Raw genomic sequence first — 221,303 nt, forward strand, 5'->3', positions numbered from 1 at the left:
CATGGAACCCTATACAGTAGCAGGAGTGGCCAAGCTGGAAGGCTCTGATGTCCACCCTGAGAATCAGGTACTCTATTTATTAAAGTCATATTGATTTCAGTGTTTAATCAAAGCCTTCTGATCTATCTTATAATGAGATATATTTTTCTGTTGATTATAAAAATACAGGTCATCCAGCAGAATGAACCCTCTGAGCCAGAAGCACCATGCAGTTCACGCTACAGGCTTGTGGGAGTGCTGGTGCACTCGGGCCAGGCCAGCGGTGGCCACTACTACTCTTACATTATCCAGAGAAATGGCAGCGGCAGCGAAGGTGAAACCAATCGCTGGTACAAGTTTGACGATGGCGATGTCACAGAATGCAAGATGGACGATGATGAAGAGATGAAGAACCAGTGCTTTGGGGGGGAGTACATGGGGGAAGTGTTCGACCACATGATGAAGCGCATGTCCTACCGGAGGCAGAAGCGCTGGTGGAATGCCTACATCCTGTTCTATGAGCGCATGGACTCATTGGATAAGGACGGGGAGCTGGTGAAGTACATCTCCGAGCTGTCCGTAAGCAGCAAGCCACACCAGATTAAGATGCCCCCAGCCATTGAGTGCAGCGTACGCAAGCAGAATGTGCAGTTTATGCACAGCCGCATGCAGTACAGCCTCGAGTACTTTCAGTTCATCAAGAAACTCCTAACCTGTAATAGTGTCTATCTGAACCCACCACCAGGTAACATTAAAACTGCTTAGTGCGTCCCTGAAATGTTTAATGTTCTTAATGTGTTTAAATTTGTTTACAAATGCAATTATTCCCATAACGTACAACCGGTAGCAATTTTTAAGTTAGAACTTTTAACAATATGAATATAAATAATTTTTTTTGGACTGATGACAAAAGCTGCTGATGTAGAAAACTATGAAGTCTTTGGATGATGGATGAAGTTATCAGTTAGAAAGAGATTAATTTAAATAAAATTATCCATCTAATGTAGTGGCATGCATGTATTGAATTATTAATGGTGCTAAAATGCTCAGTGTCTAATTCATTAGTTTGTGTTCATTTATTGATGTGCACCTATTTTTATTGTCCCTTATTGTAATTAAATTAGGACAAGACCATCTTTTGCCTGAAGCAGAAGAAATGGCCAAGATTAGCATTCAGCTCGCTGCTCGATTCCTCTTCAGCACAGGATTTCATACCAAGAAAGCGGTCCGTGGCCCAGCCAGCGATTGGTACGTTAGCATTTTGGAATATTGCAGTGGGACATTAGCAGATGATTAAATATTTTCTAAGACATTTAAATCTGTATTTAAAAGCACGTTTGTTGACATTTTGGTTTTAATGTTTTTTTTTCCCCATCATTAGTTTGGTGATTAGGTTAGTTTTAATTATCATCCAGGTTTTTTTTTTTTTTTTTTTTTTTTTCTTATTTTAGAAAAGAAAAACCCAAGTTTATTAATTCAATGTAGATCATTAAAATGTTAAACAATAAGTTTTGTATGTCTTATTTTTAGGTATGATGCCCTGTGCATTCTCCTTCGACACAGCAAGAATGTACGCTGCTGGTTTGCACACAGCGCCCTATTTTCCTACCCAAACCGCTTCTCAGAGTACCTACTCGAATGCCCTAGTGCCGAGGTTCGGGGGGCCTTCGCCAAGCTCATTGTATTTATTGCACATTTCTCTCTGCAAGATGGACCGTATCCATCACCGATTGCCTCACCAGGACCGTCCAGTCAGGTGAGATCATCAGATCCATTATGAACGGACCATTTAAACAGTGATGTACTAAAACATTTAAATACCTATCTTTAACATGTTTCTGCACTTTGTGCCAGGGCTGCGATAACCTGAGCCTAAGTGACCACTTGTTACGTGCCGTGCTCAACCTACTACGGAGAGAGGTGTCCGAGCATGGCCGTCACCTGCAGCAGTACTTCAATCTGTTTGTCATGTACGCCAACCTAGGTAAGGATTTTAACACCTGTTTTATAAGCATTCCCTTACTAGCCAGACTGAAAGCCAAGATAAAGGGGCTGATCTCATTGGAAAGGGTTGCGTAGAATGCCAGCACTTGGTTTTGGGAATTATTCAGTGTTCATATAACCTCTAATCTTTGGCACAGGTTTGGCAGAGAAGACACAGCTGTTGAAGCTCGGTGTTCCAGCTACTTTCATGCTGGTGGCTCTGGATGAGGGCCCAGGCCCACCCATTAAGTACCAGTATGCTGAGCTAGGAAAGCTGTACACGGTGGTGTCGCAGCTGGTCCGTTGCTGTGACGTAACATCACGTATGCAGTCCTCAATCAATGGTGAGTTTCACACCACTTTTCTCCCCTTTCTTAGTATATGCTATTTTGTTGCCTGATGATGATTTCACATCCTTGCTCAGTGTCATGTGACTGACAAAGCAGCCATCTCCAGGTGTTTGAGCCTCGTTGGCTTTACCTGGAGCTGAGGGCACATTAGCAGCTGTTATCATTAATACTTTTACTATACCCGACCAAATCTTCTGTTAAAAATAATTGTGATGTTCATCTTGTGTAGGTAACCCTCCTCTTGCAAACCCATATGGTGATCCCAGCTTGACTCAGCCCATCATGCCTCTGCATCAGCTGGTGGCTGAGATTCTGTTTGTGCGTACCAGTTATGTGAAGAAGATCATTGAGGATTGCAGTAACTCGGAGGAGACCATCAAACTGTTGCGCTTCTGCTGCTGGGAGAACCCACAGTTCTCCTCCACTGTGCTCAGTGAACTGCTGTGGCAGGTAAAGATCCTAGAACCAAGAACACTCTACTCGACCTTCTAACTTTTATTCCTTCACCACCTGCATTTAACTAACCAAACATGTAAGAGCATATATTAATTGAGCCAGTGATTAATATAGTTCAGCTGCCAACAAGTTATTTAATGCAGTAAATAGCTTCTTATTTCTTAAATGGCCAGAGAATGCATCCTGGCAGAAATGTTGCTCTGTTTCAAAAGGGTCAAAGCATTGGTCTGAAAGGATAGTGGTGAACCATCATCTTTAGGGAAGAAATGTGGTCAGGAAAACCATTTCATAACAGAGATCACTTAAATGTTTGTTGGAATGGAATCATCAAAAAAGCAACAGTAGAATTTTACTGTTTATAGTTATAGTTAAAGTTCATAGTTAAAGTTTATAAAGAATGGACTGTGGAGCATTGGAAGGAGGTCATGTGGCCAAAAAATGAAGATTTTCCCTGTTCCAGAGTAATGGGTTCATCAGGGTAATAAGAGAGGTGATGAAGTGATACACCCACCATGCATAGTGCCTACTGTACAAGTCTGTTAGGGGTAGTGTTTTGATCTGGAGTTACTTTCGCAGGTCTACGTTCAGCAATGTTATGTGCCCAAAAAATGGTCAGCTGTCCACCTGCGTGAACTGAATAATCGGGTTTTTCCATCAATGGATTTTCTTACCTAATGATACAAGCGTATTCCAAGACAACAATGCCAGGTTTCATTAGGCTTAAATTGTAAAAGAGTGGTTCAGGGAGAATAAGACATCATTTTCACACATGGATTATCCACCACAGAGAACAGAGCTTAACTTCACAACTATCTTTGGGATATGATTAATGTTGTCATTGCATAGGATTATCAAAATGATGCCATGAGAAATGTCTACCATAATCAAAGCAAAAAGCTTTCTAAAGAATTATTAGAACGTGTGACCGGGCAGTGTATAATACGACGAAGTTGAAAGCTTGAATTTGATTTATTTAAATGTGTTTTTTCTTCATCACCACCACATGGGCAGTATTTAAGAACAAAAAGTTAATTAATTATTTAATTTTTTTTGGTAATGAATTTTTTTGTGATGCTGTGTGTGTAAATATTATGTAGATTTGGAAGAAGTCTCTGGTGCAGTAGATAGTGTGAAAGCTTGAAGCTTTTAGGCATGAGTGGTTCTTACATTTTCTAATCAGCATGAAAAGTGTGGTGATTAAATAACTTCATAGCTGTTATCATTTATAAGAAGTGTTTGAACATTCCACGTTAAATTTAGCTATAGAAAAAAACGTACAAATATATTTGATTCTTTTTATTGAACAGTATGTACAAAAGTATTTAATTCTTTGCTTGCTCCTTAGCCTAAGTAGCATGCTTTTTTTTTTTTATTATTTAAATGTCATTTCAGCTACTGATGTTTTTTGTTTGTTTTGGTTTTGTTTTTCGCCCATTTTATTAGGTTGCTTACTCCTACACGTATGAGCTAAGGCCTTACCTGGACTTGCTGCTACAGATTTTACTTGTTGAAGACTCTTGGCAAACTCACAGGTCAGCCTGTGCTCTGCTATCAGCTTATAAACCAGCACTACTACTGTGAATTGCATTGTTACTCATTTCTTTCTTTTTGTGATCATCCAGGATCCACAATGTGCTCAAGGGCATTCCAGATGACCGTGATGGCCTGTTTGACACCATCCAGCGCTCTAAAAATCACTACCAGAAAAGAGCTTACCAGTGCATCAAATGCATGGTGGCTCTGTTCAGCAACTGCTCAGTTGCCTATCAGATTCTTCAGGTACCCATGACCACTTAGAGTGAACATCATCAGTGTTTCCCAAAAGTCTGAAATATATATTTATAAAAAGGTCACATAGGCAAAGAAATGGCACAGATTCATGTGTTTTTACAGTTTTTGTTGTTTCTGTGACTTAATAACAACAATAATAGTAAAACGCACATGTTTACTTCTGCATTTTTGAGACATCATTCCTATATTCCAGTGCATGTTTTAAAACTAATAATAGCTTTGGTCCTATATGACCGATCAAAAAACCCCAAATTTACCCAGATGTTTAAAGCCTTTTCCATAAACACACACGAGCAGGACTTTTTTTTTAAATTTTTTATTATTATTGGTTCAGCGCTGTGTTGCTGCACGGATCCTGATGCAACAGTCACTACGATTTTCCTGAACGTTTTACAGTACGGCTCACGTAGCGCGGATACACCAGGCTCATGCTACGGCACCTGTACCTCTTTATTTTGCTAGTGCACGAGCGAACTGTCCGCTACTAGTTAATCAAACGCAAGTGGACAGATTTTTAAAAAGGATCGTCAGGTATACTGTATGTGGGAAACACTGACGATACATGTGCAAGTTTATTTGAAGTCACTCGTTAATAAAAAGGTATTAATGATTCCATACTCATTAATGCAACATTCTTCTGTACGTGTTTATAGAGTAATGGAGACCTGAAGAGAAAGTGGACATGGGCTGTAGAGTGGCTTGGTGATGAGCTAGAGCGCAGACCATACACTGGCAATGCCCAGTATACTTATAACAACTGGTCACCTCCTGTTCAGAGCAATGAAACTTCCAATGGCTACTTCCTGGAGCGTTCCCACAGCGCCCGCATGACTTTAGCCAAGGCCTGTGAGCTATGCCCAGAGGAGGTATGGATAATGCACCCTGCCCATACAAATGCTAACGTTGTAATGTTTTATCAGGAGATAAAATGACTTGGTAGAGGCACATCATACTTTTCTAAACATAGCTTAAATTTTATGTTGTTTTTTTTGGTTGTTTTTTTTTTTTTTTTACTTCTTGAACCTATAAATAATCAGTTGATTAATTGCACTTAAAACACTTAATTGTAAACTTTCCATTCTGGTACTATAGACTTATTAGATGTTTTGATTCAACATACATCTTACTCATTTATAACCATTATAAATCCATGCTAAAAATAATTAAATACATGATTATTTTATCACAAGAACAACTGGGATTTTAACAAGGTTTGTTATTAAATTTTATTAGTCTTTGGTTGTGCTTTTTAACATAGTTAAGTGACCACAGTAAACCAGTACTGAACTATAGGTAGGGCTTTGAGTTTTCGAAAACATTTCCTTTTTCTTTTTTTATTTTCCCAGACAGAAAGTAGATGTATTGTTGTCAGCACTGCTAAAATACATGGATAAGGTTTATTCTTTATTTTCTGTTATAGAAGTGCTTAATTATTTTTGTTTATTTAATAATCGACGCCTGTTTGATTTAAGTAATAGAAATTTGATAATGTTAAAGAATCAATTGAAACTTGTGTAGTATACCGAATACATTATTAACTGCCGTTTCAAACTAGTGTCACTTATCGAAGCACGAGGTGGTGTCCGAAGAGGACGCAGGACGGAAGCTGTCCTCGCCACAGCAGCTTTTGCCAGGGGAAGTGACAGGCCAGCAGCAACACACTGTAAGATTCGTATGCCCCGGCCACACTCGTGCCATCTGCGTAACCTATTGGTGTTCACAGCGCGTGGGGAAGCTAAATCCATTACCCACTCCCACAACAAACAATCCCCACTGTTAATTAATTGTCTTTTGTCCAGATATCAATGTGTTTATGAACTCAAACTCTTTCTTCCCATATCGTCATGTACAACATGATCGAAAACTCTAAGCCTTGGCTATAGTGTTATAGTTGTCCCTTGTGTAAGAAGTGTGTTTGAGTGCCTTTAAAAAAAAAAAAAAAAAAAAAAATGTTAAATATTAACCTAATGATTGTCTTAAAGGACAAAATCTAGAAGTCTTTGTATAACTGGGTGCAGAGACTATTTAGAATGCATGCAAGAGAAGTGTAGGTTTTCCTTTTTCAGGACATTTATATCTGTTATTTAATGCACAGTCATGTTTGTTGGTATGTTTCTCTTAGGAACCATAATTTTGCATGTTGTATAGCTGATTTTCTTTTTGTCTGCCGCCAGGTTTCTTTAAATGTTGTCAGGATTATCTGTGAAGTTTTCCTTTATATGCGAGACTAGCTATAGCATACAATTCCCTTATTCACATTCAACAAATCTGCTTAGCCAGCCTTTTTAGTCAATGCTTCACTAAAACTAGGCAGTCATTATCACAAACTTGTGTTGAACGATTGTTGTTCATCTTCAAATATACAGTATAAATGTGCTTAAAGGTTAATGAGCAAATGGTGTTTTTAGGAGCAGGATGAGCAAGAGGCCCCTGATGACCAGGACTCCTCTCCACCAGAAGACACGTCTCTGTATCCCCACTCTCCTGGGACACAGTATCAACAGGTAATGGACCATCCCTATTGATGAAAATACATTTTAAATAGTTCTGTGTTGAAGTGACACTAAAGGTGGGCTTTGTCCGTTTTTCAGCAAAACAACCTTCCCCACGGTCAGCCTTATACTGGCCCGGCAGCACAGCATATGAACAATCCTCAGCGTCCAGGTCCACGAGCACAAGAGAACTGGGAGCCCCCAGAAGAGCTGCCCCCTGCCCAGACGAAAGAGTAGCACCACGTTTTCATTCTGTCCTCCATCCGAGCGCAAGACGTTCGATCAAAGAGCGAGGCCCCAGGCCCCACCATGCAGCGTCACTCCACAGACTATCTCTCCAGAAAAATTCTGCTCCCTGTCCTCCTCACCCTGGGGTGGAGTATCACTGTCTGCCCTGCAGTATTACAACCTGCCTGCAGTGGATGGTGTATGGTGGCATAACAAGCCAGGCCTGATGCACTTGTCTCATGTGACAGTGGTGTACATATTCTAATAGTTTTGACTGTTCAAAACCATCAGCACCACATGCTGGTTGGAGACTTGCAGATTTACAAAACTTTAAAACTACAAAAATGCAAAAAAAAAAAAATTGTAAAAGAAAAAAAAAAAAGCCCTGTTTAATCACCTGTGCTCAGTTGTGCAGTTTGATCTGCCTTTTGGACCTTTTGGTCATTCAGCTCTACATTATTTTAATCCATGTCCACTCTTGGTTTATCTATCCCACCTCTGGAGCTGGAGATGGCTGTACTGTAGGCATGATGGAATGGTTGACTGATCCTGATGCTAGGTTGACATAAGTGGTGATACATCATTGTTCTGGATTCTTTCATTGCCTTTCCTGTTTTGGTATTAATTGAATCATTTGAAAGCTCTAGTTGATATGCTGTAATGTTTTAGCATGGCTTCACACCAAACTAGTGTAGCCAAAGGGAAGTTCTGTGATCCTAACCGCCGTAGTTCCTAATTGACAGCTATTTTGACAAGCCGTTCCCTCTCCCCAAACCACTTCTGCAATTTTTTTTATTTTTAAATCAGTGTAAGAAACAAGTGGCTTCTGAATTGCACATATGTATCCTCTGACCTAACATTTGGCACTCAGTTCTTGGTGGGAATAAATGTTTAGTTTGAATTATAGGAATTTTAGAGAGAAAAAAAATGTATATGCAACAGTTTGCTATGCCAGGATGCCTGGAGCATTAGTGGACTATACTCAGTTTGCTTGTTTGTCTCTCCATGGTTGAACCTTGTATTAGACAAACGGGGGAAGAAAAAAAAAAGAAGAAAAAAAGTGATTATCATTGGCCACTAAAGTTGATAGCCATCAGGTGCTGTCTGTTCACATGCTTATTCTACTTGAACACAGATTCTGCCTGGGGACTCTATTGGAGCAGAATGGACAGAGCAGGGTTATACTTTAAGAGAACTGCTGGTTAGTTACATGGCAACTTAAACTAGATAAGGTAATATTTAGGAATAAGGGTAAACACCAGTAAATATTGTATTTAATTGGTAACTTGAAAGCATTCTGGATTATCTCAAAATACCAAATACTCCTGCAAATGAAACTATTCTGCCCACCATATTATATTTAAATATTTTGCTGTTTTATTTTATAGAATTTATTTTGTTGTATTTCACTGAAAGGAAAAATAGAATTTGATTTAAGAGGAACATTTGTCCTTGTGTTCTTTTTAAACTAATGACTGTACAGAGTTCATTGCCCTTTTTTGCTGACTTTTGTTTTGGCCATAGTGACATTGAATTCTGGAGCCACAGTCGCAATGTTAACTTTCACTTTGTGAGGTTTTTTTTTTTTTTTTTTTTGTGCACAGAACTATTACAGACATTGCGCCCTTCAAGAATAAAGAAACTAAATCTTGAATGTGTATTTGTTTACATTTCTACATGCTGCCTGTACTGAAGTTGCTGATGAACCTGTAGGTGTTGTACAAAATTCTAAACCATCAAAATGCAAACATGCTACCCTAGGCAAGTTAATCAGCTCAGCTGTCAAAATATATAATTAGTCTCACTAAACTTATGTGCTCAGTCTTGATACTTTCAAACAGTTGCAGGTTTAATTAGCAAGATAAAATGAAAAGACACGCCTGACTTGGTATGACATTTTATTATGAAGATATAGTTTAATTTTCTTTCTCCTGGACCGTCTTTGTTCCACGCAGTCTGCCAGTACGACGGGCAGCGATGAGACCGACCTTGCGTCCAGCAGGTGCATCCCTCCTGATAGTTGAGGGTTTGCCAATGTGCTGATGGTTACCACCACCGAAGGGATGCTCAACAGGCTGAAAGCACAATTTAAGAAAGTGAGGGTGGAAGCAGGCAAACTAGACGAGTTATTTAAGAAAAACTGGCATCTAAAAATAACATGCACCCTAAACATCCTTCCTTCACAGTTAACAAAAAACATCATGCAACGCAAAGTGGGGGAAAAATATATATAGATAGATGCTACTTACGTTCATAGCCACACCACGGACACGAGGCCAGCAGTTCCTCTTAACCTTATATTTGTGGTAGGCACGGCCTGCCTTCAGGATGGGTTTGTCAATACGACCACCACCAGCAACAACACCTTTGAAAGTAATTAAATAGAACACTTAACATACAGGAGACTGGACAGTATTGGCTTAATTTTGCACACTTTTACAAAACATCACTACCACTCATCACCATGAAAAACTGGCTGTAATATAAAACACTGTGTAGTTAAAGTATTTTTCTATTAACCTCATGTCACACTTGAACTTTAACCAGCTGAATACTTTTTGTCCATCTCAATATTACAAGTTCAACTCCTCTACATGTAAACTTCATTTCAGCAGCAGGGTTTTGCTTGCATTATTTTAGTTTCACATACCAACGACAGCTCTGTTGGTGGAGGAAATGACCTTCTTAGCTCCAGAGGGCAGTTTTACTCTGGATTTCTTGGTCTCGGGGTTATGCGAGATCACAGTGGCGTAGTTTCCAGATGCGCGAGCCAGCTTTCCACGGTCACCAGGCTTCTCTTCCAGAGAGCAGATGATGGTACCCTCGGGCATGGCACCGACGGGCAACACATTACCAATGTTCAGCTGAGCTGCAAGTCAGAGGATTACAACGTGACTCCATGGAACATGTCGACACTTCACGGCGTATGAAAGATTAAAAACTTTTACATGAATAATACAAAAAAGAGAATGGAGCTATTTGCTTGGTGTTACCCTTCTTGCCACAGAAGATGAACTGGCCGGTGTGGATGCCCTCAGCTGCGATGAACAGCTCAGTCCTTTTCTTGAACCTGTACGGGTCACGGAAGACCACCTTAGCGAGCGGAGCTCCACGGCCAGGGTCATGGATGATGTCCTGAAATAGATGGAAGCACACTCTTACTCTTCTATCCCTCGTTTTTAGGACTTTGGGAGTTGAAGGACTTGGGAATAAAAACCCTTACCTTCACAATTCCCTTGATGTAGCCGTGGCGTTCGGCGAAGTCGATGTGTCGGAGTTTAGCAGCACCTTTCCTGTGCTTGATGTGGGCTTTGAACACGGAGCCCGCACCTTTCCTCTGCGCCCTGATCACTCGGCCCATAGTGCCTCCTGAAAACACCACACAACACAATCAGTCTGGTACACACACACACACCAAACCTTAACAGAACACACAGCGTGGTCAAGGCTCAGACTCCAGCTCCACACTTCTGTCTCATCCACAACAATCCTGTACAAACCTCACACACTGAGGCAGTGTTACTCAGCTAGCGAGCCAACACTACCACACTCATAACTACATAATAATAATAGTAATACTAAACTAATAACATTATTTACTTAGGGAAGTTAACCCGTCAAAAAACCAATACACCGCCAACTAGCTAGTTAGCCATTACGCTAACGTGTGCAAGAGCCGGCCGTGGCCATGGAGACAGCAGGAGAGTTCACGCGCAGGAAAAAGAACCTCTACAATTCTAACAGCTATACAGTTCCATAAAGTCACTGCCACAGTTATTCCAGCAATTAAAAAACTTAAGCACTGGCTGCCGGTTACACACACACACACACACACGTATACACACGTCTAAGGCCTAAATATGACGGCAGTCAGACCTGAAGGTTTTAAGTTTAATTTCACCAACAAACTCAACACTATTTAACCACAAAGCGGCATAAAAGTAAACATAAACATCAGGACAGTGTTTATTAGACGAAGTTAGAAGTGGATGGTTAAAATTAATCCGAGATTTGACTAAGATTCAGCGGAGAGAAACAAAGCCAGCTCTCATACCTAAACTCCGTTGAGGGGAAAAAGGAAGTAGAAGAGGAGCAGAGAGATTTTCTTCCGGAGAAATAGAGAGCGCGCGCCAGCGCCCCCTGGTGGTGGGAATGAGTGTGGCTGAATTCCAGTCGCTCATTTCTACATCGCTTTACCCTGTACACAGCTGCAAATCAATTGCAAAGCACACACACACACACATATATATATATATATATATATATATATATATATATATATATATATATATATATTTATATATCTTCACACAGTACAGGCAGGTTGGGAACGCTAACTAGCCTAATCTGCATGTCTGTGGGAGTGAGTGGAAACCAGAAAACCCAGAGGAAACCTACCAAGCATAGGTAGAACATGCAAACTCCACAAACACAGTGGGAATCCAAGGTGGGAATCGAACACACAACCCTGAAGTGCTAAAGCCACTATTTACAAGTATATCAGTGCTTGGACTAATCCCCTGCCCCCCTCCCCCATATATATATATATATATATATATATATATATATATATATATATATATATATATATATATATATATTTACCTGCAGCTTCACTAAGCGTTTAATGTCATGTCCATTCATGACTTTTTACAAGCCATGTTTCTTTCACAATGTTGACAGTTCACGACTGTCCTTCCCGGTTTTGATAATATCTTGGACAGTTCGTAATCCAATTTCAGTGTTCAGTTGTAACTTTATAAATTAACTTTTATAGTTTTTCAACTGTAAACGGCAGTCATGTCTCCAGAACCATGTGCAGTGTGATTCCAGCCCCTTTTATGACAGGCAAATTAATGAGTTGCAGTTTGACTAGCTAGACTATACCAAGTGGTTGGTGAGATATTGAAGTGTTTACTTTTTTTTTCAAATTCAAATTTTCAGTATCTTTTCACTCTACATTAACAACCCACTTGCTATAAGACATTTGTTCTTCTGTTAAAGTAGGATATTCATGCATTTTATTGATTATTAACTACATTTTGTTTGATTTGAATAAGAATTCTTTATTCATTTTAAGATTACATATAATATTATTTTGTGATGAGCAGGTTCTCTCCACATAAGCCAAATTTGGTATAAACAAGGTGTAATGATGTTTATGTTTTGCGATCAAATGCCTATTTCTCTTTAATATAGATCTCACTGGCATTGCCAAATGCTTTGTCAGTTTATTTATAGCCCATATTCTTGGCATGCTCTTATCTCCTGCCTGTCAGAAATTATGAGAGATTTATGAGAGAAGTATTAGCGTATGTAAATTGAAGAGTTCTGACTGTTTCAGACATTACTGCAATGGTACAGTAAATCTCTACCTGTTACAAAACCATGTGACCTGTGCATTACATAGATTTATAAATATAATCTCTATTAGGAAATGGGGCAGAGGCAGGATGCAGATGTAGATTAGCGTTTATTAAAACGGTACAAACAATCACGCAAATCAGCAGGCAGTAGTCAAGGTCAAATCACATCCAATCAGGTAAGAGGCAAAGAGGATGCCAGAGGCAACGATAATAATTGTGGTCAAACACAAAAACAGAATCATGAACTTGAATAACAAACTCATTCTTTTCCTGCGAACTATACTGCACAAGGTATTCAGATATGTAAGATTATAAACTGACATTTCATGCATTATTCAGGGATAATGATGATTAGTATTAATAATCATAATTTTTATAATCATAATATTTATTATTATTATTATTATTATTATTATTATTATTATTATTATTATAAATATTACATAAGCTATTAACCTGAATGCTATTAAGACACAGAGGTCAGCCTTTCTGGAATAGTTCTTGCAAGAACAGTATTGTCAAGTGCATTTGTGAAACCCATCAAGCACCATTATGAAACTGGCTCTACAATTTAGAAAGAAAAAAATATCAGGAAAAACCATGGAGTTAGAAAGTGACTTTTAAGCAACAGTGTATATTTTTCAATAGTAGCAACATCAACATGTATATTATTTAAATTAATTGATTAATAAATATGATTTGTTTAATTTGTTTGATGTACAGTGTAATTTCTAAGTACATTTATTATTATTATTATTATTATTATTATTATGATTATTATTATTATTATTATTCCTTTTTCTTACAGATTAATAGCCTATGTAATAATAATAAATATGTACATAGATATTTACAAATTGTTACAAAGTATTATGTTATATTAATATTAATAATAACAGCGACAGCTAGAAAGACAGTGGACAGTTGGAGAAACAGTAAACAGGGGCAGGGTTACCATGCTAAACTGCAGCTCCCACAAGGGGGAGGCAAAAAGCTATGGAAAGTCCTAAGGCAGTGGTGACCAAACCTGGTTTCCTGCCCAAAGGAGTCATTCCCTTGGAGTGCCCAAGAGAGGGGGTGAGCACCCCAACAAGATGGAGATACATGCAATTACCCAGGGTAATAGAAATATGATGATGAGGGCAGTCTACATATGTGGCAAAAGTCTTCAATACTAGCATGGTCTGAAGATCCACAGGCCAAAATGAGATGCTTGATGGGGGGCAGGTGGTGCAATATACAGGTCCAGCACCTGATGAGACACAGGAGGAGCCGGGCCTGGAGGCAATCCACAGCGCTCAGTCCCTCCACACTCCACTAGCTTTACACCAAGTCAGGCAACTGGACATGGCTCCAGTTTGATGAGGATATGGCTCGAGTCCTAAAAGCCACAGCGAAGGGAGATGCAGACCAGAAGTTTCTGACAATGTGCATAGTGTATCATCACTACTGCTATTGAGAGGCAAACTTCACTAGATCAATATCATGGTCCAGGCAAGATCAGGGACCTTATCCTGGACAATTACAACTGCTTCAGCTTGACAGTCAACTCTGGACTCGCAAAGGGCATAAAAGACCCAAAATACCCGATAATCCTATGTGTCTATGTTGCATCAAGAGATCATCAAGCATCAAGTGTGTTAGAACAAGTAGCACATTGTCCTTGATAATAATAAATAGTATATGAAATTAATGCCATTATTTATTTATTTATTTTTGCTCCTGTGAGGTGCAGTGAATGATGGGTAATATTGCTTGTCTAGTCCCTGTTGAATAATGAACCATTGTTTACTTATGTCCTGTGGTGTTCACCTTTCCCTTTAAACTGAGAAGTTTTGCTTCCTATATGGTTTATGATCCTACATTTCCCTGCTGAATACCTGGTGCAGTCCACTTTGCAGGTAACTATTTGGCAATTGGAAAATCCCCTTATTTAACATTCTGTGTAGCACATTGTACTATAAACTGTGCACTCACATATTTAGGGTAAACTCACTGGCTAGCTAGAAAAACAGCGTACTTGTGACTTAAATAGTATGCCAAAAGTAGTCACACAATTAATGACTGTAATAAATACTCAGACTATTTAAATAAGCACCCTATTTTGTGTGAGTTGGAATGGAACTAGTATAACCTGAACAGCAGCCATTAGGTTATGGAGATTTGTGCTTTTCATATTTCAGCTCCTAAAACCTCATGGATTACATGTTCTTGTCACCTCTTGAAATTCAGTACAAATTGGTGAGACACATTTTAGGAATTACATGTTTGCTTTGAGCTGCACGAGAGAAAAAGGAGTCAACACATTGCTTTCTGAAATCACTCCGTTTGATAAACCTTTTACCCCTTGCATTGTTTGATTGTTTGACTATAATTTTTTTCTTTTTTTCTTTATGTACACACACAGTATTTATGATTAGTGATATATTTGTAACACAGGATTTGTAGCTCAGTTTTTTGTATATTATGGAAATGACAGTCACTGTGACTGTACCATAGATATAAACGTATAATACATTGGAGGAAATACAACTCGCTAAAATTTGGTGTGCAGTAAATGATATAAATTATAAGCAAAATCGTATTCCACGTTTTTTTTTATAGTACAAAATAATATAATTTTTGTTCATTCAAGCTAATTTACCATTTTCACAGTATTAGGTAAAAACTTTATTTTCATGTATCTTTTTCTCTTTCCCAATCAGCAAACAATTGCTCTTATAACTTTTGACAGACATTATCCTTAACTGGCTGTGGCAGTAGTTTAAATAAATCTTGTCTTTATGCAAAATAATAAAAATATGGTTATTTCTTCAGATTTTGACTTGTACAATAACTGTTTTTCTTTTCCCCCAAATTGGTCAACATAAATCACATTAGGTTTTGGTGGAGTAGAGTCTGTGATTTTTGATGAACAGACATGTGTATTTTACATTGCTTGTTTTAATATTATCGTGTGTGACCCTCCACGCCTATGATGATTCGTGACTGTAATCATGACTGTGATCCAGTCTTGCTGGAAGTGGGTCCACACCTGACTGGGTTGTCAGTCCAACAAGCTCCAAGCACACATTCACACCAAGAGACAATTTATCTTAGCTAATCTATTTTCCAGCATGTTTTTGAGAGGTGAGAGGAAAGTACAGAAACTCTAAACATACAGTAACCTGAGGTCAGAATCAAACTGGGGAGCCAAACATGGAAGGTTGTAACAATACCTGCTTTACAACAATGCTATCTCCTCTTATACAGTACCTTAGGTAAACTATTGCCCATATTAGTTATAATATAATCTATATAATTCTAATATATAAATAAGTGAGAATACAAATTCGCACAGTACTAATTTTGTTAGAATATTTTAAATCCTTTAGAGAGGTTATACACTGATCAGTGATCACCTGCCTAATACTGAGTAGGTCCCACTTTTGCCAATACAACAGTGATAGACGTTCACAACAAGCATTAACCTTTTTATCAATTTAATCTACACTCGTGCTTCTATTGGATCAGACTACATAGGACAGCCTTTGGTCCTCATGTGCAACAGTGAGCCTTGGTCATACATGACACACATGATGTCGCCAAGTTCACCGGTTTTCCTTTCTTGGATCACTTTTAGTAGGTCCTGACCACTGCAGACCAGAAACATCCCACAAAAGCTGCAGGTTTGGAGTCGCTATGCCCCAGTCCTCTAGCCATAACAATTTGGCACGTCAAAGTCATTCAAATCCTTATGCTTGCCCATTTTTTTCTGCTTCCATCATATCAACACTAGAAAAAAGGGTTCACTGGCTGCCTAATATATCCCACCTACCTAAAGCTGCCATTGTAATGAGATATTAAAAATGTAGCTACTGTGTGAAGGGCCAAATTGAGATGTGTGGCTCAAGCTCACTGATGTACATGGGGAGCAAAGGCTGGCTGTGTAGTCCGATCCAACAGAAGAGCTACTGTACCTCAAATTGAGGAAGAGGTTAATGCTGGTTGTGATAGAAAGATGTCAGAACACACAGGTCATTACTGTTTTGGTGGTGAAAGAGGGACATACTCAATATTAGGCAGGTGGTCATAATGTTATGGCCGATCGGTGTATACAGTTACAGTTTAAATGGCCTTTTTTATTTGAGACTCAATAATCGAAATAAAACCTGCGTGTGATAAATAATGAATCGTCCCGTAATGCATTAATCAAGCTTAAGGTGAATGACATTTTTTCCACGTTTATAACTAATTTAGTTATGCAGAATTAAGAGATTAATCACGAACACGTAATAAATATTATTGTTATTTTCTATTATAAACATGGTCCCACAACTTCCTGCTAAAGTGTTCTCGCGATACTTTCCGTTGAGCTGCGTTGCCGCGGACAAGGAAATCTCGCGAGATCTGCGCTCAGTTTGGGCTCTATTTCACGTACCGAATATTGCAAGGTGCTGTTACCAACAGACTGAGTCTAGACATATAGCTAGTTAGCGGTTGTGAAACTTCGGAGTAGGTTTTTTTTTTATTGCTAGGCAGTTAAATACGTATTATTTTGTAGGTTTGTATTCTTTGGATTTGGCGCAGTAAGCTTTCTAACATAATAAAAAAGAAGAGGAAAAGTGACGCGTCGTTTGTGGAGGAGATTTTTGGCTGTGTTCCTTTAGCTAGCTAGCCGGCTTGCTAACAAAGAAGATATTTTGTGAAAAGGAGCAATCCTCCTCAATATTTTATCTAGTTATGAGTCATGTGGCCGTCGACGGTCTAGATCAGCAGGTAAGTTAGACTTTTATAACCAGCCTGAAATCTCTAACGTTTCCTTGTATTCAAATTAACGGCATTTTTCTTTTTAAAATCCCTCTTTGCTGATGACGGGCTTATTTACATCGCGGTGTCCTGATTACCGGCAACTGACTTGTCCGGTTTGTCAAATCTAAACCGGATCACAGTATGCTGTCCAGCCTGGCTGCGAGGCTCTTAGGATTAGCTTACATCCATAGTTAGCTAGCTAGCTTGCGTATTACGCATTTCGCCAAAGTTAGGCGCTGCACAAATCATCATCACCGCAGCTAGAGAAAACATCGTGCGTTTAACAGGTCCACTGATCCCCATGTCATGCAAATAAACAGCTCAACGCGGTGCGTATCATTTGATTGCTATTGTTTGTTCTTGTGTACGTGAACTTCATTATGCGTTGTTTATTTGAAGTCTGAAGCCTTACACGTGTGTGGAGAGCCAGAGGAAGCTATCACTGCCTGCAGCAGTCGTGACCCGGTTTACTGCCGAGGCCCACTCAGGAGCCAGATACAAGGGGTGCCAGTAAATATAATCGGCGGATCTGTTGTTCCAGATTGTTAGCCACACTCGCTAATGTTTGGTGTTGAGGGTGATTAGCGCCAGCCTGCTGCTGAGTTAGCCTTGGCTTCTCTCCTCAACATCTTGTCACTTCCACTGTCGGACATTTTGTTCTCTTCGCAAGTAAAAAAAAAAAGAAAGAAAGAAAAATCGCAGATAATCAGATGTCACACACGACTATGAACATAGCCTGGTAAACAGTAAGTTAGTGTATATGCACATGTTTTGATTTTAAAAGTCAATACATTGTTTTCAGGAGCGATTTGTGCAAAGGGAAGATGCATGTAAATGCGCCACAGTACACAGAGAGAGAGAGAGATGTGTGCGCGCCGCCGGATGCGGTCATCACTGCGCCTGCCAGCCAGCCTCACATCTCTCTCTCTCTCTCTCCCTCACACACACACTCTCTCTCTCTGTCACATCAAATAGCAGTGCTGTGATTACAAAATATGCAACAGCCGTGGATCAGTGTGCAGGTTGTGGTTAGAGTTGAGACCTGGACTTCTCCTTTGCTGTACTACAGGCCAGGGTGTACTCAAAGTTACATTTACATTTAGTAAACGCTCTGGATAAGAGCGTCTGCCAAATGTAAACATTTACATTTAGGCATTTGGCAGACATTTACATTTAGGCATTTGGCAGACGTTCTTATCCAGAGCGTTTACTAAATGTAAATGTAACTTTCAGTACACCCTGGCCTGTAGTTCTTTGCACTTACATTTTTATCTCATTATACATCTGAGCAGTTGAGGGTTAAGGGCCTTGCCCAACAGTGGCAACTTGGTGGTTGTGGGGTTTGAACCTGGGATCTTCCGAACCGTAGTCCAATGCCTCTACCACTGGTCTTCAAGACATTAGTCTTCTTTCCCTGTCATAATGAATTCATGCTATCATACTGGTGTACTGCATGCTTCTAATACTTTCCTTTAAATGACCTGTGAACTATGGCCTTTCCTGGTACACGGTGGCCTTCTCATGTCTCCACAGGTAGAAATCAGGGGGATTTTAGAAATATAAATGTAAAAGATTTTTACTCTTTTTACATTTCCCATGTGTATGTTCTGTCACTGTGTATAGAGACAGTAGAACATAGCCTGGGGTCCCTCATTATTATTGTTGTTGTTTTTTTTTTCCTTCAGTTGCAGTAAATTGCATTCTACCATATCACATGCTCTGTTTTTATTATAACTATTGGTCTGTAGACTGATTACATGAATTGTATGGCCTTAATCCACACCTCAATGACTAAAAATGTTTCTAGATTATACTAACCCGAGTCTGTGCTATTATGCAGTTAAATCCTGAAGTTATAACAGAATAAAACCTTGTTTCACAATGTACCCACAATACAACTGATGTAGTGTCGCATTCCATACTGCAATTATCACATACTAAAAGTGGATTATTAGGAGCTGCAGTGTGTTCTGTTTAATGACTGATGGTTGGCTTGCCTTTTTTCCCCTCCTAGCTTTCTGCCCTAGACTTGAACTCTGCAGACGGTCAGGGTGGAGGTACTGGCAGTAAGTTTGACAATCTCAGTTCACTTTACACGCACTGTACATTTACACTCCTCTGACATTTTCTTTCTCCTCCACACATCACCCTTAAACATTCATTGGTTTGTTTATCCAATGCAGTGGTTTTCATACCTGTTCTTGGAGGACCCCATAATCCTTGTATTTTATTGTTTTCGCTGCTGGATTATCACACCACTTAAATTTGGAAAAGACAGTTAACTAGTTGCTTAGTTAAGTCACTTGTGCTGGGAGCTGGGAAAACACAAATGTTTAGGGCAGACCGATGTCCAGGACCAGAGTTTAGCACCACTGATCTACAGGAGTAGTTTAACTGTTTTTTTTTTTTGTGGGGAAAAAGATGTTGCCTTATTTATTTATTTGCATTTTTTTATTTTTTTTCAATGGTTAATCCTCTTTAGTATATGGCCAATAGTTTGTGGATACCTGACCATTAGACCAGTAAATCTTATTCCATATTTTAGTTTCCCAGATCTGTTATAACAACCTTCGCTCTGCTGGGACGGCTTTCCACTAGATTTTGGCATATGGCTGTGGGGATTTCTGCTCATTCGGTCACGAACGCCCCGGCGCACAGTCTGTATTTCAGTTCATCCCAAAGGTGTTCAGGGGGTTGATGTCAGGTCATTTGAATTTTCCCACAAAAGACTCCGCAAACCGAGATGGAACAGGTTTGGGCCTCTTAGTTCCGCTGAAGGGATATTATAATGTCAATAATACAGTTGTGTGCTGTGTGGGAACGATTTGGGAAGACCACATCCAGGTTTGATGGTCAGGTGTGCACACACTTTTGGGAGTATAGTGCATGTTTTGGTTGTATTCTATTCACTCATCAGACTTGGGTTAGTTTTTAGTATTACGGCAGTATATAACAGCACTGCACATGTTGACTGAAATGTAATCCTGCACAGCCATTTAAGTGTCCATTCACTGAGATTTTTTTTAAACCCCAGGGCGTTACATTCCTCCTCACTTGAGAAACAAAGATGCTGGTAAAAATGGTAAGTGTTTTCATGTAGGTTTTTATCAACAACTAGTTGTTGTTTTTTATTTTAAAATATTCTATTACTTTTTTTTTTCCTTTCCCAGCAACACAAATAAAAATGCTGCTGTTTACAGACTGCAGCTCTAACATTCAAGGAGCATGAGTTGGATGTTTAACAGTTGTGACCAGATATCGTATTTTTTTTTTAAACGCTGCTTTCCAATACACGCATAAAACGACAACCATGCTGCAGTACATTTTCAAATGCAGTGATTATGGGTCACTGTATATTTGAGACTGCATGAATTGTTACTCCTATTGCTTTGTCAATTTATGTAGGTCTCTCTCTCATTTTTGCTCATAAATGTTTTGCTTCTTTTTACATAATCTTAATTTTTGATTATTGCTTATTTGAATGAATCTTTTACATTTTGCCAGGTTTTTGAGTTTAATGAGAGTGAAGAGTTGTGTTGAGAAATTAATGTCGAGTTGATTAACATTCCTGTGGATGTTTATTTATAATACATTTTTATATTGGTGGGAACTTTGGTAGAAAAACAGGTTTATTGTAATTTTCTTACTTTTACTGCTTTTTTATTTTATTTTTTTATTTCTTCACAGCAGGAAATGCTTATTCCTCTAGTAGACAGAGCGGTTATTCAGTGCCACCAGTACTGAGCTGTAAGTTTGTTTTGTCAGCTTTGCTACGGGTGCTCTGCATTCCTAAATGCATGAAAGTTTAATTACATGTCTAGATATAGCATATAGGACCAATACATAAAGCTTAAAGTTTACTGGGTACTGTCAGTGATTTAACCATTTCAGTACAGATCAGTAACAAATCCTTCTCACACTTGACCGTTTGAGAGGTAGCCAAACCTTGTGCGCTGCGACTGATTTCTTCCTGCTCCACACAATTATCCATCAGCTGCATTTGCTTGTTTCTCTCCTTTTTATTAATTTTTTATTATTATTTAAAGAAGACAGTCATTTTATCGATTTCTTCTAATCAGTATTCATTAACTTAACTACCTAAAGGGAAAAAGTACTCAATTTGTTTTTGTACAAATTAGAGTAAGTTTTGGTTCATTTTGCCTTTTGCCTGTACAAAGAAGAGGGGTTGTCTTTACGTGCACTATGCCTCTGCTTAGGTTGCCCAAGATACCCATCTCAGGAGCTTTCCTTCTATCACACGTATGGTGGTGGCTGGCCAGACAGATGTGGTACACCTGGATCTCTGTATTTGCATGGGACGTGCAGTGTCCCCCCCCCCCCAACCAACACGCACACCCCCCGCCTTTAGCCCTCAAGCTGACTGCTACTTAACGCAGCGATCAGTCACAGCATTAAGACCTTTTATGAAACAGAAATAAGTTAGCATAATTTGCAAACTAATTAATGCTCTAATATTATGATGGGAATGCCTGCTTTGGCTGCATGCTTAACTGTGTGTGTTTATCCAGGTTTATGTAAGTGTTCTTATCTCACACTGTGGCACAGGTGTCTGCAGACGTAGAATGTACCTGTAGAGGCAGGAGAGTGGTATAATCTTAAAATTTTTTGTTCCATTATTAAGAATTCTATATATTGTAGTCATTAATGATTATTATAATAACTATTTAAATGAAATAAAATAGTATTTTTTCATTTATGGGCTGCGTTCTTAAGATGGCCACTAGGGGTCTACAGCCACAACACACAGTTCTCCACAACTCGTTTTATTTAGTCTTGCCTTTTTTTTCTTTTTCCCCTCGAATCACTTAAAATGTGTATTATAAGTGTAAAATAACTAGTTTAGTCATTGATAATTCCCTGTCCTTAGCTAGAAATTTTCTGTCCCACAAAAGATGAACCTAAGAAGATGAATGCAAACGTGTGTCCTTTGATTTATGTTTTGCCCCCCCCATATTAATGCCAGATGATGGAGAAATGCATTGTTTAATCAAAAGAGTACTTATTTGCATCTTTTTCTCATGCCTACATATTTACAGTTAAATTTTGGGGGAGTCTGAATAGACTGATGAACAGCACCATGACTTTTTTTCCACCTCTTAATGGATTCAGGGGAAAGTCCAATTTTGTTCATCTAAAGCTTCTTCTGTTTGCAGTAAGAATAGGATTGGTCTGCTCACTTGGCATAATTGTGGAAAGTGGTTAGGGAGCACTGGCAAAGACTCACATCTTACCTGTTTTCGTCTCCTGCACACATCAACAGTGTAAATGAGGACACAGACAGTGTGCTCAGATTGGCTGACCACTCTAATAAGTGTAGAGCAGCTGGTATGACATAGCCTTTCGTCACTGTTTTAGGTTGGGTGATTGTCTGCCAAATTGCAGCTGATACTGTTCAGGTTGGGCTCCAGTTTTATAGCTTTTTCAGTGAAGTCCCATGAAGGTAAAAATGATGACAGCAGGGTCTGTGTGGTGTAGTGGGTGTTTCTTGTCCTATAACTGGAGCCTGAAGAGAAATTAATGAGGCGGTCTTGGCACCGGTGGTTTGTTGGTTGCCTTTGTGGCTTGAATAGCAATATTGTCACGTCTGTAGACAGGTATTTTAATAAACTTGGCTTTCCTCTTTGTACCTGGGTTTTTGGTCTACCTTTCACTGGTTTGGTCCTGGTTTGGAATCACTGTATGCTAATGCAGTACTAGATTGCTTTCACTTGCTTTTTGACTACTACTGCTCGCTCACCCAGAAGCAGTGGGAACAGGGCTTAGGAATCCACATCATGTCACACTGCATTGTGGGATTAATCTGCTATATTCACTATAAACGCAGTTTGTTACAAGAAGTTAATGGTATTAATGGCTTTGAGGCAGATAATACAGTGTGGGACATGTTTAGAAAAAAACTTAAAAGGGAAATTTGAAATGCTTAAAAATTAAAAAGAATTTTGTTTCACAATTTGGGTTTGCCAGTTCCAACCCACCAGCCAGCTCTCTCAGAACATTTTATGGCTGTGGATGGTGTAGGCACCTCAGAGACTTAAATGAACCAGTGCAACCTTTTGACCTTCTGCTCATCTGGCATCACAGGACAGTGTAACATAGGAAAGAGCTATTCACTCTCTTCCACATACTTGAGCCCACGGACACTTATGATGGGCTATTGTCTATCTGATTAAAGGAAGGGAAGAGTAATGCCATCCCTTTCACCTAGAGAGCACTGCAAATTTTGCTCCCTTTGCTGGCCATGGATGACTGCAGCATGGTTGGGATTTAAACTTGCATCTCCTAGCAATAAGGTGAATGTTGTTCTATACAAAAATGAAATATTTCACAAGATAACTTGGTACCGTTTTTCAAATTGCTTAAAACTATAAAACAATAATTGAAACAGGAACTGGACTACAGACTTTGAAAAGCTTTGACCTTTTGCTTTTCTTTTTTGCTGGTGCAGTTACCCAACCAGCTGCTGAATAAAGAAGTTATGGAAAGAAGAAATATTGGAATTTGATAGTGCAAACATCTTCTGCCCTCTAATTTCAGCTTTGTCTGCACAATTACAGCAAATTATTTCATATGTCATTTCAATGACATTAGAGAAGATAAATCTGTTTAAGATTTCATAACCTTTTTAGGCTATGTAAGGATGATTAACTATTCAAATATATTAACAGAATGAGGAAGAGAGATGGAAAAGTCATAAGCTTATTTTAAATTTATATCGGAGTAGTTAACCCAACCCCCCCCCAATCCATAGACTAAAAATGCCAGAATCATGTTCAAATTTTTCCTGATCAATATATGTAGACTTTCTTATTTGGATTTGGACTTATGTTTGTTATTTTAGACACGTTAAATACATTTGTCAAAAATATAACGCTGACCCGAAATTTAAAATGCAAGCATAGCTTGGTTGAGTGGTAGGTAAACTCTGCGTTTTGAAACAATATAGCAGTTTCCCACAAGTCATTGCAGTGTGCATTGATTCCCAAACCCTATTGTTTTTGTGGGCTTGGCTTTTGGCTCCCCTTTTCAAATGCATACAGTTAGGTCTGCACCTTGCCAATGGCTCTCTCAAATTTACTTTTTTGTTCTCTGTGGAAGATTCTCCTGGATGGGATGCTGGGCGTACCAACTGCTTTGTTAATGGATTTCATGACAATCGCATGAATGGGGCTGGAAACTTTAATCGTGGCCCCCCTCGCAATGATAGGACTGGCCGCGGCAGCTTTCGCGGAACTAGGGGTGGTGGTACCTTCAACCAACCCATGCATAACACAAGTAAGAACCTTTATTACTCTGGAATAAATAATTTCATTATATTTTTGTTGTTTCTCTAAAATATGGGGAAAAAATTTAGATTTGTCTTTTTCAGTTTTGTCTTTTCTCTGATTTTGTAGCCTACAGTGGCTTTGATAACAAAGATGGAGGTTGGAACACAGCTTTGAACAGGGATGCTTACTCCAGCTTCGGTGGACGAGCTGATCGAGGGAAGTCTGCCTTTTTCAATGACAGAGGGACAAGCTCAAGGGGAAGGTAAAGGAAATGTTAACAATGTAAATGTTTTCTAAGAACTTGTTAAGCAATCAGTAAGCATATTAATTTAAAGTAGTTCATACATATTTTTGCTAAGCAGAATTAAAATGATGGGATGCCATGTGTTAATGAACAATGTTATTGTACAGGTATGAGCGCGGGGGGTTTAGCACTGGAGGGGGAATGGGAAACAGTCGGTGGGTAGAAGAGTCCAGGGATGAAGAGGACTGGTCAAAGCCTACTCCACCCAATGAGCGTCTGGAACAGTACGTACCAGAACCAACTGCTAATTAGGCTTCCCTAAAGAGCCTATCTGCTGCTTTAACCAAGTCTTTCTTCTTACTCTCTTTCCCTCTGTCTCTCCTCACTGCTCGCCCTCAGTGAGCTGTTCTCTGGAAGTAACACAGGGATTAACTTTGAGAAGTATGATGACATTCCTGTGGAGGCCACTGGCAGCAATTGCCCTGGCCCTATTGAGAATGTAAGTATCACAGTGCTTTTAAAAGACAGCTTGTAAATCCCAGAGACCAAGCCTGAATATGATTTTATTCCATTTCTTTTCAGTTCCACGATGTTGACATGGGGGAAATTATAATGGGTAACATAACTCTGAGCCGCTACACCCGTCCCACCCCTGTGCAGAAGCATGCCATTCCCATCATCAAGGCCAAGCGGGACCTAATGGCCTGCGCTCAGACTGGTAGGTCATTTTCCACATCCAAAGCGAGACTAAAGTCAATCCTTGTTCTCATGATTGATTATTTGGCAGTGTGCTTTATAACTCCTGTGTTGCATTTGCTTAGGCTCTGGGAAGACTGCTGCTTTTCTGCTCCCGGTGTTGAGTCAGATCTATACTGATGGACCAGGAGAGGCTTTGCAAGCTTCTAAAACCAGCGGCCAGGTGCACTTCTTTTTATAATCTTTACAATCACCAATTACAAGTGATTTGTTTAAGATTTTTTTTTTTTTTGGAAAGCCCTTTATGGCTTGCTTGGTGTGACCTAGTTACAGCTTAAATTCTAACTGCACTGCTTTATTAGGAGAATGGAAAATATGGCCGCCGTAAGCAGTATCCCATCTCTTTGGTCCTGGCTCCAACCAGAGAACTTGCTCTACAGATCTATGATGAAGCCAGGAAGGTATGTTTAACATTTATTTGGCTCATGGCAGACCTAAATGATTTCTTTTCCGATATGATCAATGCTTACCGTCTGTGTTATAGTTTGCATACCGCTCCAGAGTGCGCCCATGTGTAGTATATGGAGGTGCTGACATTGGCCAGCAGATCCGGGAACTGGAGAGGGGCTGTCACCTGTTGGTGGCCACTCCAGGACGTCTGGTAGACATGATGGAGCGTGGCAAGATTGGCCTTGACTATTGCAGGTAAGTGCTTCAAACACAGACGGGGGAAAGTGCTCACAGCAGAGATCTTATGTACATGATCAAATGGAGGTGATGCTCAGTGCAAAAAAAAATAAAGTAGTAATTTGTTTTTCTTCCCCACCAGTTACCTGGTTCTGGATGAGGCTGACCGAATGCTGGACATGGGTTTTGAGCCACAGATCAGACGTATTGTGGAGCAGGACACCATGCCACCAAAAGGCGCACGCCAAACCATGATGTTCAGTGCCACCTTTCCCAAGGAGATTCAGGTACATTTCCACAGGCATCTTTTTGCTCGTACACATCATTGCTTTATTAGCAGCCATTAACACCGTGCATGTTTACAGATCTTGGCTCGTGACTTTTTGGAGGAGTATATCTTCTTGGCTGTGGGTCGTGTAGGCTCCACCTCAGAAAACATTACCCAGAAGGTGGTCTGGGTTGAGGAGAGTGACAAGCGCTCGTTCCTGCTGGATCTGCTCAACGCCACAGGTAGAGCCACCTGTCCCTGTGCTACGATAGGATTGTAAACAGTCCAACTGTAGAAACTTCCCAGATGATTACTGTTTAAAAAAAAGACATGAAACAAGTCAGGGGTTGTACTGGGGTATTAAAAGGTTCAATGTTTGTTGCAGAATTTGATGTTCTGTAGCCTTTTGTTTGATGTAGTCCTGAACAACACCTTGTGGGTCTAGAAGAAAAATTGGATTCATGTACCTGTACTGTACTACAGTATTTTTTAATTATTATTATTTTAAAAAAAAAAGCCTGTTTCAGTTGTAAAAGATGCATAAAGTTTACTGGGAGGTTTGATTCTATTTAAAGTCATTCCAAGTGAGGTTCAGGAAAATGCAACTGAAACTCCTGAGAGGCCAGGTAAGTGTGGACTTTGTAGTCCAACATGATAAAACATGTTCACATTCCACTGGCCTTCTTTACATTCTACTTTTCCCTTCCTCCATATGCTTTAATATCTCGAGCTTTTTAGGTAGGATGCTTGTCTAATACTCATTCACTCTTTTAGCTCTGTCTCTGCCAAAAGGTATCATTTTACTTTTTGTATGTGTAATTTGCTTGCAATGTGAACCATTTTTCCATCCATTTGGACATAGCCTCTGGAAATCATGGCTAACCGTGGTAACAGATTTTTCCAGTTGTGCAGCTGAAGTCATATTAAATTTGTTGTATCCAAGTATGCCTGTTGCTTTAACTCAAATGACATGTCCATTTAGTTAAAGCACATCCTTAAAATGGACGAGAGGGAATAAAAATGGCCTTGAATCTGGTGTTTCCATGGTTACCAGCACAACGTTATGCCGAATGTGAGTGGCTGCTTGGATGAGCTTTCATCTGTGTCTTACCATAGCAACTTAGCATGGAAACACAAAAGCATGAAGAAAAGTGTCATTGGTCCTTGCTGCCGTCTTGGTGTTATCTAAGCAAAGGCTGCTGCTGTTCTGTAGAAGGCTGCTGACGAGAAGCTGGGAGTGAATAGAGTCTTTTATGCGAAAGGCCTTGTTCACTTCTCACTCACTTACATCACATTCTCTTGAGATTTGCTTTGATGGCCATTAAAGAAAGCTGTGACAAACATTGAACCCAGTTTAATTTCATTTTTTTTTTTTCGTTTAAGGCAAGGGTCTGTTTCTCTCAACGTATTTTGATGCAATGGAGGAATTTCACTTAATGGTTGTCAAATAATGCAAAACTGTCCTGTTCCATGTTTTAGCCGTCACTGCACTTTTTTTTTTACTTTGGGTGTCTGTCTTAAGTGGCTTGTTCTCTTGTGGAATGTAGACCTCTGACTGTGTTTCTGGATGCAGGAAAAGATTCCCTTACACTGGTGTTTGTGGAGACTAAGAAGGGGGCAGATGCGCTGGAAGACTTCCTGTATCGGGAGGGCTATGCTTGCACCAGCATCCACGGTGACCGCTCTCAGAGGGATCGAGAGGAGGCGCTTCACCAGTTCCGCTCGGGACGTTGCCCCATTATGGTTGCAACAGCTGTGAGTATATCCTGAGTGTTTTGTAAAAGCCTGTCTGTTGTGTTGTACAGCGGTAATGCTAATCACAGTCGCAACATCGCAGGTGGCTGCCCGTGGTCTGGATATCTGCAACGTGAAGCATGTCATTAACTTTGACCTGCCAAGTGACATCGAGGAGTACGTCCATCGCATTGGGCGCACTGGACGTGTGGGAAACCTCGGTGAGTTCATCAGAAAGCTTCTGTGGGCTGAGAGTTTTGCTCGGTACAATTCCACTGCATTTGATGAAAAATTCTGTATATGAGGAGAAGCTGGGTTCAGATTTTTACTCATGTATAATATAGTCTAACAAATTAGGTTAGAGGTTCAGATGCTTTTGTTCATTGTGTTAAATTAGAATTTATTAAGGCAACACTTTTTGTAATGCAAAGAACATGATGCATCTTTATGTGGGTGATACCACCATCCAAATCCACTCATTTTTGATTACATGAGGTTTTAACCAGTAACCGATGACACATTTAGGTTCGACAGTAAGAAACGATACCTCCTACTCCAGTCTCTTTTTAATAAATTTAATTTATTTAATTGTTCTTGTGTAATACTTTAGGTTTGGCCACCTCTTTCTACAATGACAAAAACAGTAATATCACCAAGGACCTGCTGGACATCTTGGTGGAGGCAAAACAGGAGGTTCCTTCTTGGCTAGAGAGCTTGGCCTTTGAGCACCAGCACAAAAACAGCACCCGAGGACGCTCCAAGAGGTACATCCTACTGGTCCTATTAGCCTTTCATCTTGTCTTGTTCACTGTATCAAGGTCTGATGTTCCACTGGTGTGCAGGTTCTCTGGTGGTTTTGGAGCCAGGGATTACCGTCAGATGGCTGCAGGTGGTAACAGCTTTGGCAACCGGGGTGCTCGTAATGCAGGAGGCCATGGAGGGAACAGAGGTTTTGGTGGTAATAAGGGTAAGTATATAACCCTAATGCTGTCTGTCGTTGGCAAAGAGTAATTCCTTTTTTTTTTTATTAATAAGAAATTGTCTTTTAGTTAATTTTTTAACCAGATTTTGCCTATTTTGTAAATTCACGACTACTAGCCCGCTGTCCTCAACACAAAGCAGCTACTGACCAGTTAAGGTGATGCACTTTTTAAGCTATGTTTGCACTGTCAGTTAAGTGCGACCCAATTCCAAATTTTTGCTCATGTGTGACACATATCCGATATGTTCTATATCCATCTAAACAGGAAAAAAACGCATGCATTCCGATATATATATATCGAGATTGGTTTCAGGCCTCCTTCATACGTGAAAATAAATCAGATATTTGCTAATGTGATTGTCGTGTAAACGGATTTCTTGAGGCATTGTTTTCTGTACGTTATTAAAACTGCGACTTCTTCGCGGCTTAATGACATGTTATTCTTTGGTGGAAGCGCGTGTGGAATAATATCATCGCCAGTGACATGGAAGAGGAAAAAGCTCTCCGTCTTGTGTTGATGCTAAAAAACATTAAGAAATCAGTATTTGCTGAATAAAGCATATGCGCCAGCTGCAATTACGGCGTTTTTTTTTTTTTTTCCTCCTCAGTTTCAAAACCATGGTGACGTTTTGCGAACTTTGGCTAGTGTATAGCACAAGAACCTCCCTTTAAGTATGTGCGATGTTTCAGATGGTACGGCAAGTGTAAACACTTGAATCGGATATGGGTCATAGTTGAAAGAACGTGTAAATAGACGGTCGAAAAAATCAGATATAGGCAACAAATCAGAATTGGGTATCGAGACCTGCAGTGTAAACGAGGCTTCAGATTCACATTAAGCCAGCCATCAATATCCTCCTGATTTAAGGCTCATGCTACTTTATAGGGTGGCTTACAACTCGTATGAAAGCACTTATTGCCCTATTCTGTATACCTGAGCTCATAAAAGCCCACATTTAGTTACTGCTACTGTGGTTAAATAGGAGTGACGGTAACTCCAGCCAGACAGCATAATCAGTTTTATACCCTTGGATAAGGTTAAGCTTTTTGTTAGTTGATTTTTCTTCCTGTTTTTGTCTCAGGTGGCTTTGGAAATTTTGTCAGTGATGGCTACGGGGGAAGTTATGGAAACTACGGAGGAAACTACACCCAAGTGGACTGGTGGGGCAACTAAATGTCTCTGTGCAGTGGCTCACCATGCCAGACTAGCTGAATGGAAACCACATGTTAACTTAAGCCAGACTCTGCGCCCTGTGTAGCTTTAAGAACTCGCAGTACATTACACGCTGTGATTCTCTGCCTGCGTTCAGAATGGCCGTGGCAGAACAGAGCGTCACTTTGTAGTCAGGAAGCAACAATGGACACCCAGTTATGTTTGATCTAGAACATTGAGCTTAGTTTTCAACTGCACTTTTCTTTGTTTTTGAAGCAAAAACTGAGGATCATTTATATGTTAATGTACTGTGCCTTTAAATTTAAACAGAATATTGTTTTACCATTTCACTGAAAGAACTTGGCCAAGAGCTCGATTTGTTTTTGTTTCTAAGGCATATAAAGCTTGTACTTAATCAAACCTTGGCAAAAAAGGAAAATGTGGCTTGACTAAGTCGCAATTCCATTTGAACTTCAAATTGACTTAGGGATATCATGTAGCCTACATTACAGGCCAGCGAACTAACAGCTCATGGAAGCAGCACAGAAGCGCTGAACAAGTGTTTATTCATATGTGGCAACTTTTGCTGTAAAGGATAAAGAGTTCTGACTTTTTGCTCACTCTATCCTGGGTAGGCACCTATTTAGGTATATGGTAGTCTTCAGAAAGGCCATTCCAGTTGTGATAGGAATAGTCATGACAAAATGGTAAACACTCAGTGTTAACTACTCTGGTTAACAATACACAGTGCTGGAACTTGTTACTCCACTGCTTTTAATTGACTTGACAGTGTTATGGCAGCTAGTAAGTACCACATGCTAGCCACTGTAAGAAAGCAGCATTTTTTTTGTTCTTTTTTTTTTTTTTCATGAAACATTTTGATGGAAAACATTAAATGAATGATTATTTGGGTAAAAAAAAAAAATTGTTTCATCACAAAAAAAAAAGGACAAAAATATGCGTGCCAACTTAAAGGCAAAATTAAAATAGTTTAAAACGGACCATAGTACCAAAGCGACCCTGCCTCTCGTCATGGCCTCTTTGGTTGTATACGCATGCTAGTGTTTTGTTTTTTGGTCAAGGACAGAGGACAAATTCTGTCGCAGGCTTTACTTTATGACAAACGTTTTCTCTTTTCAAGCTGCGTTGAAAGGCATGGCTCATTTTCCTAAGCAGAGGTGTTAGGAAGTGGCCAAGTTCATTCTGAGGCATTGGCAGATATGCACAGGGTTTTTCTGAGTTGGGCCTGGCATGCTCTCGGGCTTCACTGCACTGTGGCGGTCACGATCACTGTGTGGTGGCCAAACACCAGGTTTTGCCCTCCTTTGTGGTACATTTTAATGCTGTCATCTACAAGAGTTCATCTGCTCTGACGTAAACTAAGCACTGGCTCAGAGCCAGCTTTCTGCTTCCTTTAAGGAGGAAGAAAACCTCAGAGAGGAGGAGGAAAAAAAGCATTTAACTCAAGTGCAATAGATTTTTCTTCTCAAGTGTGTTGTGCCTTGTCATTTTTTTAAATTGATGAATTCAAGCAGATGCACTGACAGTATTGAGAACTTAAAGTTGAATGGTGCTACTTAAGTTAGGTCTAGGCCCATGTATGTTGTGCCCATCAAGTTTTACAAAGTTCTTTTATTGCACATCTAGAGTTTTATATATATACATATATATAAATGTCTTGAGTGTGTGTCCTCAAGCTTCCAAATGTTGTGAATGGGGAGATAGAAACGCAGCTTGTTTACAAAAGGGGAAGGGATCTCAATATTTACCAGGATTTATTTGGGACCAGGGGGATCAGCAGTGGGGAATTTAGCTCTTTGCACACAGATTTCTAGATTCTACTTTTGCTGCTAGTTTTGTGTAATTTATTAAGCATTTTTGAGAAATATTTATTTTTGTAAGCCTCAAAGCGATTCTTTGAAAGTTTCAAGAAACTTGACCAAAAGACAGTACAAAAACACTGGCACTTGAATGTTGAATGTCACCTGTATGCGTGGAATTTCTATACTTGGGGTAGTGTGAGCTTTTTAATGTTTCAGACTATATTGGACTGAGTCAGTATCCACAGCTGTTGAAGGCCTACAGGCCATACGTCTATACAATTACCGATTTGGCTTTCAAAATTGGAAATAGGAGAAGAAAAAAAAAAAAAAACATGCCAAGGTTTGGAGTAATGTTCAAATGACCTAATAATTTCTTAAATGTATTGGTGCAAAAAGTGTCCAGTTTCTCCAAATGTGTGCATTTCTTCTTTTAAAATGGAATTTTGTTCTGTTAGAGGTTTTGTTTCAGTGAATGTCTGGCACAAGGCAATCTTAAACATGTGGTTCTTCTCTAGTGTTGCATTTGCATATACAGTGCCTCTGGGTTCAGGTCTCCGAGGAGCAGTTAGCAAGTGACGGTGCTAACAGACACCTGCTGTGCCGTTTCCAGTGTTGAATTCGTACCCTGCAGGAAACGATGCAAAAGCCTTTCACTTGCTAACTTTTCTCTGAGTGACCCAGAGCACTTTAGATTTAGTATTTGCTTTATGTAGTAGTGTAGAAGCTATGCACTGCATGAGAAGACTCATCTGTGCATTTATTGTATGATTTTACCAAAATAAAAGTTTGAAATGCTCTCTCGATTACAAAACCAAGCATGTTTTCTAAAATGTTCGTTCGCTGTAGCAGAACATGGGGGAAGAACATGTAGCAGCTGTTAATGGTGTGGCTAAAACCTTTATTGGACTTGTTTGGAATTTAAGTGGCTTAAGTTTGTTGTTTACAAACAGATAAAATCATTCTTTCCTGATCTCATTCCTTGTCTTCATTTCGTTACAAGAAGAAGAATGTACCTAAAGCTGTTTCATTTTCTAAAATGCAAAACGGGAACGTTATACAACATGATTTATTAATAATCTGAAGTGTCTGATTAAAAAAACAAAACAAAAAAAAAACGGTGCTTTTGATCTGGTGTTCTCAGATCAGTGTGATTGAGTTCAAGGTATAGTAAGGGTATGTTTAACAGATAAAATACTAGGCATTTGGAATGAACTATTTATTTTGATTAAGAAATAATGTAAGCCCTGGCAATGAGAGAGCAAAATAAAAAAATAATTATAATAAAAAAATTTGTCTTGTTCACACACCTGGAGTAGCAGAATGTAGACACCCTGTGAAGGACTGATATACTGTCATAGGCATGAGTAGTGCGTCCCTGTTCACTGTAGGACTATTTGCACAATTCAACCCTTGCAACACATTTAATCTTTTATAACATAATTTCTGTTGCTGATTCCTGAGCTCCTGCCAACATCCAAAAACACAAACCATCGGATCTAAACATGCTAAGGTCACGGCCATGTTTATCCTTTTTAATTGCAGAGGTGAACATTTCCTGGCTAAACAAGTTTGCTGGCTGTCTGTAAGATTTGTGATTATATGCAGGGCTGCAGTGATGCTTTGCTGATCGCAGATCGTCGATGTACCCGGCTCTAATCCCTCAGATATGTAGAGGATTATTCTCCCATTAAGTGATGGCTTTTGGAAGTGAAGTACTGCTGTTTGTGAGCTCGAGCTCTCTCTCACTCACACACACACACACACACACACACACACACACACACACACACACACACGAGATACCATTAACTCGGCTCAGATGTTTATTCAGAAACATGGTGCTGACATGAACATGTCAGAGCTCCTTCATGAAAATTTTTTAAAATTAATTTTCACTTGTTTGGATGCGTGTTGAGGACAATAAGCAGGTAAGCTGTTTTGGGGGTTACTTAACTTTTTTGGTATTTTTGTTCTTTTCTTATGTTCAGAAAGCAAAGTGATGTGATTTCTGCTTAGAATGAAATTTTCCATTCTGCATTTCAGACATTTTACTCTGACATGCCACAGGTGAAAAGGTTCAGCAATGTTTTTCTTTCTAGGTAAGAACAGTTGATCTCTTATTCAGCGTTACCTGTCCAGTGTCTTACTACAGTATATTTATGTACCTTTTAATGCCTCCCCAGCAACCCGGTGTATCGCACTGTGTAAAACAAGAAGTAATGAATGTTCCATTAGCTGATCTGTTTCAATGCTTCAGTTTAAAATTACATGAAAAGAAAGTACAGAGAACAAGTCAATTCTATATCTGTAATCTAACATCTGTCCCTTCTTGACTCGAGTAAAGACTATTGCTGTGCAGAACAGCTGCAGGATAAGAACCTTTAAAAAAAAAAAAGGGACCAGTGTCCTTGCCATGTGACTCGAGCATTAAATTATTCCTCGTGCTCGTGTTCTCCTTCACACTTTAATCCTCCTTGGCCTGTCGAGGGGAGAACAGCAGAACGGATAGTTTAGTGTTCTACCTGTTTAGCACTTTCATTTCTGCCCATAATTATCACATGCTTTTCCTGCACTGCTGGTGCTGAATCAGTTACTGTACTATGTAAATAGTAAGTGATCTAACTAAAGCATTAGATCGCACCTCAAAGCAACATCACAGCTTTTTCTGCTTCAAAGCCTGACACAGACAGGTGAGTGAAGATGGCATGGGTAACTCTGTTGGGACATGTAATGGATTTATTTTCCCTGCAATAGTTTCTGTCCACTTGGAGGTAAGCATCATGGGAAATCAGTAGACAGTTACACGTTTGTCTGATGAAACGTCTCTATGCTGGTGAGAGTGCACAGTTTTCGTATGACCCCGCCCCATCTACAGCTCCTGACACTCATTCAGTGGTCTAATGTGTATAAAAATGTTAACGCGAGACATGACCTTGCACTACTATTCTCAAATATACTTAGGGAAAATGGTATTTTATCCCCTCTAAGTTGGACAGAAGCTGTTTTGGTGGACAACGATACTAAGACAGTGTAAATCATTTATAGTGGTGTTGTAAAACATGTTTTTATGGCTTTATAAACTTTTTTAATAAAGTGTTTTCATCCATCCAGAACCCTTTAAGTTCTATATTTTCCCTCCTCAGTGTGGGTCATGGTCCTGCCTCATGGCACGACTCTCTGGCCCTGCTCTAGTTCCTGCCCCCCCAGCTGCATGTGCACTCAGGAGAAGAGTTGCGCTGTGCTGTGTGACCGTGCCAACATGGCTGAGCTGCCCAGAGAGTTCCCCTGTGAGGCGTCCTCCATCAACCTGAAGAAGAACAGCCTCAGGTTCCTGTCGGAACGAGCTTTCGGCACACTCCCCTCTCTTAAGTCCCTCTTCCTGGACCACAACAACATCTCCTTCATCACACCTGGTGCTTTCAAGGGTCTTCCCAACCTGCTAGAGCTCACGATGGCCCATAACGAGTACATCCGCTATCTTCACACACGGACCTTCACCTCTCTCAAACGCCTGGTACGGTTGGACCTTTCCGGCTGCAACCTCTTCAACATGCCTGACCGCATCTTCCTGGATCAGCCCTCGCTCAGAGAGCTCTTTTGCTTCCAGAACAATTTCAGGCGAATTCCAAGTGCTATACGAGGAATGGAGAACCTGACGCATGTTTACTTGGAGCGCAATAAGATTGAAGCAGTAGCCTACAACTCTTTGCTGGGATTATGCAACCTCAAGTATCTAAACCTACAGGAGAATCGCATCAGTGTCGTCCATGACGAGGCATTTAAGGACTTACGACAACTACAGAACTTTTACCTCAATGATAATCTGCTGATTGACTTGCCAAGGAAATCTTTTAAAGGCCTCTGCCATCTGAAGATGTTAAATCTGGGTGGTAACCTGCTGACCAACATCTCCAACACCTGGTTTGGGGACCTAGTGGAACTGGAGGTTCTCTACCTGGACCGGAACCGGCTGTCATTTATTGACCAGGGTGCCTTTGAGAATCTGACCAGCCTCATGACGCTGCATCTCAACAGCAACAAACTGTCTACTCTGCCTTGGTTCGTCTTCCAGCCCATCTACTTCATCGGGCATCTTTATTTGTTTCGTAATCCCTGGCAGTGCAGCTGTGAGCTGGAGTGGCTGAAGGAGTGGATGGAGAACTATAAGCTGGTCAGGGATATTCCATGTGCATCGCCTCCTCCGGTAGCTGGTCTGGATCTGAGCAAGGTGCTGTATGCACACCTGAACGGTACTTGCGTTGACCCAGCGGAGTTTAACGCGACTACGGCGGCTCCAGGTTACAGTACCACACAGAGCCGGTATAACAGCCTGATTTCCCAGCTGATAAATCAGGACATCAGGGAGGAGCTGAGGAACTTTACTGAGAGTCAGAGGAACAGGACAGCGCTGGAACCAACAGAAGGCCAGGTCTCGGCTGCTTACAGGCTTTCTAGTGTTGGTTTGGTCCTGCTATTAGTGCTGCCATCGCTGTTCCTCATCCAAGCTGAGACGGGCTGTCTGTTAGACCACGGTACCACTTAATGAAGGCCTGGCTCAGGTCTGGAGGAAGATATCTGCCAAGAATGTGTTTGGACTGAAAGTCGTGCAGATGAGAGATTAATCTTTCTTTCAGATTCAGAAAGGGGATTGTGTGAAACTGAAGGAAAACTCATCAGCTATAGGACTACAGAAGTTCTTTTATTATTTTTTTTTCCTTTGGAGATCTGAGGGAAGGAGGCTGGCTGCTCTGCTTTTGTATAATGAAAAACATCAAGATTTTAAATTCAAATACGCTTAGCGAACTCTGTGTACAGCATCTGATCTGTTTGAATTGTTCTGGATCCAGTTATTCATGAAACTCTATAGACTGTGGTGAAACCCGTGACCCGTTAAAAATCATACTTGCATAAACACTGATGTTCAGTTAATCAGTTCTATTTTAGGTTCTGTTTTATCACATCCTGTTCAGCACTGTAAATGAAACATGATTCACATGAGGCAGTTTTTCATTAAATCTACTTCCTGTAAGTTAAACAGGCACTGTTACACGTCGACTTCTGATTCCTTCAGCTGGTAAATGAAAATGTTTCGAGGCTTGTTTTAATGCAGAGGCTTAGCTGCACTCGACACTCGGCTCTCTAAGCTGCTCTGTATTCAAACCGATTGAACACCTCCTTACTTTTTAAAATTGGGCTTTTGTGCCTGTTTTCTTCAGAGATGGGCTTCTGGCCTAAACATTGAGTTAATCTGCAGCTCAGTGGTGTTAGTTGTGGAATGCAGATTTACACAGGTCACACTGCGGTGCTGTTATACCACGCTCTGATTTTAAAAGCTTTTAAAAAGCAATAAGCTCGCTCTCAGCGAAGCAGAACTACAGGTTCATATAAAACAGCTGTACTGCAATTAGCAGTGTCACGATTTAGATCAGGGTTTGTAGCACGACTTTTGTTCCATCATAGAAGTCTAGCCGATCACGAGTGTCTGCGGGCTCGTGTATGCAGAAGCGGGTAGACAGCGCTTACCCAGAAGTGTGTTACCCTTCCCTGTGATGCACACCGAGCAGGAGTTTAAAGAGATGTCATTGGCCAGTTTGACATCAAACCTCTGATGATGTCGCTGTCATATAACAGGGAGCGCTGGATTGTGTGTGTGTGTGTGTGTGTGTGAATGTTGGTTCAAAAATAAAAAAGGGAAGGAGTGACGTTCTAAACAGCTGTGATGAGAGTGGATCTCCTGGGGGTAATCAGCATGTACTGAAGTGTCTTCAGGTGGGGGTGTGACGAGATGAGAGTGACACAAGTGCATGATTAATTACCAAGTGATGTGTTTAGATATGGAAAGTAAACTCGAGTTGTATGTTTTACAGATGTTCCTGGAACGAGGTTGTACAGTACGCGTGCTTAGTGCTTACATTATTATTATTCTCGTCAGACGTCACACGACGAGCAGCTCCAGCAATCCTGCGCCTCAGACTTCTTTCACACACAATGTACGTACACAAAGAGGTGATAAATACAGATTAGCCGCATGGTAACTTCTCCTTCTACATTTTCTAACCACACACACACAAACACCTGGACGTTTATCACACTCATCTTCATGCTCGGGTGGGCAGACAGGATGTGACCTCCTACAGCTGTAGGAAAACTACAGAAAGAGCGCCACTGAGGCAGTGAGAGAAAGAGGGAAAATGTTTCCATCCACTGCATCTGTGCCAACTCACACAGAGCAGCCAGACGCACGAGCGGAGCCAGGAGCGTAACACAGAGCAGACGACACTGCACATCTTCACCACAGAAAAGGAAATATATTTAAAAAATGGTTCACACTGAAGAGCTGCTCAGTCATCAGCAAAGGAATTTACACAGGGCAGTCTGAAGTTAACAGTTCGTCATATACACAATCATTCAGAATATTATAGTTTTTTAATCTTTTTGCAACACAGTTCATTTTGCACAATGTGTCCGTGTGCACGTCTGACTAAAGCAGTTACACTGAATAAAAATCTGTTTACCCTTTTGATTCAACTTCAAGAAAACATGAATACTCTCTGATGAGAACATTTCTGTAATGGCAAAACCAGTATAGATTGTCCTTTTTATCTCTAGGATTTTTTCTCCTCTCTCTCTCTTTTTTTTTTTTTTTACAACAAATTAAATGGAGACATTAACACATCTCACTACACGGCTGGTAAAAAGAATTGGCTAGAAAGTTGTCCGGAGTGTCCCGATGTGCCCAAAGATGTGCATAGGTCTTTTTTTTTCATCTTCATTCTCCACTGGTCTTCACTTGGTCTGAATTGGATCAGACATATGGAATGTTCTGTGCTGTGAATAACAGTAGCGTTACACTGCTAACACTGACAGTATGCAAGTCTCTGAATGTTCACATGCATGAGAACTTCAGGTCTCAGAGGTATGGACTTGTGTTGAGAGAGAGAGAGACAGTATCTGGAAGTGGTTAAAACAGCAGATAGTGAGACAGAGAATCTAATGTGCTCCAGTGACGGGAGGGAGGGGGGGGTGTGTGTTTATAACAGCTGGCTGAGATAGAGGCTCTGAACTGATAATGTGGTGACGCATCGCTGCAACGTGTCTGCCGTCCTCTCTGTCTGAGCAGGAAATAAACCTAGAGTGTTTAGGATACTGTCTCTTCAAATCAAAACTACAAAAACGCCGCATGTCAATCTTCACGACTGTATTATCTTGATTTATACGTCACTACACTTAAGCAGTCTGAAGGGCTGCGACTGGATTAGTCCGCCGGTCATCAGACAGATCTGAGGCGGATCCTTTCTCCATGGAATGGTGATGATTTTTCTTTCCTTCTTAATTATTTACTCATGTATGTATTTCTTATCTAATTGTCTCTCTCTCTGTCCCTCTTTTATTTAGTAATTTATTTTTGGTTGCAAAGATGTGCGAGAGAGAGTTTGCGGCTTCAAGGTCGAGTCGGAGGAGAGTTCGTGGCGTTCTAGTAGACCCAGGACACGGGCACCCACTGCGCTGTAGTGCACACCAGATCTATAGCCTCCTCCAGGTGCCGGATCGTCTCATCGATCTCGTTGTTGATGATGGTCTGGTCAAAGTAGTGTGTGTATGTCTTCTGGAGGATCTCTGACTCCTTCTGCAGTCGCAGCAGTGACTCATCCTGTGGGGTGAGAGAAACAGAGGGAGCCAGGGAGAAGGATGAAAGGAGCTTCAAGGGGAGCAAAATTATAGACGTACTGTACAAGCTTTTTTTGCCATCACTCATAAAATAATCCTTTCTAGTCTAGCCATCTAGTTGGCGAGATGTGTGCTGTAAAATATCAGGAAAAAAAGTGCAAAAGCTTGTATACACTCGGTGGTAATAGTCAAAAAGGCAGTGTTATAATATGTTTTGAATTTGTCCTTTTTCAGGTCTAATGATGTTTATATAAACTACAGAACTACAGTACTGTGTGAAGGTCTTAAGACACCCCTCAGTTCTTTTTGTTTGTTAAGCCACACAGTGACCTATGAATCAAGCGTAAAAACCATCTAACTTACGGCATGAACCAGTACCGGGTGCAGATTACGGCAGATGATCAGGCCAGTGATTAGTATACTGGTGATACTGAATATTAAATGGTTGGAACAGACGAGAGGGGAAATGGGGTCGCTGCTGAGGTTATTACATAAACAAACGATTTTAAAATGATATTTAGGAACTTTGCAGCTTGTCAGTAGAACATGCATTTCCCTTTTGTTAACTGAATCTTCATCATTTAATTTAATAAGAAATGAGAGCTGGCTCAAGACTTTTCCACAGTACCGTAGTTCATTGTGTTTGTTTCTTCCATCCCTGAATGATGTTTTTCATTGTCAGTAACTGCATCCCTAACTATTAATTTATTAAAAATTCAAATAAATCAACTGGCTCATGTCAAGAGGCTAACTTTTGAAATGACTAATAAAGCTAACTGCTGATTTAAATTTGCTGTATATGTGGGCGTTACTATGCTGTACCTGATGTTCAATAATAAGAGATCATGACAATAGTAGATCATGACATCAGCATAGAATTACACTTATTTATTTACATTTTTCTGAAGAGAATCCAAGATAATGCACACTTTTGCTCTCGATTGTATTTCACTCAGAGTTCAGAGTGAGGTGATCTAGATACAAATGTAACTGGGAATACACTAAGAGCGGGCTCTACTCCTCGCCATACTCACAGGCAACTTCCTGTACCATTTGGGAAGCTGAGTGCAGAATAAAGGAATGCAACAGAAATCAACATGCAAGCCACATGCAAAAGGAAAGGCAGATGTGACAGAAAAAGAAAGAGCTAAACAAAAAACAAAAAAAGGCTGAAATTTACTGTGGAGTTTATTGTTAAACATATCGATGCTCAGCTTCTGTCTATAAAATCTGATAAAAGAGAGAAAAACTTTGTATTTTACCTCGTTCATGCCTGGAGTGATGGTTGGTGCAGCAATGAAAACCACATAAGGAGCGAACTCTGCTGTCCTTAAGACCTTCAGTGCCTGCAAATGAGCGTACACACACACACACACACAGTGTTAACCTAGGGGTCAAGCCAGATTTTATTACGAGAAAACACTATGTGATGTGAGTGGGAGTTACCTGTGGCTCCACATCAAGTATGGATATGAGGCCCTGCTCGTGGATTTTGCGTATCGTCTCCAGCCGTGTTCCGTACATCGCATCCTCGTGGCTGCCGTACTCCAGGTAATCATTGTTGGCGATGTCCTGCATCATTTGGTCATGTGATACAAAGTAATAGTTCTTGCCATTCTCTTCGTCTTTTTTAGGAGGTCTGGTTGTGTCTGCAAATAGTCACGGTTTTGGATATCAAACAGTAACAATAGCACATGGAGCAGCACTACAGGATACAGCAAGATGTTCTGAACAGAATAACTATAGCAGAATAAGGAAAAGCATTGGGTGTCTTACGTGGAATGGGGTAAGCGAATCTGTCGGGGTGTTTGGTGATGAGTGTGTTCTTGATATGTCTTCTGCCAACACCGTGAGCTCCTACACACAGGAAAAAGGTCAACGACGGGACTGCATCTGTGTGCATTCACATTTTTAACATATCTTACTTCCATACCTAATAGCACTAGTGTTTTTCTTTTGAAAGCTGGTAGCTTCACAACCTCTTCATATGTGACGAGATCTAGTTGATCAAACACTGAAAACAAAAAGTTAAAAATGTTACGGTCAAAGTCTTGAGATTTTATGACATAATCTCATGCACGGTTACTGGCCTAGTAAAATGAACATGCTCATGCTACGGGTAATGGGATGGTGGCTGACGGACGTGGAGGGCAGCCTTGTGCTTTCCTCCTCCAGCTGACCGCATGACGCAGTAGAAGGACTGGATAACACCAGCAAAATAGCATCAATATTAAAATCTAATGGGGGTCAAGTCTGAACAACATGAAAAGGGAGTGCCAAGTGAGGTGCCTGCAGGGCTGTTCTATAATGAGTAAGAGTGCAGGGAGAGGAGGTGTTGGACTGCGTGTAACAGGAGCTGGCAATCTGTGTAGCTGCCATGTAAACCGAGATCCTCAGCAACATCTTTGCTTACTCTCCAAATAGCTTAAATGATTTATGCAAATTTTTTACATGAGCTAGAAACTGTGTGTGTGTGTGTGGTTGCTCTGTATGTTTGGGAATGTCTGAGGAGAACATGGGGAACATTGGGATAAGCACAATAAAGTTTTTAGGGTTAATGCACAACTGTATAGCTGCAGATTGTAACATGTCAAAAATAAAAACAGTGAAAACGCATGCACATGCACACACATGCACACGCAAAGCCTGGTATCAGAGACATGGCTGTTCATTCTATGAGAGAATTAAACCAAAATCAAACCCACAAGGAAAGCTAAGAGACAATAATAAAACACAACAACAGTCACTCCATATTACTTACATGCACAGATGTCATTGGTAAAGAGACAGCATGAAAAATGGAGAGGGGAGGGCGGATGAGTTAGGGCTCAGATACAGAACATCAGTAGGCACAGAGAACAAGGACACTTAGTCAAAGCTTCGACACAGTGCCGGCTTTACACAGAGGACAACATGAAAGACTTGACATCATGGCCATCCAAAGAGCACACAGCAGGGAAATCGCCATCAATAATCGTGTTCATACACACCGCAGAATCTTATCAATGATGCGACATGCGTCTGACACTTACAGGTCACGCATGGTTAATAATGCAGCATCAAGCTTTGTTTTAGCATGCGCTAGTATCGACAGAGCAAATTTACACATGTTCACTTTAGATCTATTTCATTTAGTCAAATCATCAGGGGATTACAGTCCATGTAATTTTTCTGCCTAATCTTTATCAAGCATATCTGGAGCATACGTGAAATTAAGAAGAATTCACGTTCCTAAGAAAAAAATATTGGAAATGACACTGATTCAAACCGCACCGAGAAGAAAAAAACACAAATGTGTCTGTGGGATGACTTGTGAAATCTGTATTTTGGTCCACATACTCATCTTTATTAAATCGATTGTATTTGTTTTCACACAATTTTTTTTCCAAATGTAGTGGGAATGTGGTTGGGAATCCGGTTAAAGCAAGAAGAACTTAACAAGGACGTATTAACTATGGCGTCGGCCAGGTAATGGATGTCACTGTGGCGGTGTTACGTCAACAGAGTTTTCACAATGACCTATTCAAGCTTGTGCCATGATAGCAGGTCCATGCCAGACTGCATTAGGTTCATATTATGTCCTTCTAGTGCTTAACATGCTTATGGCACGCATACAGCAGGGTATCAGCAAGTGTTTGTCCCGTTCAAAGAATTTGGTGTGAGTGCATTGAACTCCCTACACCATCACTTTATGATCAAAAGCACCGCCCATGTCGTGGTTCTTAAACCCAATCCACTGGACACGATGACCGCATGGTAAGCACATGATGAGGGCCTGATAGGAGCGTGGTACAATTTGATCTGACATTGTAATAACTCAGTTCGAACTCACCGGATCTGGTGAGCGGAAGATCATGTGCGTGATAGGAAATTAGTGACATGATGGACGCATTGAGAACCTGGCAGGGACGTAGTATAAACTTGATAAATGCACAATTTTTCATTGTGAGCCCGTGTTCCTCGATATTTTTAGGACGTGGTGGAAACTTCGTTTTCTTCATCAGAGTGTAACGAGGCCCTTAAGCTCCAAATCTGTTTATATCTCAGTTCCTTTGAATTCTTCACTGACAACCTTGCTTCATTTTCTACAAAACCCACTACTATGTAGTCAAACAGCTTATTCACAGGGACTTGGGACAGCAGATGCTTAGAATGAAGAGGAGAGTTGTTTGTATATTACCGCTTTTTTTTTTGACTGGGTTTTCAGATTCAGTACTTTGTAATAGGTTGAATTGAGGTTGTTCATTCATAAGGGCTTAGTGTTTCTTTTTATTTATTTCACTGCTGAAGAGCTAGTTAAATTCACACAGCCCTTGCAATCCTTAGACATCGATTATAAACGAGTTTAAAGTATCCTTTTTTTTTTTTCATTCTCAGTATAGCACAATGTATCTGCCTAATTTGTTTTAATGGGTTAAAAGACCCGGATTAAAAATATGTTCTGTTCAGTCCTGACGCTGTCCATTAACGCTAGAAACGGAAAGTGTGGCGGAGTAGACACAATAATTGTAGGTACGTTAGACGGTGATCAACTCCATTTTCAAATGGCAACAGATTTCAGTTTGAAAAGGTAGCCTACATGAGGATTTTTATACAATTAGGTAACAAAAGCCTCATTAACAGACCAAACAATGGGTGTAAAATGGAGCTCCCTCTGTCACATGGCTACTGTGGGTTAGTTGATCCAGTAAAGTGGGACAAGGCGCTCAGAGAGGATTATGGCTAAGCTGCACTGTGCTGCACTCCTGCCATCAGACACTATTTTGCTACACTTACCACTTTGTTTCACATGTTTACAGTGTAAGAGTCACCATGCACAAGAGGATTTGGAGGTGACGACTTTCAGTTCCTAATGAAAGTTAGAGATGACATCACGAGAATTATGTTTAAAACCATTTCATTTTTGACATATGGCTGGTATGCTGACTTTCCTCACATTTAACCTCTAAGCAAAAGATCAGATGTGTTATTTATGGATGAAAACATTCACATTGCACCTGATCCTAAGTGTAGGTCTTTGTCAAACTTAAAAGCACATTGTCTGTATTTTTCATGTCTTTGCATGCTGTAGAATTTCAATTTCTCTTAACTGGAATTACAAGGCCCAAGTCTGTTCCACCATGACAATGCTCTTGTGCACAAAGACAACACTGGTGTGTGAAAATCTGAGTGACTTGCACAAAACGCTGTCCTCAACCCAATATCTACTGCTTCCGATGTCTAGTGAAAAGCCTTCCTAGAGTTCTGGAGGATATTATAAAAGCAAATAGAAGCAGGGAAATAAAACTGAAACAGAATGTTCAAAATGCATATACTGTATAGGACGGATGTGATGATCAAGTATCTACAAACTTTTGGCCATATAATGTATTTGCCACTGCAAATCTCCCCAGTGAGGTATAATGAGGCATAAAAGCACCTAATAGTCTTGGAGCCCTAATTAGAATATATGCATTTAATGTCAGATATGCTTGTGCCTGGTACAAAAACACTTCTGAATTCTCTCAGGGGATTAGTGTCACATTAACCTGCACTGTCTCTTTGGCAATTTAGTCATTAAAATATGTGTGGGTTGATCGCGTTCTAGTAGGAAAAAAAACAAAAACTTTTAGAACAAATAAAAACATATGTGATGTTAAAATCACTCCGCACTCCCTTACTGCCCCTGAACTGTTTTGAAAAACACTACAATCTCCTATCTCTCTCCACAGTCCACACACACTACACACAGTGTACACATCACTACAGTGACGGCTGACTGAAATGTGGGCCTCTGGAACACTGGCCTAATCTGAAAGGTAAATTGTGCTGGTGGTGACGAAGGCTGTGGAGAGAGAGAGAGAGAGAGAGAGAGAGAGCTATGTGGACATGTGCATGTGTGGACTTTTTTTTTTTTTTTGCTATTTGTGGAAGTGCTGTGGTCAGGGTTCAGGGTCATGTTAGGAAGCACATTTTCACTGCCCTCTATACACACAGTCACCATGACAGGAAGTGAGGAGCAGTATTCAGTTCAAAGGTTAAAGACATATGTAAGAGAACTTGCTTGATTAGTGTCCCATATCACACTGATATGCTGAGAAACCTCCATTTCTTTTATAGTCTGTAGTTAATAAGCAAAGCTTCCTTAACTGCCCAGAGATCCACATGGAAAGATGAGAATTTCACATTTTTTGCTTTGCAGTGCTTAGCCACATAGCTTTTCTTCTTATGTTTTTTTTTCCATGCAAGTATTTTTTTTTCTTAATGTAAATCCTGTTATATATCACAGGAAAATTATAATTAGCATTTTATTGCACACTGTATCATGTATGGCTGTTACTGTGACCCGTACATTTGCTTTGATTACTAAGCATCATATACAGTAATATAAATAAAGTAATAATGAGGGGAACCCCCCTGATTGGACTGTGCAAGCCCTGCCACAGATAGGTTGCCACTGGTGTGCCCCTGGACAAGGCCTCTAACCCATATGCCCATTAATAACACCTAACCACTGAGATGCATCAGTGCCAACTACAAGTCTGGAGAAATAGGTGGGCTGTGGCAGGAAAGGCAACCGGGATAAAACCTGCTGCAATAACTTGCGGATCTAATGATCTGATCCAATTCAAGAAAGGGGAAAACCAAGAGGAAAAAAATATGCATATATGGATGGCAATAATGAAACATTCAGTGAAGTGTGAAGTAGAGGTTGTTTTTACCTGCACTGTGTTTTGCTAGATACTTGTCTTTGTACTGCTTCTTTTTCTTGCCAAACCAAGTACAGCTTGCTTGCTGCTCCTGCTTAGTTTTCTCCATCGCTATGCACGCCACCCGCCTTGAAGAAGAAGAGAGAAGGGTTCGAAATCGCAGTTTAACAGCATCTTGTGTCTGTTATTTATTTCAGTTACCCTATCCTTGGACTGATTTTAGTCCAGCTTGTTAGAGTTTCTGAGTTCTGAGAGAAATATATTGAAGGCCCATTTTAAAAGGGGATGAACTCACCACTCTTGTAGCTCTGGGGATGGAATGAGCCCAGCTGTGCCGTTCTTTGTGTTCTCCAGCCTACCCTGCCACCAGTTATGGTCATCCTTGTTGATGATCTGGATGATGTCTCCCACTCTGAAACGAATGCCTGCTTCTTTGCAAGGGATGAGCTCATCTTTGGCTGGGTCGTACTCAAACTGAGCCCGCACATAGATCTAAAAGGAGAGAGGGATGATCAGGGCTACCAAATTTACTTATAATGCTAAAAACATAGTGGATCAAAGTACACATGGCTACAGTTTCTAAAATAACCGAATAACAGATGTATTAAAAAATGTCAGTAATAAAAAAAAAAGAGGAAATAAACGTGAAAAGGGGATCTTCAATAAACTCATGCTTTGTGGAAGTAGTGTGAGAAATGAGAATGTGTTCTAGCTAGAGACTAGGTGATAGTGTATGTTTCATGAATGTGCATGAGTAAGCTTGTGTAAGTGTGAGCCATGAGCTAATGGAAGGAGAGGCTTTCAGGCAGCACTGGGTCACAAGGGAGCCCTGGTACAAAATAAACCTGGCCCATGTTGCCATGCTAAACACCATGGGATTTGAGCTAGTAATGTGTGACACTATCAGCCTACATAAACCTCAGTGTGACTCCATCACAAAACATATAAACTGCCACAGCCACAGATCCCATTCAAAACTCTTGTGGGGAAGTGAAAAAACAAACTGTATCTGTTTAGAAACATCCTGTTTTGTTCTTACTTGACAGCATGCAATATTTTACTATGAGTGTCTAAGTATCTCTGAGACCTTCATGGGAGTGTGCTCATTAACTGACGCTACACGGATGTCATCATTGTTATCTGTAAGGCCATTCGGAAGAAAATCTCAAATTGGGAAACATCATACTTGGTCACCTAATGTTACATTAACATCCACTTCTAAAGAGGCTTTCCTTGTTTTTAAGCATGACTGTGGGGATTTGCTCACACAACCACTAGAGAGTTAGTGATGTCAAGCACTGATGTTGGACGAGAAGGTCTCTCAAAATAAATTTTTATATTCAAGTTACGAGTTCTTTGCTTTGTGCACATGGCCATATGGGTTTGGGCATAAACCTCATTAGGGCATCCCTGCTTAATAACAATTAAACCATACGCTTGTGTTTTTAAGGTTGAGCTGATTCTGTGTTACTTCAACATATATTATTATTTTAAATATCTGGGATGGATTTTTTTTTTCCAGCAGATTGGTGTTCTTACCTTGACTGATATTTTACCCTTGATTGTAGGTCCGGAGATCTAGGACGTGAGAGCATTAAACTCATCATGCAGCATAAAGATACTGGGCTGAAGTTTATGTGTTGGGAGTGGGATGATGCAATAAGCGTTAGGGGTTACAGCTACATCTCCGGAGAGATGATGACTTTACAGGAAAAACAACACATGATGGGAGAGGGAAGTGTCAGCGTTTTCGTCCATATGAAGCATTAGTGTGACGCAGTTATATCATGACATATGAGGACACACTGCCATCTACTGGATACTGTGGGATCAACTCTGAGAATAACATGCTGGAGTCCAATTAAAAACCAAGGGATGAGAAATACCAGACACGCATCACACCCAGCCAGCAGAGGGCATGGCACAGTGCAAGGTTAGGTCTGGCACTGTGCAATCTACTTTTATAGAGATCTCATGATGAAAACTGCCCACAATCATCCACAATCATGAAGAATAATTGATATATAATTACACCATAATTGTCTATTATTTATCCTAACCTAAATTTTTCACCAACCACAAACTATTATAGCCATATATTTAAACATATCCAGGTCCGTATTCTCTACTGAGCTTTTAGTCCACAAACTGAAATAACCTCACCTCATAAAAAGCTTGTAATGCTGTGTTAGCTGCTGTGTGTGGAGAACGCATGATGTGTGTATGTAGGGAACGACAACATAGTGGATAGACAGCTAATTTGGCCATGGAGTGCATTCCGTAAAATTCTCTACATAAATATTAGTATGGTGTAGTGTGTTACCACATTGTTTTCTGCTTTATATGACACACACACATACACACACACACATATATACACACACACACACACACACATATATATATATATATATATATATATATATATATATATATATATATATATATATATACACACACACACACACACACACACACATATATATACACACACACACGCACACAAAAGCATGTTCTATTCACCTGGCGTGCTTTTGGCTGGATAGTTGAAGGCAAGTCCTGTAAAATAAAACCCACAGATTAAGGAAAGGCAAAAAAGAAAAAAAAAGAAAAACACATTAAACACAGCAAGTACACCAATGATATGATATCTCTCTAAGTCAATCTGATTAAGATTGATGTATATGATATAAGAAATTATTCTTAATGTATTTAAAGAACATGGTGTGATGTTGAGGTTAAGTCTCAAAACAGCAAAGCAAAAGGAAGCAGAGAGCAAGCAAGCGCCTGTTAGCATCACACTCTGTCCAAGCATCTGTTTACCAGAGTCTTCCATTCCCCAAACTACCCAATGGCAGGATCTCTACAGAAATGACGGGCTCCCGAAGTGGGTCCGTTCCCACTGGATTGACCCAAGGGCACACATGCTCAGTGTTTATTAGGGACTCTTTGACAGGCATGCTAAATTACTGTTACACTGCATTATGTTCTCACTAATATAGAACAGGATCTCTAATAATGTCTGGCTTTTGTGGAAAACATTTCGTCTTCTAATCTGTAAAGTTGCTTTTCCACTGGACTGTGTGGCGTATTTTGTAACCTGAATCCAGAGCTTTGCGGACCCTGGTTTAATGTTTGTGTCTGATCCGTTCTATCACATAACAATATCTGCAAAAGTAGTTTTTAGGGTGTGCTGGTACCACAAGCACACCCTAAAAATACACATGGCAAAACAGACTATACCAAAGAAGTGAATCATTTCCCATTGATACTGGAGACATGTATTTAAAAACTGATGATGGAATCATGAAGGCTATGACATTCATACTAAACATCCCTGTCATACATTTAATCTAACTGTATAATATGTAAAGCTGTGACTATCCAGTGTCCTCCAGAATAGGTTCCTCATGGTGTCTTTTCTACATCACTGTCACATCTGGCTTCCTCATTAAAGATGTGTAGCGTGGGCCTCCAAATGGCACAGTGGTAAAGTCACCCATCAGCTGGAGATTCCTGGGTGATGCTGTAACCTCTCGCACCTGGCGGCTTGAAGAGAGTTGATTGGCCGAGCTCTCCCAGAGGGGAGGGATGAGAGGTACTTTGTGCTCCCACATTAATCACGGCCAGTCACGGGCGTCTGTGAGCTCACGCAAGCGGAAGGAGCGAATAGCGCTGTCCTCCGAGTGTGTTAAACTGCCCCCAACGATGCGTGAGCGAGCAGCTCGAAAAGATGCGGCTGGCAGGCATCATGAGGTTCGGAGGAAACATGTGAGAGTCTTTGGCTCTCCCTGTCTGGTAGTAGTAGCTCTGATGGGGGAAGAAATTTTATCACAAGTTCTGGTTTGACTTGAACAGGACTTTGGTATACAACCAAGAAACGTGAATTGTTGTTATATGGGTAATTTGAATAATGGATGTAATGATCATTAATACAATGTAATTAAACAAATATGATATAGAATTTTGGATCCATTATTTCACTGTGTGGTGGAAAAGCTTTATAAGTATATTGAAGAGAGACTTAAGCTCCACACACTGTGTACACAAATGGTCATTTGCATAGATGACAGCAGCACAGAGCACACCAATTTCTGAACTGAGATAACGGAAACTAAACAGAGTGATTCTCCAATATCCTTTAATCATCATATCTTCTGACTGGGAAGGTTTTAAAACCCTTATTTAAAAATAAACAATAGCAAAAAGTGCAACGTGAACTGTGATGCTGAAACATATTATTTAGGGAATAAAGTGAAAATCCAAAAAAGAAAAATATCATCAAAAACAACATTAAGAGAGATCTTCTAGGAGTTAGGGGTAGGGAGGTCGGTCATTTGAGATGACCGTAGGGTCCTTACCAAGATAGAACTGTTAACGCTGGAATGGCCATTAGCAGGGGACTGTCTGGAGGTGGTAGGGGACTCTTTCTGTAATAAGATACACAGGTCAGTGATACAGCAGAGAGACAGCAGAAACCTGAACAGAGGCCTCTGCTACAGCAAGAAAGGGGGCTGGAGGTTTCATCATGTTGGGCAATATCACACTGCAAGATTTTCCACCCTTAAAATATGTGTGTATTCAGCTAAAATAACTGAGACTGCACACTAGAGCACATGTGGGTGGAGGGAGAACGACTGGAAAAATAATTTCACAATAAATTGTAGTCTTTCTTCTCTACCACACAAAGACATGAAATCTTATTTCCTGGCTGAACTTTGAGTTATAAAAGGTGCAGTTGTCGTCATTCCGCTATCTTGGTTGTGAAATTGGTGTGCGCTAGCGTGTGAGCCAGGACCTGGGCTCCGTGTGCTCTGTATGATGCAGCGTCTCTGGGAGAATGCGTTAACACACAGCCACAAGGCAGGCAGTTAGTCACACAACAGAAAAGTCCACAGCAGTCACAGCCTGTCCCTGAGCACTCCAGAGAATAACAGACAGAGTAAGAGAGAGAAAAAGAGTGAGAGTGGAGGGGAAAGGGCCATGGTGTTCTTTACCTCACAAGACGACTGCTGTATCCGGTAGCTTGGTACAATTTTAAAGGTGATGCTGCCTCTCATCTCCCTCTGTGCAGAGAAATACACAAGGGAAATAATGACAGCTCACATTATATATCTGTCTCAAGCAAGTAATTAGATTTTTTCCAGACTTTTTGTCTGAGAGACTAATATTCAATCTGCACTCACGAGCATTTTCTGGAGCTGCTCCACTGTCTGATTAGCTACACCAATGCCATTGATCTCCCGGATTTCATCTCCAATATGCAAAGTTCCTATTTGATGCAAAGTGGAGATATGCACTAATGAGAAAGTATGGTGGGTTTTGTGACCACAGACAGCAGGGTACAAAAATAGATGCATTTGAAAAAGGAGTCAAGCAAAACAACTCAGGTGACCCAATATATGTTGTCCCTATATACATTATATGGCCAAAGGTACGTGGACACCAGACCGTCATAACCGTATGCAGGCCTTTCTTAAACTTCTACAAACTGACAGGAATAAAAGCACACAAAATTTTTGGACTCCTTTGGAATAAACTGAAACTCAGACTGCATGCCAAGCCTCCTTGCCTGATGTCTGAGGTTACTCCCAGTAACACTCTTGTTGCTGAATAAGCACATCCAAATAATCACACTCAAAGTCTCCTAGAATGCGAGTTCCACAAGAGTGGAGTCTGATTTAGAAAAAAAGTGGGGACCAAGAACAGATTAATGCCCATGATTTTAGAAAGTGATGTCCAAGAACAGACTATGGTACGATTGTCGGGTGTCCACAAACTTCGGGCCATATTTTATATCTATATATACGTTCTTGGTATGAGCCGATCTTTTCCTAGGTGAATGTAGATTAACGTGCAGCTGATAAATGATTGTGTGTCAATGTAGTTTACCTGTAGATATTTTTAGTCCCTAACTAAAGTCCCCTCTCTGCTTAAAGACATCAAAGTAGTTAAAAACAAACAAACCACTGTATACCTTGTCTATGAATCATGCCACCATGCATTATTCTGGCCACTATGCAGTGGTTCAGGTCATTCATCTTCAGTGTGATTCCCTGCAACACAGGACAGAATCACATTCAAAGTGTCTGTACCACCGATCACAATATCTGCACGTTGTTAAAAAAAAAAAAAAAGTTATTACGCACTAATAAATTGGTGTGTAAGTGTATAAGTGAGTTTTTAAAGTGCACATACCATAGGCTCATCTGTGTTCTTCTGGAACTGCACCAGGCGTACCCGAGTGACGTTCTCCAGATCCATGTCCCCGTTAGTGCTCTCAGGTGAGTCTCCGTTCAAATATGGTGAAGTAGGTGGGGGTGTGACCCTCAGTGCCTCATCACTGTACACTTCATGAGCTACCACATCATGGGTCTGCAGTAAGGCCTAAGTTGAAAAGAGTGGCACACACACACACACACACACACACAAAGTAAAACATTGACACTTACACTTTTTTCTCAGTTAGAGACAGACATGCTCTTGACATTAGTTTGTAATTAACTTTAAATTGATTCAAAGAACTCAAGGTTTAATGTGTGGGAAAATCCTCAGTGAAATCTCCTAGTAAAGAAAATGAAAGCAAATATATTGCAGCAAATCACGGCAAGATTTTGTTAGTGTAAATCAATAAATGTTACTTAATCAAACTAATATTTAAAATCATATTATATCCTTCAACAGCCCTTTTATCACATTGAATATAATGTGTTTTACACTGTAAAACTTGTTTCTGAGTCCCTCAAGCACTGAGATTTATACACACTTTTAAAACACCTGAGACTTAATTCAGGGAGAATAATCAGACAAAATGTTACAGATTACGCCTCGAGTTTACAATCTGCTCCAATTCTAAAAGTTTGTACCACCTCCAGTCTACAACAGTTCACACAAAGTGATTCCACAAAGGTAGTCATTTACAATCTTGTTTTTGTGTCTGCTCTAAACCTTAATGAATCCCTCAGGGACCAACAGACCGACATAAACATCTGCCCACTAATAAAATGTATTCACAATGAACCTAACCTTAATATAAGGCTTACACCACAACTTTCTTTTGACATTATTGAGAATTTAACCTCCTTAAACATTCCTTAGAACAAACTCTTTCTTCTGGAAGAAAAAAAAAACATACATGGTAATACGTGGTACAACAAGCTGATACAACTCACAAGATGAGTACTCCATTAATCCTTACCGCCGTCTGCACTGACATACTGCTGTCCTGTCAGAGTCTGGAATAGTGCTTTGGAGTGCTTTTAGTCAGCCTTGGAATGGGGAATGTGGAGGCAAGGTCAACAGCAGGCCGGAATTCAGCTGTCTGTACCTGACTTTCTCTCTCTCACTCTCTTCCTCCTCTCTCCTCCCCTTCAGCACTAAGCCTTGGTTAGTCCCTCTACTTTCACCTGGCACTCAAAGTTGGAAAGGGTGACATCACACTGCTGCTGTTTCTTTCCCTACAACCTTCATAGCCTCACCTCCAGACAACTTGAAGCAAAACGTTTCCTTTTCTTTGACAATAGAAATCTGTTCCACAGCCACTCTCATGTAGCTCAACTAATTCCCTCTCAGCTCCTAATCTCCGTCTCTTGCCCTCTCTCAGTTCCAATCCACATACCCCCGCTCTCTTATCTCACATCCTCACTCAAAGCTGAATAATCAGCTTTTCCTTTATTAGACTTTCAATCTCTTCCACATTTTTCTGCTCTGTACGTCATGGCTCTTCCCGCAGACACATTCATTCTTCACCTGATATCTTCGAAAAGCTGACAAGTGTGTATTGCTTTTAGGCTCTGCTAGTGTCTGCTCTAACACATTATTCCTGTCATGAGTCTCCTTATTATGTGAGCTTATTGACCAGGAGGGACAGCAGTGTACAGGACACACACTCGCCTCTTTATCTGTCCACTGCTGAAACGCTGATACGACATTTGTTCCACTGATAAGAGCACAAGCCCTCTCTCTCACTTATTGATTCCCGAAGAACAACTCTGAGATGATGTAATTACTTAGAGTCACAAAGTCCAGACGGTGTTTTTTTTCTTTTTTTTTTAAACAAAACTATTCTATAATTATACTAAATCGTGCACGTCAAACTTAAAAAGTGTCTAAGTCTAACTCTTTTTAACTCTATAACAACTTTATAAAGTGGGATGCAAAAGTCTGGGCACCCTAGAATTTAGGGTATCGTGAATAGTTAATCAGATTTAAGATGAACTGATCCTCAGAAGCTATAAGGATGACACATTTTATTACTATCTTTTACAGTTTTAAAATAACTAAAAAGTAAAAGGCCCCAAATTTAAACTTAGGTGCCCTACAGTACATATTAAGTACATAGTATCACCCAATTTAACATGTTCCAAATACTTTTAATGCTTTTTGTTGCCAGCTGAAGATCTTTTAATTCGTTTTGGGGGGAATTGTCCCCATTCATCCATGCAAAAGTTTTTAGGCTGTCTTGCATTCACTGCTCTTTTAAGGTGTATTGCCAGATATTTTTAATTTAATAATGTTTAGGTCAGGGGACTATAAAGGCCAAGCAAAAGCATGTGTCTATTGTGGTAGTCCATTGTAAATTTAGTCATCTTGATATTTTTTTAAATCTCGGTTTGATGTTTGGTTACAATATTTGCCAGTATTTCATCCAGTTTTCCCTTTACCAGTGAAATGTTCCTTGTGCAACTTGCTGTAACACAAGCCCACTGCACAATCATTCCACCCCTGTGCTTAACAGTTGGAGAGGACTTCTTTACATTAAATCCCCTAATAAACCTTTGCTCACTGTGGCTCTTCCATGAAAGTCCTATTTGCGCATGTGTAGGAGCTTGACTTGGGGGGATCTTTATCAGAAGCAGTGATTTTAGTAAATAATAAAGGGATAATTTAAGGTGAGACCTAATTTAAGGGGGAGGGGAAATAGAAATAATGTGAAGAAAGTTTAGGATGTGTGTCAATGTGGGTGAAAAGCAGTGTTCAGTGGGGATGTCGGCATAAAGCCGGTAAGATGTGGCAATGGCAGGCAGAAAATGTGGCCATGAATCAGAGGCAACAATCGCAGGTTGGCTGACAGCAACTGCATGTTGAAGCCTAAAGAAGGTCGATGTCAGCAGTGGCGGGCCAGAGTAAAAACGAAGGATCCGGCGCAATCTGTCGCAATCCGGTAGTGGCCGCAACAGGCTGGAATTGAGGCACAGAATGCAATCTTCAGTAGCAGCAGAAGCAGCAAATCTGGAATTTTGAGCAAAAAATGTGGCCAATGTGGCTGTCGGAGACCAGAACTGGAGGTGTAGAAGTGACAGCAGTAGGCGACATTTTAATGGTTCCTAAATCTTGAGGGACGGCCGTAGCTAAAGGTGAAAAAGACGAGGCTGCAGTCACAATCCATCAGCTGCTGACCCTCAGAAAGCTGCCCAGTGGCAAAAAATACTCTCCGGCACATAAGCCCGAAAAAGCAGGCAAATATGCTGTGGCACTCACAGCACACCTTGCACCACCTTTACCCCGACCTCTGATCTCTCAGACTGGCACTCTCACTGCTTTTCACCTCCCAGCACCACAGCAACACTAGCTTTCAAACATCCTGCAGTGCCAATTTTTTGCAAGGATCTCCTTTCCTTTTTTACAATTAAATCATAAAGAACAAAAAGAATACACAAATCTTTTCCCACAAAGATTGTGTTTTTTATGCATCTTGGAGATCAGTTCAACTTTTACTTATTTGACTATTTACAGCAACATGATATTTTGACCATGGTGCCCAAACCTTTGTATATCACTGAGTATGTTTTTATTAATAATTGTCTATATTTGGAATCCAAATGACGGTTCATGGTTGTTATATATTGTACTTATATATTGCATAGTTACTTTTTAGGTCATAAATTGAACGAAGATAAAAAATTAAAACATTGTTGTGGCACTGTGCAAAAGTTTGGACACCCTACAATATCAGTACCTAGTAACACCTCCTCTGGCAAATATCACAGCTTACAAACCAGCTAAAAGTCTTAAAATTTTTGTACTTGGGATTTTCTCTCATTCTTCCTTGCAAAAGGCTTCTAGGAAAAATATTCTTTGGTCATCTTGCATGCACAGCTCTTTTAAGATCTACCCACAAATTTTCAATGATTTAAATCAGGGGACTGTGATGGCTATTCTAAAACTTTCAGCTTGCATCTCTTGAGGTATTCCATAGTGGACTTCAAAGTATGTTTAGGATAATTGTCCTGTTGTAGAAGCCATCCTCTTTTCAGCTTCAGCTTTTTTACAGATGGTGTGATGGTTGCTTCCAGAATTTGCTTCCAGAATGTTTTCTGTGCCACTGGCTGCAACACAACCCCAAAGCATGATAGATCCACCCTATGCTCAATAGTAAGGCAAGGGGTTCTTTTCATGAAATGCTGCTCCTTTTTTTCTCCAAACATGCCTTTGCTAATTTTGGTCAAAGAGTTCTACTTTATTAGTCCACAGCACCGGTTTCCAAAACGCATCAAACTTCTGTAGACGTTCTGTTGCATACTTCTGAATGTTGGATTTTACGATGGGGACGCAGGTAAGGCTTTCTTTTGCTGACTCTTCCATAAAGGTCTTGTGGAACGGTGCACCACCCCTCCTGAGTCTGCTAAATCTTCCTGGTCTTTCTGACCAGCATACGAGTAGTTCCCTCTAAGAGTTTTCTTGGTCTTCCAGATTCCATCTTGACCTCCACAGTTCCCCTGAAATGCCATTTTTTAATTACATTTCTCACTGTGGAAACTGCAATCTGATAACGCTTTGCTATCTTCTTGTAGCTTTCACCTGTACTGTGGGCATTAATAACTTTCTTCTTTGAGTCTTACACAGCTGCTTAGCTGAATGCATGGTTTTTGAGTGTCCGCAAGTGTGTGCACAATGTTTGAAGAGTCATAGTCTTTGTAAAGCTTTGAAATTGGCATTTACTGATGACAGTTGTTGCCATGCATCAGATTTAATGAGCTAATTAATGTCTGAACACTGATGGATATTACGTAGTGCAATTTGAATAAGCATGGCCAAAAATAAAAGTCACAATTGCTAATATTTCGTTTAGCTGCCTTAAAACTCTGATTACATTGTACATATAATCACCAAGTCATTTGTGCAATGTTTTTCTTATGCTTCAAGATCCAGTTTGAGGGAATTGTCTGTGCCATCAGGAAAAAATCTCCCTGTATTTAAGATTTTACAGAAGCATACATCATCCCTAAGGTTTGTGAGAGGGTATTTTTTCTATTATTTACAACCCCCCCGCTCCATTTACTCCATTATTTAGTCATATCCAATTCCCCCTGTCACTAGGGGGCTCCCACATTAAAGCTACTACTGCTAGTCAGTCATCATACTATCACATGTTTCCTCCGATCTACGTGACGCCAGTCGCCCGCATCTGTTCAAACTGCTCGCTCACGCACCGTTGAGGGCGGTGTAATACACTCAAAAGACAGCGCTATCTGCTCCCTCTGCTTGCATGAGCTTACAGACGCCCCTGATTTAGCTGTAGAGACGTAATTCAGCTCTCTTTTTTTTTTCCTTCGGTTGCAAAATGCGACGCAATAAAACAAAGTCAGACGACGACCTAAAGTATTGAATGACCTGACTATCACATCAAATTTTCCACTTATGGTCGCCACACTGTGTGCTGTAATTAAAACTACTGTGACTCAATGAAATCTTACAGTGTGCAATTTTATTTGGTCATGCAGTTATAAACCTTGCAGCTGGAACCAATCTGCTGTTCACCTTCTGATCATCATCACGCCGGTAAACGCCTGATTTTAATTAGACTATGACAACTACAGGAGGTGTTTTTAAGCTTCTAGTTTCTCCTCTTCGTAAAAATCGTGTTTATGTTCAGGAGCGGGTTAATAAAACAGTTTAGGTAACTTTTACATGTTAGCAGGTTAACTTACCATAAAATGGGGCTGGGTTAGGATTCTTCTCAGCTCTTTAACATCTGTATTATCTGGACAGCAGGAAATCTCTTCTATTACCTGCAGAAGGAGAATAAAGTTAGTTCTATAAGGTATAAATAGTTTGAACTATGTTAAATACAATGTGTCTGTATTAGGTATCGGTCAAGAGCAGTTGAAATAAACAGTCAGTAGCATTGTGCGTCATTCATATAGAACTTGTGAATTTGACATTTAAAATAAATGTCACTACATAGGGACCTTACAGTTTTAAAGCAATTTCCACTGCTATGGTGAAGTGTTAATGAACACCATGACTGACGTATACAGTACAACACATCTTGGACACATCTTAAAATGTTTAACTAATTTTCAGGTTAGTGTGGTTACTTGTTTTTAAATAAGTAATTAAGTTTTAGTCAAATATAACACTCTCATTATTTGACTCATATATATTTATCATTTGCCCTCTTCCTGTAGTCAAGTGACTGTGTGTGTGTGCGTGTGTGTTAGCTGTCTGTGTAAAGGGTTTTGTCCTCAGGGGTAGTGGAGCCTGTGGTAAAGGTTAAGTATCAGTAATAGATGAACAGTAATAGTCTTAACTCCCCAAGACGCTTCTTCCCCCAGAAAATACATAAATACATGTACTTGTGATTGATGCTGAGAAGGACAAGGTGTTATCTTCTAAGACTGACATCTGCTAAGAAACAGTATAAATACTTGTTCATAAAACAGGTGCTACTATTAAAAATACAACTACAAACTTCCCCTAACACCACAAATTTGCATAAACACAAGTTTTTCAGGGAAGACATTTCTCAGTTCTTATTTTAATTTTTTTTCAGCATGTCTTTTTGTATACACATAAGAAAGTGAATGGATACCAGCAGAATACTGACTACACTTGGTGAGGAATAGATTTACGGACAGACACATTGCATTTGACATATACAGAGCACTCATAACTTAAAATATCGTAAGATTTTTGTGATTTGTTTGTGTCGTGCTTGTTCTGGTTTAATTAGGACACTGGGATGAGCTTGGCCGGTTAGTGATGTGTCTGTGCTGATTGTAGGTTTGAATTGCAGAACAGGATGTGGCACTGACCTCTTTGGCTCTCTGAACAGCATCACTTGGAGCATTCCTGATCTGTGGGGAGGACTTGGTGTTTATCTTGTCATAGAGCTGGAAAAAGAGCGAGTGGTTTTAGCAATGTCGACACAATGCTGATTTATGCAAATAAAATACAATGTACACATAAATGGGACATTTAATTTACGAACATTTTACATAGCTACACTGTTTATACAGTATGACCCTGATATGACACTGTTATTAGGAATGTGACTAACTGTTTTTTTTTACTTTAAAACAGAACTTTCCCTTTAGACATTATATCAGTTGCATTTCTGATAGGATCACAGATAACATAATATTTCTGGCAAGGTTTTGGCTCTTGTTTTCAGTCTAGTTTTTCGTTTCTTAAGCCACACTGTGACCTATGAATCATTCAAGTATAAAACCCAACTAAGGGTATGAGCCAGTGGGAAACAGGTGCAGTCAGATGATGGCAGATAATCAGACCATTGATTAGTATACTGGTGATGCTGAATGCTGTGGGGTTGGAAACAATCAGGGGGGAAATGTGGTTGCTGCCGAGGTTGTTGCATAAACAACCAATTAAACTGCATCTTTAGGCAATTTGAAGCCTGTCGCAGTAAAACATTAGTTCACATTTCATTTGCTCAGAGTGATAAATCAAACATATAAAATATAGACTGTTGATAAGAACTCACTTCCTCCACACAAGACGAGAAGCTTTAACGCACCAATATAATCATTTCATAACCCCCCCTGAAAACAACCAAAAGTAAATAAATCAACAAACAGCAGTCTTCTGCTCCAGGACTATGTGTCTACCCAATGAGAGAAGGAGTGAAAAAGTGAGCAAAGAATTCTCTGTGCTCTGTCTGCTTTCCACTGTCATTAATTTCAGTTCAACTTTAATAAACAAACCACCCGATAAATAATTAAAAATACGCCATAGAGTAAGTGTGTAAAATAACAACTCCTGCAGAAACTCGTTTTCATAAGCACGTTATGGTTTACTGCCGTGTGGCCACATCACCCTGCAGAGATAGAAAGTCAAAGATAAAGAGATAGCACACACGCTGCCTGATGGGGCACACCAATTACAGTTCAACAACCACATTTCTACATGGTTAAACTGTTGAGGACTGAGCCTGAGTGTAAGGTGCAGAAGTGTAACTTATTTATTTAAAACGTTCTTAGACTCCATGAACTTCCAACATAAGCTTTTATAATTAGAAAAAGAAATACCAGTCAAACTGAAAATACAGTAGTCTGTTTTACTTACCTAATGTTACAGGAAGACCAGATACTCATCAGCTAGCGCCCAAACTAACCACACACACACACACACACACACACTCCAGATGCTACTGCAGCAGCCTGGGTGACTTTAGTCCGATCGTATGGATTATGCAGTTCCAGCTCCAGCCAAACTGTTGATGTGCCAATGTCTTACAGTGTGGTGCAGGCTATTAGACAGACAGACCATGCTGCAGCACTGGTACTGAAAGGAGCAGTCTGACAATAGGTGCCACTGTTCCTGGAGCTGGGTTTTCTATAGTACACGTGCACTCACAGAACCGAGTGACATGCCTACTGTCCTGACTGCCACGAGACTTTTGCCCTGTGTTGTGTGTTGCTCTGTAAAGCATAGCTCAGGGTCTGCAGCTGGAGCTATTCATACACGGACAATGTTCAATGTGTACAGTACAAAGACACAAGCTAATCACATGAATTTGCTTGTGTGTCCTTTTTTTTTTTTAACAAACACAGAGCAGATAAAGAATGAACAAGAGACGGGATTTCTATATGATATATGATGACCTTGTGCACATTTTCAGAGGAGAAACTGCAGTACTTTACATCACTCCTGCGTCTACACTAGTCTCCCATGCCAAACATGAAAGGAATATAAAAGTTTCTTTAAATAGGTGCTATTACACAGGAAGGAAGGAAGTAGCATGTAAAGAAAGCCTCGCGATTAAAACATTGCAGTGTTGAGGTGAGGAAAAAAAAAGAAGAAGAATAAATACACCACAAACACTACGTCACAAATTTAAGACTTCGCTCTGTGCACCTCTGCTCGTGTCCAAAGCAATGGTAAAGCAGCTATGGTTTGACCCCAATCAAATAAAAATGCTATGCATCTGATTGCGGTCTAACCTCCTACTGTCACTGTGAGCATCTTTGTGCATGTGTGTAAAGACTTAGCATTAGCACTAAAAAGGCAGTAGGTCATAACTTACATCAAGTAGTGTGTGAAGATGCTGATCCTGGAAGACGCTGTGCAGAAAGTCCAGGTCTTTCTCACTGCAATCTGTTAGTGCATGAATCTCTTCCAAGCTATCCAGCACCTGCGATACAGCCCCTACACACACACACACACACACACACACACACACACACACACACAAAGCATGACTTGTAGATCCCGACCAAGTAAGAAGAGCAAATAATTTAGAACCATGATTATATTTTACAAATTGCACACATTACAATTTACAAACTCCAGAAAGGTGAAGCAGGACGTCAAATAAAAATACCTACTTTCTGCTGCTAGCAGTCCTTGTGGAAGGCCAGCATTGGACACACACAAACATTATATTTACAACACAGTTTGAGGGATGATCAGGAAAAGACATTCAGGTAAATGAAATGTCTCTCACATAGATTAAGCAAAGTATCAAGACACACATTAAAAATGAGCTTCTATGTAGTTTGTTTTGTCTCTCCATGACTACTGAAATCTTTTAACAAAAAACAAACAAACAAACAAAATTGGAATAAATCTGTAAATAAACCCTGATGGTTTGAAGATGAGACGAATCCTTAGTGCTTCTGCTGAACTGCTAACGAGTGCAGAATGCGCTTCATCAGTCTCGCTAAAACAATGCACGGTGTCGTGGTAGATGAGTACCAGATGAGGTGGGATCTTCAGAGAAGTCTGCCATCTCCTCAGGCGGGTCTCCATAGAATGAGCCGAACTTGTGGCTGGAGACTGCGGCTAACACAGCACCCTGAACACAAGAACACACTGAAAATCACTGCACTTCTAATGGAAAGACAATGCCAGGTATATATACCATAAGTATATATATTATATGTATATAAAAATATATATTATATATATTTATACTTTGAGCTTTCTCCGTGCATTGAACTTCCTCAGCTGTTCCACTGTTTCAGGCAGGTGGATTTTGTAGGAGTAGCGGTCTCTCTCCTGAAAGACACACACACACACACACATGTATGTTATATATACTGGGTATTCCCATCACCCACTCTCACCCAGAGTGCTGACTGTACAGAAGAACAGGAGGTGATAGAGCTGTAAGTGAGAAGTGCTTTGCTGATTTTCATTGTATTACCTAGCTTCTAAGCCTCTCATCACAGCCCTGGATGAATAAACAAAACTAGTGGTAAGGGGAACATGTCAAATACCTTGAGCCAGGGGTGATTAAGGGCCTCGTACACAGTTATCCTCTCAGCAGGGTCCAGCATCAGCATGCGTCGCACCAAGTCTTTAGCACTCTCTGAGATGTGTGTCCATTGCCGAGGGTTCATCTAAAACAGAGGGTTGCGCGTACACATGCGGCACACACCAAAAAATGCGTGAGATGGACAGGTAAAAGGTGAAGGGGTGCTTTTTTTTTTTCACAGTTTTTTGCTTTTTATCTTTTCCACATTAAGCACAAAGCCAAAGTTTAATATTATTAATAGTCATGATTCTGTACTTTCACACTTTCCCAAAAAAAAAATGCTTGTCGTTAATCGTGCAGTACCACTGTGTGTACAGACATCCCTTTTATTAATCTAAAAAAAATTAAATCAAAAATGAAAAACAGATTTACAGGCAAGATTTTTACAGTGTAAACTTTATATAGGTCATATATTTAGACTGCTTTTCTTACGTGTACATTTAATTACCTAGCCTGGTGAGTTGGCACATCCCAAACAAAATACTTTTATTATTTATTATGAAAAATTTTTCCACCAAAGCAAGAAGAGAAAAAATAGTTTTTTTCAAGTGGGAAATCTTTAAATTAGGGGCCTCCAAGTGGCGCAGTGGTAAAGTGCTCGCCCTATCATCCGGGGGTCGCTGGTTCGAACCCCGGGTGATGCTGTTTTCCTCTCACAGCTGGAGGCACAGAGAGAGCTAATTGGCCAAGCTCTCTCAGGAGGGAGGGATGGAGGTACTCGCGCTCCCACATTAATCACGGCTCTACAGCCAATCAGGGGCGTCTGTGAGCTCGCGCACGCGGAAGGAGCGGCTAGCGCTTTACTCCGAGTGTGTTACTCTGCCCCTAATGGTGTGTGAGCAAGCGGTTTCGAAAAGAGCAAGCGGTTTCAGGAGAGAAAATTGGAAAAATCCAAAAAAAAAAAAATATAAGAGAGTGGGAAAGAGAGTGTGTGTGTGTATGTGTGAAGGTGAGAGGGGGAGGGGTGTGTGTGTATGGTGTGTGTGTAAATGCGAAAGGAGGGGTGTGTGTGTGTGTGTGTGTGTGTGTGTGTGTGTGTGTGTGTGTGTGTGTGTAAAGGCGAGAGGAGTTGTGTGTGTGAAGGAGCACGATGTCCAATGATGCGTGTACACACAAAGTGCAGGCTGAAACAGTGAGGGAAAGATAAAATGGATCGTTTTTAACACCACTGTATACCAGTAAGAGACGAGCACTAAGACCCAGCAGGGGAGATGATTACCCACAAATCCGGAGCGCAAGAGAGAGAAAAACTGTTGGCTCAGTTGTGATCACATGACGTTCGGCATCAAAACAAGAAGCGCACACGTGATACATGATACTCGGTACTCGTAAACCAAGACTTGTTCGTTTTTTCTTTATTTAAAATCTTTGCTCGTCTTGTGGAACACTCGCAAACCGCAATACTCTAATCCGAGGTTCCACTGTATATTTATTAAATGGAACATGTTTTAAACCATGATGTAATTTGTAACATCTGTACTTCATTTGAAGTGAACAAACATGCATTTGTGGGGCTTAAATTAGGAGACAGTCTAAATAAAAGAAAAAAATTTAAATAAATAAAATCCTCCGAAAAATGATACATTTTTCCTCCGAACTAATAAGTTAATGAAATACACCTAATTTTTACCCCTTTATTCACACATTTTTCATGACCACACTGTTTTAATTTTCCCAAGTATTTAAGCTAGAGGCATAAATCTTTTATTTCAATTGACTCAAAGCACAGAACTACATTTCATACTTAAAAATCTATGCATCTTCTCAGAGAAACTAATTTACATTGACAGTCATTGAATTTTCATTATTCTGTAAACATGTGCGAGTGATATTACTGACAACCTCAAGCACACAATTGCATTTCACATTGATTGCACATTTTTTTCACGCTTTATTATTCTTCGAGGGCACAAAAAACTTGATATTTAGAGTTAGACCTAGACAGGAAAAGTGTAGCAAATATGACTTCTTCCAAAGCTTAAACTCTAGTCTCTGCCATGGATAATTCAATTAGTGCTGATGCATCTAATTAAACGAATACCTTGTATTTGCCTTTGATAATAGCCTCAAACAGGCGCTCTTTCGTGCCATAGAAGGGCAGACATCCACTGAGCAGAATGAACAGGATGACTCCACAGCCCCACACATCCACCGGCTTCCCATACGGCTCTCTCTTCACCACCTCTGGAGCCATGAAGTGAGGAGTGCCCACTCGGCCTGCAGAACACACACATCAATACACGCTCCCTAAGCAGTTTATTGTGACGCCTGTATACCTATTCATACATGCAACTATCTTATAAGCTAATCATGTCACAACAATGCATAATATCATGTAGACACCGATCAAGAGCACATCCCATCAAACATCAAAGTGGGAGATAACTTGCCCGAGGCATGTTTGCTGACATTAGACTACTTGGGTTAACAGTAAATGCTGATAGCATGTGCCGTTCACTCTCAACAGCGTGTAGCGAGAATGATGCAAGAAAAGAAAAAGAAAAAAAAAACCCTCACTGCTCAGCAGTTTTTTGGCTAAACCACAGCTGACTGTCCTTTACTACCATGGTGTGCAGAAGAGCGTCACAGCTTGCATACAACTTGAACAATGAGCTACAAAAACACAAGATCACACCGGGTTCGATTTGTGTCAAACAAAAATGGGAATCCGAAACTTGAGCACATGCTCTGAAACTGGACAGTTGAGGATTAAACAAACTTTTTTACATCTTTATCCAGCTTCCGTCACTGAGATCTTATTTTCATCATCATGATGTTCGATGTGAACATTAAATGAAGCTCTTGACTTGGATCTGCATAAAACGCATGCCACTATGGATTAAGAATTGGATGACCTGACCTATTTTTTTTTCCCTTAAACAGTTCTAATAAATGTGTGTGTTCTGATGGGGGTGGGGGGGGTGGGGTTAGATGAATTGAATTTGTCGTGACCTTTAAATCGACATGATTGTGCAAATGTCACTGAAGTATGTTGTAATACAAAGTGAAACTGTAGGTGACAGTAAGGGCCAACTCTGAGAACTTTACGTGGCTTTTTTATTTATCTATTAGATCTGGGAGGGTCATACAAACTAACATCATGCATCTTAATAATACTTGCAGCACTTTCAGTTCTTACTTTCAAAAAAAGCCATTCAACAAAATTAAAGAAGAGAAACTCTGCAGGGCTGTCTGCACTCTTAGATCGAACTCACTATTATTTTGGATAGAACTCACGCTATAATGGTTAAACTACAGAAAATGTAGACGATATCATACTTCCATGTTGCATGACAGGAAGGCTGATTTCCTATGTTGCAGAACAGGAAGACTTTTGCAAGATTAACATGCAGCAAAAGATAAATTTAGCCTGCTGATTACTACTGCATGCACAGAACAGTACACACGCTTACCTCCAGCCACTAATCCTGACTCTCCGAGCTGTATAGCGACTCCAAAACCACCCAGCTTCACGGGAGCAGAGTTCTCCTTTGATGCCAGCAATACACAGTGAGGCTGCAGGAGAAATACAAAAAAAAAAACTTGCGTAAACCACATAATTCTTGATTGTGTTCCCACAATGATCCTGTTTTTCTACAGACAAAAGAAACCCTAATAGTGACACTTCTCTAATATTGCACAGCAGCATGCAAAATAAAATTCATAAAAGCAACTTCTGTTTTAGTGTCATAGGAACAAATTAGCATAAAAAAAGCCTCAAGTCATTAACATCCAAGAATAAAATCACATTTAAAAATAAGCCTAATGAGTGTACACAGTAGTGATATTGGGGTGTAGGATAGTTGGACACCCGAAACAATTAAAAAGAGTGTCTGTACCTGCTGCTGAGGTTTAAAAAAAAATTGTGGTCGTGGCTTCCCCTTTCTACTCAACTCAAATAGAGCTGTCTCTGCAGTTTAACACTCTAACGTGTTGATCTGCCACTCTAAACTGTTAGCCCTCGAGGATAAACTTTTAAAGAAGTGCGGAGAAAACAAATTTACATTTAAGCGCAGAACTGCGGAACAGAAGTTCCTAGAAGAACATTACACAGTAAGTAACGTGGCGTGAACTAAAACAATTTGGACTTATGACAGTAATATGTAATATCTTCAAAAAGTGATTCTGCTTATTTATCATCCAGTGTTGCTTGCTGGTTTAGAGCTCAACCACAGATGCGTTCTCCGGAGTTAATGCGAAATGAAACTGCTTGTTAAGAACGAATGAAAAAGATTTTGTTACGCTGGGAGTGACATCATGTAAGCATTAATACTTTGTTTATTTTTTTAAAGGCCTAACATGAGCCCAGATGTAATGGCAGATCATAATTCCCACAACATCTCTTCTATAATCAGCACTACAGCAGTAACACAAAAACAAGGATATCCAGCTGAATGTTTAAAAAATGATGACAGTCTCCGGGTCACGCTAGCTGTCTTCTACACAATCTTCTTCGTGCTTGGCTTAGCTGGCAACCTGCTAGCCCTCTGGGTGTTCCTGTGGCTCCACTCTAAGAAGAATTCAGTGCGTATTTTCCTGATTAACCTGGCTATTGCAGATTTGGTCCTCATGATCTGTCTGCCCTTCCGTGTGGCCTTCCATGCCAATCATAACCAATGGAACTTACATCCTCTGATCTGCAAGATAGTGGGCAATGTTTTCTACATGAACATGTACATAAGCATTATTCTCCTGGGGCTTATTAGTATAGATCGCTATGTGAAGCTGCAGAGAGCCTCGAGCAGGCAGAAGTTCCTCAACAGTAAGCAGAGCACTATGACATGTTGCCTCCTTTGGGTAACTGCTGCTGTCTTCATAATACCACTGATTGTTGTGAAGGAAAACTCAACAGCACCCAAAACGTGTTTCCAGTACAAAGCTCTTCACAATGTCAAATGGAAGGCCTACGCAAACATTGTTGTTGTGATTGTTTTCTGGGTGGTCTATGGTACTCTGGTAACCTCATATGCAAAGATAGCAATGGGCCTGCTTCAGATCTCTAAGAAGAAACCAGACTTTCCTAATGCAGCCAAGTACAGCAGAACAGCTTGGAAGTCATTCTTTGTCCTCTTTCTCTTCACTGTGTGCTTTGTACCCTACCACTTGTCGAGAATCTTCTACGTCTACTCACAGATCACGACTGCTTCGTGTCTGTGGATAGAGATCGTGGACAAGATCAACGAGTTATCTTTGCTGCTTTCTGCACTCAACAGCTGCCTGGATCCGATCATGTACTTTGTGTTGTGTGGCTCAGTGCGAAGGACAGTATTGCAGGTGTTGAACAAATACTTCTGCCTTAGTGCTTCTGCAGGCTCCAGCAGCACCAGCTATGAGATTGGAAGAAACCAAAGGGAGCAGGCAATACAAAGCGACACCAGCACAGTGTGAACAAAGACTGCCATTCATTATCCAACTACATGGCTGACCCGGGACAGTGGCTATTCCACTGGTTCTTTTATTAACCAGTTGAATTGTGCTGTTACTGTCCTAAATAAGCATCATTCAACATACTTGGAAAACTGAGGCATAATAATATGTAGGAATGTATGTATATAGTGTATATTTTATGTAAAGAAACAAAACTACCAATATTTTTTATATTTTTCTGGCTAACAAGCCTGTTTTTCTCTCTAACTCAAGTTAGAATAAAATATAACCAACCAACTAACTTTCCCTTTCTGATCTAAAACGTTCAAATGTCACATGTGTCAGAACTACATAACAGGATGCATTAAACTTTGTACGTTTTATTGTACATTATGTACATTGTACACACATTAATAATGATATTGAGTCTATACCGCTTCATCCTGTATACAGGCGGGAGGCCTGGAGATTATACCAAGAGACTTAGGGTGGGGTACACCCTGGACAAGGTGACAACCAATCGCAGGGCACACACACAAACTACACACGCACACTACTACACACACAAACTACACACAACAGGGCAATTTGAGAACGCCAATTAACCTAATCAGCATGTCTTTGGGAGGAAACCCACAAGCACTAGAAGAACAACAAAGAATAGTTTTTTTTACTAAGTACAAGCTAGTAAGATAAGACAAGATGAGATATGTCTTTATTCATCTCACAGTCAGGAGATTTCTACATTACAGCACCAAAGAACAATGCAAACATAAAGTAGTGACAGCATGAGTTTAAATACAAAAAAAAAACCTATCAAAAACAAATATTTATACAAAATACAGCGTATAAATACAAAAAAAATACAGTATTTACACTTTCAATCAAATCAAATTGCACTAGGTAATATAATATTGCACGATTAAAAAAAAACTTGTCGTTACAATCTTAAAACGATGACTCAAGACATATTTGTTTCTTTGGTACTTGGATTAAACCCCTCCCACCCACCCATTTATATAGATATAAAAAAAAAAAACCTTCCCAACTATGTTTGACTGATGGCACTTTGTAACCCAGTGTAAGTATCTATCCAGTGAGGGAAACCACAGAGCACTTTTTGTAAGTCGCTCTGGATAAGAGTGTCTACCAATTCCCTAAATGTGAATGTAAAACAAATGTTATTACTATGAACAAACTGAGCATCTGAAACTAGATTAATAATAAGTGGATAATATATAGTGTAGAAAGACAGGACATAAAGCACTTCCAAAACAGAGTTTAGTGTTAGAAAAGCAAAACTCAGGTAACAACCTATATAGTTTGAAGAACCAAAAGTGATCAGATTAGAGGATGTGGTCAGAAAAGCATCAACAGTGAGTTCCTCTTAATATGACTAACCCACTCATCAGAAGCCCATGCACCAAATGCAAATACTGCAACAGAAGTCATGAGGAACAATAAAATAAAATCAGCATAACAGCACTTGGATAGACTGCATGAAGAGGTAACGTTCACCTCCCCTGTTTACTGTATGTATTGCAAACAACAAACTGAACAAATCTATAGGCAGGGATGTAATGGTATCTCTGTCGTTTTAAAACACACATCTATTGAGGCATTATTTGGGTTTTGTAGAGCATTAATTTGTTTACTGAACTATCTTAAATCTGTGTTTTATAGTTACACTGCCACACTGCTATAACCATGCACTTCTAACTCCCCAGGCATTTTTAAGTTTATGGCAGCACTTCTATTCTAACATACCTGATTTAAACAACTGAGTAATTATCGTGTTTTTACAAGCAGAGTGTGTTAAAATACAGGAATCACAAACATCTACTGAACGATTTCATAATGTACGAATAAATCTAAAGGCAATATAGTCAATTACTTAACCACTGAAATGTCATAGTGGCAATTATTACAAAGTGTGGTCAAGAAGTTTCATGCTCATATCAGACTTTTTAACAAGTGGCTATTGCATTTAAAACATTTAATGTCACTGATATTATTCTTTTATTATTGCAGATTTCTGATGTCTGAAGTCTACCACTTCACTGTGGCCATGGCTTTATCTTGTTCTGGGTATCCTGGGCTTGCTGACTTACACACAATGAAGTCACTGTCAGTCATCCTTACTTTAGACACAGTAGTTTCAGACCTGATACTGTGGTGTGGCTTTTTCTTTGGCTTACTATATACATCATTCTATGAAGAAAGCTGGCACTGTGATCTGCTCAGCAACTTAGTTTTTTGTGGTCTCATGTTTTTACATCAGCATCTATTACAAAATGAGTTTTTTTTTTTTTGCTAAGGCTGAGGATCAACAGCAGAATGGCTGCAATGTAGGCTGGTCTTAGTCTGCAAGAATCTATGTGTCTGTTGGGTTCCCTGCCTTGGAACCTAATTAGTGGAAGTCACCTTTGTCCATGGCTCCATGAAATATACTGCAGGCCTAAAATCTACAGGACGCTGTGCATCTGTATGGGAAATCCAGCATCCACCAAACTCCTGAAGTTTCTCTTGTACAAATAGAAGATAAACAGCCTGCAAATGTCCAGGAGACATCTGTGCATCTGTATGGAAATTCTTCATTACCGCTTGATGCTGGACATTTATAGGCTGTTTATCTTTCATTTGTACAAGAGAAACTTCAGGAGTTTGGTGGATGCTGGATTTGTAATTGGCCTGACAGTGTGGAGGAAAATCTCCACTTCCATGATTTTAGGTTAGGAATTATATATAATTAAATATAACATACATACACACACCCACACCCAAATTCTTAAAAAAAAAAAAAAGATTCTTAATGGGGTTAAGGTCTAGTCTTTCAGGTAGTCGGGTGACCAGGTGACACTGCCCCCAGAAAGTTGTACAGTAGGCACTGAGTATGATGGGTGCACCCACCTCTCTTGTGTCTCTCAGAACACATGGCCCTTTTTTAATGCTCTACAGCCTATTCTTTACACTCCCTAGCAAACTGAAGCCCTTTTTTCTGATTAGTCCTAATGAGAGTTTTTTTTAAGGCTATATAGCCAGTTAGTCCTAATCCATTGAGTTCTCTTCGCATTGTGCATGTGTAAATACTTTAATTTCACTATTTAACACAACCATAAGTTTTATTCCCCATAGTGTGATCCCCCAGTGTGGTCTTCTTATTCACCTGATGGCTGGACATGTTGAGCGCTCTCGGATGTTTTTTTTTTTTAGCTCAAAACAGTTGGAAGGAATGGTTATTTAATATACAGTGGCATTTCTATCAGCTTGAACTTGTCTGGCCATGCCAGAAAATGCGCTTTGACCTTTCTCATCACTGTTGTCTGAAATACTCAAACCAGCCTGTTAGACACCAACAACCAAGCCATGGCCAGTCCCTGACATCACATTTTCCTTAGTCTAATGTTTAAACATTACCTGAAGCTCTTGGCTGCATCTGCATGACATTAAGCACTGTACCATCGCCACATCACTGGCTATTTGGAAAATGATATCAATAAGCAAATATTCAATTGTTCCTGAATAAAAGTTGGTGTTGTCTGCAGTTTGCTGTTTTGTCCAGAAGAGGTCGTAAGATAACTAATAGACAATTGATAGACAAGCTTGATTTTGAGTGCCCTGGACCAGTACTCTCATCTTTTGTAATATACAGTATATATACAGTAATTCAGACGACGCCAAATGTTCATTCCTATATGAAAAATAACTGCATAGGTATAAGGAATGGTATAGTTTAGTACACTTTTTTTCTGTGAGCAAATCTTTAGCATGATACCTGCTTTACTCAGCAACAAAGTACATAAAATGGCACTAAACAAGGGCTGACAACTGTCTGTGTTTTTAATTTACTGAGCATATGTACAGAAGAGATTTCAGATAATTGCTTATAACTAATAGATTTATAATTATTAAAAGTACAAGTTGCCTATATTACAGTACACAAATACACTGTCTAGAAAAGGGAAAAAAACAAGAACATTTTGTTTATCTTTGTTTATCCTTGACTGCTGAACCCCGACGCAACCAAATGAAGCAACCCCAGAAAATAACACTGCTTCCAGAGGCTTGTACAGTGGCCACTATCCATAATGCTTCATCATTTCATGTACTTTCTTTCTTACCCTTACACACCCATCGCCCTGTAATCACCAGGTCAATCTGGATTCACTGGACCACATGACCTTTTTCCATTGCTCCAAAGTCCAATCTTCATCATAACAAACAGAAACTTTCCAGTTAGTTTCACTTAATAATAGTAGCCACACAGCTCTATAGTCCCAATCCTGAGTTCTCATCACATTGTGCTTGTGGAAATACTCTTCACTATGAAAAATTATGATGCAACTTTAAATGTGACCTCAACTGATCCCTATTCATGATTTTTTATTTTGACCACATTGTTTCCTGATGGTTCAGTACTTTTCCTTCAATAATATTTTGGACAGTGCTTAATCTAATTCCAGTAACTTAAAATCACCTTAGTTGTTTTCTTTGCTTCATGCAAGTCAATCATTTGACCCTTCTGAATCTTTTTTTGGCCAGGCACAGGGAAAAGCATTCACAAGGTCGGATTTTAACACTTACTTACTCATCGTCTATACCGCTTTATCCTGTATTCTGGAGGGCCCTGGAGCCTATCCCAAGAGGCTTATGGCACGAGGCAGGGTACACCCTGGACAGGGTGCCCATCCATCGCAGGGCAAGATTTTAACACATTGTACTATATACTGTAAAATTCTGAAAACTGCAGGCTTTTCTGATGGGAAACAAGTCTCTTATCTTCACACATCTCAACCACAAATAAACTTGCAAAATTGTAAAGCATTTTTACATGCAAAATGTCAGAAAGACGACTGCATTTAAAGATTTGATTCCAGTTCCAAGTGAAAGACACTACAAATTAATTTATATCTACTAACAATCCGGTTTACAATGGGAATGGGTGCAGTTGAACTCAGTCTCAGTGTCATCACCTGATGTACTGGTCAGCTGCAGAATTTGAAAATGAGCCTCATGTAGCTGTTCATTTTGCTGACTTCTGTGAAATTATCCATTTCTTGTTATTAACATTTTTATTAGTTCATTTAAACATTTTTAAACATTTTGTCTGCTGTTAACTGTACAGTGCATGTAAGTGATTTTCTTTGTTTTAATTAAAGTGAGATAGTAAAGGAGTACTTTAGACATTGACAGCAAATATCTACTTAAAAATGAAATTGATTAGGGTTATGTCCATTTCATTATGCCATGTTACTACCCAAAAAAATAGCAATCCAAAAATCTTAAAATAGCTAGCAATGTTCTAGAAATTTCAAGACATATTGCGGTATACAGGGAATTATATTTGCAAGCAGGCAAGGTTAGAAAGTAACATATAAAAACAAACCCAGGAAAAAAGATCAACAAAAAAAACCTGATGGGTGACTTTATAAGCAAAACTATGCTAATACTAGTTAAAGCCATCCTTCATGGGCATGGGCTTCAAAATAGGTTTATTCTAGATTTTGGTCCATGTTGACATGGTTGGATCACCCAGTTGTGGGGTGTTTTTCAGGTGCACTTTTAAGCTGCAAATCTCCCATTTACCACATCTTAAGTTTATTAGAATCAAATCCAGTGACTGTGAAGGCCATGGGATTTTTTTTTTATCTCATTATGAAGTTCATGGAACCAGTTTGAGTTCTGCTTGGTGACATGGTGCATTATCATGATGGAGTGTCATTGAAAGATGGTAAATTGTGGCCATGAAGGGATGGACATGGTCAGCAACAGTGATAAATATCTTTGATTAGTCATGATTGGTTGACAAGGCCAAAATGTGCCAAGTAAACTTTCCCCACAGCATTTCAGCACCTCCACCAGTCTGGATTCTTGGATCCATGCATTCATGCGGTTGGTGCCAAATTCTGATCCTACCATCTGTTTGCCTTAGCAAAAACCAAGCTTTATCAGACCAGTCCATGTTTTTTAGTTTTCATCTGTCCAGTTTTGATGAGCCAGTGCTCACTCCAGCTGCAGCTTTATCTTCCTGGCTGGCAGAAACAGAATCCAACAAGGTCTTCTGCTGCTGCAAAATATCCACCTTAAGATTCAAACCTTGGTGCATTCTGAGATGCTTTTCTCCTGACCACTGTTGAACTGAGTCGGCATCCAAGTAACTATAGTGTGTTTCTCACATCAAACTAGTTTCTCCTACTATCATGCCATGGTCAAAATCACAAAGAGCACACTTCACCTAAATGTAATGGGTAAGGGGAACATTATCCTAAAGCTTCTTGCCTCTACCTGCATGACTTTTATGGATTGCCCTGTTGTGTAACCAATTGGCTGATTTGACAATTACATGTATGAGTAGGTATACAGGTGGTCCTAGTAAAGGCTTAGTGATTTTATTTATGCTTTTTAATATATATATATATTTTCCAATTTTCTCCCTAATTTAGTCGTGGCCAATTCCTCCCCGTCACTAGGGGGCTCCCACATTAAGGCCACTACTACCATTCAGCCGGGAGGGCGAAGAGTATCACGTATTTCCTCCGAAACGCGTGACGTCAGCCGACCGCATCTTTTCGAACTGCTCGCTCATGCATCATTAGGGGCGGAGTAACACACTTGGAGTAAAGCGCTAGCCCTATCCTTCCGCGTGTGCGAGCTCACAGACCCCCCTGATTGGCTGTAGAGCCAAGATTAATGTGGGAGCGCAAGTACCTCTCATCCCCTCCCCCCTGAGAGAGCTCGGCCAATCAGCTCTCTCTGTGCCTCCGGCTGTGAGAGGAAAACAGCATCACCCGGGGTTCGAACCAGCGATCTATGGGATGATAGGGCGAGCACTTTACCACTGCCCACTCGGAGGTGATTTTATTTATGCTTTCGTAAAATAGTAAAAGTCACAGTATATTATTAAGAGAAAACCTCAATTGTTTGTTTACAATTCAGCCACATCTTTATTAAGTGGAATCTCTCTGCCCTTACATGTACTGTATAATGTGGGTAGACTTACAGCAATGCTGCAATTGTGATTGAAGTTGCAGTTAATTTAACACGGACAAGTTAAAAAAAAAAGTGAGACTGAAGCATTGCCTGTAAGAATGAACTTCCTGAAAAGAGTGAGTTTCATAGTATCTACAGACACTGCTCAGTTGTGAATGTCCCTGACACGGTAAGTGGAACGCATTTTTAAGAAAATACATACAGAACAAATAAAGTGTTGGAACAAGATGACAATTGCTTCTGATAACCTTTTAAAAACTCTTTTTAATGCAATCTCTTTAATTCAACCAAATTAGTAATTGTTAAAACCTTAAATATATTACCAAAAATAAGTAAATATTTATCATTACCAGGAATTGTTTCAATAGTTTCTGGAGCAGGTTTTGTGCATATTTTTTAACCGCTCGGTTCATATTCAAGTGCCTTCGTTGTCATTTCTATTGCCTCTGTTAACATGTTTCTCAGAAGTATCAGTTCTATTTTGATACTCTATACTCACACTATGTATGCTTAACCTACTCGCTAACACTGCTTACACCTGATGATGTGGTCAACGTAAAAAGAGTCAACCATTCAGAGCCTATTGTTTCTTTTTGCTTAAAAAAAAACCCTTCTTTAATGTACTACACTGTAGCTTGACAAACATTGTCTTGATTTATATCTAGGACACCGGTGCTCCGTCTCTCTGGTCCAAATGGCAGGGTTTATCCAGATGGACCGGTCCAATGCATCCTCTTGCTTGTGTCAGACCTTCACCACATATTTGGTCCTGCCCATTATCTACAGTGCTGTGTTCCTCATGGGGTTGTTTGGAAATGTGTTGTCTCTTTGGATATTCATGGCAAAGATTTCCACTAAAACCCCCAACCATATCTACCTCATCAACCTGGGGATCTCGAACCTGATAATGTGCGTCACCATGCCTTTCAATGCAGCCTACTACGCTTTAAGTACAAGCTGGTCGGCATCTGATCTGAAGTGTCAGTTAGCCATTAATGTCCTGACTCCAGTTCTTCACACCAACATAGAAGGAGGCATGTTCATTCTCACTTGGCTGGCACTAAGTCGTTTTGCCACACTTATTAAGCATACCTACGGCCATCGCCCAAGCCGGTGCACCAAAGTCCTGCCCGACATTTTCTTAAGCAGACTGCAGCAAACTCCATTTGCATTGGCCATGTGTGTAGGAACTTGGGTTTTGGTGGTGGTGGGCATCATTCCCACAATGGTGGTTTATTCTACAATGGAGACAGAAAGGGTGGACAATGAAAGCAAACAGGCATGTTACAGTGTTCCAGTGGAGGTTGGTGGATCTGGCTCTCAAGCATTTGCCATTGTAGGAATTACCCTGTTTTTCCTCTGCCTGGTTTTGGTGTTGAGTGCCTACATAGCTGTGATCAGGCACATTAAGAGAACGAAAATAAATACTGTTATCCCTGACAGACAGAGGGTCTATTCAAGAGTTTGCCGCAACATTTTGGTCATCCAGATAGTCATGGTTATTTGTCTCCTCCCACACCACATCTATAAGGCTATATTTATTGCCATGACACAGGATGAATCTCAGTCTGTAAACTGTACATCAAATTGCCATCCGTTTTCCACGTATGTAGAGGTTAAGAATGTTCTCCTCTGTCTGGCAGTTCTACGCTGCAGCACAGACCCTTTTATTTACTTCTTGCTGGACAAGACGTTTAGAAGGCATGCACGCAATTTGTTCGGCAAAAGCCTCAACACAAAAGACAGCCAATCATCCAGGACTATGAATGAATGTGGACAGTTTACTCAGTATGAAAGTGGCACTGGAAAAGGTGCACTGAAACACGAGGAACTCTCACATTCAAAAGACTTAAAGCCTGAACAAACGTCTCACTATCAGTCCAAACAGGAGATTGGTTGAAATGCTTTTCAAACATCTACTGTATTGGGGCTGTATAATGGATATGCATCATAATGTACTGTGAAGGAAAACCTACAAGTATGAACGTTGCATTTTATGCTGAACCATTTAAAAGAACATGAAGTGTGTCTGAAAGTTTAAAGACAGCATGCGTGAAAACTAACCAGAGACAGCTGATTAATGTGGGAAAAATAAATAGAACCCCTAAACATTACAGTTTCTGTACATTTACAGTAGTTAATTTTTATGATTTTCTTAGCTTGCTTCGTCACATTTTCACTTTCTATTATTTATCTGCCTAAGATACCGTGTGTGGTGATTTTTAAAGTAGAAGCACTTTATGCAACTTTTTAGCTATTCTAATCACAGGCCAAAGATATCTTCAATTTTCAGAATCAGCGAGACTACAAATAGGATACAGTAAGGAAAAAAATTCTAATAATGATTACTCATTTAAAATACAAACGAATGTCAAATATGGCTTTTTTCCAACTATAGGCATACACTAAAAGGAAACCCTTTTAAATTTAACTTGATACTGTACTTCCTTCATGAACGTTTATTAGCAAGAGTATAAAAATCGTGCTTTCAACATTTTGAAATAAAGTCCATGCGATCTGTTTTTTTTTTACCTTCCTTCCAATTAGTTATTACAAGTATGATTAGGAGTGCAATACTGTTTAGTTTTTTCCAAATGCTCCATTTGTTTAAGGAGGAGAGAAAAAGCAAGACAGCTGGAGACGGGTTAAAGACAAGCCTACGCTGCATGACCCCGAGTCTCAGGGTTTACTGCATGTCATTTATTAGTGTTCCTCAATTTTTCAACCATTATATGAACAGTCAGGAGCCGTACAATGCTTTTTGTAATATGAAAGGGTTCTTAAGTCATAATGTCTTTCTAAAACGTTTCTGTTCATGCACAGCTATCAGCAGGAACTGTTAGCTTTAACAGCATGTCTAAAGGTGTGACACATTATTGTCTTTTGTTTCTTTAACACTACAAAACCATAGTTCCAGTGTGTACCATTTCTTTTACTAACACTGTGACGGTGCTTTCAATAAAATGTATGTCAGATTTTCTGTCATATAACAAACCTGATTGAAACAATGCTGTTTATCCATCCTGCTGTCTAAATCTTCAGTTTATGAACTACTCTTCTGAGTGGTTTTCTCTATGGGAATCATATTGTTACGGTTTTACCACGGAAAACACCTATAAAAAAAAAAAGGAACCACCACTTTGTTCTACTAATACTGTTAACGTAATCAGTCAATGACTTATTGTTTCAAGCTTACACACTGATCACACGCACACACAGACAAACACACACACATACTGAGACCTTCACAACCCTTTATCTCTTCCTACAATTAAATCAATTGAATTCCTAAAATTTAAGTAAAGTTTATACAAGATAACGGTTTACATAATTTCTATCAATTAAGCAGATTAGATGTATGAACTGGTCAATCCACATAAAACTCAGAAAATTAAAAAGTCCTTGAGTACAGGGCTGTTGTTGCTTGTCTTTCGGCTGCTCTCGGCAAGGGGTCGCCACAGCTGAATATCCATTTTGCACCATAACTTGGCACAGGTTTTACGCTGGATGCCCTTCCTGATGCAACCCTACTATTTATCCGGGCTTGGGACCGGCACAGTGTCCAGTGGCTGGGGGGTTTGGGCACTGGCTGGGAATCGAACCCGAGCCTTTCACATGGCAGATAAAACACCTACCACTGAAGTGTCAGTTCACTACTTGGTTGTCAGCACATAATGCCATGCTATCCTTAACTCTTATTTCTGTATACAACCATAACAGGGCAAAAACCTGGCAAAGCTTCAAACCCTGTAGTGGATTGTAATCCTTCGGCCTGTAGGTGATGTTTGTATTACATGATTTTGTTAACCTACTGTACCAACATCAGTTTATCCTGGTCAGAGAATATTGATGACAATTAAGTAATAACTTCATATGACTTGTCTAAATGCCTGAAAATTCATATTTTATGCATCTTTTTTTTTTTTTAAACCAGAACATTTTTTGAGTAAGAACACGGATGGGCATGATGGAGTTTATGCTCTCAAGCATGTCTAATGAGTGTAATTTTTGTTTACCATGATTGTTTAATGTTGCATAAAATAATATATAATATATATATGCTTTACAGTATACACACTGCCTGAGCATAAAAAGATTAGATTTCAGAAGAGTCAAATTAATGCTGAACCTTCAACTTTGCAGAAGTGTGGTCAAAAAAGATCAGCGATCACTTAAGTGCTTTGTGATGTTACAGCCATACCTACGCTTAATAGTGACAGTAAGAGCATTTCCACGGACATAACGTGATGACAACCCACAGGACTGGGACTAAACAGGTGTGTGATAATACAAAATAACACCTATAATGGAAACCAATCAGAAAAAAAAAGTTTCATTTTGCTAGGGAGCCTAAAATTTTGACTTTGTAGTAATGGAAAAAAGTCTTGTGGTCTGTTGAGTTCAGCTGGACCCTATTCCAGAGTGACTTGTGAGTTGGGGTAAGGCGGGAAGTGCATGAAGAGGTTGCACCCATGATGCATAGCGGCCACTGTAGAAGGCTCTCGAGGCAGTGTTAGTGATCTAGGCGCATTATGTGGCAATAAAATAAAATAAAATGAGAGCTAGACAAATTATTATTATTATATTAAAGAGGCCCAATTATGCCATTTTAAGGTTGCTAATACTGCTTAATGAGTCTCTCAAAACAGGTTTACATATATGCAAGGTCAAAAAACACTTTAGTTTTTTCTAAAAATAGATTTAATTTTACCCCATTTCTAAATGATTCGTAAACGACTCGTGTGAAGCAGTTTGAAGATTCAGTCTGTCTAAACTCCTCCTTTCCGTGAGCCATCACTGCTGTGATTGGTCAGATGGCGCAGTGATTTATGATTGGTCAACTGCTACAACGTGTGTCGGAAAAAGAAATGCCCATGACCATAACTGCACGACGGCCCTGGAGACCCGTCAATACATAGAAAAGTACATGTACCAGCTAATTTTATATTAACTGTGGCTACAAAAATTGGAAGGTCTTTTTTTTTTGTGTCGGTGTTGAGTTAAAAGGCCGGTGCATCACGGTGAGCAAAAAGGACAAACACAAAGGTCAGGGAAAGGGCACAGCGTATGCGCACTCCGCGTGTCCGGATGCATTTTTTTCCCTCGGGGCTTGCCGTAGTGTATCCGAACACGCGAAGTGCACATGCGCCTTGCCACTTCGCGAGTTTTAAGTTCAGTTTTGGTGAATGGTAGAGAATAAACAGTTAAAAAGGATTTCGTGTGCTCTTGTTTTTATTGTTTTTTTATTTTACAAAGTGTTTAAGTGAACCTGGCATGAATGCTCGGTCACATTAATAAGAGTGTGGTAACGTTAACTGTAAGATGGCGGGCAAGTTGTTCGTGATGTAGAACGTGGTCGGACATTATGCAAATATGTTACGGAGTGACATGGATCAGTGACAATGTAAAAATAGATTTGCTAAAGACTCGTTTAGGCGAATGTGAGCCCATTCTTTTTTTTAATAGAAAGAAACTCCATTTATCATGCACTGTCAGCGTCACAGATTGTGCAGATATAAATATTTAAAAAAGCATAATAGTGGCACTTTAATAATTATAATAATAATAATAATAATAATAATAATGTTTAAACACTTTGTATCAATTGAATCAACTTCAGTTCAGTTTCAAAAAACAGTTTTTGTTTATGTTTACAAATACATACTTTTTAGTCATAAGTACAAAATTGAAAGGCATTCTGTGTCTAAATTCGAATTTGTTTTACGCATTGAAAGTACATAATTTGTGTGAATACAATTTTGTGAATATAATAAAGTGTGTGAATAATTACTCGTCCTTACTCTAAGCAGTAACTGTGTTATTTGAACATAAGGTAGCTTTTATTAAAATATAAAAGGTAGTAACCTCATCTATATAAAAGAAAGCTACGTCCTCATTATGGGCAGTTCATCATGGCCTGGTGTGAAAATGCAGTGTGAATGCTGCGGTTTTGCAGGCTGCAGTTTCTTGCACGTACTGCACACGTTTGGGTATGCATGATGTATGCTTGTTTCATTGAAAGTGATACATACTGTAAGCATGCATCACCAAGAGTGAATGTTTTGGTGCAAGTAAAGCTTTATGCACATCTAGCACCAAGGAAGATAATAAATAAATAAATAAATTATATATATATATATATATATATATATATATATATATATACACATATATATATACATATATATATATATATATATATATATATATATATATTTTTTTTTTTTTTCTTTTTTTTTCTTTTTTTTATGCATTATAAAACTAAGTACAAAAATAACTTAAATAATTAGAACAAAATATGTTTTTTTCTAAGTAAAAGAGTAATGCAATAAAATAGTAATATGCTTTTTAAAATTACCATAATGTGCACCATCTGCCTAATTTGCAGCATATAATATTCACAGCATGCGCTGTAACACAAGCTTTCAACACCAATTCTACTTGTTTGCTGTTGTCTATTTGTGGAACTATGTGGTTTCCTCAGCACTCTAACACTACATTTTATTTTCTGAGCAGGGGTTTTCAACCCCCAGATTAACCTAGCACTTACCTGAGGTGGAACATGAAACAAAATAGTAAGCACGAGACAAACACATAAATCAAAATGGAAAGTGTATGATATCAGTCATTACATACACACATGCACATAAACACAACCATGGGGATCCATGAATAAAACCATCAGTGTGGCTCTGAGGAAGAAAAGTTGCATGAACCCAGAGAAAAATATCCTACAAATTTGTACACAGAAGCTTTGTGAACCTCAGCATAGCAAAACTTTTCCCCCCCAAAAAAATCAACCCTGAGCCTACCTTCACATCTCGATGAATGATGTTGTTGTCATGGCAGTACCGCAGTGCTTCAAGGATCTGCCTCATATAGTGACTACAAAAAGTGATGGAAGAAGAAGAAGAAGAAGAGGATAAACAGGGCATTGAATCTAACTGTATACAAACCGCTTCCCCTAAGTGCACAATACAGTTCATGTATACAGGTTTGTGCTGGAAAAGAATCGGATGGCCCTATTTACCCCTCTGGACTCGCGTTTGGGGTAACCTTTGCGAGAAACAAATCTCACACACTGAAGGTCAGAGCTTCATTCTCACAACTTTTTTTTAAACTGATTTCTAATACAAGCCATAGGTCTGTTCAAGAATGAAAAGCATTCAAAGAATTTGCCAGGCCGTGGAATTAGATTAAAGTAAGAGCTTGTACTGTATTATACGGCATATAATTCTTCTTTTATTATAATCTGTGCTGATTTTTTATTTGATAAATTGCAAAGCGAGAACAAAAAAACAACAGGTCTGCTGCAGAGGCTGAATAGAAGTGAAAAGGAAATATCGCTTTAGTCTTTGTGGTTCGAATGCTGCTCAATACATCGTTACAATGTGCAATTCTTTGTGGGAAAAACAGTCTGTAAGAAAGGTCCATGTGCAACATCATTCTGCAAAATTATTCTGCGACTGTGCCAAATGCAAGTGCAAGTAAAGTCTAAGTCCAACTTACTTTCAAAATACAGTGAAACCTCTGACTGCGAGTAACCCAGTAACCCAGGGTAATCATCTCCAATGCGCAAGCGTCTCAGTGTCCGTGCATCAGTTATATAGTTAACATCCATATGTGTGTACTGTTTACTATAACACTGTGACCGTGTGTGTGCGTAAAGCATCTTTAATTTTGTGTTTGTATGTGTGAAAGTAGTCCTCTCATGCACGCATGGACTGTTTATTATAATATACTGTATATTACAAGGTTCCTTGTTAAAGATCCAGTTTCTCTTTCTGTAAGAAAGCAGTGATTCCGTTAGTGTGGGCGCGGCACGAGTGTCATTAGAGTGTGTTTGCCCCTTCCCTCCCCCTCCTCCTGCCTTCTCTCACACGAGCACACACACACACATTCTAACAGAAACACTCTAATGGAAACACTGCTCTATTGCAATTCTTTTTAAAGGTAAAAAGCAGGTTAATTTGTTTTATTTTTACTTTACAGCAGTGATTTCATTAGTGTGTGTGCTGCTTGCTTGAGTGTCATTAGAGACGTTCCTTGTTAAACAAGTTTTCTAATAGAATAGTGTTTCCGTTGGAGTGCATGTGTAAAAGTTGTGCCACACAGTAGGCTGTGCACACACACACACACACACACACACACACACACACACACACACACACACACACACACACACACAGCGTGAACACACTAACGGAAACATTGTTCTATCTGGATTTATTTTTAAATTTTTGAATGATAAAGTGCAGGTTAATTTGTTTTATTTTTACTTACTATATTTTGTATCAATTGTTTTTATATGAATATATTTTTGGATTGTGGAACAAATCAATATTTCTTTAGGGGAAAATTTGCTTTAATATAAAATTGGTTTGATATACAAGCACGCTTTTGGAAAGGTATGCTTGCAATCCAATGTTCCACAGTACCGTTTAAACAGAAACTCAGCGTCCCCCTGACTACTCGATTTTAGGCTTCACAATGACAAATGAAGGTCTTTATCAGATTAAGTGAATGCCACAGAAGACAGGCTTACCTGGCTACAGCCTCACTGTAGACAAACCCAGCATCTGCCCTTTTCACAATCTCAAAACAGAGGTCTGCTCCATCCATACTGAAAGAGAAAATAATAAAAATAAGCTTTTAGCCAACATGACATAACTGAAGTATGTATGCTGCCAGGTGCGGCTCCTTAGTTTGTCCAGTACGTTCCACTGATGCTTAACTGGACTAAGATCTGGAAAATTCAAATTTACTTTTTTTGCAGTGTGGCAGCAGACATTAAAGCCAGGACCCAAAGTATCCCAGCAAAACATGTCCCAAAGCACCGCCTTAACTTTGCTGGCTGCTTGACCGATGTAGGTGCGTTAGGCGATTAAGGGGGTGAGCATGATCACCCTGACCGGTACCTGGCTACACAGCCCCACATGCACTGGATTCAAATGCACTGTGCGTCCTGACACCTTTTTATCATAGGCAGCAATAATTTTTACAGGAAGATGTGCTACGGAAGCTCTTCTGTAGGATCGGATCAGACAGACCAGCCGTTACTCCCTGTGCACATCACTGAGCCTTGGGCACCTACAACTCTTTTTCACTGGAAAAAACTTTTTTTTTAAAAGTATTAACCACTGCATACCGGTAAGACCCTACAAGAGCTGCTGTTATGAAGGCACTCTGACCCAGTCACTCTGTCAACACAATCTGACTTATTGTCGCTCAGATTCTTAAGCTTGCCCATTCTCCCTTCCATCTTCCATAATGGCAACTTTAAGAACTGACTGTTCATTTGCATGGCAGGTGTCATTGAAACAAGATAAACATTTTAATATTATGTCAAATTAATAAAGAGTGGAAGATTTGTCACCTGTATATAGCATCGGTTCTCTCTTTAAATGCTTATTGTACTGTTCATGCACATGCCAAACGAGACTGTCACATGACACAAATTATGAAAATCATATGGAACAACACCTAGATAAGGTACACACCTACTGTAGCAGTGTGAATGCAAAAATAAACACGAATGAAAAAAAAAAAAAAAACTCTCACATGCCATCAGTGAGAGGTGAATTGTAAAATATCCTGTAACTAATTGGCATAATGAGCTTATGTTTGGTTCACTGAATTACTGGCCTGTCCATCAGCTATGTCAGTAATTTCCTTGTGTTTCCTCTCACCTCCCTTAGACATACAGATCCCAATGTATAAAAAAATTCCATCCAGCGTCTGTTATAATGAGAAGAGATTTTATAGCTGAATTGAGGAGCAAATGAAGCGTGTACACACAGCAGCACAATCTCGCCTAAAGGGCATCATCGATAAAGCGATAATGTAGATTAGATAAACACAGTACGAATTTGAAGGCAAGAAAAAAAAAATACAACATTATTTTAAAGCAGGTTACTTACAACTCAAAGACCATGTAGAGCATTCCATCTGAGCTGTAGGTCTCCAGCAACTCCACGATATGTGGGTGTTTGAGCATATGACAGATGCTGGCCTCCCTCTTCAGGTCTGCAAAGAGAGCAAAAGACAGCAGAAGAGACAGTGAGTGAGAGAGTGAGTGAGAGAGTGAGTTCATTATAAATGCATGTGTTTGGTTTGCTTGTATTTTTTAGCAACAGCTTTATTTACCAGTGCGTGTTTTTTCAATACTTGTGCTTGGATATAAACTAGAAGCTGCAGTGATGGAAAAAGACACTCTCAAACATACGATGAGATCAGCTAATCACAAAAACACTTTTATTATTACAGTGTCCTGATTAAGACTTTGTTTTGCGTAAATGTATGAAAGAAAGAAATCTCCTATAATCCCCAGGTGGGAGCATTTATCTAGAGTCAGAGGTGTGGAACGACACCAGACGAGCTGTTAAAGTGCTGTTAATCCAAAAGACAAGATTCAGCAAACTGCAAAGAAAAAAAGATAAAAATGCAGACTTACTGGGAGCTAGTCTTGGTGTCATTACATTACATAATCAAAATCTAATATTATTTATTTAGTAAAATTATGTTTAACTATTTCATTAGGATTTTTGTCCAATGGTTAAAAAAAATAAAAAAGGGGCGAAAGGACAGTTTTAATAAATAGAAATCTATTTTTGAGGTTAACAGACATGTTACCCGACATTTAACTACACACAAATGCAAAAATTATTGAAATGAATAAATACACTAGAAAGACATTAACAATGTATTTAAATAACAGTGTTTAATGCAGTTACTTGGATGCCATTGCAGGAATATAATTATTTCAAGAAGCTCCATATGTATTTAAATGGATAAATATAAGAGATTTGGGGTTACTGCACTATATGTTTTACTTTTACTTGGGTAGATTTGCGAAAACGAAACGCTACTTTTACTCCACTCGACTCGTTACCTTTTCTAACCATTTATTCATTATATCTACCACATGACTGTTTCACCAATCAGGTGTAGCAACAACAATCACATGACTCTGTTTGAACAATCAGCCACAATAACAACATGTAGTCACATGACCACACACAAACTGGCTGCATGGCGGATTGCAATCTTCAGCGAATAAAATGGTAGACAGCGAATAAAAACATAAAAATGGAAGAGGATGAACACTCGCTTACACACAGTGCAAAAAAAACAGCTTCATAATGCGATGTCTTCTCTGTCTGCTAAAACAGACAGACATTTCAACATACAGTATAAAAACTCGACATCTAACTTGAGGAAACGTCCCGGTTGTTTTAGCGGTTTTCTTTAATGCTGCAATGTTGGCAAATATGATCAGCAAAAAAGCTAGAGACTAAATTTAAGTTTCTTACATTTGTTCTGCTGGAGTGGTAAAGTGAGACCTCTTGTACACATGTTCTAATGTTATTTATCTGCTGAGCCATTTGGAGGACAACTGAATATACAGCATACAGTTATATACATATACTGTACATACAACATACATATAGTTTACACCGTTTAAAAAGAGTTTGTTCCTTAATTTGCTATTTTGTAAAGATATTTATTTTTATTCATTACTTTAATTTAATTAAATGTATTTCATTAATTTTATTATTTGGAAATTTCAAAATTTGTACATTATTTTATCATTTTGTCTGGCTGCTTACATAATAAAAAAATATAATAATAAATCGGACATTACGATGAAACAGTTACTCAGTACTTACGTAGTCTTTTCACCAAATACTTTTTCACTTTTACTTGAGGAATATTTTGGATGACTGCTTTTTACTTCGACTTGAGTAATGTTATATAAGTACAGCTACTCTTACGTGAGTAAAGTTTTTGGCTACTGTACCCACCTCTGGTCCTACATAATCCTACAGGTAGCGCATTCTAAACTATCCACGTGTTGGCAGGCCACACTGCATTCTGGGTGGTAGGGTGGTACATAATACACACATCACCTTGCACTACAGTATATGCTTTTGCATAGCATTTCCTAGTCCTGAAAATTTCATACCTGCCCTCTCTTCACTTTTCACCACTTACACTCTTCAGTTTTACATCAGGTCATTTCCTTTTTTTCCCTGATTTTTAAGCACAAACATATTTTCTACTTGTGCACTAAACTGCACGTTTATCTGTCTTCACGAGTATTATCAAACACTTGGTGGAGCTGTGTACAGCAGAGTGCAGAACGTGCATTGGACTTGGCAGAAAAATTGATTTGGCTCTATGCAAACAAAGATTTAAATGTGAGCCACATCCTTTGGACTCATTCCCGGCTCATCCTCATAATACCCAGCCCTTACTGTCTCTCCCCATCCTCCTCGCTCTGTGGATCTGTGCCGTGCTTTGTGTTCCATGCTTTTTCTCATGCCACCCCCATAGCAGATGACTGAGACGTGACACAGCAGTGCAAAATGCTAGTCCTCTGACGAACCACAACACACCAGAGATGGGTGTTTATAAGACGTACAGGGCTAAAGCCAGTTTTACACCATATGCTATTCTGCCTGGTTCTTTGCCTAAAAGCTGTAACTAGTGATCTTTTAATGGTGGACGGATAATGGGACAAGCTGCCACAGACCGACCAACTACAGGCCGTCAAAGACAAAGATATTGCTGAGTGTGCTGCTTATCTAAAACCTGCCAATATAAGGACGACATACGTTTACACCAAACTATGACCAGCTAGAAACACAGCAGAAACTGAGGCAGAAGAATGGTTTGTTAAATTGCGGCAATAGAACAACGTCTCTATAATGACATCGCAGTTATATTAAAGGACAAAAAGGGACACGATATGGATAATAAAAAAGAAGAACTGATTAAATATATACAGGGTGTGTTGCAAGCTAATTAGCATGCAAACACTCTGCTCACAGAGTTTATTTACTATTATGGCAAGGTGAAACTATTTTTATGCTTTCCAGGAGAAAAGCTACAAACCCATGCTGAAGACAGTAGCCTACATTGTTGTTCAATCTGACATAGAGAGCACATTATCTCACAGCCTGTTACAGAGTTCTTACTGGGATCATCCTAGACAATGAGACGGGTAATAATAAACCACTGCTGGAATCGCACAGAGTAATACCGTCTTTTCATTGGGTGCTCAATGATAGCATTTATACAGTAAATGGTGGATATAAAGGAGCAGGAGCTTTACTCATGTAGAACTTGGCAAAAGGACATCAAGCTGATATTTGTTCTGCGACCAGATAACTTCTGTTTAGGCAGTAGGTTTGCTCAATAAGAATGTTGATCAGGCTTTACCCCTAAATCACGATTTACATTAAACAGGGAGAAATTCAAGCAAATACAGAATTTAGTCCCAAATGTTATTTAAAGGTTGTGTTTAATGAGATGCGTGTGCTGATCAGCTCCAGAAAGATTGCCATTTGTAATGTTAGACACATAGATCCTTGATGTGAATGTCTGGTTAAAGAAGAAATGCTTCACAAACTCTAGTGAAAGGGAAAGTTGTGAAAGGATCAAAACTCTTTACCTTGGATAAGGACATGTCAGATTACACAATCTGACATGACATGGTTTTATTTTCATGCATACAAACTGGAGCAGGAAGTTATGTATAATCCATGAAAATAAAATAACTACAAAATCAAAAGATGTGGCATTTGAGATGTTGTAGAAAACTAAATAGATAATTACAATATCTCCCACTGGCTAGCTGCTCGCTTTGGTACTGATGTATTTAATGTACTCTACAAGTTTACAGCAGCTCTCAGTAGCAGCGCTGTACAATAAGAGCACAATATTGTGCTATTGACCTCTAAACAGGCAGAGATCAAAAATCCAGACTGACTCAACACTGACTCATCGTTCTGACAGACGAACAGAGCGACACAACAATGGGCGATGTGGCAAATTTTACAGATAAAATCCACAAATGAACATAAAGAGGCACATGCAAAGCCTACACCTAAATCTAACCGTAACTTATTACTTTCTCTCTCACTTTAAATAAAGTCATTCTCTTCTTGGGTAACAACCAAATGCCCCACAAGGTCCAAAGTGTCAGAGAGCTCCATGCTTTCAGGGACATTCGGTCCTAACCATCACACTTTCCCTGTCTCCCTGCAGATGAAGTAGGAATTTTATTATCGTATAATTTTTATTTTCATTTTATTATCTGTCATTAACTTCATCATTTATGTTAAAAGACCAAACAGAAACTGCTGATGAAGCCTTAACAGTTCTATAAAACATCCTGAATGTACTGTAGCTTCACATTAAATGACATTAAAGAAGGATTTTTTTGTGAAAGCACACTCCCTGCTGTCTTCCTGATGCCCGTGGTCTCGGCCTCAGCTGCTGTAAAAAGAGAGGAGTTATTAAAGACTACAGAGCGAGCATCACTGGACTGGCCTGCTGACTTATTGAGTATTGATAAGCCATAAAACGAGACGGTGTCCCCAGTGATAAACGTCTCTTCTTCTCCCCTCTCGCTGCTATTTAAAGTTCATCAGTCACTCACTTCAGGCTGGATGTAATGGAGTAGATTAGCTATAGAGAGCTTTTTAATCGAATTCCAATGGCTCCAATAAACTTTTTTTTTAACAAGCTGCTGTTTTGTAACTCCATGCATTGAGTACAATGTGCATCATGAGTGTTAAAGCCATGTAAAAGGACTTGCATATAAGCCGTGTGTGACTGTGACAAACACCCGATACACACACACTACCTGGCAGAAGCATAAATCCGCTGCTGGCAGCACACCGCTGTAACGGAACAGGAGGAACAGTTTGACACTACAATAGTTCTTATCTAATATGGAGCATAATGTGTGTAAGGGACAAATGACACGGCCTTTGTGTGTGTACAACACATGTGCTCTTCTGTCTCCTGGTGAGATTATCTCTGTCAGACCGGGTTTTGAAAGTGCTAATCGCACTCGTGGACTCGGTGTAGATATCCTGTTGGGGATGGGGAGAGTGTGTCTGGGAGACGACTAGAGCAGAGACGGCACTCGTTTTGGACGGAAGCCGTCGAGAACATGAGTGGAGAGTCAAGTATCATGGGGTGACGTCCTCTCAGGATGCTACGTTCACACAGATGTTAGGGCAATTCCAAACACTCTTTGGTCAGACTTACAATAGGAGGCTTTTTCAGGAGCATGAAGCTGGACATGGCAACCATGATGCACGCACACATGCATTTTTCAGAATGATAAACAGTGTTGGCTGTAATGGAGCAGAACAGAGCGGAGCTGAACTGAAGGGGAGCGTCCAATATCTGCACAATAACACACACATACACTACACACACACACATACTACAGATGCTACACACACATACATACACACGCTACACACAAAGACACAGACGTGCGCGCAGGCACACACGCAGACATACACACACGCGCAGACACACGCACACACGCGCAGACACACACGCACTGCTGTCCTTCTCCTGTTCCCAGGAGCACTACCCCACTTTATCTGCCGAAGCTACACCTGGCAGATGTGAGCAACTGTTGTTCAAACCATGTGTTCAAGTTTCCTGTACAGAAGCTTTAATATTAAACTTGTTATTAATCTAACGAAAATACACGCAATGACTGAAATAGTAAAATCACTTTATAGTGAACCCAAGAACAGAGATGATTTTGTTTTTATTAAATAATCACCACAAAGCTTAACTGATTATTCCCAGGGGAAAAAAAAACCTTAGTGCCTAAACCACATGGCTTTTATAGATGCATTCTGTAAATAAAACAAACACAGCTTTCCTACCATAAAATAAAATGAACCAAGGCTAAAGGTTTGGCTTCACAATTAAAGTTCATTAAACTGTACTGTCTCTATTCCAGGGGAAAGAAAATCGAACAGTAGACGTGTGCTGGCAGCTACTCTGCTTCTTACTGATCCTATTCACAAGAACACGTATAAGTACAATACACTGTATGGCCCATATCATGTGGACGACTGATCGATCACATCAACCTATGCTCATGGAACATCCCATTACAGATTCAGTTCCCTTCCGCTCCACTCGCTGTGCCTTCATTCAGCCACAAGGGCGTCACTGAAATCAGCCACTGATGTTGGGTGAGGAAGTTTTGTGCACAGCTTTTTTTCTTTTTCTTTTTTTAATCCTAAAGAGGTTCATTGGAGTTGAGGTCAGGGCTCTGTACAGGCCAAGCCCATTTTCTGGTCCACCCCTGGAAAAAACATGTCTAATGCAGGTCTCTTTAATGGTGCACATGAGGATCATCACACTGGAACTGGTTGGGCCTCTTAGCTCTAGCGAAAGAAGCTATAACATTACAGCATCCACAACCACTGGCTGTACAGCGTGAACTTCATCACTTCATGTAAGAAACGAAGTCACAATATAAATATTTTATTATCAGTGAGACTTCGATTTGCTAGGGAGCATAAAGAATGTGGACCTTGGAGCATTAAGTCATGCAGAGTGTGCAGTATATACACTGTTTTTAAATTGTTCTACACATACACACCTGTACCTGTATGTGTGTTGCTACAGTAGGATTGGGGGGGTTAAATGTGCACAATGCAATTTATAAGTGAATAAACTTTTAATAATGCCTAATGTAACAGTGCAGCCACGAGAAGAAGCAGGAGATGGGAATGCAGAGACCATCAGTCAGCCTGACAAGACAAATGAAGAAGGGCAGGGCTTCATTCACAAACACACTGCCTATTTAATGCTCACACACACACACACACACACACACACAAAAACATATACACGCACTGAGAGCAAAAAGTATCCTGACATTCTGAACCTACCCCACCAGGCAGAACTCAAAAATAGAAAAGCCTGCATTTTTCCCCTTCAGACTGGGTATATTTTGCTCTCAGGTGAAAAGCAGCACAGGTTCACCTCAGCTGAGATAAATGAGCAGAGAAAAGAAGGAAAAGAGATGAATTCAGTACAAGTGACAGAAACTACTGCAAAGTCTTCAACTAATCTCTTATAGACTTTTTTCCTTCAACCCATTCCAAAAAAATCTATTTGAGAGCGTCTACTCGAGCTGCCCTGACTCTTAATTACCCTGCATTCACTCCATCAAATCAGCACATGCTTCTCATTAAGACGCAACCTGATCCCATCAAACACCACAGCACCTGAGGCATTATGGAACAGAACGGTGGACTGAACTGCATGCACACACACACACCTCTCATTCAGTCTCTCATGGTTGAGTGGCTCTAGACAACTAGATTGTGAAAGTGCACGTGTGTGTGTGTGTGTGTATTCACTCTGGTGTAATGTAGCTCTGTGGCAGTAACTGCATTAGATGTGTTGTAATGCACAGGCATCTTTAGCATTGTAAAGCTTTTTTTGGGGGAAAGTGTAGTATCTTGTGTGTTGTCATATCTCAACACTGTGAGCTCATGTATGCAGAAGGGGGCAGAGTGCACTTTCCTGTGTGTGTGTGTGTGTGTGTGTGTCACTCCTCAGGTGAAGGATGTTGAATGATAGGGTGATAGAGGACAGCTGGCAGGAGAAACCAAAGTACACAACTTTTCATGGGAATTTCAGTCCTGCATTATGGAGCGATTGCAGTCACAAGTCATCAGAGAACATCTGTCTGCATTAGCCGAGGCCAGGACTAGGGCTGGGCCATATTATACCTTTCACGGTAATACCGGTACAATGTTAGGCAATGATAAGAAAATGAAATATCGCGATAGAATATGGGTAAAACGCGCATGCGCAGTGCCTTTGTTTTCATACGCACATGGCGGAAAAAGCATGGCAGCGGCGGAGGAGAATGAGAAGGGCGAAAGCGGATCGTTGAATTAAACAGATGAACCAGAATTGGTTTGTAAAAATGGTGCAACTTGTACGACTTTTTTTTTTCTGACAAAGAATCTTAAAACTTGAAATGTAGAAACCTCCATAAGCAGTAGCATAATTTATCCATGTTTTTTGTTTGCTTGTTTCGTTTTTACTCAAGAGTTTGTGCAATTTTATTATTTAAATTATTTATTTGGCACACTGCAGTTTTATGTTGCAAAGCAACTCTTTTTAAGTTTTGTGGGTGCTATACATGGTTATGCTCAGGATATGTTAGCTCATTTCCACTGGAAATGCCTTTAGGTTAAATTGTCAGCAAGGAATTTCCATTTACACTGTTAAAATTGTATATGGCTTTAATGCACATACAAACAGCTGCTTGTTTAATTAAAAATAAATTGATGTTTTTTTGCACTAATAAAGTTTTGGAATTGTAAAGTATTTTGTCTCCCGTCAATCATATCGTCAGTTATATCGTTATCTAATTCTCAAATAATAAATTCTCAAATATATATCGTGATAAATATTTTTGGCCATATTGCCCTGCCCTAGCCAGGACCATCTTCATAGTCAAGTGGAACCTTCCCCAGTCACCACACGCATCCCAAGCGGACCACACGGGGTCAATTAACTGAAATTAACTGCCATTTTAATAAACATAAAAAATGAACACTCGTATAACAAACATTTCAATAAAACACACTGAGGTTGAGCTCAAGCGTCCCCTCTGATTCACTGCTGTTAAGGTCAGTCTGGTACAGGAAGCTAGAGACAGACCCAGCCATGACTGCATCTCTGTTTTTTATTCTCTTTCTTATATTTCTTCCTGGGATAAAACTTCTCACACAGCTTCAAGCTAGTCATGCTGAACTAGCTAGAGGAAAGCTAAAGGGAGATGGAAAGAACGGGACAAGAATAACCAGAAAAAGTTCAAACTCGACATAAAACGAGAGAGAGAGAGAGAGAGAGAAATGTGGTGGTCCTATGAGAGGTTTACACACACACACACACAGACACACACACACACATGGCTATACACTGTGATTAATGAAATGCCACAGCTCTCATTAGAGGAAATGCACAGTGTCTCAAGTGACTGTTTCACTGTTCATTGCTTTAACAAACAGAAGGCTTCTGTCTGAGATTTCACTGAAAAGGATGGATAGTCATAGAACCAATGCATTAAATTATATTTACCTGTTACTTCAGTTATACAATTCTCTTTTCATAACCTGAATAAAAAATATACAACATACAGAACATACTGTAAGAAGCATAGAAGTGTGAGAAAGAGGGATAGTGAAAGAGGGTGAAGTGAAAGCTGAGCTGGTGGATCTTACATTCTGTGATGAATACTAGAGCAATAAAAATCATATCACTCCACTTGAAGACATCATAACTATCCTTGGTTAACAAGCAAACATTATCGCAGAGTCAAGGATCTAAATTTTTTAGTATTTTTTTTTTTTTTAAGTCCGCTGAAATGAAGCAACATTAGTATAAAATGGATTGTTTTGGTGTAAACACGCTGTCTGGACTGCAATTACTTTGGTTATTACAGAGGGACACGGCACACATTTTGAACATTTATAATTAGGATTTAATGTTGTGGAACGTCCACGAGACAAGCTGTTTTATTTTTTTCCTTACGTTATAAAGCTGTAATAAACTGTCGACTGCACGATCCTGTTTGTGCCACTGTCCATCTTCCTTGCTAAAAGTGCATATTCTATAACAGAAAAGTGTAAACTCCTCTGTTCTGAAGAATGAGAAACTTTGCAAAACACCATGACAATTAATTTAACGATATAAACACATTAAAAAAAAAAAAAACATTTATTATTAATTAGTCTTGGATTATGTGAATATAATCAGACATAAAAGTAGTAGCATGTTTTAATATGTAATTCACCTCCTAGACCCTGGAAATAAAGTTGTTTCCAATCAGATTCAAGAATTTAACAATACTGTGCAATAAAGTTGAAATCATTTCTGTCTCAAACATTGTTCAACTGTGATCGTTAAATCGACAGAAAGTGAGATAGATTACAGTATATGTTTCTAGTTTTGGTTTTAAAACTCTAAGGAGCGGATAATGCATTACTATTTGTGTTAGCATTTTTATTTGAACCAGTACAATGATTTGGGGAATGAGTTACTGTATACAGACAGAGCCTTACTGCAAGAGACAGCTAAAAAATACTGCAGAACAGAAAGAGAAGTGAAATCAGAACCTATTTCCCAAAAAGGAGCCAGCTTCTCAGAAGAGAACTTTGCCAAACGTGGGTAGACTGAGATTAGATTTCCTCTTCACCAGCTGATAACGTAGAGCTGAACTGAATATATTTAATGTGCAGACAGACATGCTCTCTAGACGTTTAGCAATGAGCTGCCCTCACATTACCACATCGCAGTGAGGACGCTGAGCGAACAGCAATGATCTAACCAATAAGAGCAGTCTAAACAGACAGGACGAGCACCAGCACTGTCACAAAAGACAGTTTCAAGTTTCCTGGACGAGCCTCGATATTTTCCGCACAAGAAAATGGGCCATGTATGGATTTGCATTGGAAGAGCAGACGTTGAAAAAAGAGAACAGCGAGGTCCAGACAGGTTGAGATATGTAGTGCTAGAATATGTCATTTCCACAGTGCACATCTCAGCGTTCCCTTGTTGGTGTGTGAAAGCTTATGAACTGCTCAGTTTCTCTCCACAGAGTTCAGACAGGAAATTCTTCTGTCTTGAAACCCAAAGACTGGACCACAGCAGCAATGCTCCTGTCAGGTCTGACTCAGCATGCCTTACACTTATTTCAGAATTCATGTTTATTCCTCGTCTTGACCAGCCCCCCCACACTGCTGCATTCCTACCTCTCCCCTGCTGTAAATACCCACATCCAATTTTTTCCCCACCCTTTTTCTCCCTAATTGGGTCATCTGCCGAATCGCACCCAAAAGCCTGCTCTCTCTTATCAGACCCACCACCAGTCAGCCAGGCATAACTTAAACTGCTGTTTGTGCTGAAATCCAGGGTCTGCCCTTTTAAGCATACATAAGCTTGCAGATGCCCACAATTCGTTATAGACCAACAGGAGACACTAGGGATGCCTACCTTTCCACACAGAGAACACTGCTGATTTCGCTCTCTTTGCTCCCAGCCATAAATGTCTGTGGGACAGCAGGATGTAAACTTGTAGTCTCCTGCTGGTTACGCTTTTCTGTTGCACTACTCTACAGGGTCCTCCGCAGCAGCTGTTAAAAAAAACAACAACTGATGCTTGCATACGCCAGACTGGTCCACACCCACTTAAACCCCAGAATCCATTGCTTTCTCTTTATGTGTGACTTGACTCACCGTCCCTTAAGAAACAAGGAAAGCATGCTGGCAGACTGGTGGGGGAAGTCCTGCTCTTGTACTGTGTCTGAGGCTGTATTAACTAATACTAACTTACAGCTCGATGATTAGCTTTATAATATTATGTGTGATGATTGACACAAAAAGGTGTTCCTGTAACTCACTTTGGACATGGACTAAATGCCGTTAATGTAAGAAGATGTAAGAGACAGACACATATCCTGTCAACTTTTCGTGATTAATGACTAATTGAACACATGGAGGCACTCTATTCAATAATAGTGTATTTATTCCTTTTTCCATTTTCTTAGAAAATGGAAAAAGAAACCGCATTCCATCAACATTTCAAGAACATCAAATTTAAACAGTTGGTTTGCTCCAAGCTACAGAGATTTCGATAAGCAAAAGTGTGAATAACAGTCAGCTCTGAGGTGTGTGCTGTGTGTGTGAGGAACAACTATAATAAAACTGCTAGGAATAGAAGCAACAGCTCGGAGAAGATCCAGGTCTCGAGTTTTTTCATAACGATGCAAGCGCAATTTAATGCTTAATGTCAGCAAGTTGCTATTTTGCTTGGGATCAAGTCAACCTTTATATATTTTATATATAAAGTAAGGGGGGAAAAAAAGTCACACTAAAACTCTGTGCACATTCTTTGGTTTTAACCAGGTGTGTGACCTACAGTACAGGGATGGGAATCAGAAGTCACCACCAGATGCGGTACATCACGGTACCTAGAGACCGATTTAATCATAATACTGTGACATCACGATTTTAAATAGATAAATATCCCAATATTACATATTTTTTTCTGATTGTATTAGAATCTTAAGACATTGATTCTTAAAGAAACATTATCATAACTCAAAAGTTTTGTACCTTTTCGTCATGCAACAGCTTTACAACTGAACTGAACAGAACATGAGTAATAAAATACAATCCATGCCTTATAGCATCAGTTTTAAAACCTCAATTTAAAACCAAGGGCAGCATTTATACAATACAAACCAACTTCAAATACAAGAGTTTAACATTTAACCTAAACAGAAAGCTACATTTTTACTGAGCTGCACGTATCTTTGTTTTATCATCTGCAATAACAGGTATTTTTAAAAAAAAGACCTTATAACTCACTCCTACCACACAGAATGCCAGTGTGTGAAGTTTAGAGCGCCACCTGTAGGATTATAAAGGTACAGACATGAGTTACCACCGCTAATGCCTCCAAAGTCTTAAAACTCCACTTGACAATGAGCGCGTTGATCAGCTGTGAGCACATGGGCACGTGCGGTTTCTAACATGGGCACAGGTGGCTTCTAATGCTCCTGAGTTTCTAGACTAATTTGCACACGTTGTGTTTTGAGACTAGTGTGAGATTGTGTAATGAGTCTTCAAGACTAACTTGCATTCGAAGTTTGGAGAAAAAGGCAAGTTGAAATATATATATTTTTTATGTAATGCTATTAAAATGCATTGCTGTTGCATCACTCAGAAGCTCATGCGCATGGCACAGAATCGGTTATGTCTGAGGCTCACCGGTCATGGCTGATCAAGCTGAAAACCAGTCAATTCTGGCCGGTTTTAGGCTAGCTGATCAACTGTGGCGTCTCTATTACAAATGTAAAAAAAAAACAAAAAAACATTTGGATTCAGTATGTCGATGCCTAAATCGCCACACAAAAGAATCTCAATTCAACTTAAAATAAGAATTTATAACATACTGTTCAGCAACACTGTTGATTGATTTTACTGTTCATATGCTCATCTCTCTCATTTTATATTTTTTCTTATTTTTCTTCTTTAGGCTTGTGCCTGAAATCAGTGTAAAGCATCGAATAATTTTTATTTTTCTGAATAAAAATCATCTATGCATACCATCATTATCATAACCAATAATTAACAACTATAACGAGATGCCATGGCAACATCTGGGCTCTAACTGATTTGGAATTAAAATGTCTCTCTTTTTCTCTCTTTCTCTCTCTCTCTCACACACACACACACACACACACACACACACACAAAAACAAACAAAAAACACACACACACACAAACAAATAAACAAACAAACAAACAAACAAAAACACACACACACACTACTCCTTAGAGGGTGTGTGTGTATGCTTGTATTTGGACGAACTGCTCGGACCGCCATCTGGGGTGCTTGTATTTTTTTATACTAAAGTATAAGAACAATTTATATAGAATACGTTTCACTAATTTAAATTATTTGCAAAAAAAAAAAAAAAAAAAGGATATAAAAATAAAACAATTGTATTCAGCCAATCACCTTCATTCTGGTCAGACCTGCACTGAATGTGCTTTATGCTATAAACACCAGGTGTACAGGGGAACAGATGTTAGATGGGACACAAGTATTTCACAAGGGCACATTCACACACTCATTTCCACCTGAAACCCACCTCTTCGAAAGATTTCAGCAGAAAACCATAAAAAAGTTGGAGAAACTGGCCACGCCAATAAGGGAGGAATGTGCTACCACACCCGAGTCTTAGTTTAATGACACTCCTCATCCCTGACCTGTCCAATCAAGTATCTCTCGGTATGGGTATCTGCTAAATGCTCTAAAGCCCTGCATCCTCGGCTAATATAGTAACCTAACAGGCTTAACGTGATAAGAAGAAAGAATCCATATTATCCATTATGTCGGCACAAACAGATGGCAATCATTAAAGTATCGTCCTAGCGTTTCTTGTTCTTCTCTGATAGATAGTCTGACTACAGCGGAGACTCGTGAAGCTGTGTAATTGAAGCTGAGTGTTGAGTAAATTAAATAGTGAGATGGGATCGGTCCATTCAGAGCATGTCCATTTAAATCGGACTCCCAGGAGACGTCTGAGTGTGCATATCAAGGAATCTACCTCTTCAGTGTCAACCTTTTAATGACTTTGCTCACGGGTACCATACTCCCAAAGCCGAGCAGACGGCGTCACTGGCACAACCTGAGACGCGGGGACTAATAAGTGCATTAAAAATTAAAACAGTGCTAATAAAAAGCCACAGAGGCAGGCATGGAGATGAAAGGTGCAAACAATGTGACAATATGAATAGCATAATATTGGCACATGTATTAGAATCAAATGTGTGATCAAGAAGGGATGTGTGAGTCTAACTGGGTTAAAACAAAGAATTAAAATCAACTGTGAAGAGTAAGATGGAAGACGGTTTAACACCACTGTTACAAATGAACACTTGGAGGATTCTACTCATTTACATTCACAGATTTAACTTAAATGTGGCTCATCTATAAAGTGCACAAAACATCCACTGTGACAAAAAGGAAAAAACGTATAATGGATCACTAAATCCTTGAACCCAGGGCAGAGTATCAGAGAGGATGAAGGTACTTGTAGGAATGAATATATGGCTGTTCTGTTGAGCTGGGGTGGATTTGGGGCTTTCCAGGAACCTCTCAGGAGGTCTCTCAGACTCTACCTCCCACTGCGCTTCAGCACATCAGTACCATATGAGGGACATATCCTCTTAGGTCAATTCCACTGTTTGAGATTTCGATTACTGTGCTCCATGCTTTCGCTTCCCACTGGCTCACAAGCAACAAGATCGCATGCTGAGTGACGGGGTCAGTGAAAGGACACGCTAAACAGAGTAAAAGCCTTCAGTGTTTATCTTTTGCGCCCCTGAGAGGAGAAGAGAGGTCTATGAAATATACCTGGCGCTGGAGGCAGGCCGCTCGTCAGTGTTTTATTCAAGCCTGGCGAATGGACAGAATGAAAATGAGAGCATCCAAAGGCTTTGGCCACCGAGCAGAGCGAAAAAACACACACGCACCCAGTGTGCCCGGCTATGACAAATGGATTTTTCCATTCGCTGTAGGAAACAGAAAAACAAGAGCTGGCCGAGTTTTCTACTGAGGATGTTGGACGGTGAGCTGATTACTGAGCAGCTTTACCCTTACAATAACTTTATGTGAGAGACATTTTAATGTGTGGTCAATGAATAATACATCACAATACGAGCTACAAAGGGCCTGGAAAACAGACAAAAGCACAATCTGGTATTATGATGCTTTATTGCTCGATAATGTATATGTGGCATGCAGAAAAGAGTCATCCGGTTATACATTCGGAAAAGCTACAGGATAATATAATGCAATTCTCAACGCTAGAAAAACAGAAAGCAACATCTATCCTAATCAGCCATCCAGCACTCCTACATTTCTCCCAGGCTGCGCTTGTTATTTTATCCAGACTGTGCATGGCTCACGCTGTCGGCTTCAGTTTGCTCTCTCCTCCATTCTGCCCGGCCTCTTTGCATCGGCTGCTCCCACAAGCCCCTGACTGGATTAGCTGTTCGACGCGCATTCTGCTCAGCTCTTGACTCAAGCTCCTCACATTTCGCTCTCCATTAACACTTTTTCTGCTAGTCTTCACACTGACAAATTTATCTCCTTGACCGTGTTTGAACCACTGATACTGCATAATAAAAGGAGATTCCCTCAACAACAGCCAAGAACAACTGGTAGCACAGGCAGTTAGCGAGTTCGCACATAATTCGGTATGAATCTGTGTCGACTGCAGCACTCGGAGGAAAAACACACCCTGAATGACTTGCATATAACCCTTTATAAATAACAGATGATCTTACATCAGTTACATCCATGAATTATTCTGCAATGAAACTGAGCTGATGTTTTAGACCTTTCAGCAGTGAAATGTTACAATTCTTTCACTGGGGGTGGGGTTCGGGATAAACAGAAAAGTAGGACTCACCCACAATGCACATTACCCACGATGCAGTTTAAGTACCTGTTGATAGTGACAGTGCCAGTGTGATTTAGCTCTGTGTTTAACTTAACATGCATAACGTATAGCAATGCAACAGCGCTTTAGTCCTTCAGTCTGTCCATCACTCACTTTATCATATGCAAACTTTACACCACAACGCTGCCATAACTCGATAACTAGTGACAATTCTTTTGTGTGGCAACATGTTATTATTGTTTTTTCTTTGTATATTTTTGCATTTAAAGTGGTAAAATGTTGCAGTTCCTCTATAATCTATAATCAAAATGAACTAATCTTTTTTTGAGTCATTTGGTTCATTTCATTCTTTTGATCAGAAATAAAATAAAATGTTATATTTTCAATAAACAGACCCCAACACGTCTACATACACAAATTTTGGCTATAGTTCCACTAATGAAAATATTACAATGCAGCTAAAGGACATATTAAGATAAACAGAATGAGTAGCTCACCTTTCATATCTTCTGGTCCAAATTGTTCGTTCTTTTACGTTATTAGTGTTTATGGAAGAATGAACGATTCGGACCAAGACTCAGAGGTAACTACTCATTTCTGTTTCCTGTACATAACCTACGGACGATTTACAATACTTCATGCATATGAACCCTGTAGAAAACGTACAAATCCCTCTCTGAGGATACTCGTTCCTCTGAGTCACGTTTAAGACTCGTTCAAAAAGAGGGAATCGTGTGCGAACGACCCCCATCATTACAGGCACCACAGCATCCTGTGTGGTAAATTATTGGCAAAGTTTATTTCTGGTCTGGTATTTTCTAATTGTAATGAATTCTGAAAAAAAAATGATATTGATAGGATATTTATAAAATCATGATGATTATAGAATTGCAATACAAACTAAATCAGCCCCTAGGTATTGTGATAATATCATACTGGCTGGTCCCTCTTGTTTCGTGTGCCCAGCCATGACCCTTCACCATGTGAGATTTCTATTCATCACTTTTAATGATGACTAAAAAAAAAAATAGGGCACTCTGAGGCTGACCCTTATTTGCTTCAGACAGGTTGGTGAACTCTTTTCAGCTTACATAATATTTGCAAGAATATAATGACTGACTGAAGACTTTGGCGCTCACGTTCAGCACCCTGCAGGGTAACGACACTCGCTTTCACTTTCTTTTATCACAAACTCAACCGTACACATTTACAGAATATTAAAAAACAGTCGCGTGCAATGTACTGTGCTATACTTGAAATCTTACACACCTACTATGTGACATACACTGTGGTCAAGCCTCTTAAAATACAACACACACATGAGCCCTGTCTCTGGGTGCTGCACCAAGCGGGCTGTGTGATTACTGGCTCACTGACGTTAATTAAATGTATTCTTTAGGTATTTGGGTTTTGACTGACTATGTCATATCTACGGTGGCCCTGAAGTGCAAAACAAATTAACAAAACTGAAAACAAAATAACAAAACCCAAAACAAAATAACAAAACCCAAAACAAAATAAATTCAAAACCAAATTAACAAAACGGAAAACAAAACCCAAAACTTTTTGTTTTTTGGAGGGGGGGGAGTTTTGTTGTTTTGTTTTGTTTTTGTTATTTTGTTTTCGGATTTGTTAATTTGTTTTCCGTTTTGTTAATTTGTATTGCACTTCTCGACCAGTCCGATACAAACCGGAAAAGGTAGGTATAGTTTGCGAATAAAATGCTTACCGCTAATTGGACGAGACATCTGTCACTCATGATATAAAGGAAGTACTGTAGTAGCGGTAGATTCAAAATTCTAATTTTATTTGTCACATACACAGTCATACACAGTACGATATGCAGTGAAATGCATATTCGTGTGTGTATGAATGTGCAAACATTATTGTGGTTTCAAATATGGCGTACTCACGGTGGCCCTGAAGTCAGTTTTGCTAATTTTTTTTGCATTTCACGGCCATCATAGTTTAAAGTGAAGCAGAACACACAAGAAACAAAGATAAAGAAACAAGTTCCTACTTCCTGTATATCTTGAGTGACAGATGTCTCATCCAATCAGCGGTAAGCATTTCATTCGCAAACTATACCTACCTTTTCCGGTTTGTATCTGACTGGCTCGAGAAGTGCAATACAAATTAACAAAATGGAAAAAAAATGAACAAATTTGGTTTTGAATTTGTTATTTTATTTTGGGTTTTGTTTTTTTGTTTTCAGTTTTGTTAATTTGTTTTGCACTTCACGGCCACCGTACATATCAGTGTCAAAGTTTGGTACCCAGCCTTACTTTGTCAAAGTTTTTCTCCTTTTCTAACACTACATTATTATACAGGTGTTTCTCTCTCTGTCTCTTTCTCACTCACTCGCATGCGTCCTTTAGAAAAACTGCTACTTTTGACTAATAATGAACCTGCAACTGCACTGCAACGAGCCAAAAAGTACAAGACTCGGTTAAGCTACAAAACACAGGAGTCAGTGCTAGCCTGGTGATGAGATGAACATGAACACACACACGCTCTGATAGATGGCCAAGGTCAGAGCTAAGAGTAATTACAGCACAAAGCCAGACTCTGCACGCGCACACAAACATATAAACACAAACAAACCAGTTTGTGCGCACCCAGCAGGACTGTGTCCAGGCTGCGTAACATCACAGAGCATTACGACGTGTGTTGTGTGTGTTTAATTACAGCATGTGCACTAACGCAGGGCTACTCCAGCAGGGCCCGTGAGGAATTACCAGAGGGATGCTGAACTTCATTTCAAGCTATGGTTAAACTGTAGAAGTCGGCAGTCTGGAAGTGAGAAGGAGGGAGAGTGAGTCCCAGTGAGAGTGTATTCTAGTGTAGGATCAGTAGCTCAGCCAGCTCTCCTCACTCTCCTCACAGCTCCTTCTGTCTAATGAGAAGACCAAAGAGCTCGGAGGTTCAGTGTTCAGCATAACCCTGCTCTTAATAGATTCTACTGCATGAACTAATACAATAAGCCGTTCTTCATTTCAAATAAAGGCCAGATTCCTTCTAAACTCGCTGAACTTGGAATCACTGTGAGGGCCGCGTCAGCCCGCTCATATTTACACAGATGTGCTACTTAAAGGCTTTATTGAAAGACACACAGTTTGAAATGGAGATGAAATTGAGCCCATGAGATGATATTTCAAGCCAGTTAAAAATCAAGACAGAACAAGAAACTACACTTCTGACCTTTGGCAATGTTCTTGGCCAATTCCACTTTTTCTTTTTTAAACTGCTGCTTGTGCTGTCTCACAGGACAGCGTGATACACACATGAAGGAAACACACAAAATTCGGACACATCTTCTAACTCCATGGTCCTGATTTTTCTGGTCACTGGACTACGATTCAGAAGGTCCCAGGTTCAAATCCCACGAAACCAACAGTTGTCCCTGTTATCCCTCTGGCCCTTAACCCTCAACTGCTCACATGTTTAATGAAATACAAATGCCATTCAACATCTGCTCAAAAGTAAGTATGCAGTAATTTCATTTGAACAGTTGATATCGGGACATGCCTGACGAGAGGTAAGTTTTGGTCTTGCTTTCCTGGGGAGGTCTTCATGAGAGCCAGTTTCATCATGGAGCTTAAAAGGTTTTGCAATTGCACTTGACAATACTGTTCTTGTCACAACAGCCGTCTTAAAATAACAACTGACTGTTGCTGTTGTTGCTGTTCTTACTTAATTTCCTAATGCCATATGTGTTATTTTATAGCTTTAAAAAAATCCAGTACTGAACTTCTGACTGGTGCTGTGTATGAGCTTCCAGAACGGATAGTGTTAGTGTGATTGACAGGGAGAGAGTACGTCATCATTCTCACTCAGACAGCATAGATGATTTTTCCCCTTTGGTCGATGTTTAACAAATGGTTCATGATTTCCTGATGAAAGAGTGAACGCTCTACTCTAGGCCTTTAAAGAAAAAAAAAAGTGTGTGTTTCTCTCACCTTCTGTGCTGAGGCCAGGGCTGGAGGTGAACTTGGCCACATCTACAATCTTCACTGCAAACTGCTGGCCTGTCTCTCTGTTGATGCATCTTCTCACCACGCTAAATGGCCCCCTGCATCAGGAAAACACACACACACACACGAGGTTAGAAGCTGTATTTACCACTGGCATGGGTTAGCGTGTACAGTTTTACAGCTCAATGTTTTTCAGCACTTCAGACTTGGATCTAGAAAACAGCGAATGTGTTTATGGCTACAGAGGTCCGGCTTTAGCGTCATGCTGATACCACAGCGGCAATGGTGTAATTGAAATTCGTGAAACAAATCCAAGAAGGACCCGGGGCGGAAAGTCCTAAACATTTCATTTATCCGGTGTCAGTGCCTCCTCTGCTTCCACTGCCATCTAAATAATTGAGCAATTGTTGCTGTTGCCTTGGTATCAGTGTGTAATCCAGGCCTCTGGGTCTTCGGATCTTTTGTCCTCTGCGCACGGACACACACACACACGCAAAATAAATTCACAGGAATGTAAAAACAGCTTCATTTTACCTATTAATAAATGAACACACCCCTAGAGCAAATGTTCGAGTGAATGATTTTTGTGGCTGAGAAGTGGGATGAGCCAGATAGTGCAAGAGGCTATACATAGCATGAGACTGTGTGTATATTTAGCCTGAGCGGTACGAGGGAAGGGAGGCAGTAACACCATGACACAGGACCATACTGTACACTCTGCGGATGAAGCAAGAGAAGACTCTTTACTGGGTTTTGGTGTCAGACAGAACAAAGGCCTGGTTTTAGTGAGAGGAGGGTTACTGTGACCTCTCATAATCCAGTCCAAACCCCTGAGAGAAAGAGAGAGATTTGTATTCTTAATGATATTATTATTATTATTATTATTATTATTAATATTATTATATTCTTAATTTTTATTATTTTATAGTTGCTAATATCTGTATACATTTCTTTTTAGTTGAAGCTAAATTCCAATATTTAATAATAATTTTATCTCTTCTGAAACACTTTGGCAGTACTGTACACATACGATCATGCCAGTAAAACTCTGCTGAAGAGTGTGTGTATGTTTTACATGGTTTCCCTTGATGAATTGCTCTTCTTGTACCACATTCTAAGGGGGAAGGGTGAGAATGATGGCTTTCCGTCCCGTTATGAGGCTTGGCACAGGTTTTTATACCGGATGCCCTTCCTAGCACAATCCTGCCATTTTATCCGGGCTTGGGACCGGCACTGAATCCAGAGGCTGGGGTTTGGGCGTTGGCTGGGATTCGAACCCGGGCCTTCCGCATGGCAGGTGAGAAACCTACCACTAAGCCACCAGTGCCCTCCAGGATGGGAATGATAGAGATATTGGGGAACTTCGACTGATACAGTAGGAACTAAAGATCAACAGAAAGGACTGCAGGAGCTACAGTTCCCTAGCTCATTTATAGAAATGACCGCTTGTTTGAATGTTGAGTTAGATTTATCCTGCAGCAGCTCGAACCCTGAGCACAATAACCTCTATTAAGTACGAGATCTGTATGCTATTAAGACGCCTACGACTGCACTGTTCAACTCTGCACTGTTTGATATCAACAAATAAGTCTCTTGTTGGTAAAAATCACTCATTACAGGCAAAATGGTGCATAATTGTAGGAACAACTCCCTCGTCCTATACTTTAGTTCATTTAGTTATAGATTATTCCATATTTGATTTAATTGCATAGGAAGCACATATAATATTAAATATTTTCTTAGGACTGATTTGTCTATTCTCATCACAAGCAGGGGTTCGGGTTATTTTAATATTCGTTCCCAACTTTTGTGTGTGTGTGTGTGTGTGTGTGTGTGTGTGTGTAAGGTCATGTGGTAAAAAATGTCAATAGTCATTGGTCAGAGTGAATAAAAGACTCATCAAGAGAGCAATTTTCATTTTTTTAATGTAGCCCTTTTCCATAAAGCACAGAAGAGCACTTTTATATAATAATCAGCTTTCTATACTGGAAGAAAGGTATGACAGACAGAAAGACAGTCAGCGCTGGACCATATTATCAGACTCATCTTCCCTTTACACTTTGCTTCCCCATTACCTACAAGTCAAGATGTATCATTACTTTTGTCACCATCTCGCCACTGCTGAAGGCTGCAATCATCTGCGTTATTCCTACAGTAATGGCCTTGCTGTTGATGGTGCTGCTTTTCTAGTCATTGTGGAAATGAAGAAATAAAGACAAGGCACATTTTTGACTGCTTTTATTTAGCCTAAATAAAGCCTGCTAGAGTCTTTTTTTTTTTCGTCCATTTTCCTGTAATCACAGCCAAGAACTCATTCGAAGATTACCAAACGGTCACTCGGTCGACGCGATGGCAGACAAGTGCTTTGATGAACTTACACGGACCATTCGGATTTCTCACTTCGCTTAAACTAAGCTGCATAAAGCTAGGAAAACCTCCGTTGGATTTGTCACCCCGTCACAGTGCCACAGTAGTGAGAATCGCAGCTCTCGCTCGCTCGCAGCTTTAGGAAGTGAACAGTCTGTCGCCTCCAGCTTTGGTGCTTGCTAGTGTACACGCAGGGTGACTGATGTACGGCACACGGTCGTGATAAGACAGCTCACACTCAAACACTTCCATTATGTACACATCATGCACGTTCATCACTTATGGGTACAGCGGCCAGACTGAGGTGAGCTTTACACACGGCACAATCAACCCATAAAATCTGATGAAGCAGGGAAAAAAAGCCCTAAAATGTTAAACAAGTCCAGAGTGGGAAAGTGATTAAAAGGGCCAACAGTAGGTGGGGCAAGAAAACTAAACGTCTTCATTATAAGTCCCGCATGTACAACTCCCTTCTGCTTCAATGCTGTCTTTGATCTGCAACGGCGAGAAGAGCGGCGAAGGACGCTTACTGAAGTGGGGCTCATTATCATATCATCCTGCTAATTCCAGCATGGGAAAACCCTGGGATTCCCCTCAGCACAGTCTGTGGAAGCAGATGGCACAGGGTCCAGAGCTGCTTTACTGCCAGAGCCTGAGGTTCAGAAGCCTCGCACCATGCGAGCGCAACCCCGAACTCACGCCGAGAGCCACAGCAGCACATTTCTGCTTCGGTCATGATAACTACAACACCACCTTTATACATCCTGCATGCTTTAGACTCTGCTAGAATAAATCTGCGCTGTTAGTCTTCAGGGCAAAATACAAAGCGGCGTCTATGTAAATCGATTCATTTAGCAGCCGCTGTGTGATTTACTGAAGCCTGGAAGTACTATAACTTCAGGAACGGATTTTAGGTGTGCAAATTAATCCCACCAAAGGGAAGGTAATACATTTGTAAAAATCCCAGATCACTTCAAGAAAGCCAAACTTATATCTATCCTAACTAAGACTTTATGCAAGACATAAACTAAGACATATTTCACATAATAAGCATATTATTGCTTTAGATAAGCTGGTTTAATATTATTCTCTACCCACTGGCACTAAATATATATTTATACCAAGCTTTGACAGTATTGTTAAAAAAAAAACCTTGTGGACAAGGTTGGTGTACAAACTCAACTACATTCGTATTCTAAACTGCAGTTGTTTGTCACGTCTCGTTAACTGTGGTTCTGTTCTTCTGGAAGGCTGTCAGAATTCTGAGAGCAAATATCAAGTGCATGAATGTCATCTAAATAGCGTTTCTTCATGTTGCTTCACTTTGCACATGATCACGAAGGCATTTACTCAGTAAATCCTCGCAGATCACCTGCAATGCACCCACTATTAATCACCAACACAAATGCAGACTAGTAATTGATGTAAATGTAGTGTGATGCATCATTTAATAAAGACACGCGAAATAATAAATATCTAGTGATTAGATGATGAAACCAAAAAAACTAAAAGAAGATTCGTATTGCTGAATACAGCTGTAGATCTCGAGAACACTGCTAGAGGGGAAAACGTGATCTCAGGGAGTAACGACAGCGATAAATAGTAGGACAGGATACAAAACTGAATAGCTGAAAAGCATTGAGAGCGAGGTGCCACGTGACTTGAAGAGATCCTCCCGTGTCCATGAAGGAAAGGTAATAACGCTGAGTAAGACTTGACTACCTTTAATCTCTGCAAGTCATTAAAGTGATTTCAATCCCTATACTCGCTCTCTGTCTACATCACAACCCTCTTGTGTGTGTACAATTGCTGTGTCTCATCTCACATACATCTGGAGATCGTGAGTCATCAGTCATACACGCTACGATTTGGGAGCACTTTTACACTTTTCCTCTGGTGCAATCTTCAGGATTATCGTCGTAGCAGTGCCTGATTGGGCGAAATGGACTCAGTCCCATGATGTCATCTGCTGTAGCAATGACCAGGGTGCATTTCCTGTATGATATAGTACAATTCAGTAAGAATTGTTACTCACTGCACATAAAGCCAGAGATAAATGTGAGTAAAAATTTTGAAAACTTTAAGCAGACAAAACTGTCCTTCTGACACAAACACATCAATGTGCCGTGTGACCCATCACCGTACAGTGTACGCGTGGCTTAAGAAAACTTGCCGGACTCTCTGCCAGCTTGGTACATCCCTTAGCAGGCTCAAAGCATTGTGGGAGTGCTAACATTGCCCAACAGCAGCTGCTACCATAATCACACGCTATGCCACCAGCGGTGATGTGCTGCAGGACACAGTAAGGGGCAGCTTTAGTGCCAGATATAACAGGGCGCTGTGCCCATTAAGCGAGGAGCGAGGCCACACTGCTGCTCCACACGCACACAAAACACACACACGTGGGAGTGAACGTGTCACGCTTGTTCTTGGCAGAGGGAAAAGGGGCTGCTAAATACAGGCAAGAATGATGGAAAGCAGACACATGCTGAGACTTCCTCGGGAACACTACACTGGCAGGCACAAACATGAGACAGGGACAGAATGAAAGGAAGAGAAAGACAAAGACGAGGAAGAAAAATCCTGAAAAGGATGAAAAAAAAGTGGGAGAAAAATAAAAGTGCCTAAAAAAAAAAGGGAGGAAGAAGAGCGGGGTGGTGTTTGTTCACAGCTGGGCTGCATTACAGCGAGAACGAGAAAGAACGAGTGAGTGAGTGAGTGTGTGAGTGTAAGAGAGAGAGAGAAAACCTGTCATGCTGTGTCAGGAAAACATGGTGAAGCAGGGGAGTGTATCTAACAGCACTGGGGTTGAGACCTAACTGGTCAGGGCTGTACTGGATTTAGAGTCTTTCATGGGGATACTGGGTGTAAGGCAGAAGTTTAAGACAAGATCAAATTGCCATGAGGTTCTGGGACGAAGCAATTCTATCAGTGATATAAAAACACTGAAGTTCAGTCCCTGGTCCTACACACGTCACACTGCCTCCTCGTGCATTACATTCAACTATATCGACAGACACCTGTGCAAATGTCAGCATGCAAAGGTGGAGTACGTGTGTCTGTCTGTGTGTGTGTGTGTGCGTGAAGGAATAATGAATTATCAAAAACAATGAGCTTTACACAAACACACTGAATGTGTCGAGAGAGAGAGAAAGTGTCGGCTGCACGGTGCCGTAGTGGTTAGCACTGTGACCTTTCACCTCTAGGGTTGAGGTGTTCAATTCCTTCTTTGGGTCTGTGCGTGTGTGTGTGGAGTTTGCATGTCCTCTCCGAGCTTGGTGGGGTTTCCTCCAAGGACTCTGCTTTACTCCCGCTTTCCAAAGACATGCAAATTAGGTTAATTGGCATTCCTAAATTGCCTGTAGTGTCTGTGTGTATGTGGGTGTGGGTGTGCGTGTGTGTGTGAGAGAGAGAGAGAGACATACAGTTGTGCAATATTAGTGTAAGAATAAGTCGAGTATAATGGTAGGCTTTGAATAATTAGAAAAGCTTTACTCTGTAGTAAGTGCACAGATGCCATTAGGATTAAAAGCTTGTTCAAGGTTAATTAAGCACTAACCCCCCTAATAAATATATAAATAAACATAAAACACAAGTCAAGCTTGCACGTCTCAGGGTCTTTAAAGGGCAAAGTTAAGCTGGTTTGAGTATAAACATGGCACTAGGATAAAAAAGAAGCGACTGCTCTAAACATAACAACGCACAATTACGCAGACACAACAAACACGTCGATGTCTGCCTGAGTCTGAAGCTCACTAAAGCACCGCAACACACAGAATAACTGATTCTACAACTAGAAGACCTCAGAGCTGTGTTTCATGGTCTGTAATCTGGGTGGGAGGCAACAGATGTCAAACCGGCCTGACTAATTTTTTACATTTATCCTACTTTCAGAACACCACGTAACGAGTGTTACACTAACATGACCATCTGAATCTTCTCAGATAAACAGTAATAACATATAATAAAATATCTAAAACCTGTAACAACATAAAAAAAAAAATCTAATATAAACAACTCGCGGTTTTTTTAGCATGTGTAACATCTGTGAGCTTTTATTATTTCACATCTGTTCATGTGCTGTAACCTGAGCATAAAGAGAAGTCCTGCCCCAGAACGATCATTACCACAAAACTAAAAGACCAAAAAAAATAAAAAAATAGCAGCGAATTAGATTTTTACATCAAATTCGTCTTTTGTTTATTAACAAAAACAATATGGGGCTTTAAAGTATTAGATAACCGCACATTTAATTATTTATTTAATTATTGTCCATTTGTTGGGTTTTCTCATGCAGTTATCAGCTAACATTCTAACATGTAAACAGACTTAATAGATGAAATATCCTTTAATGAACTTGCTTAGGAAATCATTCATGATGCAGGAAACTATTTAATGTGCATGCTTTGTGTGCAGAGGAATCTGATGTCATGATGGAGCACAGTTGGTGCTTTTAGCTCCATTGAAGGATAATTCGACATCTTACTAGGACATCCCATAATACTGAGACATCCAGCAGCTTGAGGAAGAATCCCATAAGGGTGTGATGGTCAGACGTCCTCATACATTTGGCTATTTAATGCAGTTTATAATAGAGACGGATGTGTGTGTGTGTGTGTGTGTGTGTTTAAGCTATGCTTGAAGCACACAGCACTCAGTAAATTTATCACTGCAAACTAAAAGGCTAGCGCTCTGAAACCAACTCGTACTCTCAAACCAGGAGGTTGCAGCCACTGACCTAACCACGAGACCACTGTGCTATCAACAGACCAAATAGTTATTTTAATATTCTATAAAATGAGACAAGCTATCTACCCAGTGCATGTTACATACCTACATGAAGTGATGTTATCATTGCCTCACTAAGTTTCACCAACTGTACGTCATCACCCTGAAACATTTATTTCACCGAGGCAGGGCTACACGTGCACACATGCTCAATTACCACACTATACGCCTGGGGCTTATTCATATACAGATGCACATGGACTGGTAGAGAGATGAAAGCGTTAACTTGTGCTGGGCGATATAAAAAATATTAGACATTTTACCTTGATTATGATTAATGAACCATTATATATTTTTTGTTGTTTGTTTTTAACATCATAATTCACTGCCGAGGTTTGTACTGTAAATAGACTCAACCATAAAAGCTGGGGTATTTTTTTTTTCTAATGAACAGAGCTGTTTTCATGCTGCAGATAGAGTGGGGTGACCCCACACATGGTAGTAATGTTCCCATACATACACGTACATGGGATGAAGTTTCAGGAGAATTTTTTTTATTACAGAATGTTAAAGATTTTATTTCATTATTATATTTTTTATAAAAGACATGGGCAAGATTACAGTGATAGAGTCTTCGAATGTTGGGTCTGACTAATTTTCGATTACTCGCTTAACTCTTATGTTAACTACACTGCGAATAATTATAATGTCGCTGAAGGTGACAATTTAATTTAAGAATTTTGCTAATATTTGTTACCGTGTTAAACTTGATCAGATGATTTGAGCTAAAGTGTAAACAATATATGTGAGAGCTTGTTCTATTGATGCACTCCATGCAGTCACTGCCTGGTTGAGAGGAGACGAGATCTCCAAGATTTACAGCGAGCTCTTTGAAGGTCTGAATAAAAAATGTAAGAAGCATGTAGTACATTTCTCCATGGAAATGAAGTGAAGAGTGAGCGTACACTGTATTCCGTTTCTGTAACATTCAAGCAAACTATAAATAAATAATCTGAAAATGTATTTAAAGTAAATAAAAAAAGTACAATTTCTTGTTTTCTTCCCCAGTATTTTTTCACTCATGGGGTGTAAAGGCAAATGTGGTTATAAATGTATGAACGTCAGACATTATCAGGTTTTTGCTTAGGGAAATAATCAGAAGCATCCTATTTAACTTCATAAAGCAGTCGATGGCTGGAGGCACAATGGCGGCCGGATGCAGGGGGGTGAGTGTTGAGTGATCAGAGGGAATTGTACGGTCTCGGCTCTCTACTCGGCACACAGGAAGCTGCGGAGGAGTCCAGCTGCACACTGGAGCACCATTCAAAGCTGCTGTGCAGATGGAGCCAAGCTTTTAGAGCAGGAAATCAACACACTGCTGCTTACCAAAAAAGTGTCGGTGTTCGCACACACTCGCACACAGTGTGTTGGGTTCAGGGCTTCACTAACATGAACACCATGACCTCGCCCATGCCCCGCTGCTGTTTGATAAAAGAAACTGTATGAGAAAGAACAGACACTCTCCTGAGACTCCCTTAAAACCTATGTGCAGAGCGTCAGAAGATCTGAGTGGGACATGAGGGTCACAGTGACCTGGGCAAGATCTTTTTGGGAGAACTAGCAAAATGTCACCCACATACAGTACATTCATCCTTCACCTCAGGACCAGCTTGTGTGCGTTTTCCCCACACTCCTCCCATATTACACGCTACAGCTGCTTGGCTATAAGCATACAGAGGAGGTAAAGTGTGATTATCCTAGTGCTGTCAATCAATTACAAATCCTAATCTAAATTCTAATCGACAGACGATGACTGTGATTAATCAAAAATCAGATTTACTTTATTATAGACAACATCAGAATAAAGAAATGCATGATAAACTTGTTAGAGGAAACATTATGCAGTTGGAGAATACCTCAAACATTTAACAAATGTTAAAGTGAAATCTCTGGAATGAGCCTGGCATTGCATGCAGTGGCTGGGAGTACGGGGTACGGGGAATCAACCCACCACCGGCAGGGCTTGAACCCGGATACTCAGAATCAACAACCCAGAGCCTTTGCCACCTGAGCCACCACTCCCACGTCTCACATTTAGCAACTTTGGTTTTTCCAAACTGCCACTTAAAAGCTTTTTATAATAAAACCGTTCAGCACACCTAGTGATGTTTCCTCATTAATTAATTAGTACCCGCGCTAAATCTGCCATTATCACACACAGCCGGGAAGTTATTAGGGTTTGATTATTTTGCATTAAAAAAAACAGCAATGCAGTTAAAATAGCAGTTGAAATTTCTAGATTAATTATATGTGCTAATAGATAGATAGATAGATAGATAGATAGATAGATACGTACACCTTATTAATCCCTTGAGGGAAATTATTGCGCTACAGCAGCAGCAGGTTCCATAAACAGTAGTAAGAAAAATGAATTAATAAATGAATAATGCATTAAAACTGAAAGCCCTAAATTTAAGCTTTAAACTTTAAAGCTTTTTCAAATGATAGCATTTTTAAGCTCAAGTAAAAGGGATGAAACACTGTCACAAATACACAGTGTATATCTGATGGTGGAAAAGGCGTCTTTCACTTTTATGACTTTCTTGAATATTTGATATCCATGAGTCTTAAAACCTTAGTGTGAGTGATGAAGTGGTTTTGTCTTATTTGCATGCAGCTAACTAACTGCTGTGGTCAGGAGACAGCTTATTAAACTCATAATGAGTAATGTGTACGTGTACACACACTGAATAATGGCTGGTTGAATCATAAAGTTTAGTGCGAGAACATATTTCACATTTGATAAATAAATGATACCAGCTCCATGAAAATAACTCGGGATAATTAGAAGACATAATTAAGCCCTTTTCTCTAAGCTATTTCTTTCTCAGTACCTAAGAGATGCGGCATGACATCATACTGACTGTGTCTGTGCACGGTGGTGACCAAAAGTATTAAGACAACATATGCCAGATATTATTATGGTTCTCCTGGTGCACAAAACAGGTGATGTCACTAATTAGTTCTAACCTATCTAGCTGAAGAGTTGAGCTAATTACCTAAAAAACTAGCGAAAACTGATGATGTCTTCTGAAGTCATGGCCTGGGTCATCTCCAGACCTTAACCCAAAAGAAAACTGTTGAACAAAAGTGAAGAAGGCACAAGAAGACACACCCCCCTCCCCACTCCCAGCTCAGTTGATTTGAACATTGCGTCTTCCTCACCTGAACAAATGGAGTTTATCACAGTATAAGGGTAATACTCTAAATGTCACATGCTTTCCTGTGGACTGCTCCATCATCCAGCTGTACAATGTCCCTAACAGGTAGAAAACAAAGGGCAATGGTAATTTCTTATATGATGCCTCTATATCCAGCCCAACATCCTGACTCGAGCAGGCAACTCACAGTCTACGTCACTGTAGCCACAGGCTATGAATTATATAACGCCTTGTGAACACTTTTCTGGCCTCGAGTTTCAGCATCTTTACTGCGACGTTCTGCATTTCCTGGTATCAAAAAAACGTTTTTTAATAAGAAAACAAACTTAGCAGAGAACAAAATACTCACAGCACACAGAATCCTGTGTTACATGGAGACGTTATTGGTGTGTACAGTATTTAAGACAATCTTGTTTGTTTGCTGATTGACTGGAGGAAAACTGTGTGGTCATTAGTCTGTTACTTCGATCAATTTGGTTCTTCATAAAAATAGCAGGTACTTAAGCAGCAAAAACATCATGACCACCCATCTTATATTGAGTACCTCCCAATCTTCTGGGACTAAAACAGTAACGAGTTGTGACACCTTTCTATGAGAGTCAGTATTACCCATTCCAACAATCTGAGCTACATTAACTCATTCTATCTGATCTCAATGCACAGGCCATACTTCCTACGCATCAGTGAACCTTGGCTGCCCATTACTCTGTCACTGGTTCGCTGGTTTTCCTTTCTTGGATTAATTTTGGTAGGTCCTGACCACTGCAGACCAACAACACCCCCAGGAGCTGTTACTGGAGTTGTTCTGCCCCATCCCAACACGGACTTCGTCACAGTAGCTACAACTACAATATCTCATTACACAGACACCTGCAAGTGGGTGGGATATACTAGACAGCAAGTGAACATTTTGTCCTTGTTGAAGTTGATGTGTTGGAAGCAGAAAAAAAATGTAATGATTTAAATGAGATTTTTTGCGAATTTGACCAGTGCCAAATTGTGATGGCTAGACGAGAACAATTCCAAAACGGGCAGCTCCTGAGCTCTGCTGCTCAAAGCCTGGGCCCAAGTGTTGCCACATGCTAATTACAGCTGGCATGAAGTCTGAATAGGAAGGGGAGCGGGGAAAAGTCAATATAAGTGATATATCAGCCAGTCTAGATCTGTGCTGAGTGATGGTGATGCCGCTGCTCAGGTGACAAGCTTTTACCTTGTTACCTTCTTTTGGACTAAGGCAAAGCTGCTCTGTTGGAAACTGTTAAAATCCAATCATTATTTAATGCATATTTAATGAGCTGTGACCCAATCTCAATCCACTGACTGAGTGTGGAAACGCTTTGTGTGTGTGTGTGTGTGTGTGTGTGTGTGTTGAACAAGCACACACCCCAGGCCAGACGCTGATAAAGAAAGAAAACTTCAGTTCACATTCAGTCATAAACCCTGCCAACAGAACAGCAGCAGAAAGATTGCTCTTAGGATTAATGAATCAATTTAAGTAATTATTTCTCAGCAGAAGGCCAGCCATAGTGAAATAAAGTCTAATTGGATTGTTTGCAGCACAGACTGAAAAAAAAAAAAAAAAAAAAAAAAAAACTCATCCATTTCTCTTTACCTCCTGCGCTCTCTTTATCTTCACCTCACAGAGTGGTGGAAGTCTACACACACACACACACGAACTTTCACCCAGCAGCTAAACCAGTGACTGACAGCACACAGTACAGTAGCACCTGAATGTGTACCTGTGCTACTCAAATGTCTGAATCTCACATACACACACACCAAACCCATGCTCTCTTATTATGACAATGACGTATTTTACTTTCCCACTCATTCTTGCTCAGTGTGCTGTATGTGGTGTGTGTGTGTGTGTGTGTGTGTGTGTGAGAGACTGTTGGTGGGAATCTCTCACTCTGTATTGCCACTGCTTGCTCATCATGTTCATTACTTCATTAGCCTCAGCAGTAAATCAGCTATTCCTCTGAGAGTAGATTTGCTAACAGACGCCGTCCCAGCAGTGAGCGCGCGCACACACACACACACACACACACACACACACACACACACACTTGGGGAATTATAGTGTCTGTTATGATCTGATGTGATTTCAATCCAAACACCTCAGGTTGCTCTCTCCCATGTTGTAAAGATCATAAGTCGTTTCAGCAAATGTCTCAATTATCATAGTCACAAAGAGTGGTTTTATATCAGACCTCACAGTCACACAACCACAGAACTGATAACCTTTAAGCATTTTAGACAGGAGCTCTGCATTTTAATGTAAGAGTTATCACTCTAAAATTCCCGAATTCCCCCTCGAAAGGGCAGATTAGTCAACTGACATATGACCCTGGAATGACTGACAGTTCTGTAGGTGTTTGTCATATTAACAAAAACCACTAGAAGCCCCGTCACCTTCCTTCATCTCACATTTGTAAATTTTCTTAGTTGAAAGGTCTGGCTTTGCTCTCCAAAAAGCTATACAATTGCAAAACTAAAAATAGAATAAATACCAGCAGCCAAAGGTATGGTTGTTATCTATTAACTATATTTACGTTACTGAATCTGGTCAAATTTTTTTTAGATCAACATATGTACAGTTAATGTATATCTCCTAATGATAATTTCATATGAACTCTTTCCAACAATGAACACGTTGTTATTGAGAATCTCTGGTTGCTTCCACACCAGGGACTCTGAGTCCAGATCCGAGCATGGCGAACATTAGGCACCATGATTAGGTTGCCGGTGGGCTAGTGGAGAGCAGGGGTTATCAGACTCGGGCACATTATGAAGCAGTTGTGTGAAATCCCTGCCGGAAGACAGTCTCAGGGGGCTTTTACATGCAATGCGAGCCAGCATCAAGCAGACTCGACCCCAAGATCGAGTATGAATATCGTGTAGTGGATCGACAAACTGTATCCGGCTCCACTTGAAAAGGTGGTCTTAAGTACGGTTCATGTATACCCGGACACAAGTCGCATCAGGAATGAAAATGTGCCAAATCATGGAAGTGGACTGCTATTTAGGATGTCATGCCATTGTTTGATCGGGACAATGTCAGGCAGACTGTCCCGATCAAACAATTATGACAGAATCCATCTGGTCTCATTTGGAAATTAAAAAGGTCCTCTGCGTATTCTTGTTACTGGCACGTTTTTTTTTTTTTTTGTGTGTCAATTCACGTATCGCCACTCTAACTCCAAAATTCCTTTATAAAGTTCCTCTATAAACGTAGAGATGGTACAGTCTAACCCATTCACACGATGGCAGGCAGCACAGTGCCCTGTATTTTAGAGTAAAGATGAAATCAGGATATATATATAAATATATATATATAATATATATATTATAATATATATTGGATTCCGAGCATAATTCATTCCAGAAGTGGGTTCATATTCCAAAGCACTCGTAAACCATATTTACTTTTCCCATGAGAAATAATGGAAACTCAAATTATTTGTTTCACAGCCCAAAAAAATAAATACATAAAAAGAACTAATAAAACAAATTAACCTGCATTAACCTTTAAAAAAAAAAAGTCCAGACAGATAAGTGTTTCCGTTTATGCACACAGACGCTGTGTGTGTGTTTGGGTCTGTCGTTATGTGCGTGCACGCGCATAATTTGTGTAATTTTCGCGTAAAACAACAAGGGCATGCGTGATACATGATACTCGGTACTTGTGAACCAAAACCTGCAGATTTTTTAAGTCAAAAAGTATTAAAAATCTTTGCTGGTCTTGCGGAACACTCGCAAACCGTGTTACTCACAATTCGAGGTTTCAATGTATATATAAAATCATGATATTTACAGAATCACACACATCTAATCACACTTAGATATTGTTATAATATTGTATCGGCTGGTCCCTGGTGATTTTCACTGCTTATATTTACATACATTAACAGATGTATGCTAAGAAAGCTTCGTCTGTAAATATATGACTATGTTGGCATGAAAAGCGTGATGTCTCCTCAGCACTGATGATAAAGCTGAGTATACAAAAGAAAAAAAGAAAAACCTTGTGTGTAAATAAAGTCTTAGCACTTCCCCAGTCCATCTAAGCTAGACACAGCAGTCACAAACCGCTTCATATGAGTATTCAAACACCCAGATGCACTCCAAAATGCACCCTTATTGCAAGGACAAAAGCAATATTGGAGCTCTCCGTCACACAGGAGCAGAGCAATAACCTCAGCACCTGTCCCAGGCCATCAGTGTAAACCAGATGAAACAGCCAAACTGATCTCAGTTGAGCAAAATGCATCAGTGGACCAGTGAGTGCTGCCTGGTTACAAAATGCCAGCTGCACCCAAACACTGTGTTCAGTCTGTAATAACAGCTTTGTACAACATAAATCCAAGCAGTTATAAAGAAGATGGATAAACAATGCACAGAGACTGAGAAGCATAGGCTGGCTGTGAGCAGTAAAGAAAGGCCTTTGTGTTTTACAGGCAATAGAAAGCCATAAAAGTAATCACGACACGAGACAACTTCTTCCTCTTCCTTTATTGATCCGCTAGAGAAAGGATGAAAGAGATGGGAAAATGGTCCCTCAGCTTGTGTGAGGAGTCTGTCTGGGGGGCGGAGGTCAGGAAGGAAAAGCTAAGACGGGGCAGAAAGGAGGGAATGAGAATAAGCTGTAGGCAGACAGGCGGCCGGATGAGTCCCGTCTCCCAGGGCTCCGTGCAGGAACAGACAGTAACCTTAGCTCCTGCTGCACATCGGTCATGCTGAGCTTTTCTGCTCTTCCTGAGTGATTTGCTGTCAGATCTCACTAGGGCATACAGACATGCACTGATACTTTTGTTCCAAAGACATATTGCAGATTTTTAAAAGTTCTCTGCATTTCAACTTTTAATAAATGTTAGGTTTGAGAGACAAATTTTTCTTTCGTAGATCCCAACATTCACCTGCTTCTCCTGCAGTTACTGTACAATAAGTTTCAACCACAATCCTGTTTCTACAGAGGGTACAGCTGCTGGTGGGGAATTATTGCAAAGAGCCACTGCAGCCTCTAGCAGCGCCAGGCAGGCACTCCGCCACACTGCCCACAGCTGGCACCAGCAATCGCTCAGGCCCACAAGCAGGGCACATGGGCATACAGGGCATGGCCCAGTCTGGGGCATGTGCTGTCAAGAGTTTTCCCATTTATAGAGGAAGCACATGGAGAAAGATAGATAGATGACTGAACAACACAGACAGAGAGAGATGAATGAACAAAAGATCAATACTGCCATCCGCTGTGCAGAGCTCTGGATGCATTAAAGAGACACACAACAGGAAAACAACAGCATGAAAACCATTAAGAACTCAAGTGTGTTCAGGCCAATAATATTCAGACTGACTCATATTTAATCATAACAGCACTGAACATTTCAATATTTAGAGAGGAAACTGTTGTTTATTCATTTCTGTTACTTCACATCCTAGATTTTATTCAGCATAATGAGCAGTGCATACACACACACACACACACAAACACACACGATCCACTTTAATTGAAAACCTGTACACCTGCTCATTTATGCATTAACCCAATCAGTCAATCATGCGGCAGCAGCACGATGCATACACTCATGCCGATACACACCAAGAGCTTCAGTTAATGTTCACATCAAACACCAGAATGAAGAGGAAGTATGATGTCTGTGGCTTTAACCATGGCGGGGTTGATGGCTTAGATCTTTCACAGGCTGATCTCATGGCATTTTTCACACACAACGGCCTCTAGAAGTTAGAACAGAATGGTACAAAAAAAAAAAAACACTGAGTGATAGTTCTTTGGGTGGAAATGCCTTGTTGATCAAAGAGGTTAAAGGAAAATTTGTTTGAGTTGCCAGAAAGGACAGTAACCCAAGGACAGTAATCACTATTCATGAGTGTGGTGAGCAGAAAAGCATCTCAGCATGAGGCCACTCTCATACTCGGCATAATTGATTTATACCACAGCCAAAAACAATTGCTCCTCCTCCGCCCTCTCTATCCCTGCTGGCCAACATTCACATTACTACTGTTCTCTTTCTCTGGTACTTGTGTATTTTCACCCTCTCATACATCAGGGGACAATATGCCACCAGTTGGTTTGTGAGCCACAATTAAAACACAAGGAGAAGAAGAAAATGAGGAAGTCGCACTTCGCACTATGTACCTAATATTATTGATACTTCGGGAAAAAAAATATCAAGAGCAACGCTCTCACATGCCCTACTACTTCATCAGCTATGGCTGTGTAGGTCAGATGGGCTACGTGCAGACAGAGATTTGGGAGGCACGAGGTACAGATGACATTGCGTCCACTTCCATTTTCAGGTATGATTGGCTTCCATATCTGATTCAAACCGTACCGTGCTCAAGAATACCTTTTCCAGTGGGCGCGGAATGGTTGTGTTCTCACTGATTAAAATAAACCAGACTTTAAAGTCAAGTGTTTTTGTAAACAACTCCAGGGCCCTAATGAAAAAAACGCACTGAGACTATCACGAGCAAAGGGTCTTAAACTGTGTAGTTCGGGTGAACCAGTAGATAGGTGTGGAACCCGATGTGGTCTACTAGAGTTGTTAAGAATGATTCTTTGAGTTACTCTGGATTTCCTGTCGGTTCAGATCTCTAATCTACAAGGGGTTTCAGCCTGCAGACACAATGTTTTTTCCACCTTTCCTTAAACTCTAGAGACTGTTGAGCTAAACTGGTTATGAGTTACAGAAAGAAAGTCCTCCTTACAATGACGATCAGTTTACACTTAGTCTAAATACTTCAGTCTGTACGAAAGACAGGTTCTGGGCTCGCTTGAGGGCGAGGCTCATGATCGCACAGAGAAGAATTGCTTTGAACTGTTGGTTCTGCAGTGCCATATATCACACTTGTGCATGCAGGCTTAAGAAATGGTAGGCACAAGAAAACACATGGAACCAATGGCGTTACTCAGCATGTGGCAGGGAAGTGAATCCCAGACCATCAATTTAAAAAGGACTATGGGTCTGTTCTCTGGTTCTACAATTTAAAAATAATGAGAGCTTGTTTTGAAAAAGAAAGAGCAAGCACACAAAAAAGAAATGATCAGAAACCCCTTCTATCACTGCTTTCCTAAAACTGCAAAACACAAACTTAAAGAAAAAAAAAATCATCAACCACTGAGACCATTACCATGATGTGCAGCGTAGCATTTCATCAAACCACTTTCCATTTTTCAAAATTAGCATGCAGATTTTTGTCTCATATATACTTGTGTGTGTGTTTGCATGGCCAGTTATGATATATCTAAAATTGCACCTCACAAGCATGAACACATTTACACTGTTTCTGTTCTGCCAGACGATATTAATGAGGCATAACTCCATTTCAGTCATCTGCACCGGGGTCCATAGACTCAACTCTCAGCTGCCATTTTTTTCTTAACTTCCTCATCACCACCCTCCCCCAGTCCTTCGTTTCATAAAAGCTCGCTAAAAGGCAAGCACTTCCAGCAGTGATGAAGTGTCTTTCCTTTTGCCCAGACAAAATATGCTGAGACAACCATGGGATCAGTTTTCTGAGCAGAGAACAGCGAGCTGGAATCAGCACTTCGTGCGTATGAATGCATGTCTTGTCCTAATGAGGATCCAAATCCAAAAACAATAGTGGAATACAACACAGGAAAACACTTTAGAAACCTGACACAAAAAAAAAAAAAACAATCAGATGAAAGTAAGAACTGAACGTCATCGGTAGTTCTTGTGCAGCGTTTTGCACGACGTAACGCTTGTACATATTGTTGAGGGTGTTCTTTACACAGCGAAGTAATCCAAGCAAGCACTTGGACCACATTTGAATTTTGCAATAAGGAGTGCGCTGTTTAGATGATCAAGTTTATTTCCTAAAGTCTTAAACTATGCATTACTGGCACAGAGGGAAGTGTGGGGTCCCCAGGAGTCCGATCCTGTTTGAAGTTTTATATGAACGTCCTGACAGGTTCCTTGACCAGGATAAAGCAGGTGAATTAACTAAATTATTACAATTCTGTGCAGCTCAAGAACAATGTTTTCTGTAATTCTGAATATTATACACATCATAATTATAATCAGCAATCAACTCTAGCCTTCATTACTCAGCACTGACTGGTAGATCAGAGACTCAGAGGTACTGTAGACTGTTGATTTGATCTTTTGGCATTGCGACTTTAAATTGGATTTCGTTCAAACAGTTATAGTTTTAAAAAATTAAAACTATTAATCAGTTTTAATACATAATGAAATGATGTGTAACTTTTATTGAAAAAGTTAATTGTTTTGTTAGTGTATTATTAATTCTTTAAATGTCTTGTCTTATAAAAAGTGATCTTTTCCCTGCCAATCATCTTCTTCACACTCCAGTCCAGTAGGTGCTGGCATTAGACAAACTGCCCAGAAATACAGAAGAAGAAGCAGCGTTACTCTTGCAAAACGAAATGTATTTGTGGAAGATCTGTTGTGCAAAATCAGTTAATGTTTATGTGCAGTACTTTTAAGGACTCAATTTTAGACCATTTAATTGCACTGACGAGCAAAAGATTCATTAAGTTACACAGCTCTACTGACCGGGGCTTGTTCTTCAATCTTGGAAAATCAGGGTCCATATAAAGAAAGAAATGGAAAGACAGGGGTAATATGATGTCCCTTGGCAAGTCATGAACTGTGTGTGTGTGTGTGTGTGTGTGTCACAGAGTGCCACCTCTGATCCATTTTACACATATGATTGCCAACAGTGTCTAAACAGTGACTCTCGGGTCACGCTGGAGTGCGAGAAAGACAATCTGTTAACAGCAGACTGAGAGCAATAACACCTCAGGGGAAATGAGTGTGATAAACCTTGGAATTTATCAGCAAAAAAAAAAGAAAATTCCAGCAAGTCCCGGCACTTGAGACCTCCCGGTTTATCACATGGCTGTCCGCACATCCTCAGGAACAACTGCTATGGAACTATTTAGATAACATTGTTCAAACTGACTCCACCGCCACCCATTCATTTTTATATTGCACAGGGAGAACACACACACACACACACACACAGACCAGAGGCGGGAATTGACCCCTAAACCCTGGAGGTACTGTACGAGAACACGGTGCTAACCACTACACCGCTGGCCCACCTGAGCATTTATCCATTTAAATGTAATTGAACATGTTCTACAAAAACAAAGTTATTAATTTTCTACAGAAAATACTTGTATGAAGGTAATATCATAATTGTAACTTTATCTTTTGGATGCAAATGTAAAATGTAAACTTATTCCCACATGGGACAAATTATTATTTTTATTTTGATAAAGTCAGGCTCCTTCACATGCTCACTGCACAAGGCGGTTGAGCTTGTGTTAATCACCTCCTATACCGCTGGACAGAAAAACTCACTGTGTGTCATGTTCAATACCTTCCTTCTGAAGAAGACATATATAATAAGAAGTCACCTCATAATGAACAATGAACACTCATACAAAGATGACATGTGTGTTTGCACATGTGGGTGTGGGTGGCAAAGATTTCATGCTCCATTAAGACTCCATTTTCATGTTGGCGCAGATATTTTTCATGTGCATCACATGTGCTGATGGTTAGCACCCAAATGGATAGCAGTGTTTTCTTCACCGGTAATGAACTTCCACAGGATGTCTCTCGCAGAATGCCATCCGGGGTCGAGCACCTGAGAGGAAACCAGGAGAGACGCTTCCGAGAAACGGCAGAACGGTGACACTGACAGTGTGTAGGAGGAGGAAAGGGACACCTGTACAGCCTCACAATACACTCAATTCAACACGGCACAATTGCGGACGGCTCATTGCTCAGTGTTTGTGTTTGTCTAACATCTAGACACCTGACTCATCGCCCAGGTGTACAGCTTCAGTACAGGCTTTGGGCAAGTTTGTTGGAGATCACGTCTGGTGTTCACTGCACCTGGACCGAGACACACACACACACACACACACACACACACACACACACACACACACACACACACACACACACACACACACACACACACACACACACACACACACACACACACACACACGTCATCCAGCTTAAACTGACAACACAGGACACATTTCCCATGTACATACAGTATACTGTTGTGTGAAAGGCAGGGAGGGAAGCACTGTGTGATGTAATACTCGTTTATTGACTCCCTCAACTTTTGATAAATGTGCAGAAAAACAAAGAGTCTGTTTACAGCTCCTCACTGAAGCGGTCCTCTCAGCCAAGCATTAACCACCAGTATAATCCCCAAAGGCATGAGCAAACACGCAGCCTCTTACCTACAAACAACCAGAAAATGAAAACTAAATATTGGTACATTTTTATTGAATTTTTAAAATGAACACAGAGAGCCTGTAAAAGTTCTGTGGGATGACAGTCAGCCATAATAAGCTGCTCCACATGTACTGAATTAAGCTGATATTGAGTCCATGTGCGTTTGTTAATTCCCCAAACTGCGATCTCTAGACACTGACCTAAACTGCTTCGTCAGCAAAAGAGGTGTAATACTGCCTGGGCTTCGGATTTGTGCATGGCCGGGTGTCAAAGGTGTGCGAAATGCAAAACAGTTCTACATTTGCGATGATGACAACAGTGCAGAGTCGCTCTCACAAGGCAGCGAGTGCCCTCATGCCACCCTACTGTGAATCGTGTCTCTGTTCTGTCCAATACATTACACATGAAGCACAGACGTCTTTGGACCGTGGGAGGAAAACCCACAGTACTAACCACTACTTTGTTAACGACACTTTTGCCACACAAAAGAATCACGATACCCCCCCATGTCTACAACTACCACATCTACGGTAACTCAAATAACCGCTCTTTACACCTGAGGTGAGCAGAAACTGTTTAAAACATACACAGTAATAAGAGCTACCTTTATTAACATATAGCACTATAAATGGATAAAAACCTGTTGGCACTTATCACTAAGAGTTATCAATCTCGAGTTTGATTCCTGGGTGACGTTATAGCCATCTGAAGCCGGGACTGTAAAAAGTGGATTTGCCCGTGCTCTCTCAGAAAAGTGGACTGGCGCGTAAGAGAATTCACACATGCAGAAGAAGAGGACAGAACTTTCCACAGAGTGTGAGCAGCAACGATGCAGTCATGTTAAAATATCGCCTCCCTGGCTGGTAGCTGTCGCTGATGTGGGGGGGGGGGTGTCGCCCTCACTCATCATCGAGGGCACTGGACATGCCTACATTAAGGAGAAAATTGGCAGGGGGACCTTAGTTGACAAACTGCGATTATTAAAGAGAAATAAAAAACACAGCAAGTCTGTTTTGGGCTTTTTGTAAAATGATCATTGCACATCGAGGCACAACAAACCACAGCATCACTGTTTGTTTTCCAGCATGTCCAGTCATTTTCTATCCCTTAATTATATCCTCCACTTAGAAATAATCTTATAAAAAAAACAAGAGCTTATTTGAAGTACATTATCTGTTCTATGGTATCTTGTTAATAAATGTTATCACACACACAGACATTGTCAGTGCATTACTGGTGTGGCGGCTGCCAATAATTGTAGTCAGTCGAACCGTCTGTTGGACCAACTTTAGGGTAACTCTCTGGTGTTCTGCCCGAGACCCAATCTGCTGCTCCAGGAAATTATTATGAAATAATGCCGTCTGTTCTAAATACATTGCTAACACAACTAAGATTATAAACCTCGGGTTTTATTTCAATTGCTCATGCTGTTCATTCCATCATGCAATTCATTAAACATTAACAATTAGCAATAATCAGTGGTTTATAGCAATAAATCAACAGTAAAAATTATTTATTATAGGCAGAATAAAGCGACTTCAAAATTCATGCACACTCCGTGGTCCAGCATTGTGTATATGTGAGACAGTTTTTCATCTAAAGCACATAATGTAAGACAAACACAGCAGCTCTAACAAATAAAGCTTGTTAGAGCCGGTGCATGAAATCCGGTGCCGTATGTTTTTCAGTGATTTCTAGCTGTGCTACATAAAGGTTTTTTCTTTGTGTGTGTGTGTGTGTGTGTGTGTGTGTGTGTGTGTGTGTGTGTGTGTGTGTGTGTGTGTGTGTGTGTGTGTGAGAGAGAGAGAGAGAGAGAGAGAAAGAAAAACATAATGAAGACTGCTGGAGCACACAAAATAGCAAAAGGATGAAAGCTGGCATAACTTAACCAATAAAATTAGGACAATTAATCTAAAAAAGGACAAGTAATTAAATATTAATATGTAAAAAACTGCAGCTGCAGTGTTTTTAGTAATTCTAGGCTGGTTATGTGCACGCTGTGCTCTGGTGGATTTCCAACTCAAACATTAAATCCCAGAGTGCAAGTTGTGTGAAGCCAAGCCAATTAGGTAGAACGGGGTGACTAGGTTAAAGCCTGCATACACTACTGTGTGCCCGACAGTGCTGCCGCCTGAGGGCACACGCACACACATTTGCCTGCTCTTCTCTCGGATTTAACATGTAGACATCACATAAAATAGTGCATGCTAGATATGTGTCACATGATCACAGGATGCCAATTCCAGGGTCCGCCCTGACTACAGTCGGAGAAAAGGAAAATGTAAAAGCGCAAGAGAGAGCTGCTGCTTTGTTCCTTCACTAAGATATAAAATGTGGAGGTGAGGAGGACAGACGAGGCTCACTGTGTGCTAGAGCGCGACCAGCCTACTGAGCATGCTCCTCCAGACGATGATGTAATCCACACTCGGCTTGTGCTGACTAACATGTGGGAAGCAGCCAGGAGCAGCCGTCTCACACAGACACAGCACTCGTGTAATGCAAAACGTGTAATGCTGCTGCGTGACACTGGATGTCAACATCGCTGGAATTTCTTCACTGTGTCAAAAAGATAAAATAAAAAGACTACTAAAAGCCAACACGCTGACACCGATAACCTGAATCTGTGAAAATGCTTATTTTTAAGATTCAGTTATTTGTCACATGCATCTTACAGCACGCTGACATTATTTTTATCTCCTATTCCTGTTAGGCAGCTGGGGTCAAAGTGCAGAATCAGCCGGGATACAGCGCCCCCTGGAGCAGACGGGGTTAACAGCTTCGTCTCAAGGGCTCAACAGTGGCAACTTGGCAGTGCTGAGGCTTGAACCCCCGACCTTCTGATCAGTAACCCAGAGCCTGAATTGTGTCTTTTCAAAACTGCTGTCTACTGAAACTGTAAAACTCACACGGTAACAAAGGAACTAAACTGATGTTAAGTGTGTAGCACTGACAGATTTTAATTCATCAGATGGTAAAGCGAGGGAGGCAGAAATGAAGAAGGCAGGTTGAGCTTCGTCACAGGGTCCCAATGTCGTATATCTACAGACTCATCCTCCGCGTTTTCGGGGATTGGCGTACTCGAGCGTTAAACTGCAGTGCTCCTACACAAAATGCTTAAAGCTTAAAGCAGTTCTGGCAGAAATAATAGAATCAGAGGAGACGTCTCTGGGTGTTATGGCAGCGAGTCATGTGGAGATAATTAAAGTGCTGTATCCCACCTGCCTAGGGTGTGCCGTTTCTTAGCATGTGGCTTGCTTGATACTGCAGTGATGTGCATGCTGCTTGTTTTATACAGTACATGGCAGAGGGACAGAGAGGAGGAAACAGTTAGAGGTTACCACGGGGCAGTGAGCTAGCCTGCACACATGCAGCATCACACTCGCACACACGGTCTTGGCGTTTTCTCTGGATTCATCACACACATAAGCAGGAAAAGAAGGGACACTGCATTTCTTCAATGGCTCCAGGCACTCTAGAGAATAAACATCCATGTCTCTCTCTCGCTCTTTCTCCGTGTGTGTGTGTGTGTGTGTGTGTGTGTGTGTGTGTGTGTGTGTAGTTAGGACAGGATTAAACACTCGCTTCTAAACAACTAGCCTGCTTCCATTAAACACTATGCTGGGTATTTATGCTCTCCTGTGGCTCAGGGAGACCTTCATGGTCATACGGACTGCTCTCTGCGCACATACACAAACACACATACTCTGACAAATATACATACATACATGGCAGATTGCAGCCACCTAAACATAGTTGCACATGCTGTTCTTTAAGTACGCAGGCATGCACACACACACTCTCACACACACACTCACACACACACGGAAAGCCTATAATTACAGCGTGTAGTACACATTCCAGCACTGAGTCTCTCTCCTCCTATAGCTGGAGCGTGGTCAGTCTGGAGCTCTCAGGGAAAAGTGAAAACACACTGAACAAACACACACCCGGTACAGAACATTGTATTTATGTCAGCAGTGAAAGGAGCTGCGCAAACTTCCTGTGACCGAGTCACTCAGCCTGCTCCAGCTGCAGAAGGCATCAAACCTTTCCCTTTCCACATGGCCATATTACTACAACTGACAGTGAACAGGGTGAAGTCTGACAAGCACACACAACAACCTGATGCACACACACCTGTCCACCACCTGTCCACTTTGTGTAAGATGACGAGAGAAAGTTGAGTACCTTGATTAACTGAAATAAATTGACGCTAATTTGTTGCATGGGAGCTTTGTGTAATCCCCTTATTTATATATAAATGTTTTTAATAGACTGTGTGATGCATGACATGAAGATGTGTTCGACTGGCTGATAGTGCAGACGCTAACTGCGGCGTTTAGGTCAAACCAGGACTAATCATTCCCCTTATTGTTTTACATTTTTTGAGCATTATATAGTAAATTCAGTCTAGCTATAAAAATTTACATTTAGGCATTTGGCAGACGCTCTTATCCAGAGCGACTTACATTTTTATCTCATTACACATCTGAGCAGTTGAGGGTTAAGGGCCTTGCTCAAGGGCCCAACAGTGGCAACTTGGTGGTTGTGGGGTTTGAACCTGGGATCTTCCAAACCGTAGTCCAATGCCTTAACCACTGAGCTACCCCTAATTAAATTAAATTATTTTTTACAAAGCTTGACGCACTCTCGCATACACGCAAGCACTCACTCGATAGCGCACGCATAAACTCACACCATCATATAGATCATTCTGAGAAGAAAATGAGTTCTTTTCAGATTACTGGATTAATTGATAGAAAAAAAATCATTAGAATGCTTAATTACTTAAATTACTTAATTATGCTTTATTATTAAATAATTGTTAGCTGCAGCCATAATTTAAATAAACTGGTTTTACATTACTGATTACATTATATCCTCATTATTATAATTATTGTTATTAGTAGTAGTAGTAGTTGTGAAAATAATAATAATAATAATTATTATTATTATTATTATAGTTATAATATTGAGGAGAAAAAGTAAAAGATCAAATTAATAGGCTTTATCTCATCCAAATATTTTTTAAATAATAAACAGGACATCCAGGACAAGACCACTTTATTAGGCTTACAGAAATGCACTAGAAACCAGACATGAGCCGTGTGTAAACATTTAGGCAGCAGATGCTGCATTTACTTCTGTAATTATTTTTTTTTAAATAACATGTAAATATCTCTAATGACTGTCAGATTATACTGTTGCCAGTGTGTGCATGATTAAATAAATCTGCATCACATGTGTCAGTCACGTGGTTACACTGTCCAATACACTTCCAAGTTCAAGTAGGCTTTATTGTCACTTTAAACATATACAGTTAGTACACAGTGAAACCAAACAACGTTCCTCCAGGACCAAGGTGCTACATGCAACATAAACTTACAACATAAATTAACAGAAAAACTAAACTAGCTAACTAAGAGGCCTAGTTAGCTGGCTAGCGGAGACAAGACAACATAAATTACCCAAAACTAACTAGCTAACCCAGAAAGGGTTTTTTTTTTTTTTCATCAGACAACATAAAGTGCACGTGCAAATATGCAAACAAGAGCAACAAAGTGACAGTGGGAACAGAAACACGACATAACATAACATAACAGAATACTCTGTGGTGTTGAGGTGATGAGTTGAGGTAGTGGAGAAACAGTAAACGTTCCCTAACGTAGCAGCAAGAATTAAGAAGCTAGTGCACAAAGTAATCCAGTAATGAATATTGTGCAAAAGAGCATTTACAGGTTGGTGTGTACAATAGTTTGGTGGTGTAGAGTCCATGTTAGTCAATGCTATAGCCTTCTGCACGTCCCAGATTGGGTGTAAAGAGTTACTTTCATATATTAGCAATCATCTGGGAATGGTTTAAACTTTACCCCGCTTTTAGTTTCTATTTTAACAGATATCTGCAGAAATCAGCACTATATCAGCTGTCCCCATTTCCGTCTCTGTGCTAGAGTAAAATTATAATAGGACTTTGGCACAGTAGCCCCTCCACTTGACCCAGTTTCACTTGTTTTCACTGCACGCCATCAGAGAAACAGATACTGTACTGCTCCCCAAGGAGCAAATGCAAATGTACCCTTCAAACTGCAGTGCACCCTTCAACAAGCCCTTACATTAGCTTTTGTTGATATTTCTTTTACACGAGGTACAGAAAGGAAATCCTCCATGTAAACAAACACACAATTCATGTACCTACCATTCAAGGTAGCACCACCTCAGAGAAAACTCTAGGTGGTCTTAGGTGTATTTGTTCTAAATGAATTGGCAAGAACCAAGCCAGCAACCCTCATGCACCCTTAATTACTCTAATTGCTCAGCCTCTATAAGTTCATGGTCTGCACCAGTAGTTAGGCTTTTAACACACTTCCTGCCCAGTAATGTTGACCGATCACAACTGCTCTCACTCGGAGTCTGGAACTGTTGGCCTTGGCAAGTTATCTGAATTCCTTGGCTGTCAAGTAAGTCCATATTGCCCAGAGTTTTAGGCCATGACCTTCTGCCAAATGTGCTGACGGAGCAGCCAGATGGGGAGGCAAATTCTTTATAAGGGCGAAGAAAGTGAATAAAGATTTCCATGGGAACTTTTTTTATTATGCAGTCAGAGATAGGAGATGTGCAGATGATCTGAATATTATGGGCTGCCAGTCATCTCAGTTGCACTTCAAGCCCATCTGTCATGAATAATGTCTAAGCTTGCATTCTGTAATACCTCAGCAAAAGAAAGGTGGTGTGTAATAGACCAAGAAAGTAAAGAAAATTGAGAAAGGGAAGGAAAGAGCATGTATGAAGGACAGTAAAAAGAAAATGAGTGTCCTATTTTGCTGGGTGAGCTTCAGAATGAAAATTAAATGCATTTGTCATATTATCATCAGGTTGGTTAAGGAATGTGGAATACTTTGCCAGAAGTGTATAAGGATGCTGGTGTTGTGCTGCAGTCATCCGGCAGTCTCAAGGCCAGCTCATCTCCTAGCAATGCGAAGGGAAGCGAGTCAAACCTCACTGGAGAAGTCGGTGAAGACGCGGCTCCCCGCTCTCTAGGGAGAAGGCAGATGAAGCAGAAGGAGTTCCCATGGTAACCATAAAAATGCACGAGAGTTACACACCCCTATGCAAACAGAAAACCCAGTAGCCGGTGAGCTCCATAACCTTAGATCTCCAACCAACCCACATAAAGAACAAATTCACACAGCAGCAGCTGTCCCTCTTGTTGACCTATGCACCTTGGCATTGCTCTAATTGCCCTGTTTATTAGATCTTTCAATTACACAAACACCCTCACTCATACATTCTGTGTAGCCATTTACCGGCAACAGCAAAACCTGCTCTGGTCATGTGTGATGCAAACAGTCAATACAACTACAGGGCAAGAGTGTCAGGAGCAGCTCAGCGGAGTCAGCTGAAGGTTCATGTAAAACACGGATACTTGTTGCTACCAGATGAGCTGGTTTGTGTATTTCAGACTTTTGCTGATCTGCTGGGCCTTTTGAACACAAAGTTTAGACAGAATAGTACCAAAAAACAAAAAAACAAACTGTTGAGAGGTCAGAACAGAACGGCGAGACTGTTTCTGACAGATGAAGATAAAAAATAAAAAAAAACTTATAGGCAAGCCTTTTCCCAAATGTCAGCTGTTACTAGGAGTCTAAACCCAACGTAGCTTAGAAACTTTTCCATGGATGACAGGAGTGGAAACTAACGTATTTTTTTTGCCCACCTACCCCAAGGTTTAATATGCTCAGTATTGTGATATGCTTCTCTGCTCACCACGGTAGTAAAGAGTGATTGTTTGAGTCTCCATTGCCGTCATGTCAGTTTAACCCACTCTCTGTTCACCACGGAATTTTACAAGAGGCTGAGTTTGAATCCCAGCTACTAAGCAGCTACTGTTTATTTACGTTCATTTGAACCATATAAAGCGAGTATACATGGTGCAAATAAACCAATATTCCTCCAGGACCATAAGGCTACATAAAAAAAAAAACTGTTCAATGCAAACTTCTAAAGTTCACAACAAAGTCTGGAGGAGCTTTCCTACATTGTTTCACAGAATTGATTAACAACATAAAAAGTAAAATAATAAACAGGATGAAAAAAAAACAAGAACAACGACCAGAGGGTGTCGTCATGGCGGCTCAGTAAAACCACACAGCTCTAGCTTTCTCGATTCGATCCTGAGCTCAGCTTACAAGTCTGGTCTTGTGTTCTCTGGTTTCTTCTCGGACCAGGCTGGGATGAGGCTGAATCACCCCAGAGTGTGAATGTGTGTGCATCGTTTCATTCAGGGTGTGTTCCCGTCTCATGCTCAAGATAAAGTGGTTACTGGAAATGAATGGAGTGGCTGTGAGGATACTCAGGGATGCCTACATGTGGGGATATCCATTATCTCTCACATAAATAATCCTTTTTTTTTTATGTTAACAACTTGAAGTGCATTAGTAAGGCCTTCACTTAACACTGGCCCATGTAAAGAAATATTTGTAGTGTGACATGGAATCAGATTGTACGGCTTCTGTCATTTACAATGGTAAGAGGATCAAAAGTATGCTATTAATGTGTGAGTTTATTGCATCTCTCCATGCCCACTTTTAGGGTGCAGTAAACCTCCTCTCCTGACTGATTAATTTAGCAGAAAACCAGTAGCGTTATCAGTTATTAAAATGGTATTTAATTCCATATGACACTAGACACACATATTTCCTGGTCCACTCTCCCCATCATCCGGAGAACACACGATCAAGTGAGGTCTCCCACAGCTGGGAGCCTGGAGAGAGCTGGTCGGCCGAGCTCTCTTGGTGGGGAGGGGCAGGAGGCACGATAGCGCTCTCGCATTAATCGCAACTCTAGCCAATCATTGGCGTCTGTGAGTTCCTGACGGCGTGTGAGCAAGCAGTTTGAAAAGATGAGGTTGGCGTCACACGTCTCAGAGGGAGCACATGATAATCCTTCACACTCCCCGATTGGTAGTTGTGGACTTGATGGGGGAGTGCCATAATGATGGGTAGGAATTGGCTATGAATAATTTACAGAGAAAATCCGGAAAATCCTAAGGGGAAAAATTTTCTATAAAAAAAATAAATAAATATTCTTTCACAAGATCTCCTCATGGGGGTCATCGTGCGGTTCTGTGTGACTGCTCTAAGCTCCAACATTACTAAGACGTAACATTATGTAAGACATTATGTTGTACATTACTTTGTGCGTTAGTGTTGCTTGGGGTTTTTCTTTCCTAGGACTGTACATAAAAGTTGTTTTATGTTTCCTAAATGACCATTATTAGGTTGAAGTTAAAGTAGTTTTATTTTTTAACATTCCTAACAATAAAAAAGGAATCGGTTCTCCGTCACTTGTCGTGAAGCCTTGCCGGAGTAGTATAAGATATGCAGAATGCCTCTCCGAGCGATTGTAGCGTTTTATTTATTGACAACCCTCCAGATGGATTTCCTAATAACAACACAGCCTCACAATCTGTAAAACAGCATAATGTATTTGCACAGCTTTCACTAATAAAGAAGACAAACAGCAATAATGTCGAGACTGGAATACACATAGGCAGAAAAAGACAAGCCGAGCTCTGCAAATTCAGGTAATTTCTTTATCATGTGAAACATTGGCCCCAGATTCCCTGCAGACAGGATGTGATCGAGTCAGGAGTACTGGAATGTGGGACAAATGGGGGACAGCGTGTGTCAGGGAGGAGAAGGGGTTGTGGAACAGAGAGGTAGGGGCAGCGACTGTTCCCATCTCCACGTCCTGATGCTATCAAACAGCAGGTTTTCAGAGCACCGTTTTGTGTTAAGAACGGTTCTTGTGTATTCTCTTTCCAGGCACTTGAATACGGACATTCTAATCTATTAAATAATACAATATTTCAGCAGCAGCATAATGCATATTTTCATGTGAATACAAGGTCAATAGCTTCAGCTGATTTTTAAATGTTAACAGCAGGTTAAATTATTATATTTAAAAAATCACTCCACATATTTAATTATTACTTACTTATTACGATTGCAGTAACTTATTTTGCACTTTAATTCAGATTAGAAGTACTGGTCAGTACTCGGTGCTGCACTGTCTTGCACGTCGTCTTGTGTACTGCCTTACTCATAGTCCAGGGTTTTCTCATAGTGTTCTGTGGTGTTTTATGTAGCCTTATGGTCCTGGGGGAATATTGTTTCATTTGCACCATGTATACTCGCTTTATATGGTTTAAATGACAGTAAATAAACAGTAGCTGCTTAGTAGCTGGGATTCAAACTCAGCCTCCTGTAAAATTCCGTGGTGAACAGAGAGTGGGTTAAACTGACATGACGGCAATGGAGACTCAAACAACCACTCTTTACTACCGTGGTGAGCAGAGAAGCATATTACAATACCGAGCATATTAAACCTGGAAAATAAAGCATCTATTTACTTGGGTCATGTAACTTCTAAGAAGATTTTTGTAAAAAATGAAAAAAAAAAATAATTTTTTTTAAAAACACTTTTCAGTTTACAACAATGCTTCTTTCAAGTCCGGACTCAAAGAAGTATCAATATCTCTTCAGATTAGTTCAGCTCTACTGGAAGAAAGCTGCCTTTTGATAAAACTGCCTCGTTAAAGGAATCTATTTACAAAATCTGTGATGCTAAGGTTAAAATCATTAGCTGTCTGCAAACTGCACTGAAAGATCTAAATGCAAACCAAAATCAAAATTGTCAAGGAATTTCCCAGTGGAGTGGTATAATCCCCCAGCACAGTTCTTACCTGGATGCTGAGATTTGTATAGATACATCTTCTAGATATACTGAAGGCTTTGCTTAAAATGACAAATAGCTAAAGAGTTTCACAATTTTTTTCTCACAGTGATTTATGAAGTCTGGGAAAAGCCAAGTGTTACCAAATTAACCGAGAGCCTGACCACTCTGTCACTGTCTGACCCGAGCTTTTATCGGTTTACACAGGTTTTAAATGTCTTATTATTTAACTTAGTATTTAGTTTAATAGCCTACAGTCTGTAGCATTAATGCTGTTTGAGAGGGAGGAAAAAAACTAATGGAGTGGAAGTGACTTGTTCTTATACGCCATGCGTTCCTTTAAGTTCTTAAGATACAAACCTGGAATAATGAAAAAAGCACTGCTGAGCAGCTCAGTCAGTAGTGTGATCAGACTCTATCTGCAAATGAGACAGGCGACCACAAGTAAAATCAATTTAATAGTTTGTATTCGGTATCCAGGTCAGCTTATATGATCCTTGCTTATTGCGTGTGTGGAATTTGTATGTTTGGTATGTTGACATGCAACATACACTGACTGGCATTTCCAAATTGCCCGCAGTGTATGAATGCGCACGTGTGTGCGCGTGTGTGTGCTTGCAGCCTGAGACGGTTGTCCCCCAAATGTGTGCCTTATAGTATAGATAATGCATAAATAAAATCAGATGAACAGACAGGGACAGGCAAAGAATGATTTACACAACTACAGATGTAAAATAATTCTTAAATCTATTTACAGCATGGAACATGACTGTGATATTTCTAAGAAAGCTGGGAAAAATAAATCAAGAGATTTAACCCAAGAGAGGTTGTGGGCTGTATATGTGGGTGAGGAGTCTAGTCACTTAGTAGACTCTTCTACACAGCGCTCATGCTGTAATGGAGCTTTAAAAGATCCCTCAATACTGTGTCTTCATGCACAGATGGTAATTCACAGACGCCCTATGAATTTGGCGATAAGTCTCCCCTGTAACCGTGCAAAAAAACAACTGCTGCATTAAAGTCCCACCTTCATGCTCTAAAGTTGACGCTCTAACCAATCATGGACAAAAACTATTTCTTGTAACCAAATAACCCAGAAGCTAAGATTTGTCAGCAATAAGGTTATCGTATTGGACCATACTAGATCGTATTGTGTGAGTGAGCCTAGTATTTTCATATTTCAAAAGTCCAGTAATAAAATCTCAGCACTGCTGATCATTTACTCTCAGCTGATCCTTCAGGTCATAGATGTTGACGCACTTAGCTTTAGCACTAGTCATGTGCAGCAGGTAATACTGACGTACTCTATATAAAGTATCAGTGTGTTAACAGTTTACTGTGTATTTAACCTCCTGACAGCGTGTCGCACAGATCACAATTCGATTATATATAATACGATTCCTCATGAGCTAAATTCTTACAGAACGTCTTCGGATGAGAGAGTCGCCTTTACAAGGTGTTGTATAAATGATCATATGGTGTGTCGTTGACTATTCTGAAAATCATGTAGTCTCTACTTCCAGGGATTCGAAAACAAACTGTGCTTTGTTCTCGTTTGTTATTTTAACCACCACAGCCTTTAAATTTAATCAGTGTGCTGACGTTTATTTAAGGAGCCGCACGCTGGTATCAAATCACTGCAACACGGCACAACTACTTCAAACAATAGTGGGGGAATTAAACAGCACTACCGCTTTTAAAGGCATTCAATATATTCCAGTAAATTTCAGTTCTCTCCCACCATTTATCGAAAACAGTAGATTAAGTGTGGCTGCTGTTTGCTGTGCTGCCACTCAGTGTTTCATACTAGATAAATACTATGCATGACCAATGCCAGACTGCTGCACACTGCCCACACACAAACATGAATAAGTAAAAGCTCTGCAGGGAAGCATGGTACAACCGCTATGGTCTCTCTCCTTATCTAATTCGCTCTCTCTCACTCACTCACAAACCTTTCTCTTCAATAAGAATGACAATTACTATAAAAAGGAAATAACAGTGCTTAATCATGTGCTGCAATTAAAAATTATAAACAGCCATTTCTCTTCCTGCTTCATTCATTTAAATACAGATGTTGAGCAAAACCTTAAACACAAGCTCTCTCAGCTTGAGGAATAAGCATTAAGATTTGTTGTTAACATTTAACAAATTACAAATCGATTCAGTATGAATACATATTACAGGTAAATTAGTTGCAGTGTTCTGAAATGGGATTATACCTGGGTCAAAGATGGTTTCTTCCTCCAAACTCTCTCTCTCTCTTTATTTCTAAGGGCATTTTCACATTAGGCACGAGTGATTTGTAACGTGCTCAGAAATGATTGCGCTGGGATATGCGAAGGAGGAATTTCACTTCTTATATCACACTTTAGTTCACACTCCAAATGTGATGCGTCACTGAGAGACATTTGTCCCGATGCACACCTGTACTTAGAGCTGTCCACCTCTTAATGCCACATGTGAACCGGGCCAAATATGCAGCTTTCAGCAGGTAAGTGTAACTGCAAGCATTAGACTTAGCTGGTGTGTGGTCGACTGAGTCTGAGCTTAAATCCAGTGTACACTTGAGTGGTCTGGTAATTCATTAGAATAATGAGTGAGAAAGTTTAAAAGATTTAGAACAGCCTTTCCCACATCTCTGCTGAGCTGCGCAATATGGATATAATTATTTCTATTTTTTTTTATGCATTATGAAGAGCCCACGGAAAAGTCTGCATCACGGCATGCATACCACAGCGGAAGCTCATGGCTGTGCAGGCTACACATCTGTTTTGCAAAAACAGCAGTCAGAAGGGTAACGCAAATAATCCTGTTTTGACAGCTGCATGAATGTGAGATTTTGGCCAAGGTTCAAGGGGAAATTTCAGCATTTATTGATGTGGAGTAGAAATAGCCTGGTGGTCAGGATTTCAGCACACGCTGGTAAAGAGAGAAGGAGAGAGAGATCACACGCGCGCGAGAGAGAGAGAGAGAGAGAGGGAGAGAAAGAGAGTTGCTGAACCGTGGCCAGGGTGCTGTGGAAATCAAAATTCCAGTCTGCGGGTGTGTGCACGGTGAGGACGAGAAGGCCATCGGAAACCTCGGAAGTGTTTGCTTCTATGCAGTGGGGGTTTGACGGGACTGTTTTTTTGCAGGCTTTTCTTTTTTTCCCCCTCACAGGGTATTTTTAGTACGTTTATAGCACACAACTGTTCTTAAACATGCCTTTCCTTCGGGTGTGGCACTATTGGGTTTGGCTGTAGGTAAAATAGCTACGGTATAGCAGAATGCAGTTAAAATTACTAGGCTAGGATATCTACTGCTTAATACTGCACATACAGACTCTGAAAAAAAATAATTTAATTTAATTAAAAAAAATCATGAATGATGGCCATGAATAACATTTAACTGAAAAAGCAGCACTGAATGTCAGCCAATTTGGGTAATAAAATATTTCTAAACCCGCCTTGAATAAAAACACTCGAGTAATGATTTGTACTCAGTAAGTCTTTTAGACACAGACATGGTAGAGTTAATTAGAGGACACCCTGAATGTGTCCATATCTGTTATGGTGGGGTTGAATCTGCTGGATGACCAGAATATTGCCCTGGAAGTAGCAGGTTATAAATAATAATCAAGGTCAGAAAACACGTAACCCTTTAATGTACAGTAAAAACAAAAAAAGGTCTCAGCAAGTGAGAGAGTGATTTGTTAATCACACAAAGCCACTCTCTCCTTCACACCTCAAATCCATTTAATCACTGCTTATACCACAGTACCGTGGATGCGGACTGCTGATCAAAAACTGCTGATTAATATTCCAGGTACAGTATTGGGTTTAAATTAAGGCGCTCGTTCTAATATGTTGACGTCAGTACACAACAATACAGATATTATCTTACACCCTGAAGTAATCATGACATGACATGACATGATGAGGTAAATGTTTTGCTAAAACGTTTATACAACATCTTTGTGCAAAAAAAATTTAAGACAGGAAACCTTAAGGACAAACATCTTTCAAAATCCCTTAAAGATGTCTGTCATAACCTGTTCGAGGCAAGCTTGTTTTGTGTACAGCCCTCAACGTTAAATATATTAAATAAAATTCTTCTTTAATTGTAATCATTAAAAAAATACATTGTTGCATAAGAGATATAAAACACTTCAGAATATAAAAAAAAATCCATTTTTGGTAATGATTGAAATCGATATGGTTGTATTTATATAGCACTTGTACAGTAATAATGGTCAAAGCAGATTCACAGAACAAAAAAAAAATCAAAATTAGTTTGAAAAGTGTGAGGAAATGTATATACAGTGAGGTCAATAAGTATTTGATCACCCTGTGATTTTGCAAGTTCTCTTACTTAAGAGAAGGGGGGTCTACAATTTTCAGCATAGGTGCATTTCCACTGTGAGAGACAGAATCTAAAAAGAAAAATCAGGAAATCACATTGTATGATTTCTTAACAATTTATTTGTGTCAAATAAGTATTTAATCACTTGCTTATCAGCCAGATTTCTGACCCTCAAAGACCTGTTATTTTGCTGTTAAATGGTCCATATGCTTCGTACGGAGCCACTCCTTGGTTTTCCTGGCTGTGTGCTTTGGGTCGTTCTTGGGTCAGTCTTCACTGTAGGTATGGTATTATTGGAATGATACTCATCATATTTCTTCCTCCAAACACGGCGAATGGAGTTTAGACCAAAAAGTTCTACTTTGGTCTCATCTGACCACAGGACTTTCTCCCATGACTCCTCTGGATCATCCAGTTGGTCCCTGGCAAACTTCAGACGGACCTGGACATGGGCTGACTTAAGCAGGGGAGACTTAAGCAGTGCAAGATTTTAAACCATGACGTTTTAGTGTATTACTGATGGTAGCCTTGAAAACGATGGTCCCAGCTTTCTTCATGGCATTGACCAGCTCATCCCGTGTAGTTCTGGGCTGATTCTTCACTATTCTTAGCTTCACTGATACCCCATGTATCTACTTAGACTTTGGCTGATTGTGGGGTGCACAGGTGTCTTTATGACGGCTAACGCCCTCAAAAAGGTGCTACTAATTTAGAATCATGAGCAGAGTGTAGCTGGACTATTTAAAAGCAAAATAGCTGGTTTTTAAAGGTCAGAAATCTGGCTGATAAGCAAGTGATCAAATACTTATTTGACACAGTAATTTACAAATAAATTGTAAAAAAAAAAAGGAAAGAAACCTTGAGAGGAACCAGAGAGGAACCCATCATTATTTGGGTGAAATGAGATCTACCAAAGTGAATTATTACCCTAAAACACCACTAGCTTTAATTTATATTCCTTATATACCGTATTGTACATCAACAAGTCAGTTAGCACCATACGGTTCACTGAATAACCAGGTCATTAGGGATCATCCTACTTAATACCTCTTAAATAAAGAAATGAAAGAAAAAAAAACATATAAGCCAAAGACCTGGATTACGGCATACACACACATACACACACACAAAAAAAAAAAAAAATTACGCACCATGACAACAACAGAATCCTGCCCGTGAAAGACCAATTTAAATAAATCTCTGGTCCCAAGCCCGGATAAAATGGAAGGGTTGCGTCAGGAAGGGCATCCGGCGTTAAACTAGTGCCAAGCGCGGACTGGAAATTCCGCTGTGGCGACCCCTTGCCGGGAGGAGCCGAAAGACCAACAACAACAACTGAACTCCAATACCACGATGACATTCATGTTAATGCCGTAGTAACCATAGGAAAGAAAATATATGTTTAAATATTTCAAATAGCATATTTAATGAGCTTCATGCTTAAGGAGGCAGTTGAGGTGAAAGGAAGAAACAGAAATAACTGATTAGCCCAATTTCATTATTAAATCTAATGAAGCGGAAAAGCAATCAGACTTGAGTTTGGTTGAGTGAGCTGTAATCTCTTGATAACGTGCCCCATCATGATTTAGGAAGAAAAGCTGTGTGCGTGTGAGCCGGTGCGTCCGTGCCACGCAGCACAGCCAAAAGCGCAGCTGACTGATTGTGCCGTTGTTTCTGACCCGCCAACCACACAAACATGCTGTTCCCTTTAGTGTCTCCAAATGGTTTTAGAATAAATGGAATAAAAGACATTTCCTCTGTGGATTTGTTTCAGCCTTCAGGGTTACGGTGGTTTTTATAGGAACATGACAAGAGGTCAGGACTGCACGAATAGCAGAACACGGCACAGTTCTGCTGCTCTCGCTCTGGGATTTGATACAGAGAAAATCCAAGCGGATATCGTCTGGACAGGACTGGCTGCTGTACTGCCAAGCCTTCACCCCCCCACACACACGAAAATTCTGATAGATGAGAAAGACTCAGTTGATTTACTGCAAATCCATCACACAGTGAGAATTCAGCTTCTAGCCGTTCTGGTAGCCGTTTATCTCTTAACAAACTATACAGCGCCTGTTACCTCTTCAGATTATTTTCTAGCCAGACTCTCCCCTAGTTTATGGCCATGATTTGGTTATTGCTCGTTCCGTTTACGCTGCGCTGATCCTTTCATTTGTCAGTATTCCTCTCACCAACACTCGTCCTTAGGGGCGTTTCAATAATACGGTGGTATGGCTTTTAAGGGCGTGCTGTTCTTTTTGTTAAGTGCGGATTAACATTTCCAAAAGGTTGAACAAGACACTCTGTAAAAACAGTCCAGAAAACATAAATCACAACACCCAAAATATTATATTTGGCCCTCCGTCCTTAGCACATTAAAAAAAAAAAAACCTACTGAGAACATTAGAGAAAGAGATCTCATTTCATTCCAGTGATTACACCACAAGTGCTCCGATTTCACTCGTATGAATGAATCATGCATGTTTGAGTATATTAAAAAAAAAAGTCCACTTTCATTCTGTCATATTTAAAGATGACAACATAGTTAACGACTTCATCCACACACGTTGTAACAGTCCCAGTTCTCGCCAGTTCCCCTGAGAAGATTAGTGCTGACCTTTGATATGATGTTCGGGTGTTTCCCCCACTCTTAATGTGGGTTTAAGTTGCCATGCTGAGTGTTTGTGACCTGTGATGCACATGCTCTAAGAATTTTGTAAAGATATAGGTCATTCCTCCTACAGGGACATCACAGCAGTCCTAAGCTGCACTGTAATTTACCTGTGAGTCAATATAATACCTTCTGCCCTCTGCTGCACCTTGTGCTACACACTTGTCTTCTGTAAAGCCTTCATACTGTAATAGCTCTAATCCGAGGTTAAGGTTGGTAACTCTAAATTAACTTCTCCTCTGCAGCAGAGGTAGGTCCTGGTCTTGCTTTCCTTGGGTGATCTTCATGAGAGCCAGTCCCATCATGGTCCTCAATGGGTTTTGCAGATGCACATGACTATACTGTTCTTGCATGAACTATTCCAGATCAGCTGACCTTCATGTCCTTAAATAACAATTGACTTTTGTTGTTACTTAATTACTGTACCTAATGCCATGTGTTACTACGTAGTTTTGAAAAAAAAATTGACTAATATTTTAGAATGTAGATAAAAAGTTAAAACTTGTGTGCAAACTTTTGACTAATATCATAAGTTTATACTGGATGCACAGTGAGTCATGCCGGATGTCATATGTCTTTCATAGTGAATCTTAGCATGAGCGATATCATGAAATTGCCGGATATTGCAAGTATGCAACCGCATACTAATTAAATACATGCCCTGTGGTGCAGCAAATATCTCCTTAATGCTTCGCAGTGGCTCACGAGTGAATAGGGCACTTGAGGTGCAAGAAATTTCAAGCTTGGTGTAAGGGAAAAGAAAGGTTTACTGTGCTTCAGCGAAATCTTATTAGGGTTTTAGAAGGCTGAGCTGGCGAACAGCTGACCAAATGCATCTCACGGAAATAAGCTCGTAGAGCTATTAGGCAGACTTCAAAAGAGAGCCTAGAGAAGAGCCGGCTGTTACCCGACGTTCCGCAGTTTATTTACTGACGGGGAGCGAGACTGTGGGAGATGAAAAAACAAAGAACAGAGAGTCGTACATTTTAAAAGGAACTATCCTGATAAGGATTCTGTGTACACGACAATGCAGTTATCAAACAAATAAACAAAAATAAATAAACATTAAAGAGCTTGCCTGCCCAGATGAAAACATTTTAAGGCTTGATTTATATTTATAAATCTACAGAGTTACTGGACTCCTTACATTCATAATAAAATGGTATTTACACACACACGCACACACTTCCAAAAGTGGTGTACATTGATCTACAGTACTTGTTTAAAAATCAGCTTGAGTTCTACTCTGCAGCGAGAGGTTTCTTCATCCAAATTCATTAAATCCATCCACTCGCGCACGATCAGTATTCTGGATGGTGAACGATTCATCGGAAAAACAACCCCACAATCTTGATTCATACATACACACCATCTCATTTCTGAATGACAGCGATTTTGAGTGTCCAAAAAGCACAAGCGCAATTTACTAGTTATTTTTTATTTATTATTGTTAATATTTTATTTATGTTCAAAGACTTTTTAAGTAATTCACATAAAAAAAAAAACAACTTTTTTTATACAAGACATGGTGTTTTTTTTTTCTTTTTACTTGAATGCAATAAATGTTTTGGTTAATAGAGGCCGAAAGAATCATGTGAGAGAATGGTGATCTCAGTTCCCGAAGATAAAAATCATGATTCACATTTTGGCAAGAATCGTGCAGCCCAACTGGCAGCATCAGTGGGAATCTAATACGGTGCACAAACCTCTCGTTTGTTTGGCAGTAACCTTCTCCTGCTGGCCACTGAAGCACCTACACAAATGCGATGTTCATCTACTTGTTCTACTCGACACTCCAGCCTAACTCGGCTCAGAATGGTGACCTCGTGTCAAACATGATGTCGTCACTAGCTCGAGTGGGCGTGCTGAAGAATGAGAGACATTATGTTGTAAGCGGATGCAGGCCGCAGGCTGTGCCCTGTAGCTGTCAGACGGGTAACGTGAAGCTTTGACCTTTGCCTCTGAAACAGGGCTTTATCCCTCTCTATAAGACGTGTGTGGCGGATGGGCGTGCTCAGAAACGATGAGTCACGTAACCTAAACGATCAACTCTGAACCTCTCACTCACACCTGTGTTTCCTCCTTCAGACTTGAACTGGTTCTTATGGGGTATAAAGATAGACAACATTTCAAAGTGGATCCCTTGGGATAGAGCGGTGTATTGATACGATCATTTTGGCACATCACTCAGGTTTAAAACATTTGACACCAGAAAACTTGAATAACTGAGTGTTTACATGATCCATTCTGTCTTTAGCGTATAACAAAGTAAACATCATGTAACCATTAAACAGAATTAAACGTGGCTAAGCCATTACTGCTACTCTCAAGAGAGCACGTCTACAGTATAGAGTTGATCATTATCTGATTTAAGTGAGTTAGTTTGTAATTAGATTAAATCCTGTGTTCTCCACTACTGAATATGATCTTCTCAGTGGCTCTGGTGATTACTTTAGTCCGGACTGAATCAGCAAGGCAAGGCTGGGTTTGTTCAGGGTGCCAGACTAACATAAATCTTTACAAGTCTCTGGATACTAAACAAAAAATAATAATTTAGAAATTTCATTTTAGGCATCACAATTTATCCTTGTTATTGTCATAACCAGGTATACTTATGCAGCCATTCTGATTTCAATTGGAGCCATGCATACAAGAAACTTAGTTAGCTGTGCTTTACTATCATTATCTGATAATGATGGAGCATTGGGGACCGTTTCAGTCTGCATACACCTCACTCATAATACATTTATTATGTTTGTTTTATTTGCACCAGCGTGTCGTATACATACAAACCCATAAAGTGTCAGTGTGCTGGAGCTTTAACAAGATTAGAATGAGAGTACAGTCTATAGAGTACAGAGGATGTCAGAGGTTTATCCATGCACACGAAACGAGGACAAGAGTTGTTTAATGAGAGTCAGCGGCTCCTCTAGTAATCCATGCTCTTTGGACTGTGCAGTTCTCTTTCTAGTTTTGTTTCGACTTTGTGTGCTATGTATATTTTCATAACTGACAGTTCAAAACGCAGCAGGTCTGAACAAATATTTGACAACAAAGCGTCTCTCACTCCCTTAACTGAGCCTGTAAAGCTCAGAATTATTATTGATTTATTTTACCTAAAAAGCACCTCCAAAGAAAAAACACTGAGAACTGTATGCAGCTATGAGAGTAAAGCACAGGGGATCTGGATTAATCTCCAGACGCTTTTATGACTTCAGGCAATACAACCCAGGACTATACATAATTTCGATAAACACAATAGATCTAACAGAAATAAAAACTGGGCATTAAAAGAAAATGAAATCCTTTAACAAGCAGCATGAGAGCTGGACAACAGATTGTTCAGAACCAGACTAGCTTCCTTCAGAGACTGAGAAACAGACTGCAAACCAGAATAAACCCAACGACAATACAGGTTCCTGGGCAAGCTGCAGACGATACATCACTGACTAGCTCTACAAAACCTTCGGCTGATTTTCCCTCAGAGGTCGCTGAACTGAACAAGAAGCCTTTTTCCAACATCCTTTATTAACTTCATAAATAATGGGGCTGTGTGAAAAGAGCTCTGAGGAGGTGAGCTGTGACTCTGTCCCTCAGCAATAAAGCAGCAGGACGACATACGGCTCCAGGAGACGAGTTTCACAGCTGTCCAAACCCAAGTGTGCTAAACAACAGAGTATAAAACCAACCAAAGCAGGGATAAATCAGTTAAGACGCTTATGTACTTTGGTGTTATGATACATACTCTGGGAAACAAACATGTATGTGGAGCCCTGTACAGGACAGATGTGTAGATGTAGATCATGTCTTCTCCTGATAAAATGACTAAAGCAGCACACAGGTCACCGATGAAGACTTTGCATACCTGATGTGGTGTATGATAAGTACAGATATTGCTCGACAATGTATTGCATCTTCATTTTTTACTGTGTTTTGCACTCGCAGGAGGATTAGGAGTGACTTTAAGGGAAGAAAAGATAATCTTTCATCTGTGCACGCCAGTAAATCCTTATAGTATCAGCATCAGACATGAAATAACCTGAATAGCAAATCTAAACATGTGTTTCTCACGTCGCTAGAATGCAGGATATATTGTCTTTCTTTTCTTGTTCAACCTACATGTCCATACAGAGGCTCAATCTGCTCTCACTACCCACCTGAAGTGACTCGATTCTGTGGTACCAATCTGGTGTTTCTCAGATCAAATCTAAGTTACTTTCATACTGTATGTGGTCCTAGACTGGATATATATCCAATCATGGTCATGTGACTTTTTGCCACTGCATGTGCGGGGCGCTCTCTGCTTGCTAACATCAGTCAGCACCTGCAGCGTAGGGATTTCATAGCAGTGTTAAAACAGCTAAAGTGAGTTGTGTGGCTTTCCTTCTTCTTTTGAACTGCTTGGCATCTTCCTGAGTAAAACCCCAAGCATATTCTTGCAAAAATTACATCCAGTGTTTGAAATTAATGAGCGTTCGGACAAATATGATCTGTTTTAACCCAGATAACGTATGTAAAGACATATCAATGTACGCATTCGTTTAAGTCCTTATTAGTGTCGGATAAAAGTCACTTGTAATTATTAATGTGAACCATAGTGACACGTAAATCCGATCTGACTAAAAGAAATCTAAATTGATCAATGAATTGGTCTGTAATGTGAACGGAGCTTAAATCTGCTTCCACTCATTGTTTTGTCCAATTGCTGAATGTGTGAAAAAAGTGCTAAAAGCAATAAGGCAGTAGGTTCGTCCCAACCATCCAGCTCAGTGCCCCTAAGCAGCCCAGCTGAACTCTGGGATTACTGTTGATGCTCTGGTTCAGCATGCCGTGCACCGCTCTGAGTAATGGAGAGAACAGTTAAAGCCAGTGCTACAGAGGATCACGCTTACTCAGAGACCTCAAACACTGGCACTGGTGTCTTCATCTACACGGTGCACACACACACAGCACACTCGAGGAATCCCCGCTTCAAGCATGTTGGCAGTAGGACACATCTAGGATTATACACGGCACAGATCAAGGACAGGTAGAAAATCAGACAGGGTCAGGGTCTTGAGTGCTGTGGCAGATGATTAGAAGTGCCATGCAAGTGGGAATATCTCACAAGCTTTACTGAAAGGAACCAGGTAACTTCCAAACCATTTACAAGTTCTGAAAAAAACTTAAAATAATATCATCAGATAAACCTCCAGCTGCACAAGCTCCAAAGAATCATGAAGAGGTACCTCAGTACTGGTCTAAACCCTCTCTGTAAAACATACTTCCCTGTTTCTCTTTATCCTAAAATTAGCCCATATGTCTCAGTTTGGTCATGCCGTGAGAAATGAGGAAGGCGTCGGGCATCCCACACACTCACACCCTCATTCACCAACGGGGGAAATTCGCCAACATATTTTTGGGAAGAGAAATAAGCCCGCACGGAAATGAGGAAAAGATGTGAAACCCCACGCAGAGAGTAACCCGAGCTCAGGAAGCAGCCCTGAAGCTGAGAGGTAGCAACACTGCTCTCTGTGCCTCGTGCTGCCCAAAATTATGTTGATTACTAAAACAAGATGCAACCAGGGGCATTATGAAGGACAGGTAAACATCAAACTGCAGCTCAGGAAATGTGCATCAACAGTAAACATGCTCAGAGAACACACTTGCTAAAGGGGGGGGGGGGGGATCAATTCAGTTACATACTTGAAAATTCTTTTGTGTAGTGGATTCAGGTACTGTCACACTGCCTCCAAATCAATTTTTTATTAATATTATTATTATTTTATTTATACTTTTATTTATTTATCTACTTTTGAGATGGTAAATGTTGCATTTCCTCTATAATCCATCACTGATCCATTCCTCTATGAGCACATCACCCCTATCTTATCTTCACTGCATTGGCTCCTAGTGATCCAGACATTGATTTTAAAATACTACTTTTGACATATAAAGCATTAAATGTCCTCGCACCGCAGTATCTGAGTGAACTGCTAGTGTCTTACGATCCGCCAAGCCTACTTCGATCAAAGGATGCAGGCTGCTTGTCAGTACCGCGTATTATGAAAAATACAGCTGGGGGCAGAGCTTTTTCTTACAGCCCCAAAGTTATGGAATAGTCTTCCAAATAGTGTTCGGGACTCAGACACAGTCTCAGTGTTTAAGTCCAGGCTAAAAACCTATTTATTTAGCCAAGCATTTTTATAAATAGATTTGCCATAGGTAAAGGAGCAGATCTGGGGGACTCATGGACGTAGAGTATTATGGTGAACTGGTATGTTTGAATGCTGTCTTCCTCACTCTCATTGATTACTCAGGTTTGTTGACGGTGAGGTGATTGTTTGCTTTACATGTCAGGAAGCCCTCATGTTTGTGTTTCCTTCTGGCTCTCCCTTTTAGTTATGCTGTCATAGTTAGTCCTGCCGGAGTCTCTGCTTGCACTCTACAGTTAATATACATTCACATTATACATTGTGTGACTGTGACCATACCTAACTGCCATCTCTCCTCTTCTTCTCTTTCCCCCCCTCTTTCTCTTTCCTCTCTCCTCCTGTCTCCCCCTTTCACTCTTTCTCTCTCTCTCTGTCGAGCTACACATGTCGTTCCTGAGCTGCCAGTGATCCAGACTCCCTCTGCCCTCCGGACCTGTCTGACCCATCCTGGTGCCCCGCTTCTGGCTGAAGATCTCGTCGCATGGATGCCCCGTGTGTCTCTCTGGGATGCGTCTAGTGTCTGGGAATGATTCTCTCTACCTAGAAGATGGTTCTGGCCTTGACTGGTGTTGGCAACTGTTTCTCTGGGGACTTGACAGTTCGATAGTTCAGGACTGGGACTTCCTACAAGTCTACCCGAGTCTTCAATAACTACCTGGACTCCATATTAACATCAATTAACATCAGCTATTATAGCTGAACTGCCTCCCACCCTACACACTGTATAAATGCAGATCATTTACTGTTTTCTGTTTCACCCAGATGAGGATGGGTTCCCTGTTGAGTCTGGTTCCTCTCAAGGTTTCTTCCTATTACCATCTCAGGGAGTTTTTCCTTGCCACTGTCGCCCTCTGCTTGCTCACCAGGGACAAACTGACCATTTTGATTCATACACATTCACATTTTATACAAACTTAAATAATTCTTTTGATTGTGTAAAGCTGCTTTGCGGCAATGACAATTGTTAAAAGCGCTATACAAATAAAATTGAATTGAATTAAATTGAATTGAATAATCCTTCAGATGGTGCACCCTAAACTATTCACAAACTGCAAACAGCACAGCACCCTGTATGGTAGGAGAAAACTATTTGCTAAGTTTGTTCAAAATCAGGATATTTATGAAATTGTGATTCCAGCAGAATCGCAATACAAATCCAATCGCCACCTAGGTATCGTGATAATATCATATTGGGTGGTGCTTGGTGATGCCCAGCCCTAACTGTTTTAGAGGGACGACATAAACCTAAACATCCACTTTGCTTGAATTGGAGTCGGTGTAAACACATCCCAACTGACAGCTTACACTGACAACCTGATGAGCAGAGAAAGCAAATTCACAGCTCTACACTAAGCAAATAATTGCTGTACCTCACCCACTCAGGAGAGTTACGCAGCACTGATGTGCTCTACCAGCGGGACAAGACAGACTGTCAATCATAGTATGGAGAAACAAAACTGTGCGAATGGCCGGCTCACATCAACACCCAAAATATCTGCACTTCCCAAAACGAAGACCTGCTGTTACTAGAAAAGTAACATGGACACTGTAAGACCTACACGGACTGGTTATTTAATTATAAGGACTGTTCTGTGCTCACTCCACCACTCCAACACATAGACTTGATAGTATTTCTCTTTGTAGTATAGAGTTGTGGAAGCGTAATGACTTATATCCGCACTATCCGGTGTCACTCGACAGAAATAACGAGTTCTCTTTTCCGTCTGCTTCCTTCTTGGGTAGGTTTCTCCCTCCATGTCGCCTCTGGCTCGGAAATCTAAATCAACATCCAGGTTTCTTTAAAGCTGCTTTGTGACTATTGTAAAAAAAAAGTGCAATACAAATAAAATTGAACATGGCAAGTCTTGAGACAGGACTCTTACTTTGGACACACCAGGCATTTCATTATCACCTCTTCTGCCAACACAAGTGTAGGAGGCAGAAACAAGCAGCATACGAGGTTGGCAAAACAGGAAACTGAGGGGCTTCAGCCCACATATATACACACACACACACACACACACACACACACCACACCTGGCTCTGGTCTCCAACAAAGAAACCGTCTTGAATTATTCATCTCACTCAGCACTGTCACAAAAAGGTGCTTGTGGTTATTAAAACTCACATCTACACAGGATTACACAATAGTCCTCTGATCCCAAACATCTATTTCCCTAACAAATACTCATGTATAACATTAATGAGGTACAAAGAGCCAATGAGGAAAACGATGATTAAAAAGACATGGAGAAACTCTCTCTCCCACACACACACACACCATGACATACATTAAAGCCTCCATGCTCTAAAGCTCAGAACAGAGAGATCATGTCTGCTGCAATATGCTGAAACTGACAGCTACACACCGACTGCGCAGCGGGAGAGGGGAAACGCCGCATAGCATGATGTTTAGCGATGCTAATGACATGCCAAGCTTTTTGTAACATCTGTATATACCAAATATGACGTCCTACAACAGCAGCTTCTGCGAGTCAGTCTTAGAGTCCCCACCCCAACCCCTTACATTCTGCCCCAGCATTGCATTTCCGCTTGCTTTTGCGCAGAAAGATGGAAGGTAAAGAGACTCCAGCACCACATTATCGCCAACAGAAGTAGAGGGTTTGTTATCATCAATAATTAAGCCACGGGTTTACTCCCTAACACACAACAGCAAACAGCACTTTGGTATGGTGCATCTGGAACAATATCTGGCCTTGAGCAGTAAAGAACAGTTCCATGTGCCTTATGAAACTGTGCAATAACCTAGTCTTAGTTTACTGGACCAGTCGGATGACTTCAACCCCGGATCCCAAACAATGTCAGAAAAGTTAAAGACGAAAAGGAAAGAACAATATTCTTATTATTATTTTAAACCAGGATCCCTTCAGCATTTAGATTATCGAGGCCAGGCCGCTCTGACAGAGAATATAAATTACAGTACATTTTCACAACAAGGAGACCGCTGAAAATCATAATTGTACATCTTGACTTTACTGAAACTCTTAATCATAAGCTTGTACGTCCCCATCTTTAAGACACTCTTATGTCTTTGACAGGTACTTGTAGCGACACAGATAACTCAACACGCAGTTACTCAGGTTAATCATTTTGTGCATCAGTTCTATTCTCTCTCTCTCTCTCTCTTTTTTTAAGCTTCTTTCTTTCAATCTTGTCTGTAATAATTCCGATTTTCCAAAGGTCAAATTCATTTCAGTTTACTTTAGATGTCCCTGTTCTTCACTACTGCTAGTCCTCAGTAAACGTTAACTTCCCACTCAGTACCTGGCCATCATTAAACTTCTAGTTGATTTTTTTTTTTTTTTTTTATGATCATTGCACGAGGAAACGTACACGGAAAGTGTGAGAAAACATAAGAAGAAACATCTACTCAGTAACAGGCTACAGTAGCACTATATTACTATACGATTTGGGACATAACTTTATTCATTCGGTTGTAGACCCAGTACCACACGGTACTACAGTATATTGCCCTTGAAACTGCCTCCGTACGGCTAGTTCTGGGGAAATGAAAGAGGCAAGTTTAACACTAAACTTATACAATACACCATTAATTTGAAAGATACAAACTCTGTTTAGCCCAGAGGAACTGCAAACGCCTCACATGAGTCTCAGCTGAACTTCAGAATGTATTTTTGCATGGAACGATGGTTGTGGAATTTGACCATGGTTAATTACATTGTACTTGCATTCTGGTTGACAAACGGTCGGTGTGCAGAGAAGACAACCTTAATCAAGAAATATTGTAATGTACTTATACGTACCTGAACGATACAAGTCTCTCCTTGTAGATAGTACGAATCACCCATTAGTTCATATTAAGAACTCACTCTTGATATTCTTGATTTTAAATAATTTAAAACACAGCCAGACAAATCCTCTAATAAGAAAAATAACCAGCTCTGATCACAGGCCCAGTAAGCAGTGAAGGGAAAGACATGAGGATGCTCACTGCACAGGTGATTTCACACAATACCAGCGCTGAGAAGGTCAGCTATCAGCATGGTACTGTTGTTAATGCTGCATATGTAACAGTAATCTATGCACACTTAAACTACCCTGCCAGACAGGCCTGCAAAAAAAATAAAAATAAAATAAAAACATTTGGAGCAGTATTATACACAGGTAGAAATATAATTTATAAGTTGGAGTCTGGCCAAGCAGAGACAGCATTGTGCATTTGGAATTTTAAAAGATTAAATTCGTTGTTGGTTTGAAAAGCACCAAATCATTCTGCTGTACAAACTCATGTTTCAGAAATAAAATGAAATAAATACTTAAATGAAGATGCATCAGGAACTAATCTTATATTTATATCAGGTTGAACTGAAATCCAGCTGTGAGATTCCTCATACCCACACCACAGACAGAATACTTTCACTAGTAAAACAGAACTACTCAAAATAAAAGATGACCTTTTCTAGGAAAGAGTACAAAGAGATCTTGCCCACCTTCTCTTTCCGTTATGAGAATCCATATGTGGTGAACCATGTCTGTTCCTCAACCAGGATCGAGCTCTCAGTGTATCTGGACTAAGCCCTGTAAACACCATGGTTACTAATCTCGATCTAAAGCCACAAGCAGGACAGAACTCCACCGGTCACGCAGCCACGGACAAACTGGAAAACTGAGGACCAGACTGGCACTTGCAAGCTCTCATTTCCTCGTGTAAACACACTGCAGCTGTATCTGCACTGCAAGAGGAGACAGCAGATACTGCACAGGTAGGTAGAGAGAGCCACACTGGTGCACTCAGAGGCAGCCCTGAAAAATACAAGCATGCAAAACAGCAGCTGGAAGCCTTTCCCCAAGAGCTGCTCTTGCAAATCAACCTGGCCGAATATGCAGAATGAAGCCTTGTACGCTGCTGCTTTGTACAAATAGAGCACTTCATTTATTCTTAGCAAGAACTTGACATTGTGTAAAAGGGTTGGCCTCTGGAGCTGCTACGAACGTGTCGAGCCTCATTTGCTTCGGAATGTTAGCAATCGAAATCTATCTTGATCTATTATATCTAGTGGAAATATATATTATTACATCGGCAGAAAGCGCCCTTGACTTATTCCACTTGACACTTTGTTAGTATTACCCTGTTTTACCCTGAGCAAGGCTAGATCTGAATACCACCTGGTCCGGAGCTGATCAAGTATCTTTTTCCCCCACACCACTGCAGAGAACATATGGAAGTCAGACACAGAACCACTACAAAGAGTTCATGTGTCAATCTTTATTGCCATTCCCTCATTTATTCTCTTGAGCAAAATGCAATGCAGCAATGACCAAACTTGACAAAAGTGACAAAAGTGACACATGTTTCGCTGTTCGTTATTGTACAGTATAGAACTGACCACACAGAAGGACACTTGCAAATCAGCTTTTTTACAGTCTTTTAGTCTGTATGCAGAGGATCCCAGAGATTACATTTACATTGTGTGCTCCTGGGCATTTTAAAAAAGCCACTAAAACAATTATGAAATATAATTGTTGTATAAATGTCATATATAAAACTGTACAATGTGTAAGCCAAAAATGTATAGCCATCTGATTTCAGATCTTGTCGTCCTTTACTGTTATTTTATGAAGAAGCATGACTGTGGGGGTTTGCCTATACAGCCATAAGAGCCTTAGTCAGGCAGTGACTCAGGGTGACAAGGACTGGGGTCCATCTGGTTTTGTGATTCAGCCCAGAGGTGTTCAGCTCTGACTCGGCAAACCTTGCTAGAAATGACTTCATGGAGCTCTCTTTGGTCCACTTAGGTCTAGTGAGGAAAAACTGTAAAGTTACAAGCATACAAAGAAAAAAAAAAAAAACATTAATATGCAAATTGAGGCATGACTCCACATGATCTCTGAAGGGGTGCTGTGCTGTCTCGCACTGGCACGTTAGTGGTGGATCCTCCTATGCTGTGGGTCGCGAGGTGGGGATTAGGGTTGTGCCAATAGTCAGCTATATAGTAATAAAAATATAATAAAAATGACGATAATACGGCTTATTTTCTAGTTGTTTTTTATTATTATTATTATTATTAGGCAATTATTATTATCGAAGTACAATTCATTGGCCCTTGCATAGTGTTACACTGTCATCGTCGCGTAACCTTCACCCACCAGACACCAGACCCTTTGCCTGCTAAGCCCAATATGCAGTAGGCTGTGATGTAGTGCTTTTTCAGCAATATCTGATGCATTGGCTTTTTTGTGGGTTAGACCAGACTTGTTAACCTTTGGTACATGTGGGCATAGATGAGTCTGTAACCAGATTACTGGCATGTATTTAATAATAAATGTTATTCAAAGCATCAGTTTGGCTCATGCATGCTACCAACTTTTTTCTTAACAACAGTTTATGGCATAAACATAGGTGTGCAAAACAGTTTTACAGAAATCCAGATTGATATTTCAATACCTTATGAGAAAGTAAGACTTAACTAAGGCAATACAAAAACTCCATGAAACGCCATGAGGAAGAAGCCTTGAAAAGAATCAGACTAGGGAACCTGTGTTGTGTGATTCTAAATCATTATAGTATAAAAGTGTAGGCCAGGGGTAGCTCAGTGGTTAAGGCATTGGACTACTGTTCGGAAGATCCCAGGTTCAAACCCCACAACCACCAAGTTGCCACTGTTGGGCCCTTGAGCAAGGCCCTTAACCCTCAACTGCTCAGTATAATAATGAGATTTAAAAAAAATGTAAGTCGCCCTGGATAAGAGCGTCTGCCAAATGCCTAAATGTGTAGAAAAGTTAAAGTTATTAGCCACAAACCTACAGCATAAAGGTGAGATGATCGACCTTGGGTATAAACTGCTTTAAGAACTAGATCTTTAGGGAATATATACATTACTCACCAGTTAGCTGGCTAGCTTGTTGCTAGAAAAAGACAAACATGAAGTCCAGTAAGAATGTGCGGTGGTGGAAAATGAGGGCACTAAAATCAGCAAATTACCACTTGCTGACATTGCTCCACATGTCCCGTCCCACCTGAATAAACATTGGCATGCTCAGAGCCTTTATGCTGTGAACATGCTTTATTAAAATTCAGAATAAACATACATAAACATACACTAAGTGGCTGCATTTATTACTACGGTTCATGTCTTAAACTTGGACAAAAAAATACTCCCTTATTACCAATGAACACGGCTCATCATAGACAGCAGAATTATGCTCAAACCGAAAAAGACTTTGAGACCTTTACCTTTAATTATTATTTCAAGCTCCAAAAGCAGTATTCTAAGTCACCATTTCATATCCTAAGACCTTATAGACTATTGAAATAGCCATTCTGAAAGTCCTTTTATATCTAGAGGATGAGTGCGATGATTTTCCCGCTGATGGTCTGTACTTGAGAGGACGGTGAAAAGATTTTAACAAGGGGCAGCTGGACTGCTTTGGTGAATTACAGGATCAATTTGCCGGGAGTGCTTCCACATGTAGATAGAGGAGATGGAGGCTGAGCTCAGGGGGAGTGTGACGCATTTCCAGACTAATACATCACTGTGGTTCATAGTTAGGAAAAAACAAGGTACGGCTCCTATCACTGTGTTAGGAAGCCACTGAGATTTCGAAAGTAGGTACATGGTAAACAAGCTCCAAATGCCCAGCACACTTAATCATGCGCGGATAAGAGCCAGAAAGTGAAATATCTGATTTCCAATTATAAAGGAGGAAAGAAACAAGATTCCAGGGTGATGTGTTAGCCTTAACTAAAAAAAAAAGGTTTTGTATTTGTTCTCTTTTTATCTAGCTACCTAGTGAATAAGAGCCAGACAACTTATCCATGTAGTGGAATTTAAAGCTTTCGTACCCAAGCAGTTTAGCTAGAAGGATAATGCTAGCCTGAGGGTTTGGTGTATTTTCTTACTTCAATCTCAGTTAATGAAGCAGACATATTAATATAATATATAAATCAATATTCTTGAAAACTCACTTTTTCAAGTAACATTTAAAAATGGGTTTCACTGTATGAGCATTTGGTCTCCAACACTAAGCTCCAAGTCTGAAAGCTACCGGACTGATTACTTTTCCTGTTTTGCAAAAACAGAATAAGGACCACACTGGTCATTGATTAAGCCATGCCACGGCCTCTCTGTTAACACATAACCAAGCAGTATTTTATCCCAGAGTCATGGGGAATGTGTAAATTACCCACTGCTGCTGCTATAGCAAAAAAAAAAAAAAAAAAAAAAAAGCGACACTTTTTGTCCTCTCAGTTTTTTGTCATTTTGCATATCTGGAGGGCGATAGAGCTGTGAATCATAGATAGACTATCAATTCGGTTCAATGTTTGGACAATCCAATTTTTTCAAGTCAATTTAATTTAATACTGTTTACTGTTTATTTCCTCAAGCAGAAATATATTTTTACAGGTTTAAAAGTACTGTACTAAAAACTACTGAAAGCATCTTATATGCACTGAGATAGTGTGTAACTTGTGTTGTTAATTGTTTAAATTTTATGTTTCATACACAGCAAAAATCTTTTTTCCTCCCAACCTTACGCTTCACACTCCAGTCCAGCAGGTGGGGGTGTCGCACCAACCGCACCAAACTCAAAAAGAGAAAAAGCGATACTTTAAAATATATATATATATATATTTTTTTGGAGAATTTGTCGATTTTATACCGCTGTAAATGTAGCTAATAATTGTGAAAAAATGTAATTAAATTGCGTAATCAAATAAATTGCACAGCTCCAGCGTCTACAGAATTAGCAGTGACACAATTACACACATTATTTAAAGATATTCACATGATGGGGCACTGGTGGCTTAGTGGCCCAGGTTCGATTCTATCCTAACCTAATATCCTGTGTGGCAATTTCTGATTTGGAATTACTGACTACCAAACATTTTTTAATAAATATCGAATTTGTACACGTTTGCATTTGAGGTGATAAAATGTTCCTATTCCTCCATCATCCTGCAGGTGGTGCACTCTAAACTAGTCATAGAACAGCATCCTATGTAGTATGAGAAATTATTTACGTTTGCTACAAATTGTAACAAAATCTAAAAAAAAAAAAAAATTAATACACAATATAGACATTTTTAACATCATGAAAGCATATCGGGAGGTCCCTGGTTATTCCCAGCCCTAATAATTAATATATTCTTTGACAATTTAAAGTACCCTCTGTTGTCTCTTCTTTCAAGATGAGTCACATTTATGCACACAAAGGTTCTGTAACGCTGAGACAATGATGATGGCAGACGGTAATTAAAACCACTAAACTAAACATTCTGTCTTCACAACAGCTATGTTATTACTGTTTTGACATACTATTTATTACAGCAGCAGCCTAAGAGTGCAGCCTTGAACATCCCCTCAGTGTTTATTCACTTGTCACTTACAAGCATCAGGTTAATGAAGATGCAGTGGACAGTAAGCATGCTGCATCATATCGCTTTAAGAAGTACAAACTGCTCGGATAATAACCACCTTCATTCCTCCAGTTACACGGGAGGTGCATTCAGTGAAGCCTGGATCACTGTAATGAAGTGTGTGCGCGACTGTGGTGTGGGAGTAAGTGGATATGAACACTGGAATGAGGTTACAAGTAGGAGGGACCCCAAAACAATACTGTACTGATGACAAAACCTACCTCGACAGCAGTGAAACGCTTGGTGACGGCAGCGTGTGTGTTGCGGTACTTGCTCATGTTCTCCCCCTAAGAGTACAATACACATCACTGATTCAGTCCAGCATTATGTGGGAGAAATGATGCCTGCTGAGTCAATTTCAGCACAAAGCTCTGGAACAAAGTGCATGGCTGCAGAATGAAGAACTGGAGCAGAAGGTCAGCAGAGCTTTAAGTTGTAGCAGGCTGAAAAACCACAGCTCAGAGTACAGGACTAGTTCTCAACTGTAACCTCTTTACCAAGCACTCCATCAGTCCCACTTACACAACTGCAGTCTGCTTCAGGCACGCACAGAAAAAATAAAAAAACAATAGAGGAAGGAGCTTACAATCCTGAAGAAATTTGAAATACTCACATATGGTGTCCTGTTTAGTTTATGTATGAATAAAGCTGGGTGATATGATGACATTATACTAAGCTCATGATAAATAAACACAATATGCTTTTGAAAAATCATGAATACGGTTATGTATTTTATTTTTTAAACTGAATGGAGATAAAAAATAACGCACACAAATAAAGAAGACTAGCAAAAGATAAGGATCCACTAACCACTGATTCAACAGATGTTAAAGGAGAGCACTTGATTAATATTGATCTTGATATTGAGTAGTTACTAGGCTAAATCTGAGCTCGGCCATCACTCTCTCTTCTCTTTCTTCAATCATGCAGAATAGAAATGCGACATCAGAGCTCTCTTGTTTCACAGCTAAAGAGATTTTCAGAATCAATTAATCAAAGACACTTCTGTAATATTTATACTAGAATTAATGAGCTCATAAACACGCCTAATGTACTTTCACAGCTTCACACAATTAAGCATCATTCCATACAGAAGACGTTAAAAGTTCTCAACACCATTTTTTTTTTGCATAAAGCAGCACTGTTCATTTATCTTCTATACTGCTTATCCTGAGCGCAGGGTTGCGGATGGACTATCCCTGCAGACTTGGGGCACGAGGTGGGGCGCACACTGGACAGGGTGCAAATCTATTGCAGGGTGCGTGCGCACACACAAACACACACTATGGGCAATTTGGGAATGCCAATTAACCTAATCTGCATTCAATCCTAATCGGACTGTGGGGGGGAAACCAGAGTACCTGGACAAATCCCACCAAGCACAGGGAGAACATGCAAACTCCATGCACACAGGACCAAGGTGGGAAACGAACCCTAGAACCTGCAAGTGCAAGGCCACAGAGTTACCGCACCGCGCCCTAAGTTTAATTCACAGAACACTAAACAGAGCTTCCCCCACATAATTTCTAATCTGTGTGATTAATTCTGTGGAGAATAGAGCTGGGGTGAGTCCTCGCAGGCCACGAGACCTTAGAGCACAAGTTTCCTATCTATTCCAAACAAGTAGCTAGAGTATCAGCACTAAACTAATTCCTTCTACCTCAGTGTAAAAGGATCCAGAATGATTTCTCAAGGCATTTTCTCTATAAATATACATGTCAAACAAATGAAAGTGAAGAAACTTGTAAAGAAGAGAAGAAAGTGGGAAATAATCTAAGAAGAAAATAGTGGAAAATACTCCCAGCGCTTCCCCTCAGGGTACATCCAGAGGCAGCATGTGGTTTTGAAGATTACGCTGTTAGTGAGGATGGTAATTGGGTGCATGAGGAAGAAGCCAACACTGACTTTCCTCCAGCGCTAAAGCTGCCTGTCAATATCTAAATTAAACAGCTAAATCTGTGCTATCGAGAGGGTCTTTTATCAGATCAGTCTGCGAATCAGATCGTCTTATGGTTCGGGATTCAGCTGGGATTCTCTCTTTTTTGTAGAGCCACCTATTCTGCATTATTGCATTTGTGTGAAAAACAGAAGATGCATAGCAGTCACACACAGTTAGGTGTTGCTTCCCACTCGCGCACAAATCACAAGGTCATTAAATACAATTGAATTCAGGCACACACTGAAGACAGGATGATTACTGTTTGCAATATTCCACTTTGCGCATGCTTAAGAGCGGTTCTTAATGCACCAGTGTTTTTGCCATCCTGTTTGCACTGCACATAGAGATAACACACATTTGTTCCTTTTTTTATTACTAAAATTCAGCTTAAAATTTAACTCAGTGAAGCTGGTATAATATGGAAAATCGTCTTCTTCCTGTGTGTGTGTAAAATTCGAACAGTGACCTATCTGTTATTATGCCTTAGTATATCCACATGCAAATATAAAAAGGTAATAAAAACATATTTAGCAGTTTTTTTACTGTATCATACAGTCCTCAGCTCTTGGTGGAGTTTCATTTCTCGTTGTGGGTTGTAACAACTGCTAACTGGTGAGGGAGCATGTAGGAAAGCAGCTCTGTGCTATCCAAAATGTCAAAGGCCTGATGTGTCCTCGGGGCCTCTTTGAGCACATGGTGGTCGCAGTGGTGCCGCTGCCTTCTTTGGATTCTTGAAAAGAGCAAAGCCCTCATCAAGATCTCTGAAGTTCACCGAGCGGTTAAAGGGTCAACAGAACACAATCAAATACCACTTTCTCTCTCTCCATCTGTTTCTCAGTCCAAAACATGACATGGCTCTCAGGGTACCCAATGTGTAAGCTGCTCAAAATTCCCTTATTCACTTCCTTAGTAGTTCCCAATCAATAACCAAAAGCCAGGAAAAAATCCCACCGGTCTTGCCTGGAGACCGACAGGCCCAGACCGCCAAGTGTTTGTGCCACTGACAGGCAGAATAAATGGAAAGGTTCTTAGATAGCCTTTTATTGACCACATTGACATCAGCTGGTCAATGATGCATTGTGTGGGACTTTCTTCTCCATGCGTTCCACTCAATATGATGGAAAGCAAACAACTGCATGGACTTCTTTCCTTGCTCCTGCACAGCATGAATGAGTGGAGCATTCACAGTGTGCTTCCAGCCAGTAAATCAGAAAGTAAAATGACCGTGCAGCAAGAAGGCCAATTTGTTTTGGATATTTAGTCTTGCTACCCAACAGCCGAAAGCAGTCCTGCCTGTGAGGATGGTCATGCAGATTAATCATGATGATAATTTAGGTGATCTTGTACCTGTGCGTTTTAAAGTGGAGTTGAGGCGTCGGACTCCTGTCTCTTTACAGCAGATGTATTAAAAGTGCCTGTAATTATTCCCCAGTTCAGGTCTTAATGGCGCAGTTGATCTTGACAGCTTAGTATAGAGTTTTATGAGATAGTAAAAGGTTATTATCAGATGGAGGCAGGCTAAAATGGTGCACCTGCCAAAAGGAAAAACCAAGTGTACCGCAGCAGACAATAAAACAGCCATACAAGTTCAACATGGGACGACAATACTGGCACTAAATGCAGAATTGGTATCAGGTTGGATTTTTACTTTATTTTGTTCCTTTCCACTCTCATAACATTTCACAATTGTAATTCTTTCTTAAGGTTAGGCTGCAAAAAAAAAAAAAAACTAATATCAACATTCTTGTCATTCAACCCTGTACAAATCTCACATTCTTGTAATATGGACTGTAAACATAAGTATTTTATTTGCATACATGTTAGACTAAGGACGAAAAAAGCACAACTGATCAAATTATATTGGTTGTACAGATCATGACTGGGTGATAATCTGGACTATTAAAATGTGTTTAAAATAATCAGATACGTTTTGCTGTGTGGCGTGCATTCAAAAAAATACATTTATTTAAATTAAGAAACTGCAAGATTTGCTACACCACCACTGCGAAGCACAGGAAACAGTACCAATGCAATAGTAACTTTAGAGAGCTTTAGAAAATACACAAACTGGTGCTGAGATATTAATCTTGTGTTCTGGAGCCAGATCGCAGTCTTTAACGATTTCTGAGACCTGCAGGAAAGTTGAAGGCACAATATAAAATGCACTCATCTAAACGTGGTGCAGCAGTCCTTCTGGCATACCAGAGTGAGAGCAAGAGTGACACATGACGCTGTAAATCAGAGTTACGCTGAGGGCTCAGATGCTGCAGTCAAACCTATCAGGGAATGTAAAGAATGTGCATCATCCCCATCATCCAATGCAACATCGCATAAAATATATCTGACAGACTTAAGCGAAGGCACAAAGCACTCACACAGGGAACGTATGATAAAGAAGTAAAAAGAGCTATGGTGCATTGCTGAGTGCAATGAGCGCTCACACACACTTCAGACACAGAGAGAGAGAGAGAAAGAGGAAAGTAGATAAGCAGCTATGACATGTACGACATGAGCCCACTAACAGCTCACACTACACGGCTGTCTGTCTGGTTAAATGTACAGAAACATATTCTATGGCTTTTATAACAAAGTCTATTATTTAATAAATTTTCACATGATAATAGAAAGAAATCATGTTATTTTCTTATAAACTCTCTATGTTCTATATATGTTGGATTTGCATAGAGCTTTTATAGCTGTATGAAATTACAAGTTACTGCATTAAGAAACAAGTAAGAGCCAAAATATACCACCAATTTTCTCTTTCCATATATAAAGTCATTGGTAGAGGAGTGTGTGTTAAATAATAAACCCTTCTTAATCTGGTGATCTATTAATCCCTCCACTGGGGAGCTAACAAGTAGGGAGGGTATTGGACCATGTGCTTCCTCTGAGACATGTGATCCAGCCATCGCTGTCTGCCCTCATCCGTAGACCAACGCTCATATACTCATGGGTGTGCCATCCCTTTCAACCACAGAGAACAACCACCGCTAACGCTACCCAACTCTTACTGTACCTACGGATGGCTGTAGTATTGTTGTTATTCAAATCCACAATCCAGGGTGCATGCTTTGCTGTCCCACCACTTAGAGGGCTTGCTTCATTTTTAATCTGGTTCAATGTTTAAAATATGTTAAGATTTTCCAATAAAAGGGCAGGGGGGCACTAGGCCATTTATATAACAGCTTTAGCATTAAAGAATGAAAATGCAAGTAACCCCTTTTACTGTAAACAGTTTTGACTATGGAGTTAATAAAGCCAATGCTATAGGGCTACAGTCAGTTCTAAGAATAGGGTGATGTTTACTCCTTTAAGTAAGAACAGAAGCTATCTTAAAGCAAGACTACTGTACAACCACAGATATTACAGAACACCTAGAGCCTTTATACAGAACGAACATTTTAGGGCGCTTTCACATTAGGGCATGTAACCTGTTTGACGCACAGGTGGCACCACAAACACTGACACGAGAAGAGATCTTAAGGAAAAGGGATCATTTCATTAAGATCACTAGGAAAAACGAAGGGAACAGAGGGGAAGGGAAAAAGGGGAATAAGAGAAGTAAAGGGTTGCAGATCCAGGCATTGCCCAGCTGGCAGAGGGGCAGAGTGCGTTGACGTGGGCAGCGGCTCCTGCTGGTCCTTCATCACAGCGGCCGCGATCACACCAGTCTCCCATCGCACAGACGCTTAACAGGTGCACTTACGCACCTAAGCTGGTGCAGGTCAGCGCTGCAAGCTCACCTTTATGCCATCCACGGGGCGCGGTGTACCAAATGTGTAGTTTAAAAGTCAGTCTTGTGCTGTAAGATGGGACAAACTAGAATGCTAACAGATTTTTTCTACTTGGGTCATGCTGTCCTATTGTACAGCTTTTGTTTGGGTGTGTAATATACAGAATCACACCTGTAGTCAGAGCAGCACTCAGCTGCACTCCACACACTCTAAACTCACTAAACCACAGCAATCGGCAACTTTGCATCCAGAACTGTAAAAAGCACTAAAATGAGCACTCTGTTACACGTGATGTCTAAAATCACTTTAGATTCCCAGTTGGAGGTGTAATTAAACATTGTCTGTTGTGGTTTAATGAGGCTGATGAGGCCCATCAGTGTAGGAGCACTCAGTCCAGTGTCCAGCAACAACTGTCTCTTCTGTGACTAAAGATCTCACCAGAGCTTTTAACTATAGGATTTAAACCTTCTCTGGTGAGCAGCAATACAGCCTTCTAATAACACCATGGTCTTTTAGATTTATCCGTGGTATAATATTGTGAATATTTGTGAAGAATGGTGCACCTGGGCGTAACACTGAAAACGGTTCCAAACCTACGAGTCTGTATACTGCCTGTGATATCAAGCGGAGAGAGAAAGAAAGAGGCTGAGTGTGTGCGTGCATGCATGTGTGCGTGCACGTGTGTATCTACCGAGGGGGGCGTGGCTGCCTCTCCCCCTTGCATGTGAATCTTACAGGTACAGAGCACTTGAAGTTCAAAGCAAACGGCACTCCTGTGATTCTTTTACTTATAATCATAGAATCCATAGGTCTAGAGTTTCTAAACTGTTTAAAAGAAAAGATTTTAAGGTTGTGCGATGTCAAGTTTCATGAGTGTATTTCAAATTTGGTCCAAACGTGTTTTCAGTGTGTGTCTATTCTACAAATCCCCTTTAAAATCAAAATAGTGATTTTTACTGTGATTTGAGGGCCATTTTTTTAAAGGATTAACTATTTTTGATTGACATAAATATTATTGTAAAAAGTGCTCTTTAAGCTCTCTGACATGGCATTTCTTAATTTCAAATCAGACCAAAAACATGCAAGCTAAAAGTAATCAGCGCTTAGGCATGGGTTCCACTGTGCTCGAAAAAGCTGGCTGTACATTTGATGTAAGTTTCATAGGGGTGCGTGCAAAACTCAGGGGAATAGGGGTACCTAGTCCCGAATTGAAAAAATAGGAATTTTAGGAAAACAGTCAGTTAGATTACTTAGAAAAATAAAACCCACATTAATCCGTTTTTGCACTTTAAAAATAATAACAGTACTAGGGGTGCCATGAGGGTGCCCGACTACTACTAAAAATAATTATTATAAATATCATCATCATCATCATATTTAACAATATGGAGAAATGTAATTTTCATACACAGTTTCCCAAAACCTCAGCCTTAAATGTAAATTGTTCTGTACCAAGCACAGAAGCTTTCGAGTGGCGCAACCGAAACTTGTTTTTTTGTTACCTTATCAAACATTGAAAAAATGAAAAGCCTTTTTCTCCAAACCTTTTGAGCGAATTAGTCTCAAATCCACTCATTACACACGCTTACACTAGTCTCAAAACACTGTAAGCACTAATTAGTTGAAAATCCTGTGCAACAGAAGCCTCATGCCCACGTTATCATGCCCATGTTATCATGCCCATGTTATCATGCCCATGTTATCATGCCCATGTTATATGTCATGCCATCGCCGCCACTCAACCCACGTATTTACTGTCAAATTGAGTTTTCAGTCTTTGGAACCATCTAAGGCATTATAAGGTCAGTGTTTCTTTATAATCCTACAAATCCCCTTTCTAAAGTCTAAGGAGTGATACACTGTATGATTTACAGATTTTCATTCCATGTAGTAAGAGTAATTTATTTGCTTATTTTGTTGTGAAATAATAATTATGGTGGATGGTAAAGATACGTGCTGCTCAGTTAAACTCTTGTATTTGGAGTTATTTTGTATTGCTTGTTTTGTCAGTGAGAAAACCAATGTTATAAGGAATGGACTACGTTGGAATACATACACAGAAAAGGTAAAATTGTGACAAAAGTAGAAAAATTTCATATTGAATCGGGATATTTATAAAATCGTGATTAAATTGCAATTTTAATCGCATCGCACCTATGCAGCTCTATATTTCAGGTTATAAGAGATAAGAATGTCTGCGTATAAAAGGTGTCTACAAAGAAAAACACTGAGCAGGTGAGAGAACCTCCTGTCCACACCTCTACAGAAATGTTCTGCAGACTATCGATATTCACACTGTGTGATGCTCTGGGAGGATGAAACCCAACAAAGCTTTTTTCACTCAAGCAGATAAACTGAAGCGTCTAAATATTTAATCCATACACTGTGAGAACACTTTGCTGCTGCTGTGTAAGTGAGCGTTAAAGCCCAATTTTCTTTGCGTTTGGGCCATATACCAAACAAAACCAGTTTTCTCATACACTTGTGCAGGGAGTGAAAACCCTTACAGACAAGTCGAGAAACAAGCTTTTTGATTAAACGTCACATGACTCAGAGTTAAATCACCTAGGAAGCAGAAATCTTATAGGGCATATATTATGGAGTTACGAACGCAGTGCATTCAATATTGTTCCCATGGGAAAGCGTAAAAAGGCTTTTCCCATTCCTGTTATCCACATCCATGCAGATGTTCCAAGCAAAGCGTGATTTTATCACGGTTCCTGTCCCTGCACATGTTAAATCATAATGAAACCAGCTTAGTACAATGTGATTCAGTCAGGTCAGGAAGATGACTGAATTAAAAACCAATAGTATGGAAGCAGTCCGGTGTGTGCCAGGGTGACACATTATTGTGCAGATACACTATAGAAACTGCCTAAACCTTGCTGTAAGCTCAAAAATCCTGTGGGTTCTCACCAAAGCTTTTGTTAAAAAACTGAAAAGAAAGCGCGACAAAAAACATGTGTAACAAGACGTGCCTGTTTAAGAGAACGCCGACTACCATCTGAAATAAAAAAAACCCGAAGCTTAATGATGAGCGTCCTGCGTCACTGCTGAGCTCTGAGCTGTAAAGAAGCTGCAGGAAGTCACAACACTGTCAAGAGAAGTCGTTCTCATCACCCAAAGCATTCTCCACGAAATGAATATCTCTTAAATACAAATCATAGATATTGACACACACTCGTCACTCATTTCCATTTAAAGCAAGGGAAAAATACATATCTTTAGAAAGCCACGAGGTACACAAGGACACTTATTACTTTTTCATATTTCCTAAACCTGCATATGAGTTGTATATTTAATTGTTATAATAAATGAATTGATGTACAGTCAAAATCTTAGTCATGCCTAATTAAATCTTTAAGTAGAAAAACTCCCTTAAAACAATCAGAAAAGCCTTCACGAGGAACAAAATTAAGAGAATACATACGAATGTAAAAGAATCTGCAATGCTGTTTTGTATATACACACCAAATATTTGGTAGTGAAGGTGTGTATAAAACCCACTTGTTAATGTTAACTATGTGCTAACTGTAGTCTTTTAGCCATTAATTCAGAACTCCTTCATCGTGTGCCAGAAGGCGGGTTAAATGTCTAGTGGGACAGCCTTCAGAAACTAATGCAATCTATTAAAAGTTAAAATCCACATGCCCTTTTTGACTCGCTCGGGACGAGTCTGAAGCCTGCTGGCTGCCATATGAGTAAGATGTAAGGTCACTTGCCACTGTGTGTCACAGAACAACCATGCTTTGTAAGCAGGCCTGTGTGTATCACACCTAAGTGAAAATGCAAATAAAGCACAGGTATACACACTGTACTGTACACTCAAAACTACTGAAGACAGAATAATTAAGTTTTGAGATTAGGTTTAAAAGCAACTAGGATGAGATCAGCTGAGCCTCCCGCCTGCACTGAGCACTGTCTCCTCTACAAATCAGCACTGCTGTTAGCCTGAGAAACATTCTAGCATCAGTCTCAAGCCCATTTTACACAGCCTCTTTAACACAGACATGTTGGACCGTCATTGCACCTCAGCGTTCTGTGTGAAATCGGGGGTCAGCAGTTGTAGACCACAAAGCCGAAACGAGTTTTGTGTAAAAGAAAACACCGCCATCAGACAACAGACGTGTGACGTTTTGAGATGTGTGATGTGTGTGACCAAGCAGCTAACCCACAGACAAAGTGTAGACTGGACATAGCTACTGCACTTCCAGCAAAGCCAAACTAAAACAATTACAATGTACTGGAAGATAAGCTGAGATTGAGACTGATTAAAGAACCCCCCCTATACACAACATGTGTTTAGTGCAGTAAAGCACCAGGTCAGAGTTGGGGAGACAGTAAGAAAGACGCACTTGGTGAGTAATGTAAATCTGTACGGCTAGCAAGAGCACCTTAGAATTACAGCTGTTGTTTAGAAAGCAATGATGTGAATTACCCAACATGGTAAGTGATTTGTTTCTGGACATGGTACAAATCAATCGTGCCTAATTTGTGCCCTTAGATGCTTTATAGCATGATCTTTGTAATAAAATGCCTTCAGAATACTGAAACAACTACTACCCCCCCCCCCTTATATTTCAGGAAAAAAGACAGCATTGATTAATGAGAAGTTGTGTGTAGTCAAATCTGATTGTATGGAATAAAAAAAAACTGTTTCTCTGGTGTATCTGTACACCAAATTTACATCTGGTCAGTGTGTGTGTGAACATATGTGTGTCTGTGCATAATTTACAACTTGAAAAATAGTTGATGAGCAGTTTCATATAAACAACAACAAATAGTGTACTAAAAGAAAAATAGCAAATAAATGTTAATCACATCTGTGCATACAAAAAACTCAAAATTAACATCTGTTTTAATGTTAGCAGATAGATTTTACATGCAAATGAATATAAGGTCAAGTGGGGTTTTATCATTTCAGATCTTCATAGCATGCTAAAAACTTTCATTAGCCATCACATCATAGGCCTAAATTCAGGCTCATGTCAATGTTGGGTGTATGAGGGTATGGACTTGAAGAACATGTAAGAAATGTAAATAAGGGCTTAAAAGCAAGAGGCCCATTTCCACGTGGATGAAGTGTGTTCATATATGTACATATGAAATAGCATTTCAGCAAAAACACTTCATTGTTTTGTAGCCACAGGATCTGGGCACAGTGCAGTGATTGTGTTGACCACGAACTCTTCTATATACCAGAGTATTCTAGAGGCAAATGTGAAGTCATCCATCTGACAGCTAAAACTTGGTCAAAATAGGGTCATGAAACAGAACAATGATCTAAAACCTACCAGTAAATCTACATTAATCTACAAAAATAAGTAAATCATTAGCCTAATCCAAACCTCGACCCAAATGAAAAGTTGTGGGGAAGCTTAAAAGAGCTGTGCATAAGCGAATACCTAAAAACCTCAATGAACTGAAGCAATCTCGTAAAGAGAAATGGACCAAAAACAATGTGAGACTGATGGTCAGGAAATTATTACTTCAGGGGATCTATAAGCTACTGAACCATTGTGGGGGGGTTGTGTTTTTCTAATACTGAGAACCACTACAATCAGATGATTTATGTTTTGTCACAAAAATAGAATTGAAAGAGGAGGTACTAATGTTTGAACATGAATGTGCCTACTGAACCTCCTGTTTATAAGAACTTCATAGCTGTATATCTTTGTTGTAATGTATTGTAAATATGCCACTTATGCACTTCTGGTTCTATGATAACTGGTTTATTAGTTTATCTTTTTTTCATTGGCTTTGTATACTGCACAATGAAAATATGTTTCAATTTATTCTAATCTATTTTGATCTATTAGTAAATATGGCCAAGATTCAACATCGGTTAATGAAAGATTCTCCAAAGAATCTGGAAAAAGAAGAGCCGAAAAGACCTCTAACTGTGTGTGTGTCTTTTAGGGGGACTTACAAAAGCATTGAAGTGGCTGTATGCTTTTAATTAAACCAAAGAAACAAACTAAGAACTAATTCTGCAAACTGATTCAGTACAGATGCTGCTCAATTTCTGGATCAGGTGTGTAACACAAAGCCAGCATTCACAACAGAACTTTCTGGGTCATGATGCTCTCCAGGACAGGATACAGATATGTGCGTGTGTATGGAGGGACAGTTTTAGAATGAGAGGTCTGTAAATGGGAAGAAAAAAAAAAAGTGATTTTCTCTACTTTTAAGGCTAAGTCTGATTGACATAAGCAACACTGCCAGCATTGATCGCAACTTTAAATTCTCCAGATAACTAATAAATCCTGTCCAATAAGGAATCACAGATTCTAAACACACTTAAAATAGACCACCTACACCCAGAGAGATTTAAAACTTCATATACGTTTCCATTCATCTAACCATTATTTTCCCAGTAATAGGATTTGTATATACTGCATGTGTCGATACTGGTGAAAATTACAAACATAACAGACATACTCGAATAACAACATATGGCAAAGCCAGATACATAAATGTGCCCTGCCCTTATTTAACATTATTTATGGACTAAATTAACACATACACACTTCTTTATTGACGTCAAAACAACTTGACCTGAAGAAAGAAGCAACAGGTTGTTGAACAAGTAGATCCATATGAGGGCCTCAGTGCAGACACTCTCTCAGTTCAGCTCAAGTTATATCCCTCTCACATACAGATACAGACATGGATATATAATGTATATATGAACACACTATACATACACTTCCTGAGATGCAGTTTGAGAAGGGTCAAATTATTGGTCTGTATTATGCAAAGATAACATTAAAAGGACTGGAATTTGGTCAAAAACTGTCCAATGCATGGGCAGCCTGGAAGGACAGTGCTAAACTGTCAACCTTACATAAAAAATGTGGTTAAATTATTTAAAAAAGGAGAAAAAAAAAAAAGAAAAATCACAGCTATATGTACAATAAAATAAGAAATCACAGGATTGGGACTGTTAATGAGACTAATCATAACGAAGGCTTCAGTGTTCTTGGGAGCATAATTAGACTTTGGAGGAATAAAAAAAGGTCATGAGTTCAAATTAAGCCTATTCCAGAGCGATGTGTGTGTCAGGGTAAGAAGGGAAGCACATGAAGCAATGCACCCATCATCCACTGTACAAGCCTTTGAAGGCAGTGTCTAGGTTCTAGGCTTAGTAACATTATGTGGTAATAAAATTAAGTCAGCAGATGACCTGAATGTACTGATGACCGAATACAATTTTCTTCCCTGATGGCAGGGGCATATTCCAGGACTCAACATGTAAAAGAGTGTTTCTGGGCACATAAGGAATCATTTTCACACATGAGTTGGCCACCATACTGCACTCCGCAAACAAAGCTGAAAGCAATTGAACAAATTATACGTGCATGGGAATTTTTTTTTTGTGGCCAGGCCAGTTTATTTGTGCGTCTATTTAAACAATCGTATTTTGTTGCAGAAAGTAGTTATTCTTCCACAGTTGACTAATATCCAAAAATGTTTGAATGAGTGACAAAAGATTATTATAATCAACGGTACCTATTTTACAAATGTCTGACTAACCACCACTAATATCCAAGTGCCTTACAAAGCAAGATTTAAGGCATGGTTTCACTGTGAGGTCTGGAAGTTTCTGAGCCTGCTGCTACATGTGTGGACCCACCCCTGGGTCACAAAACTTTCCTGAGTCACCTAACCAGCACCAAAGACTAGCTCAACACGAGTGACTCAGGCGGTTATTGCTAAATCTTTACAAACTACTCTGGTGACAGAAAAACTGATCATACAGAATGCATGCAAGTATTGCCTTTCTTCTAAATAATGCACATCATGAATTTGGAGACAGATTGTTAGGAAGAACACAAAGTATAGAAATCCAGATGTTGATCCTGAGCATAACTCTCAGGAATAAAGGAACCAAGATGCACAGTTTTGTTGCCCCTTGTACCTTTTTATACCTGTAGCATGGATTTTACAGCAGGGTAGAACAAACGGTAGCGTTGCCATCTCAGGCTGCCCAGTTCAACCTGAGTCTCGTCTCTGGTTTCCTTCCGACTCCCAAGAAAACATGCCATTCATTCTAAATATGCCCTAGGTGTGTATGTGTGTGAATGTTTGTGCTCGAACTCTTACATTGCCTCAATATAGGCTCCGAATGCTCTGTGACCATGACCCTTACTGAAAGTGAGCTTATTCTGGGAATACTGGGTGTGATGTCTTGTCCAGGACGCATTCCCACATCATAGGCAGTACTCCCAGGACAGGCCCCAGATCCACAGTGGCCCTGAGACTTACTAAGAGTGAGCGAGTGTGCATCTTTTCCCTGGGAAGGTGCATGTCGTGTATATTTAATGCACTTCTAGAGAAAAGCTTTAAAAGGTACACTGTGATTCTCAGCAACCTTCATCGGCTTTAGATGTATAATACATTCACTTTTCCAGCTGAAATAGGCATATTAAAAGGTATAAAAGCTGCATCCAAGGACAAGAGTTTAATAAGCACAGGGTACCTGTATTTCAGAGTAGAGTCATAAAGCAGTGTGTGTGTGTGTGTGTGTGGGTGGGCTTTGCCTAAACAATCCTAACCTCATGCACAGAAACACCTAGTCCTGACCCGTACAGAAAGAGAGAGAGAGAGAAGGAGGAGGGGAGAGAAGACAAATCTTCAACAACCTGACACTTACTTCCCAATGACCTCACACAGCTCGTAAACGTCTTCGAAGAGCACGTCGTCGTCGGCCATGGTCCAACCGCCACCAGACCGGACAATTTCCTGCCTTGAGATACGTGTGTGTGTGTGTGTGTGTGTCAGCGGCGGGAAATATCACACTCTCAAGTGCACGAGCTCTTAACCTGGGAACGCTCCCCGCATTCCACCAAGCGGAAATATATATATATGTGTGTGTGTGTATTCGTATTTTTTCCTTCTCTTTCTCTCCTTCGATGAAAATGTCCGTTAAGAACAGAGAGAAGGGGCGGACAGAGTGGAAGCGCTCAGCTCTCACTCCTTTGCCCCACCTTACGCCTGTTCCGCTGTAATAAATCCTGCGCGTACACCGAGCTTCAGGCTGGCTCAGCTTTATAAACAACCCGCCACATGCGCAGCTCTCAGCGTTTCCTCCGTCCCAGTGTAGCAGCCGAGCCGAGCCGAGCCGTCCGTCCGTCCGCACAAAACTCCGCTCCACCACAACAACTCGCTTTAGTGCTGCAGCAAAGTGACAAAATTCATGGCATTGACAAGCTCTGTATATCCGCGCTCACAGCTTCCGCTGTTACACGGGACCCGCTCTGTGTGTGTGTGTGTGTGTGTCCCAGTGTTTTTTCCACCGCGGCTCCAGCTCTCTCCGCGCTGCCCCGCCGCTCCTCCGCTCTCTCTCTCTCTCTCTCTCCCCGCTTGCACTAATCCCAGGCTCCGCCCTCTCAGCGTTAAACTGTAGAGCCTGGCGCCACAATGGCTCCAACTGGACAGGTCGTGTTCCGGAACTACTACCGTGGAAAACGAAGGAAAGCTTGAGCCGCAATGGCGACCGAGCTCGTCTACCAAGTCACAGTTTCCTGACGTCAGCTGGCGTTGAGAGCTGTCCAAGAGCGCGTTGGTCTTCCGAGGAATTTCACTAATGTTTACGGTTCTTGCTCCGACATCAGTCATGAGACAGAAAGCAAATTCCAAAAAAAAAAAATGACATTAACCGCAAAACTGCAGAAATCATTTTTTATAAAGAATTTCTCTGAAAACAATATTTGACAAAGTTTTATGACAAAACCACACAGGACAGCCCTTTACTAAGGAAAAAAGTTGTAGTACAAATACTTGTAGAGTATTTTATTAATATTGTGACCAGTTAAACCAACCCTATGACTCAATAAATAAATCACGTTGCTAAAAAATTTTGTATTTTTGACCAAAAAGAGGAGTGCCACCTGACCATTGCTAGTATAATTGTCCTCTTGCAGTTTCTTTATGAGCTTTTAGGGATTTATACATTTTAAACTCACCAAAGAATATACAATTAGTTAAAAAAAAAGATAATTTACACTTTATAGGTGTGAGAGAGAGTAGTGTATTTGGGTCTGTATACAGTCTTAGACTGCCAAAGCATCAGTTTGTCCAAATAATATTACTTACCATTGCTATTTAATTTCTCATGGTAGTATCCCTCTTATTTCTTCTCCACTTATTCATTTTTCCCCTCTCTATCATAACCGAACAAAAACATTTATGCAGGTATCCACTATAACAGGCATAGGTAATCACAGTGCCCCACAATTAAGACGGCACCACTTGTAATGATGCAACTTGGTGTGATGTACCTTTAGATTCTCTATACAGAGTTTGCAAGAGTGATGTTTCCCTCGAGTGTCGCTCACAATAGCCCTGACCTCAATGCAACTAAACACCTTTGGGATGAACTGGAATACAAACTGCCACCCAGGTATCCTGTATATACAGTATGCCTGACCTCTGGAAAGTACATTTTAGTGGGATGAAAAAGCATACAAAATAAAACCCTAAATTATTTTTCCAAACTCTGCAATTGGTACAGTAACTATGTGAAGAATTGTAATTGTAAAAGCTTTTATTATAATCAGTATAATATTGTGGCGTGGGCGGGGTTTTGGGACTAGTAACCATCATGCTTTGCGGGAGGGGTTGTTAGGTGTTCACCCTGTCGAGGAAAGGTGGTTGGATTAGTGGCTTCGGCCAGGGTGTGTGTGTGTGAGTTAGAAGTGTGTCTTGTGATTGTGTGACGTGTTGAATGTGCCGTTTATGTGCTGTGATGAATAAAATACTCCCAGCCAATTGCATTGGGCAGCAAGGAAGCTCACTCGTCTCTCCTAATCCCTTCGTGGCGGTGAAAAACGCTACAAGTGGTGTCAGAAGTGGGATGGAGAGTAATGGGTTAGAGTGCACCCCGGAGCAAGCTACAGCTCCGTGCGCCGTCAGCCGGCGAGGCGATCTGCAGCTGCACCTGCCGTTCTACAATGGCGCTGTCAAGCCAAACGCGTTCATCGCTCAGGTGGAGCTAGCCGCCGACTTTGCGGGCTGGTCCCCGGCGGAAACAGCCGTCCGGGTGGCCCTCTCGCTGGAGGGCGAGGCGCTCCGGTCGTTGGAAGACCTCCGGGCGGATGAGAGAAAGGACTGGACGAAGCTGCGGGAGTCGCTCCACTTCCGGTTCGGCGCGGGTGACCGTCAGGAGGCCGCGTGCGAAGAGCTAGCGACCCGCGAGCGAAGCGCCTCCGAGCCACTGGGGGCGTTCGCCATGGACTTAAGATCTCTCGCACGCCGGGGCTACCCGGAATTCGGGCCCGTCCAACAGGACGAGCTAGCTCGCCGTGCGTTCTTGCGGGGAATTCGGCCGTCGAGGCTGCGCGAGCACATCCGGTTAGCGGCACCGTCATCTCTGTCTAAGGCGCTACGCGAGGCCGAGCGGGCCGAGTCCATCCTGGCAGAACACCGCGGCGAAAGAGCCGAGCGTTTTCCCGTGGATCGGGGCCGCTCGGTAGGTGAACCTAGCCGGGGACAGGGCTACCCGTCGCGGCTAGGCCTCGACTCAGCATCCGAGCTTCCGGGACGGCAAGGACCGCCGGACCACCGCGGCAACGCTCCCCGGCCTGAGGACAGCGTACCCCAGCAGCCGTTACAACTAGCTGCGGTGAAGCCGCCTCCCACAGCCGTCTCTGTTTCCCCAACTGCCGGGCCCAACTTCCGGTCAGGACGTGTAGGAAATCGCGCGGGCGTCTACGTGAACTGTGGCATGGACAACGTTTCGCTACGGGCACTCGTGGACACCGGCTCTACAGTTTCGCTGCTGCGCTGTGGAGTATTAAAACAGGGCGAGCACGGTTGTATGCTGCCGGCCCCAGCCTTGACTATTCGCACTGTGTCGGGGAGCTATTTGGAGATACGGGCCTGTCGCACTGTGCGAATACAAGTAGGTGCAATCAGTCTTTCTCATCCATTCTTTGTGGCAGACATTGAGGATGATTGTATCTTGGGGTTGGACATTTTAGAAAGGTGGGGTGCGGTACTGAATCTCGCTGACGGAACGTTGCGTGGTAGCTTCGGGTTAGCCAGGTTGCTAGTTCCCAAAGCGCAGCCGGACGTGTTAGAAGAGCGCACCAGGGGGGCGGAACTTCCGGTGGACGCGCCATGTAAACATCCGGTAGCAGACCGAGCGAGAATAATGGCCGAGCTTATGCAGCGTAGCAGCATGGGGCTGAGTCCGACACAGACCGACACAGTGAAGTCCCTTTTACATGAATTCGCGGACATTTTCGCGGTAGATGAGCGCGAGTGCACACATACTAATTTGGTGCAGCACACGATTGATACGGGTAACGCAGCTCCTGTTCGGTTACATCCGAGACGCCTTCCCTTAGCTAAACGAGCTATCGCCGAGCAGAAGCTGCGTGAGATGGCCGACTCGGGCGTCATAGAGCCAGCGTCCGGACCGTGGTCTTCACCGGTTGTGTTGGTGCGTAAAAAGGACGAATCGTGGCGGTTTTGTGTCGATTACCGGCGGTTGAACGAGGTAACGCGCAAAGATTCTTATCCGTTGCCGCGAATAGATGATGCGCTGGAACACGTTGCGGGCTCGGCGTGGTTTAGCTCGTTAGATCTGCGTAGCGGGTACTGGCAAATAGAGCTCGCCCCGGAAGCGCGACCCAAAACCGCGTTCTCGATCGGGCAAGGGCTATGGCAATTCCGGCGCATGCCGTTCGGCCTGTGTAATGCTCCAGCTACCTTCGAACGGTTGATGGAGAAAGTGTTGGCCGAGATTCCTCGTAACCGGTGCGTCGTTTACTTAGACGATTTACTGGTGCACGGCAAGGAATTTGAGGTCGCGCTAGCTAACCTACGGGAGGTATTTTTGGCTATACGGCGGGCGAATTTGCGGCTCAACCCGAAAAAGTGTCAGCTGTTGCGGCAAGAGACCGTGTTTCTGGGACACGTGATTAGCGCCCAAGGGATTGCCACCGATCCAGCCAAAATTGCTGCGGTACAGAATTGGCCTGAACCATTAAACGTGTCGCAGCTACGCACCTTCCTCGGGTTAGCCTCGTACTATCGTCGGTTCGTGAAGGATTTTGCCACGATCGCTAGTCCGCTGCACGGGCTCACGAAGAAGAATCAGCCGTTTCGCTGGGACGGGGTGCACGCGCGCGCTTTCGCTCGGTTACGGGAGGCTTTGGTCACGTCGCCCATTCTCGGATATCCTGACGCGTCTCGAACGTTTATCCTCGACACGGACGCAAGCGATGTAGGGCTAGGGGCTGTACTGTCTCAGGTTTCCGAGGGTAAAGAGCGTGTTATCGCCTACTTCAGCCGCGCGTTGTCTGGACCGGAGAAAAATTACTGTGTCACGCGGCGCGAGCTGTTAGCGGTCGTCGCGGCCCTTAAACATTTTAGGCCGTATTTATATGGGCAATCCTTCTCGCTGCGGACCGATCACGCTTCGTTGGTGTGGCTGCTTAGCTTTAAAGAGCCCGAGGGGCAGTTAGCGCGCTGGTTAGAGCGGTTGCAGGATTATAATTTTACCATTCAGCACCGAGCGGGAAAACTGCATGCTAACGCCGATGCTTTATCCCGCCGGCCGTGTAGCAAAGAGCGTTGTCGGCACTGCGAGCGGGTTGAAGAGCGCGTGGGTGGTCGCGACATCGTACACTCTCCGACCCCCGTGAATGAGAACATCCTCCCTGCGCAGTCCTCCGGAGCCCCCGTCGGTAATCAGCCGACCGAGCCGGCGTGCAGCCGAGTGACTGCGTCGCCTAAATCATCGCCTGTAGTCGTTCCGCCTGTGCCGCAGATGGACTGTGACCAGCTCATTGCCGAGCAGGAGAAGGATCCGGCGCTGCAGCGGGTGCTGGGGTGGGTTAACGCGGGCCAGAGACCGGATTATGCCGCGGTTGCTCACCTGGGGCCCGAGGAAAAAGCTCTCCACTCGCAGTTCAACCGACTAGTGTTGCGGGGAGGTTTACTCTACCGTCACTGGGAACGGCCGTGCGGCGCTGGCGAATCTTTTCAGCTGCTGGTACCGCGGAATCTGCGGTCACGAGTGTTGGGAATGGTACACGGGCATGCGGGTGCGGGGCACTTCGGAGTCACTAAAACGCTGCGGCGGTTGCGCGCTCGCTTCTACTGGCCGGGCTGCCACACGGATAGTGAACTCTTCGTGCACAGATGCGACATCTGCACAGCAAAGAAGGGACCTACCCAGCGCTCGCGGGCACCTCTGCAAGACTTTCGGGTGGGGGCACCCATGGAGCGTATGGGCGTGGACATTCTTGGGCCGTTTCCTATCTCCGATCGCGGGAACCGGTATGTGCTGGTGGCCATGGATTATTTCACCAAGTGGCCGGAGGCGTTTGCTGTCCCTGACCAGAGCGCTTCCACCACGGCTCGAGTGCTGGTGGATGAGGTGTTCTGCCGATTCGGCGCCCCGGAGCAGTTGCACAGCGATCAGGGGCGTAACTTCGAGGCGGAGGTGTTTGCGGCGGTGTGCGAGCGCCTCGGGGTGGAAAAGACCCGCACCACGCCCCTTCATCCGCAGAGTGACGGCCTCGTGGAACGCTTCAATCGCACGCTCACCACCCAACTCGCCGTGCTTACCAGCGACCGTCAAAAGGATTGGGACGAACATTTGCCTCTCGTGCTTTGGGCTTATCGCACAGCGGTGCAGGAGTCCTCACAGCTCACGCCAGCTGCGTTAATGTTCGGTCGCGAGTTGCGCACGCCCGTGGACCTTGTGTTCGGGCCTCCTCCACAAGTGGATTTACCCGCAAAGCCGGGGATGGATTACTTTTGTGCTTTAAAAGACAAACTGTTTCGTGTCCACGAGCTGGCGCGTAGACACTTGGCGAACGCCGGGGTGAAGCAGCGCCGCTTGTATGATACTCACAGCCGGGGGCGAGACTTTGCTGCTGGGGAGCAGGTTTGGGTGTATTCCCCCGGAAGGAAAAGGGGGCTCTCGCCTAAGCTCATGTCTCACTGGGTGGGCCCCTGTACGGTAATCGCCCAGCTCTCTGAGGTAGTCTACCGGGTGAGGTTGACGGGGCGGTCGCGAGTGGTCGTGCTCCACCGGGATCGCCTCGCGCCCTACCAGCCCAACGCCAGCGGGACCTTGAACTCTGTAGAGGCCGGTCCGCCTCAGGGAGAGGGTAGCGGCCCTCCTTCCCCCGCAAAAAGACCCCGGCGTTCACAACGCCAGCGCCGACCACCGTCACGCTTTCAGGACTGAGTTCGCCATCGTGACCGGGGACGGTCACAGCTCGGGTGGGGGCAGTGTGGCGTGGGCGGGGTTTTGGGACTAGTAACCATCATGCTTTGCGGGAGGGGTTGTTAGGTGTTCACCCTGTCGAGGAAAGGTGGTTGGATTAGTGGCTTCGGCCAGGGTGTGTGTGTGTGAGTTAGAAGTGTGTCTTGTGATTGTGTGACGTGTTGAATGTGCCGTTTATGTGCTGTGATGAATAAAATACTCCCAGCCAATTGCATTGGGCAGCAAGGAAGCTCACTCGTCTCTCCTAATCCCTTCGTGGCGGTGAAAAACGCTACAATATGTTATTACCTAATAGTGTAAACTGATATTTTCTACAAGCTCTTTCTTTCTAATATAAACACGTACAATACAGGGCCAATTATATTGGAATGGGAAGCCAAATTGGCTTGTAAGATGTTTTGCTATGTATTTATTGAACAATTTGTTGAACAAATTGTTGTACTGGCTACTTTCAATGCTTGTGTAATGAGTCTGATTGATTTTGACCTCTTTTCTCAGCTTGCCACATGGCTTGCTTTTCTTTCATACCCAGCTTCCTGATGTTTATCTTCATTTTTCTTTGTTAACAAAAAATACATTCAGAGATTTGATTTTTTTTTTAAATAATCAGCGTGACAGGTCACCCTTGGGCAACAAAAATACATGTCAAGTACATATGATAAATGGATGAGTTTAAACAAAAGGTTGGTCCAAATTTTTTAAGATTAGTAAATGTAGCTGAAATTCTACTCTTATGTTCATCCCTTCAAACCACAATGTCTTCAGTGTGTAGGAAAAACAAAAGAACTAGGCGTCTTCAAAGTTTAAGGAATATGTATGTAATATAGATGTAATAATTTTATGCACAATTTTCCATATTTCAGGTCTAGGTTATTCTGTGTTTCATACAGAGAACTGACTTATTATCCTACAATTAGAAATGCCTTTAGGGACTTGGATCATTAAGGCCTGTAGGAAACATCCAAAGTGAAGAGATGTAGAAACCCTGCTGTAATCTTCTCACATTAATGACTTGAAGGAATCCTACATGGGAAACCCATGAGTCCAGACAGATGCTCATGTTAAAATGGGTCATTGATTTCTCTGGTGAATTAAAACAAATTTGCAATGTCTGTTTTTTCCACTACGTGAGTCAGTTACAGGTAGTCCATATTCAGTGCTGGGTGAAACGTGTTACAAAGTGTTAGAGTACTTGGATTACTTTTTTGATGTAACGAGTAATCTAATGCATTATGTCTGCCCTTTAAGTACCCCCTTATTTAGCAAGACAACAGTCATTCCCAATCCGTTATTGTGTGTGTGTGTGTGTGTGTGTGTGTGTGTGTGTGTGTGTGTGTGTGTGTGAAAATCGTCCTACAAGCCCCGCCCTCCTCTGTTATTCCTGTTGGTCTACCCCTATCTTACCTATGTGGTTTGACTATGCGAGGACTTTGGCGCGGAAAATTAAAACCTAATCACAGTGCCAAAACTTGTGATGATTCATGATGAACCGTACTTACGGCCACCGCGCGAAACCGCATAGGTAAGATAGGGGTATTAGTAGTTAACAGATTATGGGCCAAACTTTGGTGAATGATGATGGGAGAATAATTACATATTATAAGGGTCTTGACTAAAACAAGCATGAGGAATCACAAAGGAGTTTTCTTTTTCTGCAATAGGAAAGTACTCTAACGAGTTACAGTGCATCCGGAAGGTATTCACAGTGCATCACTTTTTCCACATTTTGTTATGTCACAGCCTTATTCTCAAATGGATTAAATTCTTTTTTTTTCTTTAGAATTCTACACACAAAACCCCATAATAACAACATGAAAAAAGTTTACTTGAGATTTTTGCAAATTTATTAAAAAATAAAAAATTGAGAAAGCACATGAAGCTCAAAATTGAGCTCAAGCGCATCCTGTTTCTCCTGATCATCCTTGAGCTGTTTCTGCAGCTTAATTGGAGTTCACTTGTGGTAAATTCAGTTGATTGGACATGATTTGGAAAGGCACACACCTGTCTATATAAGGTACCACAGTTGACAGTTCATGTCAGAGCACAAACCAAGCATGAAGTCAAAGGAATTGTCTGTAGACCTTCGAGACAGGATTGTCTCCAGGCACAAATCTGGGGAAGGTTACAGAAACATTTCTGCTGCTTTAAAGGTCCCAATGAGCACAGTGGCCTCCATCATCCGTAAGTGGAAGAAGTTCGAAACCACCAGGACTCTTCCTAGAGCTAGCCGGCCATTTAAACTGAGCGATCGGGGGAGAAGGGCCTTAGTCAGGGAGGTGACCAAGAACCTAATGGTCACTCTGTCAGAGCTCCAAAGGTCCTCTGTGGAGAGAGAAGAACCTTCCAGAAGGACAACCATCTCTGCATCAATCCACCAATCAGGCCTATATAGTAGAGTGGCCAGACGGAAGCCACTCCTTAGTAAAAGGCACATGGCAGCCCGTCTGGAGTTTGCCAAAAGGCACCTTAAGGACTCTCAGACCATGAGAAACTAAATTCTCAGGTCTGATGAGACTCTCTGGCCACTCTACCATATAGGCCTGGTTGGCGGATTGCTGCAGAGATGGTTGTCCTTCTGGAAGGTTCTCCTCTCTCTTAACAAAATGTGGTGCACAGTGATGCACTGTGAATACTTTCCGGATGCACTGTACTTTTATCAGAAAGTATACTTTATACATTATACTGGCTTTCTTTTGCATAATTATTACACTTGTATGAGTGCTGACATACTGTAGAAGTTAATAATTCCAAATGATTAAATGTTATTATAATATTGAGTTCATATTCAACACACAAACAACTTAATCAATTTTCTTAAAAAATTCTAAAACGTATTCATCAACTACAAAAAAACGTTTTCGAATTCAAGTGAAACAAATCACTCCCTCAACCACCGCCCGCAATCTTGGGGTAACCGTGGACAATCATCTGTCATTTTCCCCACACATCGCTAACCTTACTCGCTCTTGTCGATTTCTTCTTTACAATATCAGAAGAATTCGCCCATTTCTTTCTTCACAGGCTACTCAGGTGCTTGTTCAGTCCCTTGTTATTTCAAGACTGGACTACTGCAACTCACTCCTGGCAGGCCTGCCTCTGTCCACGATTCGTCCTCTGCAACTGATCCAGAATGCAGCAGCACGACTCGTTTTTAACCTTCCCAAGTTCTCCCACACCACCCCACTCCTCCGCTCCCTGCACTGGCTTCCTGTAGCTGCCCGCATCAAATTCAAAACACTGATGCTTGCCTACAAAGCCAAAAATGGCCCAGCACCCACTTACCTCTCTGCGCTAATTACACCACGTACTGCACCACGTTGCCTGCGATCCTCCAGCACTGCTCGCCTCATCCCACCATCTCTCAGGGATCGAGGGCGGCATTCATCCAGGCTCTTTTCTGTTCTGGCACCTAGATGGTGGAATGAACTTCCTCTAGATGTCCGTACATCAGAGACTTTGACTATCTTTAAACGACGACTCAAGACTCATCTGTTTCTCCAGTACTTGGACTAACCCCCCTCCCCCCCCCCCAAAAAAAAAAAAAAAAAAAAAAAAACCTCAGTTGTGTTGGACTAATGGTACTTAGTTATTAACTTAGTTAACCCAGTGTAAGTATGTATCCAATGTTGTAAACATTAAAGCACTTTTTGTAAGTCGCCCTGGATAAGAGCGTCTGCCAAATGCCTAAATGTAAATGTAAATGTAAACAGCTAGAAATAACATATTGCACACTGTCTAGGGATATTATATTGCAGTGTTTTCAAGGCATTGATTTTTCTAGTTGATGCCAGGGTTCTGTGCTCTTGAGTTAATGAAATTAGTTTTTTATTTGTTTGTTTGTTTTTTTCCTGCTGCCCGGCACACAATAATCCTAGCAAATACATTATCATTCCTTATTGCCATATATAATGATATTGGCAAAGGTTGTGCCTCTTAAGCCATTAATGGCAATAAAGAAATAAACAACTTAGTTTCAGATTTTTCGGAATGGATGGAATGTTTACCCTCAGTTGTATTCATTTTTAAATTTTTGGCACTATAACAGAAACTTCAAGTAAAATAAGAAGCATGGTCATATACATTGATTGAATCTGTTATATGTCACTAAATGATTAATTCTCAGTTGGATCCATTTTACATTCGCTGCACCCAATTGTACCCCCACACACATTCACACACAGAGAATTGAGCTCTGCACCGATGCATACCAATGGAGTGACTCAGTGGGTGTACTAAAACACTCCAACATCTACAGTAGTAAAAAGTTTACATTTATTTCTTTGTTTTTTGGACCCTTTTGCCTTCGGAGCTGACTTAATTCTTTGTGGCATTGATTCAACAGGTCGCCACATTCCTTAGATATCCTGGTCCATATGGATATAATAGCATCACAGTTGCCGTGAATTTATCGGCTGCACATTCATGGTTTGAATTTCCCGTTCCACCACATCCCAAAGGTACTGTATTGGAATGAGATCTGGTGAGTGTGGAGGCCGTTTGAGTACAGTAAACTCATTGTCATGTTCAAACCAGTTTGAGATGATTTTAGGTTTGTGAAAAGATGGCACACAATCCAGTAGTCGTAACGGAATGGACATGATCAGTAACCATACTCGGGTGGGCTGTGGCTACCAGTGCTAAACTTTTAGGCAGCAGGGGTTCTGTTATTCTGCAGCATCAAAAATCCCGGTTTGACTTTAACGCTCATGGTATTTACCAAAGCTCCTCTGTTGACTTTTTCCATCCAGTCATCCCTGAATTAAAGTAATTAGAGCTCAAACAATGATGCTTCTTTTAAAACTACTAGGTAAACAGTTGCATGCCTACATTGTATGCCTACAGTGAAATCCAACATTTTCTTTCCTTTCCTTTTCTATATTTACTGTATGTGTAGCCTTTAAACTATTTTATACGACATTCCACCTACTGCACTCATTCAATTCATGCACTTGTTTTCATCCTTTGACGCCCGTTTCAAATGACCAGCCATTTAGACAACACGTTCATAGGAAATATTACTTACACTTCCTAAAATAAATTTTGGTATGGCAGTCCTCAGGGATACAGTGTACATGCTTGACTATGAATCCATACACATTTGAGAATAATTGTATTTTTATAATTGGAAGAAATACAGTAAAATCAACATTTGTTGACTAAAACAATGAGCAGAATTGTCTTTTTTTCTGGGCTGATGCTATTAAAGGATTTAAAAGTTGTTGTTTAGTAATGATTGGATCGATAGCTTGATCCCTAGGCGAATTTATAACTCCTGTTGAGCTGGGAGATTAGGCAAAGCTAGGCTATATCCAACCCATCTGTCTAATTTCATGAGCTGTCTTGCAGGAGCACTTCAATAGACTAAATGTTAAATAGGGCAATTTAAAAAACCACACACACACACACACACACACACACACGCATCCTGTTTCTTTCTTTGTCTGTTAGTTAAAGGTTATGAGTTGGAATCTCAACATTGTTGAGATCCACTGTTTCAAGTAAGTCTCATAACCCTGATCGGCTAAGCTCAACCTTTAGATTGTCATGCAGTCTCAGTTGGAATCTCTGTTAGATAAAAGCATGTGTGAAATCAAGCACTTATAAAAATGATTGGATTATACTGTATGCTTTCACTCTTAAGCTGCTTTGAATAAAATCAGAGAAAAGACATGGAAATGTATGATACACTGAATTTATATTAACTCACAGCATGTTATCATGTCACACAGAATTACAAAAAATATACAACTATACATCATGTTGAATAGTTTGAGGCTTTGGGAAAAATACATGTCCAGGGGTATTTAATATAAGCTGAAGGATTTTGTGAAATATGTGGTGTGTGTGTTCGTTCTTGTCTTTTAACCTTGGTTATCTTCAGTACTCAAGCAGGATACTCTGAGCAGAATTTACACTATCGAACACTGCCTTGCTGGAATTGATATCAATCCCATTCGAATTTGCATAATGAAAAACATTGCGGCTAATAGTCAGCCAGGTCACCCAGGTTGGGCTGTTCACTTCAGGGCTTGTTCACATGCTATTTGTTTATTCATTCATTCATTGGGTTAATATCAAGGCAGGACCAGGAAGGGAGGAAGGGTGGTGTGTGCTGAGTGGCACAAAGCCCTCCATGATCTTCTTGTAGCAGTGTCTCTTTCTCTTATCCTTGCAACCAGAGCCGCTCTGAGCCCCCTATCGCTCCATAGCGCTTTAGACTGTCTCCCTAGAGACATGTTCCTCAGTGGGAATCCAGTCTGACTTATTCAAACATGCCAGACTGGCAATGGCAGCAACAGTCAGTCTTATGTAAGCAGGAGCCCTCATTACCCAAACACCTCAGCAACAAGATGGATCAGCCCAGGGCCTGCGGAGCCCAGTATGTGTGTGTGTGTGTGTGTGTGTGCGTGTGTAAAGATGCAGTCAGTGGCATAGGTGGGCGTAAAAAACAAAACCTCCACATATTTTTAAGCACCAGGTTTTGTTTCACCCGCTGAAGAAAAGAAGCCCTGGAATGCAGCCTATACTTCTTGCTGTACTTGGCTAGCTATCATTCATGGAGAGCATTAGCACAAGATTGAATCTCTCGTACTGAAACACTGCACATTCTTTACATGCTCAATTTCATTCGCCCCTAAGAACTTTACATAGGAGTGTCAATTTGAAACACAGGCGGTTTATTTTAGGCCGCACCTAATGGCCTAGTGCGCCCAACTGAAAGGAGGCAATAAAAAGTTCACAAGCACACTATTATTATAATGAGAAGAGCAGCCTTGTTTGCACTGGACATGCACGATTTATGGAAGACATCCAAGCCTGGACTTTATTTACATTTTGTCTAGAATCTAGAAGATTGTTCAGTGTCTCAGAGCTGGTGTAAGTTTCTGACATATTGTACCTATCTAACCAAACTACATAAATAAGGAATATTTCTGCTTGGGTTTTGTGGTTTTGCTTAAACATTGTGAGCAAAGCGACGAGAGGCAAGTGATCTGACACTTGTGGGAAGAAAAGAATAAAACCCTCCAACGACCTGCTCTACCAGGTAACGTAATAGTAGCCCTGCCTCCAGGCCAGTGTGTAGTAGTGTACCTACGTCATCATTATGACTTTGCTTCTACATGCAGCTTAAAGAAAGAATGCAGTCACTAACTGTCACGTGTCCATGTTACTGTATATTCCCACTTGTTTCAGACAATCATCTATCGTTCATTTAACAAAGTACAAAAAAAGAGCATGCATGGCATGGTTTTGTTGCAGTAGTGCTTGAAGGATGTTCAGACTACACCAGCGACTTACTGCATGTAATTTAGCAAACGGGAGACAGGATCATTAGCTGTACTGTAATGAGATACATGTATTATTCTGAGGTTGATGATCTAAGGCGCTTAGGAAATATGTTACTATATTTAATCCTTACCTCTACATACAAGATCATGTGCACGAATAATAGAGTTACAGTACGGCAAGTTATAAAAACCCTACAGCTTCCTGTCTACCAGATACACTACCAGTCAAAACCAACTGAATACTTTCATTCATCTTCAGTAACTGCTTTATTCTGGTCAGGGTCACGGTGCAGCTGGAGCCCATCCCAGGAAGACTGGGAGCAAGGCAAGAGAATTCACAGGGAATGATGCATACACACACACACACACACACACACACACACACACATGCCTCAAGTCTGCCTCAAACCTGTATGCTCTTCGACTGTAGCAGAGAACCTGTAGCAAATGTACATGAACATGACAAAAACCTGCATGATGACATCAGTGAACCAGAGATCCTGGAGTTATAAGGTGGCAGGATTTATATATTAATTTGTACTCTTATTTACCTAATGAATTATTACATTATATTGTGGTTTACTCACTCAATAACATAATTAAATAAGTGCTTTCTCAAATACTTGAATCTTCTGATTAAAGGACTTCTTCACTGCTCGCTCACAGATTATATTGTGACTCTAAATGGGATCTAATGGAATCTAAGTAGTTTTTAAGTACAAGCACAGCCTGGTAGCGTAGTGGTTAGCACTGTAGCCTTCCACCTTCAGGGTCTGGGTTCGATTCCCACCTCGTGTTTGTGTGCATGAAGTTTGAATGTTCTCCCCATGCTTGGTGGGTTTCCACCCACAGTCCAAAAACATGCAGATTAAGCAAATTTATGTACCCAAAAACATACAGAACATGTGTGCCCCAGTGATGGATTGTGTGTATCCCACCTTGTGCCATAAGTCTTCTTGGATAGGCTCCAGGCCTCCGTGACCCTGTATACAGACGATGAGTGTTTGTATGTACTGTACTGTACTTGACTGTTGTATATGCAGGTGGGAACTTAAGTAACTGTATATAATATGAACCAGCAATTTGTAATATTAAGAAGAGAAGAGAATAAAAGTACTTGATGATAGCAGATAGTTACCAGATTAGCATTTAGGTTAATAAATACAGAACAGAACAGAATGTACATGACCCAATGTATAGTGATGTCAGAAAAGGTGATCTCTCTTCTCATTCAGAACAGAGTTATTATAAAGGCTAACTGCAGTTAGCAGGAAAGTAGAAAGCATGTAGCGTTCAGAGCTAAAGCGTTCTCTTGCTGAAAGTGCTCCGCTGTTTGGCCAGTAGGGTGTGGAGGGGATGTGGGGGGGTTCAACAGTTTGTGTAACATCCTTCTCTCTTCTACCAGCTCCAAGCTCCCAATATACCTTGTGCCATAGAGAGTGTTTAAAAGGTCATTTTGAATCCACAAATTTCTCATAGTATAAAGGTGTTCATTGTGTGTGCACGTTACGGCTCTCACAAAGTCTTAGCATCTTAACCATCCACACCACCTAGCCATCAGTTTTACTCTTCCCTTTGCAGAGGCACTCTGGAACACTAAGCCACTACAATGAGACTTAGTTATTGAGTTAGTTATGACATGTGTACTGCCCCCTTGTGGACAAGCTTTACAAAGCTCTAATGTACACCTAACATTTGTAAACATGATGATGTACAGGCAAGAATACAATGAGTCAAAACACTTACATAGCCATGAAGGAATCTTCCAAACCCAGAGGAGCATCTGAATATAAATATATATATTTTTTACAAGCTCAGCATTTAGGATGATAATATACAATACTGTAATATGTAAATATAAAGAATCTATGTATAGTCGTTGGTTTTCAATGGTCGTTGTTGCACACAGAAGTTATTATGTCTGAAAGCTTGACAGTTTGTTTTATGTGATGCAGAGATGTACATGTGTGCTTTAATTTTTCACCTTTATTCAAGCATTTATTTACAGAAGACTGGCAACATAATCAGTAGCATGAAGGTGTTCAACAAAACATTATACTTTGTCTAGTTAAATCTGCAGGGTTTAAGAAAAGCGCCTAAATATCTCTAGGAAAAAAAAGCCAAACTCTTTTTTTTTTCTTTTTCTAAAGCTAAGCTCTAAGCTGCCTTGACGCTGGTATGCTCTGTTTTGACACTTGTTATCAGTCTTGTTCTTTAGAGTTACTCATAAAATTGAACTCTGTAAATCTGTGTAAATCTTAACATTTCAGGTCAAATTATACAGGAGAACTACACTACAGTCTGGCAGCGTGATGGTTCAGTGGTTACCACTATTGCCTTGCTCCTAAAGGTTCTGGGTTCTATGTGCATGGAGTTTGCATGTTCTCCCCGTACTTGGTAGGTTTCCTCCAGGTACTCAGGTTTCCTTCCACAGTCCAAAAACATGAAGCATGTAAATATGTGTGTGTGCCCTGCGGTGGATTGGCACCCTAATGTGTGGCACCCTAAATCTCCTGGGATAGGCTCCAGGCCCCCTGTGACCCTGTATACAGGATAAAGCCATATAGACGATGACAGAGAGAGTAAACTACAGTCTCTCCGTATTCTGTATTTCTCATAGTAGCAGCTTTAACTCTTTAGACACATTAATTTCTGTTATTTATATGGCATGCAACAAGGGAGAAGCCAACCGTACAGCACAGTGGCACTGAGCAAAATACATTTTACAGAAAAAACAGTAAACATTTTCCTGCCAATGTCAGAAAAGAATAAAGTAAAGCCAAAATAAGGTAAAGCTGTATGTCATGTGATGCAATTTGTGTTACTCATTCATTATTTTTTACATCAGTCAGAGAAATTACCGTTTCATCAAATATTGCTTCCTCACTAAATTAAATACCTTTTCACTCTTATAGGTAGAAGGAATAAAGCTAGCATGTTATAATTGTAGATGGGCAGCTAAAATGTCTTCTTGCTCACGTGTCTTTTTGTGAGCAGGTGTTTATCTACAGTTTAACACCGCCTCAGTTTCTGCAGGGGCAGATTTTAGGGCAAAGACTTATCATGGTGTGGTCTGCAGCTGCTGCACCTGCATTTTGTGGCTGTGTGTGTGTGTGTGTGTGTGTGTGTGCGTGCATTTGCATGCGTGTGCGTGCGTGTGCTTGTGTTTCTACTCAGTACTGTGAAGTAAAAATATAACGAATGAACCTGCACTTTACCTTTGAAAAGAATCTGCGACAGAGCATTGTTTCTGTTAGAGTGTGCGATTGTGTGTGTGCGTGTTTGTGTGTCCTACACAGTAGCTCCCTCCCTCCTCCTCTCCTCTCGTCTTACTTTAGCTTTACACATGCGCAAGAACACACTTACATTGCAAGTGCGCACAAACACACATTAACGGAAACACTGCTCTGTCAGGATTTTTTTCAAAGGTAAAGTGCAGGTTAATTTGTTTTATTTTTAGTTTATATTTTGTAATAATTATTTTTATATGAATATTTTTGGGTTGTGGAACGAATCATTGGAGTTTCCATTATTTCTTATGGGGAAAATCTTTGATATTGTCACGAACGGGGTGTAATGGCGGATGTGGTCGCCGTGGACGGAAACAGCAGGCATAGATTCAGAGGGGTCTTGTAAACAAAAGAGTCTTTTGATAAGGGCAGTCACAGGAGGATAAATGATAAAGACGCAAAACAAACAAAGGAACAAACAACTCAAACAATACTTAATAAGAGCGTCAAACATGGGCTCTCTGGCAGGACACAGACTAAGGGATACAGACAGGCTCTGATACCTGTTACACTAAGTTTAAGATCTGTGGCGAAACACAGGCTGAAGGACGAAACACACGACATGACCCACAAACTACTCTTGGAGCTGAAACAGGACAAAACATAGACGTGGACGAGAGACTAGGGACACGACAAGACGAGGGACTAGGGACAAGAGACAGGACCAAGGCTAAAGACATTGCAATCAGCTAGACATGGCTATTAGATAATCATGGTTATTAGCTAACCATGGCAGTCAGCAACACATACATCTAGCTAAGCATGTCTTTAGCCTGACATGCACATAGCTACACTTACCTAATAGCTAAACACAACACTAGCTGAAACAGGACAAAACATGACGAGAGACTAGGGACACGACGAGACGAGGGACTAGGGACAAGACGAGAGACTAGGGACAAGACGAGAGACTAGGGACAAGACGAGACGAGAGAATAGGGTCAAGAGACAGGACTAAGGCTAAAGACATGGCAATCAGCTAGACATGGCTATTAGATAAACATGGTTATTAGCTGTGTCTTCATACACCCTATCATTCCTCCCAGACCCAGACTCCTTCTCCTCTTTACCACTAGAGACTGCGACTGAAACTTTCCTCTCCTCTCTCTCCTCATCCATAGATCTCCTTTGCCCGCTGTCATCTAAACCAAGGAAGACGTCTTGTCCTGCTCCTTGGCTATCTGATGTACTGCGCAACAACAGGAGAGAATTAAGAACTGCGGAGAGAAGATGGAAGAAATCACAGCTTGATGCAGATCTCATCTCTTACCAGACTCTTCTTTCCAAATTCTCATGTGATGTGACTTCTGCCAAAACTACCTTCTTCAGACAAAAGTTGGAAGCGTCTGCACATGATCCTGGAAAACTCCACAACATCTTCTCCTCACTACTCAACCCACCGACTCCTCCTGCCCCTTCCTCTCTGACTGCTGACGATTTTGCCACATTCTACGATGGGAAGATTGCAGCAATCCGCCAGTCCTTCGCTCTCAACCAAACTCCTACGGCAGAACCTCAGGACCTTTCCTTCCCTCCTTTAGTAGAATTTTCCAACTTGTCATCTGACGAGATTCAACAGATCATCTCGTCATCTAACCCCACCACCTGTTCATTAGACCCAATCCCCTCCACAATGCTCCAGGCCATCTCACGAGACCTCCTTCCCTTCACCACAGCCATCATCAACCAATCCATATCATCTGGTCATGTTCCTGCCGCTTTTAAGAAGGCGAGGGTTATTCCCATCCTCAAGAAACCCTGCCTGGACCCATCAGAAGTTAACAACTTTAGCCTGGTATCACTGCTCTCTTTTATTTCCAAAATTCTTGAAAGAACGGTTTATAATCAAATGTCTCTTTATCTCTCACAGAACAACCTTAATGACCCAAACCAATCTGGATTCAAAGTGGCACATTCCACAGAGACCGCCCTTCTGTCAGTCACTGAGAAGCTCCATGCTGCTAGATCTGCTAAACTTTCATCTGTCCTCAACCTCCTGGACCTGTCAGCTGTATTTGACACCATGAACCACAAGATTCTATTATCTATTCTTACAAGCCTTGGAATTTGTGGAACAGCGTGGCAATGGTTTGCTTGTTACCTAAAAGATAGGTCATATGAGGTAACATGGAGGGGATCTACATCTGCCCCACGTAGACTCTCTACTGGTGTCCCGCAGGGCTCAGTACTTGGTCCTCTTCTATTCTCCCTCTATACCCGGTCTCTTGGTAAGGTCATATTATCGCATGGATTCTCATACCACTGTTATGCAGATGACACCCAACTTGTTCTCTCCTTTCCTCCCTCTGACACTCAGGTTTCCACCCGGATCTCAGCATGTCTGGCAGACATCTCATTTTGGATGGCTGCTCATCAGCTGAAGCTTAATCTCAGTAAAATCGAACTGTTGTTTATCCCTTGTGACTCATCTCCAGGTCAAGACCTTGTGATATCCATGGACAACAACCAAATCACTCCCTCAACCACTGCCCGCAATCTTGGGGTAACCGTGGACAATCATCTGTCATTTTCCCCACACATCGCTAACCTTACTCGCTCTTGTCGATTTCTTCTTTACAATATCAGAAGAATTCGCCCATTTCTTTCTTCACAGGCTACTCAGGTGCTTGTTCAGTCCCTCGTTATTTCAAGACTGGACTACTGCAACTCGCTCCTGGCAGGCCTGCCTTTGTCCACGATTCGTCCTCTGCAACTGATCCAGAATGCAGCAGCACGACTCGTTTTTAACCTCCCCAAGTTTTCCCACACCACCCCACTCCTCCGCTCCCTGCACTGGCTTCCTGTAGCTGCCCGCATCAAATTCAAAACACTGATGCTTGCCTACAAAGCTAAAAATGGCCCAGCACCCACTTACCTCTCTGCGCTAATTACACCACGAACTGCACCACGTTCCCTCCGATCCTCCAGCACTGCTCGCCTCATCCCACCATCTCTCAGGGATCGAGGGCGGCATTCATCCAGACTCTTTTCTGTTCTGGCACCTAGGTGGTGGAATGAACTTCCTCTAGATGTCCGTACATCAGAGACTTTGACTATCTTTAAACGACGACTCAAGACGCATCTGTTTCTCCAGTATTTGGACTAAACCCCCCCCCAAAAAAAGAAAAAAAAAAAAAAAAAAAAAAAAAAAAAACCTCGTTGTGTTGGACTAATGGTACTTAGTTATTAACCTAGTTAACCCAGTGTAAGTATGTATCCAATGTTGTAAACATTAAAGCACTTTTTGTAAGTCGCTCTGGATAAGAGCGTCTGCCAAATGCCTAAATGTAAATGTAAATGTAATTTAAACAGCTATTTATAGATGGTTTTAATGATCTGCCTCGGATCAAGTAAGCTACCGCATGACCTGACGGAGGTGCTTTCTGGGAAACTGGGTCTGCAAACAAAAAAAAAACTACAAACAAAACAGTGACCTCTAGTGGAGATTCCTTACAGCTCGTATATACAGGTGTTTTGATATACGAGCACGCTTCCGGAACGAATTATGCTTACAATCCAAGGTTTAACTGTACCTATATACATACAGCTTTTCCTGTACAGTTGTGGGATGCTTGGGCCTCGCCCAGGGGACTCAGGGGGCTATGTGGAGTACACCATAGACAGAATGCCAGTCCATTATGCCACTGTGCTGCCCCACAAGCAAACAAAAAAAAAAGAATCCTATCTTGTACACACATATAACACACATTTTTTTATTAGGCCAATATTAGTATATGCTACCATCCACCAAGCTGTAGCACTAAAAACTCATTTTTAAAACAATTTTTTTTTTGTTAGTTAGTTTTTGTTTTTTTGCTCTGTTGGCTGCTGTATTTCCCATTACTTTTGCCTTGGAGCTCTGGGAGCAAGCACCAGGCCCAAACCTCGGTGCTACTTGTTAGTAATTTTGTTATGACAACAAGATGAAAAGCTGTAGCTGTGGCAAAATAAGATTGTTTTTAGAGCATATGAATTCCCAAAGGAAATCAATCTTGGGATGTCATGATCCTTTATGGATTGTGAAACACTTTAGCAAAAAAATATTTTTGGTACTGTAAGAAACTAAACTCCCATAACTAGAGGTCTATATAGTGATATTATCCACATAAACCTCAACTGTGTTTCCATCAGAGTCACCTGCACTGACTGGTGTAAAGGGAACGGCTGCTTAAGGGTCTTGTTCCAAAAGCACTCAGATGCAGTATATTTTGCAGTCTGAGAGGAAAGTGCTTTTTCTGTTGGTACCCAACTTATAGCTTTTTTATTTTTTAAAGAAAGAGTGAGTTAATTAAAGCAATGGATTTAATTTATAAAAATTGGTTGACCTTTTTAGAAACAGCAAACAGTTGAGAATGAGAAATACTGTATGTGCCAAAGCTTCACCAACAGAATCAGCCATGTGTAACTTATGGTACTGTAAGAAACATTGCATCACACTGGTTACATATTTACTATATGATTTATATGTTAGAAAGTTCTTTCCATAATGGAATAGATTATTTAAATCCTTTATGGACCTAGTCCAGCTGCAGTATTTGAAGGCACATATTGTTGAATGGCTATCCATTGTTCTTAAGTCTAAACTGATCTCTAGGGTTCTATGTGATAAATCTCTTCTTCCTATATTTAACCCTGTGTTTTCTATTAAGTCAGTAAATAGGTATGAATGTACAGGAAAAATTTGAAAGATTGAAAGAACAGAACGAATGAACCAGGAACTTGAGAAGTCATTAAGGTGCATAGCCTCTCCAGGTGCAGCTTCCTGGAGCCGCTTCCTCTCTTGGATTGAATACGCCCCAATGCAGCAGGAGTAAGGGTGATTATTGATTGAGCAGGGCACAAGTGCTGTTGTGGATTTGGATCCTAAGCAGTTTTAATAAGTAAAAAACAGCTTCAATCCTCAACTACGAGGGGCGTTCAAGTCATTTCCACATGTCTGGGTAAATAAAATAGTTCCTGGAAGGCCAGAGTTTCAGATGTTAGGCAGACAGTTTGATTGTGGCTCTGGAGAAAACCTTTCTACCTAGATGGTGTCCAAGCAACAGCGTAAAGCTGGGAGAAGTGCATTAATGTACTGTAGCAGATGACTTTCTCTTCTATTCTATTCTCCCCCCCCTTCCCGCTCCCTCTCTCTCTGATCCAGACCCCCTCTGCCCTCTGGACCTGTCTGACCCAGGACCTGCCTGGTTCCCCACCTCAGGTTGGAGATGTCGGCGCTTGGATGCCCCATTTGATCTGTTATATCTGTTATATTTATGTTATCCGTTTGACCCAAATTGAGGATGGGTTCCCTGTTGAGTCTGTTTCCTCTCAAGGTTTCTTCCTATTGCCATCTCAGGGAGTTTTACCTTGCCACCCTCACCCTCGGCTTGCTCATCAGGGACAATCTCACAATCTCATCATTATATAAACACATTTTTTCTCACTCATACACACTTCCATTATTTTTCTTTTTTATTTTGTGAAGCTGCTTTAAGACAATGACCATTGTTAAAAGCGCTATATAAATAAAATTGAAAATTGAATCTGCTTGGGATGCATGTGGTGACTGGGGACGGTTCAGTTTATCATGAAGATGGTCCTGGCCTCTGCTTATGCAAACAGTTGTTCTCTAAAGACTTGTGACTGCAGTTGCTCAGTAGTCAGGACAGGAACTTCCTGAGCCTCCAATAACGAACTGGACTCTATATTAACTTGGACATCATCTGTTATACTGAACTTGCAGCAAATATAAGTGAATTTAATTGAATTAAATATATTCCTTATAGTCAGTTGAAGTACTGATTGAACATGATGTTGGAATGTTTTATCTTAAAGAGAACAACACTCCCCTAAAAGCAGGCCACTTATTGCACCCCACTGCAATTAAATATTGAGTCAAGCGCTGACTTTGCTTGGTGATCTGCCAAGTGCTTTTGGTGTTCATAAGCAGAGAAGCCCTAGAGGTCTATCACAATAAAAACCTATTGATAATGTTCTCTATTTAAACCTCATGAAGCCACCCTGCTCATAATGTAACATGCATAGTCCAGTTTAGTCTTATTATAAGTTTGGTATAGTCAAGCATACTTCATTTTGAGAATGTGTTTTTTATTCTTTTTTTTTTTTTTTTACTTTTATAGTAGCAGTATATTAAAATAAAATCCTGTGATGTTTGTAGTAATATTAAACAATAATAAGGACATATTTAACTAGCGGTTAGTTGGTCTGCTTTACTGTATGCCATCTGCAATTAGATATTTGAGGGGCAGATACAGTAGTGTGTGTGATGGATAATTAATGACGATGAATCAATTAAATATATAAGTTGCCTATTCATCTGATGCAGGCTAAATGACTTATTTGGTATCCTATCCTGCATATATTTCTGCACTTTGTTCCGTGTTCCTCAGATAGCCCCTGGATCCACTGCGTCCTTTACCGAAACAAAGTTTTTGCTGGAGATTAATGTACGAAACACAACTATTCTTTAAGACATTCTTTAAGACATTCTTTAAATGAGTATGTTACGGTATTTTGTTGCATCAATTAACATCCATAAGGAGATATGGCAGATAACACAACAGGTCTGATTAGTCTCTGTTGGTCTTCTGCATGTTCACCCTGCATTCCCGTGAGCTTTCTCATGCCCAGTGTTCAAGACATTAAATTATGAATTGAATAGTCTCTGTTTATTGGTATATAACATATAAAACACTGATACAAGACTTTTCATCAAGAATTTTCATCTACTTTGTATGCCTGGGAGTTGCTTTAGGCTAAAGTGTGGGAGTTGGAAGCTGATTTTCCTCAGTTGGATGTATGAGTTCAGTCATGCCGGTGCAGGGGAGCTGTAGGCTGGTAGATGAGTGGATGATCATTCAGCAACTCATGCATGAAGAGTTTCTAAAGGAGCGTACTTACTCAACTCCTCTGACTCTGAGTCTATATGAGTGGGAGTGAAGGCCTACAGTAGATGTTGATTTGTTTTTCTGCATTTTCATGGCTGATATTAGCATTATTTTAAAGAAAATGCATTGTGATACGGGTTGTTATTTCCCTCTCTCTTCTTGTTCCGCCTGTACCTCGCACTCCATCTGTCTCCTACAAAAGAAGGTGTATCTCAGAGACTGAGAGTTTTAGAAAGTTGATGGGAGAATTATATTTAGACTTTTTCTGTTTGTTTCGATGGAAGCTCGTTTTGGTGTCAGGTAGAAAAATAGCAGCTCTGTAAAACGAGTTATCAATCATTTGATGCTGTACAGCAAGGTATTCTTCAGCCTGACCCAAAAGTGAGAGCTATTCTATCATCTCAGTCTGAAGAGATAAAGACAGAATACAATAGAAAGACAAAGATATTTGTGTGTGTGCCCAACAAGACTGCTGACTTGGCCTTCAAACTCACTAGATTCCAATGGAATCCAAGCATCCATGGAATGCACCAGACAAACAAGTCCCCACCCTGAAACCCATAACACTCAAACAATCTGCTACCAATGTCCTGGTACCAGACACCACAGCACACACCCAGAGCTACTTAATAATGTTCATAATGTTATGGCTTACCTGTGTGAAAATAAATAAATAAATAAATAAAATATTTGCTTAACGATAGGAATGAATATTGGTCAAGTACAAAAAATCTATGTAAAATTTTCTTCTCATCATGTGTGGATTGGAGCTAATGAATATGATTTATTCCCAGTTCAATAAATTATGGCACCACACAAACCTAACCGAGGCTACTAGATGTTATATGTAAAAAGCACATAATTATGCTTATGATTGTGGCTTGGTTTTCAATAAGGGCTATTTAACCATGCATATGCTCCGCAGTGTGTGTGCTGTGTGCCGTAATTGAACACTCTAGCCACTTTCTTATTGCACATAATGTATTATTACCGTGGCGTTGAAGATGACTGGGCAGTCAGTGCGTAATCACATGCAGAGGGCGAAAACGTCTTCAGTGTAATGTCGATCATTAGTTCAACTGCTGATTGGAGTGGAAAAACTGAAGGAGTCCATTTCCTCAGGAAACGCCGTAAAGTTTTCCACATTGCAGGAAAAACCATAAAAGGGATGAACAAGTCCAAACTGTATCTAATAGAAAGATTAAACACTAAATTAGTGGATTTAGACTAAAGGCAGCTATAGATCTACTTTTAGATGTGGTCCTAAACAATGTGACCCATTGTGGTCAGAAGTGGTCAGGACATTCTCAAGCAGTGGGACTTTTCTACTGGTATATACAGTATAGCTCTAAACAGTATGCATTTTAATAAAAAAGTCTTTTTTATACAGTAGTACCCAAAGGTAAAATACTAATTAAACACTCCTATTCTAACATCACTTCACCTACATCTACATTTGTAATCTAAGATCTTTATAGAAGAACAATGTTACTAAATTCTCAAGGGTAATGTCTTATGTTGTTGAATCTCATCCACTGTCTCATCACATGAGGTACACACCATTCAGTTTCACGATGGCATAGTGATGTTTAATATATAGGAAAAGCACCTGCATGCTTTTATAGTCATTTTAAGACTAACTAGGGTTAGTCAGCTTTTTTTTAAACCAATTTGATCTTTGCAGGAAGGCAGCCAAAGATGAAAAAGCAAACAAAATAAAACAGTTATGTATCATTTTGCTCATACAGCCAACAAGACCTTTAGTAATATTGGACAATGATGCTGGTTGAGGAGGCCAGTCGTTGAGTCGGCCAGTTTAATTCGACAATGCAGTGGTACCTTATACAAAACGTGCTTGACGGTTGTGTGCCCTTAACTTAATGGCAACCTTCTGGGGAAGGCCAACATATAGGTGTGCTTGTTAAGTGTCTCCAGGCCTTTAGCCAATGTTTTTCAGACAGAATATTTTTTTTTGTTCAAAATATGTCGTGAAATTATTTGACTATTTTCCAAAATTCTCCCACAGAAGGTTTTCCCCAGACACATTGAGTATGGTTGCCTGAGCCATCGTAATTATAGATCTTTCACCAATCGATGCTGTCACAAGGCAGCTTAACAGAAATATTCACATTCCAGAATAAATTTATTTCAAATGAACAAGCCAAATGTGACAATGGCAGGAAAAACACGACACCAAACGCCTATGAACCCTCCTGATTTGCTCCTTTATCTAAGAAAAAATATGGCTTAGAGCTTGTTTATGCATCTGGTGGACCATCCAAACTGTAAGGTATTAATTACAGTAATCCATAATGGTTACAAAATCATGAAGACGCTTTTCTGCACCATGTAATAACATTATGTCCCCTATCATAGGAATATTTCTGAGATAAAAGAAGTCTATGCTTGTAATATTATCTACATGAGCTTCAAATGACAGACTGGGGTCGATAATGACACCAAGGGCTTTTACTGATGCAGATGATGAAATTGATGATGATGAAAAGATTAATACCATGACCTTTTTAGATGTTGCACTCTTAATAAGTCATTTCTACATCTAATAGGTTATAATACTATTTTTGGGGTTTAACAAAGAATTCTCAAACAACAAAGGATGGATTCTGAAAATGAGTAGATAAATAAAATGACAGAGAGAGAGACAGAGAGAGTTTTCGTTTACTAAAAGCACCTTTCAAACTGAGAACTGCTTCAGACATAAAACAATTACACATTTGAGGGTGTCAAATAAAATAACCAATCTCACATTCACACTGTATTTGCCCTACTGGGACTGTCAAGACTGTTCATGTCTCTGCCTATCACATTTTCTCTTCAGTCTCTATCTTCAGCGTTAGTAATGTCTCTCACTTTTATCCAAACATCATTTTGTTACAGCACAAACTAAACATCTATTTTCTCCCCTAGGGCTTCATCCCTTTCTCAGGGTTGCCACGTCAGATCATTTGATCTGCAGGTTATAACGCCTGATGCCTGTCCTGCCGCAGCCCACCTATTTCTCCAGGCTTGGCACTGCATCTCAGGGACATAGGGTCTTGCCCAAGGGTCCAACCTGATACTGGCGGGGCTCGGACCCCCAACCCTCCAAACAGCAATACAAAGCCTGAGTCACCACTGCCCTCTATTTTCACCTCCAGCCATATCTGGAATAATTGTCTTTTCTTGTTAGAAGAAAATGATTTTACATAAACTGTGACATTCTCTTTTTCCACCTCTGACTCTGTTTACATGCTACAAGGAGCAGATTTTTGTCTAGAATGTCCATCTTTTTCATGTTTTCTCACTTCCCGGCATAGACAGAGCACAATATCAGAGTGTAACTCTCAAGAGCACTTCACGGCATTCAGTGCTGTGAGAGACTGATAAATCATGGCTTTTGGAAGCTGTCAGCAGATCTTTTTTTCTATTCCATCAATTCCCTCTTCTGTTTCCTGACACACATCTCCCTGCTGAACTGCTACATTATTCTTTTCTCTCATTATCAATGGATACATTCATTTTCCACTTTTTTTTGGAGCACCTATCCATTCATGCAGTTGTCAATCATGTAACAGCAGCACAATGCACGAAATCATATACATTGCACTCAAAAGAGAATAATGTAATCCCAGTGTTGCTGACCACGGCTACCAGATGAGCTAAATATTGCAGAAACTGGGGACATGCACAGATATTTCGAGAGATCACACAGAATCAGAAACAGATTTATTGCCAAGTACATTTGCACATACACGAAATTTCTTTGTTGATGACAGACGCTTACAGAGATGACAACAACATACACAACTTGGAAAAATTTACTTTTTATCAGATATGTTGCCTGGGGAAAAAGGTATAAAGACTGGTATGAAAAACAAAAAACATCCACTGATGTAAATGCCTTATCGATAAGTACGTTGAGGAGAATGGAGGTGACTTGCCACACTGATTTGCATCGCTTTTGTTACAGGAATTTAAACATAAAATGCGAGTGTATCCTTGTACCCTGTAAAAATCAGCAGGAAAATAGACGTTTTGATAAGCACTGATAATACTTATCTAAGGAATATCTGTTAAATCCTCCTATATTGTCACTCAATGTCATCTAAAACATGGCATTCGAAGAATTAAATAGATTGGAGCCAAATTCCTAAGACAATTGTTTATAGAGATGTGATAATGAAATATTGCAGTTTTGATTCCAGTTCAGGAAATGTTGAAAGAATGCAAATGCAAATCTCTAGAGGACACAGCTGTACTGTGAGGCACATTCCAGTTTAAAATACATTCTATAATTTACTAATGGTATACAGTATGGGACCCATCACATAGAATCAGGTATTAACCCCCTTTTAAGTGATTTGAGTTATGCTTTATAGCTCATTATATTTTCAGATTCTTGAAAATTCCTACAGGTTCAATAAGTTTCATTTTGATACCTTTAAGTTTATTCCTGTGTCGTATCCGGTTGCTGAGATCTGGTACTGTAAGTGTGAGTTGGTTTAGGAAGATGGCTTTAGAAAACTCTGTTGAAATTCTATTTGTAGAATATTTAAATGAGGATTTCATGACAAAGTAAGAAAAACGGAACCCTCAGCCTCATTAAGAGAATTAAGGATTTCCCTGCCATCCCTAAAAATAACTATACCAGCAGCGTGGTTAATAGTGGGAAAAAACACATGTTTTTCTATCACAACTAGAATAACCAGCTTGGATGGTGCTCATTAAAGTGCTTTAAACCAATTTTAGAATAAAAATTCTTTTTATCCTGTTGAACGATTAGCCTAGATTAACCGATTTTTGCTCAAATTGAAAATGTTACCTACTGCACACTGCTGGCCACAGCACAAAACTAACCCGTGTGACTTTATACCCCACGTGATAATGATGAGAAACATCTTTCATTTAGCAGGAGATGGTGAACACTGACATTTGTACCAATTGTATGAATTTTATTTTTAATCCATTGCTGTGTAAGGTCATGTGTTGTGAATAGTACAGATTGTGGATACTTAAATAAACCACCTTGGTTAGGAGAGATAACTGTGTTTTTCCCAGAATGATAGAAGATTTCATATGTTCTATTGTTCTAATATTTAATCTTGTAGAAGGAAATGAGAAGTGGATGTACTTCAAGTGGCTGAGAAAAGAATATTCGGCTTGTTTACATATTTACTTTTATATGGGTATGTTCTGCCTTTAAAGAAACACTTAGACAGGGCACTATCAGGTCTATAGAGAAAAGACCGACAAAGACACGACATCATAAAAGGTTTTTTTTAAACCACTGTCTTCACTTAGGGTAAAGTTGGGTTGGTTCTTGATGTTTGTGTGTTTTAGAGACAAGATTCAACCAGTCATTCAGGATTTAGCTACAAGGTTCAGACAAAACACATTTCACCTTGAATCAGGATGATTTCCTCACAATCAAAAACATCAATAAAGAAGCAGTGGTTTTCAATCGTAAAACAACAGACACAGGCATGCAGAACAGAACTTTACACCAAACTAAGTTAACATACACATTAAAACATCAAGATTAATGTCTCCGACAGTTACGTCCTTTTATAGAGTCTTTATCTCAACATTAGTGCTAGAAAACCCAATCACAGCCATGCTGATATGCAAAAAAACCATCAAAACAAACAAAATAACCTTTTTATTTGCAGCAATAGAAATGGTAACATAAAGACAGGTTGTAGGTGTGATTGCACACTGTATATCTTACATATAGTCAGTAGACACAGGGTTATGTGAAAGCTGAACAAAAGCTTTATATATATATATATATATAAAGCCATACATGAATAATACTAATAAGTGAAATAAAGTGAAATGCAGTGAACCTTTATATGCAACTGTATTTATGACGAATTGTACGCTGTCCCCCTTGTACCATATCTTAGTTGGTGAGGTTCATTTAAACTGAGAACCAACTGAGCAAATAAACTCGGAAAATGAAAACATCCAGCATTTTCAATTGCGAGCTTGTTTAGTAAGCTATTTTTTATCTGCACTCTGGAAATGGTGTGTTTAAATGTCAGAATGGCCAGTACAGCGAGTACGGTCTGCACCTTGTTGACGTCTCTGTGTAGTGCAGAAGGGCTGGACGCAGTGGACAATGTTATCAGTTCTCATGTGATTTCAGAATGGTGCGCTCTGACATATTTGACATTCAGCGCCTTGTCTGCATCAACCTCCACCAGTCCTCACCCACACCCCCTTACTCAAACACACATGCACACACACACACACACACACACACACACACACATGCACAAACATGCACACACACACACACACCTGTCATTTAAGCAGTATGTTTTTTTTTAAAGAATATTTATGACTGATTTAAACCTTGCTATTCAATACAATACAATACTAGTCCATCAGGTACTTTCAGCCCATGCAGCGAGCCTGATCCTGTACAAGACCTGCTGGCTAAAACGAAGGCAACTTTTGCTCAGAGCTAAACAATTATTTCCTTTATTACTGGTGCACAGAAAGTGGTAAGCGGTTGAGAAGAAAAGAGACAAAAAAAACGAGTGTACACAGAAAAAAAGAGAATCTGAGATAGTGATAAAGAGAGAGGAGGAACAAGGAAGAGAATGCAGGACAGCAGTTTCCATGGCAACCTAGTGAGCTGGTGGTTCAGGAAGTGGCAGTGAACTTACAAAGTTACTGTTCAGAATTAAATGCTATGCCTGCAATAATAGCATAATAAATAAGTGATTGGCATGAATTCTGCATGCTGTCTCTCAAAGTACTCCCATTTCCTCTCTAGTGCTTCTGTACAAAGTGTACATCTTGATCATCACTCAAAAGACAAAGATGCTGCATCAACATTCTTTCCTGTACCCCTGTTTCCCTGGCGTCAGTGTGGTGGATTGAACTGCTTCGACCCTTTTCTTCACCAAGCAATTGAAAAAGCTTTAAATCTACACTTCCAGTACTGAAGAAACCATGACTAGAGACATAGACAGTAAATGTTTTATGTCATTCTCTTGCTGTCGAAAAAACATCTTTGCGCTGATATGTCTGATGCAAATGTTCATCTACACAAAGTTGGAAGCTCACTGTTGTAGCTATGTTTGTATGCTGTAGCATTTCTAATTCCTTTAAGAGGCCTAAACCAGTTCTAATGCTCGCGTGCACAAAGCACGGTCCATATAGACGTAGTTTACCAATGTTCGTGTAGAAGAACTCGAATGGCATGTACCAGACCTCAACTTCAATAAAGAGCTTTGGGATGATCAGGGTTGCTGCTCCAGGCATCCTCAAAAACCCTGAATGTGATGTTTAAAAAGCACATACTATATGAGTGTGATGGTCAGGTGTCAAAAAAACTTTTGGCTTTATAATGTACAGTATATGCTTGTTTTTAAACTGTCAGTAAAACAGCAGGGCATCTAATTACTAAATATTTCCCACTATAGAGAAAATCTTGGATATTGTAACAGTAACATTAAGCGCATTACTTGTTTTTGGTCATATGTCATTCAATTGTAAATACTGAAGTACACAGTGGGTCTGGAAATATAGGAGCAGGCTGTGAATCCAGATAATTACCAGACAATTGTACATCAAATGACATTTGTATTAATGCACTCATTCATTCATTTTAATTTCTAACAATTAATTCCTAGAAACCTCACTCCACACTAATCCAAGACTAATAACTAACAGATTTAAGAAACGACAATTGTAAAATAATTGTTAAAAGCTTTCTGAATCCTGTATCCAACTGTGTTTTTTTTTTCATATAAAGTTTTATAGTTCAATAAACTAATCTTCTAATAAAAGGTTACTGTATAATTAGATATACCGTAGCAGAAATCTTCTTCCATTAGATCTTGTTAAGGGCTGAAAAACAGAAGGTTATTATGAAGTCATGATCATGAATTTAGTGAGCTCACTCATTTTGTAAGTCGAATATACAGTATAAAAACTGCCAAAACAGACATCTTTATACTGCCTTTAGTGGCAAGTCTTTAAATAACTGGGGAGGTACCACCCCCTATTCAGTGATTACATTCAGTGATGACGCAAATGGTCTTTCAAGCTGGAGTGGCTGATTGAAGTCTACCAAGACTACAGCGCACGTCAGTGGCAAATTCGCCCAGACTAAATGAACATTTATTTTAACAAAGGTCGTTAAATATGATAATGACCTTCATTTTGCATGGAGAGTTAGGAAGTGGTCTGAAATCAGGGTAATCATGTTGTCTTTAGCTATTCGGTCACATCAACAAAAATAAAAAGCACATGCGTTTAGACACTAAAAACACATGCATGCTACAGTATATTATGCGAATTATACACATGCGCACCGGAAAAAAGGGCCATATTCAAGACCATAAATGTACAGTACATTGGTGCAGAAAAATCAAATCTCAAGCCAAAGCATTTAGAAGATTTTTTTTTTCATTTCGATTATAAATATTGTCATATCAGACTTTATGCCATGTTGTCCTTACAGTTAGTCCTGCTCTTCAAGTTTAACAAGGCTGAAGCAATTAAAATGATGTTTTCCATTTCAACTGAGTTTCGGAGGCGAGTGTTACACAGAGTCAATATCTCTGTCACTAATAAGATACCAACAAATGATTCTTTTTTTAATGATTTTCAGAGATGTCTCTCTTGTCCTGGTGTAAATTCACTGTCTTTGAATTACAGCCCTGGCTTATGAAAAAACACTGTAGACTGCCTACAGAAGTCTTCGATGTGGAAAGGTTTCGTCTGTGTGACTTTTTCACTGTAAATGAGAGTCTGGTGAACAGAGCCCTGCGGGTCTTACTTTTACAGTACTAGAGACTGACTGAGGCACACACACACCTCATAGATGGTATAATGAGCATCATTGGTCATATAGTCTTTGTTAGATGAAACGGAACGTTACAGTATGTTGAGAAGAAAAAAATGCATATACGTTCCGTTGTGAGAGTTTATTTGTAAGTCCAACAAACATTGTCTAGGTACTAGGATACTAACACAATTGGCTTGAAAACATGTTCCATGACCTTGGATTTGTTCCTCAGAATCGTTGGTTGAATGATTTATGTTAAAAGAATAAGTTACAATAAGTAATAATAAGTTTTTTTAAGTCTTTTGAACATGCACGATTGAACATGCGTGAATGCATGTCTGTATCTTCAAAAGGTCGTAACTTAAATGTTCGTATGTTAGGGACCTACTGTACTGTACTGTGTTTCCAAGTGTACTAGGTGCATATCCACTTATACTGCCTGAAGTAAGCAAATCCCTTCTGTAGGATTTGCCCTGAGTGACAGGTTAGCTATTTGGATCTGCCACCAAAGAGGCCCGAGATATGTGGGTGCACATTTTGGAATCATAAAGGGCCTATTCAGGGCTCAACCTTGTACATACAGTAAAAAATTGTTGCACTCTCCATTTGTTTTGGACAGAAGTACCATGGAAATGGTAGCTCCTGTAATAAAATAAAAGGTTCTATTAAACTTGGCAGTTTTCATCCATTTCTACATCTGAGAAGGTTGAACCAGTTTCTAAAATCCTCCTACTTCTTTTGTTAAGGTGACAAATATAGTTCAAGACAGCTACAGACCTGTTTCACATCCATAGGACTTTTGTTAATTCTTTTTATAATAAGTTGCTTGAGACATGGATGTTTGTTAAGGTTTGACATCCAAGCAATTGCAATTTGACTTCAAATTCAAATTCAAATTTTATTTGTCACATACATAGTCATACACAGTACGCTATGCAGTGAAATGCTTAGACAACTGCTCGTGACCTACGAATAAAAGAATATGAATAGGAAATAAATATGAAAATTAAAATAAAGGGTAAGTTTAACTAGGGAAGAATAAAATAAAAATATAAAAATAAAAGTTACAAATAAAATATCTGTACACAAAAATATACAATATAGAAAATATATGGAGAATATATGAAAAAATGTAAAACAATAAGAGCAGCCGAATGAATGGAAATAAAAGAATAGTTATGTCCATGGTTGTGGAATCCACATATTAAAAGTGACTTATGCAGTGCAAATATGCTTAAAGTGATTTGTGCTGGAGTGATTTAATGTGATTTGATGACTACGGAGTGTAGCTGTGCAGTGGCAAACAGTGTAAACAAATGTCCAGAATGTCCAGTGTATGTGTAAAAACCATATGTGTGGGTCAGTACTGCGTGGTGGTGTGATTGTGATTGAGAGACCGTATTGCCTGCGGGAAGAAGCTCCTCCTCAGTCTCTCTGTGTTGGCCTTCAGGGAGCGGAATCGCTTTCCTGACCTCAACAGAGAGAACAGTCCGTTGTTGGGGTGGCTGAGGTCCTTCACAATCTTTCTGGCCTTGGTCCAGCACCGCCTGCTGCAGATTGAGTGCAGGTCAGGGAGCTCGGTGCGGATGGTGCGCTCAGCTAATCGCATCACCCTCTGTAGAGCTCATCTATCCTGCATGGTGCTGTTTCCAAACCAGGTTGAGATGTTTCCTGTCTATGCTGTCTATGGTGCAGGAGTAGAAGTTCCTAAGCACCGTAGAGTGCAGTCTAAAGTCTCTTAAGCATCTGAGGTTGTAGAGACGCTGCCGGGCATTTTTCACCACAGTGTTGATATGACAGGACCGTGACAGGTCCTGCGTGATGCGAAAACCGAGCTATTTGAAGCTGTCCACTCTCTCCACTGGGCTCTCGTTGATGACGGGCGTCTGGTAGTTCCTCTCCCGCTTGGTGCTGAAGTCCACTACCAACAACTTTGTCTTACTGATGTTTAGAAGGAGGTTGTTCCCATGGCACCAGTTCTCCAGATTTCTAATCTCCTTCAGGTAGGCCGTCTCGTTGTTATCAGAGATCAGGCCCACCACGACGGTGTCGTCAGCAAACTTAATGATGGTGGTGGAGCTGGTAGTGGCCACACAGTCATATGTGTACAAAGAGTACAGCAGGGGGCTCAGAACACAACCCTGGGGGGCTCCAGTGCTGAGAGTGATGGAGGCTGAGACATGTCCGCCCATCCTTACTGCCTGTGGTCTGCCAGTTAGGAAGTTTGGAGATCCACTAACACATAGATGAGCTGAGTCCCAGGTGCTCAAGCTTGGTGGTTAGTGTGGAGGGAATTATGGTATTAAATGCAGAGCTGAAGTCGATGAAAAGCATTTTAACATAATTCCCTCTTCTAGTGTCCAGGTGAGTAAGTGATGTGTGGAGGAGATGAGAGATGGCATCGTCTGTGGAACGATTTGGACTTTGCTGATTTATTAACAAAAACAAGTGGTCTTGTGTAGCCGAATGTGTTCCTCCTTGGTAGAGCGGGATAGGGTACTATAGTCCACAACTGGCCGTATCAATTTCCAACTTGATTCTGTCCCAGGCCGTTACAGGGTTTTGCATGGCCCCAAGGTGGGTTAAGAGACCTTTTATTTTTTTATTAGAGCTCCCTGCAGATGGAATCATCTCGCTAAACACAATGGATCCAAAGGTCTGGCAAGCTCATCCAGGTCACCTGTGTCTATTGGTACAGTATGACTCCACCGGCTAAATTGCCAAATAAGTACTTTTATATATCATGCAGGAGATTATGGCAAGATCTTTTATGCCTTTAAGAGGAAGTTGTATCGAACACGATGATTTGACTGTCCTTGAAAATTGTTACATTTTTTTCTCTTTTTAAATAATGATTATTTTAGCACTAAGTAGAAGTTCCTTTAATGTGTCACTCTTAGCTAAGTGACGCATTAAAGTAACAGTCAACGTAAAATACACTATCTTCATGAGGTGGTGAACCTGTATGAGTTGGCAGTACAGCTTTAATGCATGTTGGGACAGATTTGTAAAGACTCTATGACCATAGTGGTGCATAGAAGAACACCAAGTTCACCCACAAGGTAATTTTAATAGATTTTTCGCTAATTAGCAAAAAAAAAAAAAAAAAAAAAACACTCAAAATAAACAGCATTTTATTATATTATTTTATTATAATATAACAGACATATTTTAACATATTAGAGTGTAACAAATGACAGAGAGGCTGTAAATGTTGTGATGTCATTCCAGATGTGATGAAGCTGAATTCTCTTTGATGGATTGTGACTCTCAGCTGTCAGGTAGACATATTGATTGTCAGAGAAAGTCTAAGTGTAAACAAATGCCTATGGACATGATTCTGTCACATCAGAGCATCTGTGTACACACAGACTGATATATTTCAAGTGTTTATTTATTTCGATATTATCAGCTAAGAAAAACCCAAAATTAGAATTTTGTGAAAATGTTGTAGAAATTGTAGAAAAATGTGGACAAGGAACTAGGATAACTGCAGCTATAAAAATATTGTGAAACAAAGCCCATGCAAGATTTTGTGGGAGATTCACAAGGAGTGGACTACAGCTGGAGTCAGTGCTTCAAGAGCCACCACACACAGACGTATCCAGGACACGGGCTATAACTTTCGAATTCCTTGTGTCAAGCCAGTCTTGAACCAGAGACCACATCAGAGATGTCTTACCTGGTCTAAGGACAAAAAAAAATGACTGGACTGTTGCTCATTGGGCCAAAGTCCTCTTTTGAGATATAAGTCAATTTTGCAGTTCATTTGGAAATCAAGGTCCCAATGTCTGGAGAAAGAGAGGAGAGGCACAGAATCCAAGCTGCTTAAGTTTGCACAGTCAGTGGTGGTTTGGGGAGCCATGTCTTCTGCTGGTGTTGGTCCACTGTGTTTTATTAGGTCTAAGGTCAGTGCAGCCGTCTACCAAGAAGTTTTAGGGCACTTCATGCTTCCTTCTGGTGACCAGCCTTATGGAGATGCTGTTTATTTATATTTATATAATACATGATTTGTAATAAATTACTGAAATAAATCAACTTTTCAATGATATTCTAGTTTATTAAGATGCACCTGTACACTGATGCACAGAGACCCCACGCCACAACCCACAGCACTGCAGAGCCACACCCAGAGATGGGAACCCAAGCCCTAGGTGGCTATACCGTTAATGTTTTAAACACCTAGTAAAAAATGTTGGCTTCTTCAGAAAAGAGATTGTATATCAGTAATCACATAATTTATGGCACTGACTTGAAAGTGAATGTACTTCACTACAAGGCAAATTTGAGCTGTTTCCAAAGCTGCTTAAATGGCCATTTCATTTTCTAACATTCTGCATGTGCTGCCAGAGAACATTTGGTGAAGTTGCAGACATTGCTTTTAGTTACTGAGCTGTGACAGTTTGGGACTTAGTTTGCAAGTCTACCATGGAACCACCAGCTGCTTCAAAACGCATATTAATGTTGATTGCCACATACACAGAAACTTCAATCAAACACACTATTTTTTAGCTATTTTATGATATATTTAATAATAAAATATGAATGTACTGTACTGTAAACCAGATTGTAGTCTAAAGGTTTGGACAATATAGTCATGTAAAGCCTCTCAAGGCTCTATAATACTAGCTCGAGTGTTAAAAGAGAGACAATAGATGTAGACACAAGAAGGGATTTTCTCACATGAAAGGGTGTGATAATTTTCAAGATGGCACATATACAGTATCATGCCTGAGAGATTCATAAAATGGAAAAACAAAAAATTCAAACCACTGTTCGATTAAACTATACAATTTCTGAATATGTCCATGAGAGGCATATAAAGAAAGGAGCTGTTACATTTTCTACTTTGGTTACAACCCTGTTGTATAATTTTACAGCTCACACTTCTTCCTCCTGGTATAGATCTGCTTCGATGGATCATTGTTAGAGTAACAGAATAATTACATTAAATTAAATTAAATGAAATTAACTTACTACCACACGTAATGAATTAATTACTTTATTCAGCACAGTGATCAGCACGGTTGCCTTATGTGACCATAAGGCATGAAAGATTATCCCAAGGCAGGAAGCTGTATTATATATTTTCAATTAATCATGTATTGTGATGATATCATTGTATTGTGTAATTCAGTATAGCTTGTGTTCCATCATGTACTTAAAAGATATGTTTGTTTTGCCCAGTATGGAAGCATATATATTTTTTCTTTATCTATAAAACATGCATGAATAGCCAAAAATGCACACTTTTGCACACTTTGATCCCCAGCGTGAAATTAACACTTACTTTATTTAACTTGTGCTTACAAGACTCATTTTTGTCCACCGTCAGTTTTGATTCGGCCCAGTTTTTTTCTGTTGTCTGCTCTGTGGTTTCTTCCACCCACATGTGTGCTATCATAATCTTTACACCCTCTGCAGTCGAGTGGGCTGGACGCCTCTGTGGCTCTCGCTAATGTTTACCAGTCTATCATCTCAAATGGGAAATCAATTTCTAAATGTCATTGCCTGTGATAGATACACAATCACATCAAATAATGGTTTAAATAAAAGAAAAAAATGAAGTGATGGAAAATAATTGCAGTTTTATAAGAACCAACTGACAGCTCAAGCTGACCAAGATGCATCCAAAATCAACATTAGAGAATTATCTCTTTAATCTGTTTAAACCATGTATAATATTAATACAACAGATCTCTTAATGGTAAAAACATTAGTAATATTTTAATTTATTATTATTATTATTATTATTATTATTATTATTGTTGTTGTTGTTGTTTTGTTATGGTCTGAAGTCCTCTCCTGCTTTAGATAAGTGTATTCATCATGAGCACATGTTTTACAGCATTAGGTAATCACACACAGAGAACACGAGGGCTATTAGAGGAACGATATAAAAAATTTAAAACCAGCTGTGAGGCAACTCTATAAATGCTCGTTCCAGCTGCTGTATGCTACACCTGCATCCATGTCTCCCCCCGACTCCCATAAACATAACATAAAAGGTTATTTACACAATTTACTAAATACATAAAAGTAATTTACTGTTAGTAGACAGCAGGTGAGTTAGTTGACTCAGCACCTTCAGGATCCAGACTGATAGAGACAGATTGAGGAGAGCTAAAATAGCCTTAAACTGCTTCGCCTGAATATTAATTTCTGGAGCCTTCTGCTGTTCAGGAAGGGAACTGCATTACCCAAAACACAGCTGCAATCCTCCCACTCCTGCAAAATGCTCGCCCACCCATCCTGCACCTTTTTCATCTCTCTGTTAAATATACAGATGGCTGGAGGGTTGATTTTAATGTGACGTGTTTGCTGTATTCTGACTCGGGGTAAAGTCAGTCTCAGGGCCAGAGAAATTAAACAGTTATGAATAAAGTAAGCAGCCTAATGTATTGCATGAAAATATTGCAGATCACATATGTTTGCGGTATCTTTGATATGTACATTTAGAGTTAGGCATTTGGCAAACGCTCTTATCCAAAATGCTTTGAAGTTTTCGACATCGGATAGATCCTTATACTGGTTACTAACTAAGTACAATTGGTCAGAAACTTAAAATTATATGGTTAGTATTGGTCTAGGACTAAATGTACTGGTAATTTTACAACCTGTTACATCATTTGTACTGTACTGATGTAGTATTATGATTAACAAAAACTCATGTATGAATTTTAAAAAAGTGTTTATTAATGGAAGGAGGAAGAATGTCATGGAGCTAAACAGACTTCCAAATTCCAAATACTGCTAAGCAGATCGACTACAGTAAGAGTTATTGAGCAGCTAAGTATGAAGGAGTGTGTGTGTGTGTGTGTGTGTGTGTGTGTGTGTGTGTGTCTGTGTGTGTGTGTGTGTGTGTGTGTGTGTGTGTGTGTGTATATGTGTGTGTGTGTGTGTGTGTGTGTGTGTGTGTGTGTGTGTGTGTGTGTGTGTGTGTGTGTGTGTGTGTGCGTGTGTGTGTGTGTGTGTGTGTGTGTGTGTGTGTGTGTGTGTGTGGCCATGGTTCCCTGAGTCTGGTGTTCCATTGGGGGTGTATTCCTACTTCAAACCCAGGACAGGTTTTGGATTCAATGCCACCCTGACCAGGATAAAAATGAGTAAATGAATAGAAATGCAAGCAGATTATGGAACTGAAAACTTTGAACAGAGCTGGTGTTCTTTAGCATCGCCCTTTTAACCATTGCAAACCCGAAAGTTATCAGAGACAATAACAAATGAGATTATTGTTTCAGAGATTTTTCAACACTCATAAACATCCATATCACTTCCACCATCCACAACTCCCACAGCTTTATGTATTTCAGAATGAAGGTGTTCACAGAGGACAGGTAAGGTTCGGCATTATACCTTTATACTCCAGTTCTAACAGCTCCAGTATAGCTCTTTCATACTGTATAGCTTTGCTTACTCACACAGTGTACAGACAAGTTTTATAAGGTTTGACTTGGAGTCAACTAGATTGATAGTTCAAATATATTAGATTGCGCTTTCCAATTGGATTAGGCCTACTAAGAGATTGGAAGTAATGAATCAAGAGACTATAATTCATTTGAGCACTTGCAGAAAACTCTGGAGATTTGAACAGTGTAGTGCAATAGAGCAGAATGCATTTATATTTTGCATTAAACCCAGAAGCACAGTAGCTTGAAATGTTTTGTGCAACAGAACCCACAGAACTGCATACTTATTAAGATATCAATGTTAATAGATTAGCAATTACGTAATAGCAGCTAATCCATTATAATTACTAGATTAGCAAATGCCAACGTATATTAAGGTGCAAAGTCCGATGTGTGCTGAAAGGCTTTTTTTTCTTGTTTCTAATAGGAATAATGCTTTATTTGTGTGTTAAACTAAGGCATGTCTCTGCTAAAGATATCACTTGTTCCTTCTTCATCACTCTTTATAAAATGTGTTTCTTCCTCTGATATTTATTCATTAATATTTATATTTATTCATCTACACCCACTATTACTGATCCCATCTGTTCTCACTTTATTTCTTATGGATGGAGTATAAAATGCATTATAAAAGATTTCTGTAGAAATTGCAGTATATACATACAACAAAATAAAAAAAAGTTAAAACTGCAGAATAAAATCTTAACCTAAATCACTCATTCATTCTTTGTATGTGCTTTATTATAATTAGGGTGATGATCAATAGCAATCAAGTCTATGGTGAGAACATTGTAGTTGAGGCAGAAATCCGCTCTGGACAGAGCATACACATTTATTCCCAAATTGGGGTAAATAAGAACAACCAATTAATATATTAAAATGTATCTACAGAAAAACCCCTATTTGAAATCACAGCACCTTTTGCTGGTCACTGAGACCCAGAACTCCTTGTTTGGGTGTTTCTTGATCATCATGTGCCCAATAGCGCACGAACGTGCAGCAGGTAAGGGATGGTGATTCATATTGAGATTGTATCCTGCATTCACATATTTTTTTTCAGTCAAGAAAATACTGTAGATTGCTTTGGAAGGTTACTGCTACAGCATATTAATGGATAAAAGTAGACCAGGAAGGTCTGGCAGTCTAGCAGACTGTATAGTAGTTAAAGATTCAGTGGCAGTATGCAGTACCAGAAAAAGGTAGAGTGCAGCTGCCTGCTAAAACCCACATTCAAAACCAGTTATATTAGCACTTTTAGCAAAACACATCTAATAACATTAAGTCATCTTAAACAACACTTTTATCTCCTTAGACATTTCTTTTAAGTCATTACGAATCACCTCTGAACTGTTCATGTTGTGTTTCGATCTTTCATTGCTGGAATTTCAGCGATGAATCGAGAGGTTCAGTAGATTATTTGCCTTTAATGAATGGTTACAATCTTGGTGTCAACAACAGAGATTACCCTTTGTTGATAACTGGAATGTTTTCTAGGAGCGTCCTAGGCTCTACTACACTGACGGCCTGCACCCTAGCAGATCCCTTGCGCCTAAAGCACTTATTGTTAATGAAATGATCTCAGATTATTGTCTTGACACACTCTGCCTCACCGAAACCTGGCTTCGACCAAATGAAAATATTGGTCTGAATGAGTCTACTCCGTCAGGATATTTCTATAAGCATGGCCCCGTCGCAACTATCTACAATGCTGTACTCACTGTTTTTCAGGAAACAAGCCCCAGGTTTAACTCATTTGCTTATTATTATATAGCTTATTATTAACGTTGCACTTAGTAAAGGGTTAATACATTTAGGAACTCTGCTGTTCTCAATATACATGCTTACCTTGGGTAACATCATTAGAAGACATGGGATTAGTTTCCATTGTTATGCTGATGATACCCAATTATATATCTCAACAAAACCAGACGAAATACCTACAGTAAGTTGTCTAGATTAACCAAGTGTGTCCAGGACATAAAAGATTGGATGACCAATAACTTTCTTTTACTAAACTCAGACAAGACAGAGATATTAATCATCGGCCCAAAAACCAGCACACAACAGCTTTCACAATTCAGCCTGCGTTTAGAAGGATGTACTGTTACTACTAGCTCAACAGTAAAAGACCTGGGCGTAATATTAAACAGTAACTTGTCCTTTGAAAATCATATCTCCAATATCACAAAAACAGCCTTTTTCCATCTTAGAAATACAGTATCGCCAAACTTAGGAGCATCTTATTCGTATCTGATGCAGAAAAGCTAGTTCATGCATTCATGACCTCCAGACTGGACTATTGTAATGCATTACTAGGTGGTTGTCCTGAATCCTCATTAAACAGGCTACAGTTAGTCCAAAATGCAGCTGCCAGTGTTCTTAATAGATCAAGAAAATATGATCATATAACCCCAATATTATTATCCCTGCACTGGTTACCTGTTCATTCTGCTTTATGATGGTTGGAGCGACACATCCTGCTCCTGTGCTCCAAGTGATCCAGACCTCATCTGTCCTCTGCACCTGCTGACTCGTCCCTGAACTGGACTTCATATTAATTTAAAGAATTTCTGTTATTTTCAACTTTTAGCTGCATAACACACATGATGTTATATCATTTATATCCGTTATCACCCATATGAGGATGGGTTCCCTGTTGAGTCTGGTTCCTCTCAAGGTTTCTTCCTATTGCCATCTCAGGGAGTTTTTTTTTGCCACTCTCACCGTCACACATACACACTTCCATAAATTTTCTTTTCATTTTTGTAAAGTTGCTAAAAACGCTATATAAATAAAATTGAATTGAATTGAACTGGATTGAATTACTGCTAGCGTGAGCTTCTGCCAGTACGCTGACAGGTTCACTGCTTTGACTGCGGCTAACATAAGCTACCAAGCTAACTAGCTAGGACACAAGGTTGATTCTTAAATCTATTTCAACCCAAAACTTGATGTGTGGAACAAGAGATTGTACACCTAAACACACTTGCTTTATATTTATTTTTCCCACCGAGGCTATTCTAAATTGGAATAAGTGGAGACATAAAGAGAACTTATGGTCCACCTCCTCCATTTACTCTTTTCGCTCTTTGGCTACATAAAGTAGTGCCGGTAAGAAGTTGAAACTACTTTCACCCCTGGCTATATTGCACTATGTAGGAACAAGTACTTCCAGCAAAGAAATGTTTCCATAGTTTCATTCAGCAGACAGAAATAACTTTCCATCCTATTTGTACTGATGCTACAACAGTATTTTAAAATGTTAGTATTCTGAAAGGGTAACAGAAACAATAGCTTTCTAACTGTGCCAAAGCACATCATAATAGTTAGCAGAATTGTAAATGAGCACTAAATGACCATCCATGATTTACAAATGCATGTTTGTTCCAAAGAGCTGCAACCCAGCTGAAGGAGAAATCAATTTTGTGAGTCTCTCACAGGAATATTTAACTCACACTCGCTAGGTTTGTCAAATGGAGGAGGACAGAGAGTAATGTGGTGTGGGTCTCATGGCTATACAGTATAGCGTTTTTGGGGCTATGGTTCATGCCAGAGCTCCTGAGGTGTTGCTCCTGCTGGGTATAAAGCCAATACCTGCATGACAGATTGGTAGGCAAATTGCCTGTGTCACATTTCATATGCAACAGAATGACTGTGGGACTAAAGCAATAGCCTGGTCATGTGAGACTGCAACCTGTGTGCTATTGTAATGACTATCATCAGCACCTTTGTCTAGAACAATACGCCTGTCTTACACAAATATATGAGCTGTGTAGCTGTAAAACAATTAAACGTGCAATTAAATTAAAGAACAAGCACTAGCAAGATGCATTGCTAGTTGTGCACGGCCCAGTGAATAATATCAAGCCTCTGAAACAGAAGCAGCATCCATGAAGAGCATGTGCCATCTGGTGCCGGTGCTGCTCCTGCTGCTAGCTCAAAGCTGAAACTGTGCATTAATGAAGGACTAATGAATGGACACAGTGATCCCGCAAGCCAAGCTTCCCTACGCATTTCAGCGAGCCATTCATTTCTTTTTCATTCTGATGGAAAGCTGCCATTGTAAAGAAAAAAAAACTGAGAAATATCTCTCCCGGGTTCTCCTCTCTCCTTTCCCGTATCAAGTGCTGTGTGAAGATCCAACAGATGGAGCACAGCTGCAGGTCTGATACACTGCAAGAAAATGAATATGTTTTGAATATAGTATGATTCATCGAGTATTTCCTATTCTAAGCTTTCCATACAGCAAATATACTGTAAGGTTATTAATTGTTCTGCACTAATTTCGGCACGGGGGTGTAGTGGTTAGCACTGTCACCTTGCACCTCCAGGGTCCGGGTTCGATTCCCGTCTCTGTGTGCATGAAGTTTGGATGTTGTCCCCATGCTTGTTGGATTTCCTCCCACAGTCCAAAGACATGCAGATTAGGTTAATTGGCGTTCCCAAATTGCCCGTAGTGTGTGTGTGTGCCCTGCGACAGATTAGCGCCCTGTCCCACCTCATCTCCTGGGATATACTTCAGGCCCCCTGAATACAGGATAAAACAGTATAGACGATGAAATTATGATAATTTTAGCTAATTAGTCTAAACTAATGTTTTTTATTCTAAGCATTTGTTTTTAAAAATAAGCTACTTACCTGCAGATAGACCAAGAAAATGTAATGCTTGAAATCTGATTATTAAAATAGGTTTAACAATCTTATATTTGCTTCATTGTAATACTTCAAGAAATACTACTGTAGATAGATTTACTATAAATATTCAAGATTTTGTCCCTTATTAAGGTGCCAGCTTTTGCCGTGTAAGAAGAGGCCTGTAGTGAAGCTGCAAAATGAGGATTAAAGAAAGTGGCTTTGTGCACAACTAAAATAGGTTTGCATTGAATATGCCCCTGGTAATTGGACCCGGTTGGACTACATTACTCTGTTGGATGCTATCAATACAAGAAGCTAAATTTTTTTTTCCAAATGCAGTCTCAACTGTGGTGACATCCCCGCTTGTCGAAACACAAATAAGGTTATGTTTATACACAGATCAGCCATAACATTAACACATTAACATTGATTATCAATTATATACCAGTAAACTGGTGACAGAATCGTGGGCACCCAGGGCTCACCCATGCCCAAGGGGACCAAAGGCCATCTGATCACACAGAAAAAACAATGCAGCAGAACGATCTGCTGCCAACGTCCTGGTACCAGGCACTACAGCACATCCCCAGAGGTCCTGTGGAGTCATGCCCTGGGAGGCCAGAGCAATACTGTAACAAAGATTTCATTATCTCAATCTGTATTCTATATTCAATTATTTATCACATGTACCTCACAGCACAGTTGCACATCCCAGTTAGGAAGCTGGTGTCAGTTAGGAAACAGCACCCCTGGGGCAAATGGGGTTATGGCCTTAACTGTTTGAGCCACCACTGCCCTTGTGCTTTGGCTGATTGGTGTATGCTCATGTCTGCCTGGATGCTATGTAGTATAAAGGTATGTCAATACCAGAGGAGGTAGATAATAGATAAACTTAAGACAGAGTATTATTATGTTAAAAAAATAATAATTTAATAGATGGATAGATGGATTGATGGATGGGAGTACTTTATTAAGGCCAAATGGGAAATTGTCTCGTTACAGCAGCTAGTTCAAAAAATAGACAATTAAGAAGCAAGCAAGAATTGCAATGAGGGAGGATGGAAAAATGCATTAATGAGGTAGAAAATGCTATTAAATAATATGAATATGAAAATACTGCTTCTATGTACACATGCATGATGATTGTATATACAGGTGGGAATGAAACTGTACATAAGGTGCACGAGCAAGCAGTAATGGAGGGAATAAACCACAAATATATAACCAGCAAATACTAATACTGATCGTATCATCTACTGAGGTCTATCTATAATGTGTCTCAATATCAGGAACACCATTTTACACTTAACAGACAGTTGGGAATAGTCTTCATTAGTTAGACAAAAGGGCTTCTTTAGGGCAAGTTGTTAATGTACATCTCAATGAGCACACAGCCAGACTGGGAGCAGAGCAGCAGGTCTGTACACAATGAGGTTTCATCCCTATCTATTAGGAGTACTGAGTAGTGAAGCAGCATAAGTCTTTCGACAGTAATGTTGACTCTGAATAGAAACTGCTGGAGGTGGGAGTTTGATGTGCACTTCAATAGACTGTATATTTGTACAGTAAGTGGAATGTGAGCTGTCTTTTCAATCCATAAGTGAAGTCATAAAAATGTAACTGCTCCTTTTTTATTCCATATTTACTCCGAGCAAGTAAATACATATTTGCACAGAGATTTGTGGAGAAAACTATAAATGATGTTTTTACGACCTACCAATCCCTGACATATTCTTCAGAGTAAAAATCATTTAATGAATCATTTCCAGGCTGTGTCTCACCACACATATGAATGTAACAGCTTTTATATATTGTGGCGTTTTTATCGCCTGAAAGGATGGTGGAGAGACGAGCGAGCTTATCTTGCTGCCCAATGCAAATGGCTGGGAGTATTTTATTCAAGCACACAATCTCACAACTCGAACACATGAGAGGGCTTAAAAGAAGAACACCCTATCACACATACCCTGGCTGAAGCCACTAAACCAAACACCTTTCCCCAACACGGTGAACACATAAACAGTCCCTCCCGCAGAGCATGATGGTTATTACCCGAAACCCCGCCCACGCCACATTGCCCCCACCCGGGCTGTGACCGTCCCCGGTCACCATGGCGAACTCAGTCTAGCAGGCGTGACGGTGGGCGGCGCTGGCGTTGTGAACGCCGGAGTCTTTTTGCGGGGGAAGGCGGGGCACAGCCCTCTTCCTGAGGCGGACCGGCCTCCACAGAGCTCGATGTTTTGCTGACGTGGGGCTGGTAGGGAGCGAGCCGGTCCCGGTGGAGCACGACCAATCGCGACCGCCCCGTCAACCGCACCCGGTAGACCACATCAGAGAGCTGTGCGACGACCGTGCAGGGGCCCACCCAGTGCGACATCAGCTTAGGTGAGAGCCCCCTTTTCCTTCCGGGGGAATACACCCAAACCTGCTCCCCAGTAGCAAAGTCGCGCCCCCGGCTGTGGGTATCGTACACGCGGCGCTGCTTAACCCCAGCGTCCGCCAAGTGTCTACGCGCCAATTCGTGGACACGAAACAGTTTGTCTTTCAATGAATAAAAATAGTCCAAACCTGGTTTCGTGGGTAAATCCACTTGAGGCGGGGGCCCGAACACCAGATCCACAGGCGTGCGCAACTCGCGACCAAACATTAACGCAGCTGGCGTCAGTTGCGAGGACTCCTGCACCGCTGTGCGATACGCCCAAAGCACGAGAGGCAAATGCTCGTCCCAATCTTTTTGCCGGTTGCTGGTAAGCACGGCGAGTTGGGTGGTGAGTGTTCGGTTAAACCGCTCCACGAGGCCGTCA

At 40.4% G+C, this 221,303-nt stretch overlaps 7 protein-coding genes across 29 annotated transcripts in view; 5 read left to right on the forward strand and 2 right to left on the reverse strand.

Annotated features, from left to right (window-relative positions):
- Positions 1–8,933, forward strand: part of usp9 (ubiquitin specific peptidase 9) — a 35,035-nt gene extending 26,102 nt beyond the window's left edge. For 7 of the 11 annotated variants that reach the window (XM_053497263.1, XM_053497265.1, XM_053497264.1 and 4 more), the window contains 13 exons: positions 1–67; positions 169–724; positions 1,104–1,227; positions 1,510–1,735; positions 1,834–1,963; positions 2,121–2,306; positions 2,542–2,762; positions 4,212–4,300; positions 4,391–4,547; positions 5,213–5,425; positions 6,115–6,222; positions 6,968–7,063; positions 7,151–8,933. The exon at positions 1–67 is cut by the window's left edge and continues 137 nt beyond it. In XM_053497263.1, the coding sequence (XP_053353238.1) occupies positions 1–67; positions 169–724; positions 1,104–1,227; positions 1,510–1,735; positions 1,834–1,963; positions 2,121–2,306; positions 2,542–2,762; positions 4,212–4,300; positions 4,391–4,547; positions 5,213–5,425; positions 6,115–6,222; positions 6,968–7,063; positions 7,151–7,288 (2,311 nt within the window). In that variant the 3' untranslated portion in view covers positions 7,289–8,933. The remainder of the gene's footprint in view (positions 68–168; positions 725–1,103; positions 1,228–1,509; positions 1,736–1,833; positions 1,964–2,120; positions 2,307–2,541; positions 2,763–4,211; positions 4,301–4,390; positions 4,548–5,212; positions 5,426–6,114; positions 6,223–6,967; positions 7,064–7,150) is intronic. The other 4 variants (XM_053497270.1, XM_053497271.1, XM_053497272.1 and 1 more) reach the window with 1 other exon arrangement.
- Positions 8,934–9,163: 230 nt separating this feature from the next.
- On the reverse strand, positions 9,164–11,405 carry rpl8 (ribosomal protein L8). Its single transcript, XM_053497274.1, has 6 exons — positions 11,334–11,405; positions 10,503–10,648; positions 10,273–10,414; positions 9,930–10,148; positions 9,529–9,644; positions 9,164–9,354 (listed from the first exon to the last, which is right to left on the reverse strand). Exons 2-6 carry the CDS (start codon positions 10,638–10,640, stop codon positions 9,196–9,198), a joined length of 774 nt encoding a protein of 257 aa, XP_053353249.1. The 5' UTR covers positions 10,641–10,648; positions 11,334–11,405; the 3' UTR covers positions 9,164–9,195.
- Positions 11,406–17,060: 5,655 nt separating this feature from the next.
- Positions 17,061–33,279, forward strand: ddx3xa (DEAD-box helicase 3 X-linked a). Of its 7 annotated transcripts, XM_053496935.1 has the most exons (21): positions 17,061–17,403; positions 19,451–19,502; positions 20,471–20,518; positions 21,124–21,183; positions 21,654–21,725; positions 24,553–24,729; positions 24,849–24,984; positions 25,134–25,250; positions 25,366–25,465; positions 25,549–25,684; positions 25,788–25,885; positions 26,025–26,123; positions 26,207–26,367; positions 26,492–26,636; positions 26,715–26,859; positions 27,193–27,243; positions 28,191–28,372; positions 28,455–28,572; positions 28,962–29,115; positions 29,194–29,318; positions 30,416–33,279. In XM_053496935.1, exons 1-21 carry the CDS (start codon positions 17,368–17,370, stop codon positions 30,505–30,507), a joined length of 2,304 nt encoding a protein of 767 aa, XP_053352910.1. In that variant the 5' UTR covers positions 17,061–17,367; the 3' UTR covers positions 30,508–33,279. The 7 variants fall into 7 exon arrangements, with proteins under 7 accessions (XP_053352910.1, XP_053352911.1, XP_053352912.1 ...); XM_053496936.1 differs by lacking the exon at positions 27,193–27,243; XM_053496937.1 differs by lacking the exon at positions 21,654–21,725.
- An 825-nt stretch (positions 33,280–34,104) lies between these two features.
- nyx (nyctalopin) lies at positions 34,105–36,993 on the forward strand. Its single transcript, XM_053496942.1, has 2 exons — positions 34,105–34,408; positions 35,453–36,993. Exons 1-2 carry the CDS (start codon positions 34,393–34,395, stop codon positions 36,850–36,852), a joined length of 1,416 nt encoding a protein of 471 aa, XP_053352917.1. The 5' UTR covers positions 34,105–34,392; the 3' UTR covers positions 36,853–36,993.
- A 1,604-nt stretch (positions 36,994–38,597) lies between these two features.
- caska (calcium/calmodulin-dependent serine protein kinase a) lies at positions 38,598–174,393 on the reverse strand. Of its 7 annotated transcripts, XM_053495723.1 has the most exons (28): positions 173,590–174,393; positions 105,319–105,431; positions 85,445–85,550; positions 84,070–84,147; positions 82,337–82,409; positions 66,581–66,683; positions 65,209–65,384; positions 63,130–63,252; positions 62,825–62,908; positions 62,605–62,705; positions 62,236–62,264; positions 61,935–62,056; positions 59,704–59,781; positions 58,597–58,677; positions 52,865–53,053; positions 52,644–52,722; positions 51,853–51,938; positions 51,664–51,732; positions 51,028–51,096; positions 49,190–49,225; positions 48,206–48,244; positions 46,962–47,158; positions 46,679–46,794; positions 41,911–41,991; positions 41,754–41,834; positions 41,424–41,626; positions 41,240–41,323; positions 38,598–39,960 (listed from the first exon to the last, which is right to left on the reverse strand). In XM_053495723.1, the coding sequence occupies exons 1-28, from the start codon at positions 173,646–173,648 to the stop codon at positions 39,784–39,786; spliced, it is 2,832 nt and encodes a 943-aa protein (XP_053351698.1). In that variant the 5' UTR covers positions 173,649–174,393; the 3' UTR covers positions 38,598–39,783. The 7 variants fall into 7 exon arrangements, with proteins under 7 accessions (XP_053351698.1, XP_053351703.1, XP_053351701.1 ...); XM_053495728.1 differs by lacking the exon at positions 51,028–51,096; XM_053495726.1 differs by lacking the exon at positions 48,206–48,244 and having other exon boundaries at positions 173,590–174,392.
- Positions 67,086–68,825, forward strand: gpr34b (G protein-coupled receptor 34b). Its single transcript, XM_053495732.1, has 2 exons — positions 67,086–67,220; positions 67,460–68,825. The coding sequence occupies exon 2, from the start codon at positions 67,467–67,469 to the stop codon at positions 68,553–68,555; it is 1,089 nt and encodes a 362-aa protein (XP_053351707.1). The 5' UTR covers positions 67,086–67,220; positions 67,460–67,466; the 3' UTR covers positions 68,556–68,825.
- On the forward strand, positions 75,660–78,523 carry LOC128523666 (probable G-protein coupled receptor 82). The gene is made up of 2 exons (XM_053495731.1): positions 75,660–75,693; positions 76,190–78,523. The coding sequence occupies exon 2, from the start codon at positions 76,219–76,221 to the stop codon at positions 77,422–77,424; it is 1,206 nt and encodes a 401-aa protein (XP_053351706.1). The 5' UTR covers positions 75,660–75,693; positions 76,190–76,218; the 3' UTR covers positions 77,425–78,523.
- Positions 174,394–221,303: the final 46,910 nt, after the last annotated feature.

This window comes from Clarias gariepinus, chromosome 5, assembly GCF_024256425.1.
Source record: "Clarias gariepinus isolate MV-2021 ecotype Netherlands chromosome 5, CGAR_prim_01v2, whole genome shotgun sequence".
NCBI classification, from domain to species: domain Eukaryota; kingdom Metazoa; phylum Chordata; class Actinopteri; order Siluriformes; family Clariidae; genus Clarias; species Clarias gariepinus.

Excerpts from the sequence above, each read along its gene's own strand:
- gpr34b (XM_053495732.1), top strand. The coding sequence starts at position 67,467 with ATGAGCCCAGATGTAATGGCAGATCATAATTCCCACAACATCTCTTCT.
- LOC128523666 (XM_053495731.1), top strand. The coding sequence starts at position 76,219 with ATGGCAGGGTTTATCCAGATGGACCGGTCCAATGCATCCTCTTGCTTG.
- ddx3xa (XM_053496935.1), top strand. The coding sequence starts at position 17,368 with ATGAGTCATGTGGCCGTCGACGGTCTAGATCAGCAG. Across the intron at positions 25,251-25,365 it reads CCCAATGAGCGTCTGGAACA|TGAGCTGTTCTCTGGAAGTA; the intron begins GTACGTACCAGA and ends GCTCGCCCTCAG. Across the intron at positions 26,368-26,491 it reads ATTGGCCTTGACTATTGCAG|TTACCTGGTTCTGGATGAGG; the intron begins GTAAGTGCTTCA and ends CTTCCCCACCAG.
- caska (XM_053495723.1), bottom strand. The coding sequence starts at position 173,648 with ATGGCCGACGACGACGTGCTCTTCGAAGACGTTTACGAGCTGTGTGAG. Across the intron at positions 51,097-51,663 it reads TACAGCAGTCGTCTTGTGAG|AAAGAGTCCCCTACCACCTC; the intron begins GTAAAGAACACC and ends ATCTTATTACAG. Across the intron at positions 46,795-46,961 it reads TCCCCAGAGCTACAAGAGTG|GCGGGTGGCGTGCATAGCGA; the intron begins GTGAGTTCATCC and ends TTCTTCTTCAAG.
- rpl8 (XM_053497274.1), bottom strand. The coding sequence starts at position 10,640 with ATGGGCCGAGTGATCAGGGCGCAGAGGAAAGGTGCGGGCTCCGTGTTC. Across the intron at positions 10,415-10,502 it reads ACATCAAGGGAATTGTGAAG|GACATCATCCATGACCCTGG; the intron begins GTAAGGGTTTTT and ends CATCTATTTCAG. Across the intron at positions 9,645-9,929 it reads CACCAACAGAGCTGTCGTTG|GTGTTGTTGCTGGTGGTGGT; the intron begins GTATGTGAAACT and ends TTACTTTCAAAG.